Below are 259,926 nucleotides of genomic sequence, written 5' to 3' on the forward strand. Positions count from 1 at the left end.
GTGTGCGCTCTGGCCTGCACAGGGTGCACCTGGGTCTGGGGTGGGGTGCGGACAGTGGTCGTTCCCCACACAGCAGCTGCGTTCTGCGCCAGAGCTCAGAAATGGGGAACTTCTCCTTGGCAGCCCTCACTAGCTATTCTCCCTTGCCCTCCTCTGTCTCAGCTCAGAAACCATCTGCCTTACTGTGGAGATGCCCGTTGTCCCAGGCTGATCAGTGGGACTCCCGAATGCCACCCTCTCAACCTGCCCCCAGATCATCCCTGTCACCGCCTCAACAAGCTGTCCATTTGAGAGTCAGAGGCCAACAGATAATCAGCCCCTCTGGCCCAGAATTTCACTTGACGAAATTCATCCTCTATAAAGAGGTCCTCAGATGTTTTCTTTTCCGTGACACCTGCTCTGATCAATGCCACCACTCCCAGGCTTTCCACCCCCCATCCTCTGCATCAGACGTTCAGTTCATTAATCATTTATCCACTTGATGCATATTGAGTGATGGCTGCCCACCCTGCTCAGCTGGGTCCTGCCTTTAGGAGAGCAAAACCAGACCCAATTCCTCCTCTTCGGGCATTTACATAGGCCTTCCTCCCCGCCTCCAGCCCTCCATCCAGCACCAGCTCCAGACCGGCTCCCAGGCCTTGCACTGTGTCCTCTGCACCTCTGTTTCTCAGCACCCAGCAAGTGCCTATCATTGAATAGGCCTTCAATATATTGCAGATGACATCTGGCTAAAGGGAAAACCGATTTATACCTGAAGCTGGTCCTAACTCTGTTCTGTAGGGGTAACAAAAGATGGGAACAGTAAGCAGGCTAGACACTGGGTTAGACTGAGCTTCAGCTGCCGGCCCACAGTGCAGTGTAGCCATGAACATATGCATTCTCTTTTTGACCCACAATTCCACTACTAGGACTTTTTTGACAGATGGATGTTCACATAGGTACAATGATGTATATACAATGTTAGTCACTGTTGCACAGTTTGCAACAGATTGGAAACAAATGTTTACCTATGGAATCTGAGGTGTAAAAAAAAAGAAATGATTGAGGAAGCTCTCTTTGAATATAAATAGGAAAACCTCTCAGATAAACTTAATGTAAAAAGGAAAGTGAGGAAGAGCATGGTAGTTCGTACTCTTTGTGTAAAAAATGGGGGCTGTGTGCTAGGGAAGAAACAAAAAAGTACACATGTAGTTAGTTGTTCAGATATGCATAGAAGGGTCCTGCAGGGAGGGTTCACAGGAAAGGCGGCCATGGGAGGAAAACGGGGCAAATGGGGAAACAGGGGAAATGAAATCTTTCCACTGAGTATCTGAATCTTTTGAATATTATACCACGTAAATGTGTTACCTATTAAAAAAGAAAAATTAATTATAAAGACTATGAGGCAATACTGGAAAATGCTAATAATACAGGTGGCAATATTTTTTTAAGATTTTCTTTCTTTTTTAGAGAGAGGGAAAAGGAGAGAAACATCAGTGTGTGAGAGATACACTGATTGGTTGCCTCTGGCACACTGCAAGCTGGGGACCTGGCCCACAACCCAGGAATGTGCCCAGGCTGGGAATCGAACTGGTAACCTCTTGGTTCTCAGGCCAGCGCTCAACCCCCTGAGCCGCACCATCCAGGGCAAGGTGGGAAAATTTTTTAAAATGTATTTAGTAGGACTATAACTGCATAAAATAAATGCATATTAAAATTTCTATTTGTGAAAGAAACATTTATGTAATTTTTATTTCCTTTTCTTATATTTCCCCAGAAATTTCAATTATATGTATGTATATTGCTTTTATTATTGGAAATAAACTAGTGACATAGAAAATACAAATATACTGAGAGTTAGTTGTATATTTTGTATAATCTCATTTATGAAAAGAAGCCATTTAAAAAAATGAAAGAAAATATGGAAAACGTTCGCAGTGGCTGTCTCTAGATATGAGAAACTAGGTAAAATTTACAATATTAAAATATTCTGTATTATTTTCATGACAAAAGGAAGGAAGGAATTCTAGTGGAAGGGAATTCTTCAAAATAACAGTTATGTTAGGATAGTAAGATTATGGGTCCGTTTTGCTGACTTGTTCAGTTTTCCAAGCTTCTCATTATGTGGTTTTGTTGTTATTTTAGCAGGAATAAAACCCTTGTTGCTGCAGAGCAGGACTTCAGTTGCCTGGGACCTGCAAATTTGTGCTAGAGAGCTAGAGCTCCATGCCCTGGCTGGTGTGGTTCAGTGGACTGAATGCCCTTCTGCGAAAGGTCGCCAGCTCGATTCCTGGTCAGGGTACACGCCTGGATTGCAGGCAGGGTTTCCAGTTGGGGGCGTGTGAGCAACAGCTGATCAATGTTTCTCTCACACATTGGTGTTTCTCTCTCTTTCTCCTTCCTCTCTAAAAAATACATACATACATACATACATATCTTAAAAAAAGGGAACTAGAGCTCCTAACTGCTTGTTATTCATCCCAAGTAACAAAGCAAAAGGGGTTGCTCTGATGGATGGGAGATTGCTACTGGCGACATGTCTCTGGGGAGAGAATGCAAAAGTCAGAGCACCCTTAGCCCCTTAAAACATTTTAGTGGGCAAACACTTATGAAGCCCCCACAGTCCAGCTTGCTGCTGGATGAGAAAGGGCAGCAAGACCCAGCCCCTGCTCTCTCTGGCCTCCAGTCACCTATGGAATTCTAAGGCAAGGACATTTCATGCAGAGATGGGAGGGGAGTTCTCAGTGAGGTCTGAGCAGAGGCCTGGCAAGATCTGGCCTTCTAGGCAATGACCAACTTCACCAATGAACAAAATTAGACCTGTCCAGAATTAGGACTGAAGGGTTGAACCCTCACTGGTCCTTACCTGCCTTTTCATAGTGAGTACATGTCCAGGCAGAATCTTCTGGGTGGAAGGACAACACTAGTGATTACAATGCACATTGTCCAATAAACATTTGGTATCCAAACTCAAGAGACCTGGGCTCTGATTCTGGGTCTGCCATTAACCAGCCGTGGGATGTTGGACAAGTAATTCCACCTTATGAGCCTCAGTCTCCTCATCTGTAAAATGCGAAGAACCACAGTAATAATAAATAGTACCTGCCCTGACTACCTCCTAGAGTTTTTGAAAAATATCAGGTAACATAATGCATATAAAAGCAGTGTAAAAGTATAAAGAATGTCAGCTGATTAAGAACAGTATGGTATATCGATGCAATGGAATATTAATCAATCTTAAAAAGGAATGAAGTACTGATATATACTACAAAGTGGATGAGCCTTGAAAACATTATGATAATGTTTCACTTTTGAAAGCAGACAGACACAAAAGACCACATATTGTATGATTCCATTTATATGAAATATCCAAAACAGGCAAATCCAGAGACAGAAGGCAGATTGGTGGCTGCCAGTGGCTGGCGGCAGAGGGATAAACAGTGACTACTTAGTGTGCACAGGGTTTCCTTTTGAAGAGATGAAAATATTCAGGAATAGATGAATAGTGATGATAGTTGCACGACACTGTGAATGTACTGAAGCCACTGAATTGCACAGTCTAAAAATGGTTAAAATGGTAAATTTGTTACATGTATTTTATCACAACTTTAACAAACTGTAACAAGTATAAATGGTGATTCAAATCTGAGTTTATTATTATGATTATTTCCACAATTAATAATCAAAAGGATTAGCTGTCCGGAATCAGAGCCTTCATCTCTACCAGGGCAATGTGAGAAGTGGCTAGAAAAGAAAGAAAGGAGCTCACACTCAGAGCCCCAGGGACACGCACCAACCGCTCAGCCTGGGAGCCGTGACCGGAGGGGCAAGTTCAAAACCCACCGGCTGGGCTCACCCCTTAATTGAGAGGCTGTGTGATCCCTTGGGGAAGATTTCATCCCCAGCCTCCTGATTTCCCAGCCAGGCTGGAAGGGTCCTTTCTGATTCTCCCTCCAAGGGCAAAAGGCAGCTTCCTGGACATAAAGGGGTCCAAACCTGGTTTAGCCCCTGAGTGACCTCGGACTTGTAAGGCTTCAGAACTGGAGACTTCTTGATGACAATGATATGAGATTTTGATGACAATAATGATGTGACATAATAAGAGCAACAATTCACTCACAAGACACTCAGATGGGCAAAGAAGATATTGTTCTTCGACCCCCCCCCGCCCCCGTTACTGACTTAATCTGCCCCTTGAGCCCCCCCTCAGGGAGTGGAGCTGGGAAGGGAAGGGACAGGTATCCTTTTAGGCCTCTTTGTTCCCATTTAACTCTCATCTAAGAGATAATATTCAGTCACCTCATTAATAGAGCCGCTTCTCCCCGCTCTCCCCCGCATCCCCACACCACCTTGGGAGTCAGTTCTCACACCCGGAGCCCACTGGTTCCCCTGCCCTGGCCCTTCTGTCCCCACAATGCCCAGGGCCTGAGGGGCAGGCACACCCTCTCCGCCAGGGTTTCCTAAACCTTCCTTGCAAGCAGCAGCAACTGGGGCACTGAGAGTCTGATAGAGGAGATTTGGGGCAGGACCCAAGGTTCCGTGTTTGGTTGCCTCCCAGGAAAGTTAGAGAAATACTGAGTTCTCTGTGGCCTGGCATACACTAGCCTTCCTGGTCAAATCCTCCAGGCTAATAACATTTATAAAATCACTTCCTCCTCCCCAAAGCCTGGCTGTTGAGATTATTGAGCACCCCCCACCCCAAACATCAGAAAAGGAAACTTGCTGGTTGAAGGAGAGCAATGACTTTGCTGTACAAACTGGAATTTGCTCCTCTTTTTGTTGCTCCAGAAACCCACTGATTCTGGCCTGTGGCGCTTCGGAGGTCAGCATGATTAATGAAGTTACGCTCCCAAAAATATCTTTTAAAAATCCTCATTCACTAACAATAATAATACCTAACATTCATTGAAAACTTACTAAGGGCAAGGCATTGTGTTACATGCATTCATGGATTCTCTTTCTTAATTTTCACGGCAGCCTTACACTATAAGCTATCCCCGGTTTATAGCTAAAGAAACCGAGGCGTATAGAGGTTAAACGATTCGCTCTAGGTTCCATCACTGATAGTGAAAGAGACAGGACTTACAGTGACGTGTGGGTGACTCGGGGGGTTCTTCTCATTACTAAGGTGCCCCTTCCCTATGTGAGTTGAAGGCCTCTTAGAAATTCTAGTCCCTTATTTTTTTAAAATTTAATCTTTATTGTAATTTTTTCTATTACCATTTAGTCCCCTTACACCCCCTCCCCGACCTTCCTATTTTATAGCTGTGGAGACAGAGACTTGGAGAGGGAAAGTGACTTGCCAAGGCTTTGATCACAGGACCTTTGTCCCAGCACATTTCACAACTTGCAAGGGGGAACTTCAAATACCAAGCAGAGGGAAAAAAGGAGTTCACAAATAGGAAGTGGCTGCAATGAGCCAGACCCCGTATTAAATACTTAACAGTTATTTAATTCCCACCCTTGCCTTAGGAGGCTGATACTACTATCCCCATTTTACAGACGAAATCAAGGCTCAGAGCAGGTCAATTTGCCACAGCTTTTAAATTAGCTGACCTGGAATTTGAACTCGGCATCTGTTGAACTCCTGAGACTGTACGTAGGACATTATGGAGCCGTAAAGGGTGACATGCTACCTACAAGCTTCACCAAGGCTTGCAGGCCCCAGCATCTGCTGACAGACATGGTTTCCCTTCATCCTCCCTTGCCTCTGACAGTCCCCTGGACTGGCAGTCCTGATTATGTGCTGTGCTCGTCTGGAGGTCACGCTGCCCACCTCAGCTTTCACTTCCCGGCTACGAGTCCGCAGCCCTAATGAGGCAGTGGGCTGGAGGTGTCAGTCACTGCATGTCCCACCCACACCTCTCCTGGGGGACTCCTTACCTCAAAGCCTGCCCTCCAGGGCCCCAGCAAATTGCTCCAAGATGGACGCCTGACCAAGGTCAGTTCAGATGTAATTAGCTCAGCTGCTTGTGCTTTGTGGGACTTTGCTTAGCAAAGAGGAGCTCTTTCCATCAGATGTCTTGCCAAAAATTGGAGACTGGGCACTGAATCAGTAGAGATATTTGAATTATAAATGCTGTGATGTAGAAAGGGGACTAGGAAGTGGGGAAGGTGTGCTGATCCACTTCTGAACTTATGAATAAATAAGCCAAGCCTGTATGATGGGGAACGAGTAGACTCTATGTGCCAAGAGGGACAGACGAGCTCCTCCAATATACATGACAGTTGCAGTCTCCACAGTTCCTGCTCTTGAATTCCCATGAGCCCTCTGCAGCCTTTCATTAAACCCCCTTTTCCTGAGGTAGACTGAATGTTTCTTCTCTTCCTTGAAACTAAAGAAGCTTTGTCTACAGCAAGAGGAAACTTGAAATAATTTATAAGGTTTGAACTTCCTTTGAATTGGCAAAGAAGACCTTTGGGTTAAGAGCTCCCAAAGGACTCCAAGTCACATGGAGAAGCTATGAAGCAGTGAGTAACAAGTGGTCACATAGTTTCCCAGTTATCTGCTGCTATGGATGATAACACCCCAAGTTTACAGGTTTAAAACAACCATCATTTCTTTTGTTAATAAATCCACAGTTTAGGTAGGGCTCAACAGGGACAGCTCATCCCTGTTCCACTCGCCGTCAGCTGAGGTGGCTTGAAGGCTGGGCTGGAAACACCTGAAGGCTCACTCACCCACCTGGCTGGAGTCTGGTGCTGGCCATTGAATGGGGCCTCAGCCGGAGCTGACTGCCAAGCACCAACATGTGGCCTCTCCACATAAACCACATGCCCCTTCCTTGCGGCATGGTGATTAGGTTTCAAGAACAAGTATTCCAAGAGGACGGGGTAGAAGCTGTATCCCCTTAATGAGCTTAGTCAGGCGGCATCATGGACCCACTCAGTTTCAAGGGAATAAGCATACACAATGGGTGGAGCGTCAACATTACATTGTAAGGAGAGCATGTTGGATGGACTATATTGGGGTGCCCATTTTTGGAAAATAAGCTGTCACATATAACTAGTGACCTATAAACATTAGGGAGATGGATAAAGTCCCTGACTCCTAGTCAGACAAATGCATATTAATTGCAGCAACAGATGAAGAGGCTCAGTAAAACTGCTGCCGCAAAGAGACAGAATTATGAAAAGCAGGGAAAAGTCCAAAGCACAGTAGTGTGGGACCATGTAATGCAGACCTCAGTAACCCTTGAGAGCCTCACTAACAGCACACTCATGCAGAACCTGAACCCTGTTGAGAATGGAGGGATGGGATGATATTATCTTGGAATGATTTACATCAGAAATCATTAATGTTTTGACTTTTAAATGGATAACTTCAATAACAGATTAACCTTCCCTCATGATGACAGATAAATATTACTATATCATCCAATAATTTTTTTTATGTGTAACTTTCCAAGATCAACCCACCTTATTTAGAATTCTCTTGGAGGTATTATTCCATTATATTTTAGCTTCTATTGCTGTTTGAAGAGAAGTCTGCTGTTACTCTATTTTAGTTCCTTTGTAAGTTATTTGTCTTATTTCCCTGGTTGCATTTAAGATTTGCACACACCCCCTCCCATCTTTGGTGTACTGACTTTGCTCTTACATATCTGTCTACCCATGGAGTTAAAAAAAATTCTGCTCAGGGTTCAGTATGATTCTTTAATCTGATAACACATGTTGTTTAATAAGGTATCTGTCTGGTCTACTTCCTGGGTTTCTGGAAGGGAACTTTTAAACACTTCCTGATTTTCCTGAGTGATAGGAGGGTCTTTGTTAATCATGGTGAGGCCCTCAGACCACACCTGAGTTTACATTAATGATGACTCAGGATGGGGGCTCCTTACACCAGAAAGACCAACCATGTGATTAGAGGATTGGGGATTTGAACACTGATATCAGCCCAACTTCCTCGGGGGAGGGGAGAGGGGCTAGAGAATGAGCACAATCAATCATGCATGTATAATGAAACACCAATAAAAACTCTGGACACCCAATGTTTGGGTAAGCCTCCTGATTGGTGAATGCATTGATGTGGCGGAAAGGTGACACATCCACAGGAGGGCTCATGGAGAGTCCACATTTGGGACCCTCTCAGACCTTGCTCTATGTGTCTCTTCATTTAGCTAGTTCTGGTTTGCATCCTTTACAACAAAACTGTAATAGTTAAGTATAACACTTTCCTGAGTTCTGTAAATCATCCTAACAAATTATGGTACCTGAGGTGGTAATGAGATTTGTAGCCAATTGGTCAGAATTGAAGATGGCTTTGGGGACCCCTGAACTTGCAGCTGGCTCTGAGTAGGGCAGCCTTATGGGGGACCGTGCCTTTACCCTGGGAAGGTTGTGCTAACTCTGGGTTATTAGTGACAGAATTGCATTGCGGTACTGTGCACATCTTTCTTCACTCTGGAAAGATTTCAGTGTTACACACGTGTGCTCATGAAATACCGTATTAATTTACTGAGAAGACTGAAATGATTCCTCATTGCCTGTTCTTTTTTTTTTATTTATCAATTTTTAGACAGAGGGAAACATGAGATTTGTTGTTCCACTTATATATCCATTCATTGGTTGTGAATGGGGATCAAACCCACAACCTGGGTGTATTGGGATGATGCTCTAACCAGCTGAACTACCTACACAGGGCTGCCTCTTCTTACCATAGGAGTGAACTGTTTCTCTTCTGCTTGGCATCAACATACCAATAGGAGAAATAATGTCATACCTGTGATGTCAGACTACGACAGTATAAAATAAAGGCAGTGTGGTAGATGGCATTAATGTTCCTTTAGTGGACATTATTGGTGCTCTGTACAGATCTTTTCAGATGCCTTTTCTGGTTCCGTTCCTTCTCCCAGTTTCTGTGTGATTTTGCTCCTGAGAGCCATGCGGGGCTACTTCTACGGGGCTACTTCTACAGGGCTACTAGAGCCGCTTCCCCTAGGTTCCGAAAGCCGAAGAGTGCCCAGTTGCTTATGTACCCTTGCAGCAGTCCTTAACCAATGACAGACAGCGGTGGAAATATGAAAGCCTAGCTCTACTTCCTTGAGTTGGGATAGACTCTGAGATATAATTTATACTCCAGAACCCCCTGAAGGATGAGGCTTAGCCAAGGGCTTTGTCTGAAATTATAACCTTAGCTTTGTCTCCTTTCCTGTCCTGGTCCCCAACTCCTTTTCTGGTTTCTCGTAGGAAAACTTCTTAATAACTTACTAATCCTTGACTCAGGATCTACTTCTGGGGGGAACCTAAAATAGTTTCCAATCATTCACTACTGAACAGGTTGCCACATGACTTGCAATGTCTGGGAGGTAGGGGAACCTATTTCTCAGCCTCCACTGAGTCAAGCAGCAATGTGACATGCTTAGACCAATGGAGTGTGACGAGAAGCAATGGACTGTGACAATGCATGCAACATGTTACTTGACTCTTCAGAATCATCACATGTTACTAGAATTGCTTGTTTCTCTGGGGGAAGGCCAAGATAGGGGCTGCTCCTTCAGTCTGGATCCCAGAACAAGACATGCAAAGCAAAAGCCACAGCTGATACACAGCCAATATGTAATGTGAGCAAGAATACACCTTTATTATTGTTAAGACACTGAGATTTGGGGGTTGTTACTGCAGCATAACCTAACGGATATAATACAGGCAGGGCAGTATAATAATTAAAAGCGTATGTTCTGGAGTCAGATGAACTGGGGTCAAAGCCAAGTTCTGCTACATACTATTTGTATAACCTTGGCCAAGTTATTTAGCTGATCTTCAGTCTCTCCATCTAAAAAATGGGAATATTAATGATAACCACCTCATAAGGTCGTTGTGAGATCAAATGAGTTGACACATATAAAGTGCTTCATCAATGCCTGGCACATGGTAAATGCTTAATAATTATTAACTAAAATGAACTACAACAATGAGTGATAGCTCATCCCCAAGTTCTCAGTTTCCTCCCACAACTACTGAGCTTGTTGGCTGCGTCCCCAGCATGCAGTCTTGATTTCTGTTGGCGGATCTATATGGTTCTGGGGAAACAGACTTCATTTGTCCTAGAATAGACAAACAACCCATAGTGTGCTGGTAAACTGGATCCCAAGAAGGAAGGGAGAGAAGCCAACTTCCATGGTACTGTAAATACTCCCCCCATGGCCAATTTCACCACCAATGGCTTAAAAACTGGCTTGCAAATTTCTCAAATAGTTGACAATCACGTGGTGAGCCAGTACTCCTCCAGCTGTAATAGGTAAGTGCAAGCTGCTCCAACTGGTGAGAATCTCAGGATTTCTACAACGCTAGTCAAACATAAACATTTCCCTTGCATGTTGTAAAATGTAAAAGAGCTTTCCAAAGTGTGTTAAATTGAAAACATGAGACTGCCAATATGTAACTAATTTTGATCTTTATCAAGGGCAATATCATATGATTCAGCCCAACAGATGGAATTCAAGGAAAATGGCAGAAGAAAGGAAGGAGGAGGAGGTAAATCCCACCAGAAGCAAACCTGAAGTAGGATCATGTGGATTTTAAAGAGATGCTAATCCTTCACTCCACAATGGATGTTAAATATAATTTTGGACAATTAGCTTCTTTATTATTCAACTGCATACTCCCCGGAGAGTATCATATTATACCACACAAGCTTATGTAACATCTCCATTCTCCCACCTTGTTTTCATGGCTCTAGATTCCTTTTCTACCAGGGCCAAGAAATTCAGAAAGATTTTAGCAGAGATTTTGGTGAACACCTTTCGACGGTTTGGAGGAAACTCAGGGTCAAGCTATCCAGGGAGTTCCGTTTTTTCGTGCCGTAAATCCCCCTGCAGCAAGTTGGGGCGTTAGAGACCCGAGGGGGGCGGGTCCTTCCCCTCCCGCAGCCGTAGGCAACGCACCAGTGCGGTGAGGATAGGAACTGCCCTCGGAGTCCGGTTGTGAGGATTAAACCGGGAAATACACGTCCGGGGCAAGGCGCTAGGTCAGCAGGAGCCATTACTAAGTAAGACAATTTCAGCACTCGGCGGCACTTACAGAACACAAGCCCCCAGCAACTGAAGAGAGAGGAGCCAGCTTGTGTTTCCATTTCCACCGCCGCCTCCGTTGCTTCCCAGCGTCCCCTGCGGCGGGCGTGGCCCCGCTTCCCAGAATGCCTCGCAGCTCGGTCCCGGGCGGTGGCCGCCGTGGCCAGAGGTCCGGCCTAGGAAGGTCTTGGCGGCCCGTCCCGAGTCCCATCGCGGAGGCCCACGTGGTGCCACCGCCCTCCTGCCACCTGCTTTCCCCGGCCCCTAGCGTATCCCTCCTAGGCATGATGCACACGTCCACATACGACAGCACACTCTGCTTTCCGCCCGCAGATGACATACATCGCCCCCACACTGAACAAAGCCCACGCACCACAGCACACAGCACATGTACAAAGCACAACACAAGTGCATCTACACACGTGGCACGTCTCAGTGCCCACATGGAGCACAGAACTCAACACACAAAGCATTCACTTTGCTCGCGAAAGAGACGAATACAACCCATAACACACCAAACATAGCACAACCACAGTGCACCATTTTGCACACTACATGTGCATACACTACGAACACCATGTATTTTGCCAAGAGAAGACATAAGTCACCCACACACAGAGGTAGACGTCACATACATACCACAACACACTGTTCCCCCCTTACACGATTGACGTGGGTGCATTCCACACTACACCAAACACAACATACACTCTTAAACCCCCACTGAAGAAAACAGATTAATTGCACACAAACATCATGCATACACTACCCATATCACATTCAGTACAACATACTATGCAAGCCCTAAGCATAGGGATGCACCTCTCAAACACCGTACACACAACACACAAAACCTAAATGTACCAACATACCTATACTACACCCACTGCTCACAGATGCAAATAATTGCACGCATACCCACACTCAGCGCACTGGACATTTACATACTACACCAAATAAAACCACCCTCAGCTGATCCGCAGAGGCACACCTAAGGTGACCAGCCATCCTGTGTGCCCAGGACTGGCCTGGTTTTAGCATTGAGAGTCCTGTGTCCTGGGAAACTCCTCAATCTCAGGCAACCCAGGATAGTAGTCACCCCACACATTATTCCAATGAATCAGGCCTGAACCCCTAATTAATACCAGTAATAAGGTCTGGGGGCAGGGAGAGGGGGCCACAGTGGCCAGGGTCTTGGGAGCCTCAGGCACGGTTCCTTCGGTACCAAGTCTCATCCCTCCCCCGCAACCTCATCTGCAGGGGGAAATGCAGCTAGGGAGGAGATGCCTTTAAAATGAAGTTGTTGTCAGCACCTTCCAAAAAACGGAAAGAGGCACAGAGGCTTAACCACACCTGACTTTGGGATTTTACCATTGAAAAGCACTTTTATTGAACTCATCTCATCTAATCCTTACAAAAACCTGTGAAGTGGGTAGTGTAGGTGCTATTATGACGATGATGCCAGAGAAGCGCAGACACCTGCCCAAAGTCACACAGCGCATGTCACAGGCAGAGTGTGTCTGGAAGAAGTCCCAGCTCTCTGGTCCCCCCACCCAGGCTTTTCGCTTCCTGCTGGCTGTCTGCACAGGCCCCTCCACCCCCCATCTTTAAGACACCTTGGCTAGAATCAAGAAGCCACCCGTCTTGAGCCACCACCTACAAAAGCCTTTCATTCCATCCTAATGGGGCACGGCGCCCAGGCTGCCCCACCCTCAGGGTGGATTAGGCCTCCACCTCCCTGTTAGGGTTTAAAGTACTTCAAAAGAGTTCCCTGCACCAAAATAGCTCTCACAGGTCCTGTCTGGTAGCTTGGAATCACACCAGGAGAGACAGACCCCTTTTAGGTAAAGGCATTGTGTCTTGGAGGACCCTGCTCAAAAGTCACTTGTATCCCTGGGAGGGACTCCTATACTGCAGCCTCTAGTGCGGCTAGCTGGCACTGTCTCCCCATCATTCTGTGCATTGCAACAGACATTGCCTAATGCCAGCTTGCTGATGGAATTGGGCAGTCACTGACAAGTGCTGTGAGAATGTGAAACAGGATGAGGAACTTTGTGACTGAGGGAGGGTGTGAGAAAGGTGCAGAGTGACTTGGACCGGGAAAGACAGGATAGTGGAGATATGGAGTGTTGAGGACGATCAGGACACACCGTGGGCACGAGTGGAGGAGACCCTTAGTCTGAGGAGGAAGGCAGAGGGAATGCCATGAGCTTTCCAGAGATGCCAGAAGAAGAGGGTTGAGTTATAGGGTGGGCATGTGTTGGGGGTGGAGAAGTCCGTGGGAGGGGGCTTTTTGCGGGGGACACTGGTTCAATACTGGCAGCATCCTGAGCAGGACACTTGAGCAATCAGATTATTCCTCTGTGGAAGTTGCCAGAAAAAAAAAAAGTAAGAACATGGGAAAATGTTTGCATTGTCGTGGTAAGTGAGAAGAAATGAGGTTACAAAACAGGACATAGAGTGCGATCCCTATTTTGTAACACTGGCTGGAAAGGCCAAAGCGTTAGCTGTTGGTATCCCTGCTACCTTGAGGATGACTTGCATTTCTTCTTGGAGCCCGTCTGTATATTCCAGATTTTCTATAATGAACTTGAAATGTGATTTTTGTACGCATCTGAAAGTGTTATTTTAGAAGAAAATCGAGTGCTTATTAAATTCTACAGTTTTGGCATCACATGTGATGCAGAGAAATGCAAGCCATGGCCACTGCTCTCAGATCACCCTTCAATCCAGGCACAGCGCCGGGGTACCGTTCCATGCAGACAGAGTGTGGCCTCTGCCTGGGCTCTGCCCTGTTCTGCAGCTTCCTAGCTGGGTGACCGAGCGAGTGCCTTGACCTTTCTGTGTTTCGATTGCCTTGTCTGTAAAATGGGAATAACAACAATACCTGTGAGGATTAGTGGAGCTGCTATATGTGACCACTTAGGAGAGAACCTGGCACTGGCTAATCATAACTGAAGTGTTAGTTGTTATTTCTCAGTGGATAAGAGTTTTGTCTCTGGTGTCACTCTGTCTGGGTTCAAATTCATGTTCTGTCTCAATCTGGCTCAGGCAAATTATTTCAGCTCTGTCTCTACCTTAGTTTCTTAATCTTTAAAATGGGGATGAAAATAATGGTGCTTTATTCATAGAGATGTTATAAAAATTAACTGAGTAATTATGGATAAAATACGTTACTTAGAAGAGTGTCTAGCACATAAAAAGTGCTCAAAGAGTGGGAGCTGCTATAATACTAATTACTATTATTAGTTATTACTATTGGGGGAAGCAGTGAAGGTGGGTGAGGAACTGCCAGAGCACCCTGTGTAGAGCCAGCAGGGCGGGTCCAGGGAGCATGACACAGACTGAGCTGGGCACTGCAGGACGGCCTTACCCTCTCTGTCTTGCCTCTCCTGTGTCCTCTAGCTTGAGTTATTCTGGTCCTTTAAGTTTTAAAACTGTGGCTCCCAGGTGCTACTCCTTCAACACACCACTGCCTCCCTGATCCTTATTTAGCCACATGCAGAGGTGGACATAGGTGAAGTTAATGAAGGGAGGCTTCCAGAACTCTTTATTTGCATGGGAAATGCCTCAGCAATATTTTATTTATAACTGAGTCTTTTTCTTACAGGGGACTTCTATCTCTGTGTCAACTCCAACCCCAACTGGATCCTCCATTAGTTTTTGGAGGGGTGTCCCAATTTAGACTTCCAAGGCCCCATCTGCTGAAATCCAGCCCCTTTCTTTAACTGGCCCTGGTCACCAGGGACATATCTGGGTGGTATTTTTGCCCATGTGATTCTATTTTCCTTTGTTACTGATACATAGTATTTCATGTGTCCTCTTATAGTCACAGTCTCTACTTGTTGCTATGAGGGCTGGTGTTAACATGAATGAATGAATGAATGAATGAATGAACGAACTAACGAATGAATGAACTTGCAATGCCTGGGGGTAGGGAACAAATATACTTTGAGTCTGTTTTGTTCTCAAAGGAAAATTAACAGCAGGGTAATTTCTTAGTCCTGGGATGGAGCAAAGCCCTCGGCAGACAGGAAAAGCCGGAACCTTTCAAATCTATGCGGAACAAGAAGCCTCTGAGATCCCAGAGTGACTGAAGTTTAGGAACACAACTACATCTATAGGGGAAAATGTATTAAGTCTGGAGAGAATAATCCAGAAGCCGAAATTGATGAACTGTCACAGGTCTTTAATGAGAGCTTGTTCTCCTTACATTTAGGCTTTATTAATGCTCCTTTGCTGGTGCACTTTATTAAAGACTTATTTTTTTTAGCTAAGCATGAGTAAAATCAACAGGAGAGGAAGCCTGGTCATGTCAATGTTAGGTATGGACTCTCAGTGTCTCTCTGGCTTTCTGGACTACATCTGAGGGAACTTTTCCGGGCCACATTCACAACCTTGTAACTTATCCCACATTAGACACTTCTACATACTCTGTGTGATTGATTCATTGGCCCAGCATCTCCTCTGAGACCATTAACCCTGGAAGGTGGGGATTTCCACATCCCATCCTGACAAACACTCAAAGCTGAGCAGCTGGGGTGTTAAACAGGTGCGATGGTTAATTTTGTGTCAACAAAGTACTCACTTGTTTGGTCAAACATCAGTCTAGATGGTGATGTAAGGGGTTTGTATACATAATTAATATTTAAATCACAAAGCTTTGAGTAAAGCTACCCTTCATAATGTTGTTGGGCCTCATCTAATCAGCTGAAGACATAAGAAGAGGTTGAGGATCACGCCCTCCCCCCAACCCCTGCCCTCCAACCACCAGGAAGAAGGAAGTCTGCCTTCAGATTGCCCTCAGACTCAAGACTGTAACATTGCCTCCTGCTGAAATTGCCAGGCTGCCGGCTTGCCCTATAGATTATGGGCTTGCCGGTCTCTACAATTGCATATATATGTTTATACCTATATATACATATATTGAATATCTATGTATTCATATTCTGTTTCTCTGGAGAACCATAATACAATAGGTGTGAATGTAAGTTGCTTTCTTCCTTGGAAAAATTTTTTCTTCATGTGAATGACTTTTCAAGATGTTAAGTGGTTGGACAGGTGTAGGCAATTTGGGAGACCGCAGAGATATTTTCTTTCCCCTCCATTTATGAGCAGGCTTGGACTTAAACATTCAGTCACAGATAAGTATTAGAAATGAGCATCCCATTCCTCCTCTGTTACCACCCCCTCAGTGTGGTTAGTTACATCTAAAACTGTGTACATTTGTAATAGCAAAAATGGGAGACAGTCTAATTGTTTATGTATATCATGGAGTAGTATGCAGCAGTAAAAAAGAATTGGGGTCTTTTTCTGTGCTGATGTGGAATGGATTGAAGAAAATATGAGTGAGCCCTGGCTGGTGTGGCTCAGTGGACTGAGCACTTGTCTGAGAACTGAAAGGTTGCTGGTTCGATTCCCAGTCAGGGCACATGCCTGGGTTGTGGGCCAGGTCCCCAGCTGGGGGCGTGTGAGATGCAACCAATTGATGTTTCTCTTGCAAACTGATGCTTCTCTCTCTCTCTTTCTTTCTCTCAAAAAAAAAAAAAAAAAAGCATAATATGAGTGAAAAAAGCAAGGTACCAACACTGTGTTTCCATTTGGGCCAGTGAAAAGAATATTTGCTTACAGGTCCACAATCCCTCATCCACAATTCCAAAATCCAATAACCTCTGAAAGGTTTTTCTTTGGTGCGTGGCAAATTTATTCGGCAGCAAAACTGGAGCTGAACGGTTGTGCAGCCGTTGGCAGTTTTTATGTATCCCTATTAGTATGGACACCTCACACCCCAGACCTACGGTGACCAATCGTCCGGTTTGCCGGGGACTGAGGAGCGCCATGGACATGGAACTTCAGTGCTAAAGCCAAGCTCTTATACAGAGCTGACCAGACGTGTGAGGGAACACGTTATGCACCTTATCGCCTGTCTAAAATCTGACAAGCTCTGGATTCTGAGCCCATCCGTTCCCAAGGGTTTCGGATGAAGGAGTGCGGACTGTCTCTGGAAGGAGACACAGCAACCAGCCACAGTCTCTGGGAAGGAAATGAGAGGCTGGAGGGCAGGAGCCAGTTTTTTTACTGCATATCATCTTGCATCTTTTGACCATGAACCATGTGAATGTATTATCTCTTCAAAAAATAAATACAGGAAATAAAGGAAAAACACAACTCTGCACTTTTGACTAAACTACAAGTAGAATTTTAATGATCTTTGAAAAAAGAAATTTACTGTGCTGCTGTTATTGATGCTGTCAAAACAATATTTGTCTTTCAGATTCTGCTGATTCCAGGGCATGGTGCCCTCAGGGCCGCTTCACCTATTGAGCCCCGAGAGGGAGTCAGGAGACTTGCTTTTTGTCTTCTAAGCTCCGAGTGAGTGCGGAGCAGGTCTCTCCCGAAGCAGCAGGTGGATGGACCCCCGCTCTTGCCTCAGCAGCATGCTCCGCGGCCCCAGGCGACTTTTTCCTGCTTGGTAGTTATTATTTTGGAAAGTCAAAAACAATTGTACAAAACAAGTAGAAACCGGCTAGGTCAGCTGAAAAATACCCACATGCTCCCACCCCTGGTCTCTGGGTGATATAATTAGCCGGTTTTACCCTGCGGTGAGTGGGAGGCTTGCTCCTCTGACACCCGGCGAGGCCAGAGGCTGATGCAACAAAGGGCAAGCCCGGGCGCGGCCGGCCTGAGCTGCGCGGCGGGACGCCGATGCGGCTCTGCGGGGCGGGGACGGAGCGGGGGCGTTTCAGGGCTGCGGGGGCGTGGGGACCCGACTGCCCGGGAGGCAAAGCTGGCCTCCTGCTCACTCAGCCTTGAGCTTACACCCCAGCTATTCCCAGTTCTCTCGCTCTCACCGAGGTGGAAGGGTCTGCTGCGAGGTTCGGGAGGGGAGAAGGAGGCCCTGAGCGTGGATGGACCAAGTCAGGGCTCCCAAAGCTCTGAGGGTGAAGGGTGAGAAGGCTTCAGCCACTGGGAAGATTTTCCAAAATGCCTGTGCGCGCACGTTGCTGGCTGACCCACACCCAATTTTAATTCAGTAGGTTCAGATAAAACCGGAAATTGGAATGTTTTAAAAACTGTGTTAATTATTATTTAAAATGGTATTAGCTTTTTAAAAAATATCTTATGAGGAATAAGGCTACCTTGCTCCCTGAGACAGGCTGGCTTTGCACAGCACGGCTCCAGGGGGCACGGTCCACACGGGCTCCGGGGTGCTAACGGCACCCCTGGAAGTGAGCAACACAGCGGGCCTGTCCTGGCCCCAGAGGCAAACCCCTCATTGTTTCTCGTGTCTTCCTCCAGAGAGAGTCCATGTACTCAAGGGACCAGAGCATTTTTCACAAGGGAGTTCCCTTCCCTCCGACTCTCTCCGTTGAGAATCGCTGGGCTTGGGGAGGGAGGTCTGATGGAGGGAGTTCAGGCATCTTCAGTGTGGCCCTGGTGGACTGGGCCTTCCCTGATGTCTCACCACAGCAAGTCCCTCCCCGCCACCAGGTCTGAGCTGGGGTCCACACGCCCGCCCCATCGAGAACTTGTCAGGGTCTCTGTACCTGCATTTGGGGCAATAAAAAGCCTTTTCTTATTAATCCTCCTGGGCCCCAGGACGTTTTCTAATGGATTTGCTGAGGAAGGAATTTTCCTGCCTTGCAGTCCAATGGCTCCTCAACAGGCTTTGATGTTGGCCTGTGAAAACAAAACAAGCCTGTGTATGGGAAGGGAGAAATCGGGTCCTGCTGTGTGACTTTAGGCAAATCACACTGCCCTTTGTGTCCTAGTTTCCTCCTCCAGGAGCTGGGGGATTTCATGTCTACCTCATTTTTCCCCACCCTTTCAGGGATGAAGATAGTGGGGTCCAGGAACACTCAGCTTGCAGGTGGCACTGTTCTTGCGGGGGGCCATGGCCAGGCACTGGGCAGGAACGGACTTGGAAGAAGGAGGAAAGGAGGGGTCCTCACCTGCCTCGCTTCCCTGCTGTGTGACTACATGGACCCTTGCACTGAGGTGGGCCACATGACAAGTTGTTGCCGATAGAATGTGGGTGGGAATTGGTTCCCAGTGACGTCTGAGGCAGGTGTGAAGACACGCACATGCCTCCATGCATCTTCTCTCCCCTCCAGCTGGAAGCACAGATCCTGGGGCCCTTGGGAAGATGGAGCCACGGGATGAAAAGTTCTTGAAACAGCCCATGGAGGTCAGCCACTCTCCTGACAACCGAATGCCTCAATTTTATTCATATATGAGTAAGAAACAAAATTCTATTGGGTTATCGCTGAGATCTGAAAGTAGTTGTTACAAGGGCTAGTGTCATCTTAACACATACCCCAACTTTTCTTCCTAAGTCTGGCCCTGAGCTGCTTGTGTTTACCGAGAGGGGACATCGGCAATTATTCCTCCCAGCAGAGGGTAAGGCTGTTAGAAACCACTGAGGGTGGGGGGAGGGAGCTATCATCTGTTCCCTGGCTCTGAGCTCAGCTCCAGTAGGGCCACCAGCACTGGGGGCTTGGGGGTTGCAGCTGTTGCATTTCACAGTGACTTTAGTGGCATGATGACCACGTGTGATGCTCAGAGCCATCCTAGGGAATCGAGACAAGGACAAGCAGCTGATGGGGGCAGGAGGAGCATCAGGGGTGGGGCCGCAGCCAGAGCCTGGGTCGGCCCTGACTGCCTGTGTCACCTCTTGAGGCTTTCATATCCCTCTGTAGTATGAGTCTAAAACACCTGTCCTGGATGGGGACAGGAGAGGGTGGGGAGGCTGAGCATGAGATAATAAATCTGAAATCCTGAAATTACTTTGGAAGACTCCACACTGCTATGCAATCAGAGGATCCAAACCCAAGATCCTCAGAACTTTGATGGATATGGGGCTTTTTCTTGGGAGGGGCTTAAAAATCATTAGTTAGGGAAGAAAAAGAAAGAAAGAAGGCATAATTCCTACTCTTTTGGGATCATCCAGAAGCTGTTCTGAGCTAAAGGGTCTGGAGAGAGAGGTGTCTTGGGGGCTTTCAAGCCCAGCTCAGAGGACTGGTCAGTGTCTGTGAGCAGTTCCCCTTGCCACCAAATCTACACTAAGGTGTCATAGTGTCTGAAATTCCACCATTAGTGCTTCATTCCTTTGGATTCCTTTTTGTTCCTCTGCAAAAATACAAGCAATGATAATTCTTAACATGTGTTCAGGGCTTTAGACTTGTCCCAATAATCCTGAAAGAGACAGGAAGTGAGACCCAAGCACTGGGCGTGAGGCTTCTCCAATCACTTTTCTCCTGACAGGAAGATTGTGGCAGTAATTCTACTCCTAAGTATATATCCAAGAGAAACTCTTGCACATTTACCCCAGAGACATGGATAAGAATAATCATAGCAGCCTTATATATAATGACACAAAATTGGAAATAACTCAAGTCCCATTGACAGGAAAAGGTATTATTGGATATTAAATAACAGTGAAAATTATTGAGCCCTGTTTTTATAATGTACTGCGACCTAACAAATCATGTTAAAACATAGTGGCAACCCCAACCATTTATTTGCTCACAGTTCTACAATTTAGACAGGGACTCATTGGAGGTGGTTTGTCCCTCACTTCATGTGCCTTCAGCTGGGAGGCTCAACTGGGGCTGAAAGCTCAACTTTCAAGATGGCCCTACTCACACGGTTGGCATGTTGATGCTGGCTGTCGGGTAGGAGATCAGCTGGCTCTATTCAGGGGGAGACCCTCCGTTGTCTTGCATGTGGCCTCTCCACATGACCTCTCACAGCGTGGTGGTTTCAGGCTAATCAACTTCTCACATGGAACTCTAGGTCTCCAGATACGCAAAAGCAGAAGTTGCTAGACCTTCTCAAGGCTTAGGCCTAGAATGGGCACGGGGTTACTTTTGTCCCATTCTGTTGACTAAAAGAGGTACAAGCCAGGCATATTCAAGGGGGTGGGGGCAGCTACAAAAGAGTGTGACCCCAGAGGTATACTGCATTGGGTGCCGTAGACTTCCACAAACCACAACCACCCACAGCCGCATGTCTAAATCTTTGGTAGGTTATGCTGCATTAACAAATAGCCTCCACATTTCAGGGACTTTCACACAACAAAGGGTTATTTCTTTCTCACATACATATCCCACACAGGTTGGCGGAGTGCTCTTCTCCACACTGTCACTCAGGAACTCAGGCTGATGGAGGCTCCCTCATGTTGAGGTGAGACCTCACTTTTGCCACAGTCATGGAAGACAGAAAGGCTGGAGAGTTTCTCCTGGTCTCAGCCCTAAAGAGGCAGTGTCACTTATGCTCACATCTCATTGACTAGAATGAGTCACATGACCTTGTCTAACCTGCAAGGGGCTGCTGGGAAATGCAGAAGAGCACACAGAGAACTGGGTGAGTATTAAAATTACTGTCTTGGCCGCATGTGATAAAACTGTTGGAAACAAAAGAGTTCAACATAAAATACAAGGTAGAGGAGGAAGGGGTCAGAATAGGAGAGAAATTTATAGGAAGGTTATCAGTGATCTGCAAAGGCACTGGAGCCCAGCCACAGAGTGAAGGCTAAAAATGGCACTTCCATAAATATTTACTGAGCTCCAGTTGAGGCTGCTAGGCCTCAAAGGTAGAAAGATAGATAAAATACAGGCTCATTCCCTCCAGGTTCCCAGATCAGCTGATGCAGTAGGCACATAAACCAAGCAGACCAGCAAAGCCCAGTGGAGTGCATTGCTCACCAGGAGCTCTAGGAGTCAGAGGGAGCTCTGAGAAGGCCTCCCTACGAAGGGTCATGTGAGTTGGGCCATGAAGGGTCAATAGGAGTTCAGTGGAGAAAGGAATGAAGGTGGCATAGGTAGGTCAGGAACAGTTATTCCAGGAAAAGGGAACAATTTGTGCAAGCCCATCACTCCTCAGGTGGTCTGTATTCACTGCATTTCCTTACCACTTTCTAATCCATAACTGTCTAATCAACTTGTTCACATCATGCTGCGCCACCCACCCTCTGTGGACCCAGGCACCCATCCTCCCCACTGGCTGTTGAAAGTGTTGACTAGTAGTGCTTGCAGTTGAGTCCTTTATTAGAAATCAGTTCACAGATAAGGGAGCTCTCTTGTCCAAGGTCATCACCCCCTACTCCACAGGGAGCGACATCCAAATGGCTGGTGTATAAAGGCCCTGCCGCTAGCTTCACTTCAGGGAACTCTGCAGGACTCTCCTAGCTCCAGAGCTCCCTATGGGATCAGCCGAGGCCTCTTGGGCCTCCAGTCTCTGTCACACTCAAGTCCTCTCTCAACCCAATCCTGTTTCCTTTATACTCCACGTGCTGATTGCACATGCACTCTCCAAGAAACATCCTTCAAGCGAATCTCCACTTCAGAGTGTGTATTCTGGAAAACCTACCAAAGATACCACTGAAGTGGAAATGATTACTAAATTTCAATGGATGCCTCCCTTGGAGGTGTTTGTATAGCAGTAATAATAGCTAATATTCATAGAGTGATCTCTATGTTCCAGGCACTATACTAAGCACTTTGCCTATATGATCTTATTTAATAAAGAACAGAATTCATGCCAAAGGAATGAATTTCTCATGGTGAAACTTCAGGCTTAGGCAAGGTGAAATTTCCAGCTTGGGGATGCTGGCTGGAAATGTTTGTGTAGCACAAATTCTGTCACAAATTTCTCTGCCTCACTCTATGGTCAGTCCTGGTCTTTACTGGCTGAGTAAAGCCCTCATGGGGACGGGGTGGCAGATCCCAATCTCATTCTTCCTTAAAAAAAAAAAAGAAGAAAAGGAAAAAAAAAGCAGAGCTTCTTCTGCTTAGTAATGTGATATCTCTATTCTGCCTCTTCTGTGGGGTCTCACTTCTTGGGAGCCAGTGTGGAGGTAAACTTCTCTGAAAGCTCACTGCCCCGATTTGGGACTCCCCGAGCCTTTTCTGAGAAATGGTGACATTGTTCCCAGCACTTCCTCTCTCTTCTTGGGAAGTTCTGCAGCCACCATTGAGTCCTCCTCACATCCTCCTTTCTCAGGCTTGGGCTTTCCACTTTTCCTTTCCGTCAGCTCCCTCCCAGGTGGGAGCGGATCTGGACCCTCTTGTCGTCCCCCTCCCCCCCACCGCAGCCCCCGGCTAAGCCTTGCTCCATCCCTAAGCTGCCTGCGTTCTGGGAGCTTGCCCGGGCAGCAGACTGTGGCGCTGACTGGCCCTCTAGCCCTCAGGGACATGTCCCAGCATGTTGAGACCTGGCAGAGAAGAGGCTGATGTCTGTTTTGTCCTTGGGGCTCCCTGCTTAGGGGGGTAGTAGGAGACAGGAGACCCCCAGAGACCCCAGGGAGACCTTAGTCTGAGTTTTCCTGAACAGAGTATGTGATTTTCAGCATATCTCTTAGGATTGGTCTGAGATTTGTTGTGTGCACACACTTGCGTGTGTGTTTTTTGTTTGTTTTGGGAGTCAGATTTCCTGTGTGGCTTAGAACAACGTGCTCCTTTGCCCTCTTCAGGGCAGAAGTCCTCCTTTAAGAACATGCCTGGCTACACACTCCATAGGTGCTTTATAAATATTTGTTGAGTTCTATTGTGACGGTGGTGGTAGTGATCTATAGGTTAATGAAAACAACAACAACAAAACAGCTTCACTTCCCAATAACAACAACAAAAAGAATTATTTCATTGTGAGGCTCCGTACCACAAAACTGTAAGTAGTTCAATGCAAGCCTTCATTAAAATTTTTTTCCCCCAAAGTAAACAGTCAGACAATGTCCAGTCTATTTGAAATGCCTGAAAGCCCGGGGGATTCAAGGCAGTAGGAGGATGTGTCTGCCTCCCGTTGGACTTTTGAAACCCAGCCTTCGGGTGGTGCGGGTATGTGTGTGCTGGGGCTGGGGGCAGAGGGAGAGGGAGGTTTCCCTCCCTGAGGTCAGCTCTGTTAGAGGAAGAAGGCCGGGGCATGTCCGGGCAGAGATTTCCAGACACTGAACAGCCCTAGATGTCAATAATTGTAGCTGCTCTACATCTGGATTGTGTCTTTTAGTGGTATTTCTATTCTGATTTACTCTGTTCTCTGCACATTTTTCAAAGCAGAAACTGCAAGTGTTTTGGGTGAAGGAAGGGGGAAAAGGTGGGGGTCTCAGGGGATCTAGGGATGTGGGAGTTCATGGGAACATATGGGCACGTCGCTTGCTTCTGTATCTGTCAGAAGCGCCAGGGGGCATTTCCAGAATTGTTCTTGATCAGTGTCACCTCCGTGAGCTGTTTGGAAACGAGGGGTCTTGGGTGTTTTCCTCATTCTAGAGCCTCTGAAATAGAGAGGGCAACCAGCAGAGAACTCTGGACGGGAGACAAAATGCCTAGGATCCAACCGTGGCCATGTATTTGCTGTGTGGTCTGAGTAAGGTCACTGAACTTCTCTGAGCCTGTTTCCCCAGCAGTGTATGGGGGCTGTGTGGGGAACATCCAGGAGACAGCTCATTCCCCAAGTCCTTCTCCCCTTCCTAGCCATCACACGAGTGGCAATCACAGAGGCTTCTTCTGCTGAGGTGAGAGAGGTGGGCGTGAGGAGTGAGGAAGAGGGTGCAGGGAGGTTTGCTCAAGGCAGGATTCCCCCCTGGAGACCAGGGTGCCCCTTCTGAGAAGGGTCCCCTGTTCCTTCCTTTCCTGAGGCATCACCAAGCAACAACTCAGCATCCCTTTAGTTCTGTGGGCCTCATCTGTGAAATAAAGGGGACTGAATCTGCTTCAGGCCTTCACAAGACTTTGTTGGGGTCTCTGGGTGTCCCTGGTGTTTGGGGTGAGGTGGTCTAGCGAGGGACCCGTGGGAATAGTGGTGGGATCATGTGGGGCTTCTCTGGGAATTGAAAAGTGAGACGCATTATTGTTATTACTTGTGGATTTTTATTTACTAGGAACGTCATTCCTTGTGATCTTTTCAGAGCCAGAAAAAGGCTTATCTTAACAGTGCCATCCCTCCTGGCGTGTGCCAACTCACTCCCTAACCAAAAAACTCCCACATTTGAGGCTCAGTTGGTGGGGAAAATGGTCGAGCGCACGACCCCCGAGCGCGGGGCTGGGAGGAGGGAATCGCAGGACTCCAGGATGGAGTCGGAGCTCCGAGAACCAGGCGCGCCGCAGGCGCGGAGGAGGGGCGCGAGTCCCGGGGGAGGGCGGTTCCAGGCGCCGTGGGCCCAGCGGCCGGTCCCGCCTCCCAAGTCACCGCCTTAAAAGCACCACTTCGGGCGGCGGCAGCTGAGAGGTGAGCAGCTGCCCGAGTCGGTGGCGTGGAGATCCGGAGCCGGCCGCGATTTGCCGAGGCACAGAGACCCTCAGAGGTGAGGGGGCCGTGGCCAGCAAGGACCGACCCCGCCCGGGCGGGCGGTTGGGAGCGTGTGTCCGTGCATGCCCATCCGCGTATGTGTCCGCGGGCGTGTGTGTGCGTGCTGTGTCCCACAGGTGAAGGACGTGCGTGAGTCTGTGCGTGGGTCTCGGTTTTGCTCACATGGGTGTGTGGGGGCGCGCGTATGACGGGGGTCGGGGCAGAGAGGGGCACGCGTACGAGGGATCCGTTGCCAAGCTCCCCTCCCCTTGAAACTCTGCCGGGGCGAGGACGGGGCGCAGCTGGCTCGCGGCGTGGGGATGAGTCGCTGTCCGCGGAGGGCCGGCAGGGGCAGGAACGCCCAACGCGGCAGCAGGTTCATCAGGGACCCATCCCCGGGCGCCTCTCGGGTCCGCCCCTGCCCAGATCTCTGAGGTCTGGGTCTCCGACGCCGTAGTGTCCGTCGCCCCGGCTGGGCGTTGAGGTCAGCGCGGGCTGTGTCCCCAGCTTGGGGACAAGTCGCGACATGTCCCTTAAGGGCCAATGAGGAGGTGACTCACGGTGACAAAGAGACCCCGAGAACACGGCCAGAGCTGCGAGACAATTACGCCCCAGAAGTTCCCTTCTTTGCCCCTCCGAAGTGTCTGTCCGTCCGCCCCCATCAGCACGGTGACCTATCAGCACAGGCTGGCACAAAGTGTTCCAGGGAAGCCAGGCTCCGGAAGGTCCAGGACCGGGTGTCCGTTCCCTGCCCTGAGGACCTGGAGCCGCGACCCCGCGCTGGGGGGGGCTCGCTGCAGCCGTCAGTTCGGGAAGCGCTGGAGTCCCACCCTCCTCTCTGTCACCGCCTCCCGGAGACCCCGGCCCAGCCTGCCCTCCCGTCCGGGCGACGGTCTACTGGACGGAACAGTGTCCTGAACTGCGGAGTGACTGGGTGTGCGGTCCACGCCCGGGTGGGAGGCGGGGCGGTGTCGAAACTTGGAGGGGCGAGGCTTCGCGGGGCGCGACGCTGCTCTGTCCCTTTATCGGGCGCTTGGGGCGTCCCGGACCTAGCCCAGAATTCCCTCTCCCAGGGTGACAGGGCTGAACCAAGCAGGAGGCGACCCGCCCTTCGGGTGCCGCCGCCCAGTCCCGGACCCTCTGGGGACACTTCGCCCTCCTGCGGAAAAGAATCTTGGAACTGGGTTTGGCACTTTAGGGCGTTCAGGCAGCGCCCGCCCTCCATGTCGCGTTTCGGGGAGGCCTTTCGAGAAGTTTTGTTTTCTTTGCTCCCGTCTATTTTTATTTTCCAGGGATCTGACTCATCCCTTGCTTTGGGCGTGGAGATAAGGTGGAGGGACTAGATCGCCGCGCCTGTGTGCGTGCGTGCGTGCGTGCGTGTGCGTGCGTGCGTGTGTGTGTGTGTGAGTGTGTGTGTGTGTGACAGCGGTGGCGCGAGAGCACGAGGTTTCCCAACAGCGGCGGGGGTTTCGGAATCCTGGTTGGGTCAGCCTGACGTGTTCGCTGCCCCGGGTCCCCTCCCTCCCCGCCTCTCCAGCTGAGAATGACGCGCAGCCAGAGTGGAAGCTGAGTTTTGGCGGGCAAGGGAGTACTTTGCAGGAAACTGACTCATCGCAACTGCCTCCTGCAGACCCACTGTCTGCCCGCGCACCTCCCACACGGGAGTGATTTCCTGGAGACTAGCGACCCCTTCCGGCCCCAAAGCGAACAGCACACACGCCTGCCGGCGTAATGCGACATCTCCCGCCTCCCTTCCCGCGATTACTCTTGGGCTCATCCCACGTCGCTACCCCCACCTTCACTCTGCCTTCCAACGCCCCCTGAAAAGAGTACCCCATTGGTTCAGCAGTGTTTACTGAGTGCTTAATATTGACTTGGGAATTAAAATTGGTTCAAGTCTAAGGCACTAGGGCCAACGAAGAGGACTATTCTCAGTTACTTATTTGTAAAACGGAGGTTGTGTCTGAGTTCCCTCTGAGCTGGGAGGTATGATAAGAGGCGTGAGAAGAGATTTTGATGGGGTCTCTATGAGAGTCATAAAGGAAGGGGTGGTAGAAGGAGAGAGGGTCCCTGTTTGGATTCTAGTCCCATCTTCAGCTCCCAGAAGCCAAGGAATACCCAGCTTCCCGGTAAAGCCCTAGGGGAGCGCCTCCTCGTGCTCCAAGGCACTGAGAATGTCCATTTCAGCATCCCGTTTGTCCCCTCGTGTGTTCCCATCCGGGGAACTGCCAAATACTCGCTCAAATCCCCTTCAGTTTTGAATTAAGTTGGTCTGGGGAGGGAGGGGCTTGTAGATCTACATTTTGTGAAAGCTCTCCAAGTGATTTTGATGGGCCTTCCTGGTTAAGAAACCTCAAAATTAGTGAGGGAGCAAGGTTTCAACACCAGAGCACAGAACTCAGGGCAAATAGGTCTGGCTTCAAATCCTGGATGTGCTATGTGTGAGCTATGTGACCTTGGGAAAGTTACTTGACTTCTCTGAGCCTTAGTTACCTCTTCTCTAAAACGGAGCTCATATACCTGCTTGTAAAGGAAAATTAATATTTGTAAACCTCTTAAGAACATCTCTGGCACATAAGAATATATAAATAAATTTTCAATCCTTGCCCTGAAGACAGTGGGCATAGGTTATTTGAAGGCTCTGCACCATGTAACTTCTCCATGAGGCAGTGGCCATTGACCTTTTTTAGCTGTATGGATTGGGGGCAAGTATCGTGTTCAAAATCCTGCCCTTTAAACTTAGTCTGAGGTCACCTCCGCTATCAGCCGAGACCTGAGCTGGAGTGGGGTGCAGTAGGTGTGTCATAGGTCCAGAGCTTCCTGCCCCAGAACATCCTTCAGCAGAGTTTTCACTCTCTGACCTGCAAATTGGGACTTGTCCCCAGAAAACCTAGTCCCTGCTGATGTCATGCAGCCGCTCAGCCCTAGAGTCAGGCAAGAGCCAGGCAGGGGGGTGCCAGTGCTCCCCTGGCTTTCCCGCTCCTGAAGTGGGAGGAGAGGGACTGGGCAGACCAACCACCTTTGATTTTCTTTGCCTGGAAAATGGGTTTTTTGGATGCAGGCAACACTGGGCAGGGCCTTCAAAGCTGTCTAGACTTCAGATCACCTGACGGGTCTGGCAGGATGTGGCTCAGCTTGGGAGAAATCAGGGCTCTGCCCTGCCCTGCCCAGCTCCTCCTCAGCCCCAGGCCACTGTCCTGATGACGTCCTTATGAAAGGCTGTCAGCCTACAGCACCTGTCAGCTGCTGTCTGAAGGAGGTGGTGGCCTTGTGGCGGGACGGGGTGACGGGGGAGAGGGGGCGGGTGGTGAGGGGTGGAGGCTCAGCCAGAATTGAAGGCAGAGAGAAACAATTACACTTCTGTCTTCCAAGCACTTCTGTATACCAGGTGCTGCTCTCAGCACATTCCCTACTCAGTCAATCCTCCCATCTGTCCTGGGAGACATTTGCTATTGTCTCCTTTTAAATATGAGGAAAATAGTGCCAGAGAAGTTAAGCTGCTTGTCCAGGGTCAGCCAGCAGAGCCTGGATTCCAACCCAGGCAGCCCTGCACCAGAGCCCTGGCTCCTAACCACAAGACACAGCCTGTCAACTCTGTTCTTCCTGCCTTGTCTAGAGGGACTCCTGGCCAATTGTTTGGCCATACTTCAACAGCCATGCTCTTTAAACTTTCATAAAGCCCCATTTTACAGGTGAGGAAACTGAGGCCCAGAAACATGAAGTGACTTTTTAAAGTTTAAATAGTAAGCAGCAAAGGTACACCGAGATCCCAGGTGTTTTTTATCCCGAAGTCCAGGATACTTTTAAGTGTTAGAGCAGGGTTACCCAACATGGGCATCAGGGGAGAGGATTCAGGAAGCTGGAGATGTCCATCCATTTGGGAACTGACCTCTTGGCCAAGGCTGGGAAACTGCTGGGCGACTCACAATTCGCACGTACTCGGGGCATTCACACCCATGAGGGGCACCTCAGGAGCGGCAAAGTAAATTGATTTTAGCTGATAATACCTGGTGGTAAACAGACCCCTGATCCCTGCTATTGCAATAAACTGTTGACATAAGCTTGCCCTTCAGCTGCCAGCTCTCCCAGTCACGCTGGGGTGTCATGCTGGCTGAGCTATGCCCCCAGTGTCTGTTGGTGGGAGATTGGGGGCCCTGTGGGAAGGAGGTGGTGGAAAATCATCTGGGAAGAGCCAGAGATACCCTCTCACCACCTATTCTAGTAGGAAGACCTCACCTGAGCATGACCTGGTAAGGAGGTCCTGTTTCCCCAGTGACCAGGGCCTTTCTTCTGTCTCAGCATCAGGCACCATGTCCGAGCCATCCCGGGATGCCCGCCCGATCCCCCGTGGCAGCAAAGTCTGCCGTCGCCTCTTCGGTCCAGTGGACAGTGAGCAGCTGCGTCGAGACTGTGATGCGCTAATGGCCAGCTGTGTGCAGGAGGCCTGTGAGCGATGGAACTTCGACTTTGTCACTGAGACGCCACTGGAGGGTGACTTTGCCTGGGAGCGTGTGTGGGGCCTGGGTCTGCCCAGGGTCTACCTGCCCTCAGGGCCTCGCGGGACCCAGGACAACTTGGGAGGAGGCAAGCGGCCCAGCAGCTCACCTGCCCTGCTGCAGGGGACAGCTCAGGAGGACCACGTGGACCTGTCGCTGTCCTGCACCCTTGTGCCTCGCTCCCCTGAGAGGCCTGAGGGATCCCCCGGTGGGCCTAGCACCTCTCAGGGCCGAAAACGGCGGCAGACCAGCATGACAGGTGAGGACAAATACAGGGAATGACACTGCAAGGGACCAAGACTTGTAATTCATGGTGCAAGAGCTGACCTGTCTGGTCTACTTGCTCTTTATGAGGGGGCAACAGGGCTAGAGAGGGGAAATGACTTGCCTGAGGTCACGCAGCCAGTCTGCAGCCAAGACCAACTAGCTCTCAGTTATTGGAAACATTTATTGAATGCCAGGGCCTTCACTAAGTTTCTTTGGTGGATTTCATTTAGTCCTTCCAGCAATCCATATGGCATTCCTGCCACCCTTTTATAGGCAAGGAAACAAGGTTCAGAGACATCGAGTGATTTACCTAAGGTCACACAGTGAATTTACAATGAAGAGAAAACTAATGATAATAATTTCTTGGCTGCCCTATCCAAACTTAACTCCCCTCCCCCTTACCACACACACACACACACACACACACACGCACACACACACACACTCTTCCTGTCCCTCTGCCCTGCCTATTTTGTTCATTTTGGTACTACTTATTGTCAACAGCTACTTCCTTATCTTGATATTGTCCATCTCCGTCATAGGATATTATCTCCATGAGAAAGGGTTCTATGTCTGTTTTGTTCATTGCTGAATCCTTTGCATCTAGAATGGTGTCTGGCACATAGTAGGTGCTTGATAAATAATGAATGGGTGATGCTGACATTTGAGCACATACTAGGTCAGGCCCTAGACCAAAACCTTTATAGAGAGCATTTCACTTAGTCCTTAGAGTAGCATGCTGGTGTTATCCTCATTTTACAGGTGAGGCTCAGTGAGATGCAGCCGAGTCCCACAGCAAATCTGCAGCTGGGTCAGAACTAACAGTAAGGATAATAATAATAGCTAATGTTTATGTGGCCCTGGCATTGTGCGGAACACTTCTCAAGGGTGGTCTAATGGCGATCCTTAGAGCAGTGCTGTCCAACAGAGCTCTGCAGTGACGCACGTATACAGTGCCTCCAGCCACAGAGAGTTGTTGAGTACTTGACATGTGGCTAGTGTGACTCAGAAAGTGAATTTTTCATTTCATTTTATTTTAGTTAATTTAAATAACCACATAGGACTGACTGGTGGCTATAGCACTGGGCAGCTTGGGTTAGAGCAGGCCCAGGGAGGAAGGTCCCACTATCCATCACATCTGTGCGGCAGGTTGCTCCATAAACACCCTGGGAGATGGGGTGGAAGTTGCCCAAGTTCTTCCCCGTACTAGGCAATGTGTCCCTTTGGGCCTAGGGAGGAGTCCTGGCCCCTCTGCCGTTTGCCTCAGTTGGGTAGCCCTCTGTGCCCTCTTCCTCTGGGCCTAGCTGACTTCTGTTCTCTCTCTTTAGATTTCTACCACTCCAAACGCCGGCTGATCTTCTCCAAGAGGAAGCCCTAACTCGCCTGCTGGAAGCCTCTCGCTCCTGGAAACATGGGAAACGCAGGCCCATTCTACATCTTTTGCCTTAGTTCTTCAGTTTGTGTGTCTTAATTATTATGTCTGTTTTAATTTAAACTCCTCCTCATGTACATAGTCTGCTTGACACCACCCTCCCACCCCCGCCAGCAGCTGGCATTAGAATTATTTAAAGAAAACATTAGACAGCATAATGATAGGCTCACTAGATTGCCAGGTATTTTTATTATGCAAACATTTATTTAAAACCTCCTCATTCTACGCTCTCTATTTCTTTCCTCCCTGAGGTCAGGTGGGGCCGGCATGACCCTCACTTGTTGGGTGGTGCTCTCTGGAGGGGCCTGGTTCCCTCTGTTCACTGTCTCATGGACAATATGAAATTCTGCTCCTTTCCTTCATTCTCAGACCCGAATTTCTTATAATTTGAGAAGAGATAGCACTTTGAAGAGAACCCAGCAGAGTGAGGACATAATCCAAACTTTGGAGTCCCCTCGCTTCCTCTAAAGTTGGGCACGGTGACCTTGAAGTGGGCACAGCCTGGAACAGGGTGGGTGACTGGCATCCTCCTGGCCCTTGATCCATGACTCTGTCCTGTGACAGCGTGGGGCAGGTAGGGTCCTGCAGCCAAGTGTCCACCTCCCTTCATGCCCCTCTGCTACCCACAGGGGTGGTCCCACCCTGTTGGCTTCCATGGGACTTTTCCAGAAGCCTCAAGCGCCCCTCTTTTCCAGCTGGGCTCTCAAGTCCCCTCTGCTCCTCTCCCCTCTTCCATGTCCTTTCCCTCTAGTCCCCTCTCAGCTCTGGGCGGCTGCTCTGGGGTGCTTGCCCCTCCCCAACTCAGTGGACTGGGAGGGAGGGGCAAGCTAGAAGTAGGTTCCCCGTTCTACCTCAGGCAGTTGGAGCAGCGAGCACCCCCTCCTCTCAGCTCTGGGGATAGGGGTCCTGGGTGGTCGGGCAGGCCTCCTTGAGTGGGGGTCTCTCTGTGATAGGGGTAGATAGGTAGGCGGAGAAGATTTTTCTGGGAGGGAGAGTATGACACCAGCCCCTGGAACTCATCTAAGGACCTTCCCCATCTGCTCCACCCTTCCCCCATTCCATTGCACTTTGAATAGCAGCTGAACAAGGAGTCAGGTGTTTTAGATTGTGGGAGTAGGGGCTGTGGACTGGGCTTGCCAAGTGGGCTAACACAGACCTGGGAGTTGTGAGTTATCTTTCCTGGCGCTGAACATCGAGCCTCTAAAGGTACTGAAGCACTTAGTGGGTCTTCCCCAAACGCCTTCCAGCTCCTGTAATATCCTGGCCCAAACTGTTTTCTCTGGCTCCCCACGTGTCCTGGTTCTCCTGTCTTTACTGAGACTGTACGCCTCTCAAGGGCAGGGGCCACCTCCTGTATTGTTCTGTGTTCTTCACAGCCCATCTCCTCCCTCTCCACCCCATCCCCCCGCCCAGTGCTGGGGATGCAACAGGTGCTCAATAAATTAATAAATATTTCTTGGTGACTTTATTTGTGTATATACCTTGTTATTTTTAAGAACAAGTGGGTGGAAATTTTTGGTTGTTTTTATAATTTAAAAAATTGAGCACTTAGAAATCAAGATAGATCAATTTAAGAAGCAGAAGCAAAAAAGAAAAGTCTCACACATAATGGGAAGACAAAGAACCCCCCGCCCCAAGCAGGCGAAGGGAAAAGAGGAATCCCCAGAAAGAGAACTAAATGAAATAGAGGCAGGTAAACTATCAGATATTGATTTCAAAACAATGGTTCTAAGGAAGCTCAATGAGCTCAGTGAGCTCAGAGAGAATTACCAAAAACTATGGGAAACTAAGAGGAACTTACTGCAAACTATATCAGCATGAAAAGGGGCATAGAAACGATCAAGAAGAGAAAAGAGGGAATGAAGAATACAATTTCTGAATTGAAGAACACAGTAGAAGGAATCAAAAGCAGGCTAGATAAGGCAGAGGACCGAATCAGCAAGCTGGAGGATAAGGTAGAAAAAAACCTCCCAGGAAGAGCAAGAAAATGGAAAAAGACTCAAAAAGAATGAAGAGGTGTTGAGGGAAATGCAGGACAACCTGAAATGTAACAATATCTGTATAATGGGATACTAGTAGGAGAAGAAGAGGAGCAAGGGACAGAGAACCTGTTTGAAAACGTAATGATGGAAAACTTCTCTAATTTGAGGAAAGAAAAAGTCACACAAATCCAGGAAGCACAGAAGGTCCTATTCAAGAGGAACCCAATGAGGCCCACTCCAAGACACATCATCATTAAAATGGCAAGTATTGAAGACTAAAGGAAGCAAGGGAGAAAGAGGTAGTAACATACAAGGGAGCCCCGATATGGCTAGCAGCTGACTTCTCAACAGAAACACTGCAAGCCAGAAGGGAATGGCAAGATATATTCCAAGTCATGAAAAGCAAAGGCCTGCAACCAAGCCTGCTCTACCCAGCAAGACTCTCCATCCAAATGGAAGGTGAAATAAGGAGTTTCCCAGACAGAAGAAGGCTAAAAGAATATACCTCCCCCAAACCAGCATTGCAAGATATGCTAAAGGGGTTGCTTTGAGAAGACGAAGAAAAAGAGTATATGAATACCCAGTTCCTTTCACACTCACCGATATTTATATTACCAATATTTTTAATACTTATTAATCTGATTGTGACAATGATTATTATTTTAATTGTTCCTTTATTATTTTTTGAAACTAAACCTGTTTTTGTATATTCCTTGCTTCCTTCTGTTATTTTAAAAAAGTTTTAAATGACTTTTTGGTATTCTTTATCCATCTTTGGACTAAATGTTTGTAGAATTTTTAAAAAATTAAGCATTTAAATTTAATGCAAAAAGCTTAGCAAACAGAGAGCCAAGAGGCCAAACCCTCCCCCCCCCCAAAAAAGAGATAAACAAAAACAAAATAAAAACAGTAAAGCATCATAACCCTACCTTGGCAAAGGTCACCTCTGTCAGTATTTTGGTTTGTTGCAGGTTTTTTTTTAAATAAAGAACATATTGTAGCTTGGCATCATTACTCATCAGGGAAATGCAAATAAAAAGCACAATAAGATACCACTAGGCACCTACCAGAATAACTAAGATGAAAACGGATGACAATGTAAAATGTTAACAAGGGTATAATGCAATTGGAACTCTTATACGTTGCTGGTGGAAATATATTTCAACTACTTGGAAAGCTGGCAATATCTTCTAAAGATGCCTCCCCTCCTGCCTACCTCACGACCCGGGAATTCTATTCCTACATTTGTTCTCAAGAGAAATGAGTACAGGCTTCCACCAAAATACATGTTCATAGCAGCATTTTTCTTAACAGACCCAAACTGGAAACAACCTAAATGTTCATAACAGAAGAGTATATATGTCAATTGTGTATCTTTATTAGTGGAATATCATACAACATTAAAAAACCCCCACAGCATTGTTATACACATGTTCAGATTATCAGTTCATAATTAACCACCCCAAGATTTAGTGGCTTAACACAATAATCTTTTATTTCTTCCCAATTATGAAATTTGGCCAAGAACTACTTTTCAAATGTTAAATCATTCTCTGCTGTAGGGCATGGCTTTGTTCCAGAACCCTAGGGGCCTGAGATGAGGCTCTCCCATTAGGACTTTCCAGAGACTTCACGTGGTTTACTCATCTTCCGTGTAGATTTCTATCTAGTACTGTGTGATATGCTGGGTTGCACTTCCCAAGTGCTTGTCCCTCAGCATGAACCCATCACAGAGCCCTCTTTTGCTCTGGACTCCACTCAAATATGGCAGCTTCCCAAGTCCTCCAACAGATGGGCTGGAGCATAGCAAATGCCACCCCCTCCCACCCCAATCCAAATTGGTCCACCCAGGGCTATATCTCTTTTTAGTGGTAGAATGTCCCCAGTATAATAACTTGCCCTTTCCCATAAAAGGAATATCCCAGCATGGCCCAGTTCATTGACCACTTAAAACTTAACTGATGTGATACGTCCCTTTCCTGATGTGGATTGGAAAGAATACATTGGCCATCCTATTAGATTCTTACAGTCAAAGTCTGTGTAGACTATTCTAGCAAAAATACCGTACGTGACATAATGACTGCAATTAGAGCTACCATGTTGCTTCGCTTGGTTGTTACAGGAGCTGTATGGGGAGGGTTGAACAGGGGATATGACTGGGCCACACTGCATCCTTTGAGATGGGATTGATCTCTGCAATTTCACCTGTGGTGTGTGGTATTGCTTCTGATTTACTAACTTGACTAGTGGAACAATTTTAGAGACTTCTACTTGGTTCTTATTTCCATAATGGTTCTTATTTTACACATTAGGGAAGCAGTGTGAGGGTTCTGCCATCTGTTAAGTCTATTCATCCCAGTTTGCACTCAGGGGCTAGGAAATAACCACAGAGTGGGCTCACAGACCCACTGGACTCTGGGGTGGACCAGGGCAGGATTCCATATGTCCCTCTACTCTAAAAGGAGTGTATAATGGTATTTTGGGGTCCCCTGAAACTAGCGTAAGCTCAGACGCTATCTAACAGACCTCAGAAGATCTGGTCATGCCCTTCCCATACTTTCTGGCAGTTCTGGTAAATAGCAAGAGGACACCATGGGGGAAAGAACTGAGGAGATATTTATTTTATAGTCTTTCAGTGGTATTGTGGGCTTGGGTCTGAGGGCTGTCGCAAACCTGGAAACCAGTGAGAGACTGCCACTTTCTATCATAGCAGTGGCATTAGCCTCTGCTCACCCTCCTTGATCTGCTGTGGTTAAATCAAGCAACATCCTCATTAAACGCTCATCTCCCATACACGTGGGGACACCACTGCCACAGGGCGCTGCAGATCAAGGACCCGTGGTTACCATTCAGGCTTTGTGCCCACCTTGCCTCTGATGATTCAGTGGCCCTCTATGGCCTCTGCCCCTCCTGGATCTTAGTGTCTCTAGTGACAGTGCCCATGGACTCCATGGCAGCACCTCCTCAGCCAGCACTGGGGTCTTCTTACTAGTGTATCCTTTCCTACTTTGAGAAGGAAGGGTCTTCTGGGCACTAAGGTGGGGAGACAGAAAGCTGGTGGATTCTCATGCATTAAGTCCATTCTATCTCGTCCACCTCTCTGAGCCTTCTAAGCCTTCCTAGTACTCTCCCAAGGCAGTTTCAGCATTGCCCCATCATTGGCTGTAGGCTGTCACTGTGCCTAAGCTTTAAGGCCAATTCAGCAGTGTGTGAGGACCAGCTCCAGAGGGCCTTGCCAGGTGTTCAATCCTGAATCGCGCGCGAGAGAGGCGTCCATAAACAGCCTTTATCCAGCCCTGTATTCCTCCTCTCCCCAGACCCACTCCCACTCTCCCGCATCTCCTATGTGTGTTTCCCTGTTCAGTACCTACCAGCCAGACCTGTAGCTTTTTTGGTAAGTTATTCCCTCCAGTAGCAGGGACTATACTTTCCTGCTTGGGCAATGCTGAGACTCAACCCTAATTATTGGTCTAGAGAAGGGGAGGGCAAAGTGGAGTTCAGAAGCCAGCTGCCTGTTTTAATAGAAAGTTTTACTGGAATGCAGACACACCCATTTGCTTACTTATTGTCCATAGCTGTTTTTGCACTATTATTTTAAGTAGTACAGAGGCAGACTTCAGTAGTTGCCACAGAGGCAACGTGGCCCAAAAGCTTAAAATATTTACTCTGTCTCTGAAGAAAACGTTTGCTGACTCTGGTCTAGTGCAGCGAAGGGAGGTGGTGTGGCTCTTGAGGAAGATAAGCATCACCTTGTGAAGCATCCAGGTGAATGTCTGTGTGGATTCAGGTAATGGGAGGGGATTCTGCTCTAGCAAGGAGGGGGCGCCTCTGCAGGCCTGGAGGGCTCAGAGGAAGCTGAGGATCCAAGGTTCTCAAGGGTGTACATCCAAATATCTCCATTCCAGGCCTCATTGCCCGGCCCTTTCCCTCCATCTGTGGCTGTGCATTCAGTCTCACTTGTAGCTTCACTGCCCTTACAGTCAAATCCTGAAGATGCTTATCAGCACAGCCTGCCCCTGGCCGACAAGAGCTGAGGGTGATAGAATGCTCTTGTGGGGCCCTCCAGTTTTGCACAACTTGCCCTGGGTTAAGCCTGTCATTCTCTTTCTTCAAGGCCTCTAGGGCAGTTAACAAAAGCCAGCCAGCTCCACAGTCCCATAATTAACATTGCCCTTATCTTTCGAGGGTTCGCCCTGTTCAGTGTTTGCCTAGGTCAGTGCTGCCCTGGAATCCTGTACAACTCACCCCGTGCACCTGGCGCAGCTGTCTGGTCACTGTGATGCAGCAGCCTGCTCAGGAGGTCACCACCCTCCTTACCATTGGTGGTCAGGTCCCCATGGGCATCTCACAGGCGAGGGCTCCATTTTCAGACGCCCAACTGCCATTTCTAGTACCAGCTGTCCCTGAGGTTTTTCCCTCCCAAAAGCAACATGAGACAAGGACTTGTGTGCAGGGCGCTTACTTGGAGACTGTGAGGAAGGAAAGGAAAAGCCACTGATGGTGTTGCTGAGCAAGCTCTGCTGTGTGCAGCTGGGACTGAAACCCCTCGGGGTCTGACGAAGCCACGAGGAACGTGCCCTAGAATTGTCCCTCACTGGCTGAGGGCTGCCTCCAGGGTCAAGTTCAGGTTACTTCTCACAGATGAAGCAAGTTCCTGGGATGCTGGAGCAAACCAGAAGAATGTGAGCATTTGAGGTGGGAAGCTACATCCCTGCCAGGGACTATCTACGAAAGCTTCAGGTGACCACAGATGTGGGCCTGGGAGGCAAGGGGCTGCCTTAACCCCTTCAGCCAGCACAGTGCCCAGGCCAACACGCTGGCAAAAAATCACTGGGGCTTTACCCTCTCACACCCAGCCCACAGAAATGGGAGCTCCATGAGGGCAGGTCTTTGCCTATTTTGTTTGCTGCTGTATCCCAGTAACTAGAAAGTGCCCGGCACACAGTAGGTGTTCAACAGATATTTGACAAATGATTCACCATGGCTTGAATTTCCTTCTTGAGCTGAGCACTCGTCTCCCAAGCCCCACCCCAGACCCGTTCCTCAACCCGACCCCCACCCTGTCTCGGCACGCTGGTCGCTGGTCACTGCTTCTGGTCACTCGACAGTCAGTCTGGCCTATGAACAGGCCATCTGCAAATTGGCAGGATCACAAAAATAACAACCACTGACATTGATTATCATCTGCCTAACATGGCTCTACATGTTTGATAGGATTTATAGCATCAAATCCTTGCAACATACTCACAGGGTGGGCACTATTATTGTCTCTGTTTCACGGATAAGAAACTGAGGCAACAAGCCCTTAAGTCACTTGCCTGAAGTCACGCCTCTAGGAAGTGGTGGGGAGCCAGGATATCCACCCTGATGACCAAGGTCATACTGCCTGCTCAGTTAAGCAGAAAGGGGAAGTGCCTCATCCAGAGCCACCACCACTGTGACAATTCTAAGAGGAGGCCTGGGGGGGACCTATCATCTTCTGTGCCCCTCTGCGGTCTTTGCTATAACTTAGGTTTTCTCAGTCTTATGTAAAGTGTGCTATGTAGATGCAGCCTCCAAACAAAGTCCTTTTAGAGCCAGCAGTGGGAGGCAGGGGGACTCGGGTCTCCTAATTTGAACCCAGCTCTTGCCACCACACCCCAGAACAGAGTGTCTTGCTTCGGGGTTTACTAGACTGTGAAGAGAATTCAAGTATCTTTAGGGAATTGGGAATTCATGAGTGCAAAAACTTTCTCATTCATAGAATGGTCTTATTGTTTTTGATCTTTGTTCATTAATTCAGTTTTTGTAAAAGGTGGTTTCTGAGCTTAGTGTTTTTAAGTCCGGCTACACTGTATTTTAAAATGAGCTCTGCTGTTTCCAAAAAGGCCTGGATCCAACCTTTTCCTTAGGACTGCTCCGATATGTCCAGCGATGCGCTCAGGGGCCAGTTCCGCCCGGGGGCTGGTGTAGAGGGTGAAGCCAGGCTGCGCACTCCAGGGCCTCCAGGGCTCTGACCCCCACCTTCTCTGCGACGGTGGGGCGGGGCACACCTGCCAACTGAGGCTGCCTTGAGATCCTGGAGGATGGGTCTCAGAAATCTAATTTCATTCTGTTCAAAGAGAAGTGGAGAGAGCCCCTCACTGGAGAGAAAAAAAATCCTGGATTTGTCGTATTTGTCCAAATCCAGCAGCAAAAACTGGTGGGCTTTCTTTCTGAATATATCCAGATTTCAGTCATCTCTCATCATCACCTCCAGTGCTGCCCTCCTGGTCCAAGCTGTCACGTCTTGTCTGGATTATTTTAACAGCCTCCTCACTGGTCTCTGCCTGGTATAGTCCATTCTCCACAGTGGAAGCAGCTAGAAGGATTCTTGTAAAACCTGTGCTGGATGACGTCACCCTCCAATGGCTTCCATCTCCTTAGAGTAAAACCAGACCCTTACATGACCTACGTCATGTAGGTCGTACTATCTGCTCCCTCTGACCTCATCTCCACTCTTCCCTCTGTTATCTGCTGCAGCCACACTGGCCTCCTCCCTGTTCCTCAGGTGCACAGAGCAGGCTCCTGTCTCAGGGCCATCGCACGCCCTGCTCCCTCTCCCGGGACACTCTTCTTCCGATCTCCTTCCTCACACACTCTATTCTAACATCGCCTCCTCAGACGGGCCTCCTCTGGCCACCCCCTCAAAAATACACCTCCCCCCATTCTATTCCTTTACTCTGCTTTACTTTTCTTCACAGCATTTATTGCTACCAGACATTATATTACATACGGGGTTTGGGGTTTTTTTTCCACTTTTCTCAGTGTCTAGCACAGGGTGTGGCGCGTATTATACTCAATAAATATTTGTTGAATTTAAAAAATGCCTTATTTACTTCAGTAAAGCTACAGAAACTTCCTGAGTATCAGTTTCCTCGGTGGTAAAAAGGAGATAAAAGGATGGTTGGTTGTGAGAATATATATTTATTTAGAAACTAAATTTATTACTTTTGAAAATTTTTGTTTTGAAATCATTTCCGACATAGGAAAGCTGCAAAAATAGTAAAACCGTTTCCATGTGCTCTTCACCAATACATCTTAAAAATTAACATTTTACCATGTTTTCTTCATCATTTTCTGTCTGAATTCCTACAACTTATTCTTAAATATATTTTCGAATGGGTAATGTGTAAAGATGGTTCAGAATAAATAGTGAAACACAAATCTCCCTCGTTCATCTCAGCACTTCTCTTCAGCCCAACTGCTACCTGTGTATTCTTGTATATTCTGAGATATTATTTCAGAAATATTATTTTTCATTGAATTTATTGTGATGGTGTTGGTTCATAAAATTATATAGGCTTCAAGGTGTACAATTTTTTAACACGTCATCTATATATTGCACTATGTGTTCACCTACCCAAGCCAAGTCTCCTTCCACCGCCATTTACCCCCTGTGCCCTCTCCAGCCTCTCCCCGTCATCTTGCCCTCTGGTAATTACCAAACCGCTGCCTGTCAGAAACATCCTAGGTATTTACAAACATACATGAATGCATATGCATTTACATGGCATACATTTCATCCACATCCACACACATGCTTGTTTTTTTCATGCGAAACATACTATGCTCACTATTTGACATCTTACTATTGTCATTCAACAATAGATTTTGAAAGTCATTCTATATGGATCTACCTGGGTCTTCCTCATTTTCTTCACAGCTGCACAGTAAACCATTGTAAGTATATATCAGAGCTTATTTAACTAGTTCCCTGGTGATGAAATTTTAGGTTGTTCCCAATCCTTTGCTACTATATGCGATGCTGTAATAAATATCCTTTTATGTCATCATTTTGTATTGTACATCACCTGTAAGACAAGTGACTAGGAGTGAAATTGCTGAGTAAAAAGCTTTTTGCATTTTAACTGTCAGATTTCACCACATTTCTTTTCCTGAAAGACATACCAGTTTATGTTCTTACCAACTAGGTATGAAAGTGTCTCCTTACATCCTTTACAAAGCAAGTTATATATTTTTTAAGTCTTACCAACTGGATAACTACATTGTAGTTTTATTTTTTATTTCTTTTATTACAAGTCAAGATAAACATTTTTTCATGTTTTTTAAAAATGATATTTTTTTCTTCATGAATTGTCTATTCATACATGATGCCACTTTCTCATGATGCATTACTGGTTTTTCACTGATCTGAGGGAACTTGTGATATAAAGAGTAAATTAGCCTATTTTTCTGTGACATAAATTTTATTTACAGTTTGTCTGCCTTTTGATTTGTCAACAGTGACTTTTTTGTTATTCATTTGCTTTATTTTTTCTATGAAAAAATTTCTATATAGTCAAATGTCTCAATATTCTCTCTTATGGCTCCTAATGCTTTGTGATATGCCCAGAAAGGATAGGCCCGCTCCAAGATTATTGAGAAATCACCCCACGATTCCGTGTGCCATCTGCTCAAACACACAGAAAACCAGAGGGAAGAATAGAAGGAGCCGCGGCCGCCCACCGACTTCCACAGCGGTCGGGGCAGGGCGGGGCCAGTATTGTTTTATCTACGCCCCGTCCATTCCTCCATCCCGCGAGTATTTTGAAGCAAATACCAAACAACTTAATTGTATAATTTTTTAATATTTATATTTTTGACCCATATGAAATTATTTTAGAATTAAGGTTCCAACTTTTTTTCCTTGCAAACACCTAACCCATTCTTCCCATGGTTTATTGAGTAAACCATCTTTCTCACTGGTTTGAAATGCTACCTTTATTATATGCTAAATTCCTATATATATATATATATATATATATATATATATATATATATATATATATATTTGAGTTTATTCCTGTCTATTCTTTATTCTGTCCCATTGATTCATCCATTTGTATTCATGCTTCAGTACCACGCTATTCTAATAGTTGTGGCTCTACAATGTATTTTGGTGTTAGGATAAACTATTCTCTAAAAGATGATTTAGATGTAAGCTTCCCCTGGTGTCTCAGGACACTGCCTGAGAGTGAGCACCTGAGGTAAGGTATGGTGTGTAGTTTTATAACCAGTGTTAGCCATAACTATGCCCATAAACACCCTGGCTGGGATAAGGCATGGCATCACCATGGCAACCAGAGAGTAGGGTCCAATTTCTGGCTTTGCCATTGAGGACCAGGTGACCTTGGGCAGTCCACCTCACCCTTCGGAGCCTCTGCTTAGAAGGACTTCCCTCCCAGCTGCAGCAATCCAGTTCCAGGATTCTGGGGCAAGGGGGCCTCGGGAAAACCAGACAAAATTGTGAAAGGATAACCAGTGGCCACTTCTGCAGGAAGTCTCAGAAATTAACAAAGGAGATTGGCTTGCTGGGGAACGGAAGAATGATTAAGCAAGAGACAAGACTGTTAACAGTTCCAGAGCCAGTGTGCTCCTGAACGGGCAGGTCCAGGAGGCAACAGGCTGCATGCACGGCTGGAGTCTTTGAGAGGTAGGAGCCTCCCCTGAGTTGCAATGCTTGCTTTCTTTGGAGAGATGAGGATGGGGGAGGCAGCGGCGGTCCCCATTCAGCTCCTATGACAAGGGTGCAAAAGGCCAAGTTCTCTTTTCTTTTGAATTTGGGGCTCTCTGCATGATCTAATGGAGGGCACCTGGGCAGGAGACTTGGGTACGTTATTTACCCTTAAATGGTCATGTGATCTTGGGCAAGTCATCTGGCTTCTCAGAGCCTCCGTTTCTCTATCAGGTTAATGAGGGGGAGAGAGGTGAGCAAACCAAGGCATAAGGTGGGGCCTCAGACCCCTCAACTTGGACAATTTAGGTTTTGTGACTCTTGCTATTATTTGCAGTTATTGAAGTAAGTGGGTTGAGAGCTGACCCAGTCCCTCGCTACTTTGGCGAGAGAAGGGTGGGATTGGGGAAGTCCTGTGGCACCTGCAGACGCTGTATTGTGATTCTGCCACTGTCCTCACCCTGTCCTTATATAGCTCTCCATTTCCTGACTGAAAACCCAAGGTGCCCGCCCCCCGCCCCCGAGGAATCCTGCAGCAGGGAGCTGATTCCTATGGATGCATGGGAGTGGGATCCATTTGCTCTCCTCTGGCTTCAAACTTTGTATGATTTCTTAGGCGAGGAATGTGAGAAGGAGTTGTGCTTTGGGGTGTATGTATGTGTGCCCCTGGTCATGAGGGAACTCCATGAGTGACCTCCAGGAAAAGAAGGGTTGACTGGCTCAGAGGGCTGATGCTGGGCCCTGTGGCAGAGGGGGACTGGGTGCTTCTTTTTTATAAAATGTCTCCTGAAAATGGGCTGTGGAGGTGCAGCCTAGGACCTCCCGAAAACGGACATTAGGAGTGTCCTATGTCCTGGAATATGGCCACAGGGAATTTATTTCAAGATTCTAATGTCTTTATGGAGCCTGACAGACTCAGCATTGTGGCACCAACATCACAGTAAACTCTTCCCCCAACATATCAGTTCTAGAAGCGTCTGTAATGGGAATCTTATCTTGCTGCCTCATGTGTGTTATCTCTGTCAACGGAAGAACATGTGAAACCTAATTTTCCAAATCTCACCACCCTGAGTAAAGCCTGCCCCCATGCCCTGCCCCACGAAGCCCTTGTCCCACCCATGCCTGCTCTGGCGGGCATCTGTGATCCACAGACAGGCCTTCTGCCACCAAGAAGTTGCCTCTCCAGGGAGTGGTCTTGGGGGAAATCCATCCCGTGGCCAACACATTTTGCTACTGATGTTTCTGAGGCTTGGGGCCTCCCTCCCTCAGTTTTCTCATCTGTTAAGCAGGGATAAATCATATCTGCACTGTACCTGGCTTTTATGAGGCTCAAATGGAATGTCACCCTCAGCCATGTCGTCATCACCATTGTCACTGCCACATTTACCAGCCATCGTTGTATGCTGGGCACAGCTGTGAGTGTTTTTCATGGATTATAGATTCAGCCACTGTTGGCGGAGTGCAGGCTGTATGTGAGGCACTGTTCTAGGCATTTATTTGGGTTGGAGCAGTGAACAAAAGAGTCAACTCCCGACTCACGTGAGGCTTATATTTCAGTAAGAGGAGGTGGAAGTTTTACAAAGTAATTGAATGAAAGATTATTCTGCGAAGGTGACAAGTGCTAAGAGGAAGTAAAGCTAGAATGGGGGGTGGTAATTCAACTTTAATTTTGTCATCCCCATGTGGTAAATACTACTACTTTCATGTTCCAGTGAGGAACCTGAGGTACAGGGAAGCTATGTTGCTTGCCCAAGGCCACACAACCAGCAAGGGACAGGACAGGGAGAGGCAGATTCTGACTCCAAAGCACTGTGACTAGAAGTCACCTCCTTCTTGGGCCTTCTTTTCCACATCTATGAGTCAAGAGTTGGGGGCAAATTGCCATGGGGGAAAGGGCGCCCATTCCTAGTTTCCCTAAGGGAACCACCTGCACGTCTGCTCACCACTCTGCTCGCATTCAGTTGGTGCTCAGTAAATGCTTGTCACTTAAGTGCATGCTAGGTCTTGGGAGGCATTTGGCAGAAGGGAGTCTTCTCAGAAGGGGTGTGCTGGTAACTGCTCTGTGGGAGGAAAAAATCCTGATGTGTTGCGTTTGCCAATTTGTGTGGAGTGAATACTCCCACAGTGGCTCAGGCCAAGCCACTGGGTGAGGAAGAGATGAGCATGGCTGGCTCCAAAGCGCCCTGAGCGCGGGCTCCGGCACACCACGGCAGCTCAACAGCTGTGACCGGGAAACCGCACAGGGAACAGGCTTGGAAGGCCCCAGGGGTGACAGGCAAAGAGACGGACAGATGGAGAGAAACAGATGGAGGGACAAAACAGACAGGAAGAGACAGAGGCTACTTCACTTTCAAGTTTGGGGGCCTCCCCCAGGGTGAGGAATTGCTTCTTTAAAGTCCTGTGCTTTCTGTGTGAGGGGATTTGCCCCAGGCGTGACTGGACCAGTGGCTCTAGGCCCCTGGAATGAACCCATCATCCCTGAGGCAGATCTCCCTGACCCTGCCACTCAGCCTGTCTATTACCTTTGGCCCCAAAAGAGAAAGCCCAGAGGGGGTGTCTTGTTCCTGTTGCTTCAGTTCCTTTGCACATGCCGTTCACTGCTTTTAAACCCTACCTGCCACCTTTAGAGCTTGACTCAAGTCCCACAGCCCATAGGAAGCTTCCTTGCTGTGCTCACGTCAAGCCTCTCCCAGGCCGTGCAGTCCTGTGTACCCCAGACTTAGTCCCTCCAGGGCAGGCCCCCGACTGCCCCTTCCAAACTCCAGCCTCCCTTTCTTCTGCCCTGGGGCCTCACCGGGACAAAGCCTTATCCATTAAAGTCTTTGTTAATTGACTGACTGACCTTAGACCATCAGTGAGAGATGAAGGGACCCTAGTTCATGAATTGGACAACCCTTACCTGAGTACCTACTATGGGCCAAGGATCTGCTGGAAAAAACGTGAACCAAGGTGCACAGTGACATCCATAAGGGAGCCCAGGGCATCATGGAACCACAGACAAGGGGATGTTGAACCCTACTTGAAATTGGGGATGGATGCAGGGAAGGCTTGGAGGAGGCTGACTCTAATCTGAGGGAGAGAGAGGTCTCAGCTAAGTGAGGGGCTAGAGAGTCAGGGAGGTTGGGACAAAGGGAGCAAGGGTGGGAGGAATCTGGCCTCCTAGGAGTGAGGAGTGATTGAGGGGGCTGCTGTGGACTGCGAGGGGTGTGGCAGGGGAGGGAAGGATGGGCACATCCCACAAGCCCACCATGGGGGAGCTCCGGATTCCTTGGTGGGTGTGTGGAAAGAGTAGTGAAAGGGTATTGACGGAGGAGGTACCCGTGGTGGGATCCCCTCCCACAAGGTGAGGTGTGAGGAAATGAGCTGGAGGAGCAGCAGGAGAGACAGCTTACAAGGTGCTTCCGGTCTTCAGACAGAAGGACTCTGGACGACCCTGTGTAACCATCCCCAAGCCCTAAACAGAACCTATCGCGCAGGGGGCTCTTTCATATAACATCCAGAGAAAGCTGGTCAGTTGGCGTGAGATCTGAAGATGAGGGCACGTGGATAGCTCAGGGAAGAGCATTCCAGGCAGAGGGAACAGAAAGGGCAAAGGCCCTGAGCAGGGTGGGCTGGAGGCCATGAGATCAGAGAAGCCAGCAGGGGTCCAATCAGACAGGGCTGCATCACCCAAGGTGGCTTTTCTCCAGGGGTAACAGGAAGCCATGGGGAGATTTCGGCAGGGATGACTGTGCAGCAGCCCATTGCCCCCTCACCATTCTTGGTCCCCAGGCCGAAGCAGCATGGAGACTGGACAGAGAGTGGCCCGAAAAGCCCGGAGATTGGGTTCCAGCCGCCGGAGGCAGATGCGAGAGCCCACTGATGGCCAGGATGCCCCTGTGGCTCCAGAGCCAGAGTCCTGGTCCTCCCAGGCAGCTGCAGAACTGCAGAGCTTCTTCCACGCCTGTGGTGCCATGGAGAGGGGCTTTGTCACCCGCAAGGACCTGGAGGTGAGTTGAAGACCACTGAATCCCTTTTTAAGACTTGCCACCCTGGGAATGCAGGGCTTGCTGCTTTGTCCTCTTCCTCTCATCTAAACTTTGATCTCAGAAAAGGCCAGGAATTTGTTTATACTAATGTGTAAATGGCTGATAAGGCTCTATGTGTCCCTCTCTTTCAGAAACATTTACACTTAAAAATTTATATACATATACATATTTTTAGAGAGAGAGGAAGAGAGAGAGAAATAGTGAAATAAGAGAGAAACATTGATTAGCGGCTGCACACACATGCTCTGACTGGGGATTGAACCAACAACCTAGGTATGTGCCCTGATCAGGAGTTGAACCCATGACCTTTCAGAGTACAAGACACCCCTCCAGTCAACTGAGTCGCACTGGCGAGGGAAGAAACATTTACACTTTAACAAAGGAAATGATTTTAAGCCAAAGAAGTAACTTGCAAATGATATAATTCTAGGCCCACTGAGCAGGAAAATTTATCTTAGGGAGCAGTCAGAGGTCTGGAAATCAAATCATGTTGATGACTATAAGCTTGAAAGACAGATAAGAGCAGCCATGGTTGTGTGTCCCACTAAGGAGTCTTAGGCTCTGGCCTAGGTTGAATTGACTGGTTTTCCTTCGGTTTTTCCTCGCTCTCTGCAAAGGGCCTGTGTGTGTTGCTAGTCTCTTTCTGGTACTGCTTCAAGCTCCAGATTTTGTCCTTCTCCCAGCAAAGCTGACCTTTCTTATAGTCCAGCCTCAAGGCCACAACAAGGTATGAACGGTTGATATTAAAATATAATTTTCAAAAGGGTTAAAAAAAAGCTTTCAAGTAAATATAATATCAGCATTTATCAAAGGTCTTACCTAACTATTATTGTTATTAATTTTTGAGGGAATCAGTTAGATGTTATGATGGGTTTAAAGCACATTTTAGCCTTGGCTGGTGTGGCTCAGTTGGTTGGAGCAGTGTCCTGTACACAGGTCTTGGGTTCAATTCCTGGTCAGGGCACAAACAGAGGTTGGAGGTTTGATCTCCATTCGGGGCATGTACAAGAAGAAAACCAATCGGTGTTTCTCTCTCACATTGATGTTGCTGTCTGTCTGTCTGTTTGTCTGTCTCCCCCTTCCTCTCTCTATAAAAACAATGGAAAAATGTCCCTGGGTGAGGAATGAATGAATGAATAGAAAGAATTTGAGAAGCTAGGATTTTTGTAGGTGATATGACAGAAGAGTGTTATAAGATTGTTTAGTTCAATTTTAAAAATGACTCATGTCCAACATGCTATAAATCTTTGGAGTTATCTGTTCTGCTAGGAAAAATTATTTTCATCTCTCCTGGACAAAAATTTACAAGTTAACAAGTACCTTCAGAAAGTCTGGGACTTTCAATTTAAGGTAAATAAAGGGATGACCTAAGTGCATTTTTCTAGTCTATACCCTGCTTGAAAGGATGTGCCACCTACCTTATTTCCAAGTCTCAGACTTCAGAAATCTCTGTTATTTGCCCTGCTGTCTAGAGTGACCGTCTGTCTCAGTATGCCTGGGTTGGAAGGGCATCTGGGTTGGATGTGGCACTTTCAGTGCTAAAGCTGGCCACCCTATGTCTATCCTAAGGCCAGGAAACCAACCCAAGACTCTCTTCCCACCAGCTTTTACCCACAGCCCCTATAAATGTAAGGGACTTCCTCTCTTTTTAAGGTTCCCATTTTCTAAGGTCTGTCCCCTGCCCAGGAATGGCTTCCTTGTCACCTTGTTCCTAAGAGGGCTTTGCAGGCGTTGACTCCTGTTCCTTGCAGAGGACTTGTCAGACCTGATTGAATGAGAATCATTCTCCAATATGACACTGCAGTTACACAACTGATTTATCTAGCTGTATCTCGGCAAAAAGGAGGACAGATTTTTACTGGACCTGTGTAAGTGACTGTGTTGCCATGGAAAGTAAGGAGATTTGGTAAAAGGATTGGTTTCTGAACTGGGGTCGGGGGTTGGTAAGAGTCAGATACCATTTAATATGTTTAGATTCAGTTTACCAAAGCTGTAATCTACTAAACTGAAGGTTAGAGACAGCTCAAGAAGACAGAGAAAGAACTTTCTCACAGATCCACAAAAACAGAACAATAAAAACAATACCAACTATATTCCCAACGCAAACCGCAATGAGGCTTCCTTGAGCCATTTATTCAGTTCCATGGAATTAATCCTTGTTCTGCTGGATCTTGCGTGAGCTGGCTGCTTCTGAACTCAAAAGAGTCCTGCAAATTGTCAGCCCTCCAGCTCAGTCTGAAGGGTGGTTAATGTCAGCTCAGCGTCCTGTCCCCAAGCGAAGCACCAGTAGTTCAGAGAGCCTGGTGCAGTCCTTTTCCACAGGCTTTCAGCCTGTCCTCGGTGAAAGGTACAAACTGTGGCCTGCAGCTTTTAGCGGAGCCTTCAGGCAAAGTAGAAACTTATTTAGTAATGAGACATAACGATTTCATAAAGGTTTGACCAGTGTTTCCCCTGGAGACAAGGATGTATTATGAATAGCAAAGGCATTGAGAAATCTCCATGGCCACCCCATAAAGCATGCAACTTCTGAAATAGTTCTATTAATAGCATTTTACCTATGTAAATTTTGCCTAGGAAAGGATGAATATCTTTTCTAAGTTGACAATTCTTCCTATGATTCTCTTCTGTTTTGCATCCAAACTGTACTTAAGATCAGATCTTGTTACAGATTAAAGCTTCAGTTTTTATTTTTTATACTTATCAAATATTACATTATTTTTCTTTATTGATAATGATCAACTTGTTGAAGCAGGTGTTAAACACAACTGTATTAATTAATCTCAATAAACTTAAAAATATACTTTTAAATATGTCTATTTATCACATTTATATATATATATATCATATCTTTATCCAGTCATCCATTGATGGACATTTAGGTCATTTCTGTGTCTTGGCTATTGTAAATAATGCTGCAATGAACTTGAGAGAGCATATATCTTTTCAAATTAGTGTTTTTATTTTTTTCAGATAAATACCCTGATGTGAAATTGCTAGATCATACAGTAGTTTTATTTTTAATTTTTTGAGGAACCGCTATACTGTTTTCCAGAGTATCTGCACCAATTCATAATCCCCCCACAAGTGCACAGGGGTTGTTCCCTTCTCTCCACATCCTCACCAACACTTGTTATTTCTTGCTGATGATGCTCTCATAATAAGGTGAATTATTTAATGAATATAGAGGAAGATATCCCGAAGGGTTTTTTCCCCTAAACTTACTATCTGATATTGGGAAGGCAGTATCAAAAGAGCTATTAAAGAAGTTTGGCCACTAGATTAAGATAGGATCACGAGAGCCTGAGAAATAGTACTTGGTTACCTATTTAATCAAAGTGACAATAACATACAATATTTTGAAACAGACATAGAGGAAGTAACACCATTGTAAGGCTATTTAGCTCTTTCATATAAGAGAGGTACCTTGGATTTTTTTCCTTTGGGAAAAATTAGAAAATGATAAAGCCAAAACATAGCAGAGAGATTTATTCTGTTGAGAAATGGGATCGGTTATCTGGGCAACTTACACAGAAGACAAATAATAACCTCTCTTTAACCCTTGTTAAGAGCTCTAAAACCAATTTATCATTTTAATAGAGATGGAGCCCAATTCTAGTTTTGCATTAATATAACACATGGCAGTAAAAATTTCACAAGTTTTATTTTCAATTTATTTTTAAACCCATCAAAACTGAGGCAAATTTCGCAAAATGTCAAAATTTCATAGCTTATTTTCAGACTCAGGTATTATAAATCAAGGCAAATAAGATTCCCCTTCAGCAAATCCCCTGGAACTCTCTACACCCATTCAGGTTTTGCCTTTTATATTTTTTCATGTTCTGGAACAACCAGACACTTAAAGACAAAACCACTTCCTTTGACCCTTGGAAAGCAAAAACACATCCCATTTTTCTTGCAGACACAGTGGATTTCTCTGTCACTATTCCTAGTACCTCAGACACTTGTAGTGACTATAACTTTTAACCAAAGTAATTAACCTCCATTTCACAGAATGAACTGGGGGGTAAATAATTGTGAACTGTTTGTAGTATATAAGCATTTCAGTAGACTAGCAAAGCTCACAAGTACACATAACATGACTTTGTCATCCTACGTATCCCTCGCACAACTTTAAAAAAATGGTGACGAAATATACCTAACATAAAACTTACCATTTTAACCACTTTTATGCGTACACAGATATTAAATGATTCACATTGTTATGCAATCATCACCCCCATCCACATCCAGAACCTCTTCATCTTCCCCAGCTGAAACTCTATACCCACTAACCAATAACACCCATTCTCCTATCTCCCCAATTCTACTTTCTATCTCTATGATTTGACTACTGTAGGTCCCTCAGATAAGTGGAATCATACAGCACAGTATTTGCCTGTTTGTGGCTGGCTCATTTCACTTAGCGTAATGTCTTCAAGGTTCATCCATGTTGGAGTGTATGTCAGAATTTCCTTCCTTTTTAAAGGCTGAATAATATTTCATTGTATGCATCTACCACATTTCATCTATTTGAGTTGCTTCCATCTTTTAGCTGTTGTGAATATTGTTGCTACGGATGTGAGTGTACAAATATCTACTTGGGTTTCTGCTTTCACTTGCACAATTATTTGAAGTGCCCAAAATTAATTTACTCATTAACATAACCTAAAGATATAGCTGCTCTCCAGCACATAAAAACAAGAAGCAAAAAGATATAAACTTAAAATTATGCTTGGCATTTAAAGTTTCAGTGTTATATTTTAGTTAATTAAGTTAATATTAATTCAGGTTTTTCAAGTTACTAAAGATCTTCCAAATCGTGTTTAAAGTGACATACTACAAAATATAAGAACTGTTAGCATAAAATTTGTTAGAATAATGAATCAATTCAATTGAACACAAATTTAAATTTTTATAATCTTAAATTATGTACAGATAATTTGACCAATAAGACACAATAAGAAGTGTAGGGCATTCAGATCAATTCGTTTCCTTACAAAAACCAAATCCAGATGTTATAAAAAATAAAATGTATATTTGTATTATACTTTCTAAAAAACTGTATTTTGTTGCTCATGCTATTACAGTTGTCCCAATTTTTTCCCCTTTGCTCTCCTCCACCCAGTAACCCCCACGCCCCCTGGCAACCCCCCATCCTTTGTTCATGTCCATGTGTCATGCATATAGGTCCGTTGGCTACTCCATTTCCTGCACTGTACTTTATATACCCATGGCTGTTCTGTAACTATTTGTACTTCTTAATCCCCTCGCCTTTCACCCATTCTCCCCCACAACGCCCTCCCATCTGGCAACCATCAAAATGCTCTCTATCTATGATTGTCTCTGTTCTTCTTCTTTGCTTAATTTGTTTTTTAGATTCAATTATTGATAGATATGTATTTATTGCAATTTTACTGTTCATAGTTTTGAACCTCTTTTTCTTAGATAAATCCCTTTAACATTTCATATAATATTGGTTTGGTGATGATAAACTCCTTTAATTTTTTTCTTGTCTGGGAAGTGCTTTGTCTGCCCTTCGGTTCTAAATGATAGCTTTGCTGGATAGAGCAATTTAGGCTGTACGTCCCTGCTTTTCGTGACTTTGAATTTTTCTTGCCAATCCTTTCTAGTTTGCAAAATTTCTTCTGAGGAATCAGCTGACAGTCTTATGGGAACTCCCCTGTAGGTAACTGCTTTTCTCTTGCTGCTTTTAAGGGTCTCTCTTTGTCTTTAACATTTGTCATTTTAATTACAGTGTGTCTTGGAGTGGGCATCTTTGAGTACATCTTGTCTGAGACTCTCTGTACTTCCTGGACTTGCATGTCTATTTCCTTCACCAAATTAGGGAAGTTTTATTTCATTATTTTTCAAATAGATTTCCAATTTCTTGCTCTTCCTCTTCTCCTCTGGCACCCCTATGATGCAAATATCGGAACGCTTGAAGTTGCCCCAGAGGCTGCTTATAGTTTCTGGCTCCTTACAAGTTTTCTGAGCTAATAATTTATTGTAAGAGGGACTGAAAAAAATTAGCACATTTAAAGCATTCTTTATTTTCTGTGACTTGGGGAAACATTAGATCTATGCAAGCACTTATTTGTCTCTATAAACCAATCAATGCAGAACCCCCAGAAGAGACATAGGACTCTAAACTATTAATACCCTCCAGATGTAGAAAGCTATTTCACATGCATAATAAGAGTTAAAGGCCTTTCTGAATTACAGACATGTAGACACACAGACATAGAGGGAGCCTGGCTTTATTTCTGTAACTCCAGACATAGATCAAAAGTCAACACAGAAACAAAAAAAAAACTCACCAGTCCAGATCTCAAAGAGCTGTTCTCCTTCCCAGTGGGTACAAAATTCTTAACTAATTGGAGGTCACACGCAGAAAAACAAACAGTACCACCAACAACAAAAGATTAGCAAATCAGATTTTCTGTTGTTTTTCAAGGGTTTCCATCATGTAGGCCAAAGACATCACGGAACAATCAGTCCATGAAATCATTGCTGCCACCAAAAACCAGAACACAAATTCAGCAAAAAGAAAAAGAAAAAAAAAACCCTAGAAAAATAAAGTCAGCAAAGTTAATGTTCTGTTACACTTAGGATTCCCTCCAAGCACCGATAAGGCACTGGGTTCACTTCTCCCCAATGCAGTTTACTTGGCTCTGACAGCTGAGTCCACTGGGACATCTCCATTGAACCTCCAAAACTGTAAATAAATCCATAAATATTTGGGATTATCTGTTCCATCAGATGAAAATTATTTACATCTCTCCTGGACAAAACCTACATGTCAACCTGTGACTTTATTTAGTCTGGGACCTCTCATCAGCCCCATGGGGTGAATTAGGTACATTCCTACAGCCTAGATGATGCTCAGGTGGCTTTTGCACCTGCAGAATACTGAAAGGATGTGCTGTCCACCTTTTGGGCTTATTTTCAAGTTCCAGATAATTTTTGGACACCGATAAACACAGTCTGAGGAGGATTCATTACTGTCCTCTGTTAGGGTCCTAAAGGGATGAGATTCAGAGCAGGTAATTGCTGATGTTGGATGGAGGAAGGGAAAAGGTATGGAGGAGGTTCAAGGCTCTGTCTCACATGGGACCCGGGAGTCTCAGGGGCAGGCTCTGGCTCAGGTAGGCTATGGGACCCCGGAATTGGGGTGGGGGACGTGCGGGTGGCTGAAGACAAACACCTTCTGTTTTTTGAGGGTGGCCCAGAGCCTTCACTAGTGGGAACAGCACCCAACCTACTCCTTCCTTGCAGGTGGCCAAGTTCAGCTTCCTGAGCGGTGAGGAGGAGCCGGAGATGATCTTTGACTGGGTGGATGTGGAGCGGAAGGGACACCTCTCCCTTGAAGAATTCAGTTCTGGGCTCAGTATGTCTATCCCGGGAGGGCCCCTGGGGGCTTGCTGCACAGCCAGGCATCCCATGCATTGTGCCCGGCATGGGGCAAGGCTCGGCTGACAGCAAAGGCAACAGTGACATCTTACCAACCAGGGGACCATCACACACCGTGAGAGAGTTCAGGCTGTGGATGATAATCCTGATCACTGTGGAGATGAGAACACTAAGCCGCGGTGGGAAGGAGGATGGTTTGGGCCTTAAGACTCTAGCCCAGGGGGTCTGATCACCTCCTCTTCCACCAGCCAGAGCAGTTCATTGGCTGGGGGATCCCCTGAGCATTCCCCTCCTCTAACGAGGCCTCCAGGCTTGCTTTCTGATGCCTCCCTTGTTTTCTCCCCAGCAAAAGTCTTCCCTTGAGCAAGACGTGAAGCACCTCCCATTCTTGAGACCATGGGCCTTGTTTCTTTCTGAGGAAGTTCACATTCTGGTGTTGGTTAAGGGAATTTTTGGTCCCAGGGAGCAGCAAAGGGTGATATTTAGTGAGTGGGTGCTTCCCAGGCCCTTAGTCCTCACTGGGCAGGGTTACTTCAACACCTGCTCCTTGAGACAGGCCCAATGGACCTGAAGAGAGCAAGACCAGTAGTAAACAGTATTTCCACTGATCCTCTCAATGGGGAAGACCTTCTGGCTCAGGGCATGGAAGGTGTGGTATCTTTGCAGAGACCTTGCAAAGCACAACCCAGCATTGTATTAATGCATACCCGTCTAGAGTTCTCAGGTCTTCTGAGTCCCCACAAGTTTGGGGGACAACAGGGAGGGAGGCCAGGAATCTGCGTTTATAGGGCGAGGCTGCCCAGGAGGTAGTTACTCTGGTTCTGGTGATTGAGAAGCTGGGAGCAAGGAGGAGAAATTGAGGCCTGGAATTGGGGTTGGGGGCAGAGGGAACATTGTTGTCCATGCGCCTCCAAGGGCCATCTCCATGTCTGTATCCAATCATGCCCACCACACCAGGGACTTCCCAATGCCTGTGGGGCAAAATCTAAACCCCTTCCTGTGGCCCACGGGGCAGCACCATCCAGACTCTGCCAACCTCTTGGGCTCGCTCAGTGCCACTTGCATCCTCCAGTGTGCCAATCTGTTTCCTACCACAGGGCCTTTGCATGTGCTGTTCTCTCTGCCTAGAATATGTTTCCCTAGAAATCCACATGGCTTTCTCCTTCTTGTTATTCTTGTCCTAGTTCCAATGGTACTTCCTTGGGGCATTCCTGACTATTCATTCTAAAGTAGCCCCTGTCCAGTCTTTCACTGGAAATTACCCTGTTTATTCCTTTAGTTCACTTAGTAAATTAACTTTTTTTTTTTAAAGTATCCTTTTCAATACTCACTACAATGTCTGTTCTACTAGGGCAAGAATTTTGGCCAATTTTGTCCCCAGTATATAGTAGATGCTCAGTAACTATTCTGGGTGAGTGAAAAATGTGTTCCCCACTGCGGAGCTGCTGTGTGACTTTCAGCAAGTCTTTGGCCTCTCTGGACCATATATGGTCATCTGCAAAGTGAGCACAGTGCCTACCTTCAGTAGATTCCCAAGGTTGATGTGAGGAATGTATGAACATGGCTCTGTATAAAAGTGACCAAAACAGATATAATTATTTCCCCAAGGACTGGAGAAGGGCAAGGTGGGAGGTCAGGGGCTGAGCCCTACCCCACTCTGCTCCTTTCTGTTCCCCTCTGTCCCACAGAGAGAATCTTTGGCTCCAGCCTGAGCACCCACAGGCTCCACAGAAGGAGGCCACTGTCCTCCAAGCGAGGATCTGCGGCCGGCAGCTTCCCGGTGCTGGAGGAGGCTGATGCAGAAGAGAAGGAGGCATTCTTTGCCCTCACGGAGCAGCTGGGGGCTGGCCACTTACTTCCTGAGTAAGACCAGCTGAGTGTGTGTGTGTGTGTGTGCGCGCGCGCGTGTGTGTGTGCGCGCGCGCGCGCGCGCGCGGGGCGGTGGGGGGCGGGGTGAGGCGGGGGGCAGAACAGGCGCTGTCAGTCAGTGTAGGCGAGGACTAGGGACTCGCCTGGACAGAATGCCAAGGTTGGAGGTCACCAGGCAGAGCTGCGTGGGAATTCTGGTTTGGCCACTTGTTAGCTGTGTGACCTGGGACAAGTGGCTTCACCTCTGACCTCTGTTTTCCTGGCTGCAGAGTGAACGTAAAGAGCTGTGGGATAGACAAAGCCATGAGTGGAGATGCCTGCTCAGGGGCGCGGACCCCTTCAGGCCCTCCCTCCTCATCCTGCCCTATACGATCTCTCCTCAGGAGGATTATCAAGCTTGCTGTCAGCCTCCCAAGGGCACTCACATCCTGAGGGTGTCTTTCTTAACCCCCAAAATGGATGATGTCAGGATGGTGATGTCCTGGGTTGGGTGGGTTTGGAGACAGGAGGGCATTTTCTCCAAACTGCCTCAGGCTCTGGATTTGTGAGGTTCACCTGTGTTCAGAGAAGAGGGGCCCTGCTTAAAAATGCCCCTCCCCCACACCCCATCTTCCACCAGGGCTGTCAGAGCCAACAAGGTGAGCGACCTCCCCTGGGGCTCTGTGAGGCAAGCTGCCAGAGGCCCAGTGTTGTGGGACAGGCAGGGTGGGACATAGAGGACAGGCTGGCGGGGCAGGTGTGGTGGGGAGCCATTTACCCACTTGGCAGCTTGACTTGGGCTCAGCCCTCTGGCATCTTTTTGTCTTCACGACTTAATGAAATCCGTGTGAAAGCCAACCCTGTGCCAGGTGCCCAGCGGGTGCTTTCACTGGGTGTGTCTCATTCCCTGGAGAACTTGCTGGGCAGGTATCAGCCTCCCTGTTTTACAAATAAGCCCAGAGAGGGCACGGTACTTCCCAAAGGTCACAGCTAGAGAGAGGGAGAAGGGAGAAGTCAGATGGAAGGTCTGGGCTGTCAGGCTCCCAAGCCCCCCTCTCCACAACTGATCACCAAACTACAGAGACACAAAGTGTTGTCGGGGTTCAGGAAGGGAGCGGGCACATCTGGGAAAGATTCCTGGAGGAGGTGACACTTGATTGCACCTGCAGGGGTCCATAGATTTTTGTAACTCAGGTGCCCAAGTCTCCTGGAGCGCTGCCGTTAATACGGAGGCCTGGGGCTCCCTCGGCTTCCTGGTTCCCCTCACATCTAGTCCCTGGCTCTCCTCCCCTCCCCAGGCCGGCAGAGCTCTGGCAGCTGTGGTGGAAGCTGAGGCAGGAGGAGCCCCAGCTGGCGGGCAACCTGGAGGGCTTCCTGGCCAAGATGACCAGCCGCCTGCAGGAGGCACAGGCAGATAGGGAGGTTCTGGAGCTGACCCTGAGGAAGTGAGTGGGGGCTGGTGGTTCTCGCCCACTCGATGGCTGGCATGTAGTGGCGGCTCTTTACATTTTAGTTGATTCTTAATTGAGTTCTGGAAGAAAGGGTGACTTAGGGAACTTTAGGGAGGAAAGAGTTGGGCCTTTATCGAGAGTGGGAATGTCCAGTGTGTCTTGGAGCAGGGCCACTGTTGCGCCCAACTCCAGGAGCACTGCTCATGCAGATGACAATGTGTGTGGTGACCCTTGGGTTGGCGTGGGCACAGCCCTGCAGGGGGTCTGAGTTATGGAGGTAGGGGGATGGTGACAGCAGGAAGTGGGGACAGAGTGTGAAGCGATATTAGGCCAGGGGAACTAATATCTTGGCGACGGCTACAGGAGTCAGCGTGATGGGATCAAGGTGCCTGACGTCAAGGGCGCATGGGTCGCAGGCTGTTATTGTGATAACTGCGACAGGGGTGATCACTGACCGAGTGAGACAAGCTGTAGGATGAGCTTCAAACCAGGTCCAGACCACCTCTGCTAGCATCAGGGGCCTGGGCACTGACAGGCTGCCTGGCCACCTCCCACCCCTTCCAGGCGGGACTCGGACCATCATCGTGAGGTCCAGCAGCTGTACGAGGAGATGGAGCAGCAGATCCGTCAGGAGAAGCAGCAGTTGCAGGCCGAGGTGGGCTCCCCGGCAGCCTGCCCTCCCCCTGCTCCCCGCCCCGACCCCCCCCCCCACCACGGGACTCCTCTGCCTGCCCGGCCTGGCCTGCTGTGGGGTAGCAGGAAGTTGCTGGGAGTAAACCCTCTCCCTCCCCCGACCAGAGAGACAGAGCGAGGAGTGCCAAGCCCCCTGCCCCTCCCTGCTGGAGCTACCTGTGTCCCCTGGAACCAGTCCTTCTGCTCTCTGGGCCTCAGTTTCCTTGTTGCCAAAATCCAGGTCTGAGCTAGGGGAGTTGTGCTGAGAGCCCTCCTTGCTGAGACCCTGCACCGGGGCCCAGGTGGAGGTGAAATGTGGGGTGGGGGGGTCTTAGACCCGGCAGCCTGGCTGGGTCTTAGATTCTGCAATGCAGGGTCTGAGGCCCCTCTGCTTCCCAGAGTGAGTCTCGGGACCTGGCCCTCAGCTCCCAGATGCAGGAGGTCCTGGAGGCCAAGGAGCGCGAGGTGCAGCAGCTGGCTGAGGGCCAGAAGGAGGTGAGTGGCGGGGCCTCCCGGGAGCCCAGTTTCTGAAGATTCACAGACTCTGACACCCGTCCTCTGAGGATGCCCTGGGCTGGTTGGGCTCCCATATGAGAGAGGCCCCTTGGGAAAGAGGTGTCGTGGGCCCTTTTCTGAGATGAGGCCAGGTAGAGTAATGGGAACACTGGGTCAAGAGCCAGAAGGCCTAGGTTCAAATCCCTGTGGTTCCAATGAAGAGCCATGCAAACTTGAGGAAATAACTTTCCCTGTCTTGGCTTTAGTTTCTCCATCTGTAAAATGGGACCAGCCACACCAACTGCACCTGCAAAGCTGGTGTGTAAAATGAGGTAATAAAGGGGAAGCGCTGTGAAACAGGAAAGTGCTGGGCAAACACGAAGTCTCAATGCTGGGGAGGCTTGGCGGCGGGGTGGTGTCCAGCTCTCATCCCCATTGCCAGCTGAGTGACCTGGGCAGGTTTTCAACCTCCCTGAGCCTTGGCTTCCTCATCAGAGATGTGGGGTTTAGAATTCTTGCCTTAGAAAACGGCTGTGATGATTAGAGGTACTAAGCGGTACGAGGAGGGCCTGGATGGGGCTGGTGCTTTGTACATCACAGTCGTTACTGTCTCCGAATCTGGCCTGGCTTTCTGGTCAGCGTATCTGCTGCCCTGACCCCTCAGGTCTGGAAGCCTCTGGTCACTTCCAGCTGGCGCTGTGGCTAAAAGTCTTTCCGTCTGAGCCCCTGCCCCACTGCCTCTTCCTTCCTCAACCTCCAAACCACTGACCTCAGTAAAACCACCATCTGTGGTAACCAGGACACCAGCACCCCTTCAGCACTGGGTAGGTTCCCAGAGCCTTCCCTGCCGTTGCCTTGGCTGTCCCTGTCGCCTGGTCTAGTCCTCCCGACCTGGGTTGGCCTCGCAGGTGCCTCTGAAGCAGCTGCTCTTTGGAAACAGTTAGGCCCCTTCTGCTGAGGGAGGTGGTCAGACTTTCCACGAGGGGCCATTTTGTCTTGTCCCCTGTGGACCTGGAGCTCTTCCCCAGGCACTCCATTCCTTCACCCAACTACTATTTAGGACACACCTACTGCATACCAGGCACAGTTCTAGGTTCTGACAAACATGACAGACAAGCCTCTGCCCATGGAGCTATCGTTCAGTCAGGGAGACGATGATAGCATTAAGCAATATGTTAGGTAACATGTTAGGTAACAGAAGTGCTAAGGAGAACAAAGTAAAGCAGGGCGGGGGGATAGAAGGGTTTTGATAGGGGTGTCAAGGAAGGCCTCACTGAGGCGATGATATTGGAGCAGTGACCTGAAGGAGGTGAGGGGTGGGCCATGTGAGTGCCAGGGAACCTTGAGTGCCAGCGCCCCGAGGTAGGCATGTGCTGTGAATGTTCCAGGAGCAGCAAGGAGCTCTGCGGGCTGGAGTGGAGGGAGGGGAGAGTTGGTGAGGGAGCAGGTCCGTGGTGTAACCGGGGTCGAGGGGGAATCTGTGCAGGGCCCCGGAGGCCATTGTGAGGGCTTTGCCTCCCACCCCGCACGGTCAGGCAGCTCTCCCTCTCCAAGCCATGGGACTTACTGCTGCCTCAGGAGCTCCCCGCAGACCCAGCGGGGCTCAGAGGTGAGCAGCCATGGAGGAGCTTTGAGCAGAGGAGGCTGTGACCCCATTTATGCTTCTCACATACTTCCCTCTCTCCTCTCTACCGCGACAATTCAAATGTCTCTCCTGGGTGGGAGGTCATGGAGCTAATTAGGCCCGTGAGTGGTAACCCCTCCAATCCTGTTTTAAGCCGGCTCTCCAGAAGCCTGCAGTCTGTGCCCCACAGTGGCCTTGGGAGGCTGTTTGTTGCCCTGGGGGGCAGCTAGGCTTCTCTCCTCCTCACCGTCCACCTCCTGCAGCTGGAGGCCAAGCTGCGCCACCTCAGCAGCACGCACCAGGAGGCCAACGTGGAGAACCGGCAGCTCCGGGAGGCCCAGCACGACTTGGCTGGGCAGCTGGAGGAAGTGCGGGAACAACTGCAGGTGACCAAGGGGCAGCTGAACATCACCAGGAGCTACGTGTCCTGGCAGATGGAGGAGGAACCAAGGCAAGCGGTGCCACCTTGGGCTGGGGTAGACACCAGGGGCTTCTTGGAAGAGAGGAGGGAAGCTCTGAGTCCTCTGAGGCTCTGGTCAGCCCCCCAGAACACATAGTGCCCCTCTGTATACCTCACAACAACATTGCCGGGCTGAGGTTATCATGCCCATTTCTCAGACAAGGACACTGAGGAACAGAGAGGGAAAGGTCATGTGCCCAAGATCACACAACTGGGATTCAAACACATGAACACACACACAGGTCCTGTGCAGTGCTAGATCCCAGGTAGGCATTCACTCTGGCTGTTACAGCTCGGGGGAGTGGGATGGGCCAAAATGGTCAGGGAAGGCTTCCTGGAGGGGGTAGATCTTCACACAGGCCTTGAAGGATGAGCAGGATTACATGAGCGGGGAAGCGGGAAGTGCATGCCCGGTGAGAAGAGCTCCCTGAGCAAAGACCGGGAGGGAGGGCCAGCCGTGAGGTGTGCAACGGACAGTGAGGGAGGGAGGCGGGATTGGCGTGACACCTACCTGCCCCTCCCCTGACCTGGGCTCCCCGCACCCTTTCTAGTGTCCCCAGAGCAGGTGAGGAGAAGGCTCCTGACCCTCAAGTAGCCTCCCCTGAAGAGGAGCCGCTGCCCGGACTGTTTGGGAACGACGACGACTGGGACCAGCTCCTGAGCGGCTTCAACAGCCCCCCGCACGGAGCCCTGCAGCTGTGCTGGAGCCCACCTCCAACCCCCAAAGCCTCCTCAGCTCCCCAGACACCCCGAGTTGTCAGGCAGATCTCCATCTCAGAGCCCCATGGTTTCCTGTTTGGTCAGGAGCCATCTTCAGATGCGAAGGAGGCTCCAAGGAGTCCCCCTGGGGTGTTTTCCAGGGCCCAGGAAGGAAAAGAAGTGGACCCAGATGGGCAGGCCCTCAGTCCAGAGCGGCCTGTTGAGCTTCACAGTGAGCAACCTAAGGAGGAGTCAGAGGCTGGCCCTGAAGCCCACTTCCTCTGGGGCCTCCCCAGGGCCCTGAGTGGGGAGTCAGGGAGCCTGGTGGCATCTGCACTCAAAGTGCTTATTCCTTTGGAGGACGGAAGCCCTCTCCAGGTGGCCTCTCCCCCTTCTGAGGCGCCCACAGGGCCCAGCAAACAGTTCCAGGCCTCCTACCCAGATGATAAGGACTCCTGGACTGGGCCTGTCCTAGCCCAGCCACCCAGGCAGAGAGAGGCCCTCCATCAGGACCACCCCGCCGCTGGGTCTGAGCCAGGACTGGCGTCCCCAGGAGCAGGAGTCCTCACAGCAGGGCTGGCCAAGCCCTCCCAGGGTCTGGGACGTATGACTCAGGCTCCCACAGAGGGATCAGAGCAGGGCGGGCTGGGCCCAGATGTGCAGGAGAGTCATCTTGGGGAACTAAGGGAAGCTCATAGCCAGGTCCAGCCAGATGAGCTGCTTGCCCTCCCCCAGCAGCGCCTGGAAGAGGAGCCCAGGGCTGAGGAGTGGAAGCAGGCGGGCCAAGGAGGGCAAGGCCTCAGTTCAGAGCAGCCCAGTGAGGCTCAGGGCCTGAGAACTGGGCATTCAGAACAGCCCCAGCGAGATTCCCTGCCTACTCCTCTCCCACGTGACACACTGCAGGCTCAGGCTGAGGCTGAAGCCCCTGCTCCTGGAAAACCATCACCTCCGAGGGGGTCTCCTGCTAGGGGGGCTCAGCCTAAGGTTGAAACAGCGCCCCCGCAGCCCACAAAAACCCTGCCCTCTGTGGCCGTCCTGGAAGCCCAACCTGGACCTCCACCCGCAACTGCTCAAACGGAGGGAGGACAAGGGCCTCTACAATCCAGGGAGCCAAGGGCAGAGAACAGGCCTGAAGACCTGGGAATGGACTCTGGGGAGACTGGGCTAAACCCAACCCCAGGGGACCCCACAGACAGCGAGCCTCCAGCCGACCCTGATTACCTCTTCCATGTCATCTTCCTGGGAGACTCCAACGTGGGCAAAACATCCTTCCTGCACCTTCTGCACCAGAACACCTTCACCACTGGGCTGACAGCTACTGTGGGTAAGGGCCCTTCTGGGGAGGAGGGAGAGAACCAGGGGCCCCAGGCAACAAGCCGGAGCAGGCCCCTAGCAAGCCATCCCTGGAGAAGCTGCAGGTTTTGTCCTGGCCACGGGCCCCGCAGCAGATAGTATTTTATATGGGCAAACTCTTAATATTGTACTCATCATCTCTAATTACAAGCAATTTGATTTTTCTTCATTGATCTGATTAGCTTATAATATGCCACATCAATGAAGCACCCTGCAATTTAGGTGCCAGTGCTGGTTGATGATGAACACCCAAAAGTCTCCACCCACATGGCCTGGGGGCAGGCCACTGCAGGGTCCTCACTGGTTGGATGTGGTCATGACCAGCCACAGGCCAGCCAGCCAAGCTCTGGCAGGAAGTTGCCTTGGGCAAGTTGAATGTTTTATTATGTGTAGAGTATGTGTAGAGTATGGTAAGTTAGGAACCTGAGTGCCTGAGTTCAAATCCCGTTCTGCCACTTACTAGCCATATGAACTTGGACACATTATTTAACCCTTCTGAGCCCCTAAATCCTCATCTGCATAATGGAAACAACAGGAGCGCTGACTTTCTAGAGTGGCTTTAAGAGTTAGTTCAGTTAGCATGCATCAAGCTCTTAGAATAATATCTGGCACATTGTAAGTGTCAATAAATATTTGTTATTTTTACTGTTGTTAATATAAGGAAATATTTGATGATGTCTAATTCCGTGTCTCCTGCCAATGAAATGTACAAAAACAGAGTTTCGTCTCCCTAAACGTATTGGGATATGCGGCAACTCGAATGCTGCGTAGAAGCACAGAGAGCAAGCTCATGGGAATGAAGCGGAAACCTGCCTAAGGACGGAGAAGGAGTGATCCACACCTTTGTGTCAGTCAGGGTGCATGCCCAGTGGGGACCAGTGCCAGACCAGTGGGTGAATGACAGCCCATGGGCAAGAGAGGCTCCAGGACAAGTTCTTGAATGTTTCTCTGCTTGAGGATCCCCACCCGAGAAGCCAGTTAAAAATGCGGTCATTGGAAGTGGGGAACCCCCAGCAGGCCTGGCCTGAGGTCGAGCCGGTGTCAGGGCCTGCGGTGCCACCATTACTAATTGCCTAAGCTACTGGTTACTGACCACCTACAATGCACCAGGCATCTTAGAACAGTCCGCCTATAACCGAGGCTCCCCCATTGTTATGTAGTAAGAAGTTTTGAGAAAGTTCAATTAAAAAAAAAACAAAACAGATTGCATAATTGTAAAAAGACAGGGCTAGCCCACACCCACCGTTAGAGAGCTGCGAGTGCCCGAGATCCAGCTGTGTGATCCAGGCCTGTCCTAGTCCCAGCTGTGGTCTCATAATCAGCGGCTATTACCCGTCTGTCTTAACTACCGCTGGGGACAATTCTGGCTTCTCCAGTGAGGAGTATTTGCCCACTCAGGGCCGCCCTGCTCACTCCCATCCCCTCTCACAGAGGATGAGCACTGTGGCCTGTCTGCGTGTGGGCACAGGGCTGGGCGGAGGACCAGGGCCAGAGCCACCTGAGCTATATCTCAATGTGCATTTTTGCCAGGCTTTTCCATATCTATCCTCATTTTTCAGATTAAAAAAACAGGGAATTGAAGACCTGCTTCAGTTTCTTGCTCTAGCGGGTCCCCAGAGTTCACACCCAGCCAGGGTCGCTTGATTTCCAAGCACAAGCCCCCACAGTGGAAGTTTTACCCTCTTTTTGGTTCAGTGTTGCTCTCTCCCTGAGGCTGCTCATGTAAGAGAGCAGATTCCTTGGGATGGAGGAAACATTGTATTACCAACAGTTTATATGGTGATGTTGTAATAACACGTTTTGGGAGACAGCGTGAGGACACAAAGTCTCTGCCAGCTCAAGGCTAATAGGAGAAGACACACCTTTCCAGGCTGCCGTGGGGCCCACCGTGGGCTCTGCAGCTTTAGGGCTCCGTTAGGAAAGGGGGTGGGGAGGGGACAAAGAAGCCCCTCCCCTTCCTCTCCCACCCCCCATAGCTTCCTTTGGAAGTAGAGGTTGGCTGGAAAGTGCATCCCAAAGATTCCCAGCCTCCCTGGGATTCACCATTACCTCCGTATTTCCAGAAAGAGCCTGGAACCATGACCACAGGCAGCGCTGGGGCTGTACAATTCAAGAGGCCAGGGTTCAGAGAGATGAGAATTAATAATGATGATAAAAATGACCACCTCCCAAGCGCCTCCCCACTCCCAGAAACTAGGCTATAAACCTTGCTCATAAGCCATTTAATCTTCTCAATCACCCTGCAACATGGGTCTTTTTAAATTGCCACCTTGCAGATGAGGAAGGGAGGCTCAGAGAGGTGAGGCAATTTGCCTGAGGTCGCACAGCTGGTAGGGTGGCAGAGGGTGGGCACCTCAGCCCAATCAGTCACCTCTGAAGCCAGCGCTCCTTCCATCCTTCCGTCTCCTAAGCTACCTCTCTACCACGCTGTCCAGTTGAAGTGGGAGGATGCGTGCCATAATTAGATTATGAAACAAGTATTATAAAAGTTAAATAATAAAACAGATTTTCCCGACTGGACTGAGGAATAAACTTTGCTGTGCAGTTGGGAAGACACATATGTTAATATAGGTCAAAACAGTGAAAGCTTCCCTGTGTTGGCACGGATGCAGCAAGCACAGTGGGCCCCGTGGGCTGCTCAGGCGAGGCTTTTGGGAAGACATGGGCCCCTGAGTATGGATGGGATTTGGGGAGCAGAAGGGAAGCCCAGCAGCTGAAGGTTTCCATCCCCTGGGGTCGGTGTTGGGGACAGGTGCGTATCTGGGCCAGCCTTGGCAAGAAGTATGGGATGATAACTTAAAAGTAGATCTAACCCTTCTCTGCATGTCCTAGGAGTGGATTATCGGGTCAAAAAACTGCTGGTGGACAACAAGTGCTATGCACTGCAGCTCTGGGACACGGCTGGCCAGGAGAGGTAATGGACGTTGTTTACATTAGTGGCTGAGCCTGGGTGCGAGGGGTGGAGGGCAGCCCCAACCCTGAGGAGTCCGACGTGGGTAACAGGCCACCAACTGCAAAAGAGACATCTGCCCCTGGAGGATTCAGGAGGCTGGGCGCAGGGCAGGGGACGGGGGGTGAGTCAAGGCCCAGGGGGAAGATGGGGCAGCACATCCAGAAGCCCCTCAGCCTGGCAGGACATCTGTGAGGGTCACTCCTCCATGGCCCTCGGGGACAGCCACCCCGTTGCCTGTCCTTCTGAAAACACGGGCCTTCCACTTTCCAGTTAGGCAGCAGTGATCAAAACTTTAAAGGCATTTCTTGCTTGACCCAGCAGTTCTACTTCTACAAATTCCTTCTTCTGATAAACTCATACGTGGTGATGAGCTCAAAGGGACCAAGACAGTTCAAAGCAGCGTTTATATTACAAAGCACTGGAAACAACCTAAATATCATCAATAGCAGACCTGTGAAATAGGTCAGAGTCTATCCACACAATAGAATATTATGAAACCACAAAAAAGACTTGAGGATCCTCTTTATATACCGACAGGGAAATACCTCCAAGGTTTTGACTAGAAAAAACAAAATATAGATTACTAAATACTAATGAGTACAGTGAATATTTTATACTGTACTTGTGTTAATCAGGGCGAAGGGTAGGTGTGTGTATGTGTGTATAGATATGTGTGTATGCATACACATTACCTATAGTCATAAAATACTTCTGGAAAAATATTTAAGAAACTGGTGACCCTGGTTGCCTCTGGGGGTGGGGGACTGAGTGGCTGCAGAATGGGGTGGGAGGCTTTTCACTGGGTGCCCTTTGGTACCTTTTGAAATTTGAGCCATGAGAACTGCTACCTGTTCATCAATAACTACACTGTAAGAAGGAAAGCATATGCACATTCTCTCTGGGAAATAGCCAGAAGCAGGAAAGGTTAATTCTCCCTCTTTGCCAATGGAGCGGCTGAGGCCTCCAGCGGCCGGGGCCAGGGGTGGAGCCCAGAGGCCTGGCCTCACGCAGACTCCCTGGGCAGGTACCACAGCATAACACGGCAGCTGCTCCGCAAGGCTGATGGAGTGGTGCTCATGTACGATGTCACGTCCCAGGAGAGCTTTGCCCACGTGCGCTACTGGGTGGACTGTCTCCAGGTGAGCAGATGGTTGCTGAGGTTTACCCCAGCTTCTGGAGTCAAGAGGGAACTTATATCCTGCCAACTCTGCCTTTTTTCCCAGGATTATAAAGAATACAACAGACAGTTAGGTGACACAGTTCACTGAGGGCATGGGGCTGGATGGGCTGGGAGTAGTGCAAAGGAACCACAACCGCACAGGTATAGCCTCCAAAACAAACTTATTCCTTTATCCTGTGAGCATTTCTTCCCTCCATACAACAGCTCTGTGATGTCTTCTTAACACCTGGGGATAATGCAACTCTAGTACCACTCTAGGGGATAATTCCTCTACACATCTCTAGTTCTTTCCCTTACATACTGAATATATATATGCTGAAATTATGCAGTATGTATTGGCACAACAGAGGGATATGAAGTAAGACATGTCTTCTTTCTAGAACTTTCTAGTCTAGTTGAATAGGTGCAAAAGACGTAGGATGAGGTCATATATAAGGGCAGCTGAGCTCTGGGGTCAGACAGGACCCAACTATCTTACCCCAACTCTGTGACTCTGCACAAGTGACTTAGCCTCTCTGAACTTCAATTTGTCAACTTCTCTCATAGAGTTGTGAGGATTAACTGATATAATTCCCTTCAGCACAGCACGCAGTGTTTAGTAGGCACTCAGTAAACAAAAGCTGTTATTATTATTCTTCATGAAACAATTAGGAAATGAGCTAAGGCATCTTGTGTAATCAAGCGCTGGACTGTTGAGCACAGACAGGAGGAGAGGGGCATGGGCAGGATCAATCCATGGAGGCTTCCTGGGGGAGGTACCTTTGCAGTTAGCCTTGGGAAGAGGGTGACATGTGTGCAGGCAGAGAGGAGGAGCAGCCTGCAGACGGAGGGGAAGTGTCAGGGCGGGAAGGGTGTGGAGTGGGTGTGACTGGGAAGGCGGGCATGTGTCGGGGGAGGAGGCACCCTGACAGTTTCCTGGAGATCAGGGCCAAATTTGCCAGGGCCTGGCCCATGATGGGCACTCAGCATGTGCAGCTGAGGGAACGTGCTCTGTGTGCAGGACTCAGCGTCCGATGGAGTGGTCATCCTTCTCTTGGGAAACAAGATGGATTGTGACAAGGAACGGCAGGTGTCCACTGAGGCTGGGCAGCAACTGGCCGAGGTGAGCAACTGGGTGTCAGCCTCTCCACCAGCCTGGACTGGGCCGACGCCCCCGCCCCTCCGTCTTGCCCAGAGGGCAGGGAGTACATCACCCCAGCCAAAGTCCAGGTCAGAGTGGACGCAACCTGGCCACCTCTGCCTCCCACCCACCTCAGGCTGAGACCCAGGCATGGGTGTGACTGAACCTCACTGCTGAATCTGCAGATCCCCGCCCTGTGTCCTGACCTACATAGAAAATATCTCCAGAGTAAAAAGATTTTTCAAAGCTTCACTTAAAATTCCCAATCAAATCTTAATTTTATCTCTGGTCTCTAATTAACATAACATTCCTTCTAATTTAATCTATTTTAAGACTCAAATTCTTCCCCAGGAAGATTAACATCAAAAGCCCAACCACCAGACAGTGGACACTATTTATTTATGAATAGATTTTGACCACATTCCAGAAGATCTGGAAAATAATAAAGGAAAAGAAAAAAGAATCTACTGCTTGCCTGCCTCGGAACAACTTCTGTCGGCATTTTCACACTGTGCAGCCTTCCCGTTCCTCCTCTCATTTCTCATACTCATGAGGTCATCGCTGTGGCGCCTGCTTGGCGGGAATTTTTTCCTCTTAAAAATAGTACCTCATCTCTTTGACATAGTAATTCCTCTTCTAGCAATTTATCCTGAAAGACACAGAAATAACAATCCCTGGAGAATAACGTAATGGATACCTGTGTGCAGTGTATAATCAGACATGTTTATATGAGGATGTTCTTTACCGTAGTGTTTATAAGGACCAACATTTGACCGCAGTTGGCGGTTAAATTGTGGAGGTTCATGTGAGAGGCTAGCATTTACCATTAAGAATCCTGTCTTGGGAAAATATTTAAGAGTGTGGAAGAAGTGCTTACACTATACTGTGAAGTCAGAAAAGCAGCTGCAGATCTGGGCGCAGGTTAGGCGGGTCCCTGTGAGAGCGCCGACACCTGACTGTGTGGGGCCTGCCAAACCGGCGGTTTCATTGCCTTACCCTAACAGTATGCCGACGTTTAGCCTATCCCTCATCCCCTTGATAAAAGGGTTATATAAAACAGAAAGGACATATATATGCTAACAGGAATGGTTTATATTTTGTACTTTGTTATGCTGTATTTTCTACTATATCCCCCAATTAAATATTTTTGAAATCAAAAAAAGCATAACAAATGGTTTAACAATATTAAGGACATTTCTCCAAGTTGGGACGCAGGCTTCCCACTGTCGCTTTGAAGTCTATAGAATGTTTCCAGGATGTCATCTTTGACACCTTGGCCGGCCAGGGCGGGGAGGCAGTGGGGCAGAGGGGCGAGGCGGGGGACCACGGGCTACGCGGAGATGGGGCTGCCCCACCCTTTGCGGTTGGCCGAGGGACCTACTGGGTGGGACTCTGTCTGATGGCCAGGTTTTGGTGGTGGTGGGGGAGGGGCTGCTGCCTCTACCCTAGTAGTCTCCTCCAAGGCACCCACACTCTCTCTGTCTGGCCTGCAGGAGCTGGGGATCTCCTTTGGAGAGTGTAGCGCTTTCCTGGGTCACAACATCCTGGAGCCCATGGTGAACCTGGCCAGGTGAGTGCCACCCTGCCCCTTCCCACCCTAGAATCCTCTGGGCAGCCTTCAGCCAACTGGTGCAGGAAGCACCCATGAAACTGCAGGGCTCCACCAGTGTGGGCAAGGAGGGAGCGCTGTGCGGGGAGTCTCCTGACTCCAGCACTACCAGACCCCCTAGCTGCGTCACCTCCCAAAAGCCATGTCCTCTTTCTAAGCCTCAGTTTTTCTTATCCATAAAGTGTTTCCAGCCTTCCAGTGACTTCCACTGGATTTAGAATAAAATCCAAATGCCTCACAATGTCCTACGATGTCTCCAGGCCCATCTCCCCAGTCCCTGTGCGTGCACACACACAAATGTGCACACTGCACACAACACGTGCACACACTGGTCCACATGCAACACGTGCACACACTACACACACTCACTAAGCTTCAGCCACTCAGAGGGACCCTCCCTAGCCACTTCCCCTCCCGCCACTGTTGTGCTCGCAGGTGTCTGTTGGTGTCCTTCAAAGCCCTTCGGAGCATGTCGTAATTACCATGCCTTTGTCTGTTTTCTTGTGGCTGTCGGCCTTCTCCCCTAGACTCCCCTGGCCCTAGACTGTAGATCCTGGAGGGCAGGGCCAGGTGTGTTTTGTTTAGTCCCTCCCCCCACACCTGGGACCTGGCAACTACTATGTGCTCAATAAATGAATGTAATGAGTAAGAAGAAGGGGTATCAGACTAGATGACCGCTAAACTCCTTTGACAAAGTGACTACAGTGACTCCTTAACCTGTAAGCCTGCTCAGTCACGATGCCCTTTGGCAAAAAAACTGCTCAAAGACTTCCCTTTGCTTTAGTGTAGTAGCCCAAGTTTCTTCCAGGCCCACAGAATCCTGAATCCCTGCTGCCCCCAAGGCTTCTTTCTGGCCATTCAGCTCTTGGACTCTGATTTACAAGTACCCAGCACATAGTAAATATATTGCAAATGAATGAATGAGTGAATGAATGAGTGGTCTCTGTGGCCCCATTTTTCTGGGGCCACTTGGAATATAGGGTGGGGGCAGAGCAGGTAGGAGAGAGGAAGCCCCTCCGCTGTACTCACGGGCCCCTCCCTGCTGCCCCTGGGAGTGAGAGAGAGGACTGATGCCTGGGTGTGGTCATGCAGGTCACTCAAGAAGCAAGAGGACCGCCTGAAGGGCTCGCTGGTGGAGGTGGTCCCTGAGAAGCCCCCAAAGAAAGCTGGCTGTTGCTCCTGACCACCTGGCCTGGCTGGGATGGGACGGCCGTCCCTCAGAGTTTCCTCATCCTCAACTCCTGTCTCATCTTCCTGGGCACAGCGACATCCGAAAGGGCCAGCGTGGAAGTTCAGGAGAATCCTCCTTGGGTCAGGACTCAGACCCCAGGGCTGGGGCTGTATTAACACTGCTCTTTGCTCTCCGAAGAAGGACTTTGCTAAGTAAATAATCCTTGGGATGCGCGTGGGGGACTCTTTAAAGAAAGGAAAAGTCTAGAGAAACAAGGAAAATACACCACATTATTGGCCACACATCTCTGAGTGGTAAATGTATAGGGTGGCCCTGGCCAGGTGGCTGAGTTGGTTGGAGCATCATCCCATACACCAAATGGTTGCAGGTTCAATTCCCTGTCAGGGTACATACCTAGGCTGTGGGCTCAGTCCCCATTTGGGGCATCTACAGGAGACATCTGATCAATGTTTCTCTCTCTCACATTGATGTGTTTCCCTCTCACTGTTTCTCTCTCTCTCTCTCCAATCAAGAAAAATATCATCTGGTAAGGATTAAAAAAAAATTATAGGGTGAATGTGGGAGAGGATGTTTGTTTTTCTTTTTATATGTATTTGTATTTTCAAGTCTACAATGACTGGGTATTTCTATTAATCAGAAATAAAAATAAATGTTGAGGGGGAAGAAAGAAACTTTTCAAGGACACTGCTTTAGTGTTGATTATTAATTGCTATCACCATTAAAAACAAAGTACTCTGGTCATTAAAGCAGTCCGACTGTTGTGTGACAGGCAGAGCCGGTGAACTTGTGGCTTCTTCTGAGAAGAGTCCAATTCTTGGGGAAAAGCAATGTTCTGCTGGCCCCTGCTAGACCCCGTCCCCTTGTCTCCCTGAGCCCCAGAGATCTGCCTCCAAGGGGTCACATTTGGGGATCCCACTTCCTGCCCCAATGCTAGGTGTCCCCTGGTGCAGCCCTCTGTCCTGAGGTGTCAACCTCTGGTTGCCCTTGAGGTACAGCTGGGGTGTGATAGCTGGGGCCTGAGGAGCAGCCGAGGACACTGGATTCAATCACTCACAGGTTCTTCTTTGGAGCTTTTGTGGGAGTTCCCACCATTACACAACATTGGCCTCCTGAAAGGTGGCTGCACGTTATAACCTGGGGCCAGAGCTCTCAGTGCCCTTGGGGAGCCTGCTTTGAGAGACTCGGAGAGCCAGCCCTTCAGCGTTGGACTATCTCCTGTCATCTGTGCTGCAAATGTCTGTCTCAGCTGACTGGTACCCGCAGTAAGTCTCACCGCGTCCTACTGTCCAGTGTGTGCAGAGCACCGAGGAAACATTTGAGTGAATTCCTCAGCTGAACCAGAGGAAACTCCAGTTTCATAAAGAGACAAGCAAAGACACTCCAAGAGGCAGAGGTACAGAGAGAGAGAGAATAAGGGGAAAGTGGGAGGGTAGGAGACAGAGGTCAGAACCTTCCTGCTTGTTTAATAAGTCTCCACACTTGGCCTCTGTCCCTCTGCTCAGTTCTAAAAGGGATGCCTCCGCATCAATGAGCTGTCACTAGAGGCATATAAGCCGAAGCCAAGTAACACTTGGCAAGAGGTGAGGTGGAGAAGGTCCAGACATCAGAAGCCACCAAAACTTGGATCAGATGCCCTTCGTAAATCCCTTTCGACCTCTGGCCTACAAGCAGGATGGTTCCTGCCACCTAGCCTGTTCTGCTACTGACCCCTCACTGATTTCTGCTCCCCCGCCCAGTGCCTCTTCCCTCTCTGGGCCCCTTCCATGAGCACGCAGGCCTCCCCTGCCCTGAGCAGTTTCTAGGCAGCGCTGTGCTCAGAGACACACACAGAGCGGAGGTGGGCTGAGTGGTGCCTGGCCCTGGGCAAGGGTGGGGACAAGTCCTGCTGCTGCTAACGGCTCCTTCCATGGGGACCTGGCAGGCACCGACCCCTCTGTGGGTCAGTGAGTCAATGAGAAGGCAGCGTGTGATTCCTGGAGGAGCCTGTACAACAGACAGAGCCCTGTCCTTTGGGGGACCCAGGACACAAGTGGACCCCGGGCCTGCCCCTTTCCTTTCAGCTCTGCCATGGCCCCAAGCAGCTGACTGAGGTTCCCTAGAGGCAGGATGCCGGAAGGGACTGCATAGCTGCCCAGAACCCTCCCTCGGCTCTCTCGGGCCGGATCCAGCTTCTGTGCAGAGCACAGCCATGGAGGGGCTGCCGTCTTTCCCGGTGTCACAGGGTTCCAAGTCAGCAAGTAGACCCAGGAACCGTGGGGCAACACGAGGCAGGTAAGGAGAGCAGCAGGAGAGACTAAAGGTACACTCCAGAGAGAACGTCCAGGCAAGTGGTGAGTTCTCAGGGCATGTCAGCCAAGGGGGCTCAGGTCATAACTTAGCTTGAGGCTGATTAAGAAAAGGAGGGTGGGACTGGGCTCACTGGACTGCAGTGAGAAGGGGTGGAGAGGGGCATAAGTGGAGCCTGTACAGGGGCGTTAGGGAACAGAGCTTTTTGGAACTGAGGGGGGACAGCAGCAGAGCAACAGCCATCATTTACCAAGTATCTACTATGTGCCAGGCACTGCCCTGAGCACTTTACTGTTTCACCTCATTTAATCCTCACACCAGGCCTATGAGATTGGGCCTGTTCTTATCCCCATTTTACAGATGAGGAAAGCGAAGCACAGAGGATTGAGTAACTTGTCCACAGTCAGGTAGCTAGCCAGGGGTAGAGCAGGGTTTTGAACCCAGGCTCTAGCACCCAGAAGCTTAACCTTATGGGAAGGTATGAATGGATTCGTAGGGGGAGCAGGGCCCGGGTCCACTGAGCCTTCCTCTCCCTCTCCTCCTCCCTTCGCCTTTCTCCTCTCCCTTTCCCTCCCCTCCTCTCTAGTCATGTTTCTGGCAGGCGGGCCTGGGCCAGGTGGAAGGAATGCAGAACCACTGACAGATGCTGAGAGAGAGAGAGAAGATGGGCATGAGTGGGAATGACCTGGGGCTGGTTTCTCACTTCCTCCTTCTCTGGAAGGAGTCTGAGGCCTGGTAAAGTGCTGCGGGCAGAGCTCCCGAGGCCCCCTCTCCGGTCTCTTCTCAGCTGTCCTCGGGCAAGATGTTGCCATGGGGCCCCAGAGACCACGCAGGTTCCCCAGGCAGGCTCCCCAGGCAGGCTCTGCGGAAGGACTCAGGGGAGTCCCCAGTCTTGGCTCTGAGCCAGCTAGAGAGGGGACTCCAGCCCTGTCCCTGTTGTAGGAGAAAAGGGGATGGCAGCTGGAATCAGGGCCCCACTGGAGCCGTCTTGTTTGCTGCTGGATCCCTGGAGCCAGGCTCAGGGTAAAAGCTCAGGAAATACTTAGAGTTAAAGAGGAAGCCTCTGCCCACTAAAGGTGGGAGGGCGTCCGTGTCTGGTCTCTGGGCCTGGCTCTGGGCTGTCCAGATTTCATCTCCCAGGCCGAGTCCTCTCAACCGGGAGCACCCCATGTCCTCAGCATGTGGGATAGAGTGGGGGTGACGAGGAAGATCTGACAGCTTGGGCGCAGCGTTCCCCCCGCTCCCCCCACAACCTTAGAAAGCAGTGGTTCTCAGCTTTAGGGTCACCTGCCAAAGCCCAGACCAATTAAAGCATGTCTCTGGGAGTGGGACCCATGCATTAGTCTTTTTGAAATTCCTCAGGGGACTCCAATGTGCAGACAGATTTGGAAACTGGTGGTAGGGGCTTTACATCTTCTCAAAGCCATTTTGTATCCACTTTCTAACCTGAACCTCAAGTTAAAATCTGCCTGTTTCGTGGTCAGGGCAAGGTTTTGCTGAAAAAAAAAACAAACAAACCCAAAAAAGCATACATTATCTATGTCCATGATATTTATTTATCAGATTCCATTTCTACTCAATGAAGAAATTTTTGAAGAAATTAAGCCCTGACTGGTGTGGCTCAGTTGGCTGGGTGTCATTCCAAAAGCAAAAGGCCCCCAGTTTGATTCCAGGTCAGGGCACATGCCTGGGTTGCACATACAACAGGCAGCTGATGGATGTCCCTGTCACATCAATGTTTCTCTCCCTCTCTTTCTCCTTCCCTTCCTCTCTCTCTAACAATAAAAGAATAAAATCTTTAAGAAAAGAAATAAATGAATTAAAAAGGAAAAAATGAAAATTACCTGAATCTCACCCTTTAGTGACAGTAACTGTTGACATTAGTTTTATTTACTTTATTTCCTCACTTCTTTGCAGTTGAAGAAACTGAGGAAGAGAAACATTAGGTAACTTTCCCAGGGTAGTGGAGCTACCAAGTGGCAGAGTTGGGATTTGAACCCAGGATGTGGATGGAGTCCGTCCCACTAGATTGTTGCGAGGTCTAAAGGGGCTAATACATGTCAAGGGTACCTCCTGTACCAGGGGTTTGTGAAAAGAGTGGGACTCAACATGGAAAACAGGGAGGCAGCCCTCAGGCTGCATTTTGCGTCCAGAAGAGGAGACTAGAGCCCAATGCCACAGTCACCCACAGGCTCACAGACACACCCAAGCAACTGCTCTGACTCATGTTTGCCGCGCCCTTCGGCCTTATCCTGCTGGTGGGGCTGCTGGCCAATGGGCCCATGCTGTTGGTGGTGGGCCCAGGCGCAGGCACCACCCCCACAACCCCTCGCGCTAACCAACAGCCTTTCCCTTCTCTGCCTGCCCTCCTCGCCCCCCGCTGTCACACACGCTTCTTTGCCCAAGAAGGAAACACAAATAAAGTCAACCATGAAGCCACGAGTCTGGGCCTGTGAATTTTTGAACACCCTCCTTTCTTTCCTGTAGTTTCTCTTTCTGGCGTGGCTGGGGTAGGGGGCCCTCTTTAGGCCCTTTGTTCTCTCCAGATCAACTAGAGGTATCCATCTCTCCTACCCCATCTCCATGCCCCACCTCTGCCCTCCTGGAAGCAGGTCTCAGGCTTGTTTGTTGGCCTGGGAACCAGGGAGATTATCTCCACTTAAATTTCCAAGACAACACAGTCTACTTGGTAATAGTGTTACAGTGAAACACACACACACACACACACACACACACACACACACACACACCCGCCCCCTCTGACTCCATGGTCAAAAATGCTGGGTTGAACCAAGTCAAACTGGTTTCTTTGTTGCAGGACTTATCAGAGCCTTGAATACCCTAAAGGCCCTTGGGATTTTCTGAGAGATGCTCAGAGCAGACAGTTTCCCCAAATCTATGCCAGGGAGCCAGTGTTCCGTGGAACACACCTTAGGAAAGAATCCAGGAGGGGAGTTACAGTGTTGAGCACAGTAAAGATGCTCTCGGCGCTGGGAGGCAAACGGCTCTGAGCCTCGATGCCTCTGTCAGGTGGGCATCTCCTCCAAAGGTTTCCCACGGGCGCCCAGGGAGAGGTAAAACAGGCCGCTGGCTATGGGAACTGCCCTCTTTCTAAGCTGTGACCCCAGCCAGTTCCCATCGAAGCATATAGGAATGCAAGTTAGAGGAGCAGCTAATTACAGGGACAGCGATGAATCAACTAATTTACTGTCAGATCCTAAGAAGTAAACAACTCCCAAATTTTGGTCGAATTAGTACCAAATTTCCTGTGATGAGCAGATTGGGAATGGCTTCCTAGAGGCCTAATCTGAGAACTGACTTGCCCAGTGGAGCAGGTCCCTATAGCCCTGGTCCCGGGTGACCACAGTGATTTATATGGGAAGAGGGGCAAGGAGGAAAATGGTGTTTGTTGTGAACCTAAAGTGCAGCAGTTCCTGTGCACGGCACACGCTTCACGTGTGCATATATACTTGTCGCTTGTTTGGCTGCACAATAACCCTGTGAGGGAGAAGTGACGGTGCCATCGCACAGAGGAGCAGTAACTCATCCTGGACACGTGGCTCGTAAGTCATCTTCTGGTGCCCGCAGACCCTGGCCCTCCCACTGGCTAGGCATTGGGACCCCAGGGTTGAAGGATTTCCTTGCTCAGTGCTCCAGAGCAAGGGTGGCAGCCTGAGGGTGCAACTGTATGAGTCGGTGTCTCCGAACCTGAGTGGGCCCTGGCACTAATGCTCAGTAAATACTTATTGAAAGGTGAGTGAATGAGTGATCAAGTGCAACAGTGACCCACTTGTTTTAGAGAAGAATCTGATCACGTTACCTCTTTCGTCTCCTCAATGGCTGCTTGCTTCACTCAGAGTCATGCTGAAGGCCTTACCGTAGCCTGTAAGGCCCTCTGTGTTCCAGATTCTTCAGCTCCCTGACCCAGGCTCCTACTCTAATCCCTCCTAAATGCAGCTCCAACCACGCCAGCCTCATCTCTGTCTTTCAAACACACTGAGAAGGCTCCCACCTCTGGGCCTTTAATACTTGCTGTTCCCTTTACTTGGAGCTCTCTTGCCTCCCTCTCTCATTTCCTTATCTCACTGCCACCTCCTCAGAGAAGCCCTCCTTGACTACCTCTTCAAAAATATCACCCTCTTACTTACCTCTTATCCTAATTTTTCTTCGTAACTGGTCACCACCTGAAATTGTCATTTGCTTATTTGTTTATGTGCTTACAGCATGTTCTTGTTTTATCTCTGTGGTAAGCTCCATGTGGAAACAGGGCCTGTGTTTGGTTCACTGGTGCATCCCAGTGCCTAGCGCAGAGCCTGCCCATAGTAGTTGCTCAGCAAATCCTTGCTGAACAAAAGAATGGAAGAAAGAGAGAGAGAGAGAGGAGAACCTGGACTCTGTCAAACAGCAACCTCTGCACTAATTTTCCCACGAGAAAGGAAAACAAGGAACTTTAATAAAAGAACCAAATTTACTTCAATTTAAGGCAAATTCCACACAGAGACTGTCTCAGACACAGGCACGGGACCAGACAGCGCAGAAACACCACCGTCATGCATGACAGGGAGGGAGAGGTGTTGGGCAGCAGACAGGGTGGGCCTGGCCTCCACCAGGCGGCACGGGACGGTCGGTGGGCTGAGGGGCCCCATGCAGCAGAGGGACTGGCATGCGTGGCCTGCTCCCATGTGGGTAAAGGTTGAGCAGCTGGGTGGGCCCAGCGGGGGGGATCTCTTTTCTCGCCTCCCCCACGGCAGGGGCAGGCACTTGGGCTCTGATGCCAGAGCCCAAGGCTGAAGGACTAAGGTGGTGACAAGATGGAACAAGGGACCCTAGAGCCAAGACGGCCTGGGGTAAGAGGTTGCACTGGTGAGGAGTGGGATGGGAGAAGCTAGGAATGGGGTGAATGGACTCTCAGGGCTTCAGAGCTAAAGGTAACCCCGAGACCATCTGGTCAATCCGCTTGCCGTACAGATGTGGAAACCAAGACCCAGAAGGCAGAGGTCCGTGCCTGGGTTCCCATACAGGCAGGGGCTGCAGGCAGGGCATGAACCTAGGACTCCTGGCTCCTATCCCTCTGGGATAAAGGGGCAGTGTGGGAGTGCTGGGGCTGGGCTGTCCTTGCCCAGGTGCCTAGGTGGGCCGCAGAGGAGTGGACACCAAGGACCCTGGGCAGTGTCGGCGGGGAGGTGGGGTGCCTGGAGCTAGGAGTCAACTGTGGTGCTTGTGGGCCCACATGCCAGGGAGAGGCTTGTGGATCTGTGTGTCTAGAACCAGGGTCATACTGGGCTTGAGAAGCACCAGAAAAGACTGTGCCTGAAAAGCCTCCATTCCTGGCCCATCACGTGGCCTATGGTTCACCATCACAGCCTCCCCTTCAGGAGGCTGCAGGGTTCCCACTGCAAGCAAGTGTCCCTGGGAGGGGTTGCATGTTCAGCCATTCCTGCCAGCCCATCAGCCTTATGGGGTTCACAGGAAACAGGGAGAGGATAGATACTGGGGTGGGAGTCAGGGGCCAAGTAGAGGAACAGACAGCCTAGGAAGAAGGGAGGGAGAAGGGGGCCTGGAGACGGGAGGCCCAGCCCAGGCTTCAGGGCCATATAGGATTGCCTACGTGGGCTGAGTGGGACCCCAATCATCCTGCTTGTTAATACCATCCCAGCTGGGCTAGAACCAAGTGTCAGGGGAAGAAGAGAATAACAGGGGCTCAGAACCCTACCTCTACCACCTGTACCCTCCATCTCTCTGGGTTCGGGCCATAAGCGAGGCCAGGGAACTGGGAAGGAGTCTCCAGAGGCCCCACCCTCTGTCAGCCTTCCAGGCACACAGGGTTCCAAAGGCTGGGCCAGGCAGACTGTAGGGGGGGTCTAGGGACCCGCATACCCCTCTGGCATCCCCAGGCCTCAGCCACTTTCCATGGCTCAGATGTGCGTGTGCAAGGGGGAGGCAGGGGGCGTGCGGGCGGGGGACTGGGAGGGTGAGCCCTCTGGGGCCTCAGGTGGGGGGCGTGGACGGATGCCTTTCGCCTTCATGTAGGACACCAGCTGGTCCGGGATCTCAGCCAGCACGTCGCGGGCCAGGCGTGCCATGCTCAGCACATGGTTGCCCGTGCGGTCCACGTAGTCCCTGAAAGGCACGAACTGGCCAGCGGGAAAGGCAAGATAAAGCAAGGTTTCCTGTTGGATCTCAGCCCCCAGATCTCCAGACCTGGGCTCCTGTCGCACTCCTCCCAGCCTCTGCCCACTTCACTCCACCGCTCCCCCCATGGTGAACGCTCTGAAGCGCTGTCATCACGCCACTATTCTTTCATTCACCCAAATACTTATTGAGCACCTATTGCACGCCAGGAGACACCGCTGAGCAAGATTCCTGGCTCCGAGGTCTTGGCGCCAAGTGCTTAGCAGGCACGTGGGAAATGCTGAATGAGTCCTCTGGCTTCTGGAGATTGGCCCTCTGGCAGCCTCCCACCGCTCGGGCAGAGCCTCCTCTGTCTCACTGGCCCTGCTTCTCCTCTTCACTCAAGTCAGGCCCCTCTGGCTTCCTCACAGGGGCTGTCCGCCCCTCCCCCAGTCAGGGCCTCAAGCTCACTCCTGCTTCCAGGCCTTTGCATCTGGGATCTCCCCTCCCAGCGGGCCCTTGCTCTGGTTTCTAGCCCCTTATCTGGTCTCCACACCTGGAATGATGCCTCCCCCATTCCAATTTTTTTAAATCCAGCGGGTATGGAGAATGTGTTTTTTATTCCAAATCTCCTAAGCAGTAGGACTCTGCCTGCAGCAGATACCCCGAGGGGTTGCTTGCTGAGGTGCCTCTGAGGCTTGACTGGACAGGGATGCCCTGAGGACCCAAGACCTGTCTGCACCCTACGCGGAGATGTTAAGACACTGATTCAGTTAACCAAGCAGAGCAGTTCTTGGGGAGGGGCTGCACTAAAGACATCCTCCACCTTCGAGGGGTTGGCCATCTCACTGGGAAGGCATCTGTGTTCTGAAGGAGACCACGGAGGCCTGGGGGTTCAGGGAGGCCTGGGCGGGGCAACCGTAACGCTAGGGGTGAGTCTCAGGGCTGAGAGCCAGTGGTCCAGCCCAGAGAGAGCTGTGACCTGAGGACAGACTCCTGTTCCCTTCTGGGGTGGCCGGGCTACTCCGAGGCTCCCAGTGCCTCTCTCCAGGGCCCTTTCCAGAAGAGCCCCCAGCAGGGGGTGTGAGGTCAGCCTGGCTAGATGGGCAGGCAGGGGCCGAGCTTCACCTGGACAATGTCCCGCTCAGCCAGCTTCCCCCGAGAGGAGATCCGCACGTCATCACCGTCCAGCTCCACCATGGCTGTGGGGGGAGGACAGGCATGGCGGGGGGAATGAATGGCCCCGGCCAGACAGTGCACTTGTCCCCCAGTCCCAGGGCAGAGACTGGCAGACCAGACCCCCATGTTAGAGATGAGAAAACTGAGGCTATGAGACAGGAGGAGCCCACCCACATGAGCCTCTGACGTCTGGTCCAGCCTCTAGCTCCCCCACCCTCCCCAAACTCACAGGGTTGGAGAAGGGAGGAGTGACTCAGGCCTCCTCTCCACAGCCCTGGGATGTGGGTGCGGGGTACACACCCCGACACTCATGCCCCTGTGCAAACAAGCGCGCTGTGGCACCCTGCCTGCGGGCCCAGACAGTCACACACGCCCAGGTGTGAGTGCTCGTGCTTTGGGGCGGGGTCACTCCCCAGGGCCTGACGCCTCTGTGTGAGCACCGGGCAGGGGAGAGGGACTCACCGTCGAACTCCGCCTGGCCCACGCCGATGATGATGATGGACATGGGGAGTTTGGCAGCCTGCGAGACAGCAGGGGATGGGGGGGTCAGGGGTACGGACAGGGGGTGGATCATAGAAGAAAGTCAGGAGGACAGGATGGAAGCGCGAAGGATGGAAACACATAGGGAAACACACAGAGAAACACAGGAAAAGCAGGAAAGAGAGGGAGAGGGCAGCCGCGGATACAGACCCAGGGGCACGAGAAGAGCGGGCAGAGGAAGAGAAGCAGAGGGAAATGGGTCACAGGTCAGGTCCAGTTCTGCCAGACACCCCATCCCTTTCTCTGCTCTTGGACCTCCATCATGTGGGACACCTTTCGTGCGGGCCTGGAGAGAAGGCCATCTGTAGCTGGGGCAGCTGATACAGGGAGACCACCCCACCAGAGGAGTCACATTCCTGGACCTCCCACCTTCTCTACCTGGCCGGGCTGGGCTGCGGTCCGAAAGCCGGTTAATGAGGGAGCCAGAGGCAACTAGAGGGAGTGGACCACCCAGTGTGACTAACAGGAGGGTCGGGAGCTCACTGGTGGGACCGATGCCCCAACCCCGTGCCCAGGCCCCCAGATGCTGCAGCCAGAGGCCAGGAGTGGTCTCACAGAGGGCAGGGAGAGGAGAAGCCAGGCCCAAGTGTTTCCCTAAAGGAGTGGGAAGGCACAGTCCCCCGCCGGAGTTCCAGGCGCCCCCACGCAGCTCACGTTGACGATAGCCTCCTTGGTCTGCGCCATGTCCGAGATAACCCCGTCGGTAATGATGAGTAGCACCGAGTACTGGGAACCATCCTGCACCTCGGCCGCGTTCCTGGGTTGGGACCGGGGCAAGATCTGTCTAGGAGGCCCTGGGCATGTTGTCCCCCCGCCCGCTGCACAGCCCCTTAACACTTTGGTGGGGATGGCTCCTTCGGTTCGAAGGGGTCTCTTTAGGGTCAGGGCTCCCTGAAAGGTAAGTCAACAGGAAGAAACATTCCCTCTTGTCTTCCTGAGGGGACAGGTGTGGAGACCAAAGCCTTGGGAACTGTTGGGATGGGGGTCTAGTGACCCGGCACTTACCTGGCCACGTGGGTGACAACCGGGGCGAAGTTGGTGGGGCCGTAGAGCTGCACGGTGCGCAGGCTGCGGTGGTACGCCTCCAGGATGCCCTCGATGCCGCAGCACGAGGGGTTCTCCTGGTTGCCGTTCTGGGGGCAGAGGACGGGGAGGCTGAGCCCAGGAAGGAAGGAGGGGTAGGAAGGTGGTGGCTGGGGGTCAGTAGGAGTGGGACCAGGTGGCAGAGGCCAGCAGACCTGGGCCGTCCTACATTCTTCTTTGGTGGGGGCAGGGAGGGGGCCCACCCTGACAGACAGTGCCTGCTCTGGTGAGCAGGGGCTGGACCTGCTCGTCGCCCCACTCCCATACCTGCTCAGATAAGCACCCCCCCAACCCAGCCCTGGCTGGAAAATGTCTGCAGGGTCCGAGCAGCTCTGGAAAGGCCAGGGTTGATCCATCCTCCTTTGTCCTGTGCCCGGCACAAGGCCTGGCACTCCATAGGCACGTGACGGATATTTGCTGTGAGCGATCCAGTGACTGATTCAGGGTCCCCAGCTCAGGGCAGGGAGGGAGAGGAGGTGGCCTGATGAGATATTCTCACAGGGCCCCCATCTCAGCATCAACTCAGGGAGGTCCTGGAATTACCTGCAGTTGCCCAAACCCAACCCATACCCTCTATCCTCATTCTTGGGGCCTTGGGGGATAGTGCAGCTCCACTTTGGTCCTGTCAGGAAAAGGAGGCTGGAGCCCACTGTGGGCAGCTTTAGGCACAGATGACAGTTCTCTGTGAGCAAGGTGGGGAGTGGGGTTCTAGAGCCCCTGATACAAGACCCCTTCCATACAGCAGGCAGCCCCTCCCCCCAGAGACCGCACCTCAACTCCCCGGGCGGGGAAGATGGGAAGTGCCCCCCACCCCAGGCTCGTCACCACTTCCTCCAGCTTGGTCAGCCCCCAGCACTTTCTCTGGGGACCTACCAGTGGGAACTCGTGGGATACCCTGCCATCAGGGGGCAGCTTGGCCCCAAAGCCAAGGGCGGGAAACATCTTGTCGCTGTCATAGTGCTGGATGATCTCCCCGACGGCGGTCAGTGCCAGCGCGTAGGCGTTCAGCTGGTACGGGCTCATGTAGTGCAGCGACGTGGACTGCGAGGGGTTCCCTGTGACACAGGACACAGGACTTTTGCCCGACTGCATGTTCCAAGCCACCTTGGCTTCAGAATCAGAAGGGGGTGTCCAAAGGCGCCCCTAACTTTTATTTATTTATTTACCCTTGATGCCATTCTCTTACCACACATTCCATCCTCTAGCAAAACCTGATTGCTAAACCTTCAAAATATATCCAGAGTCCAGACCACTTGCCCCTCCTCCATGATCTCGTCTTCTTGCAGGGAGGTCAGCAGCAGCCTCCTACGGGACCTCCCTGCTTCCTGCAGTCCTTGTGCCTGTGGTCCGCACTCAGCACACCAGCCAGAGTGAGCTCGGCAATCCACAGGCAGCTAGATGACGCCTCTTTCCTGCTCAAGAGGCTCCAAGGCTCTCATCTCACTCGGAATTAAATCCAAAGTCCTTTCAGCGCCCCACGTGATCCAGCCTCCAGCTACCTCTGTCCTCATCTCCTACAGCCCTCCCTGTCTCTGAGTCCCACCTCAGGGCCTTGGCAATGGCTGTTCCCTCTGCTCTGGGACACTTTCCCACAGATGTACACGTGGCTTGCTCCCTCGACTCTTCAGGTTTCCACTCTAGTGTCACCTTCTCAGTGTGGTCTTCCCTGAGCAGCCCTCTGAAAGTTATAGCCTCCCCCAGCCCTTCCTATCCCCCTTCCTTACTTGACTTTTCTCCATAGCCCTTGTCACTGCTAATATTGTCCATATTTTACTTATTTATTAAAGGAAGTACAGCCCAGGCTGCAAAGGTACAAATCCTTCTCTACTTTCTACTAGCTGTGTGATCTTGGGTAAGTTCCTTAACCTCTCAGCCTCAGTTTTGTCATCTGCAGAATGGGAATAATAACAGACCCCCCCCCCCTCACCTCATAGGATTGCTGTGTGGATTAAACAGGTATTATTACTGTAACTCTCTCCCTTGTTATTATCACTAAGGCCCTTCCCGGCTCTGACATCCTATCTATGATGCTAGGGGTTTCTGATACACTTGTGGAGTATGAGACCTGAGCATCTTCTGATCGGTACAAAAATGAGCACCGAGCCCTGCTGATGGGGGTCCAGACTCCAAAGAAGGTTGTGACGTTTATAACAGTGTAAAGTTTGGCACTGATTGCTCCTGGAGGCTTGGTCATAGCCTGATACTGGAGGAGGTCAGGGGAGGGAGGAAGCTGCGGCAGCCCCAGCAAAGGAGACGACTGGGGTTCCTGGGCTCTGTGTCTGCCCTCACGGAAGACCATAGCGCCCAGTGCTGAGTCCCCTCCTCCCCTCCAGCCTGTGGGCTGCACTGCACAAGGTGTGGGATCGGACCCTGTGAGGAAGCACCTCTGTGCTCCGGGGCTCTTTGTGGCCCAGAGTAGCACTGTTCTATTCCCCCAGGGAAACTGAGTGTCCTCATGGGCCAGGCTGCAGTTCAAGGCCCAGATCTGTTAGTGACTGTGGTTCTATCTTTGGTTCTCCAGGCCTAAGGACTCCTTCTTTGGTGAGGATGAGGCCAGAGAGTATGGGAGACCTGGCTGCCAGCTAGGGCCAGCTACCTCAGCCGTGAAAAGCCCTCCCCTGCCTCCCCCATCCAGCTCCTCTGTCCCTCCCCCCACTCACCATTGGAGGCTGTGAAATCGATGGCCACTGTGAAGTTGATCTGGGTCCTAGAAGAGGGAGAACAGCAGGGAAGTTACCTGGACAGAGGCAGGGCTTGGAGAGGTGGGTGAGCAAGGCTGGACAAGGAGTGGGAAACCTGGCTTGCACCCAGCCCCGCTGCTCGCCCGGTAAGTGGCCTTTCCACCTGGGATAGTGATGCCAGCCACGCCCTCCCTCCCAGGGCTGTTGTGAGTGAGCATCAGAAGAGTCAGGCAGAGTGAAAGCTCTTTGAAGATGATGATGTTCTGTGTGATTATGATTACTCATTTGTTCCCCAGACTCTGCCCCTGGTCCCACCTGAGGCCAGTGAAGTAGAGTCTCGCTGTATTTCTGGCTCAAATATGGAGTCAGACTCAGGGTTAAAACTTATTTGACAAAAAAAGAGAGACAAATAGGAGTTGTCATCCCCTCAGGGGAGAACAAAACACTACCCATGACTGTTGTCTTGCCCAAAATTGAACCCGAATCTGACTGACCCTCCAGAACTATCTACCAGTTGTTTATAGGAAATACAGGGGGCAGAGGAACATGTTAAATGACACCACGGGGGTGCAGCCAGTAAAAGGCAGTCCGCGGGGGGTTCCGGGGCCCCACTGGCAGTGATCCAAGGACCAACAGCATAGGGATCACCTGGGGACTCAGAGGACCCTGAGTCTCCTGTAGACCCACTGAATCAGTCTTAGCAAACCCTCCAGGTGTGAGTGGGGGACCCCAGAGATGAAAGGAGAATTAAGAGACAAATCAATACAAGCGCAATACAGGGGTGGGCAAAAATAGGTTTATAGTTGTGAGTATGCAAAATACAGTTTAGTCTTGTATCATTTTTATTGTATTATTTATTTGTATTACAACTGCAAACCTACTTTTGCTACCTGTATATGGATCTTGCCTGATTTCTGCTTCAAATATGCCAATTAAGAAACTTTAAAAGTCAATTGGGTAAATCTGAAAACTGACTAGATTTGTTATTAAGAAGTTTCTGTTTTTAGGAGTGATTATGGTACTTAGTTATACTTAACAAACAGAACCCTCTTATTTTAGAGACACATCCTAAAGCATTTGGGGGATGACATGTCCAGGATTTGCTTCCAAATAATTGCATGGAAGGGAGAGTGCATGGAGAAGGACGAGCCATGAGCTGGTGATTGTGGAGTCTGGGTGAAGGGTCCTTGGGGTTCATCATTTCTTCTCTCCAATTTTGCATGTGTTTGGGATTTTCCTATAGTAAAAAGTTAGCTTTGAGGCTTCAGATTCAGATTTGAAATTGCTGAGGGTTTGGCTGTTCCAGGTTCTGTGCTAGGTGCTGACAAGGACAAAGATGACAAGATATGAGCCCCTGAGAAAGTCTAGTCTGATGGTTCTCACAGTGAGTGAGCCCAACCACCAGGGGAGCTTGTTTAAAAAGAAGATCCCCTCTTCTGGTCAAGATGGAGGCATAGGCACACACGCTTCATCTCCTTGCACAACCACAAAAAGAATTACAGCTAAATCTCAAAACAAATAACATCCAGAACTATCAGAAAATCAAACTGTATGGAAGTCCGACAACCAAGGAGTTAAAGAAGCCACGTTCATCCAGACCGGTAGGAGAGGAGTCACAGAGGGGGCGGAAAGGCGAGGAGACGCAGTGGTGGTGGTGGTAGAACAGGCACGGGCAGTCCCACATTCACTTGTGGTGGATAAAAATCGGGAGGGACACCTTGGGAGTGAGCTATCCCGGGCCCCAGCCAGACCACACAGTCTAGGGGTCCAGCGCCAGGAAGCTAAATACCCATAACTTCTACTGTAAAAACCAGTGGGAGGTGGGGTGGTGGAAGAAACTGCCCGATTTTCAGGAAACTCTGCTTAAAGGACCTGCACAGTCTTAGAATGCACACAAACACACCCATTCTGGGATTCAATACCAGCGCAACAGCTGGAAGGGTACCAGTTGCATATGGGCGTTGGGTGAAGTGACTGAAAACAGGGTGCGTGCTGGGAAAATCTCCAGAAGCCAGGCAGCAGCACAGTCCCCTCTCTGGGCCCTCCCCCAACACAGAGCCACAAAGTGGTGAGGCAGGTTGCTCCACCCTAGCAATCACCAAAGGCTCCGCCCCATACAATTTACAGGTGCCTTTTCTACAGTAGGCCATGCTACTAAGACAGGGAGTCAAAACAGCTCTCCCTAACACACAGAAACAAACACAAGGAGGCTGCCAAACTGAGGAGACAAAGAAATACGGCCCAAATGAAAGAACAGAACAAAACCCCAGAGAAAGAACTAAACAAAATGGAGATAACCAACCTGTCAGATCCAGAGTTCAAAACACTGGTGCTCAGGATGCTCAAAGAACTTACTGAGTACAGCACCATAAAGGAAGAAATGAAGGTTACACTAAGTGAAATAAAGAAAAATCTACAGGGAACTTACACTGAAGGAAGGAAACTGGGATTCAGATCAATGACTTGGAACATAAGGAAGAAAATAAACATTCAACCAGAACAGAAAGAAAAAAAAAGAATTTTAAAAAATGAGGATAATATAAGAAGACTCTGGGACATCTCCAAATGTGCCAACATCTGAATCATAAGGATGCCAGAAGGAGAAGAGGAAGAGCAAGAAATTGAAAACTTATTTGAAAAAAATAATGGAAGAAAACTTCCCTAATTTGGCAAAGGAAATATATATACAAGTTCAGGAAGTACAGAGAGTCCTAAACAAGTTGGACCCAAAGAGGACTACACCAAGACACGCCATAATTAAAATATAGCCAAAGGTTAAAGATAAAGAGAGAATCTTAAAAGCAGCAAGAGAAAGACAGAGTTACCTACAAAGGAGTTCCCATAAGACTGTCAGCTGATTTCTCAAAAGAAACTTTGCAGGCAAGAAGGAACTGGCAAGAAGTATTCAAAGTGATGAAAAGCAAGGACCTACAACCTAGATTACTCGATCCAGCAAAGGTTAATACTGTGGTACTGTGGTAAGAGGCTGGGTTCCTGAGTGACTGTGTGAAGCATATCCCTGCCACCCCAAGAATTAAAAATAAGCCTTTATTTGTACTAAGCCTTGAGGTTGGGGGGTTATTTGTTATAGCAGTTGATCCACCCTATTCATCTGCTGTTTCTTGTCACCTTTCAGTGTGGAATATAGAGACTGTGACTGCGATAGAGAAGGGAGACATTTGGAGGGTAACAGCCTGGCTCCCTGGGCTGTCCTTGGGAGAGTGTTTTGACCGTCAGGACTACATCTGAGGGGACAGGCAGGCCTTACTCCTTAAGTAGTCTTCCCCTGCTCTAGGCCCTAAAGTGACTGGAAAGCAGGTACTTTTGCGGGGAAGTTCCTCCCTGCAGGTTCACCTCTCCTGAGGGCACGGCAGGGTGGAACATAGGCTGTTGAACAACAGCTCTATCTCTGACACGGGGGAAGAGGTGCCCATACCCTCCCCGTCCCACCCCTCCAGGTGGGCCAGGGAGCGAGGCCAGGGAGGAGAGAGTCCCTAGACAGATGTCTCTGTCAGCTGCCTGCCTGGACACGCACGCCGCTCTCGCTGCCTGGAGCCAGCCTCTCCCTCAGATGCTCGAGCGAGCGAGTAAGAAGAGAGGCGTGGGGCGGCTGGAGAAGGGGAGGGCTAGGGCGTTTCCAGCGTTCCAACTTGCCCAGTACTCCAGGCGCCAGCTTTGCGCAGGAGCCCACCCGCCTCGAGGCTCCTTCTCCAGTAGACGTCACAGCCCTTTAACTCTCTGCCTGCGTCCCACCCCACCTGGTCGCTGCCAGGCGGGCAGGGATAGTCATCAGTGTGGAGGAAATGCAGCATGTGGTGACAGAAGGCACGCTGCCACTGGCTAGGCATGGGGCCTCTGGATAGCTATGTAAAATAAAGACCCACCTTGCCCTCCTTTCCCACTGTGTTCTGTAAATTGGGGGTATTATGCAAATGAGAAGAATAAACAGGATGAGGATTGCTTAGAAATTACCAGGTACTATGGAATGTAAGGGATGGCTGCTTAATGGGTCAAGAACAGAGCAGTTTTGATGGGGGAAGGGAGCAAGGGCGGGTGGAGAATAGGCTCAGGAGGGGCCGGGAGTAGAGGCAGGGAGGCCTCTGGGTGATTGCAGGGAGGGCGTGTGCCCAGTGGGTGAAGGAGAGCTCCCAACTTTGAGACTGTGGGTTCAAGGCGGCCGGGAGCCCTGTCATGGGAGAGCGAGTGTGGCTTCCCAGGCCCTGACTTTCCCTCTGCCCTGGAGGCCAGGCAGCCAAGGCCCACTTGGCTGGGATGAGCCTCTGGCAGCTGCCCTGCCTGTCTCCTTTCCAGACAGGTGTATCATTCACCTGCCTGCACCTGTGGGCTCTTGGCTACCCACACCCTGACCTGGCACCTGTCCTTGGCAGAAGCAGGCTGTTTTTCCATGAGCTGTTGGCTGGAGCCTCCAAGGCTTCCCTGGCTGCCTGGGCCTGGAAGTCGGAGTCTCGGGCTCTCTCTGCTCCTTAAACTCATGTTTGACCAACTGCTGGTCCTGGGGCCACCTCCTGGCTCATCCCCCATTCCCTCCTACCCCTTATATGTCCCTGATGACACCAGGCAGGTGAATCACTGCCCTCCACACAGACCAGAGGTATCAGGAGCTCAGGGCAGAAAAGAATCTTAGAATTCACCAAACTTCAACCTCTTGCGTTCGGAGGAACCTGATTCCTAGGGAGAGACGGTGACCTGCCCAAAGTAATCCAGCCAATTCGGGCAAAAAGGGGTCTAGAGCCTGCACCTCATGACTCCTAGTCCAGGGCTCATGCTGCCTCCCTATGCTCTTGGTTCCCTTTGTCATGGAGTCCCTACCATATCCAGGTCTCATCGCTGCATGGGGACCTGATGCGACCCACTGGGCTCCAGGGCCCAGGAATGCCCTCCGCAGCCGCTCAGGATCCAGGAGCATGTAGGGCTCTGGAGAGTTGTCTGGACCCGGACACTGGGGGGCTGCTCAGAGCCCAGAATCACAGGCTTCAGCCAGGGCCTCACGGAGGCCAGGGTGGGGCCAGAGCTGCTCATGCCCATGTGTGGGGCCCCTTCCCTTTTTCTCAGGCCATAGAAACCGGGATGCATCTCTTCTCACCCTCCTTTGATGTAGTCGAGAAATGTGCACTCTGACTCCACAGCAAAGGAAAGCAGTGTGACCTGGAAAACAAAAGGGAGCTTGGTCAGTGCGGAGCATGGGTAGGGAAGGTGGTTTGCTGACACTGCTGGAGCACTGAGCATGTGCCAGTCTGCATACACCATGGCATACGGGGCTCCCAACAACCCTGTAAAGTGCTACTATCATCCCCATTTTATCACCAAGGACACTGAAGCTCAAAAAGGTGATGCAGTGTGCCCAAGGACACTGTCAGCATGTGGCCAAGTGAGACAGGAACCAGGTCTTTCTGAGTCCAAAGCCTGCACTCTTGACCTCAAACTGCATCCTGGAAGGACTCTCTCTGTCCCTGGAGTTCAAGCCAAGGGCATGATTTTCTCCTAAGCAGACACCGGTGTGGAGCGTAGAGGGCAAGGGGGTCTTTCTGACACAGTCCTACAACGTGCTATGCTGACAAGCTCCACACTTCCATACCCCATTAACCATTAATCCTGCAATGTGCCTCTCTGGTCTGCACTTATCTTAAACCTTACTAGTCCCCGCTCATCCTTCTGGTATCTCTCAATCTCTACCCTCAGACCCAAGACCCTCTTAAGCAGCCTGTCCTTTCCCCCAAAGGTAACACCACCCAGGACTCCCTCTCCCACGCAGAGGCCTCTTGACCTATGCCCGCTGGCGGCTTTGGCACCAGCTTCACCAACACTGGCAGCTACCTGGCAGCTCATTACAATGATTGAGGATCGCAGAGACAAGTGAAAGCCTGGCAGCCGAAACCAATTAAATGAGGCAAGATTGGGGCAGGGGACATTTTCCCTACATCAGAGAACTCCACTCTCGGATTTGGGGAGCTCCCTACTGGTGCAGATTCAGCCACCTTTATGGACTCGCTAGGTGGGCCAGGTAGGGTTTCAGCTTGACAAAGCTGATGAGCCTTTAGCCCCAAAGTAGGAGGGTCTGTGAGTACTCAACTGGGCCTCGGAGACCGCTCCCCACTGTGGCTCCGGCATTAGGCATCTGGACAAGGTCTCCTTTCACCAGGAAGGGACTATGGCATAGTGTCCCCTGATAATCATTAGGCTTCTTTGGGAGCTTTTAGAACGCCTTGCAGCCCACGTGAGGCCCTCAAACCAGTTACACCAGTGTCTGGGGTAGGGCTGTGGCCCTGGATCTTTTTTTTAGCTCCTCACATGAGTCTAACCTGCAGTTAGAGCTGAACTCCCATCCAGGCCCTGGGATGATCTATTACCCTAACTTGCCTGACCATATGGATTCTCCCACGGACTTGCTACTCAAAGTGTGGTCCCCAGACCAGCAAACTCAGAATCACTACAATGCTGGCAAAAAATAAATAAATAAATAAAAATGAAAATAAAATGCAAAAATTCAGATTCTTGGCATTTTAACAAGATCCCCAGGAGATTTCTGCACATAGTAAGTAAGGTATGAGAAACAATAAACACAGATGGCTGAACCCCAGCCTGGAACGCTAGGGAACTGGCCTAGACATCTCTATTTTAATAAGCACACTGGACCCTGAATGATCTTTTAATTTTTTTTTTTTTAATCAATTCCAGAGAGAGTGTAAGGGAGGAGGTAGAGAGGGAGAGAAACATTGATACACTGATGTGAGAGAGAAACATTGATCGGTAGCCTTCCGCACAAGCCCCAGCTGGGCACCAAACTCGCAACCCAGGCATGTGCCCTGACTGGGAATCAAACCTGTGCCCTTTTGGCCTGCGGGATGATGCCCACCCAACTGTGCCACACTAGTCAGGGCTCTCAGTGATTTTTTTAAAGTGAAGATTGGGAAATGCCGCAGCAAAGGAAAGTCAAGAAACCTGGGCCCAGTCTTGCTCTGTCCCTAACTCACCATATGACCTAAAACAAATCACTCCCCCTTTCTGGGCCTCAGTTTCTTTCTCTTTAAAGTAAGAAAGCTGGACAAGATCTGTAGTTTTCAAACCTTTTTTTAAAAACTATATCCAATATTTCTCAGCTGGGGTAGTTGCTGCCTCCCCTAGAGGCATTTGGGAAAGTGTAGGAGAATTCTGGGGGTCTCACAACGACTGGGGCTTGACTGGTAGCTGAGGTGAGGGGTGCTAAGCACCCCACAATGTAAAGCAAAGTCCTGTGAGGCAAAGAATGATCCTGCCTAAATCACCAACAGCATCCCCACTGAGAAACACTGCAGCTTTGGACAAAGGAAATACAGGGTCGGACAAAAGTAGGTTTACAGTTGTGAGTAGGTAAAACACAGTTTATTCTTGTATTATTATTTATTAATTATTGCATTATTTTCCATATGAACAACTGTAAGCCTACTTTTCCCCACCCTGTATTACTCCAAGCCTCTCTGTGAGACGGTTCCAATCAAAAAAGTTGGGGGTAGCCCCCTTTGAATAAGCAGACTACTTTGCAGTTCACAGGCCCGTGTCTTCCGCATCTCCGACATGCCTGTCATAGCCACCCTGTGCAATAGGAGCGTAGGGATGAACCCATGTTACGGATGGAGAAAATGAGGTTCCTCAGAGGAACTTCAGAGCCCCTTGACTATGATGTCTTCTGGGTCTGGAGTTGCAGTCTGGCTGACTCACGTGACTAAGTTTGGCTGCATTAGCCGATCGATGGTGCTATGAGCCTCTGGAATGGGGCGGGACATGAAGAGTATGAAAGTGGCCATGTTTGCACTGCAAAGACATTGGCTTGGTCTGTAAATGCACTGTGGGCTCGACCTCAGGGCCTTTGCACATGCTGATCCCTACTACAATTCTCTTTCCCCATCATCCTTAATACCTGCTCCCTCACCTCCTTTGAATCTCTGCTCAAATGTCCTCTTCTCAGAGAAGCTTTCCTTGACCACTTGATATAAAATAGTTGTTTTGTCCCTGGCATTCCCTATCCCTTTACCTTATTTTACTTTTCTTCCACAGCATTCGTAACAACCTGACACATACAGGTATAGCTATGCATTTGTATTTGTTTTCTGTTCCCTCCCACTAGAATAGAAATGCCAGTAAGACAAAGATTTCCACCTGTTGAAGAAACACATGAAGATGAGCCCCCAGAAGCTGCCGGGCTGGTGTGACCCTAGGACGGTCACAGTCAAGCAGGAGCAGTGCCTGTCGCCGCTGCCAGCTCAGAATTTAACCGTCACGCTGCCTGCCATTTCTACCACTCTATAGCTCTGTGACTTTAGGTGAGTCACTTTCCTGCCTGCACCCTTGGTTTCCTCTTTCATGACAAGGGGATGATAACGGCTGCCTCTCAAGGAAACAATCTGTGAAAAGCACCAAAATTGGGAATTTCCCACAGTAAGGGCCCAATAAATGCTACTCCTTTTCGTCTTCCTTCCTGCAGGAAGTCCCATGGGAGTTTCTCTCTGGGATTCCTCACTCTGTGTCACAGAGCCTGTTGTGATACAACACTGAAACACAGCCCACTGCCCACCGCCTGCCCCGTGGGCGGCTGCTCCCAGGGCCCCACCCCTCCCCACCCCTCCCCACCCCAACTCTCCAGGTCTGGTTCCCACACTGCGAGAGCACGCAGACACCCATGCCTCCTGACACCAGGCCCCGCTCCGGGCTCAGGGCATCTACACTGGGCTGCGAAGAAGGAAGGGGTGGCTACTCACTGTGCCAGAATTCACGTATTTCTTTTTCTTCATTTTCTTTTTTGGATTTACCACCTGTAGGAAAAACCAGTCACCGAATAAGAAGGAGGTTTCCAAACAGGCACAGCTGGGCCCCTGGGGTTTCCGTGGGCCCTTGGGTGTGGCCCAGACCCCGGTAAGCAGAGTGGGCTGGGGAAATTGGGGGTCCCATGGAGGAGGATTCAGGGAGGTCTTGTGAGAGACTGTCATTTAGATTTAAGCAACTGGGCTCCCTAATTGGACCCATAGGCAAACACACCAGGAATAATATTTATTTAATCTTTCCCACTGCTCCCCAAACACATCCTCCACCCTACTCAGACAGAGGAGGCTCAATGTTGCAAAGGGACCTGTCCCAGCCTGCCCCTCACTCTGGCTCAGGCTGCTCCCTCACCTGGAACACGCCTCTGCCGCCCCGACCAATCCTTCCTGCTCCTCGCTCCACCACCCGCACCCTCACACCACAGTTAGAACCTCCTTAACTGTTCTTCACGTGCAAGCTCTCATTCCAAACCAGACCTGTCCTCAGAGAATCTATCAGAGCACTAGCTAGGCATGTAGTAGGTGCTAAAAAGAACAAACAAAAAAACACCCCCCTGCAAAAACCAAGCACTTCTTTGTGGGTGAACTCAGTGGCCTCACCTGGGGGTGATCTCCCCACCCCCAGAGACGTTTGGCAATGTCTGGAAATCTTTTTGGTTGTCACAACTCGGGGAGTGGGTAGGGACAAGAGATGCTGCTAAACATCCTAACAACACACAGGACAGCTCTCCGCAACCAAGAACCGAGTCTGAAGTGCCGGCAGTGGCGAAGCTGAGAGGCCCGGGCTGGTGAGGAGGACCCCTTGCTCTGGGAGCCCTCACGGGTCTATCACAGGCACATCTGTGCTCTAATCTGAGCCTCACCAGCTCTTTGGATTCTTACATGGGGAATCTAGGCCCAGCGCTTCCCTAACCTCTGATCTTCACACCCGCTCTGCCCTCCTCAGGTTTCCAGTGAGCTCACTCCCCTCTCCCTCATCTCCTGTTCTTCCTGCAGGGCCAGTCAGCAGGTCTCTAGATATGGTCTCTTCCCTCTAACTACAGATAGCCAGTTTTGGAGATACGGAAACTCAGGCACAGGGACACCAAGTGTTTTGCTTAAGGTCACACAGCTGGTCTGGGTAGTGACAGAATTAGAAACCAGCCCACCTTGATTACAAATACAAACATATTTCTTCACAAATATTTACAGAGTGGGGGTACCAGTTCCTGTCCTCTAGACCCATTACTCCAGTTGGGGAAAAGAAGACATGTCCTTGGGATAGGTGACAAGAGCCACAAAGAAATGGGAGTCCGAAATGTGAAGGGAGTTGTTAGGCGGGAGGCCTGCTCTGGGTGGGAGCATCAGCGAAGGCTCCCGTGGCAGGTGGCGCTGAGGGCAGACGCGAAGGGACAGGAAGGATTTGGACATACAGAGGTGGAAGGAGGCATCCCAGCCAGAGGAGATATTGCGGGGAAGGGAACACAGAGCTGGGGTCCAGCTTAAGTGCAGGACCACAGGGTGGAAGAGTAAACTGGGCTGGCTGGAAGAGAACCTCGAATGCCAATTTAAATATCTGAGCATCGCCCAGCAGCTGGCAGAGAACTCTGATAAGCTCTAAGCTGATAGGGGACAGGCCACAGCAGGCTCTAGGATGCTGGGACCTGGTGGAGGTGAGTACGGGGGAGAAAGAGGGACATCCAGGGGAGTGTTTGCTTGGTTCTGCCACCGCATGGCTGTGACCTCAGGCAAGCTACTTAACTTCCCTGGGCCTCACTTTCCTCATCTGTAAAGTGTGAATAAAAAGTACCTACCTCATAGAAAGATATGGGAATTAAATGGGTCAATACAAGTCACGTGTTTAGGACACGGTCTGGAATGTAGTAAGTACTATGTATGTGTTGGCTGCTATTACTTTCTATTACTACTACTTACTACCACCCCCACCCGTCCAGGTGACAGTCAATGAGGGCTTCTGGGTGTTGGAACAGGTACTGAGCTATGGCAAAAGAGCATTGTCAAGAACTGACCACAGATCTTGGGCCCCGGGCATGGCTGTGGGGGTAGGAGAGAGGGAGGGGTCAGGGGCAACCAGGTAGACACAGAAGGAAGGAAGAGCTGGACTGGGGCACAGGTGGGGAGTTCAGGTGCGAGGGCTAGCAAGCTGTGCAGGTGGCAAGTGAGAGTCTGGGGAGAGAAGTTCAGAACAACCTCAAATCTTCCACAGGCATGAAAGCCACCCCGATGACGCGGTTCACAGACACATTCATGGGAAAACAGCCTACTAGGCAAGGAGGCGAGATGGGGGCTCAGTTGCAAACTCGAGTGCTGCCCTGTGCCTCAGTCTTCCAATCTGTCCCAGGAAGACTCAGAACTTTTAGAACTGAGTGCATCTTAAACTTTTACTCCAAACTAGTCCTCCCAGCTGAGGAGAATAAGCACAGACTCCTGGGGATCTGGGCGTCGCCCAAAGACCTGGCCACAAGCACATTTCTTTGAAGTCTTCTGTGTTGTCTTTAAATTAGCCAGTATTCCACATTTCCACTCTCTAATTATAACTTTTAATATTAAAGCAATGTTTTGTTCTCAGATCTTCATGTGAAATGGCACTGAGAGACGCCCTGTTTATCCTGAGGTTTCATGCGCTCCGCAGCACACACCCCCTCCCTGTTGTCTCAGCTCTCCTGCCCAAAGCAGATGCACCAGGAGGTTCCCTGCTCGGGACCAGCGCACCCTAGGGGTCAGGCTGGGAACCTCCAAAATCCCTGGGCTGGAGTTCTCCTAAACCTATTCCTCTCCTTCTCCTCATACCTCAAACCCCCCCAGGGTGGGTTTGGGGTCTACCTTCTTGTACAAGGGGGCATGGAGTGGATCCCAGGGGCCAGGAGCTGCTCTGGCTCTGGGGATACAACAATGAGTGAGACACCACCCAGACATAGGGGCAGCACCTGTGAGAAGGAAGCCACAGAAGAGGAGGCAGAATATAGGTTCAGAGAACCTCAGATGGTGTGATTCGCCTGGAAGTGGAGTGGGCAGAGGGAGGAGCTGGGGTCAGACCCTAGGGGCTAGTAGGGGCGTGACACGTGCATCTACTCACACAGGCCCTCCGGCTGCACAAGGACTACAGGTCACTGAGGCATGGCACCCATGTGAAGGAGCTGGGACTTTACCCCAAAGGTAAAAGGCCCTGTAGCTCTCAGCTTGGGTGAGGCATCTTTCTTAATCTCCTTCCCTCTCCCCTGTGTGAACCAGGCTGAAGTGGTGGGTACAATGTACAACTGGGTTTGAAGTTGGGCAGGGATGTGGTCAAGTGACCATTTTGGAGGAGCACTCAGGTTATCGAGTGGGGGATGAGAGGTGGTGGGAAGGTCGTTAGGGGCTGTTGCAAAGCCCCCACTCAGGGGAGGGGACAGTGGGGATGGACGGGAATGAAGGGAACAAATGTCATAATATTCCGTTGGTAGTAGAGATAGGGTGCAGTCATGGATGGCTGCTCCCCCTGGTGCTGTGGCGCCGTGATGACGGCACAGGCTGGCCAGGTCAAGGGGAGGGCTGGGGGGAGGCTTCAGCTGGTGCATTCAGTTTGGGAAGGCTGTCTAAGGAGTGGTCAGCAGACAGCCAGACAGAGAAGCTGAACGGCCAGCGTGGCACCAGGGCCTGAGGTGAGGGTCTCTCCGGGCAGAAGCGTGTTCTCTCTTCCAGAGGGCTGTCAGAAAGCCCTCCCTGGGACACTCCCGCAGCCCGAGGCCTGCCTGAGGCTGTCGGAGCTTTAATTCCTTTTCTGCCCGAAGGCATTTCCAAGTGAAGATAATGCTTCTGCCTCCCAGAGCTCCAGCTTTTTCTTGTCCATTACAAGGGAACAGGGACACATGACCAACAAAAACAAGTTAATCCAACCTTTCCGTTTTTAGCCTGAAAGACCACAGCCTCTTCCTGTCTGTCAAGCACCCTTAGAAGCCAAACTCCTAGAGATCTGACCCCTTTCTTTCAACCTTTCTAAGAATCTCCATACAGGGAGGCCGGTGAAAGACAGAGCTTGCTTCTCTCTGCCAGGGTGGGGTATGGGGCGGGCAAAGACATCCCGTCCTTTGTTGATGCGGAAACCAAAGCAATTAACTGTGAGGAATTCAAAGAAATTCACCCACGTTCCATCTTCACAATGGCCTTGTTCAACTTAATTCAGTGTGTTGATGTCCAATAAGCACTTCCGTGGGCCCAGCAGGGCCCAGGCCACCATGAAGAGAGGCAACCAAGAGGGCTGCCACCTGCCCTTGCGGAGCTTCAGTCTAGTTGAAATGCAAGACCTGATCACCCGGGACAGAGATACAGGGGGAGGAAGAGGAAGGACGGAGGGGTTCAGATTCAGTGGCGGAAGTCAAAGCCAGCTCTTCAGTGGCTGCTAATGTGGGGCTAGAGCCCTTTGCAGATGGTTGTGAAACGTGAATCTCCTGGCACACAGGAGCGCAACACAGGATCCCGGAAGACAGCACTGACGTCATGCCCATTCAGGCCAGGCATTGTTCTAGCAACTTATTCAATTCACTGTGGCATAGCAGGATGGTTCAGGAACTTAGCTGAGATCACATGGCTAGTTCAAGGTAGAATCAGGCTAAGAACCCGAGTAGGAACGAGGGTGGGAGGCCAGCACTGGAGCAAGAGCTGAGCTAGATTTGGAAGGTGCGAGGGCACTCCAGGGGGAGAGCACACACCAGCAAAGCTTCAGCCGCAGAGGCTGTCCTTTGAGGGCGAATGATACTATGTCCAGAGAGAGAGTGGGGGCCTTGTCTTAGGTTCTCCAGGTCTAGACAGAGAGAGGTATCCCGACTCCTGTTCCTCTTGGCCGCTCCTTCCAGAAAAGGCCCTGAAACTGTGCTAATCAAAGGAAGAGGGCCATCTTGAACTCGGGACCTCGGGTCTCAGGCCCGGAACTTTCTGACACTGTTCCCCACTTCCTCCTCCATCCCCACTTCTATGCCCCTCCCAATTGGAAGTATTCTTTTTGGGGGACACCGTACCTCAGTTATTGGAGTCAGATTAATCTAGGTTGCTTGCCTCTTGATTCTGCCACTTATTGAAATGTGTCTTTGGACAACTCCTCTAACTTCTCTGAGACTCAGTCTCCTTAACTATAGAATGGGACAATGACATCCACCTCAAAGGAGAACCTGCAAAACCCCCGCACATGGCTTCCTGTGGCCCTCAATGGCTAGGAGCTATGTCCCATTCGAGCAAACCCCAGATGCTGAGCATTCGCCTCACCTCGTAGATGTTGAATTGGCTCTGCCCACGGGCCAGCTCCCGGTAGCTGGTGGTGAACTCCCCAATAAAGTCGTGGCTGCAAAGGAAGGCTGCTGTTGAGATCACGAGGTCTCTGCTACATTTTGCCTCTGCCCCCACCCCCATGTCCCTTCCCCTGGCTCCCAATTCTGCCCAGGCCTCTTCTCCAGGGGCACACGCCATCAGAGAGGCTGGACCCCTGGGAGGAGTCCAGTGTCATCTATGGAGCAAGAAACCTGATGGCCAAGTAGCAAAGAGAAGGGCTCTGGAGAACGGGATCCATTTCTGATTGGATTCTTGTTTGAACAAACCAGCAACAAAAAGGTATTTTGGGGACAACTAGGGAAATTTGAATATGAAATGAATATTAGAAGGCATTCAAGAATTATTGTTCAAAGTGTCAGGTGTGATACTGGCATTCATAATTATGTAGGAAATACCCTTATTTTTTAGACATTTGCAATCAGATATGTAGAGATAAAAAACCATTATGTCTGTAATTTAAACTACATCAATAAAACATAGATAAAGCAAACATGCAGCACATAACACCTGTTAAATTCAGGTGATAGGCTTAAAAGTGTTCACTGAGCTCTTCTCTCTACTTCTGTGTTCATTGGACATTTTTCCTATATTTTTTAAAAAGACAATTAACGCTATGTGCACGCAGGCCACTGGAGGTGCTTTCTGCACCTTCTGGGGCTCTGCGTGTTCATAGTAAGTGCAGCAAAACCTCACACAAAGCAGAGCTCCCCGCTCTGCTGTGCTTGGCTGCCTCGGGCCTGCCTGTGCTGGTGCGGAGCGCCTACCGGAGACTGGAGAGCGCTGCCCAGGAGGGGTCCCTGGGGCCGTGCCTGCCTTGGGCCCACATTACATTTTACTACAATTTACAGCTCTTTGCATGCAGACTTTGAGCTCCTTGATGGTGGGAACCAACTGCATCTGGTGGCTGTCCCCAGCTTCCTCCAGTAAAGGAGAAGTATGGGGGACTCCAGGGTAAGATGAGTCAAATCATGGGTGGAAACAGGGAGCCGACTTGCCTGTGAAGTGGTTAAAGAGGAGAGGAGCAGGGCACAGGTGAGTTACCAGAGGTAGTGTTGTCACTGGCTGGTCTCCATGGGATGGTCTCAGGGGAAGGAAAGCTCCTTGGAAGGGGCTTGGCCCTACTTACAGCTGCGTCTACACAGCCCTTTATAGCATCCCCGTCCACATCACAGACTTGAGAGGTACCAATGGAGATTGTGGCGTGTAAAGCCCTCCGTGACCCCCTTGCTTGTTCCACAGAATGGAGAGTTCACAAAAGTCAGGATGGTACGTTTGGCCTTGGTTCAACAGATAAGCAGGAGCCTGTGAGGGTTCTGGACTAAAGCTGTGAGAGGCCTTCTCGTCCTCGCCTGTGAATTCCCAGTGACACTGGCTCCTTGGGGACACTCAGAAGGGGGAGGCAGTACCTTCCCACTGGCCAGGCTTGGTCCTAATCGGGTGCTGCTTCAAGGCTCCTGAGTTCATTCATTTGTGGAAAATGAATGGGATTCATCTGAGTCCCTTCTCACTGCCTGAGCTCATCTTCTGCACCTTGGTCACCCCCACAAGGCTTAGCTCACACAGAGAACGTGACCATGAATGCTCAGGGCATCACTATTGTCTACACCTTACAACATGCACATTTCAGAATATCCTAAACCCTCCCAAATGTGGGGAGATCTGAGGCACTGACTGGCCGCTAGGCAGCTCTCTGAGAAAAAGAGGCCTCTTATGCCCTTTGTACCATGTCCTGCAGGACAGAGGTCCTAGGTGACTAAAATCAAGGGGCAAGGGACATCCCACTGAAAAACCCAGGTCCCCTCACCCCCAGAACTGCCACAAGGCAGGGCCTGGGCACAGCTGTCCCCATGTGAGGGCGGGGCCCAACCTCCCCCAGTGGCTGCCCCATCCCTGCCCCATCCCTGCCCCATCCCTGCCCCATCCCTGCCCCCTTTGCCCTTCTGCCTGCTTACCTGCCATCTCGATCCCAGTCGTACACCTCCACCTTGATGGTCCTGTGAGGCAAAGGGCCCGTGGTGGGATGGGCTTGACCCAGCACCCACGTGGCCTGAGGATGGGGCCTTTCTCATGCTCCTGGGCCAGAGGGGATGCAGCGACATCCACCAGAAGGACAGAGCCCCTCTCACGCTCCTGGGCTCTCAGTGGAGGCAGCAGCCCAAGAGACAAAGGAACTATCTTGGGGTCCTTTAGCAAAGGTATTACGGAGAGACGCAGCCCCAGAGCTGTGCAGGGACTTTCCCGAATTTCAGGGAGGATGTGGAAAAACAGCCTCAGACTTCAGTTCACCCTGCCTTCTCCTCGGCCAGATGGGGCACATGTCCCAGCATGAAGCCACACTGAGTTTATCAGTGGTGGGGCCATCATAGTGGGGGTGTGCTTCTCCCCTGGTCTCAGGCGTAAGCGAGGTGGGCTCTTCTGGGAGGGGTAACGAGACTGCGAGACTGCGTGGCGGGACTCTGGGGTCTGAATGGTGGGAGCCAGCCCTGCATGTCAGGGATGGGCCCAGGGGCCCCCGCTCAGGGATGGCCTGCTGAGCTGTTCCATGCCACGACTGGCTCCTGAGTGAGGGTGTAATTATCTTCACATTTTCGCCTGGCTGCTTTAATTAGTTTGTTTTGACTCCTGTGCATGGGGCTGGGCTCCGGGAACCCATTTTATTTTTAGCCCGTTTCCCTGGCAACAAGCTAGCGACCAGAGGCCCGGAGGCAGAGGAGGGAGGTGGAAGGCTGCGGGTTAACTCTTGGTGCCAGTGGTCCTCCAGGGATGCCCAGGGATGGGGGAGCTGCCGAGGCCCCACTGCAGGCTCAGGGTCTGGGGAGGTAGGAACCATGTGGGGGAGCCAGGGCCTCCGGCCTCCAGTTCTAAATGGGGCACGCAGAGGCGGCTGCCTGGACCTGTTTTCCATTAACATCTCATCATCTTGCCCATCCATAGCTGCGGCCCATCTTCCTGGGTCTCCGAGGACTTGGCCTTGGGGTCCTGGAACCCCAGAAGGAGGCGCTGTCTCCCTTCGGATGAGCCTTCACGGTGCATGGGTGGGGGCGGGGTGTGGATTTGCCTGCATCAGGGCAGAAACTGCTCTGGAATGAAGGAATGCCTGGTAGGTTGTGCACCAACTGGATTTTTGTTACTAAAATGCAAAACAGGGAGGGCATAGAAGCCCACCATTTAAAGGAATCCTTTAAATTCTTGGGTAAAGCAAAAGACAATGCCTCTCTGTGGTGAATTATTGTGGAAAAACAAACCAAACTAAACCCCAGAAGGTGGGCTGGTGAGCTGGAAAGAGGCTGGGATGTGGACTTGGGTCCTGGGCCCCTAGCTGGGGAACCTGGAGGTATCACTCAACCTCAATGAGCCACAAGCCAGCACTTTGGAGTTGGGATAATAATGTTTTTACAGAACAGCTGCAAAGACAAGTTAGTGAAACTCCCCTGGCACGTGAGTGGTCTCTAGAAAAATGCCCCCATCTCTCCACTTTAGCATTTGGCCATACTTGAATTGTCTTTCATATAAAATTTACTTAAATCAGGGACACCCAAGCCTAGGTACCTGAGCTCTGTGATTTCTGATTCTTGGAATGACAAGGCTGGAAGTGACCTTAGTGGCATCCAAGCCTGGCTGTCTGAGAGATCACCAGGGACCTTTGCAGACACACAGGCCCCAGGCCCAGTTCTCAGCAGCTCTGGGCAGGGCCCAGTGGCTCTGCCACGCCTGTTCTGGAGCGATGACCTGTGGCCCCCCTCATTTCCAGGTGGGGAAACCGAGCTCTACGGGAGCCCAGTGACTTGTCCTGAGTCACATAGCTGGTGAGGGCCTGAGTCTGGACGCTGCCCCACAAAGTCTCCCAGTCATTGCCAGAGCCTTCCAGCCCTGCAGGGGGCCTTCAGGGGCTCCAGGAAGGGGTGCCTCTCCTTGGACCACTCACACCAGCCACTTAGGTGACCTGATCAGTGACAGCCACAAGCTCAGATGCTGGAGGAGGAAGAGGACCCAAATACAGCCACAGCCTCGGATACCCCCCCCCAACAAAATCACTGGGGAGTTTTTTTTAAGTAATCCCATGGCCAGAGGGCCTGATTTAATTAGTCTAGATAGGACTCAGGTACAGGTAGTTTGAGAAGTCCCTTGGCTGATTCTAATGTTCAGCCAGAGCTGCCGACCTCTCTGGTTTTCAGCCTTGGTTGCACATGGAATCTCCTGGCGAGCTTTAGCAATCCTGATGCCGATGCCTCACCCCAGAGATTTAGAATCAATGAGTCTGGTGTGCACCTGGCAGGGGAATTATCTAAAACTCCTCAGGGGATTTGAGCCTGCAGCAGAGGCGGAGACCACTGGGTGTGAGATTCCTGTGCGATCGAGGCCACAGGGATGGCACATGCAGCCTTCCGAGGCTGCAAACTCCAGCCTTGGGGGAGAAGGAGGTGAGAAGAACACTGCCCAGAGACAGGGGGAGGCAGGCACCAGCCAGACACAGCTTTGACCACTCAGTTGACAGTCCTGTCACTGTCCAGTCCTGGTTGGGCTGCCTCAAGTCTCCTCACATGCCCTTTGTGGGCTGCAGGCCTCGGCGCCAAGCCCAGTTCCAAGCATGGGTCCAGCAAAGGCTCGTGTTGAATTTACTGCGACCTCTGGGGCCAGCTCCCAAGAGAAGGGGCTCCCGGTAGTGAGACAATGAAATGGGCTCTGCTGCCCATAAAATGGACATTTAATTTAGCGTTAAAAGGCTCAGGACACAGAGCCCCTACTCTAAGAGGCAGTGGGGTAGACAGGGAAGGCTGCAGGCTCTGGTAGCAACCCCAGCACTGCAGCTACTAGCTGTCTGGCCCTGTGCAACTGGCTTAGCCCTCGGAGACTCAGTTTACATGCCTGTAAAATGGAATCAGCACACCCACGTGGGAGTTTCTGTGAGACGTCAACTACATCACCCACGCAGTCGGCATTGGATGAATGTTGTTCTGTTCCATCTAAAACACTCAAGCCTTTCTTCCAAGCTCCTGTCTCCCAAACAATTCCTGTTCACCATGAAAACATGAGCTCTAGAAGGCCAGGGATTTTTGCCTGTTTTGTTCAATGCTGTATCTTCAGCTTTGAGAAGAGTGCCTAAATATATGAGGTAATGTAAGTAGTATTAAGAAATATCTGCTGGCTGACTAAACTTCAATCAACTTTGTGAAGTGGGCCACACAGTAACAATACCTTCCCTCCCCAGAACTACAAAGGGAGGCCCAGAATGTGTAGCTTTCCCCAAGTCACACAGCTGGTCAGTAGCAATGCCAGACCTTGGGGCAGGAGCCAGTGTCCAGTAGGTCACTGGATGCCTGGGGCCAGAGTGAGGGAGCTGGGCGAATGTGAGCTTCAGCAGGGCAGCAGGGATGAGGGGCACTGGCAAGGACACCAGGCTTCCTTCCCACCTCACTAAGCAGCTCTGTCGATGGTCTGCCATGACCCCGGCTGCAGGCCTGCCTCCTAATGAGCCTCTCCCCTCTGGAGGACGCCCATTTCGCAGCAGCTTACAAAGCCCCCAGCGCTGACAGGCCCCGAGGGGTTCGCCCCAAACTGACAATCCGTCCAACACTCTTTCGCAGAGGCTTCAGGGCTGAAGCTGAGCCGGCCTCTCCGGGGCAGGCAGCTAGACCGGATGGCGGGGGCGGGGCAGGGAGGGGGTCGGGGGAGGGCGGGGCGCAACCCGCGCTGCACTGCAGGGACTTCAGCTCCTCTGCGGGAGTTCAGCTTCTGCACGTGTGAGCCAGGGACGGTAAGGCAGTCCCAATGGAGGTCACACGTACTGACCTGCCAAAGTAGTGGTTCTTCCAGGGGACAGACAGAAATGTGACATTTCAGAGGTGCGACAGTCTCCAGCTCCCAGGAACCCTCTGTCCTCTCCAGGTGAGGACCCAGCATCCTTAACTCTCTTAAAATTCACTCATTCAACAACAAGCTGTGAGTGAATGACAGCAGCCCAACCAGGGGAATCTGGTTTAATGAGGATAAATCCTCAAGTCATTGAATAGTCAAGAAGAGACTAGGCGGACTTTAGGGAAGGCAGGGGGTGGGTGTCTTGTCGTCAGCCCTCTTCACCCCACTGGGGGCTGGACTGGCTCTGGCCCTGATGCCATTCCCTCTGGCTCCAGCTCTGCTCAGCGGGGTCACTTGAGTTTGGACTCACGTGGACCGGAGACAGAGCGAACCCAGGCGTATCCCTAAAGCACAGGGCCAGCCCAGGGCCAGCTTCTGGAAAGGAGAAGGGTCCTTCCCCTCGTCCTGGCAAGTCACATCATCTGCGGTCCTCCCCTTCCCCATCTGTGCGATGGGCGTGCCACCAGCACTCACCTTCTAGGGTCACTGTGAAATTTAATTCACACATAAGAAAACATACTGAAACCAACTAGGACAATTTGCCCCGTATCCTAAAGACGCAGTGATCTTAATAATATTAACTGGTTTCCATGCCCATTATTCCAAGAAAACAGCCCCTTCTCAGCAGATCCTTGGTTCTCGCCCCCTGGTCCTCTTTCTCACAGGGGTGGTGGGTCTTTCTGTGTGGATTCCCCTCTCTCTGCTCCCTGACCACAGCTGTCCTCCTCTTGGTCCTCTGACCATCCCCTCTTCCTTCTCTTGCTCCTGACCTGTGGCGCTCCCCCGCCCCTTCCCCCGCCCCCGCCAAGGGCCTCGAGGGCCTGACCCGTGCCAGCCCCTCCTGGGGACTCCCAGACCTCTGTCCTCTCTCCCTAGCAGAGCACCGCTGCCTGCCCCACAGCCACCTGCTCTAGCTCCCTGTCACACAGCCCATTTCTGTCAGTGATACCATCTTTTCTTGTCCCCTGGTCTCCAAACCCTAATGACCTCTCCGTCTCTTTCAGTCCCATCTCCAGGCAGATGTCAGGTCCCTTTGAGTCTTCCTTCCCCTCCATTCCCAAGGCAGCCCTGCCCTGTGCCATGGGCAAGGCTCTCACAGAGCCGCTTCCAAGCACACCCCGCTCACACCCTGTCCTGGCCGGCTGGCAGCACAGCGCTGGGGTCAAGAACACAGGTTCTAGAGCCAGCCTCAGTTTCCTTACCTGTACAGTGAAGATAGTGTTAGTGTCTTTTTAGTGCTAGTGTCTGACTGTTGGGAGGTTTAAATTGGTTCATATACACAATGTACCATGTAAGTGCCACAGGAGCCTTTGCCATTATTATTATTATTATTATTATTATTATTATTATTACCTGTTTCCCACTGTGGCCTGGAAGCAGCCTAAGGGGGAGGCTTGGGTCTGACGGCTCAGTGTGCCCGCAGCACCCAGCCTGGTGCTCTGGGCCTGGCCGACATGGAAGACACGGCTGCTGGATTCAACCAAGTGTGGTCTGTGAGGCTTTAACGAGGAGTCTCCCTCATTTTCCTGCACAAGCCTTCCCCCGACCCCCCACCGCTGCACTAAGAGGGCCTTCCTGACGCTGCCGGCTGTTGGGTGCGCGGTGGATGACCATAGGGTCACACTAGGGCTCAGCCCGCGGCCGGCCTGCCCGCTCTTACCAAGCCGGAGTGACATTCGGGCCCCTCTATTAGTACTGCTGTCAGTCATGTCGTGGTCGAGCTGTCCCAGGCTCTGGGGAAGGGCCCGAGCTGCCCAGCCGTCCTGGAGGGACAGCAGTCCGGGGTTCGGCCTGGCAGCGGGGGCTGGGAGCCCGCCGGTTTTCCCGGGACCTGCCCCCTCCCCCACACCCTCACCTCCTCCGACAGCTGCACAATGAGCCCTGGCCTCTGAACCCAGTGGTCCTCACCATCCATGACGAGCTGGGTCCTGAGACCCTGGGAGCCCCTCCCTAAGGATAGAGAGTAGTGGGGGGTCAGTTGGACCCCCCAAAACCTCTGAGCAGTGGGGCTGAAGATCCCAATTCCTTCCACCCCATGAGACTTCAATTGCCATGCTTGAATTTCCCCTCCCTCCCCTGCCCCCTCTCTCCATCCCAACCATTCTTCCCTGTCCTAAGCCCCAGGAACTGATCCCTCCCCCGACACCCTTGCAGCCTTCCCCTGGCCTTCTGTGGACCCAGGGCTCCAACCACTCTGTCCTCTCATTCCCTCCGCTCCGGAAGCCCCAGGACTTGGCCAGACATATAACTGGGGTTTGTTCGCTAGAACGCCTACTTTTGTCTCCAGTCTCATTTTGCCCAATTACTTTGCTGTCTGAAATACTTTTGTGCACAGCTGAGCTCCCGTGGTCAGACTATAAGATCCCTGAAGATGGAAATGAGGCTACATTCCCTTGAATGCTGCACAGATGGAGGCTTGACGAGCATAGAGTAGGTGCTCCGTGACCACCTGTGGAATAGACTGTGGCTTTTCTGTCCTAACCAAGAGGCAGGAAAATGTGCCACCTCATCTCCTGGATCCGCAAGGAGACAGGGTTCCTGGAAGACCCTGTCACTCTACCACACATAGCCTGTCAGTGGCCCCTGTGAGCAGGGTCCCAGCAAGCCCATACCAATGCCTCCAGCCAGGACGTCCTAGTGTCCCTATTCAAATGGCTGGCAGAGGCTCAGCTTCCTCAAGGCTGCCTGGGCAGCCCTGGCCGTGAACCCCTGCCAGCTCGCCCTCCAGCTCCAGCCATCACCCAGAAACCAGGCTGGGTTCTCATGACTTAATACAGACCAGCACCACCTTACAGCTCCCCTGCCACTTAGCACAATTTGTAATTACATGTTTCTTTGTGTGATTATTGGATTAATGTCTGCCTCCCCTGCTAGATGTAAACTCCACGAGGCTGGGTGAAGGGTGAAGACTGTGTTCTGTTCCCTGCTGACTTCCCAGCCTCTAGTGCAGGGGACAGCACACAGGGGGAGTCAATAAACACTTGTGGACAGAATGCTGACTTGGGTATTTTATGCACACCTAAGCCGTTCTGTGTAGGTCATGTCATGTGGGTCAAAGCAGCCTATAAGGTAGGGAAATGTTTAAACACTCATTTTACAGACAAGGAAACCAAGGCCCAGACGGGTCAAAGTTTGCCCAAATTGATAGCACTTTTCAGTCATAGAGCCAATTAGAAACCAAGTGTATCCACACTCGACGATCTGCACTCATGCGATGATGATGATGATGATGATGGTGGTGGTGGTGGTGGTGGTGGTGGGGGGCTAACATGTAATAGGAGTAGTCTGCGTAGCATCAAAAACTTCCATGAGCTCTGTGTCCCACCCTCATCCCCATATATGGCAACTTGGCTGGGAGAGGGGGATCTTGGAATCCTGACTCCCCAGAATCTACCTGCCAAGGGCTGGGGCTGGTGGGGACCAGGCTTCCTCTCCCTATCTAGAGCCCCGTCGGGCCCCCACTTGTACCCTCAGTGGGAAGAATGAAAAGACAGGCTGCTGAGCTCCAGGCCAGGACACCCCAATGCCCCCAGCCTGGGGAGGTTCCCACCAACGGGGATGCCTGACTGGAAGAAAGAGGCGGGTGGGGGGAGGGAGAGAAGAGGAGGGAGGGCTGTGAGGAGATGAAGGCAGACACTGCCCAGGGAGCGGAACACAGGGTGGGGAGGTTCATGAGTCACACCCTGTGCAGGGCCACCCGGGCACAGCTCCAGGAGCCTCTGCTCATATTGCACAGTGAGGGGCATTTTCTCAGCTCACCGATCATAGTCCCCGTTGCAGAGGGCTCTCACAGGAATGGAGAACGTTTGCCAGACTGGATTCAGGGTGTTCTTCATGACCTCAGTCTTGTGGCAGATGGTGAACCTGGCAAAGAAGAGAGGGAAGGTGTCAGACCCCAGCCCGAGGATGGCATAATAGAATCCAGGTCAACTGAGGGACTAGCTGGTTAATCTCTACAGTTACTAGACAGAAAAACCATGGCTTTGTGAGGTAATGAGCTGCCTGTCACTAGCAGCATCTGGATAGAAACTTGATGGCCATTTCCTGGTGATGCTACAGAGAGGATTCTTGTGGGGGGCGGGGAGGAGTGTTGCCAGGGGGCGCAGGTTCTAGGCCCTGCTCTCTCATGACCGTGAGCATGCCTGTCCCACTCTGGGTTTCTGTTTCCCCACCTGTAAACCCAGGGAGGTGGCCACTGTCAAACCTTCTTCATCCATGGAAAGATCTGTGGATGGGCTTTAGAGGTCTGTGAACCTCTGCAATTGTCAGTGAAGTTGGGTGTCTGGGCTTCACATGCTTGCTGTTTTCCTGCCTGTGCCCCGAGATTTCCTTGTCCATGGCTCACCTCACTCCTTCAGGCCTTTACTCAAATGTCATTTCTTTGACATGAGTATCTGCTGTGAGCGCCATATCTAAAACTTACAATCCCCTGGGCCCCTGACTCCGACATCCGTAGTTCCTTTCCATACTCTTTTCCATTTCACCTGTCACCATTTGACATTTGACATCGTCTAATTTTCTCATTTATTTTATGGTCTGTCACTAAAATGGAAGCTCAGGAAGGGCAAGCAAGGGCTGTGCCTTCTTTGATCACTGGTATATCTCTAGTGCCCAAAACAGTGCCTGGCACATAGTAAATGTTCATTAAGTATTTTGGGGAAGGAATTAATAAATAAACGTATTTCTCAGAAGAGACTTTCCATAGCTTTCTCTAGCATTTCAAGCCAGAGAATAAAAGCCCCTGTCTGGGATGATCTCTAAGACCCTTTCAGCTCTGAATCCTTGAGCTTGCTTTGCACACGAAAAGTGCAGAATTGGCTATCCCCAGCGCGGTGTCCCCTGCCCACTCCCCACGCCATGCCTGGCTGGCCCCATCCCGGAAGCCTGCCCTGCCACAAGGGGGGCAGCCGGGAGCCAAAATGGACCAGGGGCCACCCTCCTGAGATTTCCTAGCATCTACCGGCTTGAAAAGGGCACCCAGGAAGGCGCCTGAGCTCCACCCATGCCCACACAGGATGTGCCATTTCTTCTCTGGCAATTTTCAAGTCAAAATGTCATTTCTGTCACTGAGGCTCAGCATTTCTCTTCTCTGCTCCTTCTCAACCACCCACTGGAGTGTAGAGATACACGTGGGAGATCTCCCCACACACCCAGAGCTGCTCATGACAACAGGAGTGGGACAGAGGAGGAAGGGGCCGCAGCTGCCCATGGCTAGGGCATGCAGGTAGCAGGAAGAGAAGGCAGGGTGGCAGGAGGGAGGATCGGGAGCAAAGCGGGCCACTCAGGGAGGGAGGATCACCCTCTGCGCAGAAGCTCTAACTGCCCTAAACCACCCCCAACAGTCACATGGACCTGGGGGGACCCTCTGGCCTCCCCATCCCTTTGGAACCGCTGCCTCCCCTGTCTCCTCTCCTTTGCCAGACTTCCTGGCCAGGCCTTCTTAGCTGTTAGCCCTATTTCCTCTTACTTGTTTCTCCTGAGCCCTGTGCAGTCTGGTTTCTGCTTCAGAGACTTGCCTGAAACCCTTTCTTTAAGCTCCCTCCCCGCACCAAATCCACAGGACCCTCAACTCTCTGCTGTCCCTGCAGTCATCTTGCCACTCAGCTCAGTTCATTCTGCCAGGCACTCAGGGGACGGCAGAGGACAGCGCTAGAGATGGACGGAGTCCGACAGACGTGGGCTCCAGTCGCAGGGCCGCTCCCACCAACTGTGCAGCCTCGGCAAACGGCGCCCTCTCTCTGAGCTCCCCTCTCATTGTAAAATGAGGATAAGAACGGGAGCTGCCGGCTCTGTTCTAACTACACGTATTAATCAATTAATCTTCACAGCAACCCTGCGAGTCCAGTTTAGGGTCAGCCCTGTACACACACCAACAAACTGAGTTGCAGAGGTTATAGCTGCACTCTCCAGAATGGTAGCCACCAGCTACATGTGACTACTTATATTTGAATGAACTAAAATAAAATGAAATTTAAAACTTAGTTCCTCAGTTACACTAGTCCATTCAACTGCTCAGCAGCTACATGTGCCTAATGGCGACCACCCTGGACAGCGAGACGTAGAACATTGCCTTCATCCCAGAAAGTTCCACTGGATTAGAGACTTGCCTGAAGTTACGCAGTTGATAATTGGCAGCACTAGGCTGGGCCCACTGGCAGCCCGGCGGAGCCCCGCTCTCCTCGTCACATTCTTACTCCCAGAGAGTGACTGGCTTGAATAAGACATGGTAGGCACAGCGCCAGGGGCACAGAGGGTGCTCTGTGGACGCCACCTTCCCTGTCCCTCCCGGTGGGGCAGGCGTGACGGTATACTCCCCTGGCTCCCTCACGGACACTCCTCCCATCCTCCTAACTGGGGGGGACTCCCAAACCTTCTGCTCTCCTCTCCTCAAACCCTGGGTGACTGCCCTGCTCTCACCAGTCCAGCCTCTGACCTGTGCACCTGCCTCTTCGCGGGGGCCTGCAGACTGGCCAGCCTCTCAGGGGGCTCCTGGATGGGTTTCTCCGCTGCCCTGGGGGTCCCCAGGGAGACATCCAGCCCCTGCATCAGGTGAAACTTGCGCCCCAATACACTCCTGTGGCCTCCCCGCATCTGACCAACTCCTTTGCCATCTTCAACCCTCCAGTTCCCCACAGCTCTGCTGCCAGGGAGGGGGCTGCGACTTCAGGCCCCATCCAAGGGTCTCCGTACTGTCCTTTTGCCCCCGTCCTCCCCCCTCTCTCCTCCCCTGCACTTCCACCGCACCTCCCACCTGTTCACAGTGTCAGTCATGAGCCTCTCCCTCTTCTCCGCCCCCTCCTCATCCATCCTACACATCATTCTTTTACATCATTGGCAAACACTTTTTGCAATACACACCTTTCCTGCTCCAAAATCGAAATCCCTCCCTCCTCCTGGTCAGCCAGCCCCCACTTCTGAGACAGCTCAGCGTGGCCTGGCATTGCATCTCTTGGGGGAACCTGCGTGGACACTGCTGTGGGCACCTGGAACACCACTCAGGCCTTTTTCTCACTCCCTCAAGTCAAGTCAACGAGAATTATTTAAAGAATTAATTCTGCTAGGAGTCCTTTGGTGAGACAAAGAATCCTTTTGTTATGCAAATGATCATACCTAATTCCCCTTGTTTTGTACGTTCAGATTTAAAAATCTGTTTTTCCTGGAACTGAAACACACCTCCTCCCTGCCGCTCCCCTGCCCCCAACACACACACACACACACACACACACACACACACACACGCGCGCGCGCGCGCCCAGAATTTCAGAACCAAAGGGAACTTGGCAGAGGACTTTCTGCCTCTGCTCAGGGCACTCTTGCTTTGCACACGTCTTTTCTCTGGCCTTCCCTGTGTTATTCTTCCCTGTGTCTCCCCCGTGGGCCCATTTTCTTCTTCTTTAAATCCTGCTTCCCCATTCCCCTTCCCCAGCAGCTGTTTTTCTAATTAACCTCCCTAGTCCCACTGCTCCCTGCTTCTGCAAAATCCCAGCCATAAGTGGTCTCAGCCTCCAAGAACTGCGGCGATTACGGAGGCCGTGGAGACCACCTAATCCAGCTGGTTCATTTTACTGATGGGAAAACAGGCCCAGAGAGGGGTGTAATTTGGCTGGGGGTGGGCCTCACAGCAGGGTAGCGGGGAAGGCCCCAAGACCCTCAACCTAGAATCTTTCCCCCTGTGTACATAGCTGACCTACATTTGCCAATGTGTGTGTTTTTGTCATATTGTGGGTGGCTTCTAGGTTAGAAAGAGAAGGAAACGGGCTTCAAAGACGTGTAGAGTTTTGAATGAAGCCTGTGGTGAGGGGTGGGGTTGGGTGGGGAAAGAGTCCAGATTTGCCGTGCTGGGGGTGCAGCAGTGGGGGGCATGAAGCAGTGGGGTGTTCAGAGGGCTCTGGGTGGAAGAGGACTAGGCTTGGATATATGGACTCATTCATGTGGAAGAAGGAGGGGGCTATCAGAGGGGCCCCTTATTTCCGCCCTAGCCCTGTTTCCACCCACTCCCCCCACCTCTAACATATCTAACACCCACCGTAGCTGAGACCCTCAGTGTGGCACTGCTGGCTGGGAGGCGGCCCCTAGCCCCCGCCGGCCCACCCACATGGTCAGGACACCACGCTGGAGCTCTGACTTCCATCCTGATCCCCTGCCCGGTCCCCTGCCCTCTCTAGAGCAACAGGCCCAGGGCAGCACAGGGAGGAGGTGGATCCAAGCCACCCTGCTGGCAGGTCACCACACCCTGTGCACCCCTGACCCCGGGAAGGGGGTGACATGTTGCCATGGAACTCACGTTCCATCCTCATTGCTCCTGTAGAACACCAGGAACGGGTCGGACTTCCCAAAGAAATCTTTCTTGTCCAGCTTGTTGGCACAGAACTGCATCGTGGCAACATCCTGATGAGAGGGGGGAGAGCAGAGGTATGAGGCCGGAGAAGGCTGGACGGTGCCCCAGTCCCTGTGGAAATGCAGCTTCAGGCCCCGGAAACATGAGGATTCTGGGCACCAGCTGGTCAGAAAGGGCAGCATCTTATGTGTGCCCTGCATGGACCAAGGGCCAGGCCCTGGGCTAACACTTCCAAGGGTCTCACCTCATCTTCAAATGACCCCACCGTCGGGTCTAACGGAGCAGTCTGTGGTGAAGCAGGTAGATTTTGGAGCAAGCTGCCCAGTTTGAATCCTGATTCTGTCACTTTCTAGCTGTGTGACCTTGGGCAGGGGAGGTAACCTCTTGGGGCCTCAGTTTCCCCACTGTCACACAAGGCCAGTCACACCACACACCTCAAAGGGCTGTTATGAAGACTAATGAGATCAACTGTGCGAAGTGCTTAGCAGAGGACAGGGAGTCGCACCCCCGCGGGCAGTGTAACCTGCACGATTTCACTAGTATTTTACTGAGCGGCTCCAAGAAGGGACCGGCTATCCCCAGGCCATTCTGAGCCTGGCCTGCCAACTCCAAAGCCTGCGCTCTGTCCAGTTGCCTCACCCCCTCACAGATGTGTGACTTCTAGAGGACATGGAAGTTTTGGCTTTACTTTCACACCCACTAACCCATGAGAAGCCCACCCAACTAACACTCCAAGGTAGACATGGCCAGGGTCACGGCCCATCCACAGCTGAGGAGCCTGAGGCTCAGAGCAGGGAGGGGGCCCCCCAAGTCCCCAAGCAGAGCCCTGGGTTTCTGACTCCCCAGGCGAGTTTGTAGCCCTGTCTGACCCGACACCCAGACTAAGAGTACAGAAAGTACTCGGGCCCTGGTGAGGACCGCTGGACCCCCCACCCCCTCACACGGCACCCAGACCCTTAGATCGCTGTGGCCAACAGGGCACTAGGCAGAGACGCCCTGACGACCTCCTCCCCACCCATCCCCATGTGGCCTCTTCAACCTGAAAGCTTTGCATCCTGACAAATCACCTGCCAACTAGCCAGAGCTCAGGGCTCTGTCCTACAGTCCCCGGGGTCTGGCCTGCCCTCAAGGGCCAGGGCCTGTGAGGAAGCCACCCAACTTTCTCATGCTGTCCCCTCCTCTCAGTGAAAAGGAGGGTCTCTTGAAAGCAGTGTCCTACCACCCAGTGAGGACCAAATTTGTGGCAGAGATGAAGATGCAGTCTCCCGCAAGCTTGAAGGTTATGGTCAAAGGTTGCGGGGTGGGTGCGCTATAAAGGTTAAGGATATGGTTGCTGAAGCCAGGCTGCAGGCTTCAACCCCATCCCTTCCTGGCTGTGCCACCTAAGGCAAGTTACTCACTCCTTCTGTGCTCACTTTCTTCATCTGTAAAATGGGGGTAGTGGCAGTGCCGACTTCATATGCTTGTTGTGAGGATGAAATGAGTGAATGAGAACAGTGTACGGAGCACACTAAGTGCTGCGTGCCTGCAAGCGGTTATGATTATTTGAACACTTCACCCCCGTCCCCAACACAGTGTGTACGGCCTCTGTCCCTGCCTCACCTCCACTTCTACCACCTCTCACACCTTCCTTCAAGGACATCTGACAATAGCAAACACAGGGCCCCCCTCCATTTACTCACTCATTCATTCACTCAACAAACATTTATTAGATACTATTGATGTGGGCCAGTCCCCGAGCTCAGTGATTTACAGCCTTATCATATTTAGCCCTCAAAATAATTTTTTGTCACTTTTTACAAATGAGGAAGCTGGAGGTCAGAGAAGCTGAGTAACCTGCCCAAGATCACCAGCTGGCAACAGGTAGAGCAGAAATTCAACGTGTATGGACTGATTGTGAAGTCCTGCCTCCTCAAGCATGCCCTTGCCTCCCTGAGAGGGAGCGCACCCCAGTTCCCGAGGCCGCTTCCCAGCTTCCCTTGGACTCTGGGTGTGTCTGGGCAGGGAGGGGCTGGGTTTTCGGTGACCTGGGCAAAAGTGCCCCCGAAGGGAGGCTCTGGGAAGGGCAGTGCTGGGGCCAGGGGCCAGTACATGCCTGTCCCTCATCAGCACCCACCTGAGAGGGAGGGGGCGGCTTGACTGGGGCTTCCAAGGCCTGGAAGCCCAAGGAATCCTAGAGCCTCCCAAGAAATCTAGGACTTTGTACCTGCAATAAGAGAATGGCTGACTTACTGAGCGCTTGCTAGTGCAGAGTACTGCGGGTACATGATTTATATACTTCATTCATTAAGTCCTCATAACAACTGTACGAAGTTACTCTTCTACTCTTCTCCTTTTACAGATGAGGAAACTCGGGCTTTTAGAGGTTGTCAAATACCCAAGGTCACACAGTGGGTAACCCAGGCAGGCAAACTTCAGGACTTCCCTCTCACCCTCCCAGGGAGATCTTTCGCTTTCTCAGTCCATCCCTGGCAGCCACTGTCTCCCCCAGGAGAGAGTTCCAATCCCATCCCAGGCTGGGTGGAGGGAGCATGTTATATGCCTCCTGGGGAGCTCCACCGCACAGCCTAGAAAAAGGAGGAATCCTAGGACCTGGTGGGCTCCTCCCAGCGCTGGCTATATAAATTGTGGGGTCCACTGTTCAAAAAGTATTAAGAAATTTCAAGACAGTGAGAGCAGAGCATCAAACCAAGCATGGACCCTGTGTGACTGCACAGGTCACATGTCTCTGAGGCCGGCCCTGGCTCCTCCCCACGGAGGCACCCGGCAGGCAGTAGCGTCAGAAGACACTGGGAGACGAGGGAACTCTGCTGAGGAGAGCGTTGGGGGCAGTCCGAGCAGGGAGCCAGGGTTCTGGGTCCTAGGGAGTCCCAGTAGTCCCTCCAGCTCACTGAGCCTCAGTTTCCTCCTCTGTAAAGTGACATATTGAACAGGATGTCCGCCACTGTCCTTTTAAGCCGGGAAGTTTAGGCTTCAGTGCCAACGCCATGGGGAGCACACTGGGACAGGGCGGCGTCAGGGGAAGGCTGGTACTCAGGGGACAGCCCGGGAATCTAGGGCTCTTCCAGCCTCCCCAGGACATGGCTCTGCTGTGTCATCAGATGACACCCCACACATCTGGAGGTCACCTGTGTGACACCTGCATTTGAATGAACATAGGTGAACCACACACGACAACCTGCACTATAAAATAAATACACATATTTGACACAAACGAAACAGAGGGCACAAAGTCCAGGGGCAAAACCTTTTATTTTTGCTTCCTGGGAGAACCCTCAGGGCCCCCCGCAAGGTCCGGATGGGGAGCAGGAATATTAAAGAAAAATGAAGGCAGGACTTAGTAGACACGCTTCCAGGTCTGCTCAGCACTCCCCGGGAGGGCCACTGCCCCAGCACAGCACCCGAGAATAGCACAACGGGACCAAGGCCCCCTGCATGGAACCCCGCCTCTGCCACCTACCACTGAGTGGCCCTGAGCAAGCAACTTAGCCTAAGTCTTCATGTTCTCCTCTGATCAATGGAGTAAAGGTGCCCCTGTGAGCCTGTCGGAAAGACTGAAGGAGAGGGCTTAGCTAGGGTCCAGTCCACAGTGCCTATCAGCGAGCATCTATAAGAGCAGGAGCCACACGTGCAGAGTGTCGTCTTCCACTGGGCTCACCCATGTGCAATTGCCAATGTTCAATATCATCCACCTATGAAAATGCCAATGTGGTATGGTTCTACCTCTGACGTGACAGGCACTATTTTTATATGCATTAGTTTACTTCATCCTCCCAACAACCCCACAAAGTAGGTATAATTATTATTCTCATTTCAAAGATGAGGAAACTGAGGCACAGGAAGGTTAACGCCCTGGCCTGAAGCCGCACAGCAAGGAAGAAGAGAAGCTGGGATTGGAATGAGGAGGCCTGGCTCCAGAGATTAATAACAGATTTCAAATAATAGGCCCCGAATCATCAAGATAAATTTATGTTCTGTAGTCTCAGCTTGAGAAGTCATAGAAGTGTGAAATCCATTTTAGAGAGGCTTCCTCCATGCAAACAAGTTAAAATTAAAAGGAAAGAAGGAAAGGAGGGAGGAAGCAAGGAAGGAAGGAAGGAAGGAAGACAGGAAGGAAGGAAGGAATGCAGGCAGGCTCTGAAACTCAGCTAACTGGAAAAACCCACCAGTGAGCAACACTGCATCATTTCCTGGGTGACCGCAAATCTGAGGGGCGTTGCTGGGGGCTTATTTTGTTGCCCAGTCAGATCTGCCCTCCCTAACACAATTTAGACCCAGAACATTCACCCAAAGCCCATTATAATAATCAGTATTGTTGTGCTATTGCCAAATCCATGGGGATAAAACAGGCCTCTAGAGAGATTTCTAGGGTGTAAAGTAGGCAGGCTTCCCCTCAATGGGTGTGCACCCCCCATGGGGAGTCCTTGAGTCTAGGACCGGGTTAGTTGGCTGGGGACCATGCTTTTGAAGGTGGCTCTGACTTATGCCCACAGTCATGAGAACAAGGCTTCCGCTGCTCCCCTTAAATGAAGGTTAGTGAGTGGATCAACCCTCGATACATGTGTGAGCCCAGGAAGAGACTGAGGAAGGGGCAGTAAGACGGCCTGGGCCAGGATTGGGAAGCAGGCAGCCTCACCCTGAGGGAGGGGCTCTCTGAGCTTATGAAATGCTGTTCCCAAACCAGAAGACTCTCTGAAATCAACTGCAGAGAAGATAAAGCAGCTCCTGCAATATACGATTTCCTGCAATTTCTGCCTTTTCACCCTATCTTTTTAAAAAACATATTAAGTTCTTCTGAAACAGCAGGATTGCCTCAATTTGCATCTTTCCACATCTTAATCATACTGCATGAGAGACCTCAGCAAACAGCCTTTTTCTCCAGGGTGGCCTGGTCCACTCTAGCAAGTTAGCCCTCCCTGACCCAGGAGAGGGCTGTGGAGGCCAGAGGTCAGGCCCAGAGGTCAGAGGTCAGGCCCCGAGGTCAGCACAGAGGATGAAGGCTGGGAGAGGGGAGAAACACCCAGGAGGAAAGAACAGAGGCTGCTCTGGCCTGGGTCTGGCTGGCAGCCCCTACTGAAAGAACAAGAATAAGGCAAGAGCAAAATTTAATTTAAGGAGTGAAAAACCTCAGTAATCAAAATAAAGATTTTAATGTCATATTTTTAAGAAGAAAAATCAGCCCTTACCGATGTGGCTCAGTAGATTGAGTGTTAGCCTGCAAACCAAAGGGTTGCTGGTTCAATTCCCAGTCAGGGCACATGCCTGGGTGTAGGCCAGGTCCCCAGTGGAGGACGTGCAAGAGGCAACCACATATTGATGTTTCTCTCCCTCTCTTTCTCCCTTCTTTCCCCTCTCTCTAAAAATAAATAAAATCTTTAAAAAAATAAATAAAAATAACTGCAAAAACCCATGATAAATAAAATATCAAAAATTTAAATAAAGCCATTTTACAAGGGAAGAAATTGAGGCACAGAAAGCTCAAGTAACTTGCCCATGGTCACACAGCTGGTGAGCAATGACATTTGGTTTGGATCAAGAGCTCAAGTTCTTTTTTTTCCTTTCTTTTTTTGTCTTTCTTCTTCTTTTCTTTCTCTCTCTCTTTTTTTTTCCTTTTCTTTTTTCTTTTTTTTTTTTTTTTTGAGAGAAAGAGAGGAAGAGAGGGAGAGAAACATCAATCAGTTGCTGTGGTTGGGACCTAAACTGCAACCCAGGCATGTGCCTTGACTGGGAATCAAACCGGTGACCATCCACCTATGGGATGATGCCCAACCAACTAAGCCACACCGGTGAGTGCCAGAGCCCAAGTTCTTAACCACCTCACCCTACTGCTCACACTCTGTACCCTAAGAAGCACTTTTAAATAGATGGTAGAACCATGATGATATTTATTGTCTTCTCTTTAAAGTTTACTGGATTTTCCTAGAATTATACCTTGTCTTTTTGAGTCAGAAGACATTGATTAAAAAGAAAAGGAATCACTAGCCACAACTGTGAAACTCAGCACTCCAGCAGGAGGGAGCACGCCCAGAGGTGGGGGTGATTCCGTGAAGAGCGACCACTGGGACGGCTTCTGCATTCGCAGCGGGGCACAGAGCCCCGACTTGCCAGGATAAGGCTGCAGAAGCAGGAGGCCAGGGGTGCTGGCGTTCAGGGACATCAGAGAAGACCCCACAGACTAGAGTTTATTTGCACACAGATGGTGGGTGAAGTGATCTAGGAGACTGGGCCTGTCTTTACACATTGACTGTAATAACCACATTGAGGTCAAGCTGGCTTTTCTCTGCCATCTTAATGACTGACTTTTCAAACAATTCACTCAGTTGTGCATCTGCTAATTTGGGCATTTGGTGGCTGAGAACCCTAGACTGATGATTTTTCCCTCCCACTCATTGAGGCTGTATATCTGGGATATGAACCAAAATCCATCATTTAAAGTTCAAAAGAAAAATGGAACAATTCAGCTATGAGGACATTCACTGCAGTATTAATTATATTGTTGCCTATAAGAGAATAGAGTCAATGAATTATGACCCATCCATATAGAATAATATGCAGTTACTAAATACATGTTTTCCAAGATTATCTCATGACACGGGCAAATAAATCTGGATCACATACTCTACTGATAAATAAAAAAAAACTGGGTAAATATTCTACTAATTATAAGGGAAAAAACCATATGCATGAACACCCAGAAAAAAGCCTTGGAGGCACTGCACCAAATATCAGCGATGTTTATCTCTAAGTGATTCTCTGTGCTTTATATTTTCCAACCTGTCCGTTACGAACGTGTTCTTTTTTTAGCATCAAGAAAATGTGTTTGTTTGTTTGTTTTTCACTAGAAAAATGATTTCTAAGATCAAAAAAAATCACAAACGAACTTTAAAAAGGGTGATTGTTGAATGCTGGTCATTTGCCATGTGGAACACTCACGTCCATGCCGGCCACAGCCGGCGCCTCTCCGAAACATCAGCCTGCAGACTTCCAGGTCTCAGAAAGCCTTCGCTATGTCCCTGGCTTCACCTTACCTCTTTCTCCTTACCTTCCTCCCTTCCTCCCACACGGAGACACTGGGCTCTCCTGAGGTTTGTCTTTAGAACAATGAGAATTCTAACTTTCTCAGGATTCAAGATAGCTAAGTTCCCCTGCTGCAGGTCCCACACAATCTGGCCCCTACTCCTGCCCACACCCTCACCTCTCTGACATCAGTCTACCCCTGGCCCAGGGTCTTAGCAAAGCTGTCGTTTTTGCCTGCACCCATCCATCTTCTCCGAGGCAGCTGCAAGGGTGCATTTCCTCACCGGTATGCATTTTGGCATTATATAGTACTGTCCATGAATTTTCCTTTAGGGTAGTAAAGAATGCTATAGAGTATTTGTTATAAAAAGAGGCGATGGGCTGACTAGGTTGAGAACCACAGCTGCACTGTGATTGCTGGTTGGCATTTCTGTCTCTCACACTAAATTGGAAACTCTGGGAGGGCGAGAACTGAGCCCAAGTATATTTGCTGAGAGGAAATGAGTGAACACATGAGCAGACTGGTGATACCTAAGTAGTGAGGACCCCCCAGGGGCAGCTGCAGTGTGAGGCTTCCGCTCCCTTTACTTGTGAGAGATGAGTCACACCCTTGCCAGTGTGTGCAGGGACCTGACTGGGAGGCCACCAGGACATGCTCCCTGGCCAGGAACTCCTGAGCCCAGAGTGAAGCAGGTCCGGGTGCCCCACAGGCCTAGGGGGAGCTAAGGGCCTTGGAAGGCAAGAGCAAGGAGCTGCCTGCTCCCTGCATCCGCAGCACGCCTGCCTGTCTCCGGAAGCCCACCACTCACCAGGCCTGCAAAGGGCTATTGGCCCCACAAAGACCACAAAGCCCATAGCTGTTCATGGAGCATGGAGGCTCATGACTTCCCTGCGGGTGAAGAAAAGAGCCCCTGAGGATTCGGAGTACAGGGCCTGGGCTAGAATCCTGCAGTCTTAGGCAAGCCACTTCAACCTCTCTGCGTCTCTAACCTGGGGTCTCTTATACCTACCCAGCCCCCCAGCCTGTGGTAGGAATCAAAGAGACTGTAAACAGGAGCGTCCTGGTCAACTGTGAGGACTGTGCAAATGATGGTTACTGTTACACGGAACAACGGTAAGTAATAATAGTTTCACTGCTGAGCATAATTAAATGGTGATTCAGAGCCCTTCAGGAGCTTAAGCTCATCATTGTCAACATCAACTATCACGGACCGGTATTTTGGATCAAATGTGATTGTTGGAATTTTCTTGGTATTTCTGTTCTAGATGAGAAAGACTTTTCTGAAACCTATCAAAGTATGCTGGTAAGCACGCTGGTCACCTGCTGGAGTCCACTCTAATCCTTTGCTGGTCCCCACCTGCCCACGCCATCCCGTGGATGGATGAAGGGAAGGTTTGTCTACTTCGGCAGAATGTATTCACTTGAGCAGGAAGCTCTGCTCCTGTGCAAACCATCTCTCCACTCCACCCTCTTCCTTTGATCCTCCCACTGAATTCGGAGCTGGAACGACAGAGGCAAAGCCGCTCAGATGTAATTATTTTAATTCAGCCAGATGCTGGGAATTAGTCTCTTTTCCTTGCAAGTATTCTCGGGAAACTCAGCCAAAGATGGCCCAAAGAAAAGGAGCTGACAGTCTCAGGGAAGGAGGGGACATCCCCCACCTTGTGCTGGAACAGCTTAAATCCAGGAAATTGCTGCCATCCTTGGATGCAGGGGGGAGGGCGAGCAGGAAAGGAGGAGGTGGGGGGCGGGGGGAGCGGGGGGGCGGGGCTAGGAGGTAATGTAAACTGTTCACCAATCCCAGAAAACTAGACCCGTAACAACACCCAGCATTTTCTAGAGCAGTAGGATTTCCAAAGTGTTTTCGCTTTTATGACCTTATTTAATTATAAACTGGGGAGGAAATCACTGGCTGAGCTAGAAGCTTGGGAGCAAACTGAATTTAGGCTTCAAGGAATTCAACCTTTCCCAGGCACCGCGTAGAAGCCAGGCACCTGTTAGGCACAGTCCATCCCCTTTAATCCCCACAGCAGCCCTCTAAGCCCGAACGCGTAGGTGGAGGAACTGATTTAAACAGAAGCTCTATCCTACATGTCAGCTGAGTTCTCTCCCTTGTCTGAACTCCAGCAGTGTCCACATCAAGAGCATACACATATGTCGTTTTCATTATCACCTGTTGCTGTGCTTCCAGTTCATTCAGTCACAGGTTATGATAGGTCCTTGAGAGCACCTACCATGTGCCTAGCCCTCTACTGGGTGTAGACATGGGGGCAGCTTTACGCCTGCTGTCAAGTTCCTCCAGATCCACCGAGGTGAGTAGACCAGGGGAGAAACCAGAAGCAGGGTTGTGTATGAGTTGCTTTAATTCTTGCTTATACTGCTCTGTCCTGACCATTGTGTCTTATTCTCTAACTGGAAGCCCCTGGAAGCAGTCTAGGACACCTTAGCTTAGTGGTTAAAGATCCTGGCTCTAGAACCAGACTTCACGGGTTCAAGCTCTTCCACTCAGTGGCCATGTGACCTTGGCAGGTCATTTAACCTCTCTGTAAAATGAGGACCATAATATATCAGACATTATAGCACATCATACTACATATTATATTATGTATTATAATACATCAGATAAACAAGTTGATACATGTAGCCATTTAGTACAGTAAGTAGCTCAGAATAATTGCTCAATCAATGTTTGCTAACAATTTATACCTCCATCCCAGTAGTTCTCAAAGTATGGACCAGGAAATCCCCTGTCCCCAGCGGGGGAACTGGGGTGGGGGGGGTCTGTGAGGTCAAAACTATTTTCAAATAATGCTAATAAGATGTGGGATTTTCCAGAAGTTACCCGATGGTGATATCAAAACAAACTGCTGCAGAAGCAGATATGAGAGTGCAGTTCTCTTGTGTCAAACCAGGCATTAAAGAGACTGACAAAAATGTAAAATAAGGCCATTCTTCTCACTATAAGAGCTTTGTTTTGGAAAATACAGTTACTTTTCAAAATAGGTGTTATTTATGTTAACCAGTAATGGGGGAAAACTATTGTTATTTTTAAATAAATTAATACATTATTTAAAAATTCTTCTCAGTGTTAAGTAAATATTGATAGCTGAGAGGTACAATAGTTGCGCTGACCTTCCAGGCAGGTCAGAAAATCCTGGTTCTCCTCCTCTCTCCCAGGCCCCTAACCTGAACTGGACCCAGCCCCACGGGAAGCTGGGTCCCAGGTTGCCCCAGGCTTGGTCTTGTGCTCACGCCCTGTCGCTGCTTCCACCTTTTCTCCCCAGGACCCATCATGCTCCCGCCTGTGGCTCCTAATTGACCGAAGAGGCACGCAGACCTGGGTGGCTGGGGAAAGGGGCCTGGGTTTTGGAGTCAGGCTGGCCTGGATCAGCGTCCTGACTCTGCCGCTTCTCATTCTTTATCAGGTGACTTAGCCTCTCAGCCTCAATTTCTTCATCCATAAAATGGGAACAACAATAATATCTCAGTCTTAGGACAATTTTCAGGAGTAGTGATAACTGATGTAAAACATCCATCACTTGACAAATAAAAACTATATTTTATCATTGTTATTAGCCATCAGGTCCTCTGAGCCCTGTCAGCTTCTCCACAGTCCCTGCTGCTTCTCCACAGTCCGACAGAAGAAGCAAAACCAAAACTGCCTGGGATTGAGACTCCGCTTCCCTACACACACATTCGCATGCGCACACACATTGTGACACAGATGATCAACCACATGTCCTCATTCCCTCACCCCATGCAGGGTGTCACCCTACTCTAGAGCTAGAAGTGAAAAATGACAACTAAATGCCAAGTGCCCAGGCTCTGAGACTGAAAAGGCCCCTCTGCTGCCAGTGTTGGTGCCAAGCCAGTCTTGACTCAAGGACACATGAGCGGCAGTGTGGCAGGAGTGGAGGGAGCCCTGGCGTGGGAGCCTGGGGACCAGGGGTCCTGGCCCAGCGCTGCGCTGACTGTGGGTGGCTTTCCTCACCTCTCTGAGCCTCGGTTGGCCGGCTCAGCTGTGAAAAGGACTTACACCTTCTAGCTTTGATGTGACGGAACTCTATGATAGGTAAGACAGAGAAGCCCTGCCTTCCTGCTCCCTCCAAAGACACACGTGGTCCCAGGGTCACAGGGAGGCCAGCTTCCCCTCCATATGCCCACCTCTCCCCGCCCCCTCCACACACACACCAGGCCCTGTCCCGGAGCCCTCTGCCACTCACCCTGCAGTTGCTGAGCTCCTCGGCGGACAGGATGATGGTGCCACATTTCTTCCCTGGGACACCACTGGGAGAGGAAAAGATGAAAGGATGGAGAGCCAGACAAAGACAGAGACATAAACCTGAACACTCCCGGAAGCAGCCCTCCTCATCCTCCACCACCCCCCGCCACCCGGCAGATCTGCCCGAGCCCTCAGAAGACAGAGTCTCCTGACCCCCTGTGGCTGTGTAGCCTAGTGCCCTGGTTCCTGGGCCAGGCCCCACCCCTGCTCCCCAAGAGCCCACCAGGAAGGGTAGCATCTGCAGTGAAAGTCCGAGAATCGGAAAAGCATCCAGACTCACCCGGAGGCTTCCAGACCAGTGGTTCTCAAACTTTCCATCCAAACACCACTTCTGTGGGCAAAAGACCTTGTGGGCTAGCCACCCCACCCTATACCCTCCTGACCCCAGAATCCCAGAACATTCCAGCTCTGAGCTACTCTGATTCACCGCAGGAGAGCAACAAAGGGGAGTAAAGCAGGAGGGCTGGTGTACCTGCCGGGGCAGCGTGCCCAGCCTCGCTCCCATGACTACTGCCCCTGGAACAGCTCGGTTGGAGTCTCCCAGAGAAATCCCAGACAACCATGCAGCTCCTCAGGGAGATGGGCAATGAGCACCTGAAGTTGGCCCACCCAGAGAATCCCCTCCAGGAGAGCAAGCTCCCCAGGTAGGGCTCCACCCAGGGGACCTGCACCACTCTTCCCTTGTCCAGCAGGGACCCCTCCCCCAGGCACCAGCCCATTCCACTCTGATGTTTAGGACTGACCGGGGGTCTCAGTGCAGCCAGGGGCCACTGGGAGGTGGAAGAAAATGTCAGGTTGTCCAGCAGCTGCAGGACTTTGAGCTCATTAGTATACCTCTCTGAGCCTCAGTTTCCTTGCCCATAAAATGGGTATGACTGTAGAATCCATTTTACTAATATGCACACACAGCGCTGGGCACAGAGGAGGCCCTCGAGGAGCACCATTTCCGCGCCCCCCCCCCCCGCCCATCCCCTTTCCTTTACAACTGCGCAAAGCTGATCGAATCCAGCCCCACACTTCAGGCCCGCCCCGGGGCCACCAGCATGCTGTCTGTGGAACGCATTTTGAGAACCACTGATGGAGCTCTTCCCTGTACCGATTCTCAGAGGGAGGGGCTCTCAAACAGAGGAGGCAGGGGAGGCAGGGAAGCCGGTCCTGGGGGCTGATGAACTAGCCAGATCTCTCCATATCAGGTGAGCAGGGGCTACATCTGGAGGCTCCCCTGCCACAGGCAGGTGGCAGTGCCTGCTAGCTTGTCCCCTTAGACAGAGCAGCTGAACCGAGCGCCCCAAGGCCCCTCCCCACCACCTGTCTGGCCCTTCCTGGTAGTAGAGATATGATTTGTTTGACCAGGCGATAAAATCCTCACATAAGCCTCCTCGCCCAAGGCTTCTCCATCTGTTCCTTTTTCTGCCTCTGAGGCCCTGTTCTATTTCCAATCTTTCCTTCCCCTCTCCAGCCCTGCTCCCACCTGCTCGGCCTTCCTTTCTGTCTCTCTCCCTCCCTCTCTCTGGTCATTCTCACCCTCCATCTCTCTTTCTCTCTCTCTCTCTCTCCCTCTTTCTAATCACTGTTTCTCTACTCCCTTGTGAATTGACATCCACACCCTTCCTGGGCTGTGAGTCTTCCTTGGTCCCCTGGAGACCCCTTTCCCACATCCAGCTGCTCTGGTGGCCAGTGGAGCTTTGCTTACTCAGCCAAAATGCTCATATTCAGGGGGCACCTCCAGGCTGGTCCCCCAAGCCCACACGTCTCCCCTGCCACCTGCTGAGGTAAGGACCCTCCCTCCAACCAGGAGAGGAGGGGAGGGAAGGTGTGGGGAAGGCTGCGCTGCCCACACTTGGATGAGGCCAGCCAAAAGCGGATGGTCAGAGTGGAGGCTGGCCCACTGCAGCTGGTGAGCAAATGCAGAAAGTGAGGATTTAGCGGAAGCTACTCTCAGGAGACTGACATCCAGCAGCGGGAGCCATGGAGGGAAAGGGAGAGAAAGAAGGGTGAGAGGTGAGAGGCAGAAGAAACCAGGCCAGAGAGAGGGAGCGAAAGGAAAATGCCCAGCCCCTCTGACTCCTGTGGCAGCACCTATCTAGCCCCGACCCTGCTCACAGAAGTCCTGTGAGCCACTGGCTGTGGAAGTTTGAGCTCCAGCCGGGATGGGGGCGGGAACCACCTGCAGAGTGGCCCAAAGTGCCTGAGCCCTTGAGAAGGGACCCAGGGTCCTCTCCGTCCTCTGGTCCAGGGCTGAATGCACAGTGGTGGGACTGGGGACTGGGCCAGGCCTCTGAAGCCCCTCTGAGGAGTTGGCCGAACGTCTGAGGACTCGAGGGCCAGAGATGTCTGGTGACCTACCCATTGGACACAGCTGGCATGGGTTTGCCCGTCCTGGAATTCAGGCTGAACGCTCCTATCCTGTGCAGAGAAGAAGAGAGAGATCATGTCGTGAGCCAAGCACCCTGTTCTGAGGCCAGAGCGCTTGGCATCTGGATTCTTGGAGAGGTTTCTTTTCTGGATCAAAACAGGACCAAAAGCCATAGGTCAGAGGAAGGAAAGGTCTTCTTCCCAAACCCTGTTGTAAAGTCCTGGGCAACTGTCGCTCAGAGGTTCTCAAAGTGGGGCCCCAGAGAGCAGCAGAGGCATCCCCTGGGAACGTGTTAGAAATGTAAATTCTCAGGCCTCACCCGGGACCTGCGGATCTGAAACGCTGGGGGCAGGGCCCAGCAGTCCAAGTTTAAAAAGCCGTCCGGGGATGCCGATGCCCGCTGCCGCCCAAGAACCACTGCTCCCCTCTGTGAGCCTCCGTGTGCAGGCTGTGAAGTGGAGAACGCTGAGAGCGTTCCCTGAGATCAGATGCCTGGTGAAAGGGAGCTGCTCATAGGCCTGGCCGAGAAGACGACTGCACTTGGACATGTAAACCTTCAGTGTCCAGCACTGCTTTGGGCGGCATTTTGTTCCCTGTCCCCACCTCCCTTCCATCTCCTGATGAGGGTAAGGCTAGGCTTCAGCTAATAGGTCCCCTTCCTTCAGGAACACCAAACATCACCAACCTCCACAGGTTAGCTCCGGCTCGCCTGCGACAGCTCAGGTCCCTAGCCATCTCCCACCCAAGCCTTCCTCAATCCCCCCGGGTGTGCCCTCCACCAAAGATGGACCAGGAGATAGTGGGCAGAAACCAGACCCAAGGAGACCCAAGTGACTCGTGAGCTTTTGACCAGGCAATTGGGAGCTGAGAGGGGCAGACACACACTTACTCTTGGGATCCCATTTTCTAGAAGCTTCAGAGCCTCCCTACACCTGGGTTTACTCTCAAAAAAGGATAGCCATTATCATTATTTTCTGTGTACCCAGAGGAAGTAACCTTTTGGGGGACAGGGAGGCCTTCCTGGGTGTCCTGAAGTTATCACACAGTTACTGGGGGCCAGAGACAAGGACCTGGGAGAGAGACCACCCCCTTCCACACACACAAACACACACAATAACAGGTCCTGCAGTTATTGGTCATGGTGAGGGGGCAGCATCCTGTGTGAACCTGGCAGAAGCAAGTTGGGGGGTGATGCCCAGCTCAGCCTGATCCCCCTTTCCTGCCCACCCTGCCCATGACCTGGATGCTTATCCCAGTCATCAGGCCTCTCTTGCCTGGACAAGACAGGTCACCCCCACCACCTGGCCTGCCCTGTCTGGTCCCTGAAGCCACCCTCAGACTCCACTGTGAGAAGCCTTGGGACTCTTCATCCCAGAGCCTGCTCAGAATAATGGCTTCCCCTAAAAGCATGCAAGGCCCTTTAATGCAGGCTGCCGGGGCAGGGTGAGATGGGGAAGGTTCCACCATTCCCAGCTCTGGCCCACAAGGCTGAAGAATCTGAGGTGCACGCTATGTGTGTAGAATCCTCTGTTTAAACAAACCCCAGCTCTCCCACTTCCTAGCTGCGTGGCCTTGGACAAGTTTCTTCCCCTCTCTGGGCTTTGGTTTCTTCCCCTCTACAAGGACCGGGGTGAGGGATTAGAGAGCATCTCAGAGCCATCTCAGGAATACGGGGCTCTAATAACCAAGCTGGAGTCCCTCCAAGGTGGCTGAGTTAAAGGCCCTGCAAGGGGAGAGCCCGTGGGGTCTCCTTATTCCTAATCATCCCTCACGACTGGCTGACTGCTTTGCCCCCGACGCCGCTGAGCCAGCCTTCAGCAGGGGTGGGCAGGAAGTTGGCCCATCAGTGAAGAAGGAACCCAGACAGGCCCCATTCTCCTCTACACTTACGTGAGGGGTTTTTCCAGGCGGCTCCCGGGGGACCCCACAATCTCTCCAAGGGTGCAGAAGGCCTGGCCCAGGAAGTCCTGCAGATCCAGGGTACAGAAAACACCAGTGTCGCCCACTCTGCTCACAGCCATCCCAGCTCCCCCATCACCCCACCCCTGGAAGTGTGAAGGCTCTGAAATGACAGGATACAGCATCCGACACACACTCTGTGTCACAGTGAAGCCTGAGGCTGACTCAGAGCTTGGCATTTAAGAGACTTTCAGAATCGCTGGGCAGTCACAGGTAGAACTCACATGTTTGGATAAGTCAGGGCTCTTCGAGTCAACGTCGTATCTGCAGGGAACACAGAGGGGTGGTGAAGGCAGCCGGGTGTCCTGCCCCGCCCAGTCTGAGCCAGGACCTCTGCGCTACAAAATACAGGCCCTGACCCCAGAAAAGCTTTGACAGAGGGAGAGGTCAAGGGGAAACTCCCGTCACTTGGGGAGAAAAGGGCACCCAGATCTTCTTGGGGGGGATCTAGAGTCCTCCCCAAGATCTTTCCTCAACTCCCCTCCCAGGTCAGGTAGCTGTTCAGTGCCCTCCCACACTTAACGGAGAACAATGAGGGGCGGTGCCTTGTTCCCTGTCCCCACCTCCCTGCCATCTCCTGATGAGGTGAGGCTAGGTTTCGGCTAATAGTCACTTTTATTCCAGGCCAGCCCTGAGCTTCCTCTAACATCACTGTCCACGTGGAAAGGGGATCGTCTGCTTGGCCACTAGTCCTGCGGCTCCACCTCCCAGCACTACTTCCTCCCCAGCTCCATCCTCAGCACCATCTTCTGCTTACAGGTCAAAACGGAGGTTCTGCTTCTCCTCAAAGAAGTAATCCACAATGAATTTGCGCACAAAATCGGGGTTGAGTGTGTTGTCGATGACTTCGGTTCGTCCAAACTGCAAGAGGAAACAGAATGTGGACACCGGGGCCAGGCTGGAAGGGCAGGGGAGCACAAGCCAGGCCTCGCTCAGCTGTCCCATCCCCAGTCCAGGTAGAAGCGCCTCCCTCTAACACTGGACACTGTCCACATTGTGGCTCCAGTTTCGCTCTCTCTATCTCTATCTAGGCTCTGCCCAAGGTGAATGGTTTTGATACCTGGATACCTGAGCAGGTGCTTCACTTTCCCACCTCACCCTGCAGTTGCCTATGCTGTCCTCCACCCGGCCTCCCCTTCTTGGCCAGTGGCATGTCCTCCATTCCTTCAAGGTCCCTGACTGGTGCCGCCTCCTGCAGGTCCTCCAACCAGAGAGTTTACTTCTCCTGAACTCTCATTGAACTTGTGCCTGCCCTTATGACCACCGTTCTTCCCTGACTGATTCCAGTTAGGTATGTACTTATTGGATGCTCTCACTCTAAATGCAAGGGCAGAGACAGGGACAGCGGGATCAGATCCTACCTCCTGGAATCCTCAGCCTCGTGTGAGCCCTCCCTTTGAATGTGGGCTTGACCTTCTGACTCACTTATAATGAACAGACTAGAGAGCACAAGTCACTTCCAGGATTGCAAGGACTACGACGTGCATCTTGGGCCCTCTCTCTCGCTCTCTCTGCCTGGCTCACTTTGATGAAGGCAGCTGCCATGTTGTGAGCTGCCCTGTGGAGAGGCCCATGTGGGAAGGAACTAAGAGCAGCCAACTCACCCCTAATAATCGGAACCCTACCAACAACCACCGACGACACTGGCATCAGAATCACCTAGAGGGTTTGTTAAAACACAGATGCAGGCCTTACGCCCAGAGGTTCCGATCCAGGGGGCTTAGGGTGGGGCTTGAGAATCTGCATTTCTAAAAATGGAGCTGATGCTGCTACTGCTGATGCAGGGACCTCCCTTGGAGAACCACCGGGTGACACGGTGGTGCACAGGACCCCGAGTTCCCAGGAGCCTTCCACACCTGGGCGGAGGGCAGAATGGGCAGGATTCCAGGTCGTCAACTTCCATCAAAGCAGCTCTCTTTTACAAATCTGTTCAATATAATGGACTTTTTTGGTGAGATTTTGTGTCAAAAAAGGGACATGGGGCTCAAAGATAAAGCGCAAAAGCACTGTTCTTTACATTCCATGAAAGGAGCACACCGTATTCCCTGAAGTAAAGCACAATAAATATGTAAATAGGTTGTTAATCGTTCTTAATACATAAACATGTTTTTTGACTTGGATAGTAATTGCCAAAATAAAAAATCAGTCCTGAGTACTAGTCCTCCTTGAGGGGGCTCTGCAGCCCAGAACAATGCCAGCACATGGGCGCCTCTCACATGTGGTAGGCAAGGTCCCTGTCACTGGGACATACCCACGTGTGCCCTTCTACCCTGAATTAAGTTAGAAACTTGCAAAGAGAAACTCCCCCACCCCAAGGCAGGGTGGGGCCATCTGAGGAGCACAAGGTTGGCACCTTCATGCCTTCACCCCTTCATCTAATCAACCTCTCTCTCCTGTCAATTCCATCAGCTAAATCTCCTGTTCCCGCCCCCTGTGCTGTTGCCTGGGACGGGGCTCGTCATTTTCTCATCTCAACCACTGCAGCAGCCTCCTAGTGGGTCACCCATGTGGGCCAACTGCTAATGCTTGAAGACTCAGCTCCCAGAAGTCCTGCTCTGCAACTCCCAACCCCTCCCCTGTGCTCCTATAAACTTCCTCACATCCCTATCGCTGCACTTACCGCATCCCCTGGTAATAATCTACCGAGGCTCTTCCCACCCCACCAGCCTGAGCCGCTCAAGCAGCAGGAGGATCCAAGTTCTCCTCACCTTTGCAGCCCAGGACCCGACACTGCTGAACAGTCACAAGCTCACAGATGTGGACAATTATGGTCTCAGGAACTGTGTTAAATACTATTTAATCGTTTTGTGGTAGATTTTCTCCACTTTATTGAGGAGAAAACAAAAGCACAGAAGAGCTAAGTAATTTGTCCAAGGGCACACGGCTAACAATTGCTGACTTCATGGCACACACCCAGGCCCTCTGGCGCATGCTCTCTAAGCCATGCAGCGCTACATGTAAGGTCCCAGGGACGAGGACAGCAGAAGCTCACTGCTCGCAGGGGCTGGTACACAGCAGGTACTCAGGAATTGTTGACTGCAGTAAGGTTTTGAATGAGAAAATGGATGAGTGGGTTTGAGTCCTAAGTTCATCATAAGCTAACGTGTGCCTTGATCAGAGCCTTTGAAAGCCTCAGTTTCCTCATCAGAACATGGAGAATACTACTTGTCCTGCTTACTTCTTAGAATTACCGCCCAATCAATTCAATGATTAACTCGATGAACAGTTTTTAAACACTTGCTGCAGCCCAGGCAGTGTGTTGGGTGCTGAACTACAAACATAAATGAAACATGAACCCTGTATTAGGGGCTTCTCTATTACTAGTGGGACAACTCATAAACAAACAATGACAATACAGCGTGCTAACAGAACTATGTACAAAGGCCTGTGGGAAGGTCCTCCCCGAGGGCTGCCCATTAGAATCACGGGAAAGTGTGAGATATTGAAATGTACCAAAATGCGTCGTATTACTGGGGGCTCTGTTCCACCTATTAGTCAAGATGTCTGACTTCCTAGAGGTTTGCATCTTTTGTTATCTTTAAAACACTTTACAACTCTGTAAATTGTAGAAGGCATAGAGTGATGCAAATGGTTCTTATTTGTAGAAATGCAAATAAATTTAGTTCAGTGGTATGCAATTGATTATTTGATTATTACCCTCTGGCTATTGGCTAACTTTGCATCTATTTGTAAATTCATTTCAGCATTTCTGATTGCCCATATGTGTGTGTTATTTGAATTTCAGTAAGTTCTCACTTAACCGCGTTCATAGGTTCTGTGACTTTAAGAGAAACCATGTACAGTGAGACCAATTTTACCACAGGCTAATAGATATAAACAAGAGTTAAGTTCCTTTGGCATCTCAGCAACATTATAATAAAACAACATTGAACAAAAGACCTTATTTGAAGACCTGCTGTATTTTAACATCCTCCTGGTCCCTTCCATTAATTAATGAGTTAAAAAAACTTTGCTATGTCTTCATTTTATATTTGTATGGATTAATAATTTTACTTTTTAAAAAATCCTCACCCTAAGGTATGTTTATTGATTTTAAAGAGAGAGGAAGGAAGGGAGGGAGGAAGAGAGGGGGAGAGAGAGACAGCGATGGGCTGCCCCCCTCAGACACCTGTAAAAATTCCTCCGGCAGCGCTTTGGATAAAGCCCAGTCCACAGTTCCTTTGTGCACCTCTCTCCCCACCCCATCGCTGGCAGAGACTCCAAGGAAAACACCCATTAGGGAAGATGACAACGCTGCTTTTAAAATGGCACTCGAAGCTTCAATAGATGGGAATTCCCCAGAGACTGATCTCTGCTGGAGAAGAAAATGGAGTTCCCCTGGAAACAGGACAGGGAGGGGGGCTCCAAGGGCCCTCAGTACCTCTGAGAGCAGGAAAGGGGACAAGTGAGCCAGGCTGGGCAGTGCTGCATTATCAGGATGAAGGGGTAAATAACATGTGCACATCACAAAGGACTGGGAAATCTACAGCCCAGAGACTTCTTGCTAAAGATGTTTTATAGCCTTCATTACTTGGGCTAATAACAAAGAAAAAACATGCGAAAACTTGAATTTTAAAAATCCAAGGAGCCACCAGGTCCCTGTCAGGACCAATTTATACCCCTATTAATGATGGTATGAACACAACTGAACTGATGTTAAAACAAATCAATGTGGCTGTATTTCATTTTACATAGAATTATAGACTTTTCAAGTGGAAAGAGATTTGGAGCAATGAGGTATGAGCAGCAAACGAAGCAAACGAAGGCATGTGATCCGCTGTTGTACTTGGGGATGAAGGGGAAGGTGGGTTAACTCCTCACTACCTGCAGTCGGAGCCAAGCTAGCCCTGAACACTCTTCCAGCTCCCTAGCCTACCTGTCCCTCCTTCTGGTCCTTTCTGAACCCCTCCACACTCCAGGGTCTGAAGATGGGAGGGGGGCCTCGCGTTGCTCTTAGTCTGAGGCACAGGCATTCTCTGATCAACAAAGCTGAAGAGAAGCCCCAAAATCTTTGTTTTACCAAGTGATTCTGATTTAGAGAGCCCCAGGGTAGGTGGGCAAGTGTGGACTGGGTCGGTTTTGGTGTGTAACTGGGGAAGGGATTCAGCAATCAAGAAAGTGGGGGTACCTCTCTGATCCCAGGGCCTGGGGCAGTCTCCCAGTGGGGAGAAAGAAAGAAAATACAAATGAGAAAGAAGCCTGGAAATTAGGGTATTCATCCTCTGAAAAGCTCACTTGCCAACAAAACCCAGCGGGGAAAAGCTCCTGACATGCTGCAAAAGTTGCTCCCAAGGGCTCCTAAAACCTCATGACTAAGCCCAGAGAACATCAATTAAGCAGCACTAATTACATGTCATCAGCTACAGTGAGACCCTCAAAGGGGAGGCGACTTGAAACTTCTTTGAGGACTAAATTGAATGGCTCCCAGGCACTCTGCATCACGCAGGTGTTGGGATTTAAGGGGGTAGGAGGGCAGCTGTCCCTCCCAACTGCCCTCGGGCAAGGGCCAAGGCAAGGGTTGAGAGTGAGAACCCAGGTAAGACAAGTAAGGCAAGCGACTGCAAGCAACTCAGGGAAGTCTCCCAACATCTTGGTCAGCTCCCCCCATTGTCCAGATCCAGTCTAGGGAAGGGTGTTGCCGGGCCAGGGGCCCAGGACCCCCACACGCACAGTCTTGTTGCTTATTATCTATGTGAGACAACCTGGAAACCCCTCAGAGACTGCATGTCCTCATCACTAAATCAGAATAAACCGTTCCTTCTCCAGAGGAAGACAGAAGGGAATGTGTGAGAAGCACTGTGCAGAGCGTCTGCTGCAGAGTTGGCCTTCAGTACCTGTGAGAGGCCGCACAAGCCCTACCGTAGCCCTACCCTGGGCGAGACACCAAGTGTTTCCCATATAGTAACTTGTTTAATCTTCATGACAATCTTATGAGGCAATACTAATATTATTCCCATTTTACAGGTAAATTAACTAAGGTGAAACTCAGAGACATTGAGTGACTAGCCCAAGGTCACACAGCAAGTGGGTAGTAGGGAGAAGATTTTTCTCCAAATCAATGAGGAATTGAGGTAGTCACTAAGAAGAGGTTAATACTAAGGAGGCTGAAACCATGTTCCATCCAGTCTTTGCCCTTGTTGTTTTCCCACCACAAGTCTAACCTCTGAAATCCTTTGGTGCCTACTGTCCTTTCCACCTTGTTGCCTCTTCTTGTTGGGTCTGGATGGTTCTATAGGTCAGGTGGCACAGGTGAGTGTCCCTGCCTGGCCTATACTTCTGCTCACTCCCATCCCTCCTTCAATCCCTCTACACACACACACACACACACACACACACACACACACACACACACACACAGAGTCCTGATCCCTCCTGTGATTTCCATAAACATTCATTGATTAACAAGGTGACTTAGAACCTAAAGATCTCAGAGCTGGAAGGAACCAAATCCTCTCAACCAATGAGAAAAGAGAAACAGGAAAGGGAGTTGGGGTGTTCTGAAAGAGGTCACACTGCTGATTAAGAAAAGAGCTGTGGGGGGCTTCTAGTCATGATGGCGATGTAGGCAGACATGGCTCACCTCTTCGTACAACCGCATCAAAATTACAACTAAAATATAGGACGATCATTACTCAAGAATGTCAGAAATCAAGTTGAATGGAAGTCTGACAACTATGGAATTGAAGAAATCACATCCATCCAGAGTGGTAGAAGGTGCATGGATGTGGAATGGGCTGGCCCCACACCCACGTGGATAAAAAAAGAGGGATATCTTGGGAGTGAGGAGTCCCAGATCCATACCAGGCTCCCCAGCGCAGGATTCCAGTGCCAGGAAGGTAAGTCCCCACAACTTCTGGCTGCAAAAACCAGCGGATGTTGAGTCAATGAAGGAGGCCACTGGAGCCCCAAGCGGTTCCTCTTGAGGAACCCATACATGGGCTCACCTACTCAGACGTGTTCCCTCTGAGCTCCAGCACCAGGTGGCAGCTTGAAGGGCCCCAGTGGTATACAGGGAAAGACTGAAGTGTCTGGCATCAGGGTGAGCAGAGGCCATTGTCCCTTTGCTGAGCCCTCCCCCAACAGGATCACTAGGCTGGTGCCATATATGAGACTCCATCAACCTAGCTAACACCATGTGACCCATCTTGGAGATCCATAGAGGCTCTACCCCACCCAATGTATGGGCCCACTCAAGCTGCTTTTCCATAAGAATGGCTGGTCTTGGCTCCTAAATCCTATCGAACAAGCAATAGTTGGCCTCAGTGAGCCCTAGAGGCAGCCAGATTAGACTCACAGCTTGGCTTCACCTGGGAATCTCCAAGCCCAGCACAAGTAGCAGCCATCTCAGATTTTGTTATAGCTCAGGCAGGGTGCCCCCAGCCAAACACAGGTCGGGGCTGACCTTGGCCTGCACTACCCGGGAAACCCCAAGGCCAACGCACCCAGCTACAGACTATATCGGAACACCACCACTCTGTCTCTGTACAGCTGATCCTTCATGGAGGGCAGAGGTTGGTCACAGCCTGTCCTTGTGGCTGACTGGGCAAGGTAAATCCCATTGATCTGCTAATAGCAACCAAGGCTCAAGTATAAGAGGAAGATGTACTCAGGCCACAAAAAGGGCACACCCCGAGTACCCAGCTTGGGTGATAGTGGAGGCTGTGCCACTGGACCCTACAGGACACCTACTACATTAGGCCACACTACCAAGACAGAGAGTCAAAGTAGCTCTACCTAATATATAGAAACAAACACAGTGAGGCTGCCAAAATGAAGAGCCAAAGAAACATGGCCCAAATGAAAGAACAGATCAAAACTTTAGAAAAAAAAGCTAAACGAAATGGAAATAACCAATCTATCAGATGCAGAGCTCAAAACACTGTTTATAAGATGCTCAGGGAGCTCAGTGAGGACCTCAGCAACATAAAAAAGACCCAGTCAGAAATGAAGGATACACTAATTGAAATAAAGAACGATTTACAGGGAATCAACAGTACAATGGATAAAGCTGAGAATTAAATCAATGATTTGAGACATGAGGAAGCAAATAACAACCACACAGAACAAGAAGGAAAAAGAATCCAAAAAAATAAGGATAGTATAAACAGCCTCTGGCACAACTTCAAGAGGTCCAACATTCGCCCCACAGGGGTGCCAGAAGGAGAAGAGAAAGAGCAGAAAATTAGAAATCTACCTGAAAAAATAGTGAAAGAAACCTCCCCTAATTTGGTGAAGGAAATAGACATGCAAGTCCAGAAAATGCAGAGAATCCCAATTATGATGGATACAGAGAGGCCCACTCCAAGACACATCATTATTAAAAGACCAAAGGTTTAAGATAAAGAGAGGCTCATAAAAGCAGCGAGAGAAAAGAAGTTAGTTACCAGAAGGTTGCCAGATGGAAGGGGGGAGGGGAGAATGGGTAAAGAGGCGAGGGGATTAAGAAGGACAAATAGGTAGTTACAGAATAGCCATGGGGATGTAAAGTACAGCATAGGAAAGGGAGTAGCCAAAGAACATACACACATGACCCGAGGACATGAACAATTGTGGGGGAATTGCCTGAGGGAGTGGGGGGCACTGGGTGGAGTGGAACAAAGGGGGAAAATCAGGACAACTGTAATAGTATAATCAAAATAAAATTAAACAATAAAAATTAAAAATAAATTTAAAAATAAAAGAAAGAAAAGGGCTATAACAAGAGCTGAAGTCACAGCAGCGCCCTGTTCTCCCAGAAGCCTGTCAACGTCCCTTTCTCATCTTTCTTCATTCCATCAAATCCTCCTCCTCCTTCTGCTTTGTATCGTGACTTCTCATCTTCAAAACACTCTCACACATCTATGATCTCATTTAACCCCCCACTGACCCGATGGATCCCATATTATTGTTATCCCCACTTTACAGATGAAGGACCTCCCAGTGGCCCCTAGTGATGAGGGAGGGCATCCAGAAGTGACAGCGTCTCCACGGTCCCCTGCCTCAGTAATGAGTGGGTGTCTCTGCAAGCCTGAACAATCTCAGCGGCCCCTGATTTAAGCAGCTCTTGCCTTTTTACAAATTACAGCTGGATGAGGCTTTGGAGACCTCCCTCTGCTGCAAAGCCCCCAGTGCCTGCGCTGGCCGGGGCAGGAGGCCGGGGCTGACAGACTGCTCTATACCTCGAAGCTGCGCACGCTTCCCCAGCTGGAGCGCCCCTATAATTTTCATACATTATTGATGGCTCCTTCCCTGGGGATTCTAAAAGCCCTGCCGCAGAGCCCAGCCCTGGCCCCTCATGAAATGTGTTCACTGAAATTAAAATTAGAGGCCAGAAAGCCATTGGACTTAAACAGAAATAGGAAAAGGGAATGTGTTTGGCTTTAGGAACAGGGCCAGGGTCAGCGCCCAGGGCTGGGGACGAAGAGTTCTCGAGGCCTGGGCTCTTGGAAGGAGGGCCTGGGTTGTGGGCAGGGGCAAAGAAGACCCGTTTCCATGCCAGGACCCACAACCATCTTGGGTCTGGAAAGTTCTCTCAGATTCTCGTGCTGGAGGGGTCCGGGATTCTAGAGTGAGGAAAACCAGGCCCAGGGTAAGGAAGGAGCTTGCCTAAAGTCACACAGAGAGAACCATGACTTCTTGGCCTGCTGGCCTCCCAGACCACTCCCTGTTTTGCCTCTAGGAGAGGAAGGCGGAGATGAGTGAGGAGGCTGAGGCTCCGAAGGCCTTTCTGGTGCCCAGGCCTGGGCAGAGAAGGTTCCCTCTCTGGCCCCAGACACCAGCAGTGGCCTGTGAAAATTTACCAAGCTTGTAATGAAAGACTTCCGGCCTAAAAGCTTAGTTCCTAATTAGCTATTGTTCCATATGACCTGTTAAATCATCCCAGCTCCTGGGGAAATAACCCTTTTACCAATAAGCCTGGCTGCCAAGCTGCTGGCAAAACACTCTCCACCAGCATGTCCCCGGAGGCTGGACTGTGGAGCCGTGGGTCTGGCTGCAGCATATGGGGGGAAGGCCCTGAGCAAGCCCTGCCCTAATGGTGTTTGTCCCCCAGCACACCCCTATTGTCTACAGCTCGTAACAAATGGCATCAAGATGTCTGAAATGCCTTCGGTCGTTCCCTCCTCCAGATAAAGCACTGGTTTCTCACTCAGGGCTTCTTATAAGAAGAGCCATTATTGAACATTTTCCTTGTGCTACGCACTTCACAGGAATTAGCTCATCTAGTCCTCACAGCAGGCTCCTAAGCCTAAGTACTTGGCCAAAGAGCCCCGCTGGGAAGGTGGTAGCCCAGATTTGGACCCAGTCACCTTGACTGCGGAGCCCACGCTCTCAGCAGCTCAGTCAAAACTGTAAAGTGCAGCCGGACGCTAACACGAAAGAGTAAATAGATTGATCAGCCACCAAGGGACCTGGCCTCAAACCTCAGGGTTTACTAGGATAGCAGACTCCTTTCGTCCAATGAAATCTTGGGCTCCCTGCTAATGTATTACCCAGAACTAGCACACACCTCTGGCCGAATGGGGGGAGGGGCCGAAGGAGTCACACACAGATTCACAGTTGGCCCCTGCGGCACCACATCAAACTCTGGAGCTAGAAAAGGCCACTCTGAAAGTCCATGCCTGGGCAGATGGGAGGAGCAGGGAACTGGACCACATCACATGCCAGCTCTGCCGCTGTCTAGCTGAGTCACTGGGCAAAGCAAGGACCCCTCCGTGCCTCTGCTTCCTCCTCCAGGGTGTGGTGAGGGCCCAGGGGGAATGGGGTGCTGCTGATGTGGAGACTGCACAGAGCAGTTGGAATGTCAGTTGTCCTCCTAGTGAAGAAGCGGTAGCACAGGGGACAGAGCCTTCCCTTAGCTCTGTCTGGTTGTAGTACATAATTATAATATTTACAAGTGTTGGGCATAGCCAGGCACTGAGTTGAGTGATTCTGTCATTTACTCCACCCATGGCCCAATGAGCGGGCACTGGCGTCCCATTTTACTGGAACACCCCCTCCTAGACTTATGCATGGCACCACTCAGCACCAGTGTCACCAGCCCCTCAGAGGGGTCTCCCTCAACCCCTCTAACTAAAGCAGCCCCATCTCCCTGGTCACTCTGTCTCATTACACTTTTTTGCAGCACTTATTAATCAGTCCCTGAAATGATCCGTTTCTTGGCTGATTACAGAGTTCTCCAGAGCCGGGACTCCGCCTGTCTTGCTTTCCACGATGTGCCTGGACCAGTGTATAGCATAGAGTAGGAGCTCAACAAATTTTTGTTCACCGACTCCCAAAACTGTGATTAAATCTCTTTGGTAACTGTGATTAAATCTAAGACCTGAACTCCCAACAGCGGGGTGCTGCCCTCCCGCTGAGCTGGCCTCTCATGCCTCTCCAACACGCTGAGCCGGTCAGACTGAGTCCCTGCCACCCCACGGGCACACAGGGCATTCTCGCCTGCAGGCTTCGCTCACGTCAGGCCCCGTTCCTGCAGTGCTCTTTCTTTCTCCCACCATCCTTCCACTGCCGCCTCCCCCAGGAAGGCTCCCCAGCCCTCCTGGATCTCTCCCTGCTGTGAAGTCTTGAGAATTCACCTCTGAACTATTAGGAGGACTCTTGATCTAGTTATGATCTGAAACTTGCGGCTTTCTAGAGGATCGGTTCTAATTCACTTACCAAGATGAAAAAAAAGAATGGGGCTTTTAAATCCTTCTATGTCTGTGTCTGGTCTCTCCAGCTGCCCATAAGGTCTCTAAGGGCAGGGAACTCTCTGCTTTGTGCCCAGGAGGATACCAGAATCTTATCAAGTTATTTCTCTTCTCTTGGCCTCCATACTCCTAACTACAGAATAAAGTGTGTAAACTGACAGGTACATTGTCTGTTCCCACAGCCCATCAGTGATACATCGACAAGAGCTGTCTATTACCAGGCACCTACCTGACTCCTCCAGCTTGCCCTATGTTATCTCTAATCCTTAGATAACCCAGCAGGTAAATATTGCTAGTTTCCCACTTTACATGTGAGGAAACTAAGGCTCAGAGAGGGTAAGTATCTAGTACAAGGTCACACAGCTCTAAGTACCAAGGTCCTGACACAAGGCCAGGTCTGTCTGACTTCCAAGAACTGCCGAGAACCACCCCTCCTCTGGTTCAATAGGGAGAGAACCCCAGTTTCCTAGCCATGTCACCTGGGGCCAGTTATTTCACTTCTCTGTGTCTGGGGATAAGCTGTACCTGGCCACAGAGTTGTCATAAGGATTAGGGATGGTGAGCATGAGATGCCAACCACAAAGCAGGGACTCAGGAAAGGATGCCTGCTGCTACACAGCAGATGTTCTGAACATCTTGGTCGACTATGATTCTCTGATTCTTAAACAATTGGAGTCATTGAGAGCAACCTTGGTTGCTGAGAGAGGGTGTCTGGGAGGCTCAGAGAGCACTGAAGACGGAGCAGAGTCAGATAAAGGCATGGACATGGCTGGAGGATTTCCTTTGGAAGAACAGAATGAGGGCTGGAAGTCCACCGACCCCCTGGATGAAGGGGTAGGGCAGAGTGAGGGAAGAAGGCAGGTCATAGGTCACAAGGTAGGGTGGGGAATGCCCGGAGTCAAATAGCGTGGGTCTTGTCTTATTTTCTATAATCTATTATTCTAAATTATTTTTAAATGGGTTTCATCCATCATAGGCATGGGAGTTACATTTGAAAGATGCTATTTAGGAGGCCTCACCTCAAATACCTTACCCCTGGGCACTGGAGGACCCTATTAACAGAGGGACGTTAACAATGATTTTTCACAGCCAACAGGAAGGTGTAGAGAGACAAGGGGTGGTTAGAAGTATTGAACAAGCACTTAAGCACTTGTGCACTTGCACAACCTGGGCATGAAAACCTGTAGAGACCAATGACCTCAGGCCTTGGGAGTGGGTCTGGGCTTCTGATGCCCCTGGGCGCTCCCACAAACGGAGGCTGTCGTGGCCTGATCCTCACCCACGCTGAGCTGAGCATCGTCCCATGCCTTCCTCCAGGAGCCTTTCAGGAAATAGGCGGCCTCTGGGACCTCACTGAGCTTATAAGGACAGGAATGTGACTGGGGGCCACTTGCTCATATTAGAGTCTAACCTAACCATTAGGCCATATGAAATTGCCAACATTTTCAAATTGCAAATCCATATGGTTCAACCTAACCTGCTGGTGCATGTGGCAGAAATCAGCCCAAGTCCTGTTTTTGTGGCTGCGTAGGCCTGTGTGTTGAGGTTACGCAGAGCAGAGCTATGCCTGTACTCACATCTGACTGTGGGTGGCTGCTAGTATCTGCCCAAAAGGCCCAAAATCTGTGGACAGCCAGTGGAGTTAGATGGCATCATAACCTATGCGAATCCCAACTCTGCACCAATGAGCTGTGCGGCCTTGCACAAACCGCTTCAGCTTTCCCAGCCTGTTTCCACCCGTGACACGGCCCAATCCCATTTCCTCACAGGTCACTGCAGGAGCAGGGGTGAGCCAGCAGAGCATGCAGCAGGGGCCGAATCAGTGGTAATTCCTTTCTTATGGCCATTCTGAGGGTATCTGAATGGGAAAGGTTCTGACATCAGGCTAAGATGTTTCATCTCAGAGGCTTGGGGACCAGGTGAATCCATGAGCTGTAGTTGTGAGAGCCACGGGAACCAGAGAAAAGCCCTTTTCTGTTCAGGAGGAACTAAATGGGAGAGAAGGAACACTGCCTGCCACGTGTGAGCATGGGTGACCTTCAGAGCCAGAACAGGGAGCATTATGGAAGTCTGGAAGCAGGCACAGTCAGAAAGGCCACCACCCAGACAGGCGAGGTCTCATGGGCAGACTGAGAGGAGATGCCCCAGGCAGCACCAGGAGGGGACAAACACTCCAGAGAGGCAGGGACCCCACGCTATCAGCGACCACCATCTGGCAGCCGGTGTGCCAAGGTGCAATGCCCTGTTGGGCACAACACAGTGATGATGGTATCCCTGGGTCCAGCTTTTCCTACAAGAGCCCCTCATGAGAGACCCTTCCCACACAGGCTTGGGATACTTCCCTTCAAGCCCCTCTCTTTCTGAAAGCCCTGACTCCTTGGACTCCAGGTGCTGCAGCCCCAGGCTGAGCAGGGGACTCAGGCTTTACAGGAAACCTGAGCATTCAGGAATGTTGGCTGTCACTCTGCACTCCTTATGAGGATAGACGTGGTTTAGGTCACAGGACCTCCAAGTGTGGCCATTTCCACAGAGACGGAGTGCCCAAATACTCAAACTGGGCAATGTCACATAGCAATGGATATATCCAGGCATTTTCAAAGCATTAACTTATTTAGTCTTCCCAAGAAGGTCTCCTAATTCCACTTTACAGGTGAGTAAGCTGAGACTTGGAGAAAGTATATACCTCACCCAGGTCACATAGTAAATATCAGAACTGGGATGGGAATGTGCAGGGTTTTGGACATCAAGTTCAGGGCCTCATCTGACAAGGCATTTGACTGTTATGCATGGTGTCCTTGGGGACCAGGTGGAGAAATATGGGGTGGGTTATAACAGGTTACGTAGATTCTAGGTGGCTGAACAGCATACCCCAAAGGTCAACTAGAGAACTGAGGTCAATCGGAGGAAAGGCCTCTATTGGAGGACCACAGCCCTCCAGCCCATTTAGCTGCTCATCATTCAAGCGGATGACAATGACAGCCGGCCCAGGACCAGGAGACAGAACCAGGGGGCTGAATGCACAACTGTAATTCAACGTGATCTTCACAGACCATACAGTGGACCGAATCTACCAAATGGCCATAATGGAGATAAATATAAAATTGCATTTAGATTCAAAAACTCAATTTCCAAGTCTGAGCTGAGAGAATCCTTGTGAAGAGCAGCTCATGTGAGAAAGACACAGAAGCCTCCAAACTCAATACGAAGAAAGTTGAAGAGAACTGTCACAAAGGCCAGTGGAACGCGAGATAGCACAGATGTACAATGCTGAGAAACAGACCCACAGAATGCAGCAGACCCGGGGAGGAGCTGATTGTCTAGCTCAGGCCCCTGTGAGGAGGACGCGGGGCCATGATGCTCTGGGCTGGGCAAGTGGATGGCACAGGACACACCCTTGAGGAAGAACTCTGAAGAACGTATGTGTATCCAAGGGGCTGTGCCTGGCTTGTAAAGGGACAAGAGACAGTGACAGAAACAGGAACTACTGATAGAAATGGTCACACTCTAAGTCTACCCCAAAGCAGGCTAACAGGGCCCTGTGAGCAGACTTCAAATAATGAGGAAAAGACCATGTAAAAGAGAAAATAAACTTACTTTTTATGTCTAAGGATGGCAGAATTAAGAACAAGTGGAATTTTGCCCTTTCTATATAACCGTTGCAGCTTTTACAACGTCATGTTTTAGAAAACACTTTCCCATTAACCTCTCTGTGCTTCAGTTTCCTACTCCGTGAAATGGGGCCAACAATAATAAAACAAATAATAATAATACATCCTTCATTGGGCGGTTGTGAGGATTGCATGAGCTACTGTATGTAAATGCTCAGAACAGAACCTGGCACGTTACTGTTCTATAAGTGTATGCTGTCAACATTACTATGGCCGTTATCGTTACCTCCCTGAATTGAAAGTGAGCTCTACTGGTTGTGAACAGTGTCTGGTACTTTGTGTCCCCAGCATTCTCCCTGACACATGCTCATTGAGTCAAAGTTATGTGAAGGCACATACAAGGTGCTCTGATAGTGTTATTCCAAATATTTAGTGATGAACTATCATCCCCAGCTGGTGTTAAAATGTTCAATAGGCTGAGGTTGCTCAGAAATAGACTGAACGCTGTGGCAGGGACGTGTGGGCACACCGGTTGGGGCCACGTAGTCTGCAGGTGATATGGCTCAATCAGAGGGATATCCTAAGATTTGGAATAACCCTCTCCTCCTCACTAAGGGGCCCTCGGCCAGGGCAGCCACCTGGCAAGGGATGGGCAAGGATCACCGCCCCCCTCCCACACACTTTTCAAATGGGAAACCTGGAGGTGCTCCCTATTATGTCCCTCTTCCCGCTAAGAGTGTTCCTGGGACCCTTCCGACCTAGTCATCCTACCTCCCCCTGGGACATGCAGAAGGCCCTGGCAAGACTCGATGCAAATAGTGCTTGATTTCCTCGGTTAAAATCACATCTTGAGTCAATTTTCATAAAATGTAGTGACAGTTTCAGGTTCTGGGAAGATGGAGCTTTCTCAGAATACATTAAAATGACCTAAATAGTTAAAATCAGCTGAAACCCAGCAGCCAGAGGCTATGAGAACAGCTTTCATCCTCTGCAGACTTGTGCAAACCTGGGGTCTGGGCACTGCCTGGAGGAACTGCTGGGCCGGAACTGGACTCCCTCTGGTCATAGGAAGTCGAGATTCCATTGACAGATGTTTTGCAATGAGCTAGCAAGTGGAATGGTGCTAACGGGTTTCTGTTCACTGGTAAAGGCAGCCTTCCATCCCAGGGCCAGTTCCATAAAGATAGATCTGGATTTTTCTTTAAATTCTCTATTCCTGATACTTTCTCCTGGGCATCACACACGAACTGGGCACAAGGAGGACCTCAATATGTTTGAGTGCATCTTCTCTTCTCCAAAATAGCTTGAAGCCTGTGTTCTAGGGGTATTGTCGGGGCCCAGAGCAGGCCACCCCCAAATATCACACAGTAACATGTCAATTACTTGGAATTAGCTACTTGGAAGCCAGTGCCAGAGGGGCACATTGATCCGTCCTTGTTCCCCTGAATGCGGGAAATAAGTCTCCGCTGTGGAAGATGTTCTCCTCGCTGCAGGCCGGCTAAGAGAGACACCGTTATCTCTAGAGTTAAAGAGTCCAGGGCCAAAAAGCTTGTCTAAGCAAAGCTTGTCACTCCTTTACTAATTTACTACCCAAGCCCAAACTTTGTTTAGATTCCTCAGTAATGAGCACCCGAACTAAAATGTCTTTGCTTTGTCCTGTCTTTTCTTCGCAAATCTATTGTTCCTTTGCCTAAAAAGGATACAAAAGATGGCTGGTTCATCATTTCAGACAGCATCTTCACTTATGATCTCCCTGTGCTGTGTCCCCCAAGTAGACACCCCCGCTGCACTGGGGTCTAGCACCCTGATTCAGACACCTGCAGCCTGTCCTGTGCCCTCATAGAATGAGAAGGTTGAGTCGGACGATCCCTGAAATTCCCTCTGACCCATATCCTCCTGTCCTCCACAGCGTGCACCCCTTAGCCAGATGGCTTGTGTTTAGTCAAATTCCATTTTTGAAACTCCAATGAGCTATTAACATGGCTGTAACTTTCTCTCCTCTGAACTCCCATTCTCTTCTCGTGGATACCTCTCACCATTTCCTGTTAGGATTATTCATGCACGCGAATCTCCCCTTCTAGGCTGTACACTCCTGAGTTCCAGCTGGTGTTTGGGTGAAGCCTGTCCTTCTGCCCAGCTCCTCTCTCCCCGTCACCTGCACCTGGCTTGTTGCCCAGCACCCCATAAATGCTCCCTGCTGCAAATATTGACTGAAATGGAGTTGTGGCCAGCAAGGCCCTGAACACTCAGGATGATGCTGTACTGTGACATTCACCAACCAATGACTACGTACCAGGCACGTTACACCCACCACAGGCCTGCAAGGTAGGTCCTATCCCCATATTACGTATGTGTAAACTGAGGCACAGGCAAGTTAAGCAACTTGCCCCAGGTCCCACCTCCAGAAAGAGCTGGAGCCAGAATTGAAGCACAGGCGTGTCTGAAGGCGAGACCTCCCCCTTTCTTCTCCCCCACGCTGCAGGTGCCGCGGTAACAATCCGGGAAGCTGACCCAAACGGAAACAAGTCTCCATTACAGAATGTAACCACCAGTAGAGCAGTGTCCTTCTGAAGAGCCCTCTCCACACTTTCCTGAATGAATCACTAAGGCATTAGCACATTCTTGCTTTCTATGAAGCTTGGCCAAAGGCCTCAAAAGTAATTAGTTCATTTAAATAGGCTAAATGTTTCCCCTGCAATCTGGTTTGCGCTTCAGTTGGTGTAGAGTCTTGGAAAGTGAAAAAAGTAAACTTTAGCCCAGCCTATGTGCAAGTATTTCCTATGTATTTTATGGATAAAATTCACCCCCTCTTGCCACTTGCTCCGGGCCACACCTTGGGGGAACAGGGAACAGGGCAGGAGAGGCTCTGGCCAGTCCACCCCTGAGGCTAATGAGGGGCAGTGCTGAAGCCTGAGTTAATGAAGCTTCACTGGCTGTTCTCACTCTGGCCCCCCAAGTAGACACCCCCGCTGCACTGGGGTCTAGCACCCTGATTCAGACACCTGCAGCCTGTCCTGTGCCCTCATAGAATGAGAAGGCAAGCTGAGGAGTTGGGACCAATTCAAAGCAGAGAAGAGTCTCTGAAGTTTCCTGGGCAGGGGGTTTACCTAACTGAATGTTCACATTAGTCAGAAACATGGGATGGCCACTGTGGGTGAGACAAGATGCTACATGCGGTACTCATGTTTCTCAGGCTATGGAGGTCTCTGGTGGGCCAGCGCTTCACCAGTCTCCCCTCAGACTGGGGCTCCCTGGGAGCAGGGCCGTGTCTCCCCTTAAACTGGCGCTCCCCTAGGGCAGGGCCGTGTCTCCCTCAGACCAGGGCTTCCTGAGGACAGGAACTTTCCAGTCCACCATTAGTTTCTCCCTGCAACAGCAGGGCAAGACTCTACCCTCTGCACACCTTACCATCCTTCCCTTGGGCTCAGACGTTGCAGTTACAAACATCAGGTGGGATATCTCCAGAGTTAAATGAATAAGCAGACTACAATCAGGGATAGGCTGGTGTTTCTATGGTGGGAAAGGGGCTGACCTACCTCCCTCCACTGCTTGTTCTCCATTCCTTGAGTATACATGACGCATACTGTGAGGAGAGGAGGAAAAACGTGTTAACACGCCAGACAGGCTAAGAGGAAGGTGGTTCCCCAGAGTGGGGGTGCCCTGGAGGGTCAGGACACTCAGGAGACTCAGGTCTGGGTAGCAGTGTTGGGTCTAGGGCGATTGGCCAGCTTGGAGAATGGGGCCTAGAACATCTCCCTGTCTGGGAGGAGTACCTTTTGGGAAGGGGGTCAGGGCCATTCGCGTCTAGGCCTGAGCAACGGAGAAGTATGAGGCGGCTGGGTAGGTGGGCACGATCTGAAAATCAGGTCATGCCTTTAGGGCTCAAGGCAGCCTGGGAAGACCTATTACTATCATCAGCCCCTCCACTGATGGTCAACTGAGGCTCAGAGGAGGCCAATGATCTGTCTGAGGTCATATACTTGAGTAGCATTTCTCTGGGCTAGAACTGTGACTCTCAAATCAGTGTTCCTTCCCCCAGACCACAGCCAAATGGGGCTTTCAAATATACTGGTTTTCCTGGGACTGAAAACTTCAGGCCCAGTCACCCTGACCCATCCCAACCCACTTGGTTGTGTTGAGGCTTCACAAGTACAGGGCTTGGGAAGGGTCAGACAGCCCAGTTCTTTCTCCAGAAAGTATTGGTGAAAGAGCCTTGGTGCACCTGGAGCAGAGCTGGGCACGTACTGAATGCTCAGTAAGGGCTCAAGTGTTGGCTGCTGCAATCAGTCCCAATGTTGTTACTGTTATTATTGTCAGAGCAGGACTTACATGGGTCAGACTTGGAGAACATGTCTTTATCCAAAAGGTTCCTGAAAGAAAGCGGGAGAGAAGAGGAATTAGCAGAGCCTAGGAGAGGAGGATCAGGGAGGATCCAGGCCACTACTGAGACCTGGAGGCTGCTGCCTCCAGCCTGGCCGCAGACAACACAGGAAGAGCAGGAGGCTCCTCCTGCACCATTTATCCGGCTCATTAAAGCCTACAGGACGGGCACTGGGGGGTCTTCGGCTCAGCTTCCTAAGGAGTGTGGCTCTCTACCCACCACCCCCACCATCACCGCATTCACTCTGGTACTCTGGGTCCCTCAGCCCTTCACTCTTGGGCCAAATCTCAATCTGCCCAATGTCTTAACCTGTTCTAGAAACTCCTCTTTTCCATATGTCTGTCTCTCAGAAAATAAAATCAAGCCATCAAAATGTACACCCATCCAGTGTCCCATTCTTTCAGCCGCGGCTCTACTTACAGCCAGTTTATTCTGTGTCTCGTCTGTGCTGATGGATTAATGAATTGCACCTCCTGTGGATGCAGACTCTTTTGAACAGGGTCCTCCTGTGGTCAAGGCCACAGCTAACAAATGGCCCTGGTAAACAAACTTGAAGGCATACGGAAAGATGATGGTCACAGCCTTGGGGCACTGAGAGGTCTTTAACAAGTGCGACCCTGGTGCCTTACCTCTGTGCAGTCACATCTCCTGCTCTTTGAACCGCAGCAACGGATCAGGCACTGTGCCCAGTGTTCTGCAAATATGAGCTCCCAATTCTCACCCTGCCCTACAAGGTCAGTGCTGAGCAGGCATCATCCCACCTTACAGATGTGGAAGTGGAGGCACAGGGAAATCAGACAATGGTTTGTTCTGCACGACTGCTATTTCTCATCCTTCAGTGACCTGCTGCTGGCAGGAAGCAACACAGGAAATGACTCAAGCTTCCTGAGCCTCCTTTTCCTCATCTGTACAATACAGCAATAGTGCCAGCCTGGAAGGCTGTTGATGCTCTGTGCCATCTCCTCAGCCCTCCCCATTCCTATATACACCTATGGTTTCTTCTGCTTCTCTCTTCCCAGGGCTTTCTTTGGCAGGCGGTTTACAGTTTACACTCAGAGGGCAGCCCTCAACCAATGACAGGCAGGAGTTGGGGATAAATAGCACTTCCTCACTCCCCTCCCCACTCCCACCCCCTGAGGCATGCTCCAGTCTCCCAGAGGGGCCCAATGGGACAGAACCGCAGGGAACCTGCTCACTGAAGACCCGTGTTGACTGGGCAAAGGCTCCCCAACATGCCCCATCCCTGAAGGAGCTCCCTATGAGCCCCTCCTGCCTGCTCAAGCTCCACCCCTCACCCTTTCTTCACTGCCCTAAAGTTAAGCTCTGACCTGGCCAGCCAGCTCAGCCTTGCTGCGCCTCCCTCCCAGCTGGCCCCGGGGGTCATCTTACCTCTCCCCTCTCCACTCCCACATTCCCCCATGGGCCCTTGTGCCCCTTGATCCCCTTTCTCAGAGAGGAGAAATGATCCACATGGGTCTTTGTGACTTCCTGACAGCCAACTCCAAATGTCAGAGCTGGATGGACATTTGGGGTCATGTGCGCCACCTTCTCCTGAGGAGGAGAATGAGGCCCAGGTAGTGGCCACTCCCCCCAGCAAGTACTGGTAGAGCAAGAAAGATCTAGAAGGAGGCCTTACCCTAAGTCACCATCATCAAAGCCATCAGGACTGACAGCTTGTCTGTGCAACTTGACCCCACACTCAGCTCAGTCCCCTATAACCCCTGTCCTGACTTAGAAGCCAAAGACCAATGGACAGATAGACAGATGCAGTAGCAACCTGGCGCCAGCACATGGCATCATCCCCTGCTGCCTGGGGAGGTCCCAGATTGTGCTCATGAGGCACCCAGCTCCAGTCCTCGAGCAGATTCCCAGAGATGTCTCTGAGAAAGAGATCCCCGAATCCCCATCCTCCACTCCAGTCTCTTCATTCGGGGGTCTCTCCTAAAGGCGGCCACCCCCAGCTAGCTCTCCATGACGCCACAGGCATACAATTCCTCTGCTGGTTCCCACCACCCCTCCACCAGACCTGCTCCCAGCCTGCTGCCACGTTGGAAACCATCTGATTAACCTCCCAGCCCACGGCAGAGAGCACCAGGGGAAATGCTACGTGAGGCAGCTCTGAAAATTAGGCAGCAGGAGCTACAGGTGAGGCACCACTTAATGTATGTCCATCCACACCCAGGTGGGCAGGCTTGTACCTGGGTTGACATCCCCCTCCCGGGGTGTGCTAAGTTTGGAGGCAGGAGCACCCGTCTTGATTTAAACAAAGGGCCAAATGCCTTAACACCAGAGATGACTACGGTGGTGGAAACTGAGACATGGTGAGGAGCTAGAAAGGAAGAAAAAGGGTTGGGGGCAGAGCTTCTCTACTATAGCAAGTGCTGCAGTTTCTCTCTGAATGCTATAATGAAATTCTATAATTACATAAAAACCTAGAATGGCCAAGCTGGACGGGACCTCAGAGGTCGCTGTTTTCAATCCCTTTTAAATCAGGAATGTGAAGCTCAGAGAGAAGGGAAGTGACTTCTCCAAGGTCTGGGTCCCTTCCAAGAATGGGTCTGGAACTCAGGTTTAGTCATGTCTAGGCTAGTATCAAAGAGTGCGAGATCCTGGATTTCAGCCTTTTCAGCCTACGGGGGTGTGGTGTGTGTGAGTGTGTGTGAGGGAGGGAGGGACGAAAGGCGGGGAGTGCCTTATGTTCAATGAGAAGCTGTCAGGCTTTCCTCAGCTCTGCCTCCCCTCCCAGATGGGCAAGAGGCACACAGCTGGACTAAGAAATAGAATGCAGACACCGAGCTTTGGTGGCTCCCTGCCCAGCGACCTCAGGACTCTCACTGTGCCCTGGAGCATGGGTCATCCTGGCAACGTACCCAAGGGCAATGCCAGCCCTCCTCCCTCCACACTGCTGAGACCATGCTTACGTCCTTCCAGACCCACTCCTATCCTTCCTCCTCGATTTTGCCTTTCCTGGACAGACACTGCCCAACAGCCATTTCCTCTCCCCTCCCCTGAGCTCTCTCTGGCCTGTAGTGAACAACCCTCTGACCCGCACTCAGCACACCCTGGGCTGCAAAGGCAGGGGTGTGTCTGTCTCTCCCTCCGGCGGTGTGCTCCTCCAAGACAGGGACCCCGCCTCTGCCTCGGGCCAGCCCGGTCCCTGACGCAGAGCAGGGGCCTGGCAAATTGGGTGGATGAAGGCAGACCAAAGCAATGGCCAAATGGGTGAGCGAGGCCTTGTCTCCTCACTGGCATGGCGTCTGGTCATGGGCAGGGCAAGCCCTGATACTTCCTCTTAGCCGGAGAGCCTAATGGTTAAATGCATGAGCTACAGTCAGACATGCTGGCTCCACATCCCAGATCTGGACAAGTTACTGGCATTCCTGTGCCTCAGTTTTCCCATCTGTAAAGTGGGGCTAAAAGCAGTTGCTCCCTCAGGACCGCTCTGGAGCACCTGGACACAGTGAGGCTTGTCCAATGGGTCAATGGTCACGGCCCAGGTGCTGAGCAGAGCAGTCGCTCCCATGGTGGGTGCTCAGGTTCACTTGGTGACAAAGGAGAGATAGGATAGGTGACATAGCCACCTCTACCCTCACCGTTCCAAGGAAGCCCACCCCCTCCATACACATTCACAGCCCCCTGTTGTGAAGTGTGTGTTGAACGCCCCCACTGGCTGAGGGCAGCTCCCTCACTCCAGCCCCAGGCTTGCCCTTGGCCTCACTTGAGGACCTCCTGCCCCTCTGCCTAGGCCCCTGCACCCCACACCTCTCTCTGACCCCTCACTTCATCCACCCTTGCCCCACCTGTGCCTCACCCCAACTGCCTGACCTGACAGACACGTCAGGGCCCATTAAGCCTGTCCTCCTGGCCTTGAGATGGTGGCTTCACCCCATGAGCAATGGGCCTCTCAACTTCTTGGGACTTGCCCCTTCTCCCACTTGTAAGAAGGCAGATTCTTGGGCCCCATTCCTGGAGTCTGATTTTGTAGGTCTGGACAGGGACCCAGGAGACATGTTTAAGCAAGCTACACACACACACACACACACACACACACACACACGCACGCACACACACACACAGAGTTTCCAACAACGGCAGTCCAGTCCAGATACCACACATTAGGACACCGGGTCTTAGGGCCTCAGCTCCTCCCACTGCAACAACACACACACGTGAGCATGGGAAGGCTCTTACGTGATCCTCACCTGATCACTAAGGACTCTGAGGCTCAGAGAGGGTAACGGACTTGCCCCCAGTCACACAGCCAGTAAGAACCTGAGGGGCAGGAAACCAGGTCCTCAAGCAGGGCCTGAACCACAAAGGCACAGACAGACCAGACCCTGAGGGCTTTTTCTCTACCTTCTATCTTTTCCAAGATAGAAGGAGAGCTCAAAGATAAATTTTTTCCAACAGGCAAATGTATTTTTTCCCCAAAAGAGCATAAAACCCTTCAGTTGACCGTTTGGCAGCCTGGAAATTGGCTTCTTTTGTTCCTCAAATCAAGACCAGGGAAGCAGAGCTGAGAGCTTTATGCCTCTCCACTCTCCCCCAAGGAACCATTTCCAATTCAGTGGCAGCGACAGAATGACCATAACTTGGTGCTGAGGTCAGAAGTCTCCAAGGCCCCAGCAAAGGGAGAAAGCGGGGCGGGGGGGGTGCTGAAATGAGAACTCCTGGCTGGTGATAAGGGAGAAAGCCTAAGGGCAACAGCATCCCATCTGGGAGACTTTAAAATGTTTAGGTTAGAAGCTGTCAGAGATGGGAAAAGATTCCGCCCTCAGGGAGCCCCAGCCTGAGGGGAGACAGGGCCCTGTCCTCAGGGAGCCCCAGTCTGAGAAGATACATTTGTTCTTGAGCTGAGTCGCGAGCTGAGTCGCTGGGCGGACTGACCGCACATCCCTCCGTGCCTCTAAGAAAGCCCACAAAGACGGCATGGATACGCCGAGCCAGGACTGTGGCTGCAGTGTAGAGAGAAGCAGGGTAGGCGCACCGGCCCTCAGCTTTCCTGGACCAGAGGTCCTTAATAGGCTCCACGGATCCCTTGAAACTGTAAGCAAAATGTGGCACATTGGTACATATAAATGCATTCTTTTTGGAGGGCTTTCATCATGTTCCCAAAGTGTTCATCAGGTTGAAAAAGTTAGGAAAACAGGGTTTGTTTTCTTTACAACAACCCTCCCTAAGCGTCCCTCCAACCTCTGACAAAAGGCGGGGATGTTGAGATCATAGACTTGGAGCTTCATGGCTGAGTCCCAAACCCAGCTCTGCCTATTATCAGCTATACGACTCACTAGCTTCTTTGTGCCTCAGTATCCACATCTGTAACGTGGTGGTAATAAGAATCCTCCCCTAGGAGTTTTCTGAGAATATAATTCATATACGCAAAAGAGTTAGGACAGTGTCCAGCACATAGTAAGCTGTAATCCAGTGCATGGTATACAGTAAGTGCTCACTACAGGCCTATGGAGAACAGAGTGGCTTTTACTGATGCCCATGTTCCCCTCTGTTCCCCAGTGCTGCGCTGGAAGATGACCCTGAGTGCTGGCATGCTCTTGCCCACCACTGCCCATCTGGCTGTGTGGCATTCCTTGAGGAGAGTAAATGGGACAGGGGAGCCACCATCAGGGAGAAACAGGAAACCTGAGGAGACCCATAAACACCTCTGAGCTTGAGGGGACCCACCAGCAACATCCCATTTTCTATGGAGCAATTCAACACCAAACATCTGGCCAACCCTCCAGGCAGGCAGAGCAGATGAGCAAGGAATGCCATAACCTACAACAAATCCTTTGTTGGATACTTAATCTGTGACACCCTATTCACTCTACCTATCAGGGCCAGGAGGTAGATGTCACCCTGTGCTATAGGCAAGGCAGCTAGCTGAGAGTTGTGCCCAATGTCACCTACCTTGCTGGACGGCAGGCAGATAGAACTCTGAAGCCCAAACCCATTTGGACATGTCACAGGAAGGGTCTGCATTACCAAACCCCAGGGTCTCCCAAAGCCCCACCTCAGCCAGAAGTGCCCCTCACATTCTCACCCACCGTTTCTTGCCACCAGCCTCACCAGGGCTGCTCCCAAAGGAACGGACTGAGGAGAGCTGGGGGGCTTTCCGTCTCCTGCTCCAGCCCACACAGGCAGACGGGATCCAAGGCGAGGCTCTGAGCAACCCGGGGAGGAGAGCGACCTTGGCTCCCAGCCCCTGGCACTCGCCCCTCTCCCCTTTCAGATCCCGTCCTCGCCCATGTGCACCGTTTCCCTGCCAAGTCTCCTCGCCAAGGTCCAAAAACCAATTTTCATATGGCTTAGAGCACACTTCTTCCTGGGGCTATTTGCATTTTTATTATTATTAATTATTGTAATAATTATCCCTCCCATGCTGCGTGACCAAAGGACTGGCCTCAGATGCATCCACGCTGGAATCTCCAGGGCCACATGGTAATTCTGTGACCCCGGACGAGCTACTTAACCACAGTTTCCTCATCTGTGCATGGAGTCACATACCTGCCTTGTGCAATTGTTGTGAAGTAGAGCTTTTAAAATAGAAATATAGGAAGCGTGTTTGATTCCTCTCTCCCTGTGCCCCGCTTCTGTCCCATTCATCAAGTCTTTTTTTTTTTCTCACTCGAAAATACTTTTTTTTATTGATTTGAGAGAGAGAGGAAGGGGGGAGAGAAATATTGAGAAATACGTGAAAGAGTAACATCAATCAGATTGGTTGCCTCCCTCATGCACCCCGACCAGGGACGGAACCCGCAACTTAGGCATGTGCCTTGATCGGGAATCAAACCCACAACCTGTTGGTGTACAGGGGTGACACTCCAACCAACTGAGCCACCCAGTCAGGGCCCATTCATCAAATCTTAAAGGTTTCTACTTCAAAAACACTTCCCAAACTGCCCACTCTTCCTCATGCCACTGTCACCATTATGTCTCACTTGGATGCGCAGTGGCCTCCTGCCTAGCAATGTGCTTCAATTCCTGCCTCTCCCCTCCTTCCACCAGTCCATTCTCTTTCAATACCCAGAGAAAATTTTTAGAAGGCCAGTCAGGATCACTTTACTCCCGTTAAACTCTGCCCTCAACTGCTATTGGAATAATAAATCAAATTCCTTAACATGGGCACAGGTCATAATCTGTAACCCCGTTTCCTCTCTGATGTCATCCTCTTCCACTCCTCCCTGGGGATTCCCACTGCTCCAGCCACACTAGCCTAGCCTGCCTGCAGTTTTGCAAGAACACCAAGGTCTTCTGAGCCACTGGGCCTTTGTACGTGCTCTTCTATCTGACTCTCCCTCGCTCTAGATCCTCCCCCAGACGGCTTTCTCATCCATTGGTTCTCAGCTCAATAGCACCTGCCCATTTTGTCTAAAACATCCACAACAAACACATATATATTTGAAGAGCACTTATCTCTACCAGACATTATTTAATAAAAGAGTATGTGTTTGTTTATATTCCCCACTACCAAGGCCAGTGTGAGTTCTCTGAGAGGAGGGATTTTTCTATCTTGTTCACCACTCTATCCGCAGCTCTTTGAACTGTGTTTGGCACAAAAAAAGTCTCTTAATAGAAAACGAGGATCAGTATCAATTGTCGAATGAGTGGATGTGTCAGCAGTGATCAATTATTGGTACCTAAATCATTATTGAGTTTATTTAGCACATTCTACTTTATACAGAACTTCACAAACATAATCTTTTGTGTCTTCATAATAATCCTACAGGATGTGGACAGGACCAGTATTTCACCCATTTTACAGATGGAGAGACAGGTTAGAGAACTTAAATGACATTGCCAAGGTTTCAGAGAAGGTAAGTAAGGAGCTTCACTGACTTTCAGGGTCCTGCCCAGAATTCTTCAGGACTGAAAGGCATAAAGCTATCCTACTGGGACCTTCAGGCACTATGCTAGGCCAGCACAGCTGAGTGGTATCAGGAAACAGAGGCACCTTGCAATGTTCTGAAATCACACTAGGTCTTTTTTGCTTGCCCAGGAAACTGGCAGGAAGAGAGAGAGTCAGGGGTCCAGCTATGCTGTGCTTGGATAATCAGTCTCTGGTCACCTAACACTGGCTGTCCACTGATTGCAGGAAAATCCAAGGAGCTAGTCCTCAGAGAAGCCAAAACCTGGGCCCCTGTATCCCCAGGACCTGAAGTAGCCTAGGGATCACTTGGGACTCCTCCTTGTGGCAGAGTCCATGGCTCTCCAACAGCAAGCATTCCTTACTCTCTTCCTGTTAATAGAACCCACATTGGTTAAGTATTTGATGGAGATACCCAGAAGTCAGAGTTCTTGTTGCCATTGACTGAACTGTATACTCCCCTAAATTTATATATTAAAACACCCCCAATTTGATGGTATTTGGAAATGAGGCCTTTGGAAGGTAGTTAGGGTTGAGGTCATAAGGGTGGGATTATGATGGGAATAGTGCCCTTAAAGGGACACATCAGAGAGCTTGCTTTCTCTTTCTTTCTCTGTCATCTGAAGCCAGGAAGAAAGTCCTAAGTAGAACCCAACTGTGCTGGTGACCAAATCCGCCCATCTTGGACTTCCCTTCTCAAGAATTACAGTAGCCTTGGTTGGTGTGGCTCAGTTAGTTATAATGTCATCCCATAAACCAAAAGGCTGAGGGTTTGATTCCCAGTCAGGGCGCATGCCTAGGTTGCAGGTTCGGTCCCTGGTTGGGGGCACACAAGGCAACCAATCAATGTTTCTCTCTCACATTGATGTTTCTCTTCTTCCCTTCCCCTCTCTCTCTAAAAAATCAATAAGCATGTCCTCAAGTGAGGATAAAAAAAATTGTGGTAAATAAATTTCTGTTGTTTAAGCCACTCAGTCTATGGTATTTTGTTATAGCAGCCTGAGCTGACTAATATACTTATCTAGGGTTAGACATAAGACCCAGCTTTGGCTTTTGAAATAGAGTGGAAAGGCTGCTGAGAGATTCTGGGAGGGGTTCTGCTTTCCAGAAAAAAAGAATTCTTCAATGAGAGGTCTTTGGCACTGTGCCTTGCTTCCTATCTTTGGACGTGGCTGTGATGCCTGGAACAGGCAGCCATTTTGTAATACCGAGGCCCACCATTTGCATGATAGCAGAATACAAAGGTAGTTGGGTTCTCGATGGCAAAGTGAGTTGAGTAACCAGCACTGAGATAACCTACCTTCAGATTCATTGTAATCTGGGAAAAAAAAAATGTATTTTAGGTTTGAATCACTATCAAACATTTTGCTACCTAGAGCTAAAGTATTTCTAACTGAACCTGACTCCTCTGTACCCCATAGAGCTTTACAGCCTTATTTCCTTCACCGCCTCCCCGCCCTCTCTTCCCAATGGTAGGTCATCTTCAGCAATGGCCTTGGGTCTGAGCAGGGAGAACTGTGGGCTAGGAAAGGAGAGATGGTAAGCTATCACCATATGGTCAGGATGCATGGAAGTCTGGCTGCTATCCCTTGTCTCTCTGGTCTCCACTCCTTGGGAATTCCTCCAGTCCTGGGTTTGCCTCCCAGAGCCAGAGGCATCCTTGAGCAAAAAAGGCCACTCCTCCCATCCCTGGAGAGAAAACACTGACTTCTTGGTCACATGGTTGGTAGCCAGGACCCTACTGAGCTCCTCATGGAGACCCCCATTCCTAGCTCAAGAAGTGCTCGAAACTTTAAAGTTTGAGGAAACTGAATTTGAATTCCCCCTTTCCAAAACGTACTAAATGTGTAACCTTGGTATGTTCCTTTAACTTCTCTGAGCCCTGATTTCTTAATCAGCATAAAGGGAAGAAGATACTATTATCTACCCCATAGGATTGTAAGGTTAGAAAGATCCAGTAATGTGGTAGGGAGAAATCTAAGATAGTACCCTAGATTCCTGCCCCCTGGTGTACAAACCCGCATAATACCCTCCCCTTGAGCATGGGTGGGACTTGGGAATATGATGAAACACTCACTCCTGTGACTATTGTTATTTTATATACGGCTGTCATAGCAGACTGGGAAGAAACTCTCCTGCTGGCTTTGAAAAAGAAAGCTATCATGTTGTGCGAGGTCCACATGGCTCGGATCTGAGGGTGGCCTCTGGGAGCTAAGAGACACCCCAATCCAACAGTCAGCGAGAAAACAGGATTTTAATCTTACAGCTACAAGAAACTGAATCCTGTCAAAAACCTAAATGAGGTTGGCTTGGACCCCAAGCCTCAGATGAGATCATAGTCCCTGCAGGTACCTTGATTTCATCCTGGGGAACCCTGAGCAGGAAAGCCAGTGATGCTGTGCCTGGGCTTCTGACCCACAGAAACCGTGAGATAATAAAAGGTTGTTGTTTTAGGTTGCTAGGTTTGTGGTAATTTGTTACACAGGAATTGAAAACTAATAGTCTTAGTTTGAACCAAATAGCTATTTGAGTAGGTCAAAAACTGTTGAGTATAGGCACTTGCACATGGCTCAGCCTAATGCGGATGTGAAATGCCTAGCACTGTAGTGAGCACTTAATAAATCCCACTGTTATTATTCCCCTGGCTCCACTAAAGAATGCCTTGGCACATTCAGTGGCTGACCGGACCTCTTTTTTCTAGCACTGACTTTGACAGCTGCCTCGGTGCCCCCAGGCCCTCCTTCCCAAAGCTCCCTCGTCAGAAGAAAGCCTTCAGAGCGCATTCACACCCCTTGGGAGAGGCTCGGGCACACAGCTCCTGAGCTAGACCGCCTCTCCTGCCCCAGGGCAGCAAAACACTGACTGAACTGACAGCAGAAAACAACATCTCTGGGGCAGAGGCAACAACTGCCCATGAGCCCCCTGCCAGCTGGTGGGGTGAGGGCAGCCGCTTGAGAGATTCCAGCAGCGCTAAAAGCAAGTCTGCCTCTGGACTCCACCTTCCCCCCTTGCCTTCTCTAAAGGTCTCGGAAGCCCCGCCATGTGGAAGTGTGCTTCTTCCAGCAGGACCCTGCGGAAGTGCAAACGTTTCCTGTTACAGAAAAAATTATAACCAGCAAGTTGGTCCCGATCCCTGCATCAGATGATGCATAAAACCTAGAAAAAGAGTGCAACTCTTGGGGAATGGGACACTGTACAGGTGGGTTTGGACTGAGCCTACAGGGAGGCTAACAAAGTCAGGAAAGGTCTGGAACAGACACCAGAGGAAAGAGAAGCTTGTGGCTCACACTTCCTACAATGGTGTCTGTTTCCACAAACCATTGACCCTACTCACTCGAAACCTCTAAATGCACCAGATTCCCAGGCCTTGGGACTCAGCTAGAGAGACAGATTTTTATTTACTTTCAGGTACCAAATAATGAGCAACATAAATTACTATTCATGGATTAATCCTCCTGACTATGATAAGGATTATTATACTTCCTTTATAGATGAGGAAACTGAGGCTAAGTAGTTTACCCAGCGTCACAGGGACGGAGCTGGGATTTGAACCCAGGTACACAGATCCCACATCCCATGTTCTTAACTACTGGGCCAAACAACCAGGTACTTTCTGATCTTTGGTCCTAAATTCACCAAAGTCAGTGAAAAACAATGATTTGGGAGCGGACTATAGATTAGCCCAGAAGGTACCCTGCCTACAGCAGGCGCCCAAACATGTCCATCCCACAGCGTCATGGGCCCTCAGCGGCGGCAGCCTGGCCAGGCCTCGGCTGTGACCCTGTGTTGAGGCTCCGACGTGCCCCCGCACCCGGCAGCTGTGCTTGGCTAAGGGTGCCCTCGAATGGGCATGGCAGGGGTTTGGGTCCCCCCCAAGCAAGAGCAGAGAGCGCCCAGGGCCGCAGGAGGTGGCAGGAACTTTCCTAAGGAGCGGAGAGGGAAGGGAACTGGCCCCCAGGATGCTGATTTCCGGTTCCCTGAAAAATGGCCCCCCTCGACTCCACCTGCTCATTCTGAAGCCCCCTGGAGTTCTCTCTCCACTAACCCCTCTGCCAGTCCTGCTACTACTATTCCCTGCCCACCAGCAGGTGTCACCTAGATGCTTGGAGCAGGGGCACCCCATAGCCTCCTTCCGGGGCCCAGTCAGTGCTGACCATGGGATGCAGGGAGGAGGACTTGACTCTCATTAACTGGTGACTATGGAGTGTGGAATATCCTGGAGAAAACCATTCTGCGCGGCTCTCCGTCTTCCCCATCCTTGTCCTCCTCTCCTGCTTTTCTGCTTGCCCTCCTTTCTCCCTCTCCCCTGTCTTCTAGAACCTGGAGAGTTGGACTTGGTTGAGGCAAAGAGATGGATTTACAATTTCAAGCCCACCTAGATTGTTTTCCGGCCTCCCCTTTGTTCCAGGGGACCCCCCCACCCCCCGCCTCACTCTTTCCTACCAAAACCCATTTTCCACCCTCTGGCTTTCAGGGAGCAGGAACAGGGCCTGGGGCAGCCCTCCTCAGGCTGATGGATCATGTGTCCTGAGAGGGAATAGACACCAGGGTTGATTCCAAAATCACATTCCCCAGGATCTCAAATGCATCTGGAGGTACTTCTTAGGCAAAAGGTCTGACACGTCTTCTTCCAGGGAGCAAACAGGAGAGGCCCAGCATTACTGCCTTACATTGACCGGTGATCGTTTTACCTACTTCCTGAGCACCGAGTGCCAGGCAAGTGCATTATAGTGTGTTGGTTACTTCATGATCCTCTATTCCTGTAAGTTAATTCCTCCGACAGTATTTGTCAAGTGTCTGCTACAATGTGCCAGCCACTCTTCGAAGCATGTGAGTTACCTGGCAAATGAGGTTTCTCATTGTTTGCAAATGGGGGAAAGCTAGGCTAAAAGTCAGCCCCAAATGGTGGAGCAGATTCCATTTCAAGGTGTCTGACTCCAAAGCCACAATGCCATGAGCCTTCTGCCTCTTCTCCTCACCACTGGAGTAAAGAGTTCCTGGGTATGAGTCAGGGTGGGGATATCTACCCTCAAATGCTCAGAGAGTTGTTTTGGGGGAGGAGGGATGAAGTCTACATACCTGAGATGTCTTCTGAGGCTAAGTGCTCAGTGCGTGAGTGGGCCCATGGCCCAGGCTGAGTTCTCGGGACCCAGAGGACACAGAAGACAGTGATGCGGGCTGGGTGTCCGGTGGGTGAGAAGGATGGCTGGAAGTGGGGGCACGAGGCCAAGCCTGGATGTGGGGCATGAACTGGCAGCGGTGAAGGAGGAGTGAACTCCGGATGAGGAATGGGGTGTTCATGGGCCTGGAGGTGGGAGGATCCTGAGACAGCTCTGACACAGGCATGGCTGAAGGCTGGGGTTGGGGGGAGGCAGGGAGAGTCAGGTACAGGGAAGTGTGACCTGCTGGAGAAGGGAGGGAGGGCTGTGGCAGCTGTTGATGGCTGAGGTGGTGAGACTGGAGCTAATGGGCCATCAAGATTCTCCCAGCAGAGCAATGGCAAGAGGCAAATTGCGCTGGGAGATGATTCTGACAGCACTGTGTGCAGGACCGTAGGAGAGACATGGGAGTTATCATGGGAGCCTGGCACAGGCGGGCAGCTATGTTTCACATCAACCCTCACTCTCACTCACCCTCAACCCCCGCCCCCGCCGTCCCTCCCTCTCTCACCCCCCAACCCAGGTCCTCTGGCACTATCCGAGCCTCCCCACCGCCTGGAATACAGGGGTGGAGGGCCACGCGGACGGCTGAAGGGCCTGACCAAAGGGGGCCTGGGGGAGGATGGGGTGAGTGAATTGGAACAAGGGCACAGCCAGGACTCGAGTCATTTGCGGCAGGGGGGATGGCATCTCAGGGGACCTCAAGGTGGGCTATGCCTAGCCCCTCACAGGCCGAGCAAGACAGTAACCCTAAGCCAGCCACAGGGTGACCACTAGGAAAAAGTCCCCCCATCTTCACCCGCACCCCTTATTGCTTGGGGCAGCCTTCCCCTCAGATAGGAGAACCTGGCAGATGTCCAGCTCTGAGGTGAAGTGACCCCAAAGCCTGTGTGACATGGCTGAGGAGTTTGGGGTAGGAGCTCACAAAAACAGCCTCCCCCTCCCCTGCTGGACTCTAAAATGACACACTCAGTGATCTAGTCCTTTGGCTTAAGATTTTGTACCCAAGTTATTGTTTTTTTAACAGTACCTCTAAAATTGTTATCAGTTACCCACACCTCTAAGAATGAGTCAATCCGATCCTTTTCCAGGAGTCAGTTTTGGTTTTGGAGGTGAGAAAGGCTTTTAGAACCCTGGGGTCTGGGACAGTGAGTGCCTGGGGAGGAGAGGACAAGGCTGTTGTTGGGAGAAGAGAGGAAAGGAGGGCAGGAAGGCAGGGGCTGGGAGGGATGGGGCCGATCACTTCTCGATTTGGGGAGGACTTGATCAGAAATAACCTGTACAAAGACCCGGGCATCGCCTTTCCCTCCCTCCCTCTCCAGCCTCGGGAGCCTGGACCCCCATTCCTGTGTCTTCAGATCTCCTCGCAGCGACAGCCCTGAGTGCAAACTTTCGGGTGTACGACCCCAAGCCTGGCTTCCATTCCGTTGTCGCTACCCACGGCTGGGCAGGGGCTCTTGCCAGACAGGCGGGGGTTTAGCGGGGGTGCTTCCTGTAGGCGAGGACACGGCCCCGGGGCTTCGGGTCCATGGGCGGGACAGGGGGACCCGGCCAGCGGGCGGCTCACCTGCAGGACACGGTGATCTCCACCTTGGTGGCCGGGATGCTGCCCGCCAACGAGTCGAACTCGCTCAACGACGTCATGTCCTCGGGCTGCTCCATCGCCCACCGCGACCCTCACCCCAAATTAGTCAACCCTTGAGCGATTCACGCCTTCTTCGGAGCAACTGAAACCCTGGGCTCTCCCCCAACTCCGGAGCTGATGCTGGGCAGCAAAGGGAGGCGAGAGGAGCTCGAAGAGGGGGCGTGGGAAGTGAGAGAGGGAAGGGGGGCGGAAGGAGCGGGGGCCGCGGATCCAGGAGGGGGTGCGGGGCCCGCGACGAGGAGGCTGGGGGCCCAGTGGAGAGGGGCGAGGAGCCCAGGGAGCTGCGGCGCAGCGGGGCGAGGCGGAGGGGCGCGGGGCGAGGGCGCCGGGAGGGACGCGCAGAGCCGTGGAGAGGGGCGTGCAGCTTCGGGCGGGGGCAGAAGGGGTGCAGGAGAGAAAGGGGGCGTGGGGGGTTGGTGGGGCGCGGGCGGCGGCGCTGGCGGGACGCGGGCAGCGCGGAGCCCACAGCGCCGGGGCTGACCGCCTCTTCCTGGGTCTCGGCGCGGGCAACGGCGGGGCTGGGGACGCGGCTGCGAGCGCCACCTCCTCTGCTCGGGCTGCGGCTCCGGGTCACCCGAGCTGCGGGAAAATCAAATCTACCCTAAACCGCCGCCTCCCGCCACCCGGGCCGAGCTGCTAACTGGGCGGTGAGCGCCGGAGGGGGCTCCCGCAGGGGCCGGGGCGGGGCCGCGGGCGGGGTCTGCGCGCCGGGTGAGTGTGTGTGTCAGCGTGTCTGTGTGTGCGCGCGCGTGGCAGGCGTGGGGACGCGGCTCCAGAGGCTGGGAGCCTGGGCGTTGTGGGGGGACAGCCTGAGATGGTCCTGGCCGTGCGCGTCTCCATCTGCGCGGATCCCCCACTCCCCCACCTCCTCATGGGGGCTCGACCTGAGTGGGGGTAGGGAGAGGGATGTGTGAACCGAGGGGCACCTGTTTGAGGCGGTTCTAAGCTGGGGGGGTGGGGGGCGCGACCGGTAGAGGGGGGACATGTACAAAAGAGACCCCATACACATACCCAAAGTGTGGGGAGTTCTCTGCCGAGTGTGCCCCCACGTGAGGGGTGTGGGGGCGACCCCAGAGCCCTGAGGAGCCGCCTCGGTTTTCTAGTGAGGGCCTAGAAGGGGTCGGTGCCTGGGCTCGTCCCCATCGCCTCTGGCTCCTGCCGGGCCTGGCCACGCCGATCAGCCACCTAAGCCACGCGCCAGCGCCCTCCCCATCCCTGGCCCTTCGTGACCACACGCCTGATCCAGCCCCGCGTCTAGAAGCTTCCTCCACCAGACTGAGAGGGCGGCCTGAGCTCCACCGGCTTCTAAGCCACAAGCACGGAGTAGGTGCCTGCTACGCATGGGGCTCTGATCCCTGCCCTGGGAGCGAGGGGGACATTGAGGCACCTCTCAGGCGTCTCCCCTCCCCAGCCGAGCCCCACCCTGCTCCAGCTCGCCCTTACGGGCCTGGGGCCGCTGCGCTGTGGCCAATTCTCTGGGCTGAGCTGGCGAACTCGTCTCCGGAAAATCCCCTGCAGCCCCTGCTCAGCCTGGGCCTAAGCTTTGCGGAGACTGAGCCCTCTCCGCCGCCCACCTGCCGTGCCCCTAGGCCGCGAGTGGGGCGGGGCCGGGGAGTCCTGGAGCCCGAGGCTGGACCTGGAAAAGCCACGCGCCCTGGGTCTTTGCTCTCGCAAAGACCCTCAGCTGGTTCGTGGAGTCAGTTTCCCGGACCATCGGATACAGCCACAGTCAAAGATAAAGATAAGAACACATTCCTAAGCCTGGGTTAAGTGTTTTCCTTTTACCCATGGCATGGTACTGGCTGGACTCAGTTCCGCCACCTGAGACGGACCCCACGGCGCAGAGGCGCTGGCATTCTCGGGGCAGTGACGGCACAGCTGGGAGGGAAGGCCCCACTGCGGTCTCGGCCCGAGGCCCGCCCTACTAGAATAATTTGGGCCTCCTTCCCTGAGGGATACAAAACTAGACTTGGATTCTCTCTGTTTTTCACACCCCTACCTCCACAGACCTGTCCTAGACACTGCTCCAAACCCACTTGTGGACTATATTACTCATTCCTTCCACTAGTATTTATTGAGTGTCTGCTGTGTTCTTGGCCTGTGATAGGGCCACTTGGGAAACTTCCTTGAGAACAATGATAACCACCATTATATTTTCAAAGAGCCTACACTGGGCCAGACATGCACAGATTTAAGTTCTCGAAGTAATTATAGGTGGGAGGTATTATTATCTACATTTAATAAATAAGGAAGCTAGTGCCCAGAGAAGCTAAGTAGCTTGCCAGTGATCACCCAGATGGGAACTTGGCAGTGTGAGAATTTTAACCCAGGCCATTTGAAAACAAAGCCTGACTCTGAACAAGAGACTTGAATGCCTCTTTGGATGGGGCCAGATAATTGAGCAACTTAAAAGCCGTTTATGACATCAGGCCCTGCTGGGGATGGCTATAATAGGGAGCCATTGCAGGTTGTTCAGGTAAGTGGTGGACTCTTTCTAGAAAGATTCTCAACTTGTCTCTCCCTCCAGCTCCCTTGGTCATTGCACTTGCCCTGCTGGTTCTTCAGCAAGAAATTGTATTAGGTACCTGCTCTGTGCCAGGCACTGTCCTAAGCTCAGAGAATAAAGACCCAAAAAGAGCAGTATTTGTCCCCAAAGAGTTCCCAGACTCCTCGGTGCCCTAGGACATGCAGAATGGGCCAGCCCCAATGCAACATGAGGAGTGCCTTTGAGATGTTAAGGGCCCTTGGAATAGATAAGCACGACCTGTAATGACTCTGTCCCAGGAGTGGGAACAAGGGATAGTCAAGGGAAACTAGAAACATGAGGTTACGTTGAAAAGGACAATGAAGATGATGTCTGTTTGGTTTTCCTAACAAGCAGACCCTGAGAGAAAGATTTGAATGGAAATAATGCATTTCAGAGATTAAGAACACACTATGTGAGGAGTGTGGTGGTGAGACAGGGAAGGCATCCAGCAGCTGGTTTGCCAAGCCAGTTATCGCTGTGGACAACCAGGGCTCTTCCCCACGGAGGATGGGACCTTGTTCAAACTTAGCCTGCCAGAATGGTGAGGGAGCAGGGTGCGTAGACACCAACTGAAGTCAGTCACTGGTTCAGTGGCTGAGGGCCGCCTCTGGAGGGCATCCATTCCCTGGGACCTCTGGCCTGACCAGCACAGAGTGGCAATGCAGGTTCCTGGAACCAGAGAAAACTTCAGGCACACATGCAAGCACTGGCAGTTGGCGATGGGCTGCAGCACTGAGAAGAGGGAACGGTTAGAGCATCGACAGGACAGTGGCTGCTGCAGATGACGGACTTCTGCCTGGAGGACAAGGCTGACAGGCGCTTCTGGCACAGGCCCAGCATGATAAGGGTCAGGGGGCTGTGTTTTGGGACTCTGGTCTGGCTGAAGCCACGGTGAGGTCACAGAGAGAGAATATGAGGCCAAGAGGTGAGGGACCATAGGCCTTGACCTCTTCTAGGCACAGAAGCTTTTCAGAAGGGGACACAAGGCAGGCTGATCTGAGGGATACTCCTCACCTATGTGGTCAACCAGTGAGCCCCAGAACACAAAACTTGCTGATCAGGCCCGGGGCAAAATGTTCACAGTCCCTGCTCAAATAAATTGCTCATGGTTCAAAAGCAGCCCAGGGGTGCTCCCACTGGATGGGTCATTTCTCCTTTGAGGGATGTAACTGAGGTCCCCAGAGATGTCCAGAGAAGTCAGCAGGTGCTGCAGCCAGATTAGAACTAGCCATGGCCCTGGCCCACGCCGCCATGTAACCAATATTCAGCCCTTGATTAAGAACTGTGAACACGGAATGGGCCATGCCCAGAAGATCTGGAATAATCAGCATCAGCATTTTGCCTTTGCCATCTAAGACTGCAAACATGCTCTCGTCTGACCTTAACCGTGGTGTTAATGACGGCCGAGCAATTTTGAGAAGCAACTCTCAGCATTGATAAGGAGAGGAAAAGCACCACAGGGCTTCGGAGGCAGAGCTCCTCACAGAGGCAGCTGTGCCCTCCCTGCCAAGGCTCCATGTAAACACTGAATTTAGAGCCTCCTGTTTAAAGCCGGGGGTGGGGGGGGGGGGAATGGTAGGTGAAAAGGGACAGAGAAGATGAGAAGAGGAAACGTGCATGGGAGAGGGAAGTGGGGGCTGCCCCTACTGCACCTTAGAACAAACTAGGAGAAAAGGTCTTCTTTACTCTGGGTAAATGCAACCGTAAGCCAGCCAGGGCACAAGACTTACGGAGCAGAGTGTGGGTTAGTACTGAGCCTCCACTTACTCCTTTGGCAGGGTGTCCTCGTGCAGTGAATACCCTGCCCCACCATACATGGCAGCCCTGGAGAGAGAAGGAAATATAGAGGGCATGACAGGAACCTGAAACCACCATGATAGTAAGGAAGTGAGTGGGATGTGGTGTCTGATTCCATCCATTAATAGAAATGCTAGAAGGGGCTTGGTTGGAGACCATCTAAGTTAAATTAAACCCACCCTTTTACTAAAACGCTTAGAGGGCGGAGAGTGATACACTCAACGATCACCCGTCTCTTCGCTTGATAAGAAACTCCACTAATAACAGCAAGGTCAGGTACCCAAGAGCAGTGACCACCTAACTAAGAAGGGATGGGGAGAAGCCACATTCTGTTGGGTAGAAGAAGAGGCAACAGCCCACCATGTCTCCAAGCCTCCAGCCCCCATTCCTCCTGGAGGATGGCAGCCTTGCTGCCAGATGCCCCACCATCCCAACCAAAAGCCCACACTGGCCCTTCCTTCTCCCAGGTCATAGTGCCAGCTAGCTCTGTCCATGTTCCATCTGGACAAAGGGAAGCCCGGGGGCCCTCCTGCCGGCCCTGCAGCCTTTCCTTCCACTAGAATCCACACTGTCCTGCCCCACCCTGGCATCCGTCTGCAGCCCAGTGGGCACTGACTTCCTCTTGCACTTCTCATGCCCTCCTTTTCCTTCCAGACGCTCATGCTTTTCCAAGAGAGAGAGGCCTGTTTGCCCTTACAGTCCAGCTACTGGACTATTCACGCTGTCCAGGGGATACATCGGAACCAAAGTCAGGTTGTACCACTTCTCTGCTTGAGACCATCCCCTGGCTCCCATCTCACTCTGCAACTTACTGGGCGACAGGCTCTGTCCCCCAACCCCTTTTCCTGACCTCTCCTACTTAATCACGTCTTTCTCTGCCCCTCACTGGCCCCACTCCAGCCGCACTGGCCTCATGGGCCCTGCAGGCTCCGGTCTCAGGGCCTTGGTACCTGCTGTTCCCTTAGCCTGGAATGCTTGCCGCTGGGACCCTCAGGTCTCTGCCCACATCACCTAACACAGGGTCTTGTTACTCTTGTCCTCCTAATCCTCCTTTATTTTCCCTCACAGCATTATTCCTGTCTATTTCCTCACTAGAGCCCAGGTTTATGCAGGCAAGGATTTTGTCTTATTCACTGTTGCATTACCAGTTCCTAAGACAGTGCCTGACACACACATAGTATGTTCTCAATTTGTTAAACAGCTAAGTGAAAAATCCACTGCCCCAGAGACATGGACTCTTTTGTAACAAACCTTCAAACAGGGCCTGAGTCCCTGTCCCCCGAACCCGATGTCTCATCTAGCCTTCTGTCCAGAAAACATTTATTGAGCAACTGTTATGAATTCAGTTGTTGAATTGACAACTATCAGATAGAGAACCTTTGGGCCCTCTTGGCCAGAACCATGGAGAAGAGAAGGGAAGGGATTCTTATAAATTTATTTTTGCTTACTGAGACCTTCCATGTAATAAGCACAGCAGTGAGAACTTGATATGGGCACACGTTTAATCCTCACAGCAAGCCCATTTATGCAACCTTTGCTTCTCCGTGCCAGGAGCTCTGCTAGGTGAACTGGGGATAGAGATGAGGGAGACCCAGTCTTCTCAAAAGCTCTGTCCAGTGGAGTGGAGCACTCATTTTGAGTTTATCTTCTAGGAATCTGTAGAATAATGGATTACCTGCTCCATTTTATAGATAAGGAAATTAAAGTCTGAAGTAGCTCAGTAACTTAACTTGCCCAGGCTCACAAAGGTAAGTAAGTGGTAGAGACGGGATGCAAACCCAGGACTCTGCGGGTCCAAGGCCCCTGTATGTGCCCAATACCTTGCTGCCTCATTCCAGTCCTGACTCGGGGCCCGTCCGGGAGCCTCAGTGTCTGCCAACATGGCCAAGGTCCCCACCCTCACAGGTCCACAGGGCCCAGTCCAGCACCGCCTGGTCTGTGCTTGGGGCCTTAACCCTTCCACTTTCCACTGGGTTCAACACAGACATCAGAGCTTGCCACTTCCCCCTCCCCCGCCCCTCATTTAACCCAGTATTTAGCTCAGTATTGTTAGTTGTGGTTAGAAACCTCCGTGCTGCTAAGGACTTTAAAGATAATCCAACTCACCTAGATTTTATATATCTGGAAACTGAGCCCTAAAGAGGGGAAAGAAATTCACTCAAGGTTGTTTTGCCAAGAAGCAGCAACTGCAGATAAAAGTGAACAGCAGCTCTCACTAAAATCAGTTTCCTGGATCCTTTCTTCTCTCACTGCAGCTTTTCAAGGGATGGTTCCCCTTAAATTACTACTAATTGATAAATGCCTATGTGCCATCTCTAGACCCTCCAGAACAAGGGCAGAGGTGACCATATATCTCCCCATTCCCACCATCTGGCTTTTTCACCCAACCAGAACCAGCTGCACCAGCCGCCCTGGCCTTTTCTGCTGCCATTTCCTCTCTGCCAGGCCTCGACTCCACCCCCTCACCGTACCCTCTCTCCCAAGGAGCTAGCCTGAATTCTCCCAACCTGACTGCATTCCTCCTTCTACTGAACCCCCGAAACACTTCTCTTAGGTGGATTTTTTTTTCTCCTCTTCCCCCCATCAGGGGGTATGCCCTGAAGACCTTTGTCCTTGGACCTTAGTCCTCCAAAGCCTGGCCTTTTCCAGGCCTCAGTCTCCCTCTTTTAGCTGGATTTAATTACATCTGAATACATTATACCCCCCAGTCAGCTAGTCTGCTCTTGGGCCTCCTCAACTCTCTCTCCACTTGATGTAAAACCATTTCCTCTTGTTTGAGCACCTTGGGAAATGGAGAATGAGTCCTCACATTTCTTCAGGAGCTTAAAAGCAAACTGTGTCCTTCCCTGAAAGCCCAGCCTCCCACCAGTATACTTGATGCCTTCCTGATTGGCCTGCTTCAGGCCTGGGTGCGGATGGAACAGCGGAATTTTCACCTGGGAGGCCTTGATCGATTCCATTCCCCAAAACCCCTCTCATTTCTTCCCTGCCACAGCTGCTGTGGGACCTAGGTCTCAGGACTCTCTGCCCCTCCCCAACTCTGGCCGATGGGAGGAAGTCAGAGGTCAGGGGCTGTCATTTCACGCCAGTCCTCAGGGTCTGTCACCACTGCTTCTTAGTATCTCCCCTGGCTGTACCCACTGAAAAGCCACTGTGGGTGAAACACTTTTTTTTAAAGCTCTAAAATCATTTTCATGCCAAGCTGCCTGCATTTGCCTGCCTGGCTGCCGAAGAAAATGGAAATGTGCACAAAATGCCACCAGCCTGGCTTTGCGCAGAAGCTGAAGTCCTGGCGGCCCTGGCCCTGGAGCTCGCCTGCATCTCCAGGCACCTGCCGCGACTTCCCTGGGCTTCATTAACTCTGGGCCTTGCACCGGAATGGGGAGCTCATCAGACACACTTCACATATTGCCTTCTCCACCCCTGGCTAAGAAAAGTTGCCCTGATTACAGGAAGTATGTGTTCCCCAGTTCTCTGATAATTCTATCGGGAGCCAGGGCGAGGCTCAGGTGTCAGGCTGCGGGAGCTGCTGCTGGCTGACAGCTTCTCGGAGGCTGTCTGCCCGCCTGCCTGGGGGCAAGAGGCAGAGTGCTGGTGAGGTCTCTCAGTTCATGTTGTGACCTTGAACCCCTCCCTGTACCTCTGCGTCTCAGGTTCCCACAGCTTAAAAAATGGGCCTAATAATACCCATACCACCTTCCCCTCCAAGTGGGTATGAGATGAGGATATGCTGGGAGTTACCTGGAAGAAAAATACCATCAGAAAATTGATCAAGTTTAGACCAGAGGGACCCCTCTGGTTTGGGCTCTTTGTTCTACAAACGAAAAAACTGGGACTTGGGGAAGATTGTCAAGGTCACACAGTGATCTGGCTTCAAGACCAGTTTCCATATTTTTTCAGCTGGAGGAAGGAGCCGTCCCGGTGGGAGTTTAGGGTATGACGGAAGGCAACAGCAGTCCCCGAACTTGCAGCTCAGCCCTGCCACGTGGAGCCTTCATCCGTGAAATGGACCCATCTATAAAATGGACATCATGCTGCCTTGTGCACAGGCCTTCAGAGGATTAAATGGAATAATATATGTAAACTCCTGGCCCTTGGTATGTTCCTCAAACACAAGGTCCTTTCCTTCTCTGGTTTTATCTCTAACAGCATCACAAATACTTTAAAAAGGGAAGCACCAAGGAAACATTTTCTCTTAGAGCTAAATGTTGCCAAAAAGACAGTTGTGAACCTTGGATTCCCTTTCCCTTGGGGACTTTTCTTATACAGTGAATGTGAAATGGCCATTTTCCCCGTCAGTGTAATGAGGAAGCAGAAATATTGCTTCTTCCCCCTCCCCCGCTGCTGCGGCTGTGCAGAGCTTCTTCACAGGTACCCGGCTTGCAGCTTCTAATGGAGCTGCGGCCAGATCCTCATGGAGAGGAAAGTGATTTCTATGTGATTAGCTGAGTGGTGAGGCTAATACAGTTATGATCCAATAAACACACTGATTAGAGCCATTTGTGCTCCTTCCCTCCCTCCATCCCTCCTGCTGGGCCTTGGCAGGCCTGGCTCAGGCTCTGCTCGGAAGGACCTTGGAGACAGCTAAGGCTGGGGTCTCACGGCCAGCTTGGCATGGGGACCCCCTAGGACGGGGCAGTAGGTTTCACAGCCTGCCTGTGAGGCAGATTTGGTTCTAACCCCTGCTTTCCCACATCATCTTTCTTTCACCTCATCTACCTCCTTTGCATGTCAAACGAGGAGGTAAAAGGGCTGAACTGGGGTTCAGAAGGTCCCGGTCCAAGTCTTAGCCCTGCCTTTTACTAGCCATGCAATCCTGGGGTCATTGTTCCATCTGTTCATCGCTCTGTACAAGGCGTTTGTACCTGCTCTCAGTCTTCAGTTTGCTTACCTGCATACGGACACAATGCCAACCTCAGAGGCTGGTTTGGGGAATCAAGAGAAAAAATATATATAAGGTTCCTCAAACCACGGACCAGAGAAAGGGCAACAATAACTTTTCGTTTTCTTCTAAGGCTCCTTTCTGGTTGACTATCTCTGATTCCATGAAAATATTTGCTGTTGCTGGGCAGAAAAAAAGGGGCTCCCAAACTACTTGAACTACTTGTTGAATAAAGGAATTCAACTGTACAGTGAAATATTAAGCAGCTTAGAGGGAACGGTCTCCCTGTGAGGAGGCATGCTATCGTTCAGGCCCTGGTCACAAGGGCTCCTCCCACCTTACTAGGAATGGAGGCTTCTCCTCCATCCAGGGCAGAAGATAGGAAAGGTGGCTGGTTGGACTTGCTGACAGAGTCACCCTGTCAGTTCAGTGCCAGGCTGACATCTCAACTCTGGGCCCTCGCAGACAGAGCAATGGCTGATTTTCTACCTCCAAGGGGTGGCAGGCCTGGCTTGGAATCATGGGAGGGATTGGGAGACTTCTACCCCTCAAAGCTGTAAGGATAAACTGTATTCATAGTGGCCTCTAGTGGCAAATTTCCATAATACCGTACTAACTGGAAATTGGCAGCTGAAGGAATCTTCTCAGAATGACCTAGATTTAGAAATTTAGGGTTAAAAACCACCTAGTTCTGATCTTTGCTCAATGAAGAAAGAAACCAAATTCCAAGGTAAAGTGATTCACCCATGTTCACACAAAAACCTGACATCTCTCTGTCCTCCAACTGGCCATCTGTTGGTTTCAGATGCAGTTAGGGATCATGGATTACCCATTTGGAAGAACAGAGGAGGAGCCAATTTCTAAACCAGACCAAGCCAGCCTTAGAGCAAGACCTTAACTTGTTTTCTTCCCCTGCACTTTGCTTCTCTCTTATCTGTAAAAGAATGTTGCTAAAAAATCCTCTATCCTGACATTTACCTAAAGAATTGTAATCTACTATATAGCAACAGGGCTCTGAGGCCATGAAGTGATTTGTAGGCAGTAAACTCTGCCACTTAAACAAATGTTCTTTTCAATGTTTCCTCCTCCACATGTTGCAAGAATGTAGTGCCAGAAAGGGCCATAGTGACGGCTCAGATTGGCTTGAGGATCTGGGGATAGGAATCCTTCCTCTTCTGCAGGGAGAGCTATTTTGACATATTCTGGAGACACAATCCAAAAATAAATCAAGCTGAGGACTTCCCAGAGGGCTTAGTGGAAAGGCTTTGCTGCTACACGAGTTGAAGCCTGTGTTTGGAGACGGGGTAAAGCGGTTTCTGCAGGCGGATCTCAATCTTTTCCTGAGAGAGAACAATTTTTTATTTGATTCATTCAGCAGCAACTTCAAAGAACTGCATTAGGTGCTAAGGGGACACATAGAGGAGAATAAGACATGGTCTTTGCTCTCAGAGGTGGGCCCGGAGGGGGGCAGAGGTCAGGCTGCTGATATGTCTGGATGAAGGGGTGGGAGAGGTATGTGGTGGCTTCCAGGGCCACTGGTAATAATAGCTGTTTTCTAAATGCTGGTCCCTGTTACAGCTCATTTTATCTTCACTCTAGCCTTACGAGGTTAGGACCGTTATCCTCATTTTATGGCTGAGGAAACTAAAAAACAGAGAAATTAAGAAACTATCAGGCTGCTGATAAACAGTGAAGCTGGCATCTGAACCCCGGCAGGCTTGTTCCAGAGCCCTCGTCCTTCAATGTCGTAATTGCTGGTTATCTCCCCCGCATTCTCTGTGATGCGTACTAACTGAACCGTCTTCCCTACTCCTGGGCCCACACCGCATCTCAGGGCCACACGCCACGGCCCGGCATCCACGGTATACTGAAGTGGGAATGGAAGGCAGGCCGGAGAGCCCAGCCTTAGCAGCCAAAGCCAAAGCAATTAAAGCTCATCCTGGCTTTGAAGTCTCTTCACTCTTCCAAGACCATCCCTGGTCTAGCAGGAGGAAGATCAGGTCCTGGTCCTGACTGGCCCATGCTCTTAGGAACCACCCCTCCCGCCCCCAATTTCATGTTAGACAAACCTGACCTCTAGGATCTCACCACCCAAAGTGTGGTATCCAAACCAGCGGTCACCGCCTCCTGGGAGCTTCAAGAAATGCAGAATCTGGATGGATGCTGACGCCGGATCTCCTTGCTAACAGACTCCCCAGTGGTCTTTGTGTGGTACACTGAGAGAAACCCTGGGCCAGGGCCCTTGGGACCATACCATGCACTTTAGAGTCTGGGTGCCAAACTTCTTACCCACCTGAAGAACTCTTGTTTGAAGACTTCCTTCATTGGTTTGTCTACTCACAATTTCAAGCCTTCTCTAAAAGTCTAGAACTTCCTACTCTTCCCACTGAAGCTGAACTTCTCTCATCCCTTGATGAGCTCCAACAGTCCCACACCTACCTTCATGAATCTCCCTCCAACTTACAAAGTCGTCTTTGCCTTCTCATCAGCTCCCCTCACCTCAATCTGAGATGTGACTGGCAGGGGCTGTCAGTGCCCTAGCACACCCACGTTTATGAGACTTCTCCTAACTACTTACCCTGAGAGGGTGTGTTGACATTCAAAGGACAAGAGGATTACCTAGGATTCCCTGTAAACAAGCTTTCCTTACATAGAAACAGAAATTTCTAAATCTCTGGCTAACTGGCAGTATCTTTAAAAATTGTGAAACAATTCGAGTTTCACTCTTTGAGGTCACATCCTTTATGAAAATCGGTCCACGCTCATGTGTGAGATCACCTTGGCACGAAACAGCGTGCTTCCCCAGAAACAGGGAAGCGTGCCTGTGCCGCTCTCCTCCCGTGTGTGCTCACAACCTTCTCTCCTTCTCGAGGCAGCGATAACAGGATAACAGGTTTCCACCACTCCTGTGACCTGGATGAAAGTGGGATTTCCAGGATTCTAATTCTGGGAGATAACTGGATGAGTGTGTCATTCTTTGCTCCTAGAGGTGGATCCAGTTATGTTTGCCCAGTTCAGGCTTAAATAAATGTATTTCTAACTTCCCAGAACAGTATTTTGCACCCCAAAAACATGTCTGGGAAGTTACAGTCACTTACATAGTTTGTTGTTGGGTTTTCCTTTTTTGTTGAGAGAAAAGAGAGAAGGACGGAGAATGGCTGAACATGGGCAACGCTTGTGGAAAAGAACCCTGTTTGGTCATTCCATGGAGCAAATCACCATTTCCAAAATTTATAGAGTGCTAAGGAAACATATTCAAGCTACCAGTTTAAGAAAGCAAACATTACAACACATACTGCCTCTGATGATATAGGCAGGTGTATCTCTTGCAAGTCTGAGGGATGGTTTAAGTCTCTCAGCACATCCAACCTGGTCAATCTACAAGGATCTCCTCCTCACTTGGAAATGTTAATGGAGATCACAACTTCTTTCGTTGGTTCTGCCTTTTTAAAGTCAGACTTGTTCTTGAATGGGAGAAGTCCACTGGACATCCACAAACCTAAAATGATGTGGAATCTTAAAGATGATACTACCTGAGATAGTTCAGAGACTAAAATGGCTAATAGAATCTCCTACAATATTTAAAATCAGACCTCAGCAAAGATTTCAACCAATGGCATTTTATTTAGGAAGTTTCTATGTATTACATAGGTATTAACTTCCTTTCTCTCATCACCCCCACCTCATAAAAAAATCAAAAAAATTAAAAAAAAATAAAATCTGTTAGTTTCTCTAAAGTCTTAGGTTTACAAAAACTTAAGTGGTACTTCTCCTTTATGAGAATACTATTTGTTTGTTTGTTTTAAGGAGAATTCATAGCCTGTCTTTACGCTTACTACAGATTTCTACTCCTTCCTGGGAAAAAAATGGTCAATGTTTCTGCTTCCTTTAATAAATTCATTTCTTGATTATTACACATTATCATTCCCCACTTGGCACCTTCTTAGAAACTTGATTGTTGGATGCATTTTTCATTTGGCAAAAATCCAATGTGGCTTTGTGTAGGATGTCTAAGTGTCAGAAACAGCAGCGTTGATGTTCTGGTTTTGAGAGGGAAAAAACATAGAAAGATGCAGACATTCCCGGGAAGAACAAATGTAGGAAACTGAAACAGGGTGTGCAGAGTTCAGAAGGCTGACAGACACTACTTGGTTTTGAATTCTGTGGCCGTCAGCCACCAAAGACTGCAGTGTAGGCCCAGAATATAAATCTTTGCAGAAAGAAGTTTGGTTGGACACTGAGAAATGACAGAGTTTGCTTCATTTTGTTCCAAGTGTATGAGGGCAGATACACACGTGAAGGAGCGGTGTGGGTTGTCTGCAGGGGGCAGCAACCTGTGTATATTCATGCATGGGCATTTCTGCAAATGCTCTGTCCACCTAGGCTCAGGGAGATGTAAACAGAAGCATTCTATTAAAATATATTTCCATCTCTAACTCACTCAAGACCCCAGGCCTCCTTAGCTCCATGATTTGAAAGGCCAAAATGAAGTTCAGAGTTATTTGTCATTGTAGGTCATCTGGAAGCTGGTTGACTGGGCCGTCTCAGAAGACCTGGTGTGCCCACGAGAGCAGCAAGACTACCCAGAAGGGTATGCCTTGATGATCTTCACGTCATCCACAGGGCGGTCCTGGGAATTTGTTTCCACCATTCCCACTCGATTCACCATTCCTATACCCTGGCACACACGGCCAAAAATTGTGTGTTTGCCGTCAAGCCACTGGGTGGGAGCTAGTGTCACAAAGAACTGGCTGCCATTGGTATCTGGCCCTGCATTGGCCATTGCAAGAATTCCAGCCCCTGGTAGGAAAAAGGAAGAGAGGAAAGAGTATGAATAACCCCCACAGCTCTAATCTGGAGCTACTGCACCACTTTAGGGATGAAAAGAAGCCAGAATTCATTCTTGCCTCTATCATCAACTACTCCACCCAGACAACCTCCCCTCAGGGCAGGCTCTCTGCCTTTGCACAAAGCCCATTAACTGCACCACCCTGATGACCTCATCTTCACCTACCCTCCAGCCTGTCCATGAGGATGTTCACTAATCACTGGACTGTGCTCCCAATTACCCTAAAAAACTCCATCAAGGTCTCCTGCTTCTTTGAGGAAGCTTTTGTTTTCATATTGTTATTTTATAAGAGCAACATTCAACGAGTAGAGTCTAGAACACTCAGACCAGCATTCTAAATCACTCAGGACTCTGAGAGAGACGCCACTCTCTCTCATCCTCCAGGGCTCTCTGTGGCGCCGCAGCTGGGCAGCTACATGGCACCATGCCACCGTGTCTGGCATTCACCTTGAATCACAACCAAAAGAATGAACTTTTAAAATCTACTCTCCTGCCCTGAGCAGTGTGGCTCAGTTGGTTGGGTGTCAACCCACAAAGAAAAAGGTCACCAATTTGACTCCCAATCAGGGCACACTGCCTGGATTGTGGGTTTGGTCCCTGGTCAGGGCATGTGTGAGAGGCAACCAATCAATGTCTTTCTCTCACATCAACGTTTCTTCCCCCCTCTTTCTCCTTTCCTTCCACTCTCTCTAAAAATAAATAACATCTTTAAAAATTACTCTCCCTTCCCACCCACTCCAGCTAGATGATATATTTACCAGTGAATTTCAGGTCTGGATGAAGTTCATCTTCAAATTGCTTGCCATAGATAGATGCCCCACCTCGACCTGCCACATTAGAAGAAGAGAAACCAATCAGCCAGTCCCACATTCTTCTCACAGCAAGAACTATGGGCCAGGGTTAAAGGATTTTTTGGAGTACAAGAAGGGAAAAGGCAGTGAGCACGCCACGCCCCCGGCTAGGTATGCTGCAACTACACAGCCCAGCAGCAGAATCAAGCACTGACACGGCATTCAAATCATTGATTTCATTCAGGTAAGACATTTCTTTTCAAAATAACACCAAGAGTGGTTTTTTGTGGGTTGTTTTTTCTTATTAAAGTAATACATGCTTGCTGTCAAGAATATAGAAAACACAGAATGCTATCAAAAGAACATTAAAGTCTCCTGTAATCTAACCATCTACAGATAACCACCATTTATAGTTTGATGTGTTAAGAGGTTTCTTAATTTTTAAAACATTTTTATGAGTATTTTAGACAGCAGTGCCACAGGCCCTAACCCTGCTGCCTATCACAGATGCTGCTAATCAGTCAGCATTCTTCGCTGCTGAGCTTAGATTTGCCCCGGGATCCTAACCAACCCAGAACTCCAGGCAGACATTTTTAATGGACCAGAGATGAAACCTATTTGCTGTCCTTCCCCTAGATGAAGGAAAATAAAATTCATTTAACTCAAAGCTTATGGAGAAATGGGGACAGTGGTAAGTGGCAATGTGGCAGAAAGGAGAGGCAGTGTATTGTAAGAATATGAAGAAACATGAGAGTGGGAATGATTTGCTAGCAACATTGTTGACACAGATTATTTTTATTATATGCACAAGAGCTTGGTGCTGTGCTGGGCACCCAGATGTTGTTGTTAGAGCAAAACGATACATTCATTTATTTAGTCAACCATATGCATTGTTGAAGTACTTTGGTTTCTCCAAATTGACCAGCCAAGACAAACTGCCTAGAATAAAGTGAACACTGGCTTTACCAGATTACTCTGCCTGCCTGGCAGCCAGAAAACAGCCCAGATGCAGGGAGCTCACCTCCTTTTGTATAGTCTGCTGTGAAAATAGCATGTTAAAGCACCATGTCCACCCCCGGAGGCCCCTGGGCCTGGGCTGTAGTGTTTCCATGATAGAAATTCTTTGCTTCACCTTTTAGGGTGCTCCACCACAGGCAGCCTGTCACAGCCCCTGGCTCTTTGCAAAGAAGAATCGGGATGAATCCTAAAAGACTCAGAGGAAACCTCCCACCTGGCCCACTCTTATACTTCTGGAAAATTACTGAATTACAAAAACTATGTAAAAAATCATTCAAAAAATTCTAACCTGCCAGTATACCTGCAAACCAATCTTTGCTCTCTCTGACTACAGGTTCCTGTCTGAGGTCTTTTTAGTTGGGGGGGACGGGGGGCCGGGGGGGCGGAGGAGCCAGGGCGGTGTGATTAGTAGAAATGCTAGGGCTGAAGATGAGAGAGGACTCAGAGGGCTGTGGAGGCACTGAGGTCAAGCCTACATCCAAGGCCTCCAGTGAGCAAGCTGGGGATGAAGTTCAGGTCCACGCCATGAGCTGAGCCTTGGAAGTGTGGTCCCTGGAAGCTGAGGGCTGCCAGAATGAAACCTCAAGGCCACTGAACCCATCACATAAATGGCAACAAGCAAGAAGAGGATTTCAGGAGTCACAGGTGAAGCCTGGGTGTTAAGCCACCAGGAGGAGATGAGGCCCTTTTTTACACACTAGGCATAGTTTAACCTACTGCTACTAGTTTGGGCATCTGCAGCACCATTTACTCACAATATACTATCTTTCCATAACCTAGTTTGACTCAGTAGAAGTTTGTAGCAAAATGTCAGCAAGACAAATAATTCCAATCAAAACATTCCTTTGGGCATGTGGAATAAGGGAGTGCTGGTAGGGGGACAGAGAGTGATTAAAGAGGCCTCTGGTGCAGAGCAGGCTACCCAGATGCTAATGATTACTTACAGAGCTGACACTTTGGAAGCACTGCTGTTAAAAACTTGCTATGTGTCTGGTCTAATACAGATAGAACAGAGACAGGCACAGTCCTGTTTCCCTGGTTCCTAAACTGTATTCTCAACATTCTTTTATTCTCTGTCTTCTCCTTTAAACGTTTATTCAATGTATTTAATATTTCAGACATACATAAGATGCAACTAATATGACAAACAACTGTATACCTTTGCCTCAAGAAATACAGTGTGGCAAGTCCATCAAAGACCCCATGCATACACACCCTGCAACCCTCCCCAACCTACTCTCCCAAGAGCTAAACTGCTTCAGAGAATCACATTTTCTTCTCAGGTAACCACTAACTGACCAGGAGCTTGTCGTTTCCATGCATTTTCTTTTTTACTACATAAGTATGCATCCCTAAAAAATATATTATTGTTTTGCATGTTTTGGGGTTTATATAAATGTATTACATTCTACGTATTCCTCTGCAATTAGCTTTTTTTCTGTTCACCACGGTGATAGTCATCCACTTTGTTCCATGCAGTTTCCTTGAATGGCAAACAAGAATAGTAGGATTTCTGTCTCATAGGACTGTTATAGGAATTAAATGAGATAATGCAAAGAAACCATGAAGTCAGGATATAACACGAAGCAAACACAGTGGTATCTGCAATGACGAGCTTCTTTTAACTGAGAGAACCTGAGCATTTTCCATGAGAAGCAACTATGTGTTGTGACCCTGGGTTTATTCCAGTTCCTCTCCTCAAACCTCCGACACTCCCTCACCATGGATAACTTTCCTTATTTCACTGAGAAAAAGGCAGAAGAGATCTTCCACATGTTCTTAGCAACAAATCCACTTCTCTTCTTATATCTCTACCCATTTACCTTCCTTCCTCCCTTATTAATACAGTAGGAGTAAATTGTTCTTATAACTATCTTACCACTACGTACTTAATGAATCCTTTTTACCTTCAAGGAACTTTGCAATTACAATTTTCCCATCTTCTTTAAGAATTTTTCTTTCTAATAGATCATTCCACCAGCAAAAAAAACATGGTATGTATATTTCCCGTCTTAAAAAAAAACCACAAAACTCCATCTCCTAGTGTCTCTCTCTGTTTTTGCATTTCATTCACAGAAAAACCCCTCAAAAAGACTGTCGACATGGTGTCTCTGCTTCCTCTCCTGCCTCTTGAACGCTTTCCATTAGACTTTGGTCTTCATCATTCCAATGGAAGTGGTTCTGTCAAGGTCATCAGTGACCCCCATGTCATTAAACCCAATGGCCAATCCTCAGGCCTCACCTTGCTTAATCCATAAGCAACAACACCTGACAGTTGATGTCACCCTTCTTGAAATCCCAGCTTACTGACAGCTCCTCATTTTCCTCTGCTGGTGCCTTCTCTTCTTCCAGCTCTCCTTTCACAGGGGCTACACCTGCATTGATGTGTGAAGACTCACCCCTCCTCCCTCACCCCTTTGTCATCCAGGTGTTACCCTAATAAAGCTCTTCAAAGTCTAACTCTGTTTTGGCATCTGCTTCCCAGAGGACCAGAGTTCATAGAACCACTATCACTCTATTCCAAACTGTAAGTTCTAGCTTTCACAACAACAACCGCTTTCAGCTGGTCTCCTTGTTTCCAGCTTTGCCTCTCCCTTTCCACACCAGTCTATTCTCCACCTGGAGGCCAGAGGGATCCTTTTAAAACAAGTCACACTGTGGCAGTCCTCTGTCAAAATCCTTCAGTAACATTTCATCACACTTCGGACAATCCAAAGTCTCCACCACGACTTACAAGACTCTCCACGATTTAGGACGCTGCTGTCCTGCTAAGTCATCTCCTGCCACTCTCCCCCTCACTCACCTGGCTCCAGCCACACTGTCCTCTGTGCTGTTTCTTGCTGAGCGCACTCTGGGCTGAGGCCTCTGACTGCTGTCCCCTCAGGACTGTCCTAGCCCCTCACAGCCTCAGGGCTGACTACTTCACTTTGTTTAGAATTCTGCTTAAATGCCACCTTATCAGAGAGGTCTTCCCTAATCACACTGTCCAAAACTGCACCTTGCTCACTCTCTATCCCAGTGGTTCTCAACCAGGGGAGACTTTGCCCCCTGGGGAATCAGACAATATGCGGGGACATTTTTGGTTGTCACACTGAGGATTTCTACTGGCATCTAGAGGGTGAGGTCAGAGATGCAGCTAAACACCCTACAATGCACCGGATGGCCCCCCACAGCAAAGAACTGTTCAGCCCAAAATGTCAGTGGTGTCAAGGTTGCGAATCCCTGCTCCATCCTGACATACATTATTTCTCCCATGTCATCTGTCACGACCTGACACATTATATAGTCACTTGGTTATTGCCTGTCTTTCCCCCTGGAATGACAGCACCACAAGGGCTTCCTCATTCACTGCTGTATCCTCAGTTCTCAGAACAGTGTCTGGACCACCGCAGGAGTCTAACAAACATCTGTTAAATGAACTAACAGCACAAATAAATAACAACCACAGTTTAGTGAGCTCCTATTGTGTCAAGCCTGTCTAACCACTTTATGAAGACAGCTCATTTACTAATCACAACACCCCCATGAGGTGCATATAACCACACTCCTCCTTCATAGATAAGAAGGCTCAGCAAGGTTACATAACTTGCCTACATTTAATAAGTGTTCCTGTGAAGCCAAGATTCAACCCCAAGCCCACCAGGCCACAAACCCTGCTGTCCACCCCCATACTACACTACCTTGCCATATCCCATGGCTGGATTAAATTTCCTCACACCCTTTTCTTATCTCAGACTCAAGAGTTCCAAATGGTCCTTGAAAGATGCTAAATCAAGAACTCCTGGTTGGGGGGCAAGATTGGGGGGTCCTCCATGAACCGGCCTTCTCTAACCCCCCATGCTATCTCCTACTACTCTGTACTCTGCCCCCAAATTCTCCTTTACTGTCGCCTGAACGTGCAGTTCAGGGGCCTCAGAAATCACATCTTGCGCATTTGACCCAGACATGGAGAGGTGGCAGCGCAAGTCCAGCAGGCGAGGTGTGACACCTGGGGTGGCCTTCAGCACCCTACATGCCTCTGTCACTTGTATCTCCGTTCTGTATTCCTTCTTCTTCCCAAATCCAAAATGCCTTTCCCTGACCTCCCAAGAGTTAAAATCTTACATTCCTTCAAGGCCTACCTCAGATTATGCTGCCTTTCTAATCTAATCCCACTCCCCTTCACTTTTTCTCATTATTAATTATTCCAACCTCTGTTATATAATATTCCATAGCATGCCACCATATATTTGCATATTGATTACATTATTACTTTCTAGATATTTCCTACAATGAGTATCTTATCTTCCTGGCAGTGCTAGGAGCTCGGCAAGGAAAAGAAAAATGCTTTGGCTCCCAATGCTTAAGTGCCCCTCAACAGGGGTACTTTGGAGAGCACAAGGTACCAAGCTGACTCTTAGCAAATATTCATCAAATGAATAAAATTAACAATGAGCTTGCTCTTCAACATGTTACATTTCAGGTGTTCCTAGGGAAAGAGGAGGGATGAAAGCAGGTGAGGGTGACACACAGCCTAATCAGCATGTCATCAGTCACTGCAATCACGGCGGCCAGCAAGCACTGCGAGGCAAAGGGCAGGGCAGGAGGAGCGAAGGGAAGCGCTGCACAGTATGTCTGGTTTTACGGGGAGCAGAGGAATACAAGTTTGTAAAAGCAGATAAAGACATTCAGAGGCCTAAGTAAAGAGTCAACATAAAGTAAAAATTTAAAAGAAAAAAATGATTTAAAATAAAGCAGGACGTCAAAGGGTATTTGAATTGAGAAAACATCTGAAAAAAAATGTATCAGAAAGATGCTGGAAAGAATAGGTGCATCAGCCTGAGGGATAGTTGGGGATGGAAGTAGTACACTGACTTGCTGAAGAGCCCGGCACGCCAAATGCTGCACATCTGAGATGTTTAGCAAAAAATGTACTGTATCACCTAATCAGCTAGCAGTTCATACTAGTGACATGGAAGGACCTAACTTTTGTTTGCCTTCAGCCACAGACCTGTCAGCAGGATGAGCTCAATCATTCCTTATACTTGAGGTTGGATGCAATTATTTTAAAATCTTTTGAGGGATTCAATTTCACTAAAATTAAACATGAAAATGTAACACTATGAAGGACTCAGAACAATTACAGAAATACAGGGAAGCTCTGGCATGAGCAACTCACATGTGAGTCGCTTCCAATTCTTTTATACTAATCATGGACTCTCTCAGCTCACTTAATTCATAACTGGAGTTACGAATTAAAATTTTACCTCACAGAAACAATGAGAGAGAGGAAGACAACAAGAAAAAAGTACATGAAAGTGCTGGTGGGACACTTTCAGATAAAGAAAGTGGACTCTTCCTCCCCTAATACCTGATGAAGCAAACAGAAGAAATTCAAATTTAGAAAACAAAAACTTCACCAGCATCAACCAAATAAGAAAAAGGAATCAAACTTTACTTCAAAAATTCTGAAGAGTCAACCAGGAAAGAAACAGAAGATTCATCCTCTTGTACTCCCTGAAAGTTGTAACCAGGAAAGGATGAGTCACCCAGAGAACCCTCACAAATACCCTCCAATTTTGAGAAGCCAACAGAGGAAGTGAGTGAGTAGTCCTGAAAAAGTGAAGGAGAGGTCCTCCTATACCACAGGTGCTCAGGAGTGGCAGGGTGCGCTCCCAGCACTGGCCGCCTTGGCGGGCGGGGGGAGCACGGGGTTCGTTCCCGGGCCGCCTCAGGAACTATGTCGGGGAGAAAACGCAATCCAAAAAGGACTCTGTAGCTGTCTCAAGCTACTGATACTTTAATAAAAATAAGAATCCAGTAAAACAAGTTCAAAGACAAGATAATAAATCAACAGAGTAAAGGAAAAAGATTACAGAGCTAAGGAAACAGATTTAGAGCCAAATGACACCAATACAGCACTAATAAATCAGAGCAGTGAAGAACAGAATAGACATGGCTAAAAATTGAACAAGGGACAGAATAAAGGTCTGAAATTACTTCAGTGGATGCAGGGAAAAATGGAAAACACCCTCTCAAGACACTCAAAAGAAATATGATAGATATGGAAGGCAAAGGTAATGAAACAAAGAATTAGTTTCCTGAAATAGAAAATCCAATAAGCATAACAGAAAATATTCATAAATACAAATCAAAAAATTTTTCCTGAATTAAAGGAAGAAGTCAATCTCATCTCAGTATTCTCCAAAGCCATCAAAATCAGAAGGTGCTGGAACAGAAATGTTTAAAAAGATCTGAGGAAATGAGTGCACCCTGAGAACAGCATGCCTAATCAGGGTCTTTTTCAAGTACAAGGGCAACAGGCAGAAATTCTCAAACATGATTGAGTTCAAAAATATAACAGCCTCCAGCCCTTGCACTAAAAACCATTCAGAAAGAAATTCTGCTGGCTAGTGTTTGCGAAGAGAAAAGCCTGGTGGTGAGCACTGAGCCCTCTGAAACGCAGACCCCATCCTGTCGCTGCAGGAGTCATGGGTGGAGAAGGGAAAAGGCCATAAACTGACAAGAAAAAATATAACTGACAACAAAAATTGGCAGTGAGGAAGACAGGATAAGTGTAAGATCACTGAAAATACATATATATTTTTATATACATATAAATACATATACAAGCCCGTGATTCTCATCACCTTCTCTACTATTAGCCTTGTCCAACCACACTGGTCTCTGTTCCCGTTCCTGGCACAGGGCTCCTAAAACCTTGGGAAATTCCTTAGTGATAAGAGCACTAGGAACATCTTTTGTTCTAATGAGGTGTGTCTGGGTAGGTTCCACCAGAAAGACCAGCCCATGATTAGAAGCCTGGAATTTCGGGCACCCCCCACCCCGGGAACCACAACCGCCACTTCTTCAGAGGGAAGAAAGGCTGGGAATGGAGTTAATAACAGATCATGCCTCCAGGAGGAACCTCCATAAAATCCCAATAGAACAGGGTTCAGAGAGCTTCCAGGTGGATGACCACCTCTACGCCAGGAAAGTGACACATTCCACCTCAAGAGGGACAGAATCTCTGGCACTCGGGACCCTCCCAGACCTCTCCCTATGCATCTCTTTATCTGTATCCTTTATCATTATCCTTCAACAAATGGTAATGTGGGTGTTTCCCTGAGTTCTGTGAGCCACTCTGGCAAAGTAATCAAACCCCAGGAGAAGGTCATTGGAACCTTCCATCTATAGCCAGTTGGCCAGAAGCACAAATACTTGTACGTGTGTATGTGTCTGAGTGAGTGACGGAGGCAGTGTGGTGGGCCTGAGCCCGTAACCATCTCCAACTTAAATTGTAGGACTCAGCTGGTATCACAGAGAATTGCTTGTTGTGGGGAAAAAAACCTCCTTACTTTTGGTGACTACAAGTAACAGAGTGATTGTTCTAAGTATGTATAAGTAAGGAGAAGCACAGGAGGGAAGAGCTGGGTTTTCCCCAACACCAGAAGTAGGCAAAACAGAGTTTTTCCTAAACAATAGAGAGGGGTAGATGTTATACTACTAATTGCCTCATCTCTCATAGAAGGAAGTCAATTTTTTTTGTTAAACATATACAAAATGAAACACAATACTTTATGTTTAAAAAGCACTAGCATGCAGGACACACCCTATCTTTTAATAAATTATTTCCATTTAGTTAGTTGTTCATCCATTCATCCATTTAACTAGGTATCTGAAAAGAAAGGGGTCTAGAAGAATGGCTACCAGAAGTTAACACTGGTCATTTCTGAGAGGTGGGGTATTGGGGGAATCATTAATGGTGGTTAGGAATCTTTGGGAGGTATACTTATGAGTGACTTTTTTTCTTTTTTTTCTACTTTCCTATATATCTACATTTTGAAATGTGTCCATATATCTTGAAAAAATTGAATGCCTCTGGTCGTAAAAGGATAAATGAAGGACAATTGAGAATGAAAAAGAAGAATAAGACTGAGAAAAGACTTTGCCACAGAGAAAGCCAAACTATTTAAAGGCAGACAAGGAAGAACAGGAGTTTGCAGAGAGAAAATGCAGACTGAGAAGTAATGGCCCTTAAAACTAATAAATGTTATTAGCATCTCAGTAATAAATCTAAATCTCATCTAAATGATGACAACTCCCAAATTCATACCTCCATCCCAGATCCTTCCATGAACTGCCACATTCATATCCTGTTACTTATTCAGCATCTGTACCTGAAGATCTGACAAGTATTTCAAACATAATGTGTCCAAAACCAAAAACAAATTCTTAATCTTCCCCCTCCAAACAAGCTCCTCTCTTAACCTTCCCCACTTCACTAAAATCAAGTCAAAAATTTTGAAGTCCTCCTTCATTATCTCTCTCCCTCTCAAACCTACTCACCCCCACCCAATCCAATCTCAGCAAATCCCACTGGCTCTATTTCCATATGCCAGAGAAACATGAATTGGTTGCCTCTTGCACGCCCGCAACTGGGGACCTGACCCATAACCCAGGCACGTGCCCTGACCGGGAATTTAACCAGTGATGTTCGGGTTCGCAGGCTGGTGCTCAATCCACTGACCCACACCAGCCAGGGCACTCACTGGCTCTATTTCTATCAAAACCTAACCTCAATCCTGTGACTTCTCACCACCTTCTCTACTATTAGCCTTGTCCAACCACATAGGTCTAGCCTGGATGACTAGAGCAGCCCTCTAACAGGTTCCCAGCTCTCTTGCCCCTACATCTGTTCTCCAAACAGCAGCCAGAGTGAGCTTTTTAAAGCATACGTCAGATTGTGTCACTTCTTTGCTCAAAACTTTCTATTGGCTCCCACGTTATTCAGAATAAAACCCACAATCTTTGCTGTGCCCTACAAGATCCTACATGATCTCCTACACGGGCTCCTGCCTCGCAGCCTCTGGGCCTGCTCTTTCCTCCACTCATAAGGTTCATTCCCTCACTTCATTCAGATCTCTGCTCCATTAATAACACCTACTCAGAGAAAACTTCCCTGACCTATTAAAAATTGCACCCCCACATCCTTTCTCTGTTTTATTGGGAGCAGGAAGTTTTTTTCTTTGTTCATAGCTGTATCCAAGAGCTTAGAAAAGTATCTGACATAAAGTTCATTATTTGTTAAACGAATGAATTAATCAAAGAACCCAGTATTCTATTTTTCTCACAACACTGTAAATGTCTTCCTTTACTTCTGATTTTCAGACTACTCTATATATTGCTATAATTCAGGCAAATGTTATTTGCTCTTAGTAAGCAATACGTGTGTGTTTGGGGGTGGTGGGGGGCGTATTTGAGGGAAGGCAAGAATAGTCCCCAGAATCACTAACCCTGTCCCTGGTAAGTGGAAGACAGCCCAGGCTGCCTTACATCAGCTACAACAGAATCAAACTTCAGAAACTAATGTTGGCTTTACTGTACCTGTCCCTGTTGGGTCACCCCCCTGGATCATGAAGTCTTTGATGATTCTGTGGAATTTGGTGCCATTGTAATAACCTCGACGAGCCAACTCAGCGAAGTTCTTACAGGTCTTTGGAGCATGCTTCCAGTACAGCTCCAGCACAACGATCCCCATGCTGCGGGAGGAAGGGGGCAGTAGAGCTCTGGTCAAGAACGAGGTCACAGGGAATAGGAATAATATGGGAGTTCTCCCGGACTTTTCATTTTCAAGCTTTTAAGTCATAAAATTACGATAAACACCAGATTTCATGCTCAGCAAAGGAAAACAACACAAGGCAAACAGCATAAACATAGTCATTGCCTCTGTGCAAAACATGCAGAGGCCTTCGGTACTTCTTTTAAGCAACGTAACTGTGGACAACTAAGAATTTTAACTGTATACATAAAAATTCACTGATCATCAAAAACTACTATAACCAACCTCCAAATTAGGAAAGAAAATCTTATACTTAATTTGTAATTTTTTAAAAGGAAGATACTAAACTATCAGGAATTCATACTTATCTACATACACACATGAGTTTCTGAGTGGGGGTAGAAACTGGGTAAATGGGAAGACAGGAAGGTTTTCAATGAATATCTTTTTAAACTTTATATTTTTGAATCATACAAATATATTTCCTGTCATAAAAAAAATTTAATGGAAAAAAAAGATAGTTTGTGTGTATTAGGAAGGGCTGCAACAAAGGCAAAACCTGACTACTTCAAACCTTTGTACCTGCCCAATGTGATGAACGCCCCACCCCCCACCAAGTTCTGCTTAGGAAAAGAAGGAAAGGATGCAGGCCAGGTGCCTTCCCCTCTCCATCACTCACTTAGACTTTAAACTTCAAGAATGTGAGAACGGAGTCAGCTCTATATAGCCTGAATACCTAGTGCCAAGCACAGGGTGAGTTAACACTCTATAAATACTATAGATACTTCTTGGAAACTGTGACTTCTAGCGAAACAATGTATAATGAAGCCAATTTTACCACAGGCTAACTGATACAAACAAGAGTTAAGTTCCTGTGGCATACTTCTGGTCTTAAAAACATCGCCTGGCTTCTAAATAAAGCCCCCCAAACACTTGTAATATTTTACATTGAAATAAATACGAGCTATACATCCTTTTAAGAAAGATTAATAAAAACAAGTTAAGATAATTAATTTCCAACCTGCTTATTCCAGTTCACGTTCTGGGGTGCTAGAGTATTATCCTAGCTGCTCAGTGCGCAAGGCAGGAATGAAACCTGGACAGGACACCCTTCCATCCAGGGCACAGTCACACACATCATCATTCAGACTGGGAAAACTGAGACACACAAATTCACCTAATATGAACATTTTTGGGATGTAGCAGGAAACTGGAGCATCTGGAGAAAACCCGCGCAGATATGGGGAGGACATACAAACTCCAGACAGTGGCCCTGGATAGGAATCTTTGGGTTTTTTTCTTTCTCATTGTTATAACAGAAGCACACTGAAATAAAACTTTATTCAAGGACCTACTGTATATGGGGTATTTGCCAGAACATAGCTTTCTACTGGCAATTTATCCTTCACATTAATAGTAATGAACAGAGATGAACAATTACTCTGTGCAAGGCACAGTTAGGTGCTTTTTCCCTTCGTGGTGGATATTTTTTAAAAATACAGTTAACAACTTTAGATGGCAATCAGAAAGCACCTGTACAAATTTTAAACGTGCATACTTTTTGACAGCAATTTCAACTTCTAAGTATCTATTCTATAGAAAAGCTTACTGAAGTGCTTGAGAATACAATGTGTGCAAGGATGTTCATTCTAATTATTTGTTGTAACAAAAAACAAGAAGCAAATTGGATGGCCATCAAGGAGGGAATGACTAAATATGACATATCCATACCACGGAAGGCTGCATATATTAATGAGTGAAAGAAAATTACAGGAAAAAAACATAGATACAGTATGATCATATGATCTTATTTTTGTTTAAAAAAAAATAGAGTATAGCCCTGACTAGCATGGATCAGTTGGTTGTGCATCGTCCCACGAGGCGAAACATTGCTGGTTCAATTCCTGGTCAGGGCACATGCCTGGGCTGTGTGTTCAGTCCAAAGTTGGACTGCATGCAAAAGACAACAGATAGATGTTTTTCTCACGCATGGATGTTTCTCTGCCTCTCTTTCCTCGCCCCCTCTCTAAGAATAAATAAAATCTAAAAAAAGAAAAAAAGAATATAAAAGATGTTTATGTGTACATAGAAGAAGACCTGGAAGATAATTCAACAAACTACACTATTAAAAGTGTTTTTACGGGAGGGATGGCTTTCAGTGCTTATTCTATACACATCTACACTTCTTGGGTGTAAATTTCAACTTACTTTGTAGTTCAAAAAAAAATGTTAACAAGTGAGTTCAGAAATTACTTTCAAGTGGTGCCTTAAGTAGAATTTTGCCACATAAGGTAGGAAAAATGGTCTGGGAGCAAAACCAGCATCTGAGAGAACTGTGTGCGGTGAAAAGCACCATAGACAAGAACAGAAAAAAGGCAGAGAGATGGTGGCTGGCTACTCATGGGGGACCGGCAGGTGTAGCCAGAGAGGTTAAGAAAAGGCCAAGTGAAGAATATCACTTGAATGACAGATTACTAAAAAAGTTTTAAAACTACTATAAAAGTTTTAGTTTTATAGTGTTGTAAAAGTAAGAAGTTACTTAATTTGTAAATCACTGAACTTTTTTCAAAGAGGCAATGAAATGAATGAAGCTAAGGAACCTAGAGCGTGAGGCAGACATATCAGGCTTCAAGTAAGGTTTCCTTCCTTACCGTGTGGCTTTGGTCAAGCCATTTAATCTGTAAGTTTTGAAATTTCACTTCTAAAATGGGAAGAAAGTGGAGTAATACCTACATAATTTCGGTTGCTAGAAGGATTAAACTAAATGTGCTGCTGGTTGGTGTTCGGTTATATCACATTTGATAGTGGGGGAAATGTGCTTCTTCCTGTGTTCTAAAAATTTGTTTATAAACTGTAGTACTTACGACGTTAAAACAGTGCTACTTATCACGCCGATACTTTTACAGCTTTTCTCCTTCACTCTAGTAAGCTCCTAAAGGCAAGGCTGTGTGTTTTATCCATCTCTGCATCCTCAGATGCCAGATTCTACGTGCCCAGCCAGAAAGAATGGATGAGCGGAGAGGCCAGAGGAGGGCAATCAGGCAGCTGTCGCTAAGGTCTCAGCGCGAGTCAGTGCGTTGTTCGGCTGCTGGCGGTGACGGTCCACACTCAGCCCTCACGGCCGCCGCTCCAAGCTTCCCCACGAGGCAGGAGAGCCCACCGGGAACCCAGCCCCGCGGCGAAGCCCGGGCTCCGCGTCGCCTCCGCCAGCGCAGTCCCAGAGGCCCGATCCCCCTCACCTGGTCTCCAAGTATACGTTGGGCGGTTGCCAGGAGTCCGGGGGGATTGCCGCCATAACGGAGCCGGCGGAATCTTTCTCTAGCAATTGCTACTTCCGGCGTCGATTCGCTGGGGACCCAACAGTGCAACGTACACTTCCGGCCCTCTCCTTTCAACCCTTGCAATACCAGTATTTCTCAATTCACCAATATTTGGAGAATTGCGAAAAGAAAGAGGAAGGGTCCCACCTGCAAGGTCGGGCAGCTGGGGTGCGCGGCGAAAACAGGCTGATCACAAAGAGGAAAAAAAATGCAAGTTTCCTTGGAGGTGGTCTCCGTATGGAGCTACCGCACCACTGTCCGGACGCCTGATTGGTTCGTTTAGGCGTGGAAGGCGGGAACAGCCAGCAAATATACACTCCGATTGGAGTTCTGTTCTTTCAATTCCAAGAATTTCCTAGCCCCACAACAAGGCAAAGGGACCTTAAGAAAAGGAAGAGAATGAAAAGGAATAGAGGTGAGAGATACCAGGAACTAGCTTTGACAAGGCTCTGTATAATTTATATAGCACCCATACTTTATTATCATATGTACTGTAAAAGTAAATGTTTTTATTCTCTCTTTTTTTTTTTTTGGTTAGAATGAGCTTTCGAAAACCTCGAATGTAATAATCAGTTTCCTCTGTAAAATTTCCCAGTTGGTGTTTAATGATGTGTAAGTCCTGCATGGTGAGGGGGACCTCGACCCTTGACCCGGCCCTGCGGCCTGCCCGCTTCCTGCAATGGGCACAACCCGGAAGGCTGTCCCAGTCGCGGAGCACTGGGAGTCAGCCGGGGGTGTGCAGGGGCAGGTGCTGGATCATGAGTCTTTGGGTACGTGGGGTCTGGCGTTTTCTCCCGACACTCTCTGTGGAGTCCGCGGTTGAGCCCTCAGTCTTAGGTCGGGCCTTCTGGGTGATCTGCCAAAACTGCTGGGTCTTTTTTACATCCCTGGCATAGTCCCCGGTCGTTTCTTAAAGCCATGAATGACTGCACGTAGGGAACCTCAGTCCACTTGCCCGGTCGGCAGCAGAAGAGGTCTAATTGAAGGGTAGTATTGTAATTTAGACTGCCGTTTTCTGGCCAGACTTCCTGGTCTTCTAACTTGTATTGCAGCCAGGCAGTGTCACAAAAGAAGGCTAATCTTTTTCTTTTTAGGGTTTGGAGTCAAACCTGTCCCAATTCTTAAGGCTGCATCCATGGGCAAGTCTTGAGGTATGGAGTTTTGATTTGCCATAAGAGTACTGATCCAAGTCACTGCACCAAAAAATATCACCGGATCAGCGGTGGTGTTCTGAAGTCCTCGGTTCTTCTCTCCTCCAAGGAAAGAATTCAGTTGGGAGACACACGTTGGCCAAAGCAACAAGTTTATTAGAAAGGAGGAGAGGCCACTTGGGAGATATCAGAGCAGGTGACCCAGACGGAACTGAGTGCCTGTTATTCTCAGTTTTCAGATGTTAAAACTGAGACTCAGCAGTTAGATGGCTTGTTTATTTGTCCATAGACATACAGCAAAGCCAAGCCTCCAAACTCCAAAGGCCAAGATGTTAGGGAGAGAGGGAATGGTCTGGAAGAAAATGAGAGATAAGGAAAGGGAGAGACAACGGAATGAAGATGAAAGGGATCAAGGCTAGAGCAATGTCTGGAGCGACCTGCTGGGATAGATAGTGCTCTAAGTTTGTTAGTAGGGTTTGCTCGGAGTCAAAGGAGGAGAAGCAAAGTACAGGCACTGCGAGAAAGTTTGGATGGAGGACAAGGACAAAATGTGGTAAAAATATAGTAAATGCTATGCACACCGCTTAATAATGATGATAAATAATAATAATGAACACCGCTGACTTTGCACCAGGCATGCAGCTAAGCACTGTTGTGTACTTTCACCTTGTTAAAATCCAACGCAAATGGAGAGCCGACTTGAAAATTTCCTGAGCAGACAAACCAGTTTAGTCATACAAGCAAAACTTGGGCCAGTTCTTGTTAATGCCTCTGAAAATCATAAACAGAACTTAAACTCTTCCCCAAAATTGATGTGAGCTAACCACTTTTAACCTATTTTCTATCACTAGGAAAACTAATTTTATAACCAATCACTGTGAAGAATAAACAGCCACTGCCTCCTCACTAGGTAAGCTGTTTTATAGCAACATCTCTGAGCCTCATTCCCTAATCCGTTTGAGTGCTCACAGTTTGCAAACTGGTTTTTTTTGTTGCTGTTATTCTTTGGTTTTGGTTTTGTTTTTTTATTGTTGTTGTTTTTTTCACAATAAACTTTTGCTAATTATTATTTTAGTGATCCAGTTGTTTTACTTCCACTATTTCTGAACTTTTGACAACATTTAAGCTTCAAAACTCCATGAGGTAAACATTATTATTCCCCTTTTGCTTTGAGGAAACAGATTAATAACTCGCTCAAAGTACCACAGCTGTGAGTCTGTGCTTTAAGCACAGCTCAATCCTAGTTTCCTTAATTGTCCAGTGGGAATAAGCTTATACAGGTTGTAAAGATCAAACTAGACAGCAAGCTCCTTGAGTAAGGCATTGGGCCTTCTGCATCTCTGTGCCCTCCTCAGAGAATACTGAGCATAGGGTACTGAGAGTTTGCTGAATGAATAGTGGACATAAAACAATGTTTTAAACTGATCAGTGCTGTGCTAATGTAAGGTATAATTAATATTAAACCTCCCACAGGCTTGTGTTCATGCCCTCTTTATGACCTTTGAGCTGGAAGGAAAAGTTTTTTATTATTGGTTTATTATGTCTTTGTTATTTAAGTAGCCTTTTTCTGGATCTTTCATATTTTTTTTAAAGGTTTTATTTATTTATTTTTAGAGAGAGGAGAAGGGAGGAGAAGAGAGAGAAACATCAATGTGTGGTTGCTTCTTGCGCGACCCCTACTGAGGGCCCAGTCTACAACCCAGGCGTGAGACTGGGAATTGAACAGGCAGCCCTTTGGTTCGCAGGCTGGCGCTCAATCCACTGAGCCACACCAGCCAGGGCTAGATCTTTTGTAGTTTCTTACTATATATTTTGAGAGGGTTAGGACACAGTGAAGATGCCTTGGGATTTTACTCAAGAACAAAAACAGTGGGCCTTGGCCAGGTAGCTCAGTTGCTTAGAGCATCATATCAATATGCCAAGGATGCAGGTTTGATCCCTGTTCATGGCACATACAAGAGTCAACCAATGAATGCATAAATAAGGGGAACAACAAATCAATGGTTTCTCTCTCATGTGCACGCGCACTCTCCTCCCATTCGTCTCTCTAAAATCGATAAATAAACATTTTAAAAAAGAGAATGAGACAGTATCTCTCTGTCTCATTCCAAAATCCTTCCTCAATAGGCTCGTTTGTTGACCTTTTTGTCCCCAAGAAAACATTGAGTGTCAGTGACTTCAGGAAGGAGTTGACAAAACAAACAAACTTGTATTTACTTTATTCTGTATCTAAGCTTACTGTATCTTCTCAGTAAATGTCTTTTATTTAAAAAAATTGTAAACTTTCAGAGAAGCATCAATTTTCAGGTCAGAAACCTTAAGATCATACTTTCTCTCTGATTCCTATAAGGGATGCATCATCAAGACCTGTCAATTCTTTTTCCAAAGATCCCCAAATTGTATCCCTTCTTTCCCATTCCCACTTCTGTTTCAGACCTTTAACACCAGGATTATTTCAGAAGCCCCTTGCCTGGGTTCCCTGCCTCTGAATTTTCCCCACTAATCCATCCTATACACATACAGCAGCCAAAGCCGTCCTCCTGAAATTTGTTATAGTATGTCACTTTGTTATGAAGTGTTAAGTAGTTTCCCTTTACCTATTAAAATAAAGTCCCACACCACTTGACTTGGGATTTAAAGGCCAATCACAATTGGCTTCCTCACTGACTTCTCTGGTTTGATTTCCTATCATTTTATCCATGCCTTATATAGGCCACCAACATTCCCACTCCCAGGCCTTTGCTAAAGCTGTTGTCTTTCCTTGCAATGCTTCCCAAACCTTGCCTGTGCCTTCGTCCCTGCTCCTTCCTGACTCTTCCTGTCTACTAGGGCTTTCTTCCCTTCTCCCTTCTTGGTCTTTAATTCTGTGGTGCCTTCCGTTGTTGTCTAACTGCTTGTGTCAGATTCTTTTCTCTCCGAATAAAATGTTCAGAGCCCATGTTAGGGACCATGTCCTAGTTCACCTCAGTTCAATATACACACAGGGCCTGTTCCAGACCAGAACCTAAACACAAAGAGTCTCCAACGGCTGAGAGGAGCTAAGGCACCAACCCACAAACAAGCAGTTGTGTCACACAGGGTTCTATTACCTGGAAACTTTGTCAAGGATTTTCTAAATCTCAAGAGAAAAACCAACACTAAATAAATGAGATTTACCCATCACTTCTTTCCTCATCCTCCCCTCTAAACCAGTTCCTCCTTTGATGTCTTAAGTCACTATTTTCCTGCTCACCAGATGCCTCTCTTTTAAAAAATATTTTATTTATTTATATTTAGGGAGAGGGGAAGTCAGGCAGAAAAGGAGAGAAACGTCAATGTGCGAGAAGCACATTGATCAGTTGCCTCTCACATGCCCCCCAGACAGCCCGGCAACCCAGGGATATGCCCTAACCAGGAATCACACTGGCACTCGTCCATTCTGCCGGATGATGCCCAACCCACTGAGCCACACGAGTCCCTCAGCCACATCCCCACACGCATGACAGGTCACCAAGCACTTTCACACTCATGATCTTTTCGCAGTCTACACTGACCAAGCTTTGAGTGGAAGGCTCTGAGTGACTGACATGAGGAGCAATCCGCCTCAGAGCCCACCAGGATTTATTGTGTCCTAGAACTCGAGCCTTTCTCCTGCTGTCTTCTTCCAAGCCTTTCCTACTAAATGGCAGACTTTCTGATCTGTTCTACATGGGAGATGTTTCTTAAGTGGATTCTCATCCTCCCATTCCTTTTACCTAGACCATCAAAGTTGTTTTTCCCTTGAACTTTCCAAAGTTAATGTTTCCTTTTCCAATCTAGCCTTCACCCTCCACGGGATGCGTCTGTCGTTAGCAGAGCTCTGATCATGTCACACCCTTGTTCAAAAACCTGTAGTGGCTCCCCGTTGCCTACAGATTAAAGTTCTAACATTCAAGACTTTCCTGACTATGCAAGAGTGATCTTTAAAGATTGTTTTTTCTCCTATGAGTAGCCTTGGCCTCAGCCAGATAGACTGACGTACCACATTCCCAGAATGTGCACATGTCTTCCCTCCTTCTGAATCTTCTCACTCTTATATCTGGTGCCTGAAATGTTAGTTTTCAAGCTCCAATGTCTGAATCCTTACTGGCCATCTCCAAGCTCACTTTCTTCCTCACTATCTTGGCACACCTTCCAGCCAACAGGCACTGAGGAACATAGAGATGGGTCACATGCACTGTGCTCAGCCTCAAAGGAATTCATATTCTAGGAGCGAAAGACAAACTCACAGCTACAGGAGAGTGATAAGAGAACTGTAATAAGGAAGCCCACAGTGCTTCCTGAGCTCTGGTTGTTTCAGAGCTGGTTTTAGGTGGTCAGAGATTTCTCTGGGAGTGATAACCTGAGCTGAGATCTGGAAAATGTTGGAGCAAGGAGAAGTTTCTTTGAAGATTTGGAGAATTATAAAAAGCCTGGGAAGTCAAAGATTTCTTGGGCTGTAATGGAGTTGAGTGTAAGGGAATTATAAGGGACCTTGTTTCTGAGAGCACTAGGGACTTGTGAAATGACAGAATCGAATTTGTACATCGGACGTGTCACTCAGGCTATAGTATGGAGAGTGATAGGAAGGGCCAGAAAGACATGGGCTTTTTAGGACATCTGAAGGCCCCAGAGGACTTTTTCTTAAGTAAAAGTTTAAATTGAGGTATAACATACATCCACAAAAGTGGGCAGGTACTAAGTGTGACAGTTCAATTAATTATTACAAATTAAACCCACCTGTGTAACCACCATCAACTAAAAAGTTTCCAGCTCCACAGAAGCACCCCCATCAATCAGTGCCCCTCCTCACTCCCCAAAGGTAACTACTTTCTAAATTCATAGATTAGTCTAAAATTAGTTCCCTGATTTTAAAATTTATATAAATGGAGTCCTAAAGTATTTTTATGTCTGGCTTCTTTTGTGTAAGATGTTTGTGAGATATATCCATGTTGTTGTATGTAGTGGACATTGTTTCATTCTTTTCAGGGCTGTGTAATATTCTGTGACATGAATATACTACAATATATTTATTCTATTGGCATTTGGGATGTTTTCATACTGTGGGTGTTACAAATAATGATGTTATTAATATTCTTGTATGCACCTTTTGCACTTGTACATGAATTTTGGGGGGTATATACCTAGAAGTAGAATTGCTGAGTAATAGTCTAAGTGTGTATTATAATTTAGTAGTCAAGATCAGATTGTTTTCTAAAGTGGCTATAGAAATTTACAGTCCTACCAGCAGTGTGTGAGTTGCTGTTGCTTTGCTCTCTTGCCAACACTTGGTGTTGCCAGTCTTTTTCATTAAGCAATTCTGGAGCCTGTATATTATCATAGTGATCACTTACCTGACAATTAATGACTAATGAAATTGAACATTTTTTCATATGAGTATTTGATGTTTAGATATCCTCTTTTGTGATATCATCTATTCGTATTCAAATCTTCAGCCCATTTTCCTGTTTGGCTCTTTTTTTTTTTTTTTTTTAATTTGCAGAGTTCTTATCTATCCTGGACACAACCTTTTTGTTGGTTTCTTTTACTCTGCAGCCTGCCTTTTCATTCTCTTCATTGCATCTTGATGATCAGAGATTTCTAATTTTAATGTAGTCCAATGTATCAATTTTATCTCTTACAGAACATCTCACTTCAGACTAGCCACATTTCAAGCATTCAGTAGTCACTTGCATGGTAACAGTATTGGACAGAGCTGTTTTAAAGTTTTGTTTTGTTTTTCTCATACAGATCTACAATACACATAGAATTTATTTTGGTATATGGTGTGAGATAGGAGTCGTTTCATTTTTTTCCTATATGGATATACAGCTGACCCAGAACCATTTACTGAAAGTATTATTCTTTCCTCACTCCCCTGTTACATCTCTTTGTCATGAAGCAAGTATCCAAATATGAGTGGTTCTGTTTTTGGTTTCTCTGCCTATTCCTGCACCAATATTACACGGCTTTTGTAGCTGTAGCTTTATTAGTCTGAACCCAGTAGCTTTTTTTTTTTTTTTTGCAGACCTCTTGTAGAAAGCAGTTTAGATCTTTAGCACTAAAGACAAGGCAAGGTAAGTAGCGTGGGTTCAAATCGTGACCCCACCACTCTTTATATACTGTATGCAATCTCAACGAGTTAACCTTTCCATAAACCTCAGCTTGAGAAAAAATGTGGGGCAGTTTTTTCCATAGGGTTGTTGGGACAGCTTCACGAATATAAAATGCTTTGTAATGTACGGCACAGAGTAAGCTCTCAAAAAATACTGAGTGAGCCATGTAAATTTGACTTATCTCTTTGTTGGTCATTCTATTTTTTTAGACAAGGAGCTCCCGAAGGTAAGGGCTTGCCCTCTATTTACGTATCCCTTTCCCGCCTACCCCTTAATGCCTATCATGGTGCCTGGCATGCAGTAGAGGGCTCAATTGCTTGTTGAATTGATCAGTTTAGGTACCTAGTCTGTGTTAGTGGAGGTAGAGCAAAGATCCTGCAAGGACTGGGAAGCACTGAGAAAGAAGAATTGAACACTAGGAGGAGCGAGAACCTATGCATGCCCTCCAGATATCACAAGGGTTCCCACCCGCACTCCCGACAACCCGCGTTCCGTTTTTGGCGGAAGCGCAGGTCTGAGAGCAATAGCTACCCCGGAGCCTGCGGTATCGCCCGTAGCGTGAGTGTTGCTTCCGGGTTGCGCGCCCGGAAGCAGGAAGTCGTCGACTCCTCTTCCTCGCCCTGCGGCTGCTGTCCCGAGGCGGGAGGGCCCAAGGGGGCGCGGGCCCTGCAAGTGAGTGACTGGGGCCCGAGGCCGGGAGGGGGAGGTCGCTCCTTGACAGCGTCGCTGCCACGTCCGTTTGTGACATCTTCGCGCAGCCCCTCCCCTGCCGCCATGTCCACCTCGTCCCTGTGCTGACACGTTTTTTGAACCTCTGTACTTCTGCAGGCTGATAACATCCCCCCGCAACTCTCCCGGGGTCGACTCCCTTAAGACATCTCCCCTGTTTTCCTTAATTCTCCCTGGAAGAGCAAAGCGAGGCCGACCGTACTTGTTTCGCAGGCACCACCTCAGTGTCCAAAACATGGGAAGTGCTAGCGAAGTTTAGGTTTCACTGCCCTTTTGACAGATTTCTATTTTTTTGTATATTGAGAATAGAGTCTCTGACCCCCTCCGAAACATCTTTCTAGTCGTTAAAGAGAGTGTGTGTGTGGACTTGGTATGTGATAAACATGGCATTTGGATTTAGAAAGGGGTATGACTTGGTGTATTGACTTGAAAAAATGAGCTGTTTGTAATTGCCTTTTAGTACAAGGAAATTTGCCTTCTTCATTCCATAGTGTTTGAAGACCAGTAACCTTACAAGCCACACTTTTTCTGCTCTAAAGGCCCACATAGCCTTGGTATTCACAAATATACTTATTTTACCATACCCTTTTAACAGAGACTACCCTGAGGTATTATGACTTTATTTTGTTGCTCATTTGGTGGTTCCCATGGTGGAATCATGTATGAATATCTCTTCGTTAATAAATTTGAGTTACCACAATTTCTCTCTAAGGAACAACATGCTTTAACCTAAATTCAACTTTGAAATTGTGAGGGTTATAATATAAAATATAAAGTAATATTTTTCCTCCCATCTTCTAAGTACTAGATGGGCTAATAATCAGATTAACAGAAGAAAACCAAAATGTTAGTACCTGTGCACAGGGAATTCACATAAGCATGAAATTCCCAAAGACAGTGTGGCAAACGGGCAATTTGCCTTTGCACATACTGCACTTCGGACAAAGGAGAAGTGCGAGTGGAATCTTAAATTTAGAAAGTGAGACTAAGCGATTTACAAGTAACTGAGGAAGAGTGGAATACACTTGGCAGGTAAATTTTTGCTAGGCAACTTAGAAAACAGTTTATGGTGGTTGGTGGAAGGGATTGGCTCCTGCTTGAAGTCTCCCTGTCTAAAGCTAAGGTGATTATGTTAAGGTTTCCTTCCTGACACAAGTTTTTCCATCTGACTCTTTTAGGTAGGAAAGTGGGGGAGGGTCAAAGGTGCTTTGAGTCTTTACGAACTTAAAATTAATATACCAAAAGGTAACTTTAGGGTGGCAAAACTTGGTCCCTTTCACTACACTGAAGTTTTGACTGAAGTTCTCATAGCCCAACTTCCATACCAGAGAGAGACCTTGGTTGCCCTGTTAGGCCATTTCCGCATTGCACCAAAACAATTTTCAAGACCCAGGTTTAATCCCTGTTCCTTCACAGTACCTAACAACACCACAGAGAACGTTCAGTATAAGGTTCCTGACCTGCTCACCTAAACCTTCATTAGGCTAATGTATTTTTTTAAAAATTGGAAAATAGAAAGTAAAATGAATAAAGCATTAGTTAATTAAATTAGTTTGGGAACAGAATGATCACTTTAGGTCCTTTGTGTAAATTTGTTCCATAAACAACAATGAGGTTCCATATCTCTTAGGTGAATCTGCATGTCTGTTAGTTTCTTGTGTTGTTATTGTCTCTATCTCTGCTTTCAAGAAAAAGTTTAGTGTGTGTGTGAGAGAGAGAGAGAGAGACAAGAAGATAGATGTAATACAAAAATGACAGAGTTGTGTTTAAAGTTTAAAGTTGAAAGTTTAAAAATCAATGTTGGAAGAGAGAGTTCAGTCATTGGACAAAACACTGGGGGCTAGGCTCTGTAGGCAGAGGGAATTATATGTACAAATGCAGAAAGATGTGAAACATGTCAGTGAAGAATGTGAAGAGGGAATGGGAAATGAGACTGAATAGGTAGGCAGTGACCACATTTTAAAGGGCCATGCTAAGTAATTTGGACTTAGTCTTATAACAATTAGTAAGTATTTAATTTGCATTGGGACCAATGTTTTACATACGTCATTTTATAACTCCCTAACATCACTGTTGGAAAGGCATACATATTCCAACTTTATAAATGAAAACTATGGGGCTTGGAGAACTTAAGTACTGGCTCCTGGCCACACAGTAGATGGAGAATCTGGTATTTCATTCAGCTTTTTCCAACTCCAGTGGCTGTATTCTTAACCACCATGCTGAATTGTTCCCCCGAAGGACATGTAGAATCAAGGAAGGAGCTTTAAATAGATGAGAAATGTGAACCAATTTGTGTTTCAGAAAAATAACTTGTGCAGAAGATCAAGGGTGGATTAGCTAAAAGGAGATAACCTGAAAGTGTAGAGATTAAATACATCTCTGCAGTGGTCCATTGGAGAGATGTTTAGGGCCTTAACTGCCATTAATGAAGAGCTAAAGAGGAGGTGATGAATGTGAGAACAATAGAGGAGGTAGAGAACTGGTGATTTAGTGATTGATTTATTGGTGGGGACAAGGAAGGAGGAAGAGAGGTTTTAAATTTGGAGAACTGGTGTTTCTATTAAGACAAGGAACGTGTTTGGAGAAATCAGTTGCAGAGGAAAAATAATAAGTTAGTTATGGACACATTACATATAGGGGACTATAGGAAATTTGGGTCTCGAGTTTGGGAGAGTTTTCTAGACTGGAGAAGAGATTTGGGACTCACTAATAGCTTGTTGTTAAAGCCATGAAGGGAAGAGAAGGTCAAGGACAGCTGCGATTAACACCAACATTCAGGGACGTAGACTCTAGGAAGAGAACAAGAGAATTATGCCAAGGTTTCAAAGCACTTGCTAGAGATACTGGGTAGCCACGGCAGCTGTTGCAGAGAGGTCAGGTAAATCGATAACTGAAAAAACGTCCTTTGGACGTGTCATGGAGAAAGCCATTGGTGGCCTTAGTGAAAGTGGAGAAAGTAGAGCAGAAAGTGGAGTTGTGAGGAGAACAGAAATGATTTTGACTGGTTAATAAATGAACGGAGACTGAAGAAATAAGATGAAGTGGTGGGGTTTTTTTGTTTGGTTTTGTTTTTTGAGCTTGGCTTCAAAGGGAGAATAGAGTGCATGCACTGGAAGTCTAAAGAGGAAGCATTATTATTTTTTAAATAGTGGAAAATGGAAAAGATGAGGATAGGAGTAAGTAGATACAAGTTTTAAAATGTGGGGGCTACTGCTTCAAAGATGTCAATGTCATAAAAGAAAAAGAAAAAGAAAAAAAACAGACTCTGTCCTAGATTTGAGTAAAACAAAGAGGCCCAACAGCTAACTGTGATGTATGGCACATTCGTTGGGTCCTAGATTTCTAAAAAGGAATATGGGCCCTGGTAGGGTAGCTCATTTGGTTAGAGCATTGTCCTGATATGCCAAGGTTGCAGGTTCAATCCTGGGTCAGGGCATGTACAAGAATCAACCAATGAATGCATAAATAAGTGGAACAACAAATCTGTGTTTCTCTCTCTCCCTTTCTCTCTTTAAAATCAGTTCTTTTAAAACAGCAATAGGGCCTTTTTGAGGGGACAGGGAAACTTGACTATGGACTGGACAGTAGGTAACAGAATTATTCATTTTAATAGTTATGATAATCATGCCTAATGTTGTGTATAATGATGTCCGTATTCTTAGGAGATGCATGCTGAAACATTTTGAGGTGACTTTGTGATGTGTTACAACTAACTTTCGAATGGTTCTGGTAAAAACAGAGACAGACAGAAAGCAAAAATGGCCATATGTTAACAATTGGTGAATCTAAGGATATACAGATGTTCATTGTACTCTTTCAGTTTTTCTGGAGGCTTGAAATTTTCAACATAAAAAGTTGGGAAAATAATGAAGAGGCATATTTTCAGAGAGTGAAGAAAGTCCCAGACTCTTCAAATCTCATTGGGCAGAGATGACCAGAAAGGGGACCATTAGATTCAAGTGATGATAAGAGTAAAAAATTAGAATTCTCTCAATTGTAAAGTTTAAGTACTTACTGCAGTATTAAATTGCCACTCTTTTAAGCTATGTTTTATCAATTTTTTTCTTTAAATATGTCTGTTATTTCTTAGTGGTTTTTATTATAACCCAAAGACCACATTTTCCTCCCCATAGTAGACTCTATCTTCAATTAATGGTAATCATTGGACAAAGTATAATGGAATATATTATAACACTAAAGAATGGGTTATTATACTACATAGGTAGCATAATACTAAAGAACCTAGTAGTAGAAAAACAAAATTTAATATTTCTATGGATATTGCTCCCATTGTTGAAGATTGGGACATATTTAGATGGGCTTTTGAAACTTTATTTCTCAACTATCGTGTTTCCCCTTTCACGTTTTATCTAGATGAATCAGCATTGCTGAGCTGGTGTAGCTGTTTAGTTTGGGAAGCTGAGAACCTACAGACTTTTGTTGTATCAGCATTTAGGACATATTTATATCACTAGAGGAATTCTATATTAAAGAGGGCAGAGAAGTTTACATTTATTCTGACCTCTTAACCTGTTTCTGACTGGACATTTTTATTGTCAAGTTTTATTAGAGTCATTCTATTACACCTTTGTTCTGTTTTTTTCCTAGATTTAGACCCAGAAGGAACTGTGGAGAACATTTCCTTAGAGCTCTCAGTTTCTCCCTCTTACTTTTGAAGTACCCCTTCAAAAGTGCACAGCCCCCTGGCTTACACCCCCTCCCCCCTTCCAGGCCTCTCTTGAAACCAGGACTTAGCTGTCTCAGCACTCTTTTAGCCTTTTGAGCAGGACAGTTCTTTGTTGTGGGGTCTGTCCTGTGCATTGTAGAATGTTTAGTCTTTACCCACTAGATGCCAGTAGTACCCCCTCAGTTTTGACAATCAGAAATATCCTAAGATATTACCAAATCTTCCCTGGGGAGCAGAATCACCCCTATTTGAAAACTGTGCTAAAGCAGTGTCTCCTAGTTGGAGGTGTTCCTCTGGTGAGCGGGGAAGAGATTTGAACCTTCTCCCAGCGGTTCTGACAGTTCAACATGTCCAGGGTGGTGCATACATGTACCCTGATTTTTGTAATGCTGCTAGTGGTCCTCCCTATACCCTTGCAGGTATAAGCCACTGTTAAGAGTCAAACTCACTCTCAGAACTTCCCTCTGTGGCAAAGCTCATTTCTGCCGGAGTTGGACCTGCTTTCTGGAGGCAAAAGGATTGCAACAAGCCTCAGCTGATTTCACTCAGTCCCCACATACCTGATGCTTAGCCATGACTTTATGTTTGATTTTTTTTTTAAAGGACATGATTTTATTTTTATACAAATTCTTCTGTCTGAGGGCTGACTTTCACTAGATCGCAGGGAGGGAGCTGCCCTGGTAGTATGAAACCAACCTAGGGGGACAAGATTTTTGTTGTTTAACATCGTATCCACTAGGTGCCAGTAGTGCCCCTCAAGTATTACAGTCAAAAATGTCTGCAGACTTTCCAAAGGTTCCTGGGGGACAGAATTGCCCCTTGTTGAGAACCACTGACCTTATTAAAGGCAAAAGGAGGGCTTATTATCAAGACCCCCGCGTGCTCTTAGAAATTTCACTAAATTATCAGTTGCTACCTTTCTAATAACTTGGGAATGTTAGAATATCAGGGAAGAAGGATGCACAGCTTGCAAAAATATATTCAGTATCATAATGTCATTGTATACTTGGATTATAAAAAAAGAAACTGTTGTTTTTGGAATTTAAACTAGGAGTTTAATGAGATTTTTATGTGTATCAAAAGTGGGTAGAGGTTTACAGAAGTTTTAATTAAAACAGTCATCCAAAAAAAAAATGATAGGTGCTCCTCCTTTTAGCCTCACCAGCACTGTGCTGGTGTTCTCCTCTGCCTCGGCGATATATGTGGCCCACTGCCCAATTTCAAAAATTTTACTGGATTTTTTTTCTACAATCCCCTCTGCTCTCTTCTGTTCCTCTACTGGGTTTTAATGGATTTTGACTGGGTATTGTTGGATAATTTATTGTAGTGTACTTAAATGAACATTATTCCTGCTTGCTTGCTTAGAATATATTTGTTAATTTAATAGGAAAAAATCTATCTCTGGAATCATTAGTCACAAAACCAAGATGTGAAAACTGTTGTAATAAGTTAATCACTTTATTCTTTTTCCAGAAATCACTGTAGTTGGTAACTTTCCAGTTCTCAGCCGCTCAGTTGTGATAATCAAGGGACACTGCATTGTGGTTTCAGAACTGCCAGCTCAGAATAGGAAAATACTTGGTAAGGAAGTCAGCATGTATACAGGTTAAAAGCACCAACCCTGAATTCACACTTGGGTTCACGTCCTGGGGAGTAATGAAACCTTTCTGAGCCTTAGTTTCAGCGTCTGTGAAATGGGATTAATCACACCTACTTTATGAGATTGCTGTAATGAATTCACTGAGATAATGTTTCTAGAGAGCTTAGCACAGTACATGACACGCAGGATGGCATAACTGAAAATGATAATATAGAAATGCAACTGGACATAAGCCTTTAGTTTCTAATGAATTGACTTTGTTCTACTTGCTGAAGTGTCCATAGACTGTTAAAACTTTAGAGCTAGAAGACTTCAAAACCTTCTGGTTCAATCGTCTGATTTTGGGGTTGAAGAAATAGACCAAATAACTTAGCAGAATCACAACAATGTATTATAATAAATGCCACAACAGGGGTAAGTTTAAATTATATAAATACACATTTAAAGAAGTCTTTATTGAGGTGTAATCTATATGCCAAAAAATTCACCCACTTAAAATGCACAATTTAGAGCATTTGAGATCCTTCTCCCCCAGAAGGTGTTGTCTTTTTGGCTCAAATAAACTTATGAAAATTCTCTAAAAAAAATAAAAAGCACAATTCAGTGTTTTTTTAGTATATTCACAAAGTTGTGCAACCATCACCACAATTTAAGTTTGGAACATTTTTGTCACTCTAGAAAGAAACCCTGTAGCTATTAACAGTTATTTCCCATTCCTCCCCACCCTCTCCTCTAGACAACCACTAATTACTGTACTTTTTGTCCCTAAAGATATGCTTATTTTTCACTTTTTATATAAATGCAGTCATATAACATGTGGTTTTTTAATGACACTAACTTTAAGGACAGAGCTTGGGGAAAGGATGTATCCCCTTGAGTGTGTGGTGTTCCTCCTTCCCTCCCTCAGTTCCTCAAAGTCTAGATGACCTGACATTAGAAGGCTGAGTCTGATTTAATCGCATTCATTAAAAGCTCTCTAGGTGATTCTAAAGTGGAGGCATGCTTCAGAACTAGTGAGCTCTAAGGTTTATAGTCACAAAGAGGACCAAACAGGCGTCATTAGGAGGTGCTGTTGTGAGAGAGAGATGCTGAAGTATGCTGGCTTGTGGCATTTCAGGCCTCCTTGTCTCTGCCAGACCTACATGACTGTTTTCCTCTGCTCTACAGCTGGCAGCATCTCCTCACTGAAAAATAGTTTTAACATGTCAGTGGTTTTTGAGATTAGAAGTACTTTGGGGATGAAGTATGTGAAATAATAGGACTTTCTGCATTTAAAAATAAAAGAGAGAGAAGAGAGCGTAAGTCCCAAATACTGTTTTTCCTACTATAAATGAAGAAAAATAATATTCTGTAACAAAGGCACTTTTTAAAAAGAACTAAGTTCATTTTACATATGATATCGAGAGAATTCTTGCCATTTTACCTTTGATTCTATAGCCACCTTGAAACTATTTGTCTTTAAAATAACTATGAGAAGGAATTGGATCTTGAAATTAGTTATAGATCTTTGGTCTTTTCAGTATGTAAAATACAAATGAAATGCCCTTTATTGTTTAAAATTGTATTTGCGGAAAAGCATGAAGACTGCAGCCTACAAGGCCTGAAGATCTCCCATGCCGTGGTTTTTGTGTTGCTTGAAATCTTTGTTCTGCCAAGAACAAAGCGAATCAGCATGTTCCTCACACCTTGCCTTCAGTGATCCATTCCTCCTCTTGTGTTGCTAAAAGTTCTGATGAGAAAATTCTGAGATGTTCTAAACTAAATTACAGCGGCCCAGGCCAGACAGTGAAAGAGCAGAATTGCTAGTCTGTTAATTCCTGGGGGTCAGCTAGCAAAAGACTGTTCACATTTTTTCCAGTGCCTGTTGGAATTTCGATTAATTTCCTGGTGGCTATGAGCACAGATGATTTTAGTCAGGCACCCTGAAACTCCAGGGGCCTCCGCTTGTCGTTTTCGGACTGCTGCCGTGGCCAGTCTACAGGACATTTCTTTATGTGGGCTCTGCCCCTGTCCCAGAGTTGGCCCCACTTCCTGTTCTCCCATCCCTTCACCCACAGCCAGTGTCAGGTCTTTTTTTCTTTCTTCCCCCTTGCCTGATGTATAAAAACGCTTGCAGAACTCTGGGATGATAGACATGTTGTCTTTTCTACCTAGCCATGCTGCTGGTAGTTTAAACTCCTTGCCCCAAGACCGGTCTTGTTTTTTGGCTGGCATTTTTGTCTCAATAAAACCTTACTTACAAAAAGACTTTAAGCCTTGGAAGTTAAATTTTTTTGTTTCACCGGTCTCTCTGGTATAAGTGTGTGTGTGTGGGGGGGTGGGATTGATCAACAACATTCTCTGTATTCTGTTTCTTTTTATTTTAGTAAATTACCCATAGAAGATCTTTCATGATAAGTTTCAGAAATTATTTGCAATGGCACTAGTGAATCACGGTCCTGTTAGAGATTTATGATGCTCTAGGCCAGTGTGCCTCAAAGTGTTTGGGACCCAGCGCTGGTCTGTAAACCATTTGTTGCTAGCCTACACTTAAGTCACACTTAAAAACTTGTGTAGCAGACATTGTCGTACGTATTCATTGTGTTTTATAAAAGTATTGGCCTGCAGTGGATTGGGGAAAGCACAGAACCTCTTGCACATGAATGGTCAAGAAGCACTGTTTGAAAGCAAGTAGCTTTGAGAAGAAAGTACTTTAAAGAAGCCATCTTTCTTTTCACATTTGTTTTCTCTCTCTCAGGGATTTTTCTTTGGAAGACATGGATCTTGCTGCTAATGAGATCAGCATTTATGACAAACTTGCAGAGACTGTTGATTTTGTGAGACAGACAGGCCATCAATGTGGCATGTCAGAGAAGGCAATTGAAAAATTTGTCAGACAGCTGCTGGAAAAGAATGAACCTCAGAGGGGGCCACCCCAGTATCCTCTCCTTATAGCTGTGTGTAAGGTAAAAATGTGTTCTGACTTGGAAAAACTTAGATGGAGCACAAATTCCTCAACTTTCTCCACAAATATTATGACTGATTCCACCATAGAACCTTGGTTTTTCTATGAATAAGTTGACCTTCACTCTTGTTACCGTGTATTACTAGGAAATTTGACTATTTTGTTCAATGTCCTAGATGAAAGCTGTGTATTTATAGTTAAACTCTATTTGGGTATATTTTTAATGGTGTACTTACTGCCCAGTTATATGATAGAAGCTTGGTGAGCCTTGTAGTCCTAATGGTTCTCAAACTTTAAATGCTTTCAGAAGTGAATATAAATGGCTTGCTTAAGAAATGGGTTAGTTCATAAAGCACATTGGAAATAGCAGAAGGGGCCTGTTCTTTTATTGGCATTAAAGTACTTTGTTTTATCCTGGGGCAAGCACTAATCGTTTTCCTGTCTTTCCCTGTAGGTCATCGGAACCTTGGGATTAATCTTGCTCACTGCCTACCTTGTGATTCAACCTTTCAGCCCATCACCACCTGAACCAGTGCTTTCTGGAGCTCACACCTGGCGCACACTCATCCACCACATCCGGCTAATGTCCTTGCCCATTGCCAAGAAGTATATGTCAGAGAATAAAGGAGTTCCTCTGCATGGTCGTGACGAATACAGATCCTTTCCAGGTAGATGCTGCATTACTACTTACGAGATACAGCCTTCTTGACAATGCTGTATATGACGGGAAAGGAAATAACATTTATAGACATCTAATGAGAGATACTTTTCCTATATTGTATCATTTAATTCAGCCCTTACTAAAACTCTATGGGATTGGTTTATTTTCCTCATTTTGCACATTAAGAAACTAAGGCTCAGAGAGATTAAGAGACTTGCCCAAAAAACATATCCGATGGAGCCAAAATCAAACCTTGATTCCAACACACACGTGGTGGGGATGAGTGTTTTTATTCATAGGAATGATTTGAATGTATCTTTTCTACCTTTTTTCTTTCCTGTGATCCCAATCCATAATAGATATTTTAATAAGTAGCTATTGATTTGCTGAAAGCTCCTGAGTTCAGCTTGCTTTTAATCAGATCCTCTAACAGTACATAGCCTGTTGGGCTAGGTTTTTGTCTTAGTATCTCTCGCTCTTTAAATTTGGTCTTTTCTCTCTGTCTCACAGTGTACTTATTTAGTGCTCCTAAGTGTACAATTCTGCCAATAATTTGAATTTAAGAAACATTTAAATTTGGTAACATTACATCAGTGACAGCATAGGAATTCCTAGTCTGACAGATCCTTTGAGGAGGTTCCTTTGAGAATGGTGAAACATGTGGTAAGGCTTGAAATTTACTTTTTTGAGAGAGACTAGAAGGATATTATTTGGGAATTTTAATTTTTTGGTGGTCTTAACCTTATTTGCCCATGTGAAGGAATGTGTAAATTAGTATCACAAACGGATTGCGAAACTTCTGTGTAACCATGAAACCTTGAGAACCAGAATAACTGTTTATCTTCAGAAGAAATTTACTAGTTGAAGCTAAGCTTTATACTCATAATGCCAGTGTTCAATCGAAGACCTAATCAGTTGTAAAAATCATCACTTGGCTTGGGGCTCCTTTGAAAAGTTTTGTTGTACACTTGAGGAAATCATGGAGAGAGTTCCCAAATTATATCAAAATCAGAGGAAGAGAACATCGTAAGTCAGTCAGCCTTGTCAGTTTTTTGTGTTTAATTAGAGTTTTTAATTCCAAATATAACTTCCTGTTTTAATTGGGAAAGTTGTTGAAAATTCATCATCAAAGCTCAAAAAAATTGAAGTTTCCAGCTCCTATCAGGAAGGTTCAGAGCACGTAGAGGAAAGAGGCAGAGAACCCTCGGTGAGGTCAGCCTGAGCTGTTCCTCAGACGTACCCAGCTCCTTTCCTCCCCCTCACTGGCTCTGGAAAGGCATCTTCTGCTCTTTAGCACCTGAGAGGAAGTCAGTGATTTTTAAGGCCAGTTGATGATGGCACTTACTTTCTGTTTCCCTGTTCAAAAAGTAAATCTTCATAGGCTGTTGAGTTTAGAAATACTGGGTTTGTCAAAAAGTTTGTTTAGTTTTTTTCCATAAGATGGCTGTAGTTTTGCTTAGTAGTCTTTACTTCATTTGAAACAATTTTGTTAGGTTGTACTGTGACAGCTGTCATATCAGCATGCATTAAAAAAATTGATGAATTTTTTATGTAGCCATTTTAATATTGAAAATAGAAGAAAATAAGCAATATTTTTGGCATATTATGCTTTATTATTTCAAGAAAGGTAAAAACATAACTAAAATGCAAAGAAAGATTTGTGCAGTGTATGGAGAAGGTGCTGTGACTGATGAAACATGTCAAAAGTGGTATGCAAGTTTTTGCGCTGGAGATTTGTCACTGGATGATGCTCCACAGTTGGGCAGACCAGTCAAAGTTGATAGTGATCAAATCGAGGCGTTACTTAAAAACAATCATTATACCACATGGGAGATAGCCGACATACTCAAAATATCCAAATCAATCAAGTTATTGGTGAAAGTGAAAAATGTGTCTTATTTTACGGAAAAAAACCATATAGACTTTTTGGCCAACCCAATAATAAAATGGGCAATGACTGCTCACTTTCAAAATTGGAGTTTAAAAATTCAAGGAATATCAGTGTCTTGTCAACAAGCCTGATTTTTTTGGTCCACTCCAAATAAATATTTGCCTTGCAGATGGAAATAAAATGAGTTCTTGGGAGTTCAGTTATAAAGAGGAGGCATTGGAAAGGTGTGGTTTTAGCTCTTAAATGTTTTTTGATTCTATTCAAGGGCTGTTTTTACTTGTAATGTAGATATTGACACCCCATATTTTCCTATGTGCGATAATTCTGGGAACCCGTAGACATATGAAGCTACAGCATTGGCATAACATTTGGGAAAAAGCTTAAGAATGCATCATGATATAAGGAATAAAAAGAAATATGTTGGGGAGAATTGATTTAAGAGGGCCAGGAAAGTAAAAAGCTAAATTGTCATTCCTAATGTCATGGTACCAGTTCGGATTACTTAGCAGTACCTTTAAAGTGAATGTAGAGGAGAATGCTGTGGCAGAGTCAGCTCCCAAAGGAAAGCCCTGGACTGTCTTGTTTCCTTGAGGGCCGGCTTGTCTAGTGTTCCCTGGAGACATCTGACGCTCCTTGTAGTGGCACTTTGGGAATGATGGCAGAGCAACAGGAGCAGTGGCAATGTACCAGAGGCTCTACCAACAAAGGCAGTAGGTTTCCTCCTGACCACGGGTAGTTTTCCCTCTTGACTCTACCCAGGAAACAGAAGGCAACAGAAATGAGGTTCTTTCTCTAGGTTTCAGCCTTGGGCAGGAACCCTGTCCCTAAATCCTCTTGACGAGCATGAAGTGACCTATACTGAGTCATGTAAACATCCCTCTTGGCAGCAGGAAATAGACAAGATGACACTTATTTAGTACTTACCACATGCCAGGCCCTGTTTGAAGGGCTTTCCATATATTGGCTAATCTTCACAATATTCCTATGAGGTAGGTTCTTGTTTTATGCCTATTTTACAGACAAAGTCACTGAGGTACATTGAGATTAGGTCACTTGCCCAAGGTCCCAAGGCTAGTTAAGTAATGGAACCATGATATGAACCCAGGCAGCCCATCTTCAGAGCTTGAGCCTTTAATCCCTGATGTGAGTAGTTTGTAGCTACACAGTACCTGAAGAATAAGTTAAGTTTGCTTCGGGAATTCTACACTCCCTCTTCCTTAGGTCACCAGACACTTTCTATCTCAGCCCCCTAAACCCCAAAGAAAAGGTCCTTTCTGCTGGTACTGCAAGTCCAAAGATAAGCAGTCCTCCAAGCTATTGGTCCTTTAGAATTTTCCTGTATTAGTCTTTTCCTAGGTACTCAGCCCAGCTTATCTTCCTCCCTGTCTGCGTTGTCATAGGTAATATTTGATTTATTGTTTGACTTAATCCCTTCACTCACTAACCCATAGTTTTAGTCCCCCCTTCATATTTTTAGTTCCCCGCCCCCACACACACACCTTATACCTTTATGTCCACTTCGACCCTGCCAGCAGCCATCCTCTTGGCTTTCACCCTTCCATGGAATTGCTGAGTCTTAGAGCTAAAAAGAAACTGACCTAGTACGTACCCCAAACTCTATAAAGAGGACATTGAGGCCAGGAGAGGTAAATTAACTTGCTTACCCGGCTAAAAGTGGCAAACTAGCCCTTGAACCTTATTTTCTTAACTCTAGTGTAGCATTCTTTCCATTGTACCACACTTAAACTACCTGCTGTCTCCTCCCTCAGCCAAGCCAGATTGCAGCCTTTTAGGCTTGGTTATTTTGTTTACTTTGGGCATTTACAATTTTTACTTATCACACCATTTATACTGAGGAGGCCTGGGATAGTTCTCACACACAAGGAGAAGGTGCATCTCTGAATCTGCACTGCATAATTGGAACTTTATGCATCCATGAACTCTCAAGATAAGGTTGAAACATCAAGGAGTGTTGGGAGTAGCAGAGCATTTGTTGACTTAGAACTTGAGGACCTAATCAGACTTAGAGTCTAGGCCAGCGCCCAAAGATGAAATGCTTGGATCTCAGGCAATGCCTACTCTTTCATTTTCAAGTAAAAGAATAAGGCGTTCCTTGAGGTAATAATACCAGCTCTGTCAGGCATTACTGTACATCAGGCACTGTGCCATGTCTTTTCCCAGTCTTCACAACAGTCACACAGGGTAGTTACTGTTTTTGTGTTCCTTTCAAAGATGAGGAAACTGATATGCCAATGGCATTGATTAACTTACCTAAAGCTTCACATTTAGAGACATTTTTATACAAGGAGAACTCACACAAATAGATGAACTCTGTGATTTGGTGTGTTTCAAACAACGCTGCTTCCTGAAGGCAAGGCTGTTGGCAAGATGTTTTCTTGGATTTACTCCACAACTGTGATAAAAATGGCTGTGGGTATCCTGCCACTCATGCAGGGGGCCTGGGCAAGGGCGCCTTCACTGTCAGCACTGCATCCCTACCTCACACCTAGGATTCTAGAAGAGGTGCTAAGGAAACAGGCTGCTATAGAATAGCCTGATTAAATACTGAGCATGCACCAGTGAAAGTCACAGAAACTTTGTCGTGGGCTTTGCAGGCTTTTCTAAGGTACATTTGTAATATAAGAAATGTAAAGAAATTATATTTAATCTTTATTTTGAGGTTTTTCCAAATTCAGACTACTCATTTGATTTTTCTCCCCATGGACTTAATCCTGTTGTTAAAGCATCTGAAAAGTCATGGTTCCCTCCCTCCCTCCCTCCCTCCCTTCCATTCTTCCATTCTTCCTTCCGTCTATCCATCCATGCAATGAATGTGTATTGAGACCCCATTGTATGCCAGGCACTGTTCTCAGCAGAGCAGTGAACAACACACAGTCCTCCTCTTGTAGAGCTAGCCTTGGCTTTGTGCCTTTCTTTCCTGTTCTTTTTACCCAGAGGCAGTTTTTCATCCTGGAAATAAATCTTTTTTTTTTTCTTTTCACTTTTCTCCAAATTAATAATCAGTGTAAAAATTCTCCACTCAGAATTCCAGGACATGTTATGGTTGTGCACAGCAAGCGAGCCTAAGTGCTTTTTCTTTATAAGTAACTCTCAGGCACTAGGAAGCTGCCTGACAGGCCTTGGTCCACCTCTTTTCTGCAGAATGCCTGACTTGCAGCAGAGGCTGGGAGATTATTGTTTCTGCCTTCAGAAGGGTAGGAGGTTACAGTTTCTGCCTTTCTTAACTTTTGAGGTTATATTTTGTCTCAGAGACTGTTTTTGACATCTCAAGCAGTGAAATGTTTCCAACTCATGATGAGAATTTGGAATATAGGTCATGAGTTTTATTGAACTCTTGTATGTGGCTTTTCATTTGTCTGTTATACCTTTTTTAAAAAAATATAAAATAGCTGGTATAAGGAGGATACCTGGAGTAAAGAAGCCTTGGAAATTAAAAGAAAGTTAGGAAGTTACTAGCCAGCTTCCACTGGCTTTACCTGGTGCTGCAGGAAAAGTGGATAGGAACGGAAGTGAGATGCAGCATGGCTGGTAGAGAAGCAGAGCTGTGGATCCGAGTGGCATGGGATTGTCTGCCGAGTGCTCTTGGCTACTTTCCAGGGTCGTACTTGGTCACTCTTTTGTGTGGTGGCTCCGGCCAGCAGTACATAGGTCGGATAACACCATTTCAGATAGATGGAGGCCAAGTTGGAGTCTGGGCGCTTCTCCCTTCACTGTTAGAGATTCTGTGGCAAGGAGGGGAAGAGCCCCAACTGTCCCCAGCACCCAGACACCTTACTCCCAGGCTGTCCCTCAGTCCCTTCCCACACAATAGAAGCACATTCTTTATCCACCTTGGTGATCTCAAGGTTGCGGAGAAATCGAAAGTAGCTCTTCTTCCTGAAGTCTGGGCTCCCCTAATTCAGGTGGATGGCATAAGCTACCCCACTCCAGTGATGCTTTTTCCTCGTTGCTTCCCCTCTTCCTTCGCTGGCCGCCAGCCTGGCCTCAGTGCCTCTGGTCTTGCCTTCTGAGGTGACTAAACTCTACATTTCAAAGTTGATATTCTCAGCCTAAGTTTTCGTGGTCTCCAAAGAGATTTTTATTTGGAAAAATGCATAAAACGCTTACATTCAAAGGCAATAAAGAGGTGTAAGATTTTTATTTTAAAAAATAATACTTTTAATAAAGTAAAATTTCTTAATCACTCTAACTCCTCCACTCAAGTGACCACTGGTAAGAATTTATATACATCCTTGAGTTTTTCCATGGCTGTACAGATAAATACACTTAATATACAGGTGTGGGCAAAAGTAGGTTTAAAGTTGTAATACAAATAATACATATTTATTACTAATAAATAATAATGCATGAATAAACTGGGTTTCCCATGCTCAGAATACTTTTTGGTTCACACCGGAAAAGGCTTATGGACATATTTTTAGCTAGATACTTTAGTTTCTTTTTTTTTTAATTTTTATTTATTTGTTTTACAGAGAGAGAGAGAGGAAAAACATCGATTTGTTACTCCACTTATTTATGTATTCATTGATTGATTCCTGTATGTGTCCAAAGAGGATCAAACTCACAACCTCGACATCAGGACAATGCTCTAACCACTGAATTCCCTGCCAGGACCCATATTAGTTTCTAAGGCTTCCATAACAAAGTACCACAGGCTAGGTGGCTTAAAACCATAGAAATACATTATCTCACAGTTCTGAAGGCTAGAAGTCCAAAAGCAAGGTGTCACTAGATCTATACTCCCTCTTAAAGGTTCTAGAGAAGAATCCTTCTTTACCTCTTCCAGCTTCTGGTGGTTGCCAGCAATCCTTGGCATTCCTTAGCTGTGGTAGCATATCTCCAATCTCTGCCCCGTCTTTATGTGGCCATCCTCCCTCTGTGTGTATATCTCTGCTTGCCCTCTCTTCTCCTTACAAGGACAACATTTAGATTGGATGTAGGGTCCACCCTACTTCAATATGACCTCACGTTAATTAATTACATCTGCAAAGACTCTATTTCCAAATATGGTTACATTCTGAAGTTCTAGAAGGACATGTATTTAGGGGAAACACTATTTAACCCAGTAGACACATTTTTTCGGGATTTCATATTGTTTTATTCTGTGAATATCCCATAACTAAGCAGTTTCTAGTTTTTTTGCTATTGTAAAAAATATACCTGGGACATTCACATACACTTATCTTTATATACATACACTAATGTTTCTGTAAGGTGGATTCTTGGAAGTAGAGTAGCTGAATCAAAGGGCATGCACAGTTAAAATTTTAATAAATACTAACTACTGGTATTGATTACCTTGGCTGGTGTGGTTCAGTGGATTGAATGCCAGCCTGCCAACCAAAGGGTCGCTGGTTCGATACCCAGTCTAGGGCACATGCCTGGGTTGTGGGCCAGGTCCCCAGTAGGGGGCACATGAGAGGTAACCACACATTGATATTTCTCTCCCTCTCTCCCTCCCTTCCCCTCTATAAAAATAAATAAATACTAACTACCAAACTGTCTTCATAAACTTGTATATGTTGATCATCAACACTAGATATTGTCATTGTTTTGCCAATTAGAAAACTGAAGAATGGTATCTAACTTTAAGTTGCATTTCTTTGATTATTAGAGGTGTTGGATGTCTTTTTATATATTTATAGGTCTTTATAATTATTTTTCTATGGCTTATGCGTTCACATTCTTTTCCCATTTAAAATTTGTTTTATCAAATAGGAGTTCATTATATATTAGATATATTAATTCTTTGCCTCTTATATGCAAATACTGGTTGAATCCATTCATTTTGTTTTTCTATGGCATCTTGGTTTATGCCTTACTTAAGCCTTTTTTGCTCCCCAAATTATAAATATCATACCATATTTTCTAATTATTTTATTTTAAAATTTTGTTTTCTCCATTTATATCTTTAATTTATCTAGAATTTATTTCATTGTATAGTGGAAGGTAAAGATTAAGCTTTATTTTCTTCCAAATAGATGGCTACTTGTCCCAATATAATTTATTGAATCCATCCATCCTTCAGTGAATTAAGATTCACCTTTATCATGAATTATATATTCATTTATATGCTAGTATTCTGAATCTCTTGCCACATCCTTTATTCTGTTTTATTAAGCTTTTTGTCTGTTCCTTTATAAGAACCTACAGTCGGTTCTCAATTATTTGCTGTAGTTATGTTCTGTAAAGTCCATGCAAATACTGAATTAGTGAATGCTCACCCATTGCCCCTTGGGGAAATAGAGTTAGGTTCCTGAGAGCCTCTGGCCACATCATCATCAACTGATCAGTACATGACCCTGTTTTATGTATGTTTCTGTTTAAAGACACCTGATTTATATAAAATATAATATAATATTTTATATTATTGATTCATCAACATTGAACTCAGTCAACAGCACTACAACTCATGCCTGAACAAAGTTCATCTAACACTTGCATGTTTCTCTGTAAGGCACAACACAGCCTTGTATTTAGGGACACTTGGCAGTACTGTAGCACTTGGATCAGGGACCATTTTTTTATATTATTATTATTGTTACAAATTATTTCTTAGACAGTTTTAGGTTCATAGCAAAATTGAGCCAGAAGTACAAAGAGTTCCCCTAATATTCCCTCTTTCCCACAAATGCACAGGCATTTGAAACAGCAAAATCACTGACAAAAATGCAGAAAATGTGGCACTAAATAGATAGTGAAAAGGACACTTGTTTATAATGGGAGAGGTGGAACAGAAGGCAGTACATGGCCTGCTTCTGCCTCTGCTGGGATTTGCTGCTCTGCACCTATGTGGATGACTCTCAAGCCACTGGAGTATTGCTTTGGGGTTACAGATACATTTTAGGGAGTAGGCGATAGGAATCTGTGAATACTGAGGATTGACTCTAAATAACTATTTTAATTATAATAGCTTATAGAATGTTGCTGTATTTTTACATCTGGTAAACCCATTCCCTCATAATTTTTTGTTTTTCAACACAATGGTGGAAAGAAGGGGAAGGGACTAAACAAAGAAAATGTATGAATGGCCCATGGACATGGACAACAGAGTGGGAATTGACTGTGGGAGCGGGGGATTGGGGTGGGATGGGTGGAGGGGGCAGAGGGGGAAAAATTGACACAACTGTAATAGAATAAACATGATTAAATATTTAAAAATAAATAAATTAAAAAAACAAAAAAAGAATTTGTTGTCTACAACTCTTATGATTCAATAATAAAAAGACAAAATAATACAGTTAACAATAAGCAAAAGATTTAAATAGACATTTCTCCAAAAAACATAACTAATATGCATATGAAAAGATGCTCAACATCATTAGCCAGCAAGGAAATGTAAATCAAAACCACAGTGAGAAGCCACTTCAAACCCATGATGATGGCTATAATAAAAAGATAGACAATAAGAAGTGTTGACAAGGATGTAGAAAAATTGGAACCTTCATCCGTTGTTGATGGGAATGTAAAATAGCACAGCTGCTTTGGAACACAGTTTGGCAGGTCCTCAAAAAGTTAAACAGAGTTAGCAAATGACCTAGTAATTCCACTCCTAGGTATGTACACGAGAGAACTGAAAACATGCCCACCCAAAAACTTGCACACAAATGTTTTTGGTAGCATTATTTAGAATAGCCCCAAAGTTAGAAACAACCCAAATACCCAGCAACTTATGAATGAATAAAGAAAATGGAGTATATCCATATAATGGAATGTTACTTGGCAATAGAAATGAATATTATTAATTCATAAACATTGAACTTAGTTATAATAGAAATGAAGAGCTGATACATGCTATAACATGGATGAACCCAAAACATTCTAAGTTTAAAAAGTCAGACACAAAAGACCCTATATTGTATGATTCCATTTATATGAAATACCAGAATAGGCAATGCATGCTCAGGGCTGGTGGGAGAGGGGTTGGAATGGGAAGGGGCTGCTAATAGGCCCAGAGTTTCTTTTTAGAGTGATAAAAATGTTTTCAACTTAGATTATGGTCCTAGTTATACACTATGAATATACTAAAAACCGCTGAATTGTGCACTTGGAATGCATTTTATGGTGTGTGAATTAATCTCAATAAAGCTGGGTTTTTTCCATGCAATATCTACACAGAGAAAGCAAAACAATGCTCTTTCCCTCCAGTCGTGCCCTCCTCCTGCCCAGAATGCCATGACACATCTTCAGGTATTCTGTCTTCTTTGTTAGTGCTCCCTTGGGTGAGGAGCCCTGGCAACGTCAGCCAAGCAGACGTTCTTGGAAGTGCTGCTGAGGTCTCTAGATTGTGCCATCGCTGCCCCTGGAATCACCTCTTTCTTCCCAAGCCCTCTGCCTCAGTTTAGACTCTCATTATATCTCACCTCTCATCACAATACAGTCCTCTCCTCGCCCGCGAAAAAAAGGACAAAACCAAAATACAACCAGGCCTTCTTCCCAGCTTCTCTCTCTAGGACACCTAGTCACAACCCAGAACAACCTTCCTGAAGCATCATGAAATCCCTACTCAAAGGCCCTTGATGATTCCTTGTTTTGCTCTCAGTAGAGTTGTAAGTGCTCCGAGCCCTTGAGGCCCTTATTAGCACCATCAGCGACGTCCCCCTCCCTCCCTTGCCCTACAAAACTGCCCCAAGTCCTTTGTGCTCTTACCCGCCACGCTCTGTTGCCTTGGTAATTCCTATTGCCTCTCACTCTCAGTTTGCTTATCTGTAAAATGAGAGTAGTGATGCCTCCTCAATAATTATATGGTAAAAAGTAAACTGTAGAGCACATGAAAATGACTAGCGTGGGGCCTGGCCCTTAGCACATGTGTTCCCTTTCTCCTTCTTCCCTCACAAATACTTTGGAAACTGAAATGCTGTATAATTATAACGTTGTTATGATTATGTATGCCTCATTGTATGTCCATTACCCAGAGTTCTTGTATTTTGGCAAGGATTCATCATATTTGGCCTCTAATAAGGAACATTTAAAAATACTTAAGAAAAAAAAGGTATAGCTTTGCAGCCTCAGAGTGCCACTGAACAGGTGCCACTGAAGGATTTTCTGCTTCCCCCGGGGGCTCATGGTGAGCAGTGTGGGACAGAGGGCCTTCTCAGGTAAGGGTACAGTGGGCCTCGGGTGGTTGATCTACCTACCCACCGGCCGAGACAGGTGAGAAGTAGGTGGCAGCTTCCTCAAGGAAACACAGGTTCTATCTGCCAGAAATGGAGGGAGCTTAGGAGACTTGCTCAGAACAAACAGGCTTTCCTTGATTGGATTCTCTCCACCCTAATGGTGCTGTAAGAAAACTAGGAAGAAGCGCTTGCTGCCAACTACAGTAAATATTTTGTGGTTGAGAGTCAGTTTCCAAGTGTGTTTGTTGATTTACAGGATTGACCTCACGTTTTAGCCACATTTGGTTGTCTGTTTTCTTTTGTTCTAGGCTCTCTTCTGATTTGGTTTCCATTGGGTTTTAATGAGAAACCATCCGGTGAAACACTTAGGATTCAAATTAGAGTTTATCACAAACACGTATCTAACCCAGAACACACATAAAACCCAGAATGGAACAAAAAGCAAGTAAGAAATAGTACAGTAACGTTATAAACAGAATATACCAGGGGGAAGGAATAGGGGGAAACAGAGAAGGGCTGCACAGAAACAGATTCAACCCCTCAGACAGGGACCAATGAGGGAAAGGTGTCGGGGAGCTGGCCAGTACTCACTTCAGGGTCTGAGGGGGCATTCTTCCTTTTCTGACCAGCCTGCAGTTCTTGGGGATAGAAACCATGGCCAGTAGCCCCTGCCACCTTCTGAGCTGGGATACAGCACAGTCTAATGGGTGGATACAATTCATTTTACTCCAAAGATGAGCCCCTGAAAAGTCCTGTCTACTCTCCATCCTTTCTCTCTGCACCCTTTTCTCACTCTTCCTTCCCAGAGTCACCCTGGCCTCCACTTGGGCTTGTGACCCTAGGATCTAGGCCCTTACCCCAAGTGCTGGAAAAGATGCGCAGTGGGACTCGTCACTGATGGCGGCACCCCCCTTTCTCCCTGCCCCTCCCCCATATGCTGTAGACTGTTCAGGTGTGTGGGTCACAGGTTAGAAAACGGTGGAAGAACTACATCTCCAACCCCAGGTCACTGAATAGCTTCTCCAACTGTTTGACTTTATTTGTTGCCTTGACTTAGGAGATGCATGTACATGGTAAAAAATATTTTCCATAAAGTGTAGAAGAGTCTACAGAGAGAAGTACCTCTTTTTCCTACCCTGTCCCCTGCACGCTCTGCTCCCTCCTCAGAGGCTACTTATTACATATGTACCTTTTCATAGGTCACCAGTGCTTGTCATTGTTCGCTTTTAAAATTATTATTATATCTTTCCTTTCTACTTCATTGCCAGGACTATTGAATTTACTCTCTCTGTTCTTTCTGCATCTGCTTCCTTTGTATCCCTCCCTCTCTCAGATATTGACCCCTGGTGGATAAATGACCGTGAGCAGAATGAGTCGGACCTCATCCCTGACAACTGCACTGGTTGTGCCCAGAAATTACCTCTGAGGGTAATGCTCCTGGAAGATGCCCCAAAGACATTTGAGAGACTCCATCCTCTGGTGATCAAGGTGAGCAAGAAGCCCAATTCTCCCACAGACTGATTACCCATTTATCCTCACTGGTTTGTTTGTTTGTTTGTTTGTTTTTGGTTTTTTTCATTGCTTTTAGCGAGGGGTAGGAGAAGAAGGACAGAGAGAGAGAGAGAAACATTAATTGTTGGTTTCCCTCTTGTATGCATCCCTATCAGGGATCAAACCCACCACCTGGGTCTGTGCTCTGCCGCAGAACTGAAACCCCGACCTTGTGATCTATGGGCAGCTCTCCAACCAATTGAGCCACACCAGCCAGGGCTGACAACCCGTTTAATGGCTAGAAACTATCCAGCTCTATGACATTCCTGATAAGTAATTCTTTGTTGTTTTGCATTGTTTTTATTTTCTTCTGAGTCAAGACTGAAAGGCCCCTGTTGTCTGAGGAGCTTCAGCATTTTTTGTGCCAGTACCCTGAGGTGACAGAAGGCTTCACAGAAGGGGTTTTCACCAAGTGGTGGCGCTGCTTTCCTCAGCGGTGGTTCCCATTTCCTTATCCATGGTGAGTGAAAAGAGGCTGTAACCTGTGTGTGTGTATAGAAAGGGGCAGACCAAATGTCAAAACTGTGCCCAGCACTGTGCAGGCACTTTTCAGTCTACCTTTCAAGTCAAATGATACTCAGGAGCTCACTGTGGACCTGCCAATGATGAGAGAGATAAAGGGACAAGTGGAAGAGTTGTGTCAAGAGGAGTGCCACCATGAGTGGATGCCAAGATCGCCTAATAGAGTTATAATTTATTTCTAAGTATGTGTTTAGCATTTATGTTTATGCAGCACGCGTCCTGCGTGTTGAGAGCTGATGAGAGAGCATGAAGAATGGAAGACTTAATTTCCTTGCACTTGTTTGTGCCAAGCAACACGCGTTGGTGCTTAATGTCTGTTGCTTAGTGATGATGCTCAGGAAAGCTCTGGAAAATAGGAATTATGACTGTCACTTTTCAGATCAGAAAAATGGGAATCAGAGAGGTTAAGTACCTTGTTTAATGTCACCCAGCCAGGGTTGAAACTCAAGTTTGTCTACCTGTTCATGTCCATATCCTATAGAAGACATGGTCCATTTTTTGGGGGTGTTCTTTAGAAAGAAAAGGAAAGCCGATTTCTACCTAGGACCATCCCAAAAGAGAATTTAAAACTCGCTCTTTCAGGTTTTTTGTTGGATAACTACTTGATGCTTCGGCCTTCCTTTAAATTGGCTATTTCTTTTTATGGTCAGATAACTCAGTTTAACAAGCTAGTCAGGCTTGCCACTGCATGTTGCTCTGTCTCAGAAGAAGGTTCATGATTTTTACTGCCTCCTCTTCCCTTTGTATCTTCTTCCACTTGGCTTGTTATTACTTCAGTCTTTTTTCCAAGACAGAATGAATGAATTGTTTCTTTCCTTCCTCTATATGTTGTTTTAGCTGGACTTTATAAACACCCACCCACATGGACAAATCTTGGCTAAAGAGTTTATGTTACAATTAATGGATCTGGTGTGACTATTCTTCATGGACCTAATACTTAAGATATTGTCCTGATATTTTTCTGTCTTTCCCCACCACCCACAGCTTTCCCATCCTTGCTCAGCTCTGTTAGCTATGGTGGCTGGCTTGCCCAGTTTAAATACTTTTTTCTCTTTCAAACCTTTGTAGGACAAGACCTCTGAACAGATCACACATTTTACGTGAGCTTTTCCCTGTTTTCACGTACCTCCCATTTCCAAAAGATGCCTCCTTGAAAAAGTGCTTCTTTCTTCAAGCAATACCTCTCGTGGGGACTAAGGTAGGAAATTTCAAAAGGACTACAATCCAGAATTTTCCTCATCTGGGACCTTGGCCAATGTCATAATCAAGGCCTTCCCTGCACATCAACTCAGAGGGTGAATTGAAGGGACACCCACATAATCTAAGTTTCCTCCTCTTGCTAGCGGGGAGACCTGCAGGGGCCTGACTCCTTTAGGAAGGTATGCCTGCGGAGAGTCTAGTTACCTTGTCAGCCTGCCTCCTGCAAGCCGCTTTTCTCCATTCAAGTGTGTAGAATCCTAAATTTTGAAGGGACCTGAGCAAGCAGTTAGTCTGACTTCTCTCCTTCAAAGTAGAAAGCTTGCAAGCTATAAATGAATGGTATGTAAATGAATAGTCCAATTTACTCATTTTGTAGATGAGGAAACTGAGTCCCAGACAGATTAAATGATTTATTTACCCAGTGACACGGCAAGTCAATAGGAGGGCTCTCCCCTATCCTCACTCCCGAAATAAATTTATTCCCCAGAAATAAATGAGGAACTTCAGGTAGGCAGTTGGAAAAGCAAAGGCTTGAGAGCATGGAGAGGTTTTGGGACTAACGGGCTGCCAGGCACGTGCCTGAGGCAGGCAGCCCAGTGTAGGTGGCTGTGCTCTTCACAGAAGCCTGGGGCCAAGGACCCAGAGCCTGCATTTTACTTCTCTGCAGCCAGTGGACTCAGCAAAGCTTTTCTGTGTTTGTGTGTGCTTACTTTTTTCTGAATTGCTCTTTTGTTGAGTCTCGTTCCTGAGGAAAGTTTTTGAGCCTAGATCGGTTTGAAAGAATTAAGAACAGGAATTTTTACTTTGTAAAAAATTAAATTTCCCAGACTTGTGGCCCCTACCAACTCTGGGTGTGTCTTCAACCTCCTGATACTATTGGCGTCAAATTTGCTGAATCATGTTAATGGAATTTTAAAGCCTAGAAAAACAATTTTGTCTAGAACTAAGAACTGTCTGCCAGCAGCAGGGTGGAGGTGCTGGGCTCTTCCTCAGATTTTAAAGAAGTTTATCCTGCTGTCCCTGGCTAGGACCCGGGGCCCTAGTATGATTTCATCTTCATAATTATAATATAACTCTGGGTGAGGGCCTTTATCTTAATTTTCCCACTTGAATCTGAAGTTAGTTTCACCAGTCTGCTTAACAGGTACATCAAGGAGCTCAGCCAAAGGGGTAAATACAAAGTTACTCAGATGCTTATCGAAGTCATCTTGTTGTGGTTCTCAAACTGTTTTGGGAAGGGGAGTGGCCCAAACAGGCAGAAATCCTGAGAATCTGGTTTTTTAGAGCATCTGTTTTCCTCCCTTGTCCAAGCTCTCCACGGCTGTGTTACTCCACCCTGTTATCTATGTTTCTGGGCCCTGGACTCTGGTAAAGTCACAAGTCTAGGGGCTCAGGATCCAAGAGGCAGCGTTGGGCTACAGAAGTGGGGATTCAGTTATTAAGAGGCACTGGGGGAAGAGGCGAGGGGCTCCAAGGCCCACTTCACCCACTCCACATTGTTGCCTATGGCTGGCCTGCTCCCTCATGACGTTTGTTTCTTTCCATCCTTGGTATGGAGGAACATAGCCCTTCCCCCATCAGGCTTATGTGAAAAGAACTAACTTGGTTTTGGTCTTCTGGAATTTTTTTCAAGACTGCAGATATCTGGACTTCTGCTGGTACCAGTCAGTTGCAGGCAGTTCAAGACACCAGTCCTCCCCAGTCCTCTTCCGATCACTGCAGCAACAGTTGAAATGGCTCTCGTGTGGCCATGGAATCAGAGTCATGGCCAGAGCCTGTGGGAGCAACAGGGAGACCAGGGTTCCGGACAGGAAAAGATGGAGCCAGAACCCAAGACTCTCGAGGCCCCAAGTAGTGAAGAGAAAACCAGGATGTGGCCCAGGGAGTCAGATTTCTGATCCCTGCTTTATGTGGGCACATAAAGGGTTTGCCGGAAGGGCAGAGCCTGAGAGGGAGGCCTGTGGGTTCTCTCTAACTAGGAAGGAAGAGAAGCCTGAGCAAAATCAACCTGTGTCTTTATCCTTTCTCCCTGTCCCAGCCCAATGCCAGGGTTCACAGCTGTGCCTGGCACACAGCACTTGCCCTTCATGCCTGTGGGTGGCAGTAGTACTCCCTCAGAAGTGCAGTGGTTGCCTCCGCAGGTGCGTACCCTGGTTGTCTCCTTAATGTTCAAAATCAGAGGCCAACCCTGCAATCATGAGCTGTTAATCAGTAGCATGACGACATATCTGCTCACCTGAGTCTTGCCAGAAAGTGTAAACCTGACCTTGCCTCTGTTCAATTCTTATCAAAACTCTGGCAGTAAGAAAGAATATTCCATGGAACACTGCCCAAAGGATATGTAGACATCTGTTAGTTTAAAAGTCTGAATCAAATCAGACCTTGGAAGACTGCATTCTTAGACCAACGTGTGTTGGCCTTTGCTAGACTTTTGTTAAGTTGCAATGAGATATTTTGCCTTTGGCCTACTTTGAAGCAGTGGCTAGAAATAGTTGTGAAGTATGAAGTTCGTGCATTTTCTACCACAGGGCTGTTGTCGAGGATGTCATCCACTAAATCACAGTGTCTTGTTAGGAGCTATTACAAGAGATTTTTACTCTGCTCTCAATACTGGGAGATGAGCCATGCTTTGGAGAAACTAACTCGTTTTTGTCTTTTGGACATAATTGTGAATTGTGTTATTGGTTCTATTTTCCTTTTTGCTTAGGCTCCTAGGAAACTCAGAGCTACATGTGTATGGATTTTTGTATATTAATTTCCCACACCCCTGGGTTTTATTGTTTTCTTTTCCTTTTTTTTTCTCCCCCCCCCCCCCCCATTTTTTCCTCCAGATGTATAGGATGCATGACCTGTTTACCATTGGCAGTGGTGAAGCCATGTTGCAGCTCATCCCCCCCTCCCAGTGCCGAAGACACTGCCATTCCATGGCAATGCCACTAGAGCCAGGGGATATCGGTAGGTGGGGCCCAGGAGGGCAAGGTCAGCCCCCGGGTCTTTTTATTCTTTACTCAAAAATATTGTAAGAATTAAATACGTCCTTCCCAAAGATCAGTTAAGTAGAGTCAAAAATATCATTTTTTAATTAGAGTCAATATTTATGCTTACATGGAACAACAAATGAGAAAGTGGGGCAGCGGAAAATGTCTTGTTGTATAAACATTTAGAACATGTGGGTCCAAGTTAGGATTACGGAAGATATTTAGAGCAATCCTTTATTTTAAAAATGATGAGATTAAGACCCAGAAAGGAGAGGTGACCATTCCAAGACCCTACCATGTGTTAAGCAAAGCTTCAAGTCTTAAGTGTCTAGTTTAACAGAGTCAAACCAGGGGAGGTACAATTCTAGATTTGAAGAAATTCATTTTTCTAATAAAACAATGCAAGCAGCATGTATGGGCACCAGCCACACAAGGAAATAGCTACCTTCCGTGTGGGTCCCACAGCCAAGTCACAGTCTCAGTCATAACTCACCCTTGGCTCCATGATTTCCCAACTCTGACTTGTTCTGTGCATTATGTTCTAAAAATCTGTTCCAGAGAAAGAGCTTTCAGTCAACTGCTGTCAGTAGCAATCAGTTTGACTCAGAGTTTTCTTGGCAGAACAAATAAATTAGCAAGCCTTACCATTGCCCTCCTTGTTTTTCCTGCCTGGAGTCCCTGGCAGAGCCCAGACTGATTTTCCATTTAACTTCTTTTAATTTACCTATCCAGAAAACCCCAATCCCTAGAAACCTCTCACCTCATTTGGAAGGAGGGTGCAGACCACAAACTGTGCCAGGGTTTAATCCAAGTTACATAACTTTTATTTCAGTTTAGAAATGAAAAAATAAAAATGCACAAAGTAAGCATTGACTGATAATGGAGCACAGCTGGCCTGGCTCTTGGGAATTAATGCATAAAAGGAGATTCTTGTGTAGAAATTGTTCTGAACCTATTTTTCTGTAGTGGAGTCACCCTTCAGTGAGCTGTGACTGCTACACAAGCCTGTGCGGCATTTGGGGTTGGAAGTATGTAGTTGCACATGAAGAAGTTTCTGTCTTGTGTTCTACAAATGCCTGACAGTTCGGACAACTACAGAAACGCCTTAGTTACCCAAATTCCTATTTTCCAGCTCCCACAAGCATCTAGAATGCCAATTATAGAATTAGAGGAAAAGAAAAAAATGAGTGACTGGCTGTGATCAGAGAAGCTTTGAGCATCAAAGTCCAGTGGGGATAGTCCAGAACAGCCTAAAACTCCAGAGCCGTGCTCTGACTGGCCAGCCTGCAGACCAGAAGGAAAGGAGCCCTGTGGTTGGCAGTGTCCACGAAAGGCCAACCATGTGACAGGAATGTAGAGAAGGGACAGGAGGCAGAAGAGAACGAGAGGAAGAGGGCAAGTCCAGGGGAAGGACAGGGGAGAACAGTGGGCACCTGAGCAGTTGCAGGAACAGAGGCGATGGCTGCGGCTGCCTCAGTTACAAACACGGACAGGAAAGCAGACCCGACAGCGGAGGAGAGCCGTTCAGTGGTTACGGACTCATGGCATCTTGAGCATCTCAGGGACCCTTAAGAATGGCAGTGTGCAAGCAAGTTCTTTATTTTTTGACAAAATAAGCATTGCCCTGTGAAGTTTGAGGGGAAGGAGACAAGGTTACAGACCACCACAAACCTGTGATAGGGGGCATTTTCAAGAGTGATGATCGACCAGGCGCTGGTGAGCCCTCACAGCTGCCGAAACTGTGCAGTCACTGCTCGTAGTGACCTTTCTTGAGTCACCAGGTAGAGGCTAAATTCTGTTCAGTGCTCTCCATTTAAAGACGAATAGGATGTATCATACCCTAGAAAAATTTCCATCAAGAGATTATTGAAGTGCTAAAGGTTTTAGCCCATTTAAATGATACAGACAGTCTTTCCTAAACAGGTCTTCAGATCATGCATGACGCCGGAGGCGGGAACAGGAGCTCTTCGGCAAACAGGGCTCCTTGGGTCAATTGACTTTGGGACACACTTGCCTTACCGATACATAGTGTACATTAGTGTACAAAAGGCTCTGAAAAGCCTCAGAAGACCTAGTGTTCCTCTAAACTTACTTGGCCATGGAACCCATTTTCCTCGGACTATCTTACAGGATGTTGTTTACATAACACAGTTTGGGAAATGGGGGGTTTGGTCAATCTGGATGTTTTGCAATGAGGCCGTGTTGTAGATAACCTCAGGGAAATTGGATAGGGGTCCTCCCCATGCACTAGTACTCAACCTGTCTTCTTGCTGAAAAAGATGAGATCAGTCTGAGAATAGATGCCCAACACCAGGTTATCTAGAGCATCCTGCCTTTGTAAACCCGCTGAATTGTAATTGATAGTGACCCAGGTGTGGGTCGGTGATGAAGCATTTTGGTTCAAAGTGGTTTCTGTTGGGTGTCAGGTTACAGAGAAGACTGATAATAACTGGGAATATTTATGCAAGAAAGAGCTAAAGACCTTCAGAGCAAGATTTGCCTGACTTTGCAGATGTGCCCTGAGGGTGACTCTGGCAGACCGGGCTTGCTCATGCCCACAGGTGTGCCTGGTCCCTGACGTTCACATGCTTTCCTGTTGCTGTTTCCCTTCAAGGTTATGCTGGTGCTGTCCACTGGAAGGTCTACATTGTAGCCAGAGGGGTCCAGCCTTTGGTCATCTGCGATGCAACCACCCTCTCAGAAGAGTAGGAGACAGGACTGTGTAGAGGAACAGCTTTGAAAACTGAAGACCAGATTGAAAGGAGGAAATAAAACAATGAAACCACTTTGCAGGGGTTGGTTACTCAGTTCCCTGCCCTGTGCATGCGTATGTGAGCCAGTTGTGTGCCGGAGCCCAGGGCCGGAGCCCAGCCCTCCAGCCTCTGGGCCAGGACTTTGCCAACACCTGTCTGTGAGAGACTGCGCTCCTCCAGGTCTTTTGGCCTCACAGCCTTGAGGCCGCCCTTCAGTCAGGGAGCAGGATGGTGCCTTCCCTCACTTGCAAGGCATGATCCCCTCTGCTGGTCCCCTGGTCACAGAGAAGGCAACCAGCTGGTCCTGACTTCAGAGCCATCCTTCAGCAGATGGGTCTCCGTGTCCCGTCTTCCTGGCCACACCACCCTGCACTTTTTTAGGAAAGCTACGACTGCTGATTAAAGAAGTCATTGTCGTTTCCCAAACAGAATGGGATCTGGAACCACTGAAACAAAGATCAGATAACCTCAAATTGCACTCAAGAAGTGAACTTCTTTCGCAGCATCCATGGCTCTCAGAGTCTCAGTGATGCCAGGCTGGGGTCTGATTATAATTGAGATGTTACTCCTAAAGTAATGCCTTTCTCCATTTTACCTTTTGGTTCTTTTGCCTCCCCCGCCCCAACCCCTGCCAGTCTGAACTCCTTCCCGTCTCCCTTGGCTCTCTGGCTCGTTTCTGGGCACTTAGACTCCTGGTCCTTCTCCCTTGGCTGGGCCAGGGCCCTTTGCAGCTGAGGCATTGTCATTCTGTTAACTGTGTTGCTTTTACCAAGTGTCTTCAGAGGGGGATGAGTTAGATGCTGGCCTGGGAGAGGGTGCCTCCCTGGTTTGATCTTTAGGGTCTGACTTTGTGGAGGGAAGATGTTTTACAGATGTGTCAGGCTGATGTAATGTGGTTGGGGAAGGAACTCCAGACCCCAAGTGTTTGCCAGCTGGGTGTGTAACTATGCGATCCTCTGTCTTACAATGATCTCTCTCTTTGTATGGGAAAAAAGGTGAGGTTTTTATTTTTTGTAACAATATAAAGCTGTATTCTTTTGATTGGGTAGTTCACTATGCTCAGTGTTTCCCTGAAGTGCTTTTAGTGTGTTAATCAAATCATGTAAATTAGGATGCTCTTTTCTTGTTTTCTTTTTTTCCTTTATTGATTACTGCTAGGTACCTGGCCTCTGGTCATGCTGTCATCAAGATGAAGAAAAAACGAAGCACACTGTGGCCCCTACTTCTGAATGGCAGCGATTGAATGGATACAGGAGGTGTCAGAGTTACGGACCAGGGGTGGACGGCAGAGAGGGAAGTGGGTGTGACTCCTTGCAGGATCCTCTTCATCTTGGGAGCACCCCTGCCTCTGTCCCCAGGCCCTTTCTCTCTTTGCATCTCCTGGGCAGCAGTGGGGAACACTAAGCACTTGAACCACATGTTTATGGGCCTGTAAAGGACAAGCAGGGTTCACAAAGCTCAGGGTGGAAACACTCAGAGCCTCCTCCGCAGGCTTGAATGAAACCAGGATGAGCTGTACCTGAGGGAATTATTCCGTGAAAACATCAGCGCCTTGTGTTGATTAATGCAGCAAAAACTTTTTGTGCACATAAGAGTCACGCTTGCTAAGCAGTTATGATTTAGGAGGTTTTGAATCAGAGGGATCACTTAGAGGCCAGCTTTGTGCAGGCGTTCAGGACTTTGCCACAACCTTATTCCTGCTGCACAAGGGGAGGAAGGATTATATGTAAACAAGTTCCTGTTTTTTTAAGATTTTATTTATTTACCTCTAGAGAGAGGGAAAGAGAGGGAGAAAGAAAGGGAGAGAAACATCGATGTGTGACAGAAACGTGGATAGATTGCCTCTCACATGAATCCTGACCCACATGAATCCAGGTCCACAACCCAAGCATGTGCCCTGATTGGAAATCGAACCCATCACCCTTTGCTTTTCAGAACAGCAACCAGCCAACTGAGCCACACTGCTCAGGGCTGTAAACAAGTTCTTCAGAGGCCACTCAGTTTTCCTAAATTAGGCCCTGTGGGTTAAAAAACGAGAGGCTTCCTTAAGAGCAAAGCAACTGTTTTAATCATTAAGATTTCTGTTTCATTATTATGAATTACCTTGCGTTCCTTCCCCATTTTACTGCTGCTCTTCACACCTTAAATGTTCATAAAATATCAATTTCAGTTCAAAACTTTGAAAACTAAGAAACCTTTGCATGTGTTGATGTTCCGAGGCGCCCCCTGGGAAGTCCTCTCAGCCCCTGTCAACAAAGAATGGTATGGCTGCTGATAAGAGACCTGTGCATGTGCTATTCATTTTATTAAAATCTGTCCAGTTGAGAATTGAATGTAGATTTATGTTAGAGGAGAAATTCTCCAGAGAGGGTTTCCTGTTTTTAATTACTAAATACATAGAAATAATTTACCTTCTTCACATGCTAACTCTGGTAAGCTGATTCTGCAGTGACCAGTCCTACAGGAATGGCTCGCAGGTGCCAAGCCAACCTCTGGTTATCCGAGGCTTTGTGTGCGTGTGCCCCTTGGTTTTCCTTGCTCACCTCGCTCTCAGCTCCTCCAAGGAAAGAGCAGAAGGCCCTCCACATGACCCGGTGTGGGAAGGAGGGTCATCTAATGAGGCAGGGCCGGGGGGATGTTGGGACTACCTAACCAGCTCCTACCTCCACCGCCACACTAAGGACAAAACCACAGGGCTCTAGGAAGAGGGACTTGGCTCACAAGTTTGTGGAGTGTTTGCTAAGAGATGACCTGACTTCCACATGTGGGTTAGGTTTACTTTCTTGTAGGTTGCCAGAGCACAGACTCATATCCCCAGAAATCAGCTCTCTGGGGAGAAAGGCAGCTTTGGCACCACGTGAAGCATTTACATCCAGATGGCCTGAGGTCTCAGGAGTCAAGTATTGGACAGCACACCTGTTCTGGCTTATGAGAAAAGGGGGGGGGGGCTTATCCTTTTTCCATTCCTATTTTTGTTTTAGGGAAGGGAGAAAGGACTTTAATAATTTATGAAAACAAAATCTACCTATTTGGCAGTATATAAAACAGTCTAAATAGGCCGACTCTACCTTTTTTTTTTTTTTTTAAGAGAAAGGAATAATAACATTTGTGTAGTCCGTGGTCTCTTTTAATCTTTATTCAGTCCTGTAAAGTAGGTATTAGGTCCTCATTTTAAAAATAAAGAAACCTGGGCTTAGAACAGTTAAGTGCTGGTGGGGAGGTTTTTGGTTCCTCAGCATATTATTTTGCTGCCTCAGCACAGTGCGGTGGCCAGAACAAAGGTGGTGTGCTCAACTCCAGTGAGCCCTCATTGGGGCAGGAGGGCCTAGGAATAGGGTCAGCAAGCCACGAACTCTTCAAGATTTGTTTTTAAAACTATTTTGGACAGAAATGGAGGAGAGAATCTAACCAGAGGGCTCTTATAGAAAGGCTCACTTTTTCCCTCCCCTTTGAAGACCCTCTAAGGGAGCGTGTGGCTGGAACACGCTTGTGTCCAGCCATTTTCTCGACACTCCATGTTTCCAGATGTGTGACCAGAAGAGGGATTCTGCCCATTTCCAGTTGTGGGTCCCCTTGGAGTTTACATCACTTGTTTTTCAGTTCTCCGTTTTCTATTCCTTTCTTCAAAAATCCAGCATAGGCCTCAGTGCAGGAACAATTATTTTAACAAAATCTCAAGCTCCGTAGCTGCAGGTGATGACCTCAGTCATTTTAAGATAGTCTGGATGAGTTTGCTCATTAACTAGTGGCTTCCATAGTGAACATTAAAAACCCAGAGTAGATGTTCACTTCTCATCTAATCCTCGCCCAGCAGAAAAAGCCAAGTTTTAGGAGAAAGAGAGAAAGCTGCATGTCTGGTTGCGTGGACAGAGACGATCTTGTCTACATTTTGTGAATCAGTTATTAAACAGAGGGGTCTTTTGGGCTTTGAGTTCTCCTAGCGATAGAAGAGGAACTCTCCTAAGTTCGTAAGTTCCACATTCGCTAACTTCTAATGATGACCCATCACCCACTAATCCACTGAAGGAAGGGAGTGCCGGAGATGAGTTTTGAAATAGGTGGAGATCCTCTCCATGTCTGGACCGTCACATACGGTGTACAGAGTCGATGCATGTCAGGGCCAGGAGGCCAGGAGGGTGAGTGCTTATGGAGATAGCCCTGTAGCAAATGAAAAATGGGGGCTCTGGGAACGTGCTGTGTCACCATGGGCATGTGTGTCCCTGGCTGCCTCACCTGATAGCAGCTTCTTCCACAGAAGCATCTCAGAGAAGATGGACGGGTGCTCCTTCTCATGCACCACCTTCAAGTCCACCCACCCCGGACACAGTGTGGCTTTAAGTGATGGCCTTGGCTGGATACCCTCCAGCCAGTGTGTTTGTTATCCGCATCCCGCAGTGTCTGCTTTCCCTGCCCTGCATAATTTAAGCATTAGAGCTAAATACATCTGTCATTTTCCTTTCTCTGGAGACGTGGAGTCCAGAGCTTTTCAGGGGAGTGGAAAGAAGAAATGTTACGTAACTCCAAGCCGAGGCCTGGAACTGTCCAGACATGGTGGGGCTGGCCCGGAGGCTGCTCCTCCTGCACTTAGTGTGTCTGTCATCGATCCAGGACTGAGCCCCAGCTGCAAGCCCTGCGCAGAGAAGGGAAACTAACTTCCACTTTCAAATAGAAATTGACACGTGGGGACATCTACTTTGTGCCACACTTAATTTACCTCATTACTCCTCACAACTCTGCGGGGTAGACGAGGCCGTCCTGTGAAGCCACCATAACTCACAATTCAGCAGTGTCCCAGCCTCCAAACTTCAACCCTTTGGAGCACATGCAACCTTTTCAGAAATAAATGGTCGCTTATCTGTGAAGTGATGACAGGATAGACAGACACGTGGCATTCCAAGAGGGAACCCCCAGTCTCATCATCAGCAACGTTCCCTCCAAACTTCATTCTACAGTCTCACCCTCAGAAAAATGCTGTCTGTGGTCTCTTCCTCCTGCCTCCTACGGGAAGGTCAGTAACAGGCCAGGGATGGGTGGGGAGAGGGGAAAGACTGGAGAGGCACAAGTAAGCCAAGAACTCTACTCCGCCTCTTCCCTGCTGTGATCATAGACAGGGACCGGCCAGCTGCCAGCGTGGACGCCTGAGTGGTCCCACTGAGCAGAGGACAGACACCTGCCCCAACCACACATGCTCTGAATGAGCTAAGCTGTTAATATGTGTTTAGTGCAGAATGTGACTGTAACTTAATGTACTGCGAACTTGTAAAGACTTCCCCCATGTGAAGAATGTATGTATATTAAAGTTTCATGTAACAAAGTTTTTACTTTTTGCAATTAAAAGTGTGTATGTTGGTTGATAACTTTCCTATACTTGTCATTCTTTAATTTCCAGCTTTCACTTTTCCCATAACTCAGGAGACCCAGCTGCATCCTATTCATGAGGCAGGCCTTCGGGGCTCTTGTGTGGGCCTCCCGGTCACCTGTCCCATCTGACCATGGTCCTCTCTAATGTTCTCACCCAGGTTTATACTCACTTGCATCCACAGGCCCTTCTTTTATCACTATTCCAGGCCTTTGCCCACCATAGCTACTGATCTGCTGTTCCCATGAATTCTCAAATGTCTGTCCTCCTGTTAATACCAGAGTTTAAAGGAGATCCTGGGTGCCTTTTTTCTGCTCTCCTGCTGGCTGCATGTGGCCCAGATGCCCTCACAGTGTCTCCTTGCCCGTGTCTTGGGTTCTCACAGGAGGACAGCCGAGGCCCTTGCTGGTTCACCCCAGCTGCCACCAGATAAGGGCCACTCTCAACACTCAATGTAGATTTGACATAAGTCCTCTTTGTGTCACTTCTTTTTGGAATTTTCTACCTAATTTAATATAAACGCATGCATATAACCATGTCTTAAATAGTGTTTAGTGTCCTGTTTTATTTTCCTTCATTACTTGCTGTACCTTCCTCACTCTCCCCCCAGTGCTCCTCCCCTTCCCCGTGTGCGGTAAATGTAATGTATACACAGCCGTACTCTATGTCTTTCCAGTTTCTTCCATGCTCTCATATCATAATCATATATCAGAAGGTTTTTGTCATTGCTTTACTAAAAGTGGGATCATATTACAAGAAGCACTTCACGTTTCTTTCTTTTTGTTTTTATTTTTTTATTGTTCAAGTACAGTTGTCTCCATTTTCCTGCCACCACTATCCCCTGCCCCACCCACCCCTACCTCCCACCCTCAATCCTTCCCCTTTTTGGGGAAGGGTCCTTTATACAGGTTCCTTCATTTGACCCTTCCACTCTTTTCCCCGTTCCTCCCCTCCCTTCTCCCCTCTGGTTACTGTCGGTTTGTTTTTTTCTTTCAATGTTGCTGGTTATATTTTTCTTGCTTGTTTGTTTTGTTGATTAGGTTCCACTTACAGGTGAGATCATATAGTATTTGTCTTTCACTGGCTGGCTTATTTCACTTAGCGTAATACTCTCCAGTTTCATCCATGCTGTCGCAAAGGGTAAGAGTTCCTTCTTTCTTTCTGCTGCATCGTTTTCCATTGTGTAAATGTACCATAGGTTTTTTTATCCACCGATTTATTGATGGTTGCTTCCGATACTTGGCTATTTTAAATTGTGCTGCTATGAACATTGGGGTGCATAGGTTCTTTTGAGTTGGTGTTTCAAGATTCTTAGGGTATAATTCCAGCAGTGGAATTACTGGGTCAAAAGTTCCATTTTTAGCTTTTTGAGGAAATTCCAAACTGTTTTCCACAGTGGCTGCACCAGCCTACATCCCACCAACAGTGTACTAGGGTTCCATTTTCCCCACAACCTCGCCAGCACCTGTTTGTTGTTTTGTTTATGATGGCCATTCTGACTAGTGTGAAGTGGTATCTCATTGTGGTTTTAATTTGCATTTCTCTCATGGCTAGTGATGTTGAGCATCTTTTCCTATGTCTCTGTGCCCTGTGTATGTTCTCCTTGGGGAGGTGTCTGTTCAGGTCGTTTGCCTATTTTTTAATTGGATTGTTTGTCTTCCTGGAATGGAGTCTTGTGAGTTCTTTGTATATTTTGGAAATCAAACCCTTGTCCGAGGTATCATTGGCAAATATATTTTCCAATACAGTTGGTTCCCTTTTCATTTTGCTGATGTTTTCTTTAGCCATGCAGAAGCTTCTTACTTGTGATGAAGTCCCATTTGTTTGCTCTAGGGGACATATCAGTGAAAATATTGCTGCACGGAATATCTGAGAGTTTCCTGCCTATGTTCTCCCCTAGGACTTCTATGGTGTTGTGACTTATATTTAAGTTTTTTATACATCTTGAGTTTATTTTTGTGTATGTTGTAAGCTGGTGGTCAGATTTCATTTTCTTGCATGTAGCTGTCCAGATCTCTCAACACCATTTGTTGAAGAGCCTGTTTTTACTCCATTTTATACTTCTGCCCGCTTTGTCAAATACTAATTGACCATAGAGACATGGGTTTATTTCTGGATTCTCTATTCTGTTCCATTAATTGATGTGTTTGTTCTTATGCCAGTACCAGACTGCTTTGATTACAGTGGACTTGTAATACAGTTTGATGTCAGGTATTGTGATCTCTCCTACTTTGTTCTTCTTTCTCAAAATTGCTACAGCTATTCAGGGTTGTTTATGGTTCCATATAAATTTTTTAAATGTTTGTTTTATATCTGTGAAATATGTCATTGGTATTTTAATAGGGATTGTATTAAATCTATAAATTGCTTTGGGCAGTATGGACATTTTGATGATGTTAATTCTTCCACTCCATGAACATGGTATATGCTTCCATTTATTTGTGTCTTCCTTAACTTCTTTCATCAGTGTTGTGTAGTTTTCTGAGTACAGGTCTTTTACCTCCTTGGTTAAGTTTATTCCTAGGTACTTTATTTTTCTTGTTGCTATAGCGAATGGGATTTTTTTTCCTGATTGCTGATTCTGATATTTCATTGTACAAAAATGCCTTGAATTTCTGAATATTGACTTTGTATCCTGCTGTTTTGCCAAATTCACTTATTAGGTTGAGTAGTTTTTTGGTGGAATCTATAGGGTTTTCTATGCACATTGTCATGTCATCTTCAAACAATGACACTTTTACTTACTCCTTTCCGATTTGGATGTCTTTCATTTCTTTTTCTTGTCTGATTGCTGTGGCTAGGACTTCCAATACTGTGTTGAATAGAAGTGGTGAAAGTGGACAACCATGTCTTGTTCTTGATTTTAGGGGGAAAGCTTTTAGTTTTTGCCCGTTGAGTATGATGTTGGCTGTAGGTTTTTCATATATGGCCTTTATTACATTGAGGTATGCTCCTTCTACTCCCACTTTGCTGAGTGTTTTTATCATAAATGGGTGCTGGATTTTGTCAAATGCTTCTTCCACATCTATTGATATGATCATGTGATTTTTGTCTTTCCTTTTGTTTATGTGATATATAACATTTATTGATTTGTGAATATTGAACCATCCTTGCATGCCTGGAATGAATCCCACTTGATCATGGAGTATTATCTTTTTAATGTATTGCTGGATGTGGTTTGCCAATATTTTGTTGAGGATTTTAGTATCTATGTTCATCAGCAATATTGGCCTGTAGTGTACTTTCTTTGTTGTATCTTTTATCTGGTTTTGGGATTAGGATGATCCTGGCCTCCTAAAAAGAGTTTGGGAGTCTTCCTTCTTCTTTGATTTTTTTTTTTTTTTTTTGGAGTAGTCTGAGAGGGACTGTTTCTTGCTCTTCTTACTCAGTACCTCACAGAGTTCAAACCACCTGGCATAGGTCTAATTCATTCATTTTAATGGCTAATAGTCCTTGGTGTGGATATGCCATTATTTATTCAACTGTTCTCATTGATAAGTCACATCCTGTTAAATTATTATTTGGATTATAAGTCAAGAAGTCTGGACTTAATTTTAAAAATGTTTGTCCATGCAAAGCTGCCTGTTTTCAGTGCCCATTTTTCTCAGCCCCTCTATAGCACTTGACACTGGCTTGTGGAAAACATCTCCCTTTCTTGGCTTCTGTGAGACTCACTACTCCCTCCTTGAACCTCTCTTTTCTGCTTCTGCCTCCTTTGTAGAACCTTCTGCCTGTCTCTGAAACATTGAAACAGGCTTGGATACATGGAACAAAATGACAGCTGTCAGAGGGGAGAGAGTGGGAGGGAACTGGATGGAAGGCGAGGGGGTTAACCAAAGAACATTTATAAGTAACACACGGACACAGACAACAGAGTGCTGGTAGCCAGAGGGGACTCTCCTAGTCTGCCCTTGGGCTCTCCTTTCTCTCTTTCTGGGAGATCTCAACTCTGCTTTGCCTGAACTCTAATCCTTAAATGCAAGTGTCAGGAGCCCTTGTCCACCGTTCTCTCCTAACATACCTCTAATTCACCATGCTCAAAATGGCTGCGGCAGCCTCCAAGGGCTCATGTCTTTTCTCTCAGCCTGTATTTCTGATCTGGACCAAGCTCTGGCTAACTCTTGTTGCATATTCAGTCCCACTGCTGCTGTCTCAGTTTAGAACCTTGCTGTTTCACTCCTAGACTGCCAGTAATTGCCTAATTGGTTCCTCATGCATGTCCTGTCATCACAGTTCACCACCCACATAGCTGCCACGGTGGTCATTCTAAAGCACAAGTCACCTAACTTCCTTGCGCAACACTCCTCAATGACTTTGTTGCCCACAGGGTAAGTCCCGGCTGGGCCCTCCAGCCTCATTCCACTGCTTACCTTTGCTTTGTCTCCACGTGGACTGTGCACCCCCTGCCAGTGCAATTCCTGGGAAGAACCAGGCTGGTTTTTCTTTTTTAGAAAATTTTTTATTGAATTTATTGGGGTGACGCTAGTTCACAAAACCTTACAGGTTTCAAGTATAGAACTCAATAAAACATCATGTGCACACTGCATTGTGCACTCATTCTCAAAGCAAAGACTGTCCCCATTTTCCCCACCTTTGCCCACCTCCACTCAGCCCCCACACTGCTTCCCCTCTGGCTATCAGCACTCTGTTGTCTGTGTCCGTGTGTTACTTATAAATGTTCTTTGGTTAACCCCCTCACCTTCCATCCAGTTCCCTCCCACTCTCTCCCCTCTGACAGCTGTCATTCTGTTCCATGTATCCAAGCCTGTTTCAATTTTGTTCTTCAGTTTACTTTATTCATTGGGTCCCACATATAAGTGAGATCATATGGTATTTGTTTTTCTCCAACTGGCTTATTTCACTTACCATAATAATCTCCAAGTTTTAGAGCAATATTAAGTTCACAGCAAAATTGAGCAGAAGGCACAGAGTTCCCATTTACACCCATTGCACAGCTCTGCCACTATTGATGTCCTGCACCAGAGTGGAACATTTGTTATAACTGACCTACATTGACACATCATTCTCAAAGTCCACAGCTAACACCAGGTTTTGCTCTTGGTGTACAAATGTATAATGACATGCATCTGCCACTCTAGTATCATACAGAGTAACTTCACTGCCCTAAAAATTCTCTGGGCTCAGCCTACTCATCCTTCCCTCCCTGCTAACTCCTGGCAAAAATTGATCGTTTTACTGTTTCCATAGCTTTGCCTTTTCTAGAATGTATCGTTGGAGTCATACAGTAGGTAGCCTTTTCAGATTGGCTTCCTTCATTCAGTGGTATGCATTTAAGGTTCCTCCATGTCTTTCATGGCTCGATAGCTCATTTCTTTTTAGCACTGAAGGATATTCCATTGTCTGGATGTATCACAGTTCATTTGTCCATTCATCTACTAAAATACATTTTGGTTGCTTCTAAGTTTTGGCAATTATGAATAAAGCTATAAAAATTCATGTGAATTTTTTTGTGTTGATATAGTTTTCAACTCCCTTGGGTAAATAGCCAAAGAAGTTTGGTTGCTGGATTGTATGGCAAGAATATATTTAGTTTTGTAAGATATCACCAAACTCTTCCAAATGGCTGCACCATTTTGTGTTACCATCAGTAATGAATGAGGGTTCCTGTTGCTCCATATCCTTACCAGCATTTGGTGGTGTCGGTGTTCTGGATTTTGGCCATTCTAATAGGTGTGTGTCTCATTGCTTTAATTTGCTCTCCCCTATGACATATGATGTTGAACATCCTTTCGTATGCTTACATGCCATCTGTGTATCTTCTTCAGTGAGGTGTCTGGTCAGATCCTTGACCCATTTGGTAATTAGGTCGTTTGTTTTCTTATTGTTCAATTTTAAGGGTTCTTCATATATTTTGGAAAAATACTCCTTTATCAGATGTATTTTTTATAAATGTTTTCTCCCGGTCAGTGTCTTGTCTTTGCAATACCTACAGAAGTTTTAAATTTTAATAAAGTCCAACTTATCAATTGTTTCTTTCATGGATCGTGCCTCTGGTGTTGTACCCAAAAAAGGGTCTCCATACCCGAGGTCATCTAGGTTTTCTCCTATGTTATCCTCTAGGAGTTTTATAGTTTTGCATTTTACATTTAGGTCAATGATCCATTTTGAGTTAATTTTTATGAAGAGTATAAGGTCTGTGTCTAGATTCATCTTTTTTTGCAGGTGGATATCCAGTAGTTTCATCACCATTTGTTGAAAAAACTATCTTTACTCTGTTGTATTGTCTTTGTTTCTTTGTCAAAGGTCAGTTGACTCTATTTATGTGGGTCTTCTTCTGGGCTCTCTGTTCTGTTATGTTGACCTTGAAGTTGGGTAGCGTCAGTTCTCCAATTTCATTGTTCTCCAGTAATGTGCTGATTGTTCTGGGTCCTTTACCTCTTCATGTTAACTTTAGAATCAGTTTGTTGATATTCACAAAATAGCTTGCTGGAGTTTTGATTGGCATTGTGCTGAATCTATAGATCAAATTGCATCTAGGTTGTTTTTAATTAGAAGTTACAATTCCTATCCCACAATAATATTTTTGGACTTTACTATGTCCTTTCTGTTTAGTTTGAATTTCATTTTATTAGTGCACATTCCTCCAACATTACATGTCCTTTACTCTTCCTTAATAAATCAAACTGATAAGCCCCTAGATACCATGTTGAAGACAGATATTTTCACCAATCCTACTTTTTTCAGAATAATGACATTTTTGTAAAACGATAAATTATTCTTACAAGAACTGAAGACAGTTTGATTGAGCTTATGAAAACATCCACTCAGAGATAACTACTAACATTAGGTGAACAGAATTCTAGTCATCTCTAGGACGTATCTAGCTAAAAGGCTAAATAGAAATGCTTTGATTAAAATGGGACCGGTCATGCTATTTTAAAGAACAAAAGTACTAAATCAATTTTATGTCAATCTAACAAAGAAAAAGAAATATTAGTTCCTAAAAGATCTCTCTGACTTTAAGATTGTGAGAAACATTATGAAACTGGAAGTGTTCTTAATAAGATTTACTTTTGAGATGACATGGTTTAAGGGGCTGGAGATGAGGAAATTGCTCTTTTTTCCTGCCTTATCTCTTCCTCTACTTCCCAATTTGTATATTATACCAATATTGATATTGACAACATCTATGCATTTTCTTCTCTGAAACCATAATTCTCATGGTTATTTAGCCTTCATTTTACATTTAAACTGACTTATGACTCATTACTTTTGCCATCACATCTTCATTCCTGATTTGTTTTTAAACTCTTGGTTGGCTGAATTTTATCATTAAGTTTTTCAAGGATGGTTCATGAAAGCTGTATTTTCTGTGTTTGAGAATGTTTCTGTGGTCTTTATACTTGAATGTAACTTGGCTGAATAAAATATTCTTGCAACACACTTTCTTTTGCTTAGCACTTTGGAGGCATTTCTCCATTGCTATTTGGCAGCATGGACTGTTGGTCGGGACAAGACAGGCCAGCCTGACATTCCCCTTTAAAATGAACGAGATTCTCTTTTTTTCCTGTCTTCTTTTAAAAAGAAATCTATATGCCTGAAGAATTCTTTTCCTGTTCTTCATAAGTTTTTCCTGGAACAAGGTACGTTCTTTTGAGTTGCAGTTCTATTCTTCATTCTCACAAAGATGTCTTATATTTTTTTATGAATACTTTCCTTTTTCCTCCATTTTTTTTTAATTTTTATTTCTTTATTTTTAGAGAGGGGGAGGGAGGAAAAGAAGGAAAGAAATATCAATGTGTGGTTGCCTCTCATGTGCCCCCTACTGGGGACCTTTCCTGCAACCCAGGCATGTGCCCTGACTGGGAATCAAACTGGTGACCCTTTGGTTAACAGGCTGGCTTTCAATCCACTGAGCCGCACCAACCAGGGCACTTTTTTCCTGCATTTGTTGAATTCTCTGTTTCAGATTCTATATTCCTTTGTTTCTTTGTCTTTATCTTTTATGACTATTGTCTTCTCTTTTTAATACTTGTCTTTTTTTTCATTTGCCATGATTATCTCAAAGCTTCCCTCTCTGTTAATTTATTTTTCAGCCCTATTTATTCAGTTTCTTGTTATTTCTAATGTATTAGTTTTATAAAGAACCCTCCGTTTGTTCCCTTTTTATCTCATTCTGTCCTTTCATCTTTGCTTTTACTTTTTTTGAATGCATGTGGTTGTTAAATTTTTTTGTATCCCAAAATGCTACAGGGATTTTTTTTTTTTCTGTTCTTTGGATTAGATTTTCTTCTAGACTTGGTTTTCATCAATCACATGCATGTTCCTTCCTTTTATTTTTTTCCTCATGTTTGTGTAGCTATCATGCCACTTCTTTTCAGCATATTGGGCTTAATGAGGCAGCTCTGGCCAGACCTTTTGTTTACTTCTGTATAGTCAGGGTATATTCTCAATTCTAACAGTATACACACCACTAAGATTTAATAAATGTTAATATTTTATCATACTAACGAAGTATTGATTTATGAAATTCATTTAGTACAGGCATATCTCGGAGATATTGCAGGTCCTATTCCAGACCACCGCAATAAAGTGAGTATGGCAATGAAGTGAGTCATAATCTTTTTGCTGGTGGAGGGTCTTGCCTTCCATTTGTAAAAAAATACAGCCCTGCCTGCCAACCAAAGGGTCACCAGTTTGATTCCCAGTCAGGGCACACACCTGGGTCACAGGTCAGGTTCCCAGTGGGGGGCCTTTGAGAGGCAACCAGACATTGATGTTTCTCTCCCTTCTTTCCCCTCTCTCTAAAAATAAATAAATAAAATCTTTTAAAAAAATACAAAGAACAAAACCACAACACTTGTGAAGCTCACTAAAGCTCAGCACAATAAAAAAAAACTGTCTTACTGCTGCCTGGACTTGCCACCAAAGCCCCATCTTTGCTCTTTCATACCTGAAGCTTCTCCCCACCAGGTAGACAGCTGAGACCTTCCCTACTTCCCTTCCCGACCTTGAGTTAACTTTCTCCTCCTTCACTCTATCCTAATCAGAAACTCATATTTTCTCAACTGCCTACCATATTCCGTCTTCTCTTGTTTAAAAAAAAAAAATCCTTATTTTCTACCCTCACCTAGAGAAAGTACTGAAAACCAAGTTAATGAAAACTTATTAAGTATAAAAAAAATACAGTCTTAATCTAAAAACCAACTGAATAAGCCCTTCCTTTCTAATCACCCAGGCAGATGCCCACACTCAGGGCCTCCGTGCTGCTCAGGAGCCTGTCTCTGAAGCGGGAGGGCTGGGCGTTCAGGGAGAATCCCAGTTCTGGCTCACTGACGGAGGGGCTGTGCGAAGGCCTGTGACTCCTCTGGTTTCAGTTGTGTCACCCCTAAATCAGTGTGCTAATCCGCCTTCAGAGGGTTAGATTAAGATACCTGAGAGCAGATACTCAGTGTGTATTCCCTTTTCCTCAGCCTGTTGTTTCCTCTGTCACAGTTAACTTCTTCTTTTTTTTAAACCCTCACCTGAAGATATGTTTATTAATTTTAGAGAGAGAGAAACATCGATATGAGAGAGAAACATCTTTTGGTTGACTCCCAAACTGTTACCAAACAAAAGGACCCATGGGGGGTGCCCAGATATGGAAGATACTGAGATATCACGGAAACAATGACACCCTCCTTCCACGGGACCCCTCGGTTGTGGGTCCTTTGCCTGCCACCCTTGGAATTATGGCTCTGAATGGCAGAGTTTGGTGAAAAGAAAAGGAACTATTTATTCACAAGTTTTACAGGTTTGATTAATGGCTAAATGTCACCCTTAAACCTCAAAATCCCTTCAGAACAACCACCAACACACACACTGTCCTGCCTTCCCCCCTTTGCCCAGTCAGGCCAGTCAGGGGTACCGTCCTTCAGAAGAAAAAGAACAGAAGTCCAGGGCTCGGCTAGGCAGGCCTCTCGCGGGTCTCAGCACCATCCACTGCGTTGCCGCGATCTCCAGCTCTTAATCCATAACCATGTGGCACCTTCTCATGGCCCACTAGCAAGAGTCCTTTCTCCCCTCTTTCTTCCCGCATGGTCTTCACACTGTTCCCCAGAGTCTGTGTCCCTTTGTCTCTCCTGCAGGACCCTGTCTCTCCTCCTTCTCTCCCAGTTACATTCTCTCCCAGTTACATTCTGTATTTTGTCTTTTAAACCTTCCTGATTAACTTTGGTGATACGCCAAATAATCCTCTTTGCAAAGGAGGAACAAAGCTATCCTGTTATTGACCTGCAAACTGACATCTCAATGGCCCTACTCAAGGCTCCCATCCCCCATGGCGGCCCGCCCTGGGGTGGGGAATATATTTTTCTTGGACACCCCAATCTCTGGACCCCGTTACAAATACACTTTGAGGGGGCCCTGGCTGTGCCCCGTTATAATACGCCCCCCCAAACAGGGATCAAACCTGCAACACAGGTATCTGTCCTGACTGGGAATCAAACCCACAACCTTTTGGTGTATGGAACAATGCTCCAACTGACTGAGCCATGGTTAACTCCTGCCTTTCACTGTTCAGGCCTCCTCCAGCCTCCAGAGCCATAGTAATTACCAAGGTCAGACTTAAAGATTCTCTGGCCACTTCCCTGCTTTTTTATGAATAGGTGAGAAAACTGAGGCCTGTAGTTGGTGGCTAACTCAGGAGTAGAAGAGCCCATCCAGTGCTCTTGACCACCAGTCCTTCTAAGTGTATGGAAATTCTATCTCTCCCCTTGGCTCCCCTTAACCCAGATGCATCCTGAACCCTCTGTAAAACTCACCTAAAGGATATCGTCTCACAACCTTGCACCAAACTCAACCTTCATCCTGGTCACTGACTCACAGCATTTAATGCTTTCCTTCACTCTGTCTGGCCTGGGTTTAAGGGACAAAGGCAAAGCTCATTCTTTTCAGCTAAACCCATCCCCAGCTCCTTCTGGAGGCTGGCCCCTTCCACATTCTGTCAGAGGCTCTCTGCTTCCCTCCTGCTCTCTGGTTCCCTCAGGCAGCTCATAGGGATGGAGGGGGCCGCATTCTCCTTCCATCCATACAGATCCCTCCCTGGCTCAGGACAACACTACACAGCACAATCAGGAGGCCTCATTATGGTATAACTGTCTTGGTCCGGTTATACCTCTTGTCCCAGGCACTCTCACCCCTGCCCGAGCCCCAGTGCCCAGCAGCTCTGCCCCCTGCCAACCTCCAGGCCTCTCAGGTCCAGAGCTAGGCAAAGCACCAAAGGCTGTGCTAGGCTTCTGTCCAGATGGTCAGCTTTAGTCTCTCATGGTTACAGGAAGGAACATGATCCCAGCCCCTTGAGGTTTAATAATCTTGTTGAGGAAACACAGGGAGCAAGTGTAAGGTGCATTTTAAGAACTAAACAGAGAAATAAACCATATAAATAGCAAATGAATTGGAACAGATATGCAAAGTCACCTGAAAAAATGTTCCCCAGACTTGATGAAATCAGAATGGAGATGTGACACAAAGAAACATTAAAGACTGTCCCAATCCAAAGGTAGAGAAAGTGGCCACCAATGGAAGCCCAGAAAAGGAGGAGCCCTGAGGCAGAGGCTGGCAGTACCCATCTGATTGTGGAGACAGTGCCCCTCAGGTGGGGACACCACTGACCTTTACCACACTTCTGTGGATCCCCAAGCTTCATCCGTGCTAAGCTGCAAGGGGAATGCAGAGAGCTGGGCACTGGGGCAGACTGGAGTGAGCAGCAAAAGCCAGGCTGTCGGCTCCGTATGGGCAGGCTTTTCATGAGCATTTCCTGAACAAATGCTGCAGAATGAAACTACCCCAGAGAAAAGAGGCTTAGAGGCCTAAGCTGGGGCCTCAAAGATATTACTGTATTAAGTGGAGGAGGGGCAGGAAGGTAGACATTCCAGAGTGATGGGATGGGTTCTTTACATGGAAAATGAAGGAGAGTTCCAGTCAAGATGGTAGCGCAGGCAGACACGGCTTGCCTCTTCACACAACCACATCAAAATTATAACTAAAATACAGGACAACTATCACTCAGGAATGTCAGAAATCAAGATGAATGGAAGTCTGACAACTATAGAATTAAAGAAACCACATCCATCCAGACTGGTAGGAGGAGTGCAGACGTGGAAACAGGCTGGTCCCACACCCACATGGATAAAAATTTGGGAGGGATCTCTTGGGAGAAAGAAGTCCCAGACCCATACCCAGTCCCCCAGCCCAGGGTTCCAGTGCCAGGAGGATGAGTCCCCGCAACTTCTGGCTGCAAGAACCAATGGGGATTGAGTTGGTGGAAGAAACTTCTAGAGCTCCAAACAGTTCCTCTTAAAGAGCCCACACACGGACTCACTTACTTAGACTGACTCCCTCTGAGCTCCAGCACCAGGGTAGCATCTTGAAAGGCACCAGTGGCATACAGGGAGAAACTGAAGTGTCTGGTATCAAGGTGAGCAGGGGCCATTGTTTCTTTACTAAACCTTCCCCCCACAGAGCCAACAAGCTGGTGCCCATCTGAGACTCCATCAACCTGGCTAACACTGTTTGATCTGCCTTGGAGATACTCAGAGGCTCTGCCCCACCCAATGTATGGGCCCACCCAAGCTACTCCTACAAAAAATGGCTGGTCTTGGCTTCTAAATCCTATCAAACAAGCAACAGCTGGCTTCAGAAGGTCCTAGAGGCAGCCAGATTAGATTTACAGCTTGGCTTCACCTGGGAATCTCCAAGCTCAGCACAAGTAGTACCCATCTCAGATGGCTTTATGGCTTAGGCAGAGTGCCCGGGGCAAATCACAGGTTGGGGCTGACCTTGGCCTGCACCACCTGGGAAACCCCAGGGCCAGTGCACCCAGTGGACAGCTACAGACCACTTTGAAGCACCACCATCCTGTCCCTGCATAGCTGATCCTCCATGGAGAGCAGAAGTGGATGGTAAGTGGTCACAGCCAGTCCTTGCAACTGACTGGCCTAGGTAAATCCCTCCCATTGATTAGCCAACAGCATCCAAAGCTCAACTACAGGAGGATGCTGTTGGTAGATCCACACAAAGGGCACACCTCAAGTACCCAGCTTAGGTGATAGCGGAGACTGTGCCACTGGACCCTACAGGACACCTAATACATTAGGCCACATTAACAAGACACAGAATCAAAGCAGCTCTACCTAATATATAGAAACAAACACAGGGAGACTGCCAAAATGAGGAGACAAAGTAACATGGCCCAAATGAAAGAATAGATCAAAACTCCAGAAAAAGAGCTAAATGAAATAGAGATAAGCAATCTATCAGATGCAGAGTTCAAAACACTGTTTATAAGGATGCTCAGGGACCTTAGTGATCACCTCAACAGCATAAAAAAGACCCAGTCAGAAATGAAGGATACACTAATCAAAATAAAGAACAATTTACAGGGAAACAACAGTAGAGTGGATGAAACCAAAAATCATATCAATGATTTGGAACATAAGGAAGCAAAAAACAACCACACAGAACAACAAGAAGAAAAAAGAATCCAAAAAAAATAAGGATAGTATAAACAGCCTCTGAGACAACTTCAAGAGCTCCAACATTTGCCTCATAAAGGTGCCAGAAGGAGAAGAGAAAGAGCAAGACATTGGACATGTACCTAAAAAAAAAAAAAAAAAAAGGTGAAAAAAACCTTCCCTAATTTGGTGAAGGAAATATACATGCAAATCTAGGAAGCGCAGAGAGTCCCAAACAAGATGGATACAAAGAAGCCCACTCCAATACACATCATAATTAAAATGCCAAAGGTTAAAAATAAAGAGAGACTCATAAAAGCAGCAAGAGAAAAGAAGTTAGTTACCAGAAGGTTGCCAGATGGAAGAAGGGGCAAGGGGGACAATGAGTGAAGAGGTGAGGGGATTAAAAAGTATAAATAGATAGTTACAGAATAGCCTTGGGGATGTAAAGTACAGTATAGGAAGTAGAGTAGCCAAAGAACTTATACATATGACTCATGCACATGAACAATGGTGTGGGGATTGCCTGAGGGAGTGGGGAATGCAGGGTGGAGGGGAGCAAAGGGGGAAAAATCTGGACAACTGTAACAACAATCAATAAAATATAATTTTTTAAAAAAAGAGAAAATGAAGGAACAGAGGTAGGAACAGCATGATATGTGCAGAGAACCAGAAGAAGGTTGACAAATAAATACAGGCAGTCAATGGGGTAGGGCCTAGCTGTGGGGGCTTGGGGTCCAAGTAGAGGAGTTGAGATCAGATATGATAGAAATGGGAAATATGGTGTTCCTGAGCAGTAAAGATGCTGGGTGAAAGTGGTGTTTGAGGGTCATCAGACAGGCTGGGTGAGCCAACGGACACCAGGAGAGAAACAGTGTGTGGACAACAGAGACCTGGGCCAGGCAGGCAGATAGGAAGGTAAAAATATCCCAGGCTCAGGGCCACTAGAAATGAAGAAGTTGGGAAAGACGGGCAGAGATATGCACAAAAAGGATGGTCACAGCATCATTTGTATTAGCAAACGTCCATGAGTAACAAAATGAACAAAAAATAGCTATATATTTGTACAGTAGAATGCTGTTCAGCAGGGAAAATGAGCTGAATAACTCCAGATGCCTCAGCATCAAGGAACCTTGGAAGGAAGGAGGGAAGGAAGGAGGGAAGGAAGGAAGGAAGGAAGGAAGGAAGGAAGGAAGGAAGGAAGGAAGGAAGGAAGGAAGGAAGGAAAGGAGGGAGGGAGGGAGGGAAGAGGGAGGGAAAGAAGGAAGAGAAAACCCAGTTTTAGAGGGATCAAGCTCATGCTGTCCAATGCAGTAACCGCTAGCCACATGTAGCTGTTCAAACTTAATTAAAAAATGCAATCCCACCCTGGTCTGGTAGTCCAGTTGGTTGGAACGTCATCCTGTACACCAAAGGATTGTAGATTCAATTCCCGGTCAGGACACATAGCTAGATTACGGGTTCCATCCCTGGTCAGGGCACGTATGAGAAGCAACTGACCAATGTTTTTCAAATTGATGTTTCTCTCTCCGCCGTCTTACTGTCTCTCTAAAATCAATAAGCATATCCTCAGGTGAGGACTTCAAAAAAAAAAATGCAGTCCCTTAATCACAATGGCCACATTTCAAGGCTTGATGACCACATGAAGTTAGTGGCTACTGTATTGGACAGCATAGATGAAGAGCATTTCCACCATCACCAGAGTTCCTTTGGACAGCACTGATTTTTTAAAAATATATTTTATTGATTGTGTTATTACAGTTTTCCCAATTTTTCCCCCTTTGCCCCCTTCTACCTGGTACGCCGCATTCCCTCTGGCAATCCGTCCCCTTAGTTCAAGTCCATGGGTCATGCATAGAAGTTCTTTGGCTTCTCCATTTCCTATATTATTCTTAACATCCCCTGTCTATTTTGTTCCTCTCAATTATGCTTCTTAATCCCTGCTCCTTTTCGACTATTCTCTCCCTCCCCCCTCCCAGCTGATAACCCTCCAAATGATCTCCGCATCTATGATTCTGTTCCTGTTCTGGTTGTTTGCTTTGTTTGTTTTGTTTTAGTTCAGTTGTTGATAGTTGTGAATTTGTTGCTTTTTTAATGTTCATGGTTTTGATCTTCTTTTTCTTAAATAAGTCCCTTTAACATTTCATTTAATAATAGCTTGGTGATGATGAACTCCTTTAGCTTTACCTTGTCTGGGAAGCACTTTATCTGCCCTTGCATTCTAAATGATAGCTTTGCTGGATAAAGTAATCTAGGTTGTAGGTCTTTGCTTTTTATCACTTTGAATACTTCTTGCCAGTCTCTTCCAGCCTGAAAAGTTTGTTTTGAGAAATCAGCTGACAGTCTTGTAGGAACACCTTTGTAGGTAATTATCTACTTTTAAGATTCTCTCTTTATCTTTAATTTTAGACATTTTCATTATGATGTATCTTGGGGTGGTTCTCTTTGTGTCCATCTTGTTTGGGACTCTCTATGCTTCTGGACTTGTATGTCTATTTCCTTCACCAAATTAGGGAGGTTTTCTTCATTATTTTTTCAAATACGTTTTCAATTTCTTGTTCTCTCTCTTCTCCTTCTGGCATCTCTATGATTTGAATGTTGGTGCATTTGAAGTTGTCCCAGAGGTTTCTTACTCTATCCTCATATTTTTAAAATTCTTTTTTCTTCTTGCTGTTATGATTGAATGTTTTTTTCCCTTGTGTTCCAAATCATTGATGTGATTCTCAGCTTCATCCACTCCATTGTTGATTTCCTGAAAAATTTTTCTTTATTTCACTTAGTGTAACCTTCATTTCTGCCTGGGGCTTCTTTATGCTGTTGAAGTACCCAATGAGTTCCTTAAACATCCTAATAACCAGAGTTTTGAACTCTGCATCTGTTAGATTGTGTATCTCCATTTTGCTTAGTTCTTTTTCTGGAGTTTTGTTCTGTTCTTTCATTTGGGCCATGTTTCTTTGTCTCCTTATTTTGGCAGCCTCCCTGTGTTTGTTTCTATGTATTAGGTTGAACTGCTTTGACTCCCTGTCTTAGTAGTGTGGCCTGTTGTAGAAATATGCACCTGTAAGTTGGATGGGGCGGAGCCTTAGGTAATCACCAGGACAGGGCAACCCGCATGAACTAGGTTGTTGGAGACTCAGTTATGGTGTTGCTGCTCTGTGGCTCTGTGTAGGGGAGTGCTCAGAAAAGGATCAATGGCCACTGTCTGATCTCTGGAGTTTTGTCTGGGAGAAAGCTGTCCCCTGATACTTGCCCTGATGCCAGACACTTCAGTTCCTCCCCATATGCCACTGGTGCTTTTCCAGCTGCTGCCCTGGTGCTGGAGCCCACAGGGAGTGAGTCTGCATAAGTCCTAAGTCTGCTGCAGGCCCTTTAAGAGGAGATGCCTGAGAATCCTGTAGTGTCTTCCATTACCTCAAACTCCACTGGTCTGCACAGCCAGAAGTTATGGGGATTTACCTTTCTGGCACTGGAACCCTGGGATGGGTGGTCTGTTTTGGGGCTGGGAGTCCTCACTTCTGAGGTACACCTCCCAATTTTTATCTACAACATGTAGGTGTGGAACCACCCATTCCGTATCTCTACTCCTCCTACCTGTCTGGATGAATGTGACCTGTTTAATTCCTTGGTCATTGGACTTCCATATAGCTCAATTTTCTGACAATTCTGGGTGATAGTTGTTTGTAGTTTAGTTGTAATTTTTGCTGTGTTTACCTCTGATATTTTAAAACATACAAAATATGATGTGTGTAAATACAGAGTGTGGCGCAAAAGTATGATGGAAATCATGCATATTTCAAACAAGTTCAGACAGCAGTTATGTCTGGGAAGCAAGTTTTCAGGAGTAGAGAAGAATGTTGGGGGCTTCCATGTTTTTTCTCTGAAGGCAGGTGGTGGCTACATGAGCACTTTTATATTATCAGCTAAACTTTTATACACAAAAATCATTTCATAATAAGTACATTTTTAAAGATAGGCTGGATACAAGGGACACTGTGATGGAGATTGAATATAGGACAGGCGGGAGGCCAAAAGGGCTTGGATTTTTTGTCGGGGAGATATCTGAACTTCCCCACCCTGGTACCCACGCGGTCCCACATGTGCCATTCAGCTGCTCCCTCGTCGCCACCACCATCTTATGTTCTCATAGACACTCTTCTCTGTTCTTCGTTGCCATGGTTACCTGGCCTTCGGCCAGCTATGCCGGGGTCAGGCACAAACACCCACACAGGCCGGCCTCCTGCTGGTCGCACAGCATTTTGGATGTCCCTCTTGCTTGCCCAGCCACTGCCCCCACATTCTGACCCCATGTCCCTTCCCACAGATGACTCCACACCAGCTCCAAAACTAAGCCTGGCCCCACACGCCTAAAGAAGGCCACTTATGTCCCATGAGCATCCCAGAGAGGCTTGGGACAGCTGTGCCCTGTCAGGATTTTGTACCAGGGAGCCAGCAGCACAGGGGCGGTCTGGGCCAGGCACCCAGCCCTGCTTAGGCCAAGGAGCTCCTGGCTGCAGACTCTGGGCTTTGGCTGAGTTTGGCATTTCAAGGGGCAGAAGGAGCCTCTGGTTATGATTTAGGGGTAGGCCCTTCTCTATAGGGCAATACATTGTACCCTCCACCCACCGCCCGTGGAGGTGATGCCCTCTCCGCAGAGTCCCTCAGTCCTTATTCTGGGAGCCGTAAGACCCCAGACCAGGAGATGAGCAATGCAAGTCAGCCCTGCTGGGGCACCTGGTAGCCCCCCCGCTGGCCCCTGCCTCCTTCCACCTGTGCGGCACAGCTACTACCTTTATCCAGTGCTAAGAGTTTGACATTCACTCTACAGAAACACCCCAGCACTTCTCTAAGGTAGATGGTTCATATCCCATTTTACATTAAGAACAAAGCGAGGTTTAAAGGGCAAATGATTTGTTCAGCTAGTGAATGACAGGATTGGAGCCTGGATAGGTCTAACCTGCTTCCTCCTCTGAACTCTCTTGACCTGCTTTTTCCCCTCCCTTCCTCTGGCTCTCATTGGCCTCCCTGTCCTTTCTCATCCTCCCAGCCTCTCTCTGCCCCTCCCTCCTCTGCTCCTCTCTCTTTAACTCATCTCCTACCTCCCCCGCCTCCTGTCCTTCCCCTACCCAGAAACATAAAGGTGGGCTTTAGGGGCAGATACTATGGCTTCCAGCAGAGTGAGTCCCGTGCCCTCAGGAACACGGGCCTGCCCACTCTCAGGAGCCAGCTGTCCCCTTCCATGGTGGCTCCCTTCTCCCGAGGCACCCCCCCCCCATACACAATCTTAGGGGAAAGACTGTGCGGAGAGGGGTCCTTGGAACTGCTCCAGGGAGAAAGAACTTGGAAGGGCTTACAAGGTTGCCATGAACAGGTGTCACTTCTACTTTGAGGCAAGAGTGACAGGAAGGAGATGTTGGGGGTCATAGGGTGACAGGGGTGAGGAGAGGCAAAGGCAGGGAAAAACTCCACAAAGCAGGGCAGTGTGGAGCTCTGCAGGGTAAAATGAGAGATGCCTCTACTGCCCTGAGGCCCCACACGCATGCAGCACGATGGCAGCGATGCTTAGCCTTGGGGCGGGGCCAGTCCCGGATGGCTCCCTGCGTCTTTACTTCCCAGCAATGCTGCAAAGTAGGAGCCTGGAGAGGTTCAGACCTGCCCAGGTGGCCACAACAGGCTGCAGGTGTCGCCCCCCGTTGCTTAGGGCTGAAGAGAGTAAGAATCAAGATGAGAGAAACCTTGTGAGGGGCAATGCTTTGAATCGAGACAAGAACAGGAGAAGGGCACAGAGATGGGTGGTTGCAGCTGCCTGAAACGCGGGTCTGGAAAACCAGGAGGGCACTTTCCAGGTGAGGGGTGGCCAGGTGCAGGGGAAGCAGCACAGGCCACATGGGTATGCGCAAAGGAGGCCCGGGTCAGAACCATCTATTTTCAGCATTTTGACTGGTCCTAATGCTGTCTGAGGCACTTGTCTGTTCTTTAAAATGCTCTCTGTGTTGTTCTTACTGGCTGCAACTCCAGGTTTGGAGTTCACTTGTGGTGGAACTAAAATAAAGTTTTGTGGTGACTTTTAAATACTTAAGTGGCTGGGACTGCAAAAGCCAAGATTCTGGGGCGGGGGTGTGGAGGGCGGGGGCGGGTTGGATGCAGTGCGAGTGACCTTTTGTTTCCATGATAACACAGAATGTGGCAGCCCATAATGTGGCCTGACCCTGACATCTAAAATCTAACAAAAGAGGGAGCTGAGGTACAATGGTGAGCATGGTGACTAAGGAAAAAATATCTACGGTCTAAGGAAAAGCCTTGTGCCCAAAGCTGAGTGATTCAGAGGTGTCTCCAAGACCCCAAATGGTTACTAACCTGACGCCTAACCCTGGGAACCAGCTGTGTGAATGCTCTGTAACCATTGAAAGTGGTAGTAAAGATAAGGGGCAAGTTGGAGAAGTTATTTATGATAAATGATCTGGGGAAAAAGTCAGGACCCAATGCTAACCATGTGCTATTGTTTCATTAAGGATGGGAAAAGAAAAGATACTAGGATTGCACTTCTCAGACTATCAGTGGAGAAGGACCAATTTGTGGAGAAGGACCAATTTGTTTTTGTAAGATGTCCAGTCCATCAAAAAGCCGACAATTTATAAAGTATCATAAAAATAAATGACAAGCATATATCCATCGAAGGACTATTATGTAAAATATCTTAAAAATTCAAAACTCAACAATAAAAAAACCCAACAAAACAAACCAATTAGAAACGAACAAAAGTCACGAACAGACACTTCACTGGAGAGGACAGTAATTACCTGAGCACATGAAAAATGTTCACTGTCATTATCCACTAGAAGATGCAAATTAAACCACAGGGACCTCTGCCTGCACACCTATTGCAATGGCTGCATCAGTTTCCTAGTGCTGCGTAAAATAACCACAAATAGAGTGTATTAAAACTATGGAAATTTATTCTCCCACAGTTCTGAAGGCCAGGAGTCTGAAATCAAGGTGTGGGCAGTGCCATGCTCCCTCCAAAGGCTCTAGGGAAGAATCCTTCCTTGCCTCTCCCCCTTTCTTGAGGCTGCCAGCAATCCTCACGCTCCTTGACATGCAGCTGTATCACTCCAGTCCCTGCCTCCGGGGCCACATGGCCCTCTCCCCTGTGTGTCTGTACCTTCACAATGGCCTTCTTATAAAAACACCAGTCATTGGATTTAAAACCCACCCTTAATCCAGTATAATTTACCCTTATCTTGATTATATCTGTAAAGACCCTATTTCCAAGTAGGGTCACACTCATAGGCATTAGGGGTTAGGACTTGAACATACCTTTAAGGGGGACATAATTCAACCCCAAAACAGGAATAAACACAAATGCCAGCAAGGATGTGAAGGAACTAGACCTCACATAGTTTACAGCTGGAGAGGAGTTTGCAGTTTACTGTATGGCCCAGCAATCACATTCTTAGCATTTGTCTCAGAGAAACATTTGTCTCAGGTCCCAGTGGTGCATGCTCGAGAGGCAGCCACGTATTGATGTTTCTCTCCCTCTCTTTCTCCCTCCCTTCCCCCTTCTAAAAATAAATAAATAAAATCTTAAAAAAAAAATACTAGAGGTGGAATTCTGCCCCACCCCCAACCTTTGTCTCGGTTTTTGTGGTGGAGTTCTACTGCTGTTCAAAATGGAACTTGATCTCAAATACATAGCTAATATTCAAAAGAAAATACAATTTCCTTTGAGCCCTAATTTATAGAGAAAAACACAATTGATGTCAACCACAGCCAGTTCTCCATGTACCTGATTCTGCTCTCCCCCTCCCTTTCCCGCTCCATTAACTCCATGTCTTCCATTGCTTGCGCCTCTGTCAGCTTGCCTTCAACCACCTTCTCTTCATACTGGCAGGTCCCAGGTTCTGATCCCAGCACCGTCACCACTCCAGGACTCCCCACCCCCACCCCTGCAATGTTAGAAAAATCACTTTACCTCCCTGCGCGTCAGTTTCCTTGTGGGGTGATTAGGAGACCCACCTCAGAGCTGTCATGAGGAGTAGCTGAGATCACCCACGTGGTGAGGGAAGGGGCACATGCAGAGCAGGGCTCTCTGGCTGTACACCCTTGGTCCCCAAACACTCTTGCTGGCTCTGGTCTTAACCAGACTTCATTCCCAGCTCACCCTCCCCTCTCAGGTAAACCAGGCTCCTCCTTCTCTGCCTCCCCAGTCCACACACCCCTGCGCCAGCTACCACAGCACTCCTGCGCCTCAGAGGTGTGTCCTCCTCTCCCAGCTTCCAGCCTCTGCTGCAGCTTGAGGCCCTGTAAACTCTCCCCCTATTATAATAGTAACAATGAATACATTCCTATTGGCTGACTCAATGAGCACTTAGTATGTGCCAGGCACTTTCCCAAGCTCTACCCATGTACTACTAACTTGTTTAATGCTCTCAGCCACCCTATGAGATAGGTTCTGTTCTCAGCCTAATTTACAGATGAGGAAACTGAGGCCAGAAGGCAGGGAAATAACTTGCCCCAAACCACCCAGCTGGTAAGCCCACGCTCTTATCCACAACACTATATACTGGGTGGGTCTGCTGCTTCATGACAGCAAAGACTGGGTCTGTCCTTTCACCCAGCTCAGCACCTGGCACAATGGAGTTCTGAAAACCTTTACTAAATGAATGAGTGAAGGAATGAATGCTGTCCGTTGTGCTAAGCCTGCAAAGTTATTTTTCCCTGCTGTAGAGAAGCCAGACATAGGCCATGGGGGCGACCATGCCAGGGCAGCTTATATGCCAGAGACTGCCCTGCCCAGGGGCCGTCTGAGAACTGTGTCCTTCCCACTGCCGAGTCCAGCGCCTCCCAGGCCAGGTCTTCAGAGCTTTAACTCCCTGGGGAGTCCACGTTTTCTTCTAAGTCTTTTATTTCAACCTCCAGGCCAAGCTATCAGGGATTCAGCAAGTATTGTCCACAGAGGAAAAAGATCCATCTCACAGCTTCAGCAGCTAAACACTCTGGGAAGCTGCCCAGTGGCCTGGGCTCTAGATCTAATCTGCTCTCTCTTAGCCCTCTCTCCTCCACTCTGAGTTTTTCCATGTTATCTTCTCCCCCTCCCCATAAACTAACTCATTTTCCTGAACTCTTCTATTTCTTTCCCACGCAACACTCCACTCTCCCTAAGTCTTTCTTTTCCCTTTTTCAGCTATTCATTTATTTCCTTAATCATTTCAAATATAGTTATTTGAAAGGGAAAATAACTATAAGGCTTCCAGATTGTTCTATTATCTCATGTTTTGGAGACGGAAGTCCTCCCGTTTTGTTATATGCTATTGCTCACGGTAGCTCAGTTCCTTGTGTGCTTTATAATTTCTGACTGTGAGCTAAAACCTGAGGATCTTTTTCCTCTCATGGACGGCCCGAGTGGCCTGGGTTATGAAAGCTCCCTCCTGCTGAAACCCGCCACCCCGCCACTGCTCAATTCACCTCACACTGGACCAGCTGAAGAACCCCCAAGTTGTTGTTGTTATAATAAAATATATATAACAAAATTTACTATCTTAACCATTTTATGTGCACAGTTCAGTGGTATTAAATACATTCACACTGTTGGGCAACCATCATCACCACCCATTCATCTTCACCAGGACTTCTTCATCTTCCCAAACTGAAATTCTGCACCTATTTAAAAAGAAGCTCATTTCCCTCTCCTCCAACCCCAGGAAACCACTGTTCTTCTTTCTATCTCTATGACTTTGACTACTCAAGGTCATCCTATAAGTGGAATCATAGAATATTTGTCCTTTTGTGCCTGTCTCATTTTACATAGTATAATTGTCTTCAGGTTTCATCGGTGTTGCAGCATGTGTCAGAATCTCCTTCCTTTTAAAGTTTGAATAAGTCCTGGCTGGTGTGGCTCAGTGGATTGAGTGCCGGCTTGCAAACTAAGAGATCGCTGTTTCAATTCCCAGTCAGGGCACATGCCTGGGTTGCAGGTCCGGTCCCCAGCAGGGGGCCTTGTGAGAGGCAACCAAACATTGATGTTTCTCTCCCTTTTTCTCCCTCCCTTCCCTTCTCTCTAAAAATAAGTAAAATTTTTAAAAAATCTAAATAATATTCCACTGTGTGTATATACCACCTTTTGTTTATCCATTCGTTCACTGATGAAAATTTGCATTCTTTCCACCTTTTGGCTATTGTGAATAGTGCTGCTGTGAACATTGGCGTACAAATATCTCTCCAAATCTCTCCATTAAATTCTTTGGGTATATACCCAGAAGTGGAATTACTTGATCAGGGGGTAATTGTATTTAATTATTTGAGGAACCATACTATTTTCCACAGTGGCTGCACCATTTTATATTCCCAGCAACAATTCACAAGAGTTTCGATTTCATTATATCCTTGTCAACACCTGCTGATTCCTGGGTTGTGTTTTGGTTTTTTATAATAGTCACCCTAATGGGTGTGAAGTGATATCTATTTCACTGTGGTTTTGACTAGTGACATTGTGCATCCTTTTCATATGCTTTTTGGCCATTTGTATGTCTTCTTTGGAGAAATGTCAATTCCAGTCCTTTGCCCAGTTTTTAATCAGGCTGTTTGGCTTTTCTGTTGTTGAATTATAGGAGCTCTTAATATAATCTGGAGATTAATCCCATATCAGATATATTATTTGAAAATATTTTCTCCCATTGCATGAATTGCCTTTCACTCTGTTCATTGCATCCTTTGAGACATTAAATTTTTTAAGTCCAATTTATCTATATTTTCCTCTGTTGTCTATGCTTTTGACGTCATATCTAACAAATGTTTGCCAAATACAATGTTATAAAGCTTTTCCCCTGTGTCTCCTTCTAAGAGTTTTGTAGATTTAACTCTTATGTGTAGGTCTTTGATCATTGTGGGTGCTTTTTATAGATGGTATTAAGAAAGGGTCCAACTTCACTCTTTTGCCTGTGGGTATTCAGTTTTCACAACACAATTTGTTGAAAAGACTGTCCTTAATTGGTCTTTGCCAATACACTGTTTTGATTACTGTAGCTTTGTAGTAAGTTTTGAAATCAAGAAGTGTGAGACATCCAACTTTGCTTTTCTTTCTCAAGATTATTCTGGCCATTTGGGGTTTCTTGAGATTTCACGTGATTTTGGGGAGTGCATTATTTTTATTTCTGCAAAAAATCATCATTTGGATTTTGATAGGGATTCCATTGAATCTATAGTGCTTTGGTCAGTATTAAAATTTCTAACCCATAAACATGGGATGTCTTTCCACTTATTTTTGTCTCCTTTAATTTCTTTCAGCAATGTTTTGTACTTTTTAATGTATAAGTTTTTGCTTCCTTGGTCC

At 48.1% G+C, this 259,926-nt stretch overlaps 5 protein-coding genes across 15 annotated transcripts; 3 read left to right on the forward strand and 2 right to left on the reverse strand.

Moving 5' to 3' along the window:
- Positions 1-23,476: 23,476 nt before the first annotated feature.
- Positions 23,477-32,924, forward strand: CDKN1A (cyclin dependent kinase inhibitor 1A). 2 transcript variants are annotated; one of them, XM_054569286.1, is made up of 3 exons: positions 23,477-23,657; positions 29,571-30,026; positions 31,363-32,924. In XM_054569286.1, exons 2-3 carry the CDS (start codon positions 29,582-29,584, stop codon positions 31,410-31,412), a joined length of 495 nt encoding a protein of 164 aa, XP_054425261.1. In that variant the 5' UTR covers positions 23,477-23,657; positions 29,571-29,581; the 3' UTR covers positions 31,413-32,924. The 2 variants fall into 2 exon arrangements, with proteins under 2 accessions (XP_054425261.1, XP_054425262.1); XM_054569287.1 differs by lacking the exon at positions 23,477-23,657 and adding an exon at positions 25,213-25,287.
- Positions 32,925-46,684: 13,760 nt separating this feature from the next.
- Positions 46,685-71,008, forward strand: RAB44 (RAB44, member RAS oncogene family). Its single transcript, XM_054568724.1, has 13 exons — positions 46,685-46,912; positions 54,227-54,338; positions 56,050-56,224; positions 57,508-57,654; positions 58,225-58,315; positions 58,732-58,827; positions 60,715-60,902; positions 61,463-62,934; positions 65,796-65,877; positions 66,941-67,055; positions 68,097-68,198; positions 69,710-69,786; positions 70,918-71,008. Exons 1-13 carry the CDS (start codon positions 46,706-46,708, stop codon positions 71,006-71,008), a joined length of 2,955 nt encoding a protein of 984 aa, XP_054424699.1. The 5' UTR covers positions 46,685-46,705.
- An 8,210-nt stretch (positions 71,009-79,218) lies between these two features.
- Positions 79,219-163,160, reverse strand: CPNE5 (copine 5). Of its 2 annotated transcripts, XM_054568725.1 has the most exons (22): positions 163,066-163,160; positions 148,427-148,467; positions 147,634-147,680; positions 129,578-129,681; positions 129,045-129,084; positions 128,752-128,828; positions 126,852-126,911; positions 124,786-124,836; positions 124,447-124,510; positions 113,152-113,255; positions 108,627-108,731; positions 100,964-101,005; positions 98,949-99,024; positions 93,651-93,704; positions 90,002-90,063; positions 84,877-84,923; positions 83,090-83,271; positions 82,139-82,266; positions 81,788-81,890; positions 81,056-81,113; positions 80,543-80,616; positions 79,219-79,437 (listed from the first exon to the last, which is right to left on the reverse strand). In XM_054568725.1, exons 1-22 carry the CDS (start codon positions 163,158-163,160, stop codon positions 79,219-79,221), a joined length of 1,833 nt encoding a protein of 610 aa, XP_054424700.1. The 2 variants fall into 2 exon arrangements, with proteins under 2 accessions (XP_054424700.1, XP_054424702.1); XM_054568727.1 differs by lacking the exon at positions 124,786-124,836.
- A 12,856-nt stretch (positions 163,161-176,016) lies between these two features.
- Positions 176,017-192,060, reverse strand: PPIL1 (peptidylprolyl isomerase like 1). Of its 2 annotated transcripts, none has more exons than XM_054569297.1 (4): positions 191,787-192,060; positions 188,373-188,527; positions 177,957-178,025; positions 176,017-177,149 (listed from the first exon to the last, which is right to left on the reverse strand). In XM_054569297.1, exons 1-4 carry the CDS (start codon positions 191,840-191,842, stop codon positions 176,929-176,931), a joined length of 501 nt encoding a protein of 166 aa, XP_054425272.1. In that variant the 5' UTR covers positions 191,843-192,060; the 3' UTR covers positions 176,017-176,928. The 2 variants fall into 2 exon arrangements, with proteins under 2 accessions (XP_054425272.1, XP_054425273.1); XM_054569298.1 differs by lacking the exon at positions 191,787-192,060 and adding an exon at positions 191,412-191,778.
- A 98-nt stretch (positions 192,061-192,158) lies between these two features.
- CUNH6orf89 (chromosome unknown C6orf89 homolog) lies at positions 192,159-235,123 on the forward strand. Of its 8 annotated transcripts, XM_054569289.1 has the most exons (10): positions 192,159-192,282; positions 192,962-193,018; positions 193,870-193,928; positions 208,888-209,095; positions 209,549-209,762; positions 222,117-222,271; positions 222,655-222,794; positions 223,925-224,054; positions 226,888-227,011; positions 229,649-235,123. In XM_054569289.1, the coding sequence occupies exons 4-10, from the start codon at positions 208,907-208,909 to the stop codon at positions 229,741-229,743; spliced, it is 1,047 nt and encodes a 348-aa protein (XP_054425264.1). In that variant the 5' UTR covers positions 192,159-192,282; positions 192,962-193,018; positions 193,870-193,928; positions 208,888-208,906; the 3' UTR covers positions 229,744-235,123. The 8 variants fall into 8 exon arrangements, with proteins under 8 accessions (XP_054425264.1, XP_054425268.1, XP_054425267.1 ...); XM_054569293.1 differs by lacking the exon at positions 193,870-193,928; XM_054569292.1 differs by lacking the exon at positions 192,962-193,018.
- The last annotated feature ends 24,803 nt before the right edge of the window (positions 235,124-259,926 follow it).

The sequence above is a fragment of the Pteronotus mesoamericanus genome, unplaced genomic scaffold, assembly GCF_021234165.1.
Source record: "Pteronotus mesoamericanus isolate MK-2021 breed Mesoamerican mustached bat unplaced genomic scaffold, CSHL_Meso_final contig_20, whole genome shotgun sequence".
NCBI lineage: Eukaryota > Metazoa > Chordata > Mammalia > Chiroptera > Mormoopidae > Pteronotus > Pteronotus mesoamericanus.

What these genes read in the sequence shown, in the direction of transcription:
- CDKN1A (XM_054569286.1), top strand. Translation starts at nt 29,582, where the DNA reads ATGTCCGAGCCATCCCGGGATGCCCGCCCGATCCCCCGTGGCAGCAAA. An exon ending in GCGGCAGACCAGCATGACAG is followed by an intron (nt 30,027 to 31,362) that starts GTGAGGACAAAT and finishes CTCTCTCTTTAG; the next exon opens with ATTTCTACCACTCCAAACGC.
- RAB44 (XM_054568724.1), top strand. Translation starts at nt 46,706, where the DNA reads ATGGAGACTGGACAGAGAGTGGCCCGAAAAGCCCGGAGATTGGGTTCC. An exon ending in CTGGAGCTGACCCTGAGGAA is followed by an intron (nt 57,655 to 58,224) that starts GTGAGTGGGGGC and finishes CACCCCTTCCAG; the next exon opens with GCGGGACTCGGACCATCATC. An exon ending in ACTGGGTGGACTGTCTCCAG is followed by an intron (nt 67,056 to 68,096) that starts GTGAGCAGATGG and finishes CTCTGTGTGCAG; the next exon opens with GACTCAGCGTCCGATGGAGT.
- CPNE5 (XM_054568725.1), bottom strand. Translation starts at nt 163,160, where the DNA reads ATGGAGCAGCCCGAGGACATGACGTCGTTGAGCGAGTTCGACTCGTTG. An exon ending in AGAACAAGCAGTGGAGGGAG is followed by an intron (nt 129,682 to 147,633) that starts GTAGGTCAGCCC and finishes TTCCTCTTGCAG; the next exon opens with TTTGGACGAACCGAAGTCAT. An exon ending in ACTGGTCTGGAAGCCTCCGG is followed by an intron (nt 124,511 to 124,785) that starts GTGAGTCTGGAT and finishes TTCCTCTCCCAG; the next exon opens with TGGTGTCCCAGGGAAGAAAT.
- PPIL1 (XM_054569297.1), bottom strand. Translation starts at nt 191,842, where the DNA reads ATGGCGGCAATCCCCCCGGACTCCTGGCAACCGCCCAACGTATACTTG. An exon ending in AACGTATACTTGGAGACCAG is followed by an intron (nt 188,528 to 191,786) that starts GTGAGGGGGATC and finishes TTCCTCCCGCAG; the next exon opens with CATGGGGATCGTTGTGCTGG. An exon ending in GGGTGACCCAACAGGGACAG is followed by an intron (nt 178,026 to 188,372) that starts GTACAGTAAAGC and finishes CTAATGTGGCAG; the next exon opens with GTCGAGGTGGGGCATCTATC.
- CUNH6orf89 (XM_054569289.1), top strand. Translation starts at nt 208,907, where the DNA reads ATGGATCTTGCTGCTAATGAGATCAGCATTTATGACAAACTTGCAGAG. An exon ending in TTCCCATTTCCTTATCCATG is followed by an intron (nt 222,795 to 223,924) that starts GTGAGTGAAAAG and finishes AAACCTTTGTAG; the next exon opens with GACAAGACCTCTGAACAGAT. An exon ending in ACTAGAGCCAGGGGATATCG is followed by an intron (nt 227,012 to 229,648) that starts GTAGGTGGGGCC and finishes TTTCCCTTCAAG; the next exon opens with GTTATGCTGGTGCTGTCCAC.